The sequence below is a fragment of the Fringilla coelebs genome (assembly GCF_963513975.1).
Source record: "Fringilla coelebs genome assembly, chromosome: Z".
Classification (NCBI taxonomy): Eukaryota; Metazoa; Chordata; class Aves; order Passeriformes; family Fringillidae; genus Fringilla; species Fringilla coelebs.
In genome coordinates this window covers 51343487-51547677 of record NC_140031.1, presented here as the reverse complement: position 1 = coordinate 51547677, position 204191 = coordinate 51343487, and the positions used below count along the sequence as shown (strand labels likewise).

At 38.6% G+C, this 204191-nt stretch overlaps 3 protein-coding genes across 3 annotated transcripts; all 3 read right to left on the bottom strand.

Moving 5' to 3' along the window:
• Nucleotides 1–4570: 4570 nt before the first annotated feature.
• On the bottom strand, nucleotides 4571–114781 carry COMMD10 (COMM domain containing 10). The gene is made up of 7 exons (XM_084224968.1): nucleotides 114732–114781; nucleotides 114505–114595; nucleotides 110978–111088; nucleotides 109078–109233; nucleotides 91259–91369; nucleotides 9889–9948; nucleotides 4571–9247 (listed from the first exon to the last, which is right to left on the bottom strand). Exons 1-7 carry the CDS (start codon nucleotides 114761–114763, stop codon nucleotides 9209–9211), a joined length of 600 nt encoding a protein of 199 aa, XP_084081094.1. The 5' UTR covers nucleotides 114764–114781; the 3' UTR covers nucleotides 4571–9208.
• An 11189-nt stretch (nucleotides 114782–125970) lies between these two features.
• On the bottom strand, nucleotides 125971–128173 carry ARL14EPL (ARF like GTPase 14 effector protein like; the record flags this gene model as incomplete). The annotated part of the gene is made up of 3 exons (XM_084225405.1): nucleotides 125971–126193; nucleotides 126548–126687; nucleotides 128063–128173. 3 exons carry the CDS (start codon nucleotides 128171–128173, stop codon nucleotides 125971–125973), a joined length of 474 nt encoding a protein of 157 aa, XP_084081531.1.
• A 12746-nt stretch (nucleotides 128174–140919) lies between these two features.
• On the bottom strand, nucleotides 140920–174710 carry LVRN (laeverin; the record flags this gene model as incomplete). The annotated part of the gene is made up of 20 exons (XM_084225134.1): nucleotides 140920–141066; nucleotides 141748–141823; nucleotides 142733–142873; nucleotides 144353–144523; nucleotides 148232–148339; nucleotides 149047–149141; nucleotides 150010–150163; nucleotides 151443–151498; nucleotides 153625–153764; nucleotides 155477–155553; nucleotides 156958–157127; nucleotides 158214–158279; nucleotides 158413–158478; nucleotides 158802–158942; nucleotides 161077–161190; nucleotides 162578–162732; nucleotides 164887–165013; nucleotides 167138–167277; nucleotides 168534–168676; nucleotides 174118–174710. The coding sequence occupies 20 exons, from the start codon at nucleotides 174708–174710 to the stop codon at nucleotides 140920–140922; spliced, it is 2880 nt and encodes a 959-aa protein (XP_084081260.1).
• Nucleotides 174711–204191: the final 29481 nt, after the last annotated feature.

Here is a 204191-nt window from a genome sequence, read left to right as displayed (position 1 = left end):
TTCCCCTTTCCTTTCCCCTTTCCTTTCCCCTTTCCTTTCCCCTTTCCTTTCCCCCTTTCCTTTCCCCTTTCCTTTCCTTTCCTTTCCTTTCCTCCCCTTTCCTTTCCCCCTTTCCTTTCCCCTTTCCTTTCCCCTTTCCTTTCCCCCTTTCCTTTCCCCTTCTTCCCCTTTCCTTTCCCCTTTCCTTTCCCCTTTCCTTTCCCCTTTCCTTTCCCCTTTTCCTTTCCCCTTTCCTTTTCTCCTTTCCTTTCTCCTTTCCTTTCCTTTCCTTTCCTTTCCTTTCCTTTCCTTTCCTTTCCTTTCCTTTCCTTCTTTCCTTTCCTTTCCTTTTCTCTTCCTTTCCTTTCCTTTCCTTTCCTTTCCTTTCCTTTCCTTTCCTTTCCTTTCCTTTCCTTTCTTCCTTTCCTTTCCTTTCCTTTTCCTTCCTTTCCTTTCCTTTCCTTTCCTTTCCTTTCCTTTCCTCTTTTCTGTATTAGGGTTTTCTGATCCTCTCTGTTGTTTAGCTGGTTTATTTCACCACTTCCCTGTATCACCAGTAATGACCTTGAGTGTCACTGTGATGAATAGTGCAATTTTATATAGTATAATCTATTTGTGAATGATTTTTTACTGACTTTAAGATTTGTACTGAGTCCTTCAAAAGTGCACATCAGCAGAGCACTGTTGACAGAAAAATGGCAACTCCTGACCCTTCTTTTGAAAAGTCAACAGAGTACATATGTAGCAAATAGGGAAAGAACATAGCAAAACATTAATTTCAACTTAAAGACTGTAGGAAAAGTTGTGAGCAGAACCAGTTAGCTCAGTAAGCTAAGGTAAAATCAGTAAAAGATAGAATCCATCAGCAAAGAGGTCAAAGAAGAAACTGGTGAGTTTGGAGGAAGGTTTTCACAAAATCCAAAGGAGAACCAGAATTCCATCTCATGATTTCGTGGGATGCATAATTTTAATACTGAGGCTTATAACTGTCCTCAGAGATCATGTTCATGAAATCTGATGGATTAAAAACTAGACACGACAGACAGGTATCTGCATTATTCAGATAATGTGCTGTTAGCATGATGCATAACAGTGGGATTTCAGCTAACTTTAACTTGTGGCTGGAGAGAGGATGGACAACCTCTCCATTTATAATAAACTAATGTAAATCTATGAAAATTAACTCTTTTTTTCTTTCCTTCCAAGCAGGCTCTTCCTGAAAGACAAAGTCTCTTATAAGCTGGCACAGTAGTGTTTTCCTGTTCTTCCTCATCCTTATGTCCATATACCAGGGGATTACTGCTGCACTGTATTCCCAGACTGGGTAAAAATCCCAGCTTTTAAATACAGGAGAAATATAAGCAGAAAGGGAGAAATATGGAGAAAAGATTATGCAAAGAAATCTGTAGCAAAGAAATCTTTGACTGGTCCCTGTCTGAAGTCATCAGAATTCTTCTGTAAAGATATAGTTAGTCAAGAGGTAGAGTAGATCTTCATACAAGTGATAAGAAGATCCCTTGTATCTTTTTATGCTAGAGATTTGGTTGCTATATCTGGAGGTTAACAGAACTCTGAAGGGCTGAATTTTCAAGGATTAATACCTTGGATGCAGAAGTGGGCGAATGTGGCAGCTGAATGCTCTGTCTGATTTGAAACTACCGAAATCACTTGACTGAAGATAGTTATGACAACAGGGCTACTCTGGCAAGTAAAAAGTACAGTCATGTCTGCAGCCTGGGTTTGATTTAGGCAGGCCTATGAAATGCAGAATAAGGTACCAAGTTCATGCTTTGTGACCTTGCACACTGGAATAAGGTTGATTAATAGGAGATTTCCTTTCTTCCAACATGCTGAAATCATTATACCACAGGGATACGACCTCTTGCTCAGATAATTTTACACATTCATATCCAGGCCCATCTGGAAGGAACTCTAGGGTAGATTTTATTCATCTAACATAGTAGTTAAAGCTGAACTTTGCTCCAGGCAGCAGAATAAGCTCCACCTTTGGCTTCTCTTTCATACTGAGTATTTCAACTAAACATTAATTTAAAACTTCTCTGTTCTCAGACAGAAGATGGATCTTAAAACTTACTAACTTCAATGCTGAGAGAGACACTCACCCACCCAAAACCTTCCCTATCAACCCCAGCAAACACAGCTCGTTCAAACAGAAAGACACTAAAATTACTTGAGATACTTCGCATTCCCATTTGGGCGCTGTTTGCAGAAGTAGTTAAGACCACTATTGCCCAGCAGTGCTTGATGCATTCAGGACCTGGCATCTTCTGTCCTGACATGCAGAAGAGCACCCAGACTGCCCTTCTTCTGACTACAAACCCAAAGGAATCAATCAGTAGGCTGCCAAACAGATTTTAAGGGGTAGATGTAGGGGTGACATTTCACAGGATATGGAGAGATGCAGCTCAGTTGCAGGAGAACATTAAAAGCACCCCAAGTCACTTACTTGGTCCTGTAATGAGGATTACACACCGTCTGTGCTGTCCCAAGCAAGACCTGAGAAAACTTCTCACTTCAAGCATCCTCAGTGACATACTATGTTCTCTTGCTTAAAGGAGACTGCTTTGCTTGTTTGTATCCTTTTTGGCTCTTTCTATCTATTTTAACTAGGATGGCTTTTTTATTATATCTAGTATCAGATTGCCCAAGAAACTGAGAACACTGCCATTCATCCTGTCAGACAGTGAGTGAACACAGCTCTGAAGGTATCAGTTCATGCCTATAGGCTTCATTTTTTCTACATTATCTGATGCACTTCACTTCTGTGGCCCTAAATCCAATTCCAAGGATATTTTAGCTTGCTGCAATTCATAAGGATGATGTGGGGAAACAATAATAATTTTATTCAAGTAGGCAGTTTGGCTGCAAAGCATAAATCTTATCATTGATTAGTTGAACACAGAGTTAGTTCCAGAAATGGCCAAATAGTGACTAATACCCCTGAAAGGGAATATCCTGAAAGGCTGGTCTTGTTTGACTTCTCATACAGATATTTTCTGGACCTTTCTCAAAGTGAGTTTCAAATCTGGGGTGATGAGAAAACCTCAACAAAAGCTTGTAAGTAGGATACTACCTGGAACTGTATGGAATACTATAGAGAGGAGTAGGGATCCTCTTGGGAGCAGAGATGAAGGAAGACAAGGATCCGTTTCTGCTCTTGAGGCCTGTGGTGCCTCTCTCCAGGCTGTGTATGAGCTAGAAGTAGCAAGAATTTGCTAGGAATTAGAAGAGCAGAAGATGGTGGAGATCTACCATCAAGGTATGGCTCCTGACAGAGGTTTCAGGGACTCATCTGATGTGCAAAGCATGACTCTGACCTCATTCCTTACAGGGAGGAAGACCTGGGCAGAACTGCAGCTTGCATGAAGAAAATATTCTCAACCCTTCCAGAATAAAGAGCTAAGCTAACAACACAAAGTCTGACTTAAGCTTTTTTCCAATGCAATCAGCATCTCTGACCTTTTTCTGATGCACTATTAACCAGGAAAGAGGTAGCAACTGCTCAACTAACTGGCAGTCTGAGGTGAAAAAAAGGAAAAGCCTGAGCTGCCGCACAGGGCTCAACATGGAGGAGTGCAAGGAACAGGAGACATGGTCCTTTCCTCAGTCCCTGGGCTTCACTGACCTCACTGAGATTCATTCTCTGCCGCCACCAAGGGTACTGGCTATGACAAACACTTTGAAATTAGAAACAAACACAAGAATGCAAACATTATTTAAAATGCTACTACATACTTAACCACATAATTTCTGAAATCAAACCAATTCTTTTCTTTCTTTAACAAGAAACATTTCTTAACCCTGGAAGCAGAAAAACAGACAAGTGCATGACAGAAAAAGCAGTGTCCTCATGCTGCCCATAAATTGTCTTTGCAATTTATGCAAAGACCTGCCCTACTTACTAAAACCATGGATGGGAACTAAATGAAATAAAGGCAGCTCACCTGTATGAGGAGCTCTTCATATCAACCCTCATGGGATGATCCTTCCAACACAGTGCCGATGTGAGGAATCCTGTTAGCACTGTCCAGGGAGTGCTTCTTCCTCCTCCCTTCCCCTCAATGACCAGAGGGTGAATTCCAGAAGAGCTCATCGGCCACTCCAATGTGTCCAGTCCCAGAACTAGTACTCCACACCTGCCTGTGCTGGCCTCCGTGGATCTGCACAGCCATCTCAGAGACAAGTACTACATGCATCCACATTTTCTTGAATGCATGTTTTATATTACCATAAAGGGGTAATTAATGTTTAACACCAATGACAAGAAGTTAAAAGTGCTCTAAAAATGCAATCATCTTATTAGAACAGCTGGTCAAGACAGTTATGCTTCCAGCATGTGTAGGACTCCAAATTGTCTTCCTATGACTTCAATAATCAGAAAAAACATTGGATAACCATGAAATATATTTTAACTTCAATAGAAAAAAGACTAATTCCTCTAAGTGAGAGGGGCAAGTGCTTCCTGGATGCATAGCTGAACACAGATGAAGACAATCTGATTTGTAACAAACCAGCAGTTTTTATCTCTTGAAAAACAAAATAATGAGGGGATGAAGGGATGGTCTAAACACTTTATTTCAGTTAAAATCACAGCATATAATTTGGTCTGATCAACAATTAAGGAGGCCAAGGAAAGATCCAACAAAACTGATTAATTTTTATGGAAATTAGAAATCAACTTATGCAATTGCAGATAAAAGCATCTTATTAATTCACCTTAATGAGACACCATCAATAGTGTACAAGTCAGCAGCAATGTGGTTCACTTCACACACCTACTCAAAATCACTGTTACTCATATCTGCTCCATAGAAAATGAACTTCCATACAGTAGCTTAAAATGTTACTCATTTTCATTGGTCAAATAAGCTATAAAAGCTTATAACACAAAATGCTATGATACATATTCCCTGGTCAGCAGACATTACCAAGCTTTGTCATTATTTTACCAAAATGTATTATGGTAAAGAGAGAATTCATAATCTTTGAAGATATGATATGCCATTACAGCCAAGCAATGAAAGGCTACTGATGATGCTGGAATTAAGAATATGAGAATATGAACAAGTGTGAAGGGGCGCTTATGCTATTTTATAACAATAACCTCTCTTCTTCCTTTGACCAAAGTTAAGAATTAGCATGTCAGTAAATTCTTCATGCTTTGAAAGAACAAGACTTCAGAGCCCTTAAAATCAGGCTGTAGAAATTAAACTGCAGGTCATTACTTTAAATTTATGTGTCAGCAAAAGCAGAAATTAAAGGAGAATTTGAAAGCCTCCTCTGGAGAGCCAAAATAGGCTTCGCAGTTAGTCAGAATTTGAGACAGCAAAGCTATATATGTCTTACTATGTATTTTATTTCAACAAAAATAAAATGCAAAAATTTACAGATATTTTGTATTTGCTTAAAAAACAGGAATTACATCTCCAAGTCTGAAGTGGACAAAGATAATCTAATGCATTTGTACTCAACAAGCATTAATGTGCCATTAGTGTTGGTTTTTCTCAGTGATGTACAAGTGGTTGCTCTTCACCAGTAATTTGGTGGTTTTGAGGCAGTTCGAGAACTGGCTTTCCCGTAGGTCCAGAATTCCAAATCATCACATCAAAATATTACTGATGCTTGTTATGCCTGAATCAAAATATTTCCTTCTTTTGCCAACAGTCCATTTGAGGCAGATTTTGACATTATAGTTTTGAAAGAAAATACAGTCACAGAATATACTGTCTTTAATGTCTGAACAAAGATGAATAAAATGTTTTTTAAATGCACTGAAAGATCTGAAAGAAGATTTAGTAATTCTTACTCATTCCAATTTCCAGTTTTAGAGTTCAATAAATCTCTGCAAATATCTTCCTTCAACACTATGTGAAGCCTCGGTAATTTCAAATCTGGATCATGTCCAAGAGATATTACAGGCCAGTATGCCAGGATCCTGAACATGGAAAAAGCATCCCTTTTGTCTTCTGCAATAAAGAATTTCAAAATTCTTCTCAGGGCTATTCAAAATAGTCCTGAGACTCACTGTTCTGTTTTTCACCAGGACCCATAACCAAAGCTTGAACACCTTCAGAATGCACACACCTGTCTAGCCTCTCACACCAGCCTGGTGTGGTCATTCTGTGTAGTCTATATGCCACCTTCCTCCCACAAGTGTTTTCCTTTCTCCCACCCCTAAGGCGCTGGGTTGAGTCCCTGCTTCAGGCAGATCTACCCATGCATGACCCAGCTTCTGCCAGTGCTTGTTTTTCCTCTTGTTCACTGATGCTTGTGTGACACCAGGACTCTACACAAACCAAGCAGAGACAGCTTCTCCCAGGAGAAGAATAATCTTCCCTTCTCCAGGTTCACTCATGCCCAGAGAGAAGCACCCAGGATAAAAGCCTTCTTTTCTGCAAGACTTAACAAAACCCCCAAAGTCTTCTGCTCTTTCTCAGTTAGCACATTTTCTCTCCTTAGTCAGTAGCACTTAAATTTAAGTGGCAGTTTTCTTCTCTAAGATGGTACAGGTTATGTCCTCGCTCCATAACAATGTACAACCCCAAAGCTTCCCATTACATACAGAAAAGACTTTGTAATCTAAATGTTTATTTCTCAGCAGTCCTTGACTAAAGGTACCACTGTACTTCTTACAATAAAGCTTTTGACACTAAGAATTCAGTACAGTTAGTAAAAAATAAAAGGCAGCCACTGTAAAGAAATTGCAAATATTTTCAGTCATCTGCAAACAAGGAAAAACATTAAATGTATTTTACAAAATTATTGCAGTCTTAGGCTTTTTCTTCCCTTTCAACATAATTTTATAATTTTTAAAATATTTACTATTAAAGCTACATCTAAAATGTGTATTTCATTATCCCATATTTTGATCTTGGTCAACTTTGCGCCAAGGTTGGCACTTCTGGGTTAGTTTGAAATACTAGATGTAGTTACACAACTGGCTAGTTTCCATAGCTAATCCTGTTTTACTCTGATTCCCCTACTCTCACTCTAACATAAGGCTATCTCCCCCTCTGCTTAATATTTTCTTTGTATATATACTTTTGTCATCTTTTCCAATGTTTCTGCTCTCTTCCTGGTATTTTCCAACACCCAAATTCAATCCTTAGGAATATCCATTTCTCTACCATCTCCTTCGTTTCTCTTGTGCCCCATTTCTTCCAACTCTGACTTCTTTTTCTAATGTGCCAGCTGATTTGTCCATGGCTCTTGTTCTCCAAACTAGTCAAGCCTTCACCACCTCCTCCTGGATTCATCAATCACTGCCTACATTCACAAAGATAACTTAAACCCTCACACACCGGCCTTAGTATGCCTTGTATCTACCCAGGAAGGTCTGAACTCACTTCAGACCTGACTTCCAGAACATAAGCTCTGAAAACTCAGTGAAAAGGCTCAAGGGCAGTGTTCCTGCACAAAGCATACTGCGCCACAGGACTGGTAGAGAACACATGTCATGCAGAAGGGGATTCCCTCAGTGCACTAACTACAAAGCACTGCTACTGTCAACAAGCAGAGGGAATGGTGGGGATGTGTCCACCTGCAGACATACACCAGTCTATGCAGGGTGAAATGAGCAAGCTGCCAGGCTCTTGTTGAACAGCCAGACTGTGGAGATGACATCTGTATCTCCAGACAATACAGCAGGTGTGCCAGGGGCTTATGGCAAGACGTGATTTTGGCAGCCAGCCTCACAAGCTATAGCAGATAGCTGGGGATACTCTGCCAGGCAATGGTGACTCATTTCTTCTTCCAGGTGACTTTCTTCTTCTTCTACAGTAACAGTGTTACTGTACCAGAGAAGTAGAGTACCATTTGGCACTTCCTTAAAGAGCTAAGGGCTAGGGTAAGTGTGTGTTTTCTCTCCAGTGCCCTTTACTCACACATAGGCTGTTATAATCTGAATCTAATAACTTTCACCTTGGACAACTTGTGCAAACCTCACAGTATTCTAGAGTTGACAGCACAATGCCTAACAACAAAGCAACAAAAAGGCACAAAAAAGCAACAAAGTGGGAAATCTGGCACAGGCGGACCTAAACTATTCAGGAGAAACCAGATATTCAAAACATGCATTTTGGTTATACTTATATCTACAGTCATGAGCAAACAAGCTACAGAAGGAAACAGTCCAGTTGGGTATTAACCATCCCTGATGTAAGCATCAGGAAGAAAAAGTTCTTAAAACTCTGAACAGGAAAATTTCCTCTCGCCTTCTATAAGCCCAGAACCCAGAGTCATACACCATGCAGGAAGAAGTTGCCTGTCAACAAACATCAACAAACAAGAACTAAGATGACTTTCTCCTTTCTCCTGCTGCTCATGAATCATCTGGAACTAATGGGTGAAAGTATGACTAAGTCAGCCTTTAATCACTATACTTCATTTTTTCCTGTTCAATGTAAAAATGCTGGTGGTAAAAAGAGCATGAGGAAGGATCAACATAGCTTTCAGAAATCTGTCAGATCATTTCAGTATTTTTTCGTTTTATACTCTGAGATTTCTCCCCTCAGTTATACACCATACTTCTTAGATTCATTAGTGGGCATGCAGCGCTAAGAAGCCATGTGTATTTTCAGTGCCAAGAGTAAACACTGAAATCAGAGACATTGTTAATTATTTCAAAGAGAAAAACCTCACCAAACCAAAATAAAATAAAGATAGCAAAATGAAGTTTGACTAGTCCCAAAATAAACTTTCAAAATTCTGAATTTATTTTGACAAATCTGCAAGAAGCGTTATCAATTGTGTGAATATTATTAAAAAAGCATAGAGATTTTATTTGCTGTGTATTTTCTTATAACTTTTACATTTATGTCTACAAAAAAGGGTTTTTTTCCTGGTCTCTCACTAACATGCAAATTTCTACCAGAATCAAGTAACATGCGTAATAGAATGAAAAAAAAAATTCTGAAGCAGAGTAGCATTCTTTGGTGGAGGGGGGAGAGCGTGGTCAGGGTGTTTCCCCACTGTAAGTAAAGAAGATATTTTTCACAGCTGCTAAGCAAACAAGAGAAAGTCCATTAGAATCTTCAGACCCTTGACAAAGACTCTTGGCTAATGGTACTGGTCTGAAAAGCAGATAAGCCATATAATTTTACAAGAAGCAACCCACTGAATCCTTCAGGAAATGCAGCTTGGCAATCTATCTTCAATTTAAAATAATGAGGTGGCAGGAGCATGATGGAGAAATAAGTCTTCAAAAACATCACGTAAGGGAATCCAGCTGTGCTTGTATAGTTTCCAGCTATTTAAAGGAAAGAAAAAGAGAGGAAAAAACCTCCACTCATAAAGGGTTGTTTAGAAACATGCAAACAGAAATAACCAATATCTTCAACTATGCATACCAAATATATTTGCACACCAATATAAAAATCTTGTACTCATGAATATTTGTTTTTACATGAAGCTATTAGAATTCATTGCTGCAGTTTAAATATTCAAATTCTAAAGAAATAGTTGTCTAAATACTATCTCTTCAGCATGCACAGATGTTTTCATCTGAATTCCAATGCATAATAACAAGGAAAAAAAATAATAGAGTTCGTTTTGCCTGGTTTACGAGCCTAGCATCTTGACTGAAGATGTAACATGAAGACGCTGTTTCCAGAGAGATCCCCACTGTCAATCATCAGCTACTCCTCCTGATCTAACTGTCAGGTATGCTTACAGTGACCCAAGCCCTGCCTATTCCAAAGATGAATGCACAAGCTCTTCTTGAAAATGGTTTATGTGATCAAAGGAATCCAACAGCCTTAATTTAAGTTGGATCCATTCCTTCCAGTTTTTTTATTAGATTTTCTTAGATTTAATTCATATAGGCAACACTTCCTGCTGAGCAGCATAAGGTGTTTACAAAGAAACTATAATATTACAAAATCTACAGACCTTGTTGTAGAACTCAAATAGCTCCTGATGGCTAAATTCTACAAACACCTTCTTCAGGTTCTGTAAAGAAGAAAGAAAAAACAAATTTAAAAAAATTAAGGAATAAGCATACTCCTCTTTCTCTCTTCTCTTCTCAACATCAACTCCAGTAAATCAGAATATCAGATTAAGCTATATGAAGATAATGGTTAGTTTCCTTCTATTCACTACAATGTTCCTCATATAAGTATATTTCATTTAAGTGACGAATTCAAATCTACCAGTATATCTATTCTCCTCCTGTGAAGACCAGTAATAAAATCTATGTGAAGAATTTAGTTACCTTATTTTTAAGTCAGACTAAAATGAAAGATTACATTCATCTTTCTCAGCAGTCCATCTAAGATCTGGTAAATACCATTTCACAGTGACAAAGTCAGTAGTGTATTTGATTGAACAGGCACAGCTATTAATGTACTGCACAGGCACAGAGCTGAAACTTCCATTCATTAATCTAACAGTTCCAATCTTAGCATGCTGACACTGCTATAGGCATCCATGCAGATTCAGCCCAAGTTAACAATTAACACAACAGCTTCAAAGCAGTGCTTAAGCACTTAAAAAGCCCACAAAATAACACAACTGATGAAAACTGCTGTAGATAAAACAGATGGTGGTAGTAATCCTCTGCATGCATGTGCTGATGTCTGTGAAGATGGGGGTTAAATTAAAATTTCTGTCCTGCTTAACTTGCTCAGAGCCTGCTACCTTCAATCACACCGCAGATCTATCCACACAGTTCTAGCCTTATTCCTTCTACTTCACTTTGTGACTTTACTTATTTAAAAGTAAATTTCTATTTCTGCACATTCTCTTTGTTTTTCTTAGACTTTTCAAGGCTTAGAGGCACTCCTGAGGATAAAAACGGCACTACCATGAACAATAACAAGAGGTTCTGTGAAAGCTGAATCTCTGGATACCTCTACTCACAAAATATTATCAGCTGAAATAATGTACACACACCATGTTTCTTTAACTGGTAGCAACTTCGTGTACCACTTGGATCAACAGAAAAACATTTGTTTATCCACTCAGCTTAAAAGAGCAAGGACACTTTTGCATACAGACAAGGCTGAGAGCCAGATTCTGTGTACTCAAAGCAATGCAAGTCTCAAGTTATGCCAAATAATGTCACTGAATTTGGCACACCAAATTCATAAGACCAGCAGAAGCCCTGGGAACACAGTATAGGTACTGCCTGGTGCCTGCTCCTCAAAAGGAGCTGTAAGAGACACAGGAAAGAGATAAAATAACTGGGGCCAGCCTGTCTGGTGCAATTCCTCCTTCTCACTCTGCAGAAAGAAGGATCCCTTCCAACAATTTCAGGACGGCTACAAAAGCCTAGAAAAGGACCAGTGATTTGCATGAGAGACCAATCTTCCCCCTCTGGGAAGGAACAATGCAATACTGTGAATCGTATGGTGAATACAAAATAAAATTACCAGGACAGCAGTTTTCTCTGCCATGACTCCAGCTGATCCTCCCTCCAAAGAGCATAATGCCATGACAGGGGAAGTAAGAGCATTTTTAAAGGCTTTCTAACAGCTAAGAAACCAAAAAGAAAGCAAACAAGGCTTTTTTTCAGAAGAGAAAGCGGGTAGAGGAAAGAAGAAAGATACTTCAATAGCAAAGGCATCTACCAGTTGGGATGTTTGCTTGCCATTTGCCTTCCTAGAAGGATTTTGGTGACTGAATGGAAGGAATCAGAGCCACAAAGAGGACGTTCAGCAAAAGGAAGATATCTTGTATCTTAAAAGTTTACCAGTCACAATTAATAGCTAGGATAATTTCTTGGATGATTTCTGGAAGGGGAGTCTGCTGCATTTTGATGTGATCGTTTTGCAATGCCTCTAGAGAGAGACAGAGAAAGACCTCTGACTATCAGATCTCATTTCTCCAATCTCTGTGTCTCATTCAAGATGGGCATCTTCTGGTACTTCTTCAGATCAGCAAGCACAATCAATTCTCCTTCTCACTCTCATGGCTTGTCTTTCCTTTTTCACCTACATAACTTACTGTTAGTTAGAAGATAAAGTATGCAAGTGAAAAATAGTGCAAACCTTTTAATTCAGATACTCTTTACACTTAATAAAAAAAGCCCACTCTGCTTTATGAACAGGATGAGATCTCTCTTCCTGTTATTACTTAATAGTCATACTCTGATAACTAGGACAAAATGTATGTTGGATTGTGGCAGGCAAATGTCTGTGGAGATCTAAAAGAAAGCACGCCATGCTAGGCATGTTTTTGATCTGGGGTGGGAATAGGAGTGTCAATGGGAGAGAGGTGTAACAATCTTGTATGAAATATGTTGTTTATCTGCACTTAATCATCTGCTAAAACACATTTGTTTGTATGTGTAAAAACCTGGTACATCTACTACACCACTTCAACAGAGAGTGGTGTACAAAAAACGCCATGCAAAAGTATAGTACCAGTTAAAAATGTTACATTACTATATTAAATTTTTCACTAGTGTGAGTCCGTTAAGGATGGTGACAAATTATCATTATTATGTGGTCAGGAGCTCCTATACAAAATACAAAAATGTTGTATCATAACTAGATCCCTATTAAAAAACCCTACTTCTCAGCTGGCTGATGGTGCCCCATTTTTAGCTGAGATATCCATTATTCACTTGTTTGCCTTATTCTGTGTGAATATAAAAAAGTGCAATTAAAATTGTGCACCACAAGACTAGGTTACCACCCAGTTCTTCAATTACTCAGTAAAATTGTCTTAAAAATTACTGTATAGATAGATTATTGCTAAACCCCCCAGAGTAGGCAAATTCCTAATATACTTAATGGAATTTTACTCAGATAAGCATTCAAAATTACAAACCCCAATAATATTTCAACTGTAACTAAAACACAGGATGAAAAGAATCGCTTTCAGCTTGCTTACTTAATTCAATGTCACTGTGTGCAGACAAAGCCTCAATCTATTTATGAGATGTACAGCTAAAATGACTTCTTTCATCTGCACATACAAGTTTTCAGATGTTGCCTCTGATCTAGTATGTGTTTCCCAGACATAAATAAGAAAACAGCAATTTGCTGGATGTCTAAATTCTTCTACTTTTTATCAAATGTATCATTCCTTTTTCCTCTTTCCTTATAAATATCTTCTCATCCCTCACCTTCACACTACTCTCCCCCTCATTTCTGGCATCTCATTTTCTCTTTCTTTTTATCATCTTCACGTGAAAGAAAACTAAATTGAGCAACCAGAAAACTAAACTGAATTTATTCCCATTGTCACACCTTGTCAGTCCAACAGTTTTGCTAATTACATCCCAAATTTTTCTGCTGTGCCAGTGTTAACTCCTAGCTCCTACTTTTAAGCATTTTAGCCTTGAGTGTGACAGTTTCATAGCATCAGATAAACATAGCTGAACATTCTATTCTTATGAAGACAAAGAAATTTCTGAAGTACCAAGTGTTCATTCTTTGAGATGCTTTGAAAACAAGGAGACAGGTTTTTTTGTCTGATACAATATCCATGAAGGGTGGCAGGGAATGCACTGGAGCCATATGCTCAATGAATGTAGCTAAAGAGTATGTTCAGCACATTAGCTAAATAAAGTTGCTATTCAGTGTGTTCATCTACTGTAAAACATGACAAAGCACTGCACTGCATTTACTACTGGAAAGGTATGTGTGAATTGCAGGTGTCACCAAAAAAAATCTTTATCATTCTCAATTGACTGCAAGGAATATGGTAATAAGCTTTCTGAAACGTGTGGTTTAACATGTTTGGACATGTATCACTAGTGAATGTATTTTAAGTGTAAAAATTAGATTTTAGTGCCATTTTGCCTTCATACATCTAGATGAAATCTGATTTCATTCCACCTCTTCTGTCACCCCAGGGTTGTATCAATTTACAACTCACAGCCTCCTGAGAACCGTGAAATTCTAATAAGCTTAACTGATTAGGGTTGTTTTCTCCCCTTAAGTATCTTCTCACTTACTGTCTGCTATTATTTTAAAAAACATAACATCTTCATCAGTCTCTAAAACCAAATTTCCTCTGGGGGGTGGAAGGGGAGCAGGAAAGACGAAACAGAATTGAGAGGAAAATGAAGATAAAACCTTTGTATTCCCAGTCAATATGTTACCCTAACCAAAACAGCCATTCTGAATGTCTGGCTAATTCTACAAAATAGGCACAGTCTTTTATTATACGCTTAGCTCACAACCACCACCAAACAGGCAAAATTTTAGCTGAACATGATCATCAGAAAAAGATGACGAAGATACAAATATACAGGATATGTAAGAGTCTCCAACTTCCCATTATCTTGGCTAACTATTTTAAACACTAATACCATCTTGCTGCAAACTGTTTCTGTGGAAACCAAGCAAAAACTGTCGTCTCCTTAAAATACTATAGAAAGCAGAGGCAAATTTCGAGTTATAATCAAAGGATTTTGCTTTTAATAATCAAAGGGTTTTGCTTTTAGGGGGTTGGTTTGTTGGTTTTACAGTAGGGATGTTTATGTGTTTGTTTGTAGTTTGTTTGTAGATGTTTATGTGTTTGTTATGTTGTTTGTGGTGGTTTGTTGGGTGTTTTTAATACAGTGCTCTAGATATTCATAATGTCCTACTGAAAAAAGCCTTATTATAATGACAGAGTTTTGCAACCTTACATACTACATGGCGATTCCACGCTTTTAAGTCCCCAACCCCATGTGTAAGCATAAAGTAATGCACTAAAAGTTATAAATTAAAGCTAAACCTCTGGTTTAAAGCTAAGTTAAATAAAAAAACATGGATTCTACTGTTCAACTGCAAAGCTGTAACTACTTCAGTGATGTTGAAAAATAAATGCCAACTATTTTGAAGCAAACAAAGGGATAAGCTGGATTATATAATATATTTATAAGCTAAATGTCTGCTGAGAATGATAATTTTATGTGACTGAGCATGGGTAAAAAATACAGTATCTTCAGCAAAGCTTTTTAATAGTAACTAAGTGAAATAACACACATTCCAGTCTTCATATTCTAATATTACCTTTAATACTATCTTGAGCCACATCTCCATTAGGTTTGAGAGAAGATTATTTTCACATTTGCTGTCCATTCTCCAATTTATTCATATTAGATATCCTTAAAATCTCAGATAAAACAGAATTATATGGATAACTAAGCTAATCAGTTTATGGACAAATTAAGATTCACTCCTAAACAGACCCCAGTTGATTCTTAATAGCCTGCATTTCCCTCTGGACCTATCAATTTTTGTGCTACATTAATTCAGACTTCCTTTAAACTTGCTTGGATCCCGGAGAACTGTCCATTCACCTAGGCACCTACAACTTACAGCCCTTTATCTACTTATATCTCTCAGAATTTATCAAAAAGTTGCTGCTACTTGGTCAGGAAGATCAATTTTAAGAAGAGCATATGCATTAAAACAGACCAGCATTTCTTAGAAGCACACCTGTTTGTTAACTCTCTGCATATAAGGGATGGTAATTAAAACTTCTTCATATTCTTACAGCTGTAGATGGATGTAATTCAGTTCAGGGATTCAGCAAAACACTGGGAGTTAAATACAGACTAATATATTCCTAATTATATTTCTTTCACATCATCAAAAAATGTAAACTTCAAACTTCATTCTTTTTCCAAGCTTATCTCCATTTACAATACCAAATTACTATTTTTGTAGAGAAAAAATAATGTTTTATTACTGAATTACATGCGTTTCAAGTTTCAGTGTGTAACTGTTATAAAATGTAAGATACTAACCCATGCTTCCTGACCAACATATTAACATCTAGTTCATAAACATACTGCGTTCTACCTTTCAAAGTTGCATTTCTTTTTCATATAAACTTAAGAAACTCAAATTCCTTGTGGATTCAGGGAGATCAAGATCTGCATTGTACTAAAGATGCCTTTCCTTCTCTTTGCAAACTATATGTAAGCATCCTAACCAAATCCTGTGTTGATTCCTCAGATCTAACCAATGTGTTACTGGAATTTACAGAGATACATATAGATAAATCTTGAATCCCACTCCAGCAGATTCAGGATCATTTAAACATGTTTGCATGGAAGACGTCAAGAATGAATTTACTGTCCAATCTGGTAATAAGGCAACAGATTCTGCAGGCAGCTGAAGACCTACAGAAGACCTGATGTACTCCCAAACTGCCGTAAGAATCGTCAGTCACTACCATTTTCATTACTCCTGTTCCTCTTTATCCTCACAAAAATACCCATCGCTGGCTGAATGAACTGATGCAAGAGTATAGACAGGAAATGGGATACAACTACTAAAAAGACCACATAGGCTGGGAAGACCAAAGAGCATTAGAGGCAGGCAGGTCCCTTTTCACAATAGGTAAGAAAAATGCTTTTAAAATGGTGAGAATTATCAGAGAAAAAAAAACCCCAAACTATAGTTTTCACCTCAGTACATCGTGTCAGAGTAAATACCATCTTGCTAAAGAAAAGAGAGATTGAAAAGCCTTTTTTTCCAATAGCTGTATCCAAGAAAAGTGTTCCTAGAAATTTACATTCCTATAAGTACCATCATTATATTGGTTGGCCTTTCAATGATGTTTTTGCATGGAAAACTTTTAAAAACCAGAAATCTAGAGATGAGGGTTGACACTTGTGTGCAGATTATGTTAAATATACCTTTTGAAAAACATCACAGTGAACAAACATGCTTTTTGGAGAAGTGTGTGGTAGATGTGTATCAGTTTATGCCTATCACTAAAAAACATGTCTTTTATATTGATGCTTCCCTATATGTTGCAGGTACAGAAAATGGCTCATAGAAGATCTATTGAAAGGCTGACTTGCTTTATGTCAGTTCTGTACTTGTATTTACCTTCACATGCCCTTTCCTTCTTTGAAGATAACTATACACACTGCACATGCTCCTGATTGATTCCTCACTAGACTCCACATAGATTCAGTCACTATGAGCAACAAACCTCCATCCACATGAATGTAATTGTATTTTCAGGATTTAAGAGCAAAACATGCATAATTTCCAAAAACAGTATATCCAACAAAACATGTTTAAAAATCAGTTAATTCACTGAAAACCTGCCACAATTACTAAGAATGTCACAGATTAATCTGAGGAACACAGGTCCTAAGAATTATTACCTTCCTGTTTCATCTCTCACCTAATTTTGCAAATTGTACTGTACTCCAAATACTGCAAGAAGCTTTCTGAAGAAGCAGTCTTACTAAATATTTAAAAAAGAAACCCACAAAACAAAACAAAAAAAAAAAACCCCAACAAACCACAAAACAAAAACCCTAAACAAACATTAAAAAAACAAACAATAAAACCCCAAACCAAAAAAAAAACCCAAACCCCCCAAAAACCAACAAAAAACCCCCCAAATCCAAAACCCATCCAAACAGTCTTTCTTCCTATTAAATTTCACTGCATCAAGTTTGGAAAAAAGAGTTCACAAGAAATCATATACACCCTAATTGTTGCATACTGCTTATAGTCTGTAACTATCAAAATACAACTTTCTTCTTTAATCAGAGCTATACTGTGATAAGTGATTTTATTCTTCAGAAGAAATTAAATTCTTATCTTTCCCATTTCGGTACACCTCACTTGTCACAGAACTTATGACATTTAAAAAATTAAGTTCAGGAACTCTGAAAGGAAAACCAGGCAGTTGTGATTCTGTGTTTCTTTTATTTCCACTGGGGCTAGGATGTATAAGTCTTCAAAGCCATGAAGACCAGTGAGTTCACATTTCCATTCTAAAGATAGCTCACATCAAAACTGACACAACAGTCTTACATTCACTCAAATGATAAGGAATTCATTTTTCTTCTTATTATTGTATTCACAGATAACCTCTGCTGAAGAAACAGAAAGCCTAGGCATGCTGGCACCAGAAATGCTTTCAAGCTTTTCTGACCTCACATGTTCACCAGATTTGACCACAGCTGATACCATTTTGATTTGATGCCACATTAAAAAGATGTCACATAGCTATAGTTGTGAAATACTTTCATTATTGTGATCAGAAAATGATCAAATTCTAGGAAACTAACAGAACTGAGTATAAATATTAAGTGCCTAGTATTGTCATCCACCAATTTAAGATTATGAGCTTAAATGGCAAACAATGCACCTTGGGTGTCTTGGAACAGCGAAGCTCAGTTTACAGCACCAAAGGCAGACTGAAAACTCTTTGCATCTCGATATATAATGGTTAAAACCCCCTATTAGCAAGAAGAGCAGCTCAACACCATGCACTGAGTGTTCTAAAGATCTTCTCACACAGCTTGCTTGCAGCTGATATAATTAACCGGGAGTTACAATCTAGTCAGTTATACATCCAATGCTGGGTCTGAAGCTGGATTTAGAGGAAGCTCAAACTGTCATCCAAACCACTCAGGAAACCACCCCTTTGTTCTTGTCAAAAAGCCAGATCAAACCTCTTCTGTCCAGAGAAGAAACCTGGGATTGTTATCATCTGTGTCCATATCTAGAACTACAGATCCGACAGAAATATTATATGGCGATGTCATGCAGATGACTAACATTTTAAGAATGATTTATACCTCCATTTAGGAATGGAGGAAGCTGCCATCCTTTTGAATTATTACCTTCTGAGCCTGCCTGGTTCAGTAAGAAACTGCAATGCTGTATTGTTTTACCACAAAGAACCTTCATCAGTGGAATACCTGAAATATCTACTGTTTCTACTGAGGCACAAGAAAAGCGGCTGGATAAAAGATGCCAGCAGTGATGGGAAAGATCTAAGGAAGCTCAGATCCACATGAAATCAATGTAACTGATGTGAAAACACCTTTCAAAAATCTGTTTAAATATTCACAAAATGTTGAGATTAGATAATCTGTAAATTAGGTTTTTTTGTTTGAAATGGGTCACTCAGAGTATCACAAATTTGGATTTTGTTAGGCAGATCAGCAAAGATAAAATGTTTGAGGCTGTTTTTTTCTGTGCTCAAGGGATGCTAGTGGCTGTCAGCAAGTATGTTTTTGATCTCCAGCAGGCAAATCGTACCAGCAGCTAGCAGCTAGGGACTTGCACACACATCTCAGCTGCTGAAAGACAGGGAAGTCATGCAGGAATGAGGGATGTTAACTAGCAGTCTAGTCCCCAGCAGGATCAAAGGCAAAACTCCTAGGGAATAAGGTTGTTTGTAAAATAAAACATGTTTTATCCTTTTTAAAGTTTACTTAATTTTATGAGGAAGTCACCTACTTACTATTTTTACTGTATTTTAAGGGTTGTAATATACCTGCATCTTTTGCTACAAGGCTCATAATCTACAAATAAGTACTGGTACCTCTTCCTTGCCATAAGCAACACAGCAAAGCCTTGAACCAGAGCTACTTGTTTGTATCAAGGACACACTGATGTCAGATGTGTCACTGATGTGAACAAAATTACATTGCATCACTAGCCTGACCAAGAAACACCAACATTTCTCAGACAACAGGCCACAGTGCAAAACTGGAAGAGGTTATTAAAACCAAAGTTTCTCAAATTAGACAAAAAAGCTTTGCCTTTTTGCAAGAATTACAAATAGATTATGTGGTCTTCTCATATGACTCCACAAAATTAATAAGAATGTGGAAACAACCACTATACTACAAAACAACCAAGCAACAACTTTCTCATTTGTCATTGAAGGTTACAAACATTCTAATGACACAAAATTAGCTATTTTGGATTTCAGACAATGGAATTTCAGTGATTTTGCTTTACTGCTTTTGGTGACAAATTATTTAAACCTTGATGCAGTGGAGTGGTGTGAATTCTCACTGCTTACTGAAAACTGGATAAAGTGCTAAGGACTGAAAGTACAAGCTCCGTGCGTTTTCACATACACCAAAGATTAAATCAGATCTCTCACCCCTAATTTCCTTCAAAACCAGACTATGAACATTAGTGTGTAAGCAATATCCTCTCAGGAAAGAAAAAAAAATTTTGGCCAGCATAAGCAACTCAAAAGAGGGTATCAAAGCCCTTTTTATTATCTTTAAGTCTGTGTGCTATTGAACTACAATTCATACAGGTTGCTTTAAAGTAAGTAATATGAAGGAATACAGTACTAGATTCAGATTATTTTACAGATGGCAGGAGCACAATCCAGTACTCAGGCTGGCTGCAATGGTTTCAGTGAGTATCAAAACCAAGATACTTTTTATGCTTCTCTCTCAAAATGAACCCGTTTAGCTCACAATTAATTACATTTTTCTCTTTCAAGACCGCACTGCATGATGTAAAACTAAAATGGTAGAGCAAGCAATAAAAAGTGTATGTGGTGTAATCTTTTCACAAAGATAGACACAAAATTAATATTCAAACTAAACTTAATGGTTTTTTTGTCTTTTTAACATAGGAGTTCTTCAAAGGGAAAATGGAAGAGCAAGATGTTACAGGTCAGTTTGCAAATACTATTTTCTTAGAATCACACATCATTAAGGATGGAAAAGACCCCCCAAGATCATTGAGCCCACCCACCCTTTGACCAAACACCACCATGCCAACTAAACCACAGCACTAAATGCCACACCCAGTCATTTCTTGAACACTTTCTCTACCACCTTCCTGGGCAGTCCATTCCAATGTTTAGCAACCCCTTCCAGGAAGAATTTCTTCCTGATGTCCAACATGAACCCCGCCAAGAGCAGGTCAAGGCCATTTCCTCTTGTCCTCTGCTGCGTGTTCTCTACCTTTCCTTTGAGGTAGCTGTTAGTACCAAGGTAGTGCCCAGTTGCATTCAAAGTACAAAACTGGTCTCTGAGCAGCAGAAAAATGAACTAGAAGAATGAGAAGGTGACAGCTGAACTGGTGAACTGGAAAGACAGCATGATGATCCTAGTCAGAATAAGGGTGACAGCACAGCAGTCTTTATAAAACAGCATATTAAGCGCATCTGTGCTTTCTTACTGGTGTGACAGAATTAACAGTTAAACACACACTAAAGGGAGACGCCACTGGATTCCAGGCACAAGAAATGTTTTGCATCTGTTGAAATAAGTAATTCCAAAACGCTGCGCAGAAGACTGAATTGCCCAAATTGCAAACCAATTTCTTTACTGAGAACAACAGTCTAACATACTTGGGAGCATTATTTTGAAAGGATTAAAACACTACTAAAATACCATTGTGAAAGAGAAATAATGCTATTTGGACTGTTTTTTTTTTTTATTTTGGACATAAACAGATTGACTGGTTTACAACCATAAACTAGGCAGGACTTCATGGTTAGGCAGTGGCTCTGTGGGATAAGAGGCTACCTAAGGAATACACAGATCTAACAGCTGATTTGCCAGTTGGCAATCTACGTCTCAAAATGATAAACACAGTACTTATGGCTTTGTGGCATTGGTGATACCCTCTAAATCCTTCTATATAATATCCTTCTAAAACTGAAGCCTACAGAGATGAAATTCTAGAATGCAGTAACAAAGCCTGATATTACAAGAGAAAGGGCCAACTAAATAAACTGCATGTCTGTATCAGCAAGAACTTTGATAAATACTCATAATGAGGTTTTGTATTTGAACTAAAATGTTTCTCCAATAGTTGTTCATATTTTCTGTGTGTTGAAAATATTGAAATGTGAAAATAAACATATGGGAGGTCAAAAGCTACAAGCCATCTAACAATAGCTATCCTTGGTACAACAGTGAATGAAGATCCAGAATACTGAAGATCCAGAAAGACTTTCCATTCCTCTTTTCTTCTGGGAACTAAAACTTTCCTTTCTGAAATACACCCTTCAATATTAATACATGAATAACAAGAGATTCCTATCTTAAAGTATACTCCATTGTAAGAAGAGAAGAGAGTGTTTATCTCCACTAGCAAAAACACAGCCATCAGCCGCAGTGCAGTGATCCTCCTCTGTTTGGCACTTGTAAGGCTTCATCTGAGACACTGCTTCCAGTCCTGCACAGCCCCAGTACAGGACAGATATTTGGAAACTGGGGGGAGTTGATAACTGAAGGGTTATCATCCAGATATACCAGATGTGAAGAGATACTAGAAGAATACCTGTTCACACCTGGTATATCCAGATATACTGGATTTGTAACAGGGTTAAGAATAGGGAATCTACCTGCAGTCCTATTGTCCTGACGTAATCCTTATTGTTATTGTATTCCATACCTACCTGAGCACAAAAATACTCACCATATCTTTAAGACCCTACAAATGAGAACCCTGGTGGGGAGTGCTACCGCAGCTGCTTTTACAATCATCTCTTGCATAGGGTTTCCTGGTTTTTGCCACGTATTTGCTTCACTGGCTCTTTGGTCCTTGCTTAAGCAGAGATTCCTTTTTGGGTTCTCCTTTCTTTTTTTTTTTTCCTTTTTCCTCATCTCGGAGGTGCTGCAGCAGGGGTTTTGGACTGCCCTGCGGAGGATTCCACAGGTGCCTGTCCACAGCCGAGGCAGTGTCCCGCAGTGGTGCAGTGGCCCCGCTCCGGCCCAGCCGCCGGTGGCTCAGCGGCAGCGCCCGGCCGGGGACAGGGAACACGGAGTGCCCCGGGACAGCGGGGACAGAGAGCACCGAGTGCCCCGGGACAGCGGGGACAGAGAGCACCGAGTGCCCCGGGACAGCGGGGACAGACAGCACCGAGTGCCCCGGGACAGAGGGGACAGAGAGCACCGAGTGCCCCGGGACAGCGGGGACAGACAGCACCGAGTGCCCCGGGACAGAGGGGACAGACAGAACCGAGTGCCCCGGGACAGAGGGGACAGACAAAACCGAGCGTCCCCCGCCCTGCTGGGCCTCTGGGGGAGGTGCCCGCCCTGGGGAGCCGTCAGGTCTCCATGTGCTGCTGCACCTGCCCCGTGAGCTCTGGCAGGGATCTGTTGCCATCTCGTCCCTCGGTCCTACAAGCCCGAGGTCGTCGCTGCTGGGCACGGTCTCAGGAAGGGCATTTCCAGCAGATGGTGAGTATGCAGCAGTTGGCTATCCAGCCGTTATTTACCGTGACCTTTTTTATTCTTGCCTGTTGCCATTTTGTTTGTACCTAAACGGTTATTTTTTCATTTACATCTGTTCGTATCTCATTCATTACTGAAGGGATTAGTTGGAATCAAGGAGGAAGTTGCTCATTTCAGACTGCCCACCTCTTTAAACTGTCTCAAATCTGTACACCTGTATGTAACAATTGTAGCATTAAAATGTATCTCTGTGACAGGAGATTTTAGTTTCTTTAGATCTTTAAGAGCCTAGATTAAATACTAGAGATCTTACCTGCTTAGGTAGTTCACATCATAACAAAAAATCATGTTTGGCAAGAAATAATAACCATCCCTTACATGAAAAATTGACAAGGAATACAATTACAATCCAGTTATTACAATTTCAATCCAGACCATTCAGTTTCTCCAAATAATTCTCACAGGGAGCTGATCCAAACAAAATACCTAAAAGTTGGCAACTACATCTTTTAGATGGCACTATTCTTCACTCTTAAGAGACATAGATCTGGATGCACAAGTAATTTCAATAGATACTGACTGATAAGCAGTGAGAGCAGCCAGAAAGATGATCTAGATAACTTGGTAGGAGGCCTCTGAAGTTCACAAGAGACACGGCTGTTGAATAGTCAAGTCCTGGGATCTGAAGACTTATTGACCTCCTGTTTGTTTATCACCAGCAGTTTGAAAGTGCTGCAACTGGAGTCTGATTAAAGAATTCCAGCACAAACTTCAATAACTTTGAAACTTTAAAGAAAGTGTAAAACATCCATAAAGAGCAAGTATAAGAGTGAATACCCAAAGGGTCCAGAGCTCTTGAATAAAAAATTGCCACTATTAGTCAGCTACACCTCTCTAGACACTACCGTTCAGAGCACCACTGGGCCATAGGGCTCTTGGTGTAGAGGTAAAATGTTATGGTCACATAATACAAGGAGCTAGATAACCTGCAACCACTAAAATGTGCTTAATAGAAAGTCAATACATTAATTTTGCATTAGTGGTTGCATAGCCCATTCTCTCACAGTCTAAGACAGCATAAAAACGCAAGGCTGGCATAAACTCTGTATTAGCCGCATATATTCCAGTTAATGTGACAGAATGGCTATCTTGTACCCGACATTACAATTCTACTGTGAGCAATCCAGCCGTGCAGAGATATAGTATTAATGATTGTGAAATCATGCCTTGACTCCGTGGCGCTAACCTAATTGTGAAATTAGACTTTGTTTATTTCACAGCTGGGTACTGACTGGCTATGAATTGAACTGAAAATGCTATTTACAGGCCAGTATGTAGCAATACTTCCAAGCAAACAAGAGACTGAAGAGGTGAAGACATATCAAAATGGGGCTGTAAATTAACTTGCTGAATGCTCTTACTAAAAAGTTGCCTGGAATATTTCACTAGTCTGAAGCCATACCAGAACAAATCTCACAGGCCATTATTCATATGATAATAACAATGGCTACAAGAAAATGCTACTAGAAAATGCTGTATTTTCTACACCACTCTCTAATGCAGAATGGCATCATCTCCCTAGTGTTGCAGTTTCCAGTATAATACATTTTTCTAACACTGTTTTATGGAAACCTGACAGAGGGTCACAATCAAAACCTACACAAATTACTGAAATCTTAAAGTAATTTACTTCAGTTACTTCATATAATCCCAGCACTCCACTGCTTCTAGTTGCTGACTACAAAAAGCTACAAAATCTTCTCTAGTTGAATGGCTACAGTTGAAAGTACAAAATAATGCAAGCATTTTAAAACTAAATATAACTTTGTCACAAAGAATGTTTCCACCCTGACCATGGTGGTTTAAATAGCTTCACAATCAAGAAAATGTGTGAAATCAGTTGTGACTAGGGAGGACAAAGAAAGTAATTAGTTCATGGAGATCAATCTAGAAATCAACACACACCTTGGAAAAGACAGACTTCAGGACCATGACTCTGCAAGAGTGGCTTCTGTCCAGCCCTGTCATCATTCTGTGTTCTAGGAGTGAGGAGGGAAAGACAGTCCTTCTTTTGCCATCCCTGTAACACCTAATTAGAAGATACCTGGGCTTCAGTTACAGTCTGTCCCTGTATTTCCATGGCAAAAAAGCAATTTCGAGGGACCACAGTTACATACCGATGCAAAGTCCACCTATTTAAAAAATGTACCTACAATCATCGTGTTCCTATTGAATACCAACTTGACTAGCGTGCTTCACTAGTAACAGAGAAATTTTTTTTAAAAATATATATTTTAAAAAGTCAAGTAAAACTTTTAAGTTTTGCAGTGATAAAAACTTTCTGCTCCATGAGTACAATAATTTTTTAACACCTTTAATTAAGCAGTTTTAAGAATCTTTCATTCACTTGATGTTAAAGTCTCAAAGAATGACCAGTATTTTTGCCAGTATAAGCTACTTCTCAGTGAACTGTAGTAAATGCTTTATTATTTAATTTGTTCGGGCTTTTTTAATTTTGTTTTTTTATAGCTGCTTTCCAGTGAACTGCAGTGAACATGTTATTTGAGCCTTTTAATTTTTTTTTGGGGCCACTATCACAAAGCCTGTACATGCTAGATCAGAAATAGTTTCTTCTGCTCTACCCTTATTTAGTATGAAAATCTTGCCCTAAAACCTGTGGGAACATATTAGGTGCATATATGCAACATTCATTACTTAAAATCTTGTATTCTGTTCTTTAAAACATTTTTTTTCACTTCAAGCTTTTTTGAATAACAGGGAGGGAAAATGCAACTGAAATAAAAAAACCTCATTTTACAGGTAATTTCTCACAAAAATGAAATATGCTCAAGGGCATCCACACCTTATGTAAATGCTTAGCATGAAATAATTTTATTATAGTTAAGATAAATATCAGTGGACAAAAGGGGTGAATGAAACAGGGTAAAAGTACTAGCTTTTATTGTCTTCATTGAATTAATACTACAGCAGTGTAGAGTAAAAGAACTGCAACGGTGTACACTAGTGTATAAAAATGTACACAAGTGAGCCCTCCAGCATCCCCAAGAACTTACCAAAGATATACTACATTTGTTCACAGGTTTGTGTGTGATCTGCCGCACAGCATGAGATTAGAGTGGCTATACAGTCTAATGCTTTCTTGATAAGTTTACCTAGCCACAACTCTGATGTTCAGTTCTCGCTTTTGCAGAAAGATGAAATGACTTGCAAACACTTCTGCTGACTTCATTTTCTTCTTGATCCTCAACCCTAACAGCTGAAGTTTTAACAGTGACACTTCTGAAAAAGCTTAGGGGACTCTAAGAGTGCTAACTTGTTTCATACACCATTTCCTACTAGCAGTTTATATTTTTTACTAAGAGTAAAGTGTAAATCTGTATAAATCAGTAAATTCAGTTTCCTCATGTTGTAATGAAGAGATGTAACACCTTGACTCTTGAGTTATTTTTGCTTATTTTCAATCCAGGTTTGGACATCTTTTGCATGAGTCATGATCTGAACTCCTATTCTACCTAGATTCTACTTCCACAATCCAATAGAAAACGTGACATCACACAATGTATTTCTTAAAAAACCCTCATGCCAACAATATGAAAAAGTCTCTATCAAAAAATTGAGACTCAAACCTCATTTGAAAATAACTTATTTTTCAAAAAATCCAATTAATTAACAAGCAGGTTTTGGGCAAAACCATCTGTCCATTTCAAAAGACAATTGATATCTTTGCCCAGAACATTAAGTCTTACACAGCCATAGAAATAACAACATTTAATTTAATACTGTACCATCTTGCTAGAGGGAAAATGTGTAGAATAGCTCTTTTGTAAACTCTGTTAAAAATGTATGAGATATTATTTGTCTTGGAAAATTTAATTTTTTTAATCCATAACCCTTAAATGTCACACATACTGAAAACCCACATGCATTCTAAGCAGAGCAGATCAGAAGCAGGCAGCATATATTAATAACAATGGACCTATTAGCATGGAATCAGAATGCCAGTCTTAACATGAGCAGGTCACATGTCTGTACAGCAAGGAGAATGACAATATAAATTTTCTCAATATGCAAACCTTTTGTACCAAACTACTTTTTTGAAAATTGTGACACATGCATTTTATACAGTGAGGATAAACCAAGTGTCATTATTTTTAAAACACATAGCTATATTTGTTTTTGCCTAAGTAGAATTGGCAGAGGACAGAAAAAATAAATTAGGAAAAATTACCATTAAACAAAACTAAGATAGAAAACGCATTTTTTCCTGTGTTGGAAATTATTTCACAAGAGACTTTGAAGCATGTTACAGGAATATCTAGTAATACCATGGAAGCCAGAGACTCAATCTTGGAGAAGAAAGCTATTTTCATTGTAGAATCACAGACTGGCTTGTATTGGAAGGGGCCTTAAGGATCATCTAGTTCCAACCTTTCCACAGTGCCATTCACTAGATTAGGTTGCTCAGGAATCCATTACCCCTGGCCTTGAACACTTCCAGGGATGTAAAGTGCAGCAGATTTTATTTTGCAATATCAGGAAATTAAAGAATTCTGAAAATCAAAGGCATATTTGATGCTTGACTCCATCCCTAATCCAAGTTGATCTTAAAGCCCTCTACAAACTTTTCGAACTTGAAATCAATTCAATGGTCCAGAAAGAAACACATTCTATCACACTCTGCTAACCAGAACATTTAAATTCCACCAATTTCAATTGGTAAATGCTCTTCAGACTTTCTCTTCTTCCTTCATGCATTTGCAGGGTAAATATTTCAAACACTTTGGTATTGCTGTCCAAGCTTCTTGAAACCACCTCTTGAAACAATGTGTCTGGTCCTCAAAAATCATCAAATGCTAATTTATTTTCCACAAATCTACTTACATTATCAAAATAACCTTTTTGTGTATGTGTTTAATTGACAAAATTAACTTGGAAATACCCTTGGTCATTAAAATTTTTGTTTAATGCTACAGAATCAGACCAAATGGCACTTCAGTTTAATTCTACCTCAGAACACAAAACTTGACAAATTCCCAAGCAAGTCACCCCATGGACCAAAAGGCCAGAAATTATGGAACAAAGATTTCAAATGAAAAAGATAAAGGAAATGCGCAGGCAGAGCTTCCCTTAAAAGACAATCAGCTTTCCAGATTAAAAAATCTGTAATATTTTAAAGGTTTCTTCTGTTTCACTGTGCACACTTTGAAACCAATGGCTTTAAAGGCCGTATCCATGCATTCCCATCAGACACCCTTTCAGAATTCAGCTGGATTTCTTCAGTCTCATGAGAATTTATTTGTCTAGTAACCTTCAACCTCTATTCGTAGACTTGTTCCATCCTTCCTGAAACTTACCTAAAAAGTTTGCAACCACATTTTTAAGCACAGCTTTCCAAAGGATTATTACTTCCGTGACCATACCAACACTTTCGCTTCAATTAAAAACACTTCCTGATGTATCAGCCCAGTTTATGAAGTTAGTATGAGTCAATGACAGTTGTATTGCTAATCTCAGTAAATGCCTTCCCTTCAGCTGTTAATTGTCATGCCATTGTCAAATTGAGGAGAATACATTAAGTCGCTGCTTAAAGGTTATACTGCATTTTATCCACTCAGTTTTAGAAAGATATATTTTATAATGCAATAAGAAGGCATTTGCTTTAACTCCCAAAGCACCTTAACTCTCAGTTCCATTTTTTTCCCACCTTTTTTCAGTTTCTCCTTCCTGAGAATCTAGTTTTCTCTCTATACACAGAACTCACAGTTTGTGAGGTCTTCACATCCTTTCAGGGAAAAAACCCCATGCTTAACTCCAGGAATAGGCCAAATATGACTTTGAAATGTGAATGAACTTCAAAAACCTTGATGTCCTGTTTTCAGTTCTATTTTTAAAAGTAAGAATCCATATGGATTCTGAAAAAATATAGTATTATTATTAAATTATATTTGTAATGAAACAGAATTTTTGCTCACCAACAACCTCCTTACAAACATGCATTTTTTTTCCACAGTATTTTTTTCAACACCTGGATAATTCCTTCAATTTTGCATTCTCATTCCTAAAGCCCCCTTTTTTAATAAAATGGTTGTTGTCCTTCAGAATTAGGAAAACCAGAATATTATATATTTTTTTAAGTAAACAAAAAGTACAGTAATTGATTTAATTGTTGCTTCTACAGATTTTGTATATATTGTTTCCTCTACACTCACACTTTTGTTACTTAAGAACCCAATGAGTCCTTTATTGGATAAAAATATTAACTATTATTGAAAATTAAATTTATGGTAAAAATACTAAGAACCTTATTCAGACTACAAAAAGTATGTAACTGATTCATTTTTTTCCTGCCAAAGGATCTACTGCTTCTCTAGATGGTAAAATATTTTTCTTTCCTTGTGCAAACTCCCTATGCAAGGCTATCACTTCAATTCATCTACTCATTCCCTTTATTTTATTAAAATGTAGTCTGCTGCTCTAATGCAGAAATTCCTAGCTTGCTGATGAACACTAGACTCTGCCTAAACATGTCTAAATACGCTTCAAGATTTCATACAGCTTTAGGTGACAGCACATTAACGGAAAAAAGGATTTCCACATAGACAAATCTGATAATGACTTGCTATAGTTGTCAACTGTTTATCAGCTTATGTTAAAAGACAGCTGATTTCTATGCATATGCAGCTGGTTAAAGCAGCACAGTTCAGGAGAGTTCAGCTGACATACTTTTATCCATAAGGGGCAAACTGAGTAATGTGAGTCAACTTTTCAAATCCACAAGAACTTTTAGGCAGAAAAATGAAGTTACATTCCCGTAATAGCTTAGCTGCTTCAAGCCATTGCAAAGCTGGTATGCAGCCGCATGGTGAGAAGCATGAGCCACCCCAAAACTGAACGTGCAGCAGATTTCCCTTCTTCTACCAAGATTTCAGAGGGTTTCAATAGTAAAGCAACAACTTGTCTGAATTTTGTAAGTAAAAGAATTCATATTTCTTGAGAAGTATTTAATCTCAAATACCCTTTATAACATAGGAAATACTTTTTAGAGCATTAGTACCCATTACATTATTTTGTGTTTTTACAACAATTAGGAACACTTTATTACTGGATTGGGGGTTGTTTTGTTTGTTGTTGGGGTTCCTTTTGTTTGTTTGTTTGGTTCTTTGTTTTAGGACCTAAGCAGCTAAAATTTCATCTAAAGGACATATGGGTAGACCCTTCAAATTTCTGAGTCTTAGTTGGAGTTTACTGTAAGCTAAATAAGAATAAAATTGCAGCATTCACATATGTCAACATTTAAACAATTTATTTACTTTCTAAGGTTGTATCCTCTTCTCCACCATAAGAATGTGATATCTTTCATCAAGGCTTCTGCTTATCATGTAAAACTTCTAATAAGAACAAAGAAACATTTTCATCACCTTTAACAGAACTCTGTGATTTTTGTAGGCAATTGTATTAACATAACTCTAATTAACACTAAGGCTTTTAACAGACACACAGACACATACACTTATGCCCACTGGTTTTTTTACAGAAGTAAACAATAAGCAAGCTTATTATTCTCATAATACAAGGAAAAAAAAAGACAAGAACACTGTAAAACCAGAAATTACTGTAATGACTTGATGAATCTTGAGTCATAAAGTAACACTCAATATTTAATGTTCTGCAGGTAAGAAGAGAAATTAGATATAAAGGGGAAAAAAAGTCTACAGGATAGGTACTCTAGAAATAGGGAAATATTTAAAGATTATGAAAATTATTTTCTCTCTTGGAGTATGCGTCACAGAATTTTTCAGGAACAGTATCTACACCTAAGCAATTGTTAAGATTAGCCTAACAGTTACTTAAATTAATTTCTGATCAAGCCTGTTATGCTTATATAATTCAGCACAACAGCAGTACAATTCTAGCTGAAGATCTTGCTGTGTCTCCTCAGCTCCCTTTGTAAGAATCTCAAACACAGGCTGCAGAGACCATCTCTGTTCTTCATTTAGCCAGTTTCCTAGTTGACAACATGGTTTTTGATCTTTATCTTTACAGCAATGAAGAAAACAAAGAACTTGTTGAATGCACATTAGTGCCTTGGTCCTTCTGTACAGAAGTAGTTTAGAATTTGATAACTCTGTAAATTCACTGGCACTTGTGCAACAAAAAGCAGCCCAACATTTGGACAGCTTATGATTTCACAGTGCATCTGCAGAGGTCATACATAATAGATACTTTTCTGAGGTCCATTCAAATAAAAGGAACTGAACAAAAGCAATCTGTGCTGATGACACTGACGTAATCATAGCTGGAAAATAAAATGCTGCACAGAATATCATGTCAAAATTATATTGCAAGAGCTAGTTTCAATATTTAGAAAGTTCAGCAAATATAGTGCCAATATATGCAGGGAAATATTCTACATCATCAAGCATGAAGCGTACAGGGCATCTAGAAAGAGAAAGGGAATACAGATCTTATGGAGTACTGAAAACTTTGCATTTAAAACCATGTCAGTGGTATAATGCTACACCACTAAATGTAGAGAAGAGTGACCAGTATAAAGGCAGGAAGAAAATTAGAAGTAATTAATTAGTGAAATGCTTGAAGAGAGTTTACCTCAGCTCCCTCAAATTCTTTCACAATGCAGGATTCCTTAAGTTTATTACAGGGCATAAATACAACAGAGAGAAAGAAGACGGTAAAAGAACACTGGAATGAAAACAAATGGACTAAGTTAGGCAAATATTAGCTTCAAATTGAAATGAAGGTTCCTAAACACGGTGATAGATAAGCCTGGAAGAGTCTTGGCATTAAATTAATGGGGAAAAATCTGAATTAATTTTCTAATGAAGATCAGAGAACTTACAAGGTGCTATATGACAGAGGAATCTAATGAAAGCAGTGAAATAATAGCAGATTTTTAGCTCCAGATTCTTAAATTCTCATCTAAAGAGTGATGCACCCTACATGAGAAGGTATCTATACCACTAAATATATTACGACAAAGTAAATTCAGAGGTATTACAGAATATTAGTTTCTCAAAGCATGCTAAATAATAAGCCACATTAAAAATAAACAAAAAATCCACTGGATATTGACAGCTAAGATCAGCTAGTGCCACAGTCCTCCACTGAACCTTAAAATCATGAAACTCAAAACAAATAAGCAGCCACCCACATACCTTACCCTCTGCCCATCGATTGCAATGCTGTCATGACCCAACATGACAAAAAGCTTTCAGTTCTACAAACAACAAATCATCAACAGCAACATGTACCTTAACTTTGTCACACCTACAAAATCTCAGAAGCAGGCCTTCTACCACTGTGAAGTGATAGAATAGCATATCAGATTGTCAGTCCATTGTTTATTTTGTTTCAGTATATGTGACAGCTTGTAAGATAAAAATCCACTATTCCCAGACCCTCAGTTTTGTGTACCATCCTCGAGATACTGGGTACTCTAACCAGCATCTCTCCCACAGCTAATTTTCCACCAAACATCCTAAACCATGTTAGACTCAGTGATGTCAGAAATAGCTTCAGGGAATATTGTATATTGTCACTGTGTAACAGGCACAGCAGGTTACTTCAGAGAATAATCTCTTTCATTAAAATTTTAAGAAGTGAAGTATCATGAGATGATTCATTCCCTGCAATCTGTATTGTTTTGTAAAATAACTGAAAAAGGAGCTAATTGATCCATGTTTTACTTCTTTTCCCCTTTAATTCTCTTGGGTACAGAGGAAAGAAAGTCTTTAAAACTCTCAGAAGCAGTTTGTTTCACTCCTGCATTTGAGATGAGTCCCGAAAGGGCCAATCTGTAGCTAAATGAACGCATGCAGAATATTTAATTTTGCTATCATCATAGTACTGATTTCCACACAACAGAATGAAAACATTCTCAGTCAGCTCTTGTTCAAATTGAAAATCTCCAATCTTCCTATCTGCTTCCATATCATCTCATCTCCTACAGCCAATTGCTTCTGCACCAAAATACCCTGAAGCTTTCTTTATACAAATTTGTCTTTAAATGCAGTCTTCTGATGCTTTTTTCAGATATACAACGGAAACTAATTTTAATTTTCTTCTTGTGCTTCCATTCAGCTAATGGATATAAAAAGAACATTTAAACTACAAAGCTGAATTTAGGAGATTTTGTAGAAGGATTCTGTCACACTTCAATAATTGTATATAACTAAACAATCTGCAGTTGAGTGAAAACAAGTTTAATGTTTTTAATGAAAGTTCTCTCAAAACGTAAGAAAAGTTTCCCATTCCTCAAAAATTGCTTTGAAAACTGAGGATATGTGTGAGGCACATTTTGATTACTAAAAGCAAATTTGTAAAAAAAGTAACATCTATTGGTATCTTTTGCATCTTTAGGGTTTTTTTTATTTAGAAGAAAGAGGAGCTATAAACAAAAGAAGGACAAAGCAAGCAAATTCCTTGTCACGCTTATGTCTGTATAAAAAAATACAGAGAAAATAGTAAATTCACACATCAGAGACCATAAGAAAAATTTAATAAAAGACCATGCAAATTCAAGCTAAGTGGTTCATAGAAGCCATAGTGTAGGATCATGTCTGAATAGCTTATTTCATGATGGTGAAAAAGAAAAGGGAGATAATGCTTTTTTATTCAAAATATTAGAAAAAGAGCAGCGTTTCTCAGCACAAGTCAATAGCTACCACAATATAAAGCCGCTAAACACAATGCCTATCTTTACATGCTACTCTCAAGGATCTCTCTGTTGAGAATAGGAGATAAAAAAGAGGCAATATGTGTAAAATATACATTATAGATTTGATACAGAAGTAAGGATCTGCTCCAGCATGTAAGAACACCACAAAATTTAAAAATTCTGAACATGTCTTGAAATGGTCAGTCTTTACAAGAAGTTGGTGGTGAGGGATTTACAAAATTTTATTCTGTTATTATTTTTACTTTTCTATAACTGACATTTCAACATTGTCCTTCATTCTAGATTAAAATTTACCCTACTGCTAAATGTGGATGTTTGCATAACTACCATAATCCCAGGACAATGCATGATGTAGTACTACAGTCTTAGTACTAAAGTACTGAATTTGCACACAGACACACAAGAATGAAGCACAACAGAAAAGGGGCCTCTGGCAACCTGCTTTTCCTGCCTCCTCTCAGCTATCTTTTCTTCTCTAAATGATAAATCTGTTCTACCACATTAACAGCAGTAACTTTTCAAAACATCCACTTTAAGATCTAGCATTTCCAAATAGAAATATCAATTCTAGGCAGACAAGGGAAGAGAAAGAAAAGAAGATAATCTAATGAGAGCAGCAATCCACCTGGGTTTTTATTTGTTCATTCTTGATGTGCTTAGGGATATATTGTTTAATTAATATTCCACTAAGATAACAATTGTGCTCAAGGTAATATTTGTAAAAATTCAGTCAGGAACATGCACACTGATCATGCTCTGATTGCCAGTAAGTCTCATCAAGCTTTAAAATGTATTTTGAAATGGGACAAACTGTTCTCCCCCTTCTCTGGTATGCTTGTAATTAAAATAAAAATATTTAATTGAGATCAAATGTTTGCTATTAAGCTGTGTAGTTTTTAAAAAATAAACCAGAAGCTTAGAAGTTGAACAAATACTCAAGGATAGGAATACAAGCATGAAAATATTTTGAGGTTTTAACTATTAAATATAGGGAAACTTGGGTGGCACACCACTTTGCAAACTGTTGATTGTGATCTGTCACAGGGTAAATCAGAATTAAAGTGAGAGAAGAATTAGAAATTATTTACAACCTCTTTCTTATGCCAAGTGTCTTTCTCCTCCCCCAGATTAAAAAAAAAAAAAATCTAAATTAACTGCAAAACATTTTATACTGTTTCAAGCTCCTTCATGGAAATCAAACATACAAATCCCTATCTCTTCTGGATATTTTAGTTTTCTGACCTGACTTCATAAACAGTATTATTGTAGACACACACATGCAAGAGATATCACCGACTTCCAACCTCCTAACTTATTTTTTTCAGGCTGAATTTAAGGTTTTAATACAGCCAGTTAAGAATGTTTCAGTATAGTAACTTGGATAGAAAATGCTGACTTTGACATATCCCTGAAAAAAATTCAAATTCTAACAAAAAGACTAGCTAGAAACATGCCTGCTCCTCTGTCTGCTTCTCTGCCTGCTTCCCTGGGCCTGAAGACTGGGGCCACAAGGACACAAGGGTTCCCACCTTTTCTACCAATCTGTCCAGAGGGCTGCTGCAGAGCAAAGAATAGTGATACAGCCAAAGGCTGGGATTTCCAGACCAGTGCCATCCCTGGCTTGTTGACAATGAAGATACTGGGGTTTCTGAGTTCCAGACCTGAAGGCAGCACCTCTGGGACCTGCTGGAAGCTCTGGCCAATAGGCTGTCTGATGGCCAGCTGGATCCTCAAGGCTACCAGTGCTTCTGGGTGGCAGCTGGCCAAACACCTGCTAGTCTGTCATACTGGGTAGCCTACAAAGTCATCAGGGTCATCTTGGCAACTGATAAGTTCCTTTGTAAGAAACCAGGATTCCTATCTGTATATGACTTTCCCACACCTACTGTTATGTGTGGGAAGGCTTTGTAGTTATTACAGACTCAGCCTGCTTGATAAAAGCAATGGCTTTTTGTTGCAAAGGACAAAACACAATAAGTATCTGGTTTTCATTTGTGTTGCTAGTGGAGTTTCAAACTATATAAAAACAATATAAAAGAAAATGCAATAAATTAATCTTTTCTTTCCCTTGCCCCTTCATTGGGACTTAATTTTGTACTCTGTAAGGCTACTGATTTAAACACATTTGTGGTATCATCCAAGAGAACCAGTCTGCCCCTTAAAATTTGGATTTGGACACAGGCTGTTTTCACTTATATTTCAGCTAAAACATTTGAATAGCAAAAGACTACATATACCATGACACCTTGCATACAGAAATCCTGACCTGTTCTGAATGAAATATCTCCCAACCAAATCTGAATGGTAAAGTCAAATAAACAACTGTTCGTTAAATAAAAGATTACTTTATACATTATCATATAAACTGGTCCAAATAAGCATGAAAAAAGCATTGCAGTCAAGCATTGTATCTGTTGCAATATGAGCAACATAAACAGTTTTAAAAGAGTAGTAAAATTATAAGTTTCTGAGCAAAGCCTGTAAATCAGGAAAAATAAGAGTGGTTTCTTAAGCAAAATAAGCTTTGAAATGAAGTAGAAGTACACTGTGCTGAAAATGGATGAGAAGCTGGTGAGGTGTCCAGCAATGATGCATTTAAATAAGCAATTTGGCTAGAATTTGCAGTCATCTGTGAATAATTTATCAAATTGAGCAAAGCAGCTCAAAAGAGTACACTGGCTAAAAACAGCTGAATACTTTTGCAGTGAAAATTCAAAGTCTCCCTCAGTTTCAGTTCCTTTACTTCTAAAACCATAAAATCCGTGAGAACATTCCAGTATACTGCCTAGGTGACAGCTGATCAGAGACTATATTTTCCCTCATAATATTCCCGAATAAAGACTGTAAAAATGGTAAAAAGCTTTTTTCTTTCTCTGAGAAAACACAACAAACACAAAACACAACTACTAAAGCATCACACATGTTCACGCTGAGACAGTACGTTCTCCACACATGCTGCAAAGTAGATTCAGGGCCTGAGATCAGGCACACTTGCTTATCCCACAAGTCATACATTCCATCATCAGCAGCCTATGCACAGCCTGCATCATAATACAGTCTTAATGTATTAACCATCCAGAATTAAAAAAACCCAACCAAAGAGCAGCAGTCCCTTCATTCCTTCTCCTACCCTACGATCTACAGATACTGAGAAGGGATTCCAGGCTTCTTTTGGATGAAATTCCTATACTGTAGTCAGACTGGTTGGGTTTGATTTTTAAATATTTTCAATTCTAGCCTTACTGATGAGAAGAAATGATAGAATTATGAAATGTTTGTGCTGGAAGGGAGTTTCAAGCATCATCTAAGTCCAAGCTCCTGGAAATTAGCACAGACATCTCCAACTAGATCAGGTTACTCAGAGACCCATTCAATTCTGCAGAAGAACAATAAATTCTAGCTAGTTATAAAAGAACTTGCTCTGTAAGGAAAGTGTGAGTAGCTTTTACACCTTACCACTATCCTGTGATCAGGAAAAGCACGTTTATTGCTACTAACTGTAGAGTCCAAAGCCGCTGCTGCATCTCTAATTACAATACACCTTCATTTACACTGCAGGGGTTATTGTCCTTAGCAAGCATACTTACCTGGAACATGATGGTAAAAAGCAACTTATTTCAAGCATTTCAAAACTGGGTCCCTTCTTTTCAATCTACAGCCTAGCCTTCACAAACATGCTTTCACCCAAATACAAAAACCTCCAATTTCTGGCACCCTTTCTCTACTAGGATGCAACCTTTCACTATCTATTAGTAATGCAGCTCACCAAAAAAATCTTATTCTCCCATTCCCAAGATAAACAGTCTTGGCTCAAATTTATAGAGCTCCCATCTTTCCACTAGATTTCTCAAATGCAGCTTCCAGAAAGGGAATTCCACGATCCTTTTACTGTATATCCAGCTCATGTAAAAATTCATTTAAAAAAACCCAAAATTTAACCCTTGAAATAAAGTATTCCAAATGCTTAAACCAAAATCTTGATGCCTTACCCAGCATGGAAATGTCGGAAAAAAACTGTCTGTACTTTTTGAAATCCATGAATACTTTAGTTGTGAACCTCTCAAAATACAGAACATCAAGGAGAACAAATCACATACTCACATGTTCAAAGTATTTAGTTTAACAAAAACAAATTACTCCACACAAGAAAGTTCTAGAATACTTCACATATCAGCAGAACAAAATGGCATTGCTCAGTATGTCATGGATAAAATACATTGCAAGATAAAGACAAAATTAATTTTCTTTATTAAAAAACCCCAATAAAAACCTTCCACTTTACAACTCTGAGGACAGAATACTGAAAAGGCCCTAAAGACTATTAATTAAAAGACTTTGATTTGTTTTGCTGAAGAAAGCATTAGATTGCTGAATCCATGTAAAACTGATAAAAGAATACTGATGTGAGACAGAACTCACATTTGCACTAAGAAATAGTTTCCTGATCCAGAATAAATAAATAAATAATTAATTTTTCTTCCCAGACCAAATTTGAAAAAACTTTTGCTGACTTAACCTGGTTTGACAGTAGTGAACATTGCAATGATTTAAAAGGAAAGTGAAAATACATGTGTATATATGAAAATATGCATTCTGAAACATATATGGTACTATAGATTTTCAGACACTATTTCAAATAACATAAGTTCTACTAATGCAACCTATATTGCAGCATATATGCAGGACAAAAGGAGTGTGATATAGGACCCCTCAACAGCTAATTTTTAAAAGTTGTATTTGAACTACTGCAAATAGAAGTGGAAATTGATACAATCTTAATGCATGATCAACAGATCATGAGTCAATTCTATTAAAATGTGACTACTATTGTGTCAAAATGAACAAACTTCCTTCTTCATTCTGGTTAAGTAAATTAAACTTTTCTTGATACATTCTCACTTGAGGCTCAAGAATCCATTACAAATGTCTAAACCAAGACTGGATAACAGATGTCTTGTGGCTTTTTCATTTTATCATTTTAATTTTAAAAATATCTCAAGAGGTAAAAAAGCAGTGAAGATGAAAGTATTTCTATTAAAAGAAAAAAGAAAGAAACCCTGCACAATTTAATTAGCTGAGAAACCAGAGCTTTGTTAAAAGTTGTAAATATAATAAAGATTATCGCTCAACCACATAAAAAAATCTCCCAGCATGCCTTTGAAGAAGGATATTTAAATTCACCAAAAGATCAATTACTGTTTGCAAGGATAACTATGAAAGTTAATAGAGAGCATTGGCAGGCGCTATTCTCATAATAAGCCGGCAAAGTATCATGGATAAATTAATACAAAGTGTTAAGGCTTTAGAGACTATGACTCTCCCAAAACACAGCTCAATCACATACAGAAAATTAACAGAGGAAGAGCATAGCCAAGACTCTAAGAAAACACAGTCCAGAAGTTAATATGTAAACCCCTGTTACATTTTGGTGTTAGTGAGTACTCAAACCTCAAGTTCAACAAAAGTATTTTTTCTCAGCTGGCTCCTCTTAAGATCTCCCCTTAAGGCAACTCATGTGCTAACTCCTCTTCGTCTGAATTACAGCCTGTGTGGACTAGCTGAGCCATGTACACAGGAATAAAGCAGGAGAACTTCAGCAATCTTAAACCTGGACCTAAAAGATTTATTGTATTTTAAGAAGCCTAGTGCTCCCTTCCACATTTTCATATGAAAAGTTAAGATGGTAAGAAATATGACAGAAAACACTCTTTAACTCTGTATGTTTTGAATTTTCACAAAGCTTAGTTACTGCCGTTCAAATGTGCCACTGGTGCCTCAGATGCTTTTAGACTGTGCCTTAGGCCATGAAAAATAATGTACTTATCACCTCAGCAGTGGGATCTTGGTTAGGAAGTCAGGGAGCTGCCAACAGTCTCTTGGAATGGTTCAGTGACAAGTGTTCATGGATAGGAAAACCTCTGTAATTAGTAGAGGTTGTTCATCTTTTGATTTCTTTGGAGCTCGAAGATGAACTCCTGAAGAAAGCTACTGTCTGAGAAATCCATGCAGAAAGGATAGACAAGGGGCCAGACTAGATGATGGTTCTCAGGGGCCTGAAAATTGCTACAAGATACATGAATAGAAATGTGAATGAACTAGAACAATGTGTTATTGTTTATGCTGTATTCACACATTTACATTCCAGCACATATTTGCAAACACTCCAGCTGCATTCACTGTGTTAACACTCAGTGTGGCAACCAGTGGAGTTGTTAGTGAGAGCAGCCTGGAGGAGCTGCATCTTGTGATTTGAAAAGAGTATATATTTATCCCAAGGAATCAAGAATGCCTCCTTTCAGGGCTGAACTGAATTGATTGTGTGGGAAAAGTTCCCTAGAGATGAACAAAAATGCCTCCGTGTCATGGAATTACTAATAGCCTACTGGCATATATGACAATGAATCCTGAAAGTATAGCAATGGGTAAATGAAAGGAGCATCTCAGAATGAAACCTCAGGCAAGTCGGGTATAATTTGTGAAGACTAACCTCAGTGCTGGGAAAAGCCCCTACTTACCATACCTATTTAAAAATTCAAATTTTGCCAGGGCAAGAGCCTAGGTGTTCTGTGCCCAGAGCTGTTAGAGCACCTGCAGAGGCTGTGTAGAGCATGTAAAGATATAGCAAGGCATGATTCCAGAAATTCAGAATTAAAATCCTGTAGTGGAAGCCGAACACATTAAATCATGCACTTTCTGGTTTCCAGAGTCTTTGTGTAGAGCTATTCTCTACATCCTCAAAAACTACAGAGCACCAATGAATAATCTTAACCCCATGTTAGTGAAGCTTTTATTCATTTATTTCCTTGGTCTTCAAAGCAACAGATTTCCTGGCAGACCCTTAATTCAGAGGCCTAATCCTTCTTTCCATTTATGTGAATTCTTTGAGGAGATACTTCTGAATACAGAATGCTCTGATTACCCTTTTCTTTGCCCTTACATCATCCTCCCATTTCTCTGCTGTTCAGCACAGCCTGGTTCACACTCTTGAGGTATTCTCCCAGACAGAGAGATCTTAGTAAAGGTATGGAGAACTGAAAAGCAGAGGATACAAGAATAGCAAAGGACCAGCAAGCAGAAAGGCTGTGTTTAAAAGATTGTAAAAGAGCAAGGATCAGCAGTACAAGAGGAAGATGGACAAAATGCAGGGCTTACGCCTTATGAAATTTGGACTACATATTCTGCTCTTACAAGTTCCTTATACACTTTGGGGCAAAATGCTTAAAACTTACCCATGCTCAAAATTAGCCTGTGATTTTCCTGTGTTTAAGCTGCTATTGTTGCAGTTCACAAGCAGCTACAGAAATAATCCAATCACCTCATCAAGCTTTGGAGAAGGTCCAAACTAGCATGCACTCCTCAGATTTGGGAAGTCTTTATATTGACCAATATAACATTATCAGTGGTATCTTCCTTCTTTAAACCAAGAATTACACCAATAAAAATAAAGGATATGTTATGTGGGATCTAAGTTTATAACAGGCAATGACTTCAGATGCTGTTCTTTGGATGTAACAGATGTGTCTAGCCACACGTGACTCAGTGTATGAGTTGTATGTGAAAACCAGAGGCTGAGTGCACAGTTGTAAAATGCTGTTACAGCCAAAACACTGAGCATCACATGGGAACCCACCTCTCTCTCCCAGTATAGAGATCACACAACCAGCAAAAGGGAAGCTTTCTGCATTCCAGGAGGAAGGTGCATATTGATGGTGATGACTTCAGCCTCTGGTACTTGTCCCTACCTTTCAGAGAAATCACAAGCATGTATGAGAGGAAAAAATGAATCAAGTCTCTTAAAAGCACAAAAATAAATCCTACCGGATGATTTCCACCAGACTTGTTAATGTCTGTGCAGGAAATCTGGCAGACTGTTGATCACTCATAGGACATGACAAGCTATGTGGAACCATCAAATCCCAGAACTTAAAACCTCCTGAGAGGAACAAAACAGGTGCTCTAGGGATTTTTTTTTGCCTGAAAAAAAGGGAAGTATTTGGCACCCATACATATTAGAAGCAGAAAACACTAACACTGTTCCTGCATTTTGCAACTTATTTTGGAAGTAAAAATACTGCAAGCATTCTCACTAAAAAAAACCAAAACAAAACAAAACCCACATGTAAATGTGAACTGCCAACACTATTTCACAACTAAAATTCTATCCAGGTTGTGTATTTTAGAATATTCAGGGTAAGGGAAACAAGAAGTTCCCTAATTACAGCAAGTTGGTGTTCCAAAATATTAATTATTATAATGACATTCAAATAAATAGATTAAACAATGATAACACAGACACAAGGAAAATTATTATTTCATCAGTAATTTGATATTGTTAGGCTTCACAACTTCTGACCTGCAAATTGTGTGTTCCTACATTTAGAAAAGACACTAAAAGAAAGTACATCCGTTACTTTTCTTCCACAGCAGATAATGCTTGTGCTTGAACAATAACAAGAAACAGCTGGAATGAGTTCAAGTGGTAGCTTGGGTTGCAAACAAAGAAAATGCAGCTTCTTGTTACATTGAGCAATTCCTGTTGCAATTTTAATAAATACTTTAATTAGGGAAAAAAATACCAACATCTCAGTTGCTCTATGAGGCTATTACATTCTTCCTGTTTTGTACACTGTAAAAGTATTTGGAAATCAATATGACTCAAGCAGCACACAAAGTACTGAAAATAGAAACACCAGTGGCTTAGCAGGATACAGCATCCTTGAACTTTCAAATGAGCATACTTAAGAAAGAATGATTCCTGTAAAATATGGCACTTTCATCCAAATGATAACTTCTATTATACAGTTCCCATAAAAGTTTTATAATTACCATTATCGGGCACTAGGGAAAACAGTATTCCACTTGGTCAGTATAAGGGGCACAATTCTAGAACAAGATTATACATAATGGCACCCACCGATTGAACCTCACCTCCTGTGAAGATCTGTCCTTTTGTTAGTCATATGAGACACATTATACAAATGCAAAACCTTCAATCAAAATGCAATTCATTAAGGAAATGTTCATTAGTTTTCTCACTCCCTTATTCTTTCACTCAATTTGGAGGAATTTTTCTGCTCCCAGAAACTTTTCTTTTACTTCACAATAGCAACTCTTTAGGTAAAGTCATCTTTTTAGGGCCATCCCTTCTGTCTTGTCTACATTTTTGTATCACTCAGTCCTACCCAATTCTCAGATTTGGTCACTACATTTCAGCATGTCAGTAATTAACAGTCTAAAATTCACGTTTATTAAAAAGCTTCCATCAAGAAGCTTTCATCATTTATTCATCATTTATAGCACCATAAAGCAACATATGGCTTGGAAGAAGATTAAAATCCCAGAGCCTGAGTTTACTCAGTGGAGGCTTGAGAGCTGCTGGGTGGCTAAGAAAGAGTGAAGAATCTCACAGAAGGGGACACTCAGGCTTGCTGAGACAGGAACAGCACTGTATTTATTAAATACTGCTCCTACTGCTTTATCCCATGAACTTGGATGCTTTCCTTGGCATCCTGACTGCAGCCAAAGGTTGCTGCCATCAGCCATGCACCTCTCCAGCTACTTGGGGGAGCCACAATGGGGACTCCAAAGGAATTCAGAAACAGAAATTTTTTTACACTTAGACAAGGGACATTAAAAATAGCATTTCTTGGCTCTCCATTTTCATTTTATCACATTACTTATAGCACTTCTCATAAAACATTCTTAGAAGGGTGGTCAGTGTCCACAGAAAAGTTAAATGATAACAGACAACAATCATTCATTCCACACAGGTAAGTTTCTCTGGATTCGCACCCTGTTGCATCTTTTCTTTTCAAAACTAAAGAGGTATCCTTTTCAAGAACAAGTAGCAACAGTACTTCATCTACTCAGTCTGCTTCAGCTTCTTTAAGATTACCCCATAAAGTTAAATTATAGTTTTGGCCTCTAGCCTCTGTTCAGACTTAAATAAAACAAAAAATGTCATGAGAATCATGGAACCTACAGCATGTTGAAGTGCACAGTAAAAGCTAATTTAAGTGCTAGAAATTAGGTAAAAAAAGTAATGTTGAGTTTTATGGATATTAAAGAAAGGCTTTCCTTCAGAACATAACAGCTTCATAAAGGTAATTTTTTGTTTCTTAACAATCCAGCTCTTAGTATCAATAATATCATGTCAATATACAAAATGCCAAGAATAAAGAATACAAAGAAATGCTTGGAATAAAAAAAGGAAACCATTTAGAGGACATTGGATATATTTTTAAAACTAAAATAACTGGGCTATATTTGTTGTCCAATTTCCTCTCAGTAAGATGGTAGAGCAGATCTGAAACACTGATTGTACGCTTACACTTAAGCATTCCCTAAACATTATGATATCCATGAGATACATATGTGCTAACATGTCTTTATCTTGTAAGAGGAGTTCTTGTAACACTATTGTTCACAAATGTCACTACCATAAAATTGCCAGCCTCACATACAGCCTGTTTTCCTGAGACCAAGACCACCTTCTTTTGTCTATACTTGAGTAATGAGTTTCAATCACATTTCAGTTAAGTAGCTTGACTTCTTTATTTAGACTGCTTTTCAATATATTTCAAGTGGACTTTACATACTGATCCATTTACTAAAGATGAAAAAAAACCCTGAACAACAACAGCCACCTATTACTGTTCACCTAATCAGTAATTTCAGAGAGAAGAACTGAGTCTCTGTATGCCTCCAACGAGTCAATATAGGCTCACAAACAACTAGAATTTTATCAAGAGAGATGTTACTCCAAGACTATTTTTTTCTGAAAATATAGCAAATCCATAGTTTCAGAAGAACATTTTAAAAGGTGGCAAAATGTGCAAGAACTCAATGGATGCAGTTTCTGCTGCTGCAGTATTATTGTATATTGACTACACATTTCAATACTCCAATGCTTCTAACAGATAATAAACCACTTTAATCAAAGTATATATCTATTTAATATTGTCATTTGTTTAAACTAACCATTCAGGTTACCCTAGAATACTGTGAAGTATATGAATTTAGCATCCACGACTACCTTGCTTTCAGGCATGGAAGTAATCTCACCATCCAACAAGATGTACCAACAAGAGTACAAAAAAAAAAAAAAAAGAACCAACCAATGAATCAAAACAAAACCACAAGCAAAACAAAACTTTACAACCAGAAAGCATATGTCATTTTTCTCAGTACTCAACTGAAGTGATGAATGGATGAACCTTGTTTAAGAAAATACAAACATAACTCCCCCATGCAATTTTGAGGCAGATGCAGTTGGCCCCGGTTGCTCCAACTCAACAGAATATACAAATCTGATAGTTTTCAAATATCTGAGTAGTCCCATGAAAGGATACAGAAGTATCACAGGTGCAACTTGTACCACATGTAAATGGTCTATTGGAATAGAGCTCCTACACATGTAAGAACATGTATTGAATAGTTCAGGAGTTGAAAAGCAAGACCTTGACATTTTTTTAAAACATACCAGGAAAACGACCAAAAAATCTGAGAACTTGTATGGCAATGAAAGGAAACAGATCTTTCATATTGCTGAGTATGTAATTTTCTTGGAGAAGTAAAGAAAACAAAACAAAACTTGGAAAGCTAATGAACTGATAACAATTTAGTGCGGTCCTTAACAGGCTATGCACCTGTGCGCGCACACACTTGTGTGGTCCAGGTAAGATGAGGCATTTATGACTTCGCTTTCTTGCATAGGCTCTATTTGCCAGGTGGTATGCAAACTCATTCGGTAGCTTTTCATCTAGTCAAGGATTTACAGAATGCTCTATATCCTGCTCTCAAGATTAGCAGAAGAAGAAGAAATTATCTTTGATACCACTGCCCTTTTTTCCAAAGTTGAAAGGAAAAAAATAAGTAGTTCAGATTGCTAGGGGATGAGAACACAAACACTGACTGCACAGACGACACAAGGTTTACTGTCTTGTAAAGTACCGGACAAGAGCCGGAACCCAGACATTAAATTGCTGGAACACTCTCCAAACCACAGCACAGGGTACCAGTAAGACCTCATCAGAACTGAGACAGGCAAATCCGGCGATCCATTTGCAAAAAATATGATTCAAGTTGGCAGAAGAACAGGAAAAGGATGCTAAGAATTTCTGGGAATGGAAAGCTTATTTACATTAGCAACAAAAGCAGCGTGGCTTGCATAGGATTGCAATACAATGGCAATTAAGGAATAAAATTGCTCTTTAAATGTCAGAGGAAGCATTACAGAAAAGTCGTAGGATAAAAGATAACTCTTAGATACACACAAAAATAAGGAGGGAAGACTTCAAAAAGAGACTGAATAAAAAAATCTCATTGCTCTCAGAGCACAGATACTGGTCAAAAAACTTAGTTGCAACAGCAAAGGTAAAACACCCAACTACAATAAAGCTGCATATAAGAATCACACAGCTCCAGATGTCTTTCATTCTACACCTATTAATTTTTCTCTTTAGATGACACTTTGTTTTCAATATCAAATCCTAAATTGTTTTCAATATCAAATCCTAAAACGGTACAGCTTGAAAGGGATTATGTAGTTCCAAGACCCTGCCATGGGAAGGAAGCCCCCACTAGCCCAGGCTGCTCAAAGCCCTACCCAACCTGACCCTGAACATATCCCGAGATGGGCCATCCAGCTATGCCAGGGCCTCATCACCCTCACAGTGCAGGAATGGCTTGATAATATCTTACATAAATCTACCCTCATTCCATTTAAAACCATCCCCACTTGTCCCATCACTACATGCCCTTGTCAAAAGCCCTTCTCTGGCCGTCTAATAGGCCCTATTTGGACACTGGCAGGCTACAATAAAGTCTCCCTGGAGCCTGCTCTTTTCATGGTTGAACATCCCCTATGAACATCAGCCTTTTTTCATAGGAGAGGTGCTCCAGCCCTATGGCAATTTTTGTGACCCTCCTCTGTACTCATTCCAACAATTCCCTGTCCTTCCTGTACTGGGGACCCCAGAGCTGGATGCAGCACCACAGGTGGAGTCTCACCAGAGCAGAGCAGAACAGAGCAGAGCAGAGCAGAGGGACAGAATCCCCTCTCTTGCCCTGTTGACGACATTGATTTTGATGCAGCTCAGGACACAGCAGGTTTTCTGGACTGCATCCAGCTTCTCATCCACCAGCAGTCACAAATCCTTCATCTCTGGGCTGCTTTCAACCCATCCTCTGACCACCCTGTATTTGTGCTTAAGTATTTATGTCAAAGTATTTATCTGCCAAAATAGATTCATGTAATCAGCATGAACATTCAAACACGTAGCCATACCAGTTGCAGCAGTAAATGCACTAAAGTACCATGGCCTTAATTTTTAGAGTATATTATTTTACTATGAAAATAATTAGGTGCTATGCTAGTAGCCCCTAAGATGAAAAGATCTTATTTCATTATATGATTTAGTAACTTTTGAATCTGATTACAAAAGCAGAATAACGGTAACAAAAATTACAAGTCTTGAATAACTGGAGGCAGAAGAGAAAAACATGACTTTGGTAATGAATTTTAAAATATGAGCTTTTAATATTTTAAACACAGAAAATGGGAAAAGGTTAGAGAGGTCTACTCAGTAACCCCTAAATCTATGCCAAAGACTCCAGAAGATTCCCTTTCAGACTAGGTGTCAGGACAGATATCCATTAGTAATGAGAAGCGCTATTCCAACATCTGAACTTATTTTAGATTTAATTAATCAGCAGGAGAAATATATACGGTGTTGAGATACAAGACAACACTTCTCCTCTAGGAATGGCACAGTTCATACAAAAAGCTGAACAACTCCTTAAATATCCACTATTGAGTAAAACTTCGAGAACTAAAATATATTGTTCAAAAGAGCAAGGCTGCATAAAATGAAACCACAAGTGTAGCAGCTGTCCTAATAGAAACTCATATGAAATCTCTTTGCTGTCAGTTTCTGTGAAGAAATACAAACTTTCATGACCAAGATGTGGATAACAACTTTGTGGACTCTCTCAGCCATTCCTGTCTCTCCAATTCCTGTGTATATTCCCCTGTTCTGTAACAATGGTATTACTTTTTCTCTCACACTTGTGTCCACAGTAGTTAGTAATGCAAATAATTTCCAGAAACCAAAGGTTTGAGCTGCCACATGAATCATTCCATTATTAGAACTATTATATATGTTCTGAATTATAAAATTCAGCAGTTCTAAAAAGGAGCATATTTCAACTTTCTTCTGAAAGAGGTAAAAAAATCTTTGCAACAGAAATCTATGCAGCTTCGGCCGGGGTTTATTACCAGTAGAGTATTTAACCTACGTGCTGCTACGGGAGGAGACACAAGGGACTGTGACAGCAACCTCTGTAGATGAGAGCAATGGCTCCTTCCAGCAGCAGCCAACTCCTCCTCGTCCAGCAGCAGCATTCAGCTGGCTGGCCTTGCCACAGTAAACAGCAAGGTCATGATAACCCCAATGCCTGCAGCAACAGGCAGCAGCAACGGGTGTGACAGCCCCTCCCGAGGCACTAGGCTGTGCTTTACTGATTCACTACAGCAGTTCTGTGTTTTCAGAAACAGCAATAAAAGCTCTTCTGACAGTAGAATCACAGTTCAAGATGTGACAATGGACTCAAGTTGAAAAAGAGGAATTCAGGACAACGCTGTTCTTCAGTTATTTTGAAGACAAATGCGTAGAATCCAAAGACTCATGGAAAACAGAAAAAACCTCTCCCAAAACAATGGAGCACTGATTACTCCAAAAGTAGAAATTCTAGTCTGTTTCAAAATTAGCCTACACTGTTGAGTAAGATCGGTCCATAAATATTTACCATTAAATATACTTAAGTAAAGAAAGATAGTATTTGTCTTCAGCTTTCTCAGGAAAGTGTTTCACTCCATCCTGATGGGATGTCCAATAGCAATGCATAATAAAAGACAGTCAGGAATTAAATAGACAAAGATCTGATTTTTAAAACAGATACTGCTCTGAGAGACAGACTAGTGAGACTCCATTGCGCAAATTAAACATGCAGAATAGTAGCATGAGGATATGTGTGTTCACCTCTGTTTTCAATGTTTCACACGGCCTTTCAGTCCTGTGTTTTCATTGCCTTTAATGAAAGAACATGAAGATTGAAGAGAATAACACCTCTTGTTAACCTTCAAAAAAACACAATTGCACTATTCACAGTATTCAGGACTTATGAAAATTCAGAACCTAGCAGCTGTTACAAATGATAAATTATAAGTTATAAACCAGTGTACCTAAATATTTTCTGGGAAAGAAATTGTATTCAATCTCAAATTTCAGACCTCATTTGAAACTAAAAGTGGGCCAGAGGCATATGTCAGTTTGTTTGCTTGCTTTATATTTTAATTCATTTACTTACTTAAAATCTGTTTTGCATGTCAACAAAAGCTTGAGGGGTGGAGGAAGAATTTCCAGTAACTGAGTTTATTTTTGCAATAAATACCATCCTTATTCTTAACACAATTTTACTCATATAATAATGCCATTGTTTTTTATCCTCCCCTCAACAATAATCTCTAAAGTGATTATAGCTGGATAACGAGCTTTAAAGGATAGGAAATTCAAAAAATTTGTAAAACGGGAAGAAAAATAAGGCTATTTGGTTTTTCAGTAAAAGGATGGTATTGACAGATTTTTTTTCCAGTAAAAAAAAATTAGCAATTTTATATCCTCACACAATCCTGTGCTCATGGCCACAGACAAGGCAACATGAAAACTATCAGGCAATGTAGCATCTTCTTGTGATTGTAATGAAAACTCCAAATACAGTCACATTTTGGTTTTATCTGGGCTAAGTTAACCCGTACTTAACAGTGTGCCTTACCCACCCACAGAGGATGCTGAAGTGATCTTTTTCAACAGAAGTTTCTGATGAGGACTCGGAATAATATTTACACTGACATATCTCAGACATTTGACTGGTACAAACATGAGCGGCTAAAAATGACATGTGCCTTGTAACCACTGTTTCATTAATATCACTTCTCCATGGAAAAACATCTTGTAAAGTTAATACAGTGCCACACACAGTGAAGTCAATTGCATATTAATTTTACTGTGACTAACAAATTTGTATCACTGTTTTTGCTTTAGACTTACAGTATATTTGAAGTGCAATCCAGACAAGATACTTACACAAGCAATTTCCACCCTCCCTGCTCTTTCCCTCCTTTATGCAGTATCCATATAACATGCAAACATTTAATCACTTTTATTTTTTCTGCCACAGAGCATCATTTAGTCACAGTGGACAAGACCTGCATGGGATGCAGAAAACACTAGATGCTCTGGAAACTGTTGGGTTGTCTCTGCTTATTTTTTAAGTGACAATTTAGAATGGTAGAGTTACATGTAGATATATTCATTCTTCTTCATATGTTTCTTTGGGAAATGGGATCTGAAATAGAACCCAAGGAATAGATTCAAATATCCTAGGAAAAAAAAAAAAAAAAAGCTGTATTCTTATCCATAAGCTCTGGCCCCAAGACTAAAGAGCCATGCTTGCTCCCATAAAAATGAATGAAGAATTCTCTGATCTTCCTAAGCCAGCTTTTGTTCTTTTCAGAGACTTTCCAATGGAAAGATTTGCATTACGGCCTTCTTTCCTGAAACTTTTTCATTTTCTCTTGGGAAAAAAAAAAAGGTCTTAGATTGTTTTCTCTATAGAAGAGTGACCTCTGCAGTTAGTCTCTGCAGAGTCTTTAATGCTGTTCTTTAATCTCTTTTTCAGTGCGACAGATTTTGGGAGGTAGGGGCAAGGGGGATGCAGAACAGTGGAAACAGGAAGAAAAATGTAAAAAAGGTAATCAACCTCTCAGAACTCTGATATCAAGTGTTTCAAACGCAGATAGCTCCCCTTCCTTTTCTTTCACTACAGAACGAAAAATGGTTCCAGATTCGGAGGAAACAGAAAACAAAGCCATTGCCAACAAAAGAACCACGCCACCATTACTGAAAGAAATTTAATGCTGAAATGTTCAGAGGTGACCCCTTTCTGTAGAAAAGGATCCTGAACCTACTTCAGACCACAAACTGAATCAACAGTGGGAGGATGCTGCCCTCTCTAGTGCTTTAAGAGAACTGCTACATACAAGACACAGAGGTTTTTTTGTTTAGGGTTTTTTCTTTGTAGAAGAAAAAGCTTCAGCTGTGTCCGATTTCAGTTACTTCACTTCAAATGTGCACAAACTGAAATGAATTCAGGGAAAAGCACTAGCATGAAGCAACATTCAGAGAACATGATGAACTAAAAAACTGAAAAAATAACCTGTTCATAACAAAAGAATTTATCAAGGGCATATATTTCACAATTTGATACATTCAGAAGACTGTTATAAGAGAGATCTGTGCTCTGTGGCCTTTTTCATGGTAAAACTACGAAACAGACCAAATTGCAGTCAGGGAGATTTAATGTTAATATCCATAGAGCTAGAAAGAAAATTTCCCCCAGTAGAATGCATGGAAGAAACTTAAGAATCTCTGCCATTGGGAAATACAAACAAAAGTTAAGAATTATTTACCAAAAAAGGCTTAAGCATGAATTTCTGTGAATTTGCTTTCGCTCTCCAACAATTACTTCCTAACTGCCACTTTCTCAATTTCACTGAGAGAAGTGTGCAAATGTAGGGTAGTTTCCAGAACAACATGGGCAGTTAACATCAGTATTTTTACATGCAGCTCACAGACTCTATCTTGTTGCTTTGTACTTCAGGCCAGACCACTAAATGTGGCACCCAAAACATGTGCAGCCAGTTACTCCTGTATCTAGAGAAAAAGCAAACTTTCTGCAATAGGGAAGAATTAATGCAAATCCAGCAACATTGAGCAGGGTCCTGTTTTGCATCTCCTCTGTTACACTTTTCCATCTAAGCAGGCAATACAAGAAACCTTTCAAGATTCAGAGACTGGGTGAAGATGAAAGGGATTTTGGAGAACATACAGTTCAAACTCCCTGCTCAAGGCTTTACACTGTCAAAGATGGCTTAATCTGTGCGTTCAACAAGTTTGGTCACTCCCAATCTCACTGAAAATCTGGATCTGCCATAACAGAACAGTAAATAAAAGTTTGCTGAATAAATTAAGGATTCAGTTAATAAATTAGAAATTATTTATTGATATGCCTTATGAATAATTGAGTCATTATGAAAAATTTATTTTCCCCAAATCAGTATATATTTTCATACATATCACAATTCCAGGCTGCATTTGATTAAATGAATGACCAGTAGCTAAAAGAAAGAATAGACTATACTGTTGTAACGACATAGTGAAAGAAAAGAATTGAACAATACGTTTCTTTTAGGTCCAAACAAAACACAGTGAAAAAGCAGCACCACAAACAGTTGTTTTCCCAAACTGTTTTTTAACATCAAGATCATTCCAATACGGTAATAACCATCTGAGCTTATGCAGCCCATCCTGCAAGTAGAGGAAGGTGCAATGCATGAATTGATCATAAAATAAACGTGCTAACTAGACATTTGTTCCTGATTGTGTTTCCCACACATCATACACAGGCCACAAACAAAACCACTACAGAATTAAAAATAAAAAAATATTCTAAAGGTTTTTCTAGTTGTAACTGAGTGGAAGTTGAAGAGCTGTCTTGCACTTTCACTATTTCTTCAACAGCAAGTGTTGTGTCTTTCTGGTATACAGCATTTTGTCCTAAGCAAAGTAATCTCTGCTCCTAGAAAGAAAAATCTTGGTTTTGCAATTACTGGCTACAACTGTATAATGAAGGAAGTTTAAAGATAATGTTTTGCAAATCTAACCAGGACCAGAGTACTGTAAGCACAATGGACTGCATAAATCAGAACTTAGAGATAAAAAATATAACTTGGATTTCTATCAAATCACCATACAATTTGCAATCCAGCTGAGCTGCTTCTTCATTTACTGAGCTTCTATTTTTTGCTCTCCTGTAATACTACTCTACCTAGGCATGTCCCTACAAGTTTTGCTCTCTTTCCCATAACATGTCTTTCTATATCCCACTGTCTAGCTGCTGAAATTGTTAAATTTTTAGTCTAAATTACCATCCAATTTACACATTCTGTTGTGATTTATACATCTAAACAATGCCTCTACACAGGGAAGAGCTGTCCAGTCACATCAATGAGACCACAGCAGTCGAGCATCACTAGAAATTCCATTAGATATTTAAGAAAGCCTGGGGGGGTTTTTTTATCCAACAGTATAAACTTGTATTGAGTTTGCTTAGCCAGCTTATATTTTAGGTACCTTTATCAGTGCAACATAATTGCAAAATTATGATGAGTAATGTCATGCAATTTAACTGTAAGGACTGGTCTCAAATCTGAAATAAAGACAGGGCGATGTCAGAAAATGCTAATGCACAGATTATAAAGGAGTCACTAATTCTGTTCTATGTAAAATGCTAGCTGTAATTTATTTGGGGTTTCAATTCTGCAGGGAGAGACTTTCACTTTTTAATAAATTTAGTATTTTTAAAAATAATGTAGCAAATGGTGCAGTCAAAAAAGTATTTCAAAATGCACGTGACAAGAACAACGATTAAATTATCTTAAAATGGGCAGAGAGTTTAAGAGGAAGATTTGACTTCAGTGATAAACTTTTTGCAATTTATTGTCGCATAAAAGTCATAAAAATGAATGATGCAATAGTTCTGAAATATAAAATGAAAGGCAACTATATTTATAGGTGCATATCTGGTAAGAAGTGTCTATTAAGTGCTTTAATAATAGGCAGTATTTTATCACTATCGGCTTCAAATCCCCTTTAGGCTTGTATTTAAAATGCTTAGTCCACAACTACCACATTAAAATCCCAGATCCCATAAATCCCAATGCAAACTAAAATCTCATCTACTAAGTCAAATTTACAAAACTTGTGACCCTGTTTAGTGCTCAGCACTCTTTTTGTGTAGGCAAAAAAAATCCAATTATATTTTAAAAGTCCTGCCTTTTCAAAAATAATATAAAATAAAACTTGATCCCAGTTTTAAACTGTCTTGTGTCTTTTTCAAAAACATGTCTGGAGTAATATAAATAGAATGTAAATATTTCTGAAACTTTTTGTGAACAAATTCAGAAGTGCCTTAAATTTAGTCACTAGCTACAAGCGACTAAATCTCAGCAGAATATGCTATATTGTACCCAACAAGTAGCAGCTGCTCTCTCTAAACTGCATATTTTGTCTAGTCACAGTAAGCCTTGGAGAAGTATCCAAAAAGTTCTGCAAGAAAGCTTTTGCCTTGCAGTATACACAGATCAGTGTCAGTTAAGGGTCAGGAAGTTTGCTGAGTTTGCACTGAGAACAGAGAAAATTCATTTAATTTTTCATATTTCCCTGCCTTTGTCTCTAGGTTTTGGGGGTTCAAAAAACTGATTTGTTGTCTAGAAATGATGTTCATTGTTAGACAGCAGATTTTATTTTACTGGTAAATTTTGAAAAAGGTATAAATAAAAAACAATTAAAAAGGATAGTTTCCAAAAAGACAGCTGTACTTGAAAGTCAGCTGTATATGTTTAAGATAGAGAGAGAGACAAATTCATTTGATTTTCAGATAACCACTTAACTGCCATCTATGTAAAGGTAATTCCTGTAGTAGAGGTATTAAGATATTAAATAACACAAAAATGGTCAGAGTAACACAGAGTAAACTTGGGAGAAGTGGACCAGCATGTAAGACATTTTTGTTTTAACTAAGATTTAAGACCTTATACACAACTTAAAATAAACTTCCAAGGTATGAGAAATCCATTAACAATTACTACAGATCTACTGGCCTTTGAAAGAAGTAAGTCAAGTCTCTTTAAGACTATGTACATACATTTAAGCTACCTAATGTCTTCATATACACTACGCTACTTCGTCCAACCTCAGTTTGCATAAGAACATAGGATTTGGGGGTTTTTCAAGGAGAGTTTTGGCAACACTGCCGAAACAATCCTTGGACTAAATTTTCCATTGAGTTGTCTGCCTCAGACTGTGCTTTTAAATTCACTTAATTAATTTTTGGCGATCACTCATTTAGCTTTTGCAAGAATTCTCAAGGAATATCTCAATTTCTCATGACTGTTATTCTTCTTCCTGATACCTTTGCCTACATCATTATACAGCTTCAACAAAAGAGAGAAATGCTATGAAAAAGCAGCGCATTGTCCTGTAGTCAAAGAATGTTACACAGATGTACCCTCTAATGTCTGTGCCTGAATCTGCAGCCTTAAACACCACAATGCTGTACAAGTAATTAACTCAGGATCATTTATGAAACATGCATCAATTCTACAGACTGCTCCCCCATCAATCCACAATTAGATATTCAATGAAATGACAGCTCAATCTTCCTTCTCACAAACAGCAACACTTCAAACAAGTGCACTGACTCTCAAGGCTGAGCATCTGTGGTGAAAAAACTGCAGTCAGTGTTATTTGCAGCAGCTTTTCATATATGTGCATCTTGCATGTGGCATTTTACTTTGTCATTTGTATTGGTGACATTTATAGAAGATCAAATTAGCATGGTGAAAAAGAACCTTGAGTTTCATATGTGATTTTGGCCAAGCACAATGTCTGGTTCCTACTGGTTTGCAAATAATGATGAATCTGGATTATACCAGACTAAGCTTTACTTCTTATGTATATGCATTGTGGATGAAGGTATGGCAGCAAAGAAATCCAATACTGCAAAACTAAAAGTCAAATTTCTGAACTGAAAACTGGTAGCAGTGAGCCTAAACACCACAGATCAGGTTACTGAACATTTGCTATCATGCTATAAAAATATACAAAACACTGCGACAAATGTCACAGATGAAATCATAAAATACAGGACAAATTCATGTCTGGTAAAAATGGTAAGTCTCTTTCACCATTAGACCATTCACACCTTCTGCTGATAGTCAGTCTATTAGCCTTCAACCTTGACTCCATTTTGGCAACACAACTATTTACCTAGAAAAGTACTACATAATAGAAGGCTGCCAGTGCTCTCTAAGAGATCATTTACCAATATTTTTGTACTGAGAAGTGAAAAAAAAAGAAAAGAGAAATAAATTATAACTATAAAAAAATCCCCACTGTTTCTCTTATTCCAGTGTCAAATACAGGCAATGAACAAAGTTATTTAGCTTATTTATGGATAACGTAGAGACAACTTAAAATTTAGAAGCAGTTTTTAAAGCCTTGAAAGCTTAAAGCAAATCCTTCATATTGATTTTTAAAAGGAATACTTTAAAAAGCTAGGAAGCAAGAAGAAATACTGGAGCAGTAGTTCCGCAAATCCTGGGTTAGGTGACACAAGTTTCATGAAGAAACCACATCAGCGTGGTCAGATTCAAGTAACTAACACAGAAACTTTCAATTTACTTCAGTAAAATAAACTGTTAGAACGTAGGTAATTTCCTGCAATCAAACTAGGAGCTCTTTTCAGCTATACTGAGAAAAAAACCTTCAATTTAAGTAAGTAGTTGCATTCGATTCCACAACACAAAGATGAAATTACATCACTGCTAGCAGCTCCAACCTAATGGCAGGCAATAATCATGACACATACTTTACATTACAATGTAGGATCAGCAAGTAGCACATAGCTAGATTAATAATTTAGTGAGCAACTTGGAAGCTAGTCTTTTTTTTTTCCATCTACATTTACACTAAGAATGTTTATATAGGAATGTTTAACAGTGCCTACAAGTACCAAGTGTTTAAATATATAAAATACTAATGAATACTTTAACCATATGGTGAGCCCAGAATGCATACGCAAGTACACCTGTAACACTTATCTGAAAATTAATACATTGCTGTCAGACTAATTAAATCTACTGTATAAGTAAGGACTTCTTTTATCTGCATATAAGATTTACAATGAATTACATTTAGATTAAGCCAAAATCAAATAAGCCTCCAATTATAACCTATTTTTACATCTCACCTCTAAATGCTATATTTCTTCAATTTCACTGAAATATATACTGGTAACTAGAATATTTCTGAAAAGAATATCCTAAATATCAACTGCAAGGATGACTGGACACGAAGATCAAGGACAATACTGATCCCGGGACCTGCCAAAAGAGGAATAAAAACTGCTTTTTTAAGTGGATTTTACGAATACAGTTATGATAGTCAATATTTTAAATGCTATATTCTGCTACATTATAGGATTAAACAGAAACATAATCCTATCTTCCCTAGATACATGAAGAGTGACAACACTTCAGAGTTTCTAACCAGCCCTTTCTTTCACAGACAAACACAACTGGCCCATTCTGAGCTACAGCAGTCTCACAACAGTAACTCTAATATGTCTGTTGTAATCTACAATAAGAAGATGTTCGGAAATTAAAATACTTTTCACATTTCTCAGATGTCCACACTAACTTCCTGAATTTTGCAGGCTACCCCCTTTGAGTTAGTTTCTTCCAAAGCACATGGGGTTTTAGAAGCAAATCTTGGAGTTCTGGTATACCTATTTCCTTCCTACTCATCAGACTTTTATCCTCTACACATCCACCTCTTTTATTCCTGACCTCTCTTTTTGCAATTTCCTTTTTCTTCATTATGTGTTATTCTCACAAGTTTCATTTCATGACCTAGGTGTAATGTAGAAGGATTCAAGATGCTTTTGTATTAAAAAAGGGATATACAGTCACTTCTAGTTTTAACTGCTTACAGTGGTAACTGCGAAATGGGATGAACTAAGCTCTTGTTGGTCAAGCATATCTGAATAATAACAGTGATAATTATTCATTATAAAAATAATAATCTTCAAGCACATCACAACAGAAGACTCTCTTATATTAAGAGATCTCTGAAAAAATAGGTTAAATATTACTTTTTTTCAGGTGGAAAAAAGAAGTAAAGGGACAAACATCAAGTTTCACATGTTAAGAAAAATCCCAAGCCCAGAAAAATAAACAAACAATCAGAAGCCCATGTTTATCTTTGCGCATCAACTTCCTATGTCTTCAGAAATCCTTTAAAAAAAAGCCCTAGTTTATACAAGACAGAGGCAACTCACTGCTAATATGGTTTCAAGAAATTCTCTTTTTTATTTTGTGTTTCTGACAGCACAGAGATATTTCTGTACGGCAGGACTACCTTATTACTTAAACATCTATGACAGTCTGAAACCTAGGTATACAGGGCTTATATACATCACTTTCAGATGGTTATTAAGCTGCAGCATCTGTAAAAATTTATCAGAATATACATTTTCAGTCATATTACAGTTCTGCATTTTTTCTCTTAGATGAAGTTTCAGGTTGAGTAAGTTTCCAAATTAATCTATTAACATTCAATTCCAGTGGCTAAACCAAACTTGCCTGAAGAGAAAGTTGGCCATGCTCCCTCCCTGCTACATTTGGGCGTATTTTCACAGAAGCAGGTTTACTAGAGGAAAAAAATTGAGCTTGAATGCTCCAGAAGTTTGTTTGGCATCACTGTAATGCCTCTTCCATTGTGCCTTGGGTCCTATCTCTCATGAGAAAATGTACCAAGTTCTTTTCTTTTATCTTCTCCCTCTTTGGCCTGCATTTCATAATTGCCAACACAGCACTGAAGGATCACAACCTGCCCCTGGGTAGGATAATTTTCAACTCAGAGATGTAGCGATACACAGCTACTTAAAGGCCCTCTGTTGGCAAAAGAAAAAAGCATATTTGGTTGAAGGAAGAGATGAATATCTATAGATTGTATTTCTATATATAGCTTGAAGTGACACATTCACATTTTCTTAGTATTTCTTTCTCATAACTGTCTCGTTTTTAAACATGCTTCCCCCATGTTCCCTGAGCTGCACAAAATCCCCAGACTCACCCTAGTGCATTTGAACTCATCTGATGCTATCAAAGTCAAAACATGTATTTTTAAGCATCTTCAGTTACCAAAAAGACAAAACCCTGAATTTTATTTTTGCAATATAGAGAACTCAAAATACATTAATGAGGTTTATCTGTAAATTTATCTGTTTCTTCTCTTTGTTCATATGATACTACTCATATTACGGAAATAAGAGGGTTCTTCTTGCAAAAAATTATGAACTCATAAAAAACACTAATTACATCAAGTAATTACAATAATGTTGACTAAAGCCAGACAGATAGTAATGAGAAGTGTCATTTCCAGTGTTAAAATAATTTTGAGGAATCATGAGAAAGAACTAAGCACACATTTTGTTTTCTTTGGATAGGTTCTATGCATTATAAGGAAGGAAGAGATATTTTCATGACCCTAAAGAAGTTCTATTCCTTTTCCCTTGAACAGTATTCAGTCCAAACACAGTCTCTCTCAGTGTCACACCTAGCACAAAACCTATCCTATCAACTTCTGTTGTATTACCACTGAAACAGCTTTTTCATAGATGCATGTACAGTAATGTTTTCTTTGCGGCTGCTTAGCATCACACATTGTTGATGGTGTCAGTGTCACTGAACACTAAGATAAAAACAGGAGAAAGACCACTCACAGTCATCGACAGACAGAAACTTTTCATTCCATCACTGCCCATGATAGACAAAAAACAAACTGTACTACATATACCTGACCTCCCCTTGAATTATTTAAATCATCATGGTGAGAAAACACTGCGAGCACATTAACAGAAATACAGTTCACACATAAATGAGTTTAGAAAGCCTACACGACAGGAAGGTGAGCACCCACTGCCCTGGTGCAACTTTTGCAGTGTCCTGAGCACAGCCTTAAGCATGTGCCAGCGTTTCTTACGGCACCAGCTGCTGGAAGGCTGGGTTCCTTATCCATTCCCTACCCTGTCAGCACAACAGTCTTAATCTTCCACACCCTGACAGCACAATTGACAAACAATAAAAAGAACTGAAATTGAAGACTTTCATGTGACTGTGACAAAAGATGCAGCACTTGCTTCTGGAATAACAATGCATCTTAACCACATGCAGAATGGGAGTCTCAACCCTTCAATTTAGCTTTTCCCTCAAGTGTCTCACACCTTCAACTATGAACTAATCAAGCTAAAAAGGCAGAGGGAGAGAGATTGTCATTTCTATTTTTAAATACAAAGGAGACAGTCAGGTACTATCAAGATGAAGGCTAGCAAGATTGACACAGATAGGATCTAACAATCATGTCTAACAGTCTTGTTGGTTAAGGCAGGCATACACTAATACAGGCCTTTTTCAGAAGATTTGCATAGTATGTTTCCGTTCAAGAAAGACAGGCTTGAATAGTGTATTTCATTAAGATGTTCTGTAATATTTTGGCTGGGCTGCCAGTGGAATATTCACAGATTTTATTTTTTTTTTAATATTCTTGGTATTCCTTTTCATCATAAAAAAGAAAACTTATATCTTACAATTTTTTTAAAAATGCTCTGCTTCTTTCTTACAGCATGAAGCAAGCAGGAACTCAATGTATTTCTGAGCCTACATTAATTTTATAATAGAAAAATGAAGTGTCACCAGGGTTCCCAGTTATCTAATACACTTTTGAAAAGTATGCCTAGATAGTCTTATAACTAAAGGTCTCATAAAAAGGCACAGACAAGCTTATAAATAAGCACATTTTACATTCAGAAAACTTCATAAGAAATTCAGAGAGACTGCTAAGAGTCACTAATGGTTCTTCTGACACTGAAGAAGCTCATTTTCTTCATTTAGCATTTTCATCAACTTCATATTGCATTTTAATGAACAGATTCTCACCCAGCAAAAATGGCTGGACTTAGTTATGTTCACACACAGAAGCACAATAGCCCAGGGTAACTTGTTGTGGAGATAACTAATATTTTAGACAACTAAAATCAATGCGTCTTACAAAAACAGGTACTTCACTAAATCTTAAAATACCAAATTGTAGGCACACTAGTAAGTAACATACAAAAAATCCAACTGAATGCAAAACAGCAAGGATTTTACCAGAAAAAGTGAGACTATAATATGGAAGCAAAGCATTGAACTAAAAACGAGATTAAGAGTAGAGCTCCTTACAAACCATTTTGAGAAATGACCTTGTAGCAGAAATAAAGAAAAAGCCCTGGATCATAAAGGTAATACTTGATGATGGTTAAAAAATAATAAAATTGGAACTACTATCAATACAGAGCAAAATCAGAATACCATATTGCAAGAACTGAATAGCCTTCAAGGACCAAAATGATTGTAATGACAAAATACAATAGCACAAAGACAAGGTCAAGCATTCTGGGAACAGGACAAATTTCTACTGTAATTCTACTAGCAAATCATCAAGTCAAAATAATAAAGCAGGAGAATTACTTGGATGTATTAATCAATTGGGATGAATATAACCTGTCAAAGAGCTACAGCTGTCAAAAAGACATATGGAATCTGGCTATATCAAGGGACAAATTTTCAGTGGAGATGGGGATGTTTTACAAGAAACTGGTAAGATCTCATCTGGAGCTCTGTGAATAGTTCTGGTCACCTGTCTAAGAAAATTCATGATTTAAGCTCCAGCATGTGCAGGGGAAAGCTACAAGAATAACCACAGAAGCAAAGAGACAATAGTATAAAGAGGATACCAATGGAGGCTTGTTTAATTAGCCTAGTAAAATGAAAGCTGAAAGGCAATTAGTACTCTCTGTAAACAAACCAGGGATGTAAGAAAAGGGAAGGAGAAAAACTCTTAAGCTATAGGCAACACTGACACACAAGAAGTGAGTATTAACAAGCAGTGCTGGGAACTGGAAGCCTTCATCACCAGGTGAACAATATGCTGAATGGTTTTTTGCTAGCAGTAGTCAAGGCAAGGAACATCACAGGAGCAAGATGCTTTTTTGGTTTGGTTATAAACAGTACTACTGTTGCTGAATGCCAGAAGATCTCAGAAATCCTTTTTCAATAGGCCTGTGCCTCACTCATATTCCAAGCTCACATACCACTTTTCTGACTGCCATTTCTTTCATATCTTTTCATACATAGTAAAGTGTGGAAAACCATTTGCACACACTTGCCCACAAAACCTCCTTACTCTGAGGTATTCCTCAGCCTGAAGACTCTAGCTGAAAGGCCAAAGTACCAACCTTTTCTGACCTAACCACCAGTGCACCTAAAGGTGCAGAGGCAGTTTTGTCAGGCTCTCCTGTAGACAAAAACTTTGGGTATTTTTGTTGTCTGCAAGACATCCCAATGCAGCACCACCAGACAACAACTTTATAGCTCATGCTGTTTAGCATAATTAACCAATTTGCCAATTCCAGCTTCTTCTCCCCATCTTTATATTGTAATCCCATTGAAAGCCAGTAATAAACTAACAGCTGCTCTGTACTGCAATGTAGAACAAACTAAATCAACAAGCCAAGCACTCTAACCACACTATTTAATATAAGCAAGCTCCTGGCATTGTGAGCACCTTCTGTAAGGATTTCAATCTTTCAAGAAGTCTAACTTTGTCTGCAATGTATCATTACATACAAAGACTGTAACATACTGATAATACATTTCATTATTTAAATGCTAAAAAGATAATGCATTTTAAAAATAAGGTCCCAATTTAATGACAAAAAAATAAATGAGGGTGCATAAAAGTTGTAACATGTGAAAAGACTGTACTAGCTGTTTAGTAACTTTTCATAATTAGAAGTATCTGAGATCATGCAACCCAACAATTACAGGGACCTGACAAAAGCTTGAAATGTGCTTTTGCAATCTGTATCGTGCCTAAGTATGTTCAATTTAGCCCATATGCTAAATCTGTAATACTTACTTGAACCTACACATAGCAACCTAGCAGGGCATCTATTTTTTTCAAACAGGGGGGCAGCAGACTGTAAAAACACTACTTGTTCTACCGAAAAGTTGCACATTATACTAATGAAGAGTATACTGTTATGAAAAGAATACTCATGTCCAGAAATCCAAGCAGACCAACAATGATCTTCCTCTAATATTACCTTGATTCATCTAGCACATTAGTTATTTTCATTAGTCTGACTAGTTTATGAACATGCATCCAGCAAGACAGATGTGTAGGCAAATCCCGAATCCCTGGTGTTCACACCCTTCACAATTCTATACCAAATCAGCTGTAAAAAAATCAATATATTCTAGAACTGTGCAGACACAGGTGGAAGGCTACACTGCTTAAACCTGTGCAGATTGCACCATCAAACTAGCTTTTTTTTTTTGCATTTTAAAAGTGGATAGCAACAGAATTGAACATAACTAAACAAAGAAGTGTATGCTTAGTTAAAAGTGGGAACTATACGAACCACTGATACACACACAATCTTCTTTATGTGCTGCCCAGGGCTGGCAGGAAAGCTGATGAGCTCTTTACCTAGTGATGGGGAGGTATTTTCATTCAGTATGAAAATAGGATAAATTATTTAATGTCTAATCCTGTATTAGGCCTAAACATCCCTTAAATTGTGCAACATGTTAGCTAGCTCAATTCCCACCACTGTTATATTATTGTTATATTACTCATTTACTTTCCCTTCCAGTTCGCTAGACCTTGTGCTTGCAGATAGTGTGCTAACAAACTAATCTTAATTACGGCTGTTATTGAAAGCTCACTGCCAGTTTCTGTAGACACTTGAAGACAAATTTAGCTTGGGCAACTATGGGTTTTGTACATTATTTCCTTGCTAGCTTGGTTTACTCCCTTTCAGCTAAATTCAGTCTCTTCATCACTGTATTCCTCCTTCTAATGAAAAAATCCTAACCAGGGTATACATAATTCATTTTTAAAAAAGGATAACTGTCTCCACCTAACAGGTAGTTCAGCCTGACTCACGCATACAATAAAAGGAAAACCATGTTAAAGGAAGGTAGCATGGTGATCAGGGAGGGAAAATCAAATGTAAATACCAAGTCAGCACAACCAAGAAGGTAACTTGGAAGGGAAGGTCTTCCTTGCTGCTTCAAGTGCTACATTCCTGGGGAAAAATAGCAAGCTGCTGCTCTTTCAGGATCAGGTATACACTTAGAAGTCTCTCTGCATGGATGATATTGATTTGGAGGCATTTCTTATGTAATGGCCATCTGTAATGTTATAATTAGACGAGCAGCATACATGCTGGATTCCTTTCCCACTCTGCTAGCATGCAGTCCTCCACCTATAACCAGAATATTAGGTATCTTTGGCAATAATCTTTCTCTGTGAGATTTGTCCTTTCAGGCAAAACAGCATTCTCTGCTTAAACATATTTAGTCTTCTTTGGAAGTATATAATAATCTCAGTAGACACCAGCATTTCCACTGGTTCTCTAAAAATCACTCATTTGACAAGAAACATTTGATTACTGAAGTTACTTGATTCATTAACATTATGAAGGATTCCATGACAACAAACAAAGAAGATATAATAATAATAATTTAAATGAAAACGTTTTCCTTAGAAATTGTCACTTTAAAGTTACCTTTCAAAAGTAACACCATCACTACTTTTCTTTTTCATCGTTATTCTTCCTTTGGCTGCTAATCTGAGGAAGACATTCCTGTTAGTGTAAGAGCTACAAAAAGACAACATGTGATTTTCCTATTGTATGGTTTGTCCATCAGTTTTGAAACAGAGCAAGAAGAGGGATTTTATTTTAATGGTACAGTCTTTGAAAAGAGACAATGATTGAGGAAAATGGCTAAAATAATATAGCAAACTTCTAAATCAAATGTGACATTGAAAATCTAATCATTCTTTGTGTTGTTCATTCCCTAAATTCCTAAAGCATATCCCGCATCTGTGGGTAGAAAACATGAAAATACCAATACAAGAGAATACAACTAAAAAATTTAGTATTTACGCAAGATGAAGAACCACAAGGTTAAAAATACAGGCTATATGTGGGCTCTGCCCTATGGTAATCCAACAAGGCACTTACAATCATTTAAATCACAGTATGGATCTGTAGGGTATCAGGAGCTGTGATATTCACCCTCTGGTGGTTTCTTCCATGTGCTCCCATTTCTCAGTGACATAAAAACTGTAATACAACCGCAAGACAGCTTTATCTGATCACAGCATCTGTTAAAACTGTCCAAGTTATTAATATCCACTACCTACTGGTGGCTAAATACAGGACTAAAAATATGTATCTGCACCCCAACATGACCGCCTTGCAACAGACTGCCTTTTTTTGTTCTCTTTTCTAAGTGCAACTTGTTCTGTCCAAAACTCATATTTGAAACACTCCAACAAAATGTTCTGAAACTGGCTACATCTGCACTGCAATTTTCAAGTCTCAGTGCTTTCCTCAAGGTACCCGAATATGTACTACCTTATGTATACCACTTCAATACTCAGCTTAAATAAAATATATTACTTTTAGATGAAGTTGTGGCACAGGCAAAATGACAATTTTTTACAAACAATAGAAACACACAGCAAAGTGCCCTGGTCTACTGCTATTCTACCCAAAGCAATTGTTCAATAACTTAGCACAAACCCATGACCAGAAAAAATTCATAATGTCCTTCTTCTGCAAGACCAACATCACTACCTGTGGTAGAGTTCAACTTGCAATTACTACATAGATCATGGTTCAATACTTAGCCTGAAGTAAAACATTTATTAATTCCACTCTTCCTTTGCAATACTCCTTTTCTTCAAGCTGGAATATAAAAGGACAAAATCTCATCACAGGAAAGCTACTCCAAACAGCACTGGCTTAAAGCATAGAAAACAACTAGGCAGAGTAGGTCCCCAAGAGATCACCCAGAAGCACAGGAAGCACCAGTACACCTCCCTCACTGGGATGACATAGACAGCGTGATGCCTCCTACAGTGACTGACCAGGACTATCCCTCTGAGGTAAAGACTGGTGTGATACTTTTGAGATAGCAGAGAATGGAGATGAACAGTATGTTGCTAACAGCATCCAGACCAGTAACCTTAAATCACAGCCCTTGATGGAGATTACTGCCATGTGATAACAAATGCCAAAACAAAGGTATACTGCACAATGCAAAACAAGTGAATTCAAAGCCCCCTGCCTTCTGGATGCAACTAAGAAAGGCTTCCCTTCTAGGATTCTTCCTTTTGAAAACATAAGCATCATAATGATATTTCCTCCCTACATTTCATATGAAATTTAACTTGAAAGCCATGAAATTTGACTAGGAGCACGAAACTGTTCCTTAGAGAGAAAGAAAAACTAACTAAACAAAAAACCCTCTAAAATCAAAACCATGTGCCAGGGTATTAAATTCCAACAAATACATCATTAATAAGAAGATAGGCTCGAATAAGGTGCATGATAAGAACATTATATAATTAAAATCAGTATTGTATTGAACATTGGATGTCCTTGCTGTATTTCAGAAATCTATTTAATAGTTTATTATACATTCTTAATAACACTGTTAATATCAGCATTGTGGAAGTTACAGCTACAATTCTAAATATACACATGAAAGTAAAAACAAAACCAGAAAAAAAATCCCTTTTACTGCGATTATTAAGCTTATGAAGTATTTATGATATTTTATTCTTGTTGCAAAATTTCATTAAGTATTTTCTTTCCCACTCTTTACAGACACTGTGAAAACTTCAAAGAAATATGAAAGCTTCAATGGACATGAAATATACCTGTGTTCTTTCAACAGAGTTCTGAAACTAATTAAGCTGAAATACTGTAAAAGATGCTACAATAGGAAAAAGCTGATGAACCTATAACTGCATTTCAGCTGAGTTTGCTGTGGGTGAATATTTTTTCCCACATAGCAGCCACAGCTTGCAGGCATTTAGAAATTTGTTAAAATAATTGGAAGAATTAAGTAGGCCACTGTATGTGTTTCTGAAAGGCAGACACCAAGATAAGAAGCTTAGATGTGTGCTGCTAAACCTGCCTGAAAGTAGCATTGCTTCATATACTGCTGCTTTGCTTCTGGAGTCAGTTCAGGCACTGAAGCCTTACACTTTGATAAGAAACCAAATTTTAATTCTGCTTTACATATCTTAAATAGGAGCAATTTAAATGCACCATTCTCTCTCTCTCTCCTATATTTAGTGGTTCTAGATGACAAAAGTTTGCTTTCTACTGCTTTACCACCTGTGGGATAGTGACAGCAATGGCTGAAACAAGAAGAAAAAACATTTGTCTGAAACGGGCATTAATGAAACAGCAGACAGTTCTTCACTGCATAGAGGTGAAAGCATTAATATCAGTTTTCCAGACTAAAGCTGCCCTTTTTATCTGCAAATAATTAGGTGAACTAAAGTAAATGGGTTGTACATGCATCTTTCTGTATGTATTGTTCAGTACTTCACATGTGCAGTTCAAAATTACAGTATGTAAGAAATCCCTTATACCTAAACCAGTTTTACATTTCACAACATTAAACCCAATTAAATGCAAATACAAGAAAATAGAAGAAACCAGACAATGGATGCTTGTTGGGTTTATGATGGCCATATGTGCCACAAATTCCCACTTTGATCTGAACGTTAGCATTGTTTAAGATTTGTTTGCACTTTTTAAAAAATAGTAATACTGAGTGATTTATTACTTATTTTTCAAGGAAGGTGGCTGGGGTCTTTTTTCTCAATACTATAAATTTATTTATTTAAAAAAAAACTACATTATTCCACAGGAACAGATTTTTATCTGTAGATTATTTGCACTTTAAATATCATCACTTCAAATTGTAAATAAAAAATAATGGTTGCATAGCTATCCAGCTATGTTTCAGTATTTTTTCCAACTTCCAAACATTACAATGCTCACTTGATCAAACATTTATTAATAGATGTTATAAAAACATTATTTCCTTCTTGAACTGACTCAGAGATAGCATGCAAATAGAATCTCTGATCTGAAAGTTTCAACCTTTTAAAAAGCTGGAATAAATCCTCATCTCAATTTTATAATTTTTTACCCACCATTCTCTTCATAAAAGAAAAGATTCTGTATTTTTCAGCAAATAATTACTCCTTACAAGTAACCCAGTTATAGCTATGTGGATGTCAACATTAAAAGAAACACTGCAAACAAATATGCAGGTTGTCATCTTTCTCTCTGGCAACCACGGCAAAAGCTCTCCTTTTGAACAAGAAAAGGCACTTAGGCTTCAGTACAAAAAGAGCTCACCTCTTTTCAGACGAAATGAAATCTAAGATTCTCACATGAAACCTGTGAGAATAAAGGCAAACTGAAAAATTCATGTTAAAAACACCAGAGCTTGCAGCACTACAAGCACTTAAAGCAAGTATTGCATGGTGCCCCAAAATCATGTCTTCTCACATTGAGCTGTATAGTGCAAGCACTGAACAAATTTCAAATTAGGGCAAACATTCCAGGAATCTCAGATGTGGTATTTTTCAGAAATGTTTCCAAACCCAAATGTTACAAAAGGAAGTAAAAGACCAGTGATGCAAATGCTACTTTAGTCCTCAACGTCCAATCACCTTTCATAGGGTTAGGGTTTTTTACAAAAAGTTCTTCAATAATGCAATATTCCAGCAAATGTGGGGGGAAAAAAACCCCACTTTTACTGTAAAAACATGCAGTACTTCAAGCTCGGCATAACAAATTCATAAGAAAGACCAAGTCTGAGCATGAAGACCCTTACTGCCTTCATTTTTAGGCTTTGCTTTATAATCATTCTGTGAGTTTATACAAAAGCAAGCTTTAGCACTTAGAGAAAAACTTGGCAACCGCGAGGAACCACTTGTATACTTGTTCCTCTTACCTTACGGCTCTTTCCCTACAGGCTGAGTGAATCAAAGCCAAGACACTTCTAATGTGCTCAATGGATATACTTGAACTTTACAACAAAAGAAACTGACGGGTAGTGTGTTCACAGTGTCCTATGAACTACTAAGTTTGTCTTTAATAATGAACTTGGTCCTTGGTGCTTCCAGATTTGTCAACCACCACAGTAACACTAATAAGGTATCAGCTCATACTTTTTCTTTAAAACCTCTAGCGGTAATTAAAACAACTCCTGATTTACAGTCTAATTAAGAAGATAATGGGATATTAAAAGTTCTATTTAAAAAGCTTAACATTTTCAGTCTGATCTCTCATATTACTTAACAGACTGCACTGCCAACCCTTATTATTGGCTCTTGCATACTTGTTTCTAGAGGTTCCTTTCCTGGTGTAGAGGTAGCTGATTTTCTCTAACCTCCTGAACCAAGAAAATAAAAACAAACCAGAAGCTCAGTGGTAGGTCTGGTTCTGGTTTGGTATCTTTTAGTTTTCTTAAGAAGCATGACTGAGTATTTTGCAGTGGATTAAGACACACAGTAGGCAAATGACACCCATGTATTTTAACAGGAGAAGCTTTGCAGGTTATCTGCAAAACAACATGCTCCCTTTTGCTCTCCATAGCTTTTGTCTTTTTCCACTCTATCCACCACAGATCTGGGACACTGCATGAGTACTCCAAGGTATCACTGGGTCTGTCAGCACAGACGATAGACTTGTACAGACCTGTATGCTTTATGGAGTACCATCCTAATGAGGAGTTGGCATCTGTAATGCCTTGATTATAGTAACAGAAATTAGTTTTTGCACTTCTATATTTTCTTCAAAATCACATTAAAAAATCTCCTGGTTTTGCTTGTTGCAGCAGAGGCATACAATCAGCCTCTTTGCAGTTTCATTAGTTTAGATGCAGAAGGAGAATTTATGTCTACTCAACTAATTACATTAACCAATTACTCAACAAAGTGATCTCTGTGGACTCCTTATAGAAAATTATGCACAGAAAATCCTAAAATATAGCAGGAGAGAATTCCCAGTGGTTTCCTCTACAATCAATTCAATGCAGAATTAGCAAAATTGATTACTTATCAAGTCATGGCCCACCTTGCTGCACAAAGCTCAATTTCTACATTTTCAATTCAAATAATTCAGTATTTTCATTATTTCAGGTTTGTGTTGGAAAAATAAGCTGAAAAGGCCAGAGGATCAGGGTAAAATTTATGAAGCCAGAACAAGTAACAGAAGATCAGACAATGAAATGTCATATTTTCAAAGCTCAAATTATTTTATCAAAATTACTGAATCTGACAGCCTAGACATTACTTTAGAAATCATCACCTAAATATAAAGTGATAAGCAGGTTAAAATAACAAACACAAATAAAGAAATAGTGGAAATTTGGGGCAACAATTCAAAATTGCTTTCTGTAAGTATCAGTTCTCCTATTTTGTCTTTGTCCTGCTTTGTCTGAAGGATAGAAACAATCAGAATTGTAGAGCTCTAATTTTCAAGTGCAAGATTAATTCAGTGTGTTCTATCCCACAGCAGTGTGTTCTGGACTATTTTCAGGTAGTATTATCAAAGTAATCTGCATACTACTGATTTAACTCTGAAAAGCGGCTGATGGGAGGTTCCATCAATATGTAAATTAAGTAGTAACACAAGTCTTCAACCAGTGAAAAATTACAAGGACAAAGCTCCAGAACCTACTCTCCTTAGAGGACACAAGACCAAATAAAAAGAAAAGCCATTATATATTTATCCTCTGCTGTAACAATCAATCTATCCTCAATGCAATGTAAAAACACTAAACAATAGCAGTCTAGCTCCCAGCCCTCCCCACAAGTCCTCCCCACAATTTGTCACACTGTAAGCCCATTGAAGTGGCACTTTTTCTTCTGCAAATGCATCTTCACAACGACTGCCCAATTCCCAGTGAAATCTGAACTCACAAGCAAAGTAAGTCCCCAGCAAGACAACCTCAGTTAACACCACCACCATAGTCTAGCCATTAACTGTGAGCAGTGCCCACCTACAACAGAAAAAACACTTTTGAAAAACATATATGTACTAACAATTTATGACATCTTGCAGAGATCAAATTTCATTCTAACTGACTTGCAGACTTCTCCCAAGGCCACAGATATGTTTCAAATGGATACAGTGGTCTGCACACCGAGCACTTTTTTACTGTCCACTCTTCACCTTCTCTTCTTGAACATTTTGTCTGCTCTGCTGCTTCAAGGAAAAAAACCCCGAAGGCAGGCTAACACAAGCACTGAGTCTATTTACCTATTAACAAACAAAACATCATGTGCCAAAACCGCTATTACAGGTTAATGGAGGGCCAATTTTTTGTTGTTAGAGAGAAGACAGGGAGAAAGAAGGAAATATGTTTTCTTTTTTTTTAATTACAGCTCTTGAAAACCAAAATACACATAAGAATACACATATCAAAAACTCTATAACCACAAGTAAACAATTCATATTGCAAGCTATTTTGGTACCTGAAGAGGATTATCAGACTACTACTGCCCTACCCTTAGAGCATCACAGATGTAGGTTGGTCAGACAGCTACTAAAGAACTTTTGATACAGTCATGTTCTTTGCAAAATAGTACACAGATTATTTGAAGTGTCACTACAGTTCAAATGTTGCCACTAGGGAAAGAAGAAACACTTAGCTCCATTTTGTTCCTTCATTGCAGTTTTGCTGAAAAATAAAAGTTAAAATTTTATTTCTAATATAATATACTATGATAAGCATAGCTTAACCTTTTCTCACCATTTTCAACTCATGCTTCACTCATCTGAAAAAGCTCCATTTTCTTAACCTAGGTCTCTGCACTTTTTCTCCCCTTAGACCTATTTGGAGTTGTGAAGATGTCCATCTCCCATTTAAGCCTTTTATTTTATGGTACTGCTTTATTTCAAAGATTCAAATGTTTCAGTCAAAGGGAGGCATTATGGTAGAAAATAATCGCTGTGATCTGTTCCTCTGTGTTGCTTAATGAAGCAAAAAGGAAAGTTGTATAGCAGTTTGGCAGCCTTGCTGGCTGCGAAATGCCATTAAGTAGGAGACAGCAAGTTTTATCCACGCACCTCTGACTACTAAATCCACAAAACAAACAGAAGGTTTACCATGGGAGGTAAAGAGAAACCAGGCAATATCCTCAAGTTGCTCTTCCAGTTAAACAGCGCGTGGTTACTAAAATTGCTGTGGGAACATGGGAATTCATCAGAAACACAATTTTAGATGTAAAATGTTTCTTAACCTTTTACATTACCACTACTACTACAAAAATAAGAAAACAAAACCAAGGTGTAGAGTCTTACACTCATACACCAGAAAAAGCTAAAATATAAGTCTGAAACAATGCAATGATAAAATCTTTTATGCAACCTTGGTTTGCATAAACTATGCTAAGCTGTAGTATTTGATTTAGGAAAGAAAGTCTCCACATGTGCCCTACAGTGATACACTTCACTTGGTTTTAACGCACTCTCTAATTGCTACTGAAAAAAAGAGGCCACAGCAAAAAGATAAACAAGAGACAACTATTTTTTTTGAGCCAGTGTTGCATGCAATTATTCTGTTCAATGGACTACTCCAATGATTTTGATGACAGCAGTAACATTTTATTTATGTATCGCCATAGTGCAGAACAATTCTGCTCCAATTTCCATCTATGTTTTATGATTCATTGATTATCAAATTGTATTATTTAAAAAAAAAAAATCCTTTAGGCAAAAATACCCACTAGACCAGAATTTATATTAGTGCCTGCCACATTATTCACAGTTCCACTAAATCTCAGTGTCCGGTTTACAACTATTGAAATTTGGAAAACAAGGGCTTATTCCTTTTAAATACCAATTAAAAAATATCTTTCAGGACAAAGTTATACAGGATTCCTCAACAGACAGCTACAAAACCACCTCCACAAATATATTGAGATTGTATACCATGCTCATAGTAACTGTTGCACTGAGTTCTCTGATTCCTGCAAAGAGGCTGAAATGTGGTCCAGAAATAAATATAAATGTCAATTAATAAAACCAACATTCCAAAAGCAGAATTCAGATTACTTAGGGTATTTGGACTATAAAAACCTGGGCTCTCAAAATACAAACTAGGTATTCCAACCTAAATATAGAAGCGAGAAGGAAAAAGGTATTTGTATTTCACGTAGCATGTTTCTTTCTGCTTGCTGCCATTTACCCTATTAGGACTGTCCTTTAAAGGGACATGGGCAAACAGAAGAGGTCATTTGAAATTTTTATGGCTTTTTCAAGGTCATGGGTATCATGGACATAATGTAATAAACTAGATCAGTTGGACTGATAAAGCATAAGGAATTAATTAATCTCTTGCTCATAAAAAATTTAATCAAGAAAAAGTAAATAACATGCTTTTTACTTACAACAAGCAAGCTATCCATCAAATTATGATGTCAAAAAAAATACTAGAATAATACATAACATATCCTGGTAAGAGTGTCTGTAATAAATTATTCAAATAATAATGAATATGTCTACAAGTCAAAGACCTGAAAGACAGGACTATTAGGTTAAATCTAGTCTAAAAATTATGCCTAGTTTTCACTTTTGTCAGAAGTTACCACAACTCACATGCCACAAGAAGCTGTAAATAAGCTCTTGACCTGAGGTAGGCATAAATGGCCACTGTAAATGCAAATCTTAGAGAAAGCAAGGCAACACACCCCAGTGATTTTAAGATTTCTTCACTTTTATAAAACCTTACCTACAACATATAGCCCCAGTGAGATGCAAATCTGAAGTTTCATTTACACTGTTTTAACTGTGCCATAAGCATCATGACTGTCAAAATTCACTCCTCTACTCCCCCACCATTTGCTCTGCATGTCATATTTGCACTGCTAAAAGTAAAACAAAGGAGTAAGCAGCAATAATACAGTCCAGACCTACAAAATGGTTACAGCACAGGATTAAAGACAATAAAAGCATGTGCAAATTTCTTATTTATGTGGCTAAACCTCAGACATACTTACTAGTTCTGAGAATCTGACTGTGTAAGAATAGTTCAGAGTCCATCAACTGTTACAAAACACATCACAAATATCCTTGTTCCCCTCTGTTCACAAGAAGTAGAATTAAGACACTCTGCCTCCAAGGAGAAAGAGCTTGGGTTCTATTCCTGAACTTACCACCACAGTGCAGCATGACCTTTTGCTAATATTTTACCTCTGTGCATTAGTCTGTTTCAGATTACAGAACTCAGGTAGGTTGTTCTGGTTTGGGATTTTTTTTTTAAATTTTAGCCATTTACAAATAGGAATAATATAGAAACTTTACTTTAGAATCTATGACTTTATACAGAAATACATTCTCAGAGAAAAGTGCTTTCATTACTAATTCACAAGAGCATTAAAAAAAAAATAAAACCTCAACTCCTTCATTGCAAAGGTTGTTTCATATGATAAAGAAAGAAAGGATTAATTTTGCATTTCCAAAACTTTTCAGAAGTCTAATTTTAGCATTTAATCAATAAAATAAACAACAATAAATATCCCTTACAAAAGGGATGTAGGGCACATATTTCAGTGTGTGATTCTTTTTTACTTTAAATTAAAAAACCAATTTTTATTAGAATAAATAAGCAAGGAAGGCCACTATGTATTATAACAAAACATACCTTTACCACCAGCAAGCATTACATGTTAGGATGAGCACCTTCCACCAGCTGATTACCACAGTTAAAGAAAAAAAACCAAAAAAACCAAGCAAAATCCTGCTTCCAAGCTTAGCCTAATAATAATAATTTTTGTTTTATAATACGCTTTTTTTATATTTTTTTTATTAACTATAGTAACATTTTACTACTATCTTTCTGTTTCTTACACTTTCTGAAAACTAAATGTGAATTCAGTCCAACAACTGGCTTGTACTTTTTTTGTTTTACGAACAGCAGCTTTAAAAAGCTACCCTACATATACCACTCAGCAATGCCAGGGAAATGCAGCCATGCACTATTCCACATTCCCCAGCAAGCTGACCAGCTTCTCTGCCCTCACTCACCACCCTCAAGCTGGTGGTGTTTGCAGTGGACTGAAAGAAGTGATGTGTTTTGGCCGCACCTCTAAGGGAAACCCCACCAGCACACTGCTGACCCCCGAGTTGCTTGTGGAGGCACTGCGGACGCCCAGGTGCAGCGCAAGGTGCCAGGGGATGCTCTGGGACTGCCAATGGCTTCAGCAGCCAGACGTGTTTGCCGAGCAGCCCTGAGCCGGCGGCACAGCACAGGCGTGTGCCCGCCCCGTGGCACAGGCCAGCTTGGCGCAGGTGTTAACTGGGCGTGCAGCTTCTCACACTGAAGTACAGTCAAGATGCAATTTTAGCAGCCAGTGGATTAAAATAAGGAACGCTGCTGCTTGTTACTTGTGAAAAAGAGAGGCAAAGCTATGCAGAATCCAAAACTTCTGCAGCATTTCCACAATTTTTCTAGAGAGCATTAGCATCATATTAAAGCAGAGAGAATTCAAGGTGTAACAGTAAACAGGTTAGAACACTGATATGGGGAATTATGAAAGTGCTGGACTAAAATCAATAACTGCCTTTAGCAGTAGTCTGAAGAACATTTTCCAATTGTGGCAAAAATCTGCTATTTTTAAGTACAACAAAAATGGATCATGGCTGCAAGGAATTTACAAACGCTTCTCTTATTTACACACAAAGTAACAAGTTAAAACAAATCTACCATTAATTTCAGACCTTCCAAGGGAAATTAATCATATAAGTTACCAATTAGAAAAATGTATTTTCTCCAGAACACTGTAGAGTTTAGAATATACAGCAAAATTAAGGTTAACATTTCATATGTTGAAGATTTTCAGGGATAAAAAATAAATAAATTTTAATATTTAACCTTCATGCCTCACTCACTGCAAAATGCAGAATCAGATTACAGGCTCATAGAAGAAATAGAAAAAAATTTCCATGAAATGCTACTCTGCTTATTGGTACTAAACAAACTTAAATCCCTAGTATTACTCTAGTAAAAATAAACTAAATCCATAATCATAGAGTAACAAGAGAACAGAATCCAGGCCTCAAGCTGTTTGTTTTTTAAGCTACAAGCCATGCCCAGAGTAACAGGAACCATAAATACATACCCAAATGCTATTTTCACATAACATTAAATACGGGATACCACAGAATTTGCACTCTAGGCACAGAACAAGAATTGACTTTGGTTCTTTATCCTAAAAATAGCTTTTACCTCATTTTGGTACTCATTCTTGTCAAACTGCTCCTTATTGTGCACATTTCACATAATTACTATTGCTAACTATCATACTACTGATTAATGTTTCACATAGGTCCCAAGTCTGCCAGGTTATGAGCTACTTGTTATTCTCCATTATCTAATAGAGACTGAGTGATTTTTAATGAGAATCAATTTCATTGAAGAACTCATCTGCAATGCTATAGGTTGTTTTTCTTTCTTTACATCTCCTATTAAGCAGCATTTCTAATGAAAATTCAGTTGGACACCTTAACATGAAACTCAAAATGGAAAATGTGACCAACTGACTAGTACAGCATGTTTTTTAGAGAGTCAAAACAAATTAGGCACCTTCCATAAAAGGTTCATCTTTGGAACCCAGGCACTCTATCTCTCTATTCTTGTTTAAGCAAAACAGAGAAGATTAAATACAAAATTAGCATTAATCTCTTCAGCCTCTTTTTCAGGGTTCTTTAGAAGGTCCTATTTACATTTTCACAAATGAAATCTCTGCATAACTGCAGAAAAATTTACCTTGAAAATAGGCCTCAGGAAGCCATCTGGCCCAACCATCCCAGATTCCCTGCTTAAAACAGGGATACCTCTGCAAGTCCAAGTACTTTGCTTTACAGGGAATTTTCAACATATACCCCACAAATGTCTACTTCTCACATCTTAGTTGAGGACATCTGAGTTGAGTGTGAAAATTTCAAATTTCAAACTTTTCAAAGTTTGAAACCATTTCTTCCAAACCATATTTAGCCATTTCCAGTGATGTTCTCAGTTTTTTTCCCTCCTTGAAAAAGTTACTTAAAATACTAAAGGAATACATTGAAATCCTTTTGAAAATAATCACCATAATCATAGATAAGAATCTCTTCATTTCAGTTGCAGTTGCCCTGATCACTGCAACCCTTTTTTGGCTTTTCTTGGGCACTTATATAATTTCTTTTTATTTTTTTTTATCACTGGATATATTACAAGCAATATCCCTCTCATCAATTATTTCCTTAGCTCCCTTAGATACACACCAATTATTAGCTGCAAAAACAAAGTAGTAGGCTAATTCCTTCAGCTCAAAGAGCAGTGTGATTCTCAGCCATTTATTTCCTGCCTTGATCAATTTCATACATTTCATGTCACTCTTAATCCTTTAACCAAAGTATTTTGGCTTCATTTTGTCTTGTCTATTACTAATTTGCCCAATATTTACTCCAAATGTGGTCCACATTGACATTTTCTAAATTCCCATTCTTCTTCTTCTCCTGATTTCTCTTTCATAATGCTTGCTGTTTACAACCACATAAGCCTTTCTTTCTAATCATTGCTATTTCACACCTGTATCTTTTAGTTCTATGTACTTCACTTACATATCAAATTCTTCGTATTGTATTATTTGGCTTATGTTTGGACACAATGGAAAATCATTTTAAAACAGCTATTATTTTAAAGCAGCATAGAATATGTTCATCTCTAAAATTTTACACAGACAGCTCTTTTAAAGTGAATTATTTGGAGAAAAATTGTGTCATTTTAAGGCTGAGCATATAAATAAGACTACTAATAGCAGAAAAACAATCTAATCAAGTAGCACTTCAGACAAACATGATTACAAAAAAAAAAGGTGCTAAGCAACTTTCTGCTTTTTTAATTTGTGGGAATTTTAAAAATATTTAGTTTTCTCTCCTTCTAACTGATTTCATTAAAAAGAAATGCCAATGCACCAACTTTAAAAAATTCCATGCAAGTAATTTATCTTTCCTGCCTCCAAAAGAATAAGTTTTAATCATCCTAATTTTTGCATTAGTAGCAATACTAAAGGGACAAACAAACATATTTAGGAGCCTCATTTTTATCTACATCTCTAAAGCAGAATTATAGTCTTTAAATGTCTACTAAAATATGGAAGATGACTGATATTTTGTGAAAAAGAAGTGTTTAACAGTTAAAAACAGAGCACAGCTTAAAGCTGTATTTTCTTTGCTATGTCACACCCCTCTCCATGCTAACTCAAAACCACCTGCAAATCAGTCTATTCCTTTCAGTGCCAGTACAGTTTTTCTGTAGATCCCACCAGAAACATAAGGTCTCATAATTTCTAAAAACCTTCAGGCCATCACTTTTGTTTCATTTTCTAATTCATTTCAGGGCTCCATTTTGCAGCACGGCTTTACAAACACACAGGCACAACTATGAGAATGTGAACTTCATCCACCCTCTACAGAAAAAAAACCACACACTTGGGAGTTTGATGCATTTAGAGGGCAAATCAACATCTCAACTGCCAGAAGGAGAAGGGGGTTTGGCTTTGTTTTTATTTCCAAGGTTTCTATCTACAATCGTAGTTTGTTCTACTGCTTTTGTGCTAGCCTTGAAGGATACTTGACAATTGCTGACAAAGGTATCTACTTTCAACACAAAAAAATACCACTGAAGTTAAGCATCATTAAGGATTAAAAACATCTCCAACATTCTAACAAGAACAGTCAAGGAAACTGAACTCCCCACAAGAGGCTATTGTCCTTGGTGCCCGTTCCAGAGGCTATCTTCTCCTTGGTCTAGAATTTCCTTCCTCATTTTGAACTAGTTCCCAGGTGCCATGTAGGCCACAGACAGAGGAAGAAAATTGAGAGCAACAGAGATTTTACTGTCACTAGCACACATGCAGTCCCTGACTACTTTCATATATATATATATATAGATATAGATATATATATATATATATAGATATAGATATAGATATAGATAAAAATTTTTGTTAAGAAATTATTTTATTACAATCAAAAAATTACAGGGACAATCCGTTTGGTCACCTCAGCCATCTTTCTGCTAGTATGGGTGTGCCCTATTTATATATAGTATATTTTATACTCCCTGGAAATGTTGGGATTTTTTATTTTCTGTAGAGTATTCACCCACATTTCCACCTGTGGGAATATCAGCCATCATCTTCTACATTACTTTATATACCAATAAAATTTGCTTCAGAAAGTGGAGCAAAGGCAGCTGATTCCCTGTACTAAGATTCAAGGCAGGAAGGAAGTAGCACCAAGCCCTCTTCTGCTCCAAGGTGCATTATCTCCAGCACCTGGACTACAAACTCCCCACAGTGCCCAAAAGTGTGGTGTTTAATGACATCAAAGCCTGACCTTAACTCTGAATGCTCATAATGACTTAGTGTTTGGGTAAAAATCCAGGAGTTTTATGAGAAATCATTGGCAGAAATGGAATGGTAGTTTTTATACAGTTTAGGTCAATTAAACTTTAAAGTCATTTTGTAGCACAAGCTACAAGACACTTTTCTAGCCACAAAGGCTTTCTTCTCAACACTTTTACATTCAGTAAGGACACTAGTACTCTTTATCAAAAAAAAAAACAAACACAAACCCAAACTCCCCCCACAAAAAAAGATCTGAAAAACAAACAAACCACCAAAAAAACCACTCACACAAGAAACCTCAAATCCATAAATGAAGAGAGTATTCTACTTGATGCTTAGGAATCAGATGCAAATAAGGAAAGAGTGATTCCATGTAAACAGGTACTTTTCTTAAAAAAACTTTGCCTCCACAAAGCCAAAGAATAATTGAATTTTTCAAGCTCTGAGGTGATATGAAGATATTAACACATGTACAAATACAATGGCAGAATACTTTTGCACTTTTTCCAGACCTGTTGCTAGAACAGCACACTACTGGATGTTGTTTCCAGTGGTAATAATGTGCAGTCTTCCTGACACTCAAACTTGACCTACTCCCGCAACCTTTTTTGACAGAATAAAACACATATCGATTTCACATAAGTCTGCAAATGAGACGCGCTTATCTGCATATAAAGACACATACTAAAATAACTTTGGTTTTGATATGCAAAGCTATTTTTGCAGTTTTATAGGCTGATCCATGTTTGGTCTACAATTTTATTTCCATCTCTACTACAAAAAAAAAGAAAAAAAGGAAAATGAAAAAGGCTAATGATGAAAGAACATTACTGAACTGCTTCATAAAACAGTGGGAAGAACAGAGTTCCCTTTTTAATTTATTTTTCCAGCATCTAAAACCTCATCACTGTACAAAGCGAGTAGTCTGTCAAGCTGGATTAGAATATTTTGAAACCACATTATTTTACTGCAAAGAAGGAAAGAAGGAATTTAGAACAAGTATCCACAATCTGATGCCTCACTGTAGTGCATAAGTTACAGCACTGCACATCACATGCTCTGCATTAACAAATATATTTCATCTGTCTATCCATAATGAACTGACATATTAGATGCCTTTTTTGGGTAATTTGGGGAGACTTTTGGAGTTTTTTCTTCTTCTGCCTTACTATTTCCACACTTCCTCAAAAGATCTGCTGTTGGTCTGTGGCTCACCCTTGGAATGCAGTCCCTCAAAGAAAAATGTTCTTCTCTTCCAAAAGTAGCAAACACAACTTACTTATACATCATCCTAGACAAGCATCAAAGGCCTCAATGTCAAAGTCAAGGATAGTTTCAAGTGCTTTGTGACTTCCTGAAGGGCCACAAAAGTATACAATTTCAGTTTGAAATGGTAATGTGAGTTTTAAAGCAATTTCACTAAAAAAGTAAAATCAAATTATGATTGAGTTGAATTTTCAAGAGCTTTTCAGAATGACTGTTCAGTGCTTGAAAAAAAAGCACTGCATCATGTTGCATAACCCTTCTTAGAGTTTTCCTCCATCATTTTCCTCCATGATAATCATCTTCGGTTTTACTCCAAAAAACTTCTTCAGGCTGAACTCAATTTCAGGTAGCTCTCAATGAACACTACTTTCTTACATTTCTGTGCTCTTCACTGCCCTTACTGCCTCCACCTCCCCATATCTGTTTAATGCACTTCTGCTCTGTGTTATACCATTTTCAAACATCACTGTGCCAGCTCACCTGAATCTGCCTGGATACAGTACCCTTGGCAAATTAATGCACTCCAACAGAGCAGCTCCTTGCTGCTACAGCAAAGTAGCTCTCCTGAAAAGGTTTACCTTTTCCTCCTGTATGGTGTCTCAAATAGATCCACACTTGGAAAGAAATCAAAGAAATCAATTTCAATACTAAAACCTGGCTTCTCTTCATTTCATCGATATTATTACCAACCCATTTTGGTCCTCACAAGAAAGACTTTCATTTTCACTACACTGGATAAAAATTCAGAAAGAGGAAACTAAAACACTCACTCAAGAACCTGGAATCAAAAATACAGACAGGAATATACTGACACCCAGGAACTTTGAAACTGTGCAAAAACTGCCTAAATACCTTGTGTTTATATAACACTGTGCTGTACATCCTTTTGGAGCAAAAGATACCCTAAAGATAAGAAGGGCTCTAAGGCCTCAACAACAAAGGAAGCCAATCTAATAAAGCATTATAATGATAATGTTTTATTAGACATGTGACAGATTGTGTACCTTATCAACCATTGTTCAACAATAAAAGAAACAGAATCAACCATCAAAAAGTTACTAGTTATATATGGCAGCCCTTGAGAGCTTGTATAGAATTTAATGGACATTAGCATCAAACTGAGGAATTCTGTCCCACTTGAATGGCAACTCTGATGTTCAAGGAATTTCAAAAATGTTTTGGAATCTGTTGCATTTGTTTGATAGGAGAACAATGCATCTGTTCCTATGAAGATGAGATGACAAAAAAAAAGAATGAATGGGAATGTGAAGAGGCAAAGTGACCTAGAAATAACAACAAGGAAGAAACCAGCTCAGGAATTGTTTCTCTGTAGTCAAAAGGACCTTCCTGAATCTACAGAAGGCTTTCTTCCTGCCTCTAACTGCTTTTTCAAATAAACCTTCTCCTCCTGACTATTGTTAAGATCCTTTAATAAAAGGCACTTACTTTCTAGTAGTAAGTTCAGGTATTTTCAGGCAGTGTTTGCCTGAAAATGCACTTGTTCCTGAACAAAATATGTATTTGCTTTCACATGTCTAGATTTTGAAATTCCTTTATTTAGGATTCAGAATAGAGGAGTAAAGATGACATGAATTTGAACTCCTCTGTGCAGTTACTGAATCCTATACTCAGTTTCAGCCTGCAAAACTTCCAGAAGTACTAGGTATGAGGCACATCTAAATGGCCTGTTGGTAGCCCCTAAGGTACTGTGTCCATCCTCCAGAAAGCTTAAGCCTGTGGCTCTCCTAAAGACATCAGAAAAACTTTCTTCACTGACATGATCAAGCATCAGAATGGGCTGCCTACAGAAAGGGTGGAATCACCATCCCCAAAATGTTCAAATAGCATGTGGATGTGGCATTGGGGATACAGGTTAGAAATGCTAAGTCACTGGCTGGATTTGATGATCTTGAAGGTCTTTTCCTGGTTTAAGGATTCTATGAATCTTTAATACATTACTCCATGTCATGAAGCAGACAAGTCAACCCTTTAGTGCTGAAGTACCTAATCAAAGAACTGTACACCAACAGGAGAGAAGTAGTAGTAGTAGTAGTAGTAGCAGTAGTAGTAGTAGAGCTCCATAATAATCTAGATATTGGCAAGTTATTTTGCTGTCAAATTCCCAGTCTCATAACATGACTTATTTTCAAGCACAGGTATCTCCCAATTTCTTGTTTCTGTTGACAGTGCAAAAGAGGACAGAGAAATAATCTAGTATTTTTAACCTTGTTAAAAGTCTGCTGCCTGCCTCTATGCACCAGAGGTAATACAAAAAGCTGCAAATCAGGCATTACTAAAAAAGACAGACAAGCATTTTCAGTAACTTTGGTTCTCTCTTGCCTTTTGTATTATCTATTCATTACTCTAAGGCTTCCATATGTATTCTTAGCAACAAGATCTGTCTCAATATGGAAAAAAATGTTTTTCCTCTCTACCCTGAAATCTCTTTCTCTTACTGTCTTGCCACTGACCTGCACTTCTAGAAATATGTTTTAATTCATTAGTAGTTATTTTGTACAATCATAGAGAACAAGATTTTCTCAGAGGCTGTAGGCCATGCTGTGGGTTGTGGTTTTCCTATGAAAGAGGTCATATTTCATGTATTTCAACCAGTGAAAAAGGTCACTTGTCATAGCAGCTTTTAAAGTTTGTTAAACATTCATAAAAAGCCAAGTGGCACAAACTGAGATGCCACACAGTTTCAGATACCAGACTCCTGGTATTGGTAAACAACAGGAAACAAGACGTGAAAATTGTCTCCTCTGCATATGACTGAGGTGATGACCTACCTTCTTCCACCTGAAGAGGGACTGGAAAAGGTGTCACAGCATTGTTAGACACCTGTTCTATGTCAAATGTTTGGCATTGATACTGTTTGACAGCATGTACTGCATATTTACTGCCTTGAGCAGGACAGATGTTAGCAACACAGCAGATGCTAACTTTCTACTCTTTCAAGAACAGACATACTATTTCTCCAGACACACAGATTTGGCAATTACATTAGTTACAAACTGACAAAAAAATTAGCAAAAGTAACAGGAATGCAAGTCCAGCAATTTTACAAAGTGGGCAATAAAACTGCTTTTAAATTCAAAACCATGCTATTAACCCCCAAAGATGCTAGGTTTGAAACTCATTACCACAAGATTACTTCTCCTTGACAGTACCATTTTGTAGTAAAATTCACAAAACAATGAATTTAAAGAACTGACAAAGAAAAGGTAAAGCACAGGGGAGAATTACAATGGTGAACATAAATGTAAACTCAGTGCAAATGAAGAAGTGTGGGCCCTTTCTACACTGCTCTGAGCAGACCCAGTGAGATGCCTGTCACATAAAACACCTAATTATTTTGCAATAGTCTAAGCAAGACAGAACTGCTGGCAAGGTATGAATCAACAGAGTAACTGGAAATGGTCCTCCTCACCATAATGTTTTTAAAGGTACTTGACACAAAAGCAAGGTGTGATCTGCACGGTATTGAATTGGTATGCCAGCTGCTCCTTGTCACCCATTCAACTGTTTTCACTGCCTCTTCTGATGAGTATTGACATTATCAGGAAGAAAAGACAAGCACATATCTTTCCAGAAGACACGTTACAGATTGTGTACAGAGGAGGAAACATGACTAGGTACAGGATGCAGAGCCCCAAAGTGGTCCCAAAGTAAGCTGTGGGGCGTGACCCTGCCAAGATGCAAATGCTCTGCCACAGATCAGTTTTTCTCCTTTGGGTTGCACAGTATTTTTACTTCACTTATTTTACATAGTAATAGAATCGGTAATATCTTAACCCAAATTAAGCAGTTTTATATGCAATGTGAACTACCCTTTAAGTGAAGGTATTTTTCCTAGTACCCAGTCTAAACCTCCCCTGGTGCAAACAGACTTTTTGTCTTGTCCTATCTTGCCTGGAAGAAGAGACTGAACTCCACCTGGCTATGACCTTTCAGGCAGTTGTAGAGAGCTGTCAAGTCTCCCCTTGACTTCCTTTTCTCCAGGCTGAACATCCCCAGATCCCTCAGCCCCTTCTCATCAGACTCCAGACACTTCATAGCTTTGTTGCCCTTCTTTTTGTTATATCTTGTCCACTTCTGCCTCTGCCTTCAATTCTCAAAGGCAACAGTCAAAATCAGTGTGACAGAGGAAAAGGCAGAAGAACAATATTGTTAACCTTAGATTTCTTGTTAGAGCAAGTCTAACTTTCACATTCATCTCTTCCTAACCTCACCCATTTCTTAGACTACCTTATCTTTCTACCATAGAGCTGGTAAGAAACAGACATGGGAGAGATTATGGTTTTTTACATATTTGTGAAGGTACCACAGAGCTTATTGTCTCAGTAAAAGCAGAGGGGAAAATAATGTCTAGAAGTTCTGCAAAAGCATAGCAAAGGTACTGAACAACTAGGGTAATCTTCCATTGCTACGTACAAATAAAAGCAACAGTTCATCTGTTAAGGCACTGCATAGCTTCTGAGAATAACCACGCAAGAAAATACATAAATGCCTGAGAATTTGCCATGAATCCCAGGGATTTGTCTTCCTCATCTGAAAAGACTGAAGTACCAAGACTACAAAACCAGTTTGGAGCAAACAGGAAACAAATTTTCTAAGAAAAAAGATGTTATGAACAACTGCATTAAATAAGAAAAGCTCACCGATCTTTCTGGTTTTTAAACTCCCTCAAGGCCCTAAAGTTTAACTCTGCCTGGCAATGAAATGGGTCACCAAGTTTAAACTTCAGTATTTGAACTACTTTTCTGCTGTTTAATGGGACTGACAACAGTACAGCTACATATTACAGACAATTAAATTTACTCCTGCACAAAACAAAAGATTCATTTCTAACTGTAGGCTGAGGTTGCCCAGGGCTGCAACCAACTATAAACAGTCAATGGGCACCATCTTCTTCTTTAGTTCCAAGACACAAAGAGACGGAGAAAGTCCTAAGAATGTTCTGCCATGAGCAGAGCATGTGTAGAGGCTGTAACCAGTTCCAGGGTTTGTAAATGTATGTGGTATAGTCTGTATTCATAAATTTTGCATGCGGACAGATAAAAGAAATATAAATATACTGAAAAGAGATCCTTACTATAAGCTGGATAATTAAATTATGTAAAATCACAAATGAAGTCAGATAATTAAGTACATGCTGCAGTAGAATTGCCATAGGTGAGTGCATACTCCTGCAGCTGCACCATCTGACAAATGGTTACAAAGAAAAATGTCAAACTACTCCAAACTTACAGAACACAGGTTACGCAGACATCCATTTCTATGCTGGTAAGAAAACAAAAAAGCCCTCTCAGCATTTAAAAAATTCCGGACACAGCTTCATTTTTTCCTCTATTTAAATGGATTTAATCAGAGGTAATAGCTATGATAGATCACAACCAAACAGTCTAATGCAGGATTTGCTCTACATCGTAAGTGTGGAATTTCCATCACTCATGGTGGAGCAATTAAATTTCTGTCATCTGTCCATAGCAATTTGACTGCTGGAATCAAGTTATAAATTTCAGGCTCATTTTTCTGAGTTTTTCCACACACTCAAGATTATACAGTCACTCTTACTACCACTCCTACAAATATGAGGACCTTTCTCATCATCTGAAACCTCCTCTTAGGGAACTTTATTCTTTCATAACAGCAGCACTATTTATTAGGGTTTAATACTCAGAACAAAACTCATTTTATGATGTACACCTTGCCAAAAGCAGCAATATTGCCTGTTCAGAAGCACAGAAAAACCTTGAACCAGAACTGTGCTGTCTGAGGCTATCCAGGTCTCCAATTAACTCCTCCAAATAGGAATGAAGAAACCCTTTTCTCTCAATCTAATCCTTAAATATTTTTGCATTCATCAACAGCCTGTCCTGCTTTCTTTTTGCAATTGTTAGAGACTTACAAATATGCTTGATGAGAAAACTAAGGTCAGTACCAGGGTGTACATACAAGGCCGTGTGTGCTCTGAGAAGGAAAAGGGTGATGTTCTCATCAGAAAAGAAAGTGGTTGAGAGGGAACTGATGAATGTTGGAAGCAATTTACAATTGTTTCATCTTTGGAGCTCATCATAGTTCTTTCAGCATTATTACTTTCAAGTATCCTCTTTTTTGAAGGCCCTACAGATAAAAATTACTCCTCTTTTTTGAGAAAAAAAAAAAAAGCCACATAAATGCATCATCCCCAAAGGCAAGAACTGACATGACAAATGAAAGGAGAACGTGCTCAATTCTGCCACCTCCTACGCCTCAGAAGTGGGATCTTATTACTAGCATCCACCAACTCTCCCTCTTGTGCCACTCCACAAACACAAATTCTTTTCAGAGAAAAAACAAAGGGCTAAACTGAGGTAGAAGGGGAAGTACCACCATATTTCCTTACACATTGATCAATGTGCAGGTCCTGCCTGCATGCCATACAGGCTGCAGAGAATCTATAGTATGAATTAAGTAACTGATGTAGCTCTGATAGAAGATTTCTCATTTACTTTGCTTTGGATTTTTTTGTAAGAGATGGGAAAAGTAATCACAATGGCAAACTCAGAAAGCAGAATGGTGTACTTATTGAAGTAAACAGAGCAAAAAGGTATAATTTTGTTCCCTGTCCAGAAATATATAGAAAGTCTGTAAAAACCAGAAGAAAAGAAAGTCCAACACATATGCTGCTATTTTAACAAGTAAAAGATAATAATTCCAGATTTCTAGATTTCTACTTACTCTGTAGAATGATGAATATGTAGTATCACCTCAGTTTCAAATGTAATCAGACTGAAGTTTGATTTTCATAGAATCATAGAATATCCTGAGCTGGAAGTGACCCACAAGGATTATCAAAGTCCAACTCCAATTTCTGGCCCTTCAGAACCCCAGGAGTCAGACCATGTGCCTGAGAACATTGTCCAAAAGCTTCTTCAGCTCTGTCAGGCTTGGTGCTGTGATCATTCCCAGGGCAGCCTGTTCCAGGGCCCAGCCACCCCCTGGGTAAACAACCTTTTACTAATATCCAGCCAAAATCTTCCTCAACGCAGCTTCACGATGTTCACTCAGGTTCTGTCACTGCCACCACAGAGAAGAGACCAGTGTCTGTCCCTCCTCTCCCCTCACAAGGAAGCTCTGGACTGCTAGGAGATGTCTCCTCAGTCTCTCCTTCTCCGGGACCAAACAGAGCAATCGACCTCAGCTGCAGTTCCATGCCACTTCACCTCTAGAGTCTTCACCATTTTTGCTGCACTCCCATGGACATTCTCTGATAACTTAGTATCTATTTCATGTGGTGGCACTCAGAACAGCCTCCAGCACTCAAGATGAGGCCGCCCCAGGACAGAGCAGACCGGGACAACGCCCTCCCTTGCCCAGCTGGCCATGCTGTCCCTGATGCAGGACATGCCTGGCCCTCCTGGCTACCAGGACACCGCTGGCTCAGATTCAACTTCCATCAATCCTCACATCACTTTTCGCAGAGCTGCTATCTAGCATCTCATTCCCCAGTCTGTCCGTACATCCAGGGTTGCCCCAGCCCAGGTGCAGAATCTGGCATTGGTCCTGATTAAAATACATTTGGTTAGTGATTGCCCATCTCTCTTAATTTGTTGCAGTCTCTCATGTGTTACATTACCCTGCTAAAGCATCTTGATGTTAGAGGAAATTATTTAAAAGGAAATAAAAGTAAATCAGGGTAATATTATCTATCTTTCGCCAAAAGTATTACACTAGCAGGTTCAACAAACCAGCACAATTATCAGTTACTTTTTGTCTTGCACTAGCAGGCAAAATCCTGTAAAAATTCTTCATATGCATCTATAAAGAAGGAACAAAAGAAGCAAAATATTGATTTTTCACAAGGAATATCTACATAGTATAAATACTGAAAAATAGAGCTTCCCCAATAAATTCTTTATGGTTAAGAATAAATTTACAGATTAAATAAGGAGAAGGAAAAAAAGAAAAGAGCAAAGCCTTCCATAGGACAAATCGCAATTAGATAACTGAATCTAATAAAATCTGTGGAGTGGATTTACAGAAGAAAATTGGATAACTATCGAGAGACAACACTGGGCAAGAATAATTTATTTATCCTAACGATTTTCAAGCATAAATGGTAACTACAGATCATGTGTGAAAATACACAGTAACAAATACCTTATATAGTAATGAGCCTTACTGTATCTTCTTAATGATGAGTAATAGCAACAACACTTTAAGAACACACTCCTACTTCCCATATTCCTCTGTGAAGATATTCAGCACCAATTGTGTGACATTTCTGAAGCCCTTCAATCTTTCTACACACTTCAATTTTATTTATTTATTTATTTATGTGGCTTCTCCTATGGTTATAGAAATTTATCACAGTTGTTTAAAAAAGTCTGGACTAGATAGCCTAAGGAATTACTGATATTAACAGTGGGAAGGAATGTGAGAGTGTGTGTCTGTGTGGATTAGATTACTGGAGGAAGCAGAAACCAAATAGATTACTGGAGAAAAGAAATACTAAAAAAACCACAGCACTTTTTGGCATCAGTCTTTGTTCGCAAATCAAAAATCTAAATTAACAACACAGATTGTCAGGATTGTTAATTTGTGCTCCTTCTACTGGTCAATTGAATCTAAAGCCATAAAGTAATGATAGCCCGTGCAGAATCTCCAGACCGTCATGTTGCAATAAACAGTCCAAAAATCTGAAACCAAATTTACAATTAAAAAAACCCTTATAAACAGCTTATAAGTTACACATTAGTTCTCAAATGCAACCTAAACTCATCAAAATGTCATAAGAGAAGCAAAGGGATCTTGCAAATCAAAAATATGTTTCATATTATATCAGTTTATTTCCTATGTCTGGTTCATCGACATTTCACTTCTCTCAGATTCTGAGATGAATTAAACACTTGAAAAAATTAATCATTGTAATAAAAAACTGTTGATTGGATTTTTAATTGGAAGTTCCTTTTTTCTCTTTCTCATACAAAACATCAGCAGCAACCAAAGCAGCCTAGATCACAGGACAACTTGGGCTGGAAGGCTGTGTCTGGCAGCCCACCTGATCCACCCCCCTGCTCACAATGGGCCTAACAAAAGCCTAATTCCATGTCTGAATATAAGCAAACAGCAAATCTGTAACAAAACCCAGTAAAAACAGTTTAACAAAAATCATGAGCTCTGATAACAACTCTTGCTAGTCACAAGCAATTTACTTTCTGGGAAATGCAAATGTCACTAGCATCTTGAACCACCTGAAAGAAATAAAGAACACCTTTCTTTTGCATTACAATGGATTTATTCCTCTGGGACTCTGCATTTCATCTGAAGCTGAAAAAATGTACTCTATAAATATTTATACAGCATATAGCAGACTTCTTTTTATTTCTCAACACACAAGTAACATCCATATAGCCACAGGTTTTATGATTACCTCTCATGAAGAGATAATTTAAATACTAATTTTAAATGTCATCTTGTGAATAAGAACAGTTAAAATGTTCTTTAAGTAGTGTGATTTGTAGTAAACACAAATGTATTGGTATAATTAATTTTAGTTAGCAAAAATGAAAATAATAGCCCATTTCATTTGCCTTGCTCAGTAAGGTTTTTTTATTAATAGGCTTTATTTTTTTCTATACACAAGAGAAACTTCTATTGTCATATACAGATTAGAAATGTAAACACTTAAACACTTCCCACAATGACTGACTTCAGAATTGATTCTGAGTATTATCTCAAAAAAAAAAAAGCAAAGAACCAGGGTGACAAAGAGCACTACTGCCCCCTAATGAGCCAGACCATAAAAGCTCCTCTGTACCAGCATTTTGTGTCTTTCCTGAAAAAAAATCAAGTCATTATATCCATGAATTATGAAAAAAAAAAGTGAAAAAATAATCCAATCATTAAGATTATACATTTTAAATTTACACCACATTTCTGCACAAAAGGCACATACAGAATTTCATAAAGGAAAAGAAGAGGTATCCAGTAGGTACAATTTTCAGATACAATACTGAATGCACCAAGAGATCACAAAGATGCAAGATACAGGAGAAAAATTACTCACACTAAGGAAATATTAGTCAATCTTATGTACTAGGAAGTAATCATGTAGTGATCTTCACACCAACCCAGATTTTTAAATTTTAGTGCCTGTACTGTGAGAGCATCAGTTTTCTTGTCGCATTGTTTCACCTAAATACCCACCACAGTTTATTCTAGGCTTGTAATTATCTCAAAGTAATTCTGATCTTGGTATCTAAACATATCTACAAAAAGAAGTAAGAGAGGAAACAGTAGAAAAGGTACACTACATGAATTCTGTTTGTACAAGAAACAGAACTTTCTGTCATACATGAAATTGACATTTTTCCATCTATATTTTTAATAGTTTTGCCATAAGAACTGAATCTGTATTCAATGCTCACCAATGTAGCTTGGGCATAAAATTTTGTCCAGTTCCTGTATCTGCAGCAATAAACTGCTGAAAAAAACACAGCTGCTGCAACTCGTAGTGAGAAGCACAAATTTAAGTTGCGTATTCTCTTTTATTTCACCATAAGTCAGAAATTCCACTCACATTAGTAAAATTACTGAATTAAATGCAATGCTAAAGCATCACTGAGTTCTGATTTCTCCCCTCAAACTCCTTATACTGAATTTTTCATAGGTAAACATTCTGACATAGGTAAGCATTCTGTCAGACACCACAGAAATAAATTCCAATTTCCATTAGCAAGATAAGGTTAAATGCAAATCATGTGTCCAATTTGAAACATGCTGGCTAACCAGACACAGATTTTTATGAATAAAAAATTATGTTCTTTAGTGAGTTTGGATTCTGATATGCCACTAACATTCTTGAACTTAAGACTCTACCTTAAAACCTCCAAATACTGGGTTTCTGTGGCCTCACATAGTGTCATCATTCAAATATGTACATCATCAGCACAGAAAAGTTGCAAGTGATGAGCAATGTCTTGCATAACTACACACATGGTAGAAGGCTGCAACCTACTATGTATTCAAAGCATAAGAACTACAATTATATGCTATGCGATAAAAGTAAACTATTTACAAAAACTTTAGAGACCTAAAATAACCATATTCCCTATTTTTCCTGTTACAGTCCAAAGAGCTGGTAGCACAGCTCTCAGTTTGCTGAATATTTATGCTATTGTATCAGTATTTTGCAATTCTAAGTGTTAACTATAACCTATATGAAATATAAAAACAAAAATAATGACAAGAATAACAGCAATTAAGAGTTCCAATGGAAGCCTTTAACAGAACTTTAACATAAGGCCATCATGACAACTCATTCCAGCTCTGCTGACTTATATTTCTTACCTTTGAATCTTCATTGCTAACTCCCAGCTCTAGCACAGCTTGAGGAGACTTCAGCTTTGCTTGCATGGACTCCGCCATTTGAAGATTAAGCTGCCATCCAACTGTTTCAAGCTACAAAACACAAGTTTAGATGACAATCAGATGATACAGAAGCACTGATGTAAACTCTCAGACCTGCCAGTGGTTTGTGTCAGTGAACACAGTGTCACACTCTACAAATGTTACCTATTTGTATACAATGTGTTTCCCTCAAATTATCCTGGACTCCAGGACAGATGTCTTTTTCTCTTGTCAAAATTACCATTCAAACTGCCTAGGACCACTCAAATAGAGTAACTTCCTGTGTCTCAGATCTGATGGACCCAATCCATAGAACACAACTGCAGATCCAGAATATAGCAGCTTCCTCTTCTTGTGGAAGTTTATCAGCAAAGTTGCAGATTCAATTTCATTTCATATTTATTTTACTTTCAGGAAAAAAAAAAATAGTAAACCACCTAAAATGGTGATTTCTTAATACACAGATTGACTCGTGTGTTGTAACATATGCAGATCTTAATGACAAAAATAATTTTGCTTTTTGAATCATTAATGCTGAAAGGACAAAACCCAGGTAAGCATGTGAGCAATAGAATTTTTAAGAGAAAATTATTTTTAAAATACAGCTCAAATTCTTTTTTCATCCGAAGTTATATTCAAGCATTATTAAGGTACAGCTTATGCACAAATGAAGTACACAACAACAGAACCACAAGGCTTCCACAAAATGATCTTCCTGGCCTTAGTGAATAATAAGAAGTGGAAATACAAAGCCTTACCATCTGCCAAGATAATTTACACACAAATTCTTTTTAATCTCGGGCCTCCCCTCTTCTAGTAAATATTGTCACTGACTTGGAAAAGTGAAAGAGTGCCACATCTTCGTTAATCTCTTACCAACTAATAGCTAAATTCAGCTAAAATCGTTAACAGAATAAAGCCGTGCCAAAGGCCTTGTACTGTGAACAGCAATACATGCCCTGCATCCTACAGTGACAGTAATCTCTAGATGAAAGATAGGAAAGGGTGGCAAAAGCTTCTTCCATGGACACAGCTCAAGGACAGAACTTCCAAAACTTCTTGCAGCTATACACTTACAAACTAATATATGTTATACTGCCCTTATCTGTATACAGGATGAATAGCAGAACTATGTAACAAGCACTGGCCACCACAGAACTAAGCATGCCAGAAGGAAAACTATGTATCATGATATATCTGAACCACCAAGGCCAGTACAAGACCATTAGGGAGTTTAGTAAAGACAACAGTTAAGGGAAAGACACTATCTCAGACTGACTTTGTGTGCAGCTATAGGAACAGGACAGCAGGAAGAACTTCAGCAGGTCAGCCTGCAGTATGTCACAGCTGCTCTGCAATCAATGCACAATTCAAACTTCAATTTGCATTAAAAATAAGGAAGTTTATATTTAATAAAATCCATGAAAGCATGCAGACCACATAAAGGGACCCAGTGAAAATGTTCCAAATCTGGTTCACCTCATTTTGAGCATAGCTTTATAACTGTAGGCCCACAGCTTATGAATTAGAAGATGCTTTAAAGTTACATACCTTATAAAAGCAGACGAATTTTTAATCATAATTCTGCTTTGATTTTCTCTAACTTGATTACATCTTGGTTAGTGAAAATAAGTGCATAGCCCATCCCACCAAAAAGCACAGAACAATCTAGAGTGGATTCTGTGTACATGCTCAAGTCAATCACACCAATGGACAACTCTCCTAAGTCCCTATTTTCCAGGAAATTATACCAGAATGGTACAAGTAGAAAACATTCTTCTCTGCACAAAATTCAATGAAATTAGGCAACTAACTCTGACTCTTTCAGGAGCATAAAGATAATACCTTAAAAATAAAAAAAACCAAACAAAATAACTTTGGGGATTTTATCAAGGAAAAAAGTATCATTCAGTTAAGAAAATTGATAATGGTCAGTTAAGAAATATCATAACTGATAACTGAAAAGGACTCAGATCCTAAGTTATGGTTACAGGGGTGGAAGGAGGCCAAAGCAGGCAACTGGTAATATAATACCACCTATTGATAGAACACCTAACCACTAAGGACAAAACCAGAGACATCGAGCTCTGGAATGTGACAGCTCTTCATACTACAGTCACTATGGTTCAAGCCCTCTGCTCCTCATGTTAGAAGGACTTTCTATCAGCTACTTAAACAGTTTATTACTGTAGTACAGAAACCAAGCCTTAGGCAAGATAGCAGCTTACCCAGGATCATAACACAATGCCACTAGAGACAAAAACAATATACAAGGACGCCTGACTTTTCAGACTTTTCTGAAGATGTTAAATACTGTGTATTCTGTGTAGACTGAAGAACAAACCAGCAAAAATTAAAAACCAAGTTTATGTTTTCTATTTCACTTTTAATACACATCTATCCAGGAATGCTGTAGAGAGCTCAGAACAAAAACAATTACATGTGGCAGCACACTGGCCTGAGTTTATAGCGGAGGAGCAGCTGTAACTCTTGTTTTATACTGCTTTACCTTAAAAATTACTTTGTTTTTCTTTACAAGTCAAGTCTGTTTTCTGTTTTAAACATAGTTGTATGAGAATAAGTTTTAATTAATAAACAGCATGCTGCCTGAGGTATCAAAATGGTCCATTTTCTTGAAAGAAAAATGCAACGTGTCTGGTAATGGTTGTGTTCATTTACTTAGAAGACATTCAACATCTTGCAATGTTAATTAACCTTTTGAGAGTAGTGACACATTTCTGCATGGCATTTGTGTCAAGGCAAACTATTTGTTTGTCACAAGATGGTACATACTTTAGGGCAATTTTTTTCAAATAAGAAAGGACTATAAAATTATTTTTACTTCTGGTATAAAACTTGTTACAGAAAATAGAGTGATGAAAGAACAGTGCCAGAATCTGTGATATACTAACTGAAAAGCACTTACTGGGGCAGAGGAGAAGTATTTCTCCATGCCCAGCATGAAAACAAAGCCATGATTTTAGCTAGTGTAGACCTTCAGCTTCTTCTCACAATTTCTTATCAGCTGGTTAGAAATATGCAAGCTACCTTGTCACTGCAACACAAAACACTGTTGAAAATATACTGTTTACTGATGTAAATTCCCACTGATCTCTCTGGCACTTATTTAACTTCAAGGTTATGTTTAGAAAAAAAAACACAACAAAAAGTAGACAGGTGCAAGCTGGAAAAAAGGAACAGAAATAGACATAAGTATTAAACCAAACCAATAGTAAGAATATATGAAAATGCTTCAGATCTGTTTTATGAACCCTCTGGCAAAAAATCAGGGCAATAAAGATATGAGGAAGCTTTCAACAACCCCTGTAAATCCTCAGTTGTTCTGTCCATTTTGTTTCACTCAGTCTTCTGAAGAGATTACCATGGCACTCGGTACTCACAGACATGGAAGAACTTAAGCACCTCCCCCTTCCAGCGCCCACTCTGTACCAGCTGTAGAAGAGGTAAGGTGTCATTGCATGCTGAACCAGCTCTGTACTCCCTCACCCACAGTGCTTCTCAGTGGCCACACACAGCTGTTCCAGGGCAGATCCACATTAGAAAGCAGCTACTTCCTCAACTATAAGAAGATCTGACCCTTCAACTGAAGACGAGCAGCACCTTTATAGATGCATAAAAACATCACCTGGTCTGTCCATGATGGCCACAGTACTTTTCTTCCAATGTAAAACACTGGATTTTCCAACTCAAGCCCTATCCAGCAGACAAGCTAAATAGTACAGCGTAGCATTTTACACAGTAAGACAAGACCAACACCAATCTAACATAACTACAGAAAAACATTTGTGTGAAAGTCACTCTCTTGAAAAAGCCCAGAGCATTAAATGTCAAGGCAGCCTTTACAGATGATATAAACCTCGAGCACAATCTCCAGCTAAATCAAGGTTAACACAGTCAAAATTAACACCCACAGAATCCACCATTTCTCTCACAACCCATTGTGTTTTGACATACTCTATTGTCTCTTCCCAGTATATCTTCACCACTTTTTGCTGCCCATAAATATTATTACAAATTAAACCTAAACTGAGAAAAAATTCAAGAAGTCTGTCAAATAGGACAAGTTTCTATATTAGTTGTCAAAAAATACTTCTCTCAACTACACAGATATATTTATTTTACATTCTTCAATGAGAAATCAAATAAATGTTCTTTGGCAAAGAAATTCAGACTAATCATTTCAACTATACAAGAACCAGGCTGTCAGACTCAAAATGAAGGACTACAGCTTTGCAAAGGAAAGCAGAACAAATGTCAATAATGGGCCTGTTGCAGGGCTTCAACCTGAAAGAGCAAGAACAGAACCCAAGAGAACAAGAAACTGACACAAAAAAATGGTTGGCAAGGGCCTAATTTGAAGGAACAAAATAAGGGGAAGTCATGTGAAATAGGGACAATGAAGTAGAACAGAATTTCAGAAAACACGTATTCACCAAAAATTTCTTACCTAATACCTCCAACTTCAGTCAAACTTCTGGAGCAGGGTCCAGTATTTTTAAGAACAACAGAAAAAAAGGGGCTTGAATACTCAGTCAGTACCAGAGGAGTTGGTCTTGGCTGATAAACTGAGATCACACCTCCTGTCTGTCTACACTCATAAAGACTGGAAGTTTGTTTTAATTTTAAAGCAGAAAACTGCAATTTTCATGTAAATTACCTGTGGAAACCCAGGGCACCAGGAATATTTCTCTGTCTCCTCTGGGGTGCCCTGACCCCCAAGGGAGCACTGACTTTGACCCTCATTCACGGAGAAAGTTTCCTAGACTTCAAGATAGACTAGAATCCACAAAAGTGGAAAATAGATTATAGAGAGCAGTGTAGGTGTATCACTTGGTGAGAAATTTAACTTTGGGGATTTTTTAGTATATTGTGAATGGAAGCAAGATGGAGGGCAGAGGGTGCTGTCCTGGGTTTCTTCTTCATGCTTCTTCCTTCTTCTTCATGGATTTGGGTGCCATTTTGTAATGCAGAAAAGTCCACATTGCAGGCCCTTTGGGATCAGTTATTGGGTTAAAAGGGAAAATAATCTAGCTGTCATTTCTTAGTTGGGTAGTTTAGTCTTAAAAGACCTTGTAACAAGAGATAGCCATTTTGTGCCTTGCTAATGAAAAGCTGCCAAACTCATGTTTGTGAGACTGTTTTGCTGATAAGAAATAACCACTAAAGTCCAAACATGAACTACCGTCTCAAATGCCTTCAATCCAGACCCAGACAAACTGATAATTACCTGATTCTAGAAAGGCTGTAACATATCATTACAGAAACTACAGAAAACCAAGATTATATGGCTCTCAGAACTCACTGATGTGTGCCACAGTGTCAGCAGGATGCACTAATACCATGCAAACCACTGTTTCTCATCCATGATTTGGCACTTGTTTGTACCTTAGAAAGCGCTTTAAGCACAGACTCACGGACAGTAAAAGCAACAATCAGTTGCTCAATGCTATACTAGAGAAATACTGCTTGGACACATAAAATCAACAGCACTGAGGTTTTTATAACCACCAGGCATTTAGACAGTTATGAAACAGCCAATTACTTTACAGATCAAATTTAACCTGCTATGAAGATCTAATTTTTTTGTTCAGGTTCTTGCCCTCCCTTTTCTTGGCAAGATTTGCTGCTTTCAGAACACCTAGCTTTTACTAAATATAATAAAACATTTTATTCAGAAAACATACTTGATTCAAAATATGTGGACAATTATTCACTGTTACAGGTTAAATGTTACTTAACAATCCACTACAGATAACCTGGATACAGGAAAACAGTATAAAGGTCCTGTCATATCCAGTATTAGCCTTTCTGGCAAGAAAATGATCAGGAGCATTTCTACCAGCAGAGCAATAAATGCTGATTAGCAGTTAGCAAAGAGCAAGAAGAATGCTCAAAAACAGTGTTTCATTTCAAAATCTAAAAAGGGAGAAAAACACAATTCTGGGCTGAACTCCTCAACAAGCCTGGTGGGGAGAGAATGCAGAAGCAATTTTAAACTGGCAGCAAGTGTCCCGTAATTTTATGCTTATGAAGGAGAAAAGTTTATGAAAGCCCCGGATGGGAAAGGAACATATAGCATAGGCAAATTAACATATGCAATTTGTAGAAGTCTACTACTAGTACTACATCAAATGTTTCAGTATAGCTTAAAGGTAATTGGTAAATAAAAGTGGTAACATTACCATATAATAGTAATCTTTGAAAAGGAGCTGTATAATGCAGTTTTTCAACAGTATTATTTCAATTCAGTATCTCTTCCACTGTCAATGGGCTGTAGTTCAGTTTGTCTGATTGAACTTTTTTAAAGCAACAAAATTCCCCAACATGTGCCTTTTCAGGTAGCAAAAGATTTTCATTATAACAAAGTTGCTAAGGAACTGCTAAAGCCTTCTAACATGACTGAGGAGAATTTTAAAGCAAACTGAGCTTGTAGCCCACAGTCAGAACTACAAGCCAGTAACACGAGCACAAAAGAAATCCTACCACTCCTTCTGCAAATTCAAATCTTGGCAGAACTATGTGCTTCTAATCATAGAATGGTTTGTGTTGGAAGGAATCTTAAAAATCATCTAGTTCCAACTCCCCTCTCCTCCACACACATGGACACCTTCCACTAGTAGACCAGGTTACACAGAGCCACATCCAGCCTGGCCTCAAACACTTCCAGGGATGCAGCTTCCACAGCTCCTCTGGGCCACATATTGCTGTGCCTCACCACCCTCACAATAAAGAATTTCTTCCTAACATCTAAATTAAACTGCCCTTTTCCTCAGTTTTTAGCCATTTCCCTTCATTCTGTCACTACATGCCCATGTAAAAAGTTCTCCAGCTCTCTTGTAGGCTCTCCTTGTGGGGTCAACCCCTCCTGGTACTGGTGGTTCTGAAAGACTCGATTAACATGAACACCCCTGTTCTTAGTTGCCAGCAGCTTTCTTTGGCACAGAATGCTTCTGTAAACTTGCATAGCTAAGAAATAATATCCAGGCCTCCTGACTTTACGTCCATACTCAAAGACTGACTTCAGGGTAGTTTAAGTGCATCTATAGTTACTTCCATTCTCAGGCAGTCTGATTAATTTGAGGACATGCCGAAGTAGTGAAATTGACTTCATTTTTTCTGAGATTTTTAAAAACTGCATAAAGGAAACAGAATGCCAATAACTTCTTACTGACTCATTTTTTTACAGGAACCACAGAACGCAGTCTTCCATTAGGCTCAAGTCTAACGAACTACTGCAGACAAAATAGGTCAGTTACAGCAATACAGAAATTAGTGTCATGCTCCACTGGCATATAGATTCACCCATTTATTTTCAAATAATTTAATCCTTATTTTGAGAGACCATTTAGTTCAAAATGATATGGTATTTGTAATAACTTCGGTGTGACTGAACATCAGATTAAGCTTTTCATAGCCTGAGAAAGAAATTGACACACTTGAAGGTCTTTTTATTAAAAACACCATAATAATGCACAAGTGTACAGCACTATTTTTCAAAGTTACAGTCTCCTCATCTATTTCTATTAAATGTGGTGCATCTTCAGTTTACATACAGCAGCTACTCTGGAGGTAAGTTCAGCTTCACTACATCAAGGCTCCCTACTTAACAGGCTACCTTAATTCATAGTTAAAAGTAAATATTGACATCTTAAGACTGCGAAGTTTAAACACCTACTATATTAGTGTTAAGAAATGAGTAACTAACACTGTCAAAGACGGCATAAAAGGGGGATGAAAACCCAACCTTCAGCCTATTCTTGAGGAAGTAGATTTCTCACAGCTGAAGAAAAAAGGAACTATCCTTGAATAGCCCCAGTGTGAGCAGAAATAAACCTTAAAAATGAAGCCTGACAAACTGAAAAAGTGCACTACATAATTTTGCTGCTTGCAGTAATGGGGAAAATAAACAACTTAATGTCTCTGCCCAATGTACCTTAGCAAGGGACTATAATGTTCCAAATACAACAATTACAAAAGGAGAGAAATTACATCTTATTTTAACAAATGAAATCAGAATTTTGTCATTTTGTCTCAGATATCAACTTCTTCACCACTTCAGTTATTCCCCCCCTAAGTTCAGAGGAATAGTCCAACTTAAAAAATGAAACATTTCCTAGAATAATTGAAAGAGGTGTTTATGAAATTTAAGCCATTGATACTATCCTAACTGGAACACTTAGGAACAGTGAAGAGACAATGGGATATGAAAGACATCTTCAGAAAATCTTTTTCTCATATTATTACAGTAGTACATACCCCACTGACAATGAAACATTTTAAAATGTTTTCCACTCAACAAAATATTTCAAGGAAATAAATACTCCACAATGTAAGAAATTTTCTAATGCAGTTCTTTCACTTTTATTTTTTGGTTGTTCTAAGCAAATAACCTAGAAGAGAATGAGTATGGCCATCCTTTCACTCAGTATAATTCTTGAAAGAGTAACTGCCATACTTAGTTCCTGCGCTGAAGGCAAAATATTCCTCAATTCATTGTAAAAAATGAAAACCAAAATACTCATGTTTAAAGTTTGAGGATCGCTTCTCCTCATCTTTCAATAATCAACTAGACAAAATACACTAAGTAACAGTTAAATAAATGAAAAATTTTCACTTAAAGAAAGTATTTCAACATGTAGGTATAGTTTTAATATATTAACTATCATTTTTGTGTGATGGGAAAGGACTAAATGCATATTATATTATTAAAAAAAAACATTGGTCTACAATGCATTACTCTAACTTCCTACCTATGTAATCACACCAGCATAAAACCAGAGGAAGCCATTAATTCTTTTCTCTAAAATTTGCAGCTGAAGGTGCCAATTCCACTTTTCATCAGAAAACACAGCACTCCAGAATCAAAAATCAAAATAGGACATGAAAATATCAATTTTGCCTGCTGTGGTGATGGAAATCATTTAGGAATGATTTAAGGGTGACAAAACATGCCTGACTATTAACTCCTTCAAAAACTCTCTCCATTTCAAGAAAAGAGTATTACTACAGAGGAGACAGCAGCAGGATGTAGCCAAAAGTGTACTCAATATAGCAAATGAATATTAAAACAGAAAAAAAGGGGAAAATTTTAAAGAGAAGGCAATGACTGACAGGCAAAATTTGCCAATCACCACAGGTAGGGTCTTCATCACAGAAATAATCTGTAATCAGGAAGAGAGTGTTTCCTTTAAGATAAGCCCCAGATCAAACACCAATTTTCTCCTGATGGGAAACTGGAGCATTGTGAGCATGGGAGATGACTGCACAAACACACTGATTTCTATTCTCCATTGTTGTTACTGACATCAGTTGAACTCAGGTGGCATGAATATCTTTGAAGAAGTTCTGGATGCTGCAGCTTCTTTTCAGCAGGTCTCACTGTAACAATTGCTCCACAGGTGAGCAATCCTACAGTGTAACAGCTGGATTTTCATATGGTTGCATGAAATTTCTGACTGCAGTCCTTTACCATATTTTTAATAGCCATAGAAAAGGATTTCTATTTTTAATAGAAAACAGAAAATAAAGTATACAGTAGTTTAAAAACTGTCCCTCTACTGGACAAACATATTCATCTTTAATTAAATTCAGCATCCCCATTTCATAAATAGGTTACTGAGGCATTTTGTAGTTTCAGTGATAAGTATTCTTTCCTGGCAGGTTTAAAATTTGTAACATTCATATTTTAACTGTATAAATGAATTACAAAATGAGTGACAAGCATCTTCAGCTGACAATATTACACAAATCTTCAAAATAAACACAAGACCAGGCCCCATAAAAATGGTATGCAGCTGCCAACAAAACCATAGGTACAACTACTCAGCCACATAACAGATGCAGTACAATAGGTTGAAGACTTTTATGAACTACAAGTCTGTAGTTACAGTCAGCCATAACACATATGCACAGCCAAGTTAAGCAGAAGTGGCATAGTCAACTACAGTGACTCACACTAAATTTCTAAGACTGGACTTTGAAACTTCAATGATATTTTGGCAATGTTTCTCAGTCATGAAGGCAAAAGAAAGTAAGAATCACTGGATGGATCCTAACTACCTAGACACAATACTAGAATGCAATGTTAAACCAGATTCTGCCCTAATCTTGTTGATATTGTGAGACCATCAGCAAACAGTCAGACAAAAAAAAAAAGAAAGCAGGAACGATATTTTTCACCAGTAGACAAGAATAACTAGAAATAAAAGTACCTGTCATATAAAGGCAAGGAAAGAATTGGATTGGACTAGGCAGATAGACAGTGAATTTACAGAATCATGTAAAATATTGATCAAATGGAGCACAGTTCCCGGGGGGAAGAAAAGTATCTTGGCCTCAAAAGAAGGCACTGTTATGATCAAGAGACTGAAAACAATTTAGGTCAAAGACTCTGTCAAGTGATTAAACCAAGCAAGATAGAGGCACTGAATGTGAAGAATCTTCTCTAATGTGAACAAGCACATCATGTTTGCTGGGCAGCTCTTGGACCCCTCAGCTTAACTTTCCCAAAGAACATAAGTAACTTCAGAAGGCAGCAAAAAAAAAATTTAAAATGAAGAGCAGTAAGCTTTTTAGCTCTGTAAACTGTTAGTTTCAGTTTGTAATTAATGTTAGAAAAAGCAAAAGGAGCAAAACAAAGAGCCAGTACCTCACTTACCTCTCAGAGAACATATTAAGAGCATATTAAAAAGAAGACTAGGATTTAACTCTAAAAGGAAAATATGCACAAATTACACACCTAAATCCACCTGATTAGTGAATATTTAAGTTTAACTAGATTCCTTATCCGACCTAGCTGGAGGTTTCTTTCTTCCAATTTCCCATTTCTGTCTTCAAGGATAAAAAAGATTTTTCTCTTCAGCAAACTTCACTTAGCATGTACACCAAAAAAAGTGGTATTTTCAGACTTCTTTGTTCAATATTCAAATCAAACTCCCTCACCTCTTTAACCTTGTAAATCAAAAAAAAGACACGCTCCAAAAAAGAACTAGTATGCTTCAAAAGGAAGGATACAAAAGAAATCATATGACATGACATTGGTGGAGTAAAACTAGTGCTAAGCTGGAACAACTTCAATAGCCTTTCCCTTAATTGAAGTTACTGCAAGTTTTCATTTTTCACTGATTTTTACTGATAAACAGCTAAACTTGAAAGCAAACAGAAAGAGACTCTATGACAAACATTAGAAACAGCATTCCAATTTCAAAAACCGTAGCATTTAGTGCAAAAGTCAAATGTGCTGTTGTGTTGTCTATGGCAAATTTGTGAACACAGTTGAAGTAAAAATGTACACCAGTCTGTAACCATTTCTATTAAGTCCTGGCCAACTAGTGCTTTTATCTAGAAGAAAATATAACAAGATCCAATGGAGGAAAGATTAAGTTGGAAAATTTTTAATTAGAGATAAGGCAAACATTTTTAGTAACCATTAAAGCACCTTCAGAAGTTACCTGTCATTTCAAGTCTTGAAATCACTACCAGACTCCTGTTCCAAAAGCTCTTTTACGTATTGAGGAAAAATTATGGTTTGTATTACATAGGAAGTTCTACAAGACAAGGACAGTACTCATATTTATAACCTCTTAAAATGCTATTTTGCATGTAGGAACAGAACAAAACTTACAGATCTTCCTAAACATTCTCAAAATGTACCTTCTTCCAACCTGCATAATTTATACTTTCTTGGCATAAGACAGAAGAGGGCAAGGATAGGAATCAACTCATTAAAAATCCTTAAGAAGTAGTACCTAAAAACTGTAAAAAATTAAAATTCCTACTAACAAAGCTGAGTGAGTGAAAGAATAAGACTCACTTGCGCTGTAGCAGGTGATTAAAATAAATCTCATTAAGTATAAAACTGTGGTTTTACTTTGTTTTTCATCATTTCCAGTCTCTTTGTGAGTGCATTGGCATCACATAATGCAAGCTGGTTCACAATTCACTGGGACAACACCCATAGGTACAACACTAGTTTTGTGACCTCAGCTTGTCATGTAAGAATGATTAGTTAATCAGATACTAAAAAGAAAATGTAAAATTATTTCTTATAATTTGAGCTGAATTCGTCCTTATTTTGCATTCTTCTGATATCAGAAAAAAAATTTCTGCCACGACATACACACACAGAGCACACCAGTTCTCTTCTCTTTTTTTGGCATAACCACAGGATGCATGTGTTTCAGAGTATTTCTGTAGATATGCCAGCATTTAGCAGAGGGAATTTAGCACATTAACATTACATATACACCCATTAGCAAGAAGGCTAGTTTCTGAGAAAATTACTTTCAGAGTTTTTCCCATATGGCTTCAAATAGGCACTCAAGATATAGAACTGACAGCTCTGTCAAGAATTTTAGGTACATAATTTCACTAGTTGCATTCCCACGCATCATTATATTAAGCAATGCTGTCTGAAAGCTATAAAAAACTCTTCTTGCTTGGCAACATAGGACTTTTATCTTTTTCATTATATGTACTTTAACGAATAAAGTATATATAACGAAAAAAAAACTGAATAATTTTCCAAAACTAGAAAGCTACGAAGCACTCAGCTTGATCTGCCTTTAAAACAAAGATTTGTGCAGAGAACACATCACAGAGAACATAATATTAGGGGGAGGAAAAGTGGAGAAAAGCAACAAAACTGATCTAAAACTGCCATGAGAATTCATAATGAACCCTATCAAAAATCCAGCTCTTCTTTACAGGGAGGAAAAAATACATTTTAATCTGATCAGCATGCCCTCATTTCTAAACTTGTACATTACCAAGAAAAGATTTAAAAACTGGATCAGACTGATATCAAACTATTATCACCAGCCTATCATTTTAAAGGCCAGATTAAGAATACATCCAACAAAAAACATTATAAAAATACCATCTTTTTAATTGACTAGGATTGCATTATCATCAGCAGAGATAATATAATAAAGGCACTGCCATATGAGTAAGGACCAAAGAACCAATTAACACAACAGAAGAATACATATAATTAATAATTTTGTGCAGCTGAAGACTGCCAATAATTCAGCAAAGAAAAATGAAAAGATGAAGTGAGAAACAGTATTAAACAGTACAGCTTTAACTCCACAGTTTTTATTAATTTTTCAAGTCAATAACATCCCTATCTACTAAGCCGTCTGCTCAAAAAATTCCAAAAACCTCTGCTCAAAAACTAATTGTTTTTTTCTCAAACAATTAGAAATAGTGTTTAATATGCCACAGAAAACTTCACCTAATCAGTATTCTAGGAAATACTTGTTCTGTTCCTCTAATAAACACAATTTGACTTCTCATCCATAATAAAGGTATAAACCAGCACATTACCACCTACACCTCTTGCTCAGAACTGACAGACCCAGAACTCAGAGTAATACTTTTTCACAACTTGTAGTTTGCAGGCAAGAAAAGAATCTGATTTAAGAGAAATAGCACATCAATAAAGAAATACCACACCAATAAATTATGAAATTATTTCTCATAATAACTAGTGCTTTTGAGTCCAAACCCGAACACTTCTGCAAGCCAAAAAATGCACTGGCCTACTCTCAGAAATGACAGAAGTCAAATTTTTTGCTTTATTATGAAACTTGGACTCAGTTACACACTAGTTTTTGACCATAAGCTAATCAATCACACAGGTTCCAATGGTCTCTTAATACGTAAATCATACCCCTAATAGAAAAAAATTAAACTGTCTGCCATTTTATTGTTTTGAAACATAAATGGAATAGAGCCCAGTCTCTCTTGTGCACTTGACAGAAAATACTGTACTGTCAGCATTTCAATACTTTTGAAACAGACAACCTTTAAGTACCGTGTGTCAGGAAAGACTTGGAATTATTTTGCCACACAGATTTTACTAAAACACAATATAAAATCCCAAACAGATCTTAGTTATTTCCATAAACTCTGTCTTGTGAATGTGTGCAGGGGCACTGTGTAGGTGTTGGAACAGAACTATCGAGACCTCAGTAATGTTAATCATGACCCTGATTCTGCACTTGGATCCACATAAGCAAACCCTCAACACACCCACTAAAGCTTCTAACAGAGAAAATTCATTATGACTAATGTGCAGGAAGAACATGGTAAGCAAAAGTACAAAAGAATCACAGGTGAACTAAATTCTGAATTCATGTGTAGTGCTGCACACCACCTCAACAGGTCAGCAACAGTCCATACCAAATATGCAATGATAACTAAAAAGCTGGTATGTGTTTTTAACAGAACATGAAAGAGAAAAGAAAAACCAACCAACAACTAGCATTCCTAAACTCATAGAAAGGTTTGGCTTGGAAGAGACATCTGAAAATCATCTAGTCCAACTTCTCCGCCATGGGCTAGGAACATGATCACTAAATCATGTAAATCAATGCCATATCCAATCTTCTGAATACTTCCAATGACAGAGCATCCACGACCTCTCTGGGCAACCTGCTCCAGTGTCTCATCACCCTCATCAAGATTTTCTCTCTTAAATCCAGTCTCAATCCATAATATTTCCATTTAAAACCATTGCCCCTTGTTCTGCCACTACATGCCCCAGTAAAACATCTCTCTTTATTTTTCTTGTAAGTCCCCTTTAAGTACTGAATAGCTACAATAATGTTTCTCTGGAGCCTTCTCTTCTGCAGGCTGGACAACTCCTACTGTCTAAGTCTACCTTCACAGCAAAGGTCTTCCTGCCCTTGAATCACTTTAATGGCTCTCCTGTGGAACCACTTCAACAGATCTGAGTGAGTCTCATGCTGGGGGCCCCTCAGCCAGCTCTTCATGCAATATCCCAGCTGAGGTCTGAGAAGAGCTGAGAGGAGTGGTTGGTACACCAAAGGGTTGTGTTGCAATACAGAGGGACTTGGACAGGCTGGAGAAATGGTCTGACAGGAACCTCATGAAGTTCAACAAGAGGAAGAGAAATGTCCTGCACTGGAGGGGAGAAGCACCAGTACTGGAGCTGTCCAGCTGGAAAAAAGCCTTGTGAAAAAGAACCTGAGGTTCCTGGTGGGCACTAAGTCAACTGTGGGCCATCCTGGGCTGCTCTAGGAGAAGTACTGCCCACAGGCTGAGGAAGATGATCCTTCCCCTGTATTCAACAATGGTGAGGCCTCACCTGGAGTAGCATAATCAGTGCTGGGCTCTGCAGCATAAGAGTCATATGGGTACTGTAAAGAGTACAGCAAAGGCCACCAAGATGATGAAAGGATAGGAAGGGAAGGGAAGGGATAGGGAAGGGCACCTCACATATGAAGAAGCCACAAGAGAGCTTTTTAATTCCTTATGTGAAGGAAAGGTGTGTAAAGTGGGAATTCATACATGGCCACATATAGAAATACTGATATAGAGGGCATATTTATAGAATCAATTATTTAATACATTACACCTGTATTTACATGTTGAAGAGGATATTAATAATTGACTACACATCTCCTTCTACAAAGAAGTAAGTTAATATAATCTCTAAATCAATATAAATACCTAAATTGTATAATTGTAATCTAAAATTGTAAATTTTAGATTGTATATTATTGTAAATGAAAAAGCAATCACCCTTCTCTAAGTACTTGTCAGGATTATAACTTTTTTCTAACGTCAGTTGAAGAGGTGATGATGAACATTACAGAAAATGGGCTAGTACAGCAATGTACAAGTAGGAGAATATTTTGCCCACTATTTTTCAAGGTACAGAAAGGTAATATAAAAAATACATGCAGATATACAATTACACACAATATTGAAGGAAACAATGCAGTCACCTACTGCACTTTTAAGATATTACAAAGAGATTCTGAAGATTATAAGGACATGCCAAGTTGTTCTTCCATTACAATGCAATTTTTGAAATATTTTACTTCTTGCTAGCAGAATTAGTACTTTATTCAGCAATTAGTTTTGTGAGCCTAATCTTAAGGAAAATTCTCATAAACTTCAAGTCAACAGGAGTAAAACTTCAGATACTTTCAAAACAAACTGAGAAAGCAAATTCAAGTTCCAACTCAAATTACACTTAAGCTGAAATTCAACCTGTTATCTGGGCAAAAAGGCAAGTGAGAAAATGATGGTTTAAGCGTATGTTATGGCACACACCTGTATTTAAACCTGCTTTTGCACTAAAAAACAAGTTAATGTCACTACAATATTTTTGCAGTTGCTTAGCTGCAAGTCCAATCAAAGAGACAGTTTAAAACTTCCTTATATGGGATGCAATATAGCGGGGAAAACACCATTGCCTTAGCAGATGGTGTTGAAGTCAGAAAGAACCTCCAAAACTGTAACACACACCAGAAACAATGTATGTTGCAGGGCTGACAAAACTTGAGGCAAGTAACAGAGCAAGGTCATTCCCAAACCAGGTCGCAGAAGGACCTTGGGTATGTATGGTACAAGCTGGAAATGAAAGAGGATGAAAGGTGTTTTTATTCGTTTCTCAAAGGCGTAGGAGCCAGCAGTAAGACATGTATTAATGCATAGTCTGCCTGAAGAAAATTTTTAAAGACATCTGATTTGTAGGCTATATTCAGGATTGCCTTCCATTCTGCACATATATTCTGTATGTTGAAAAGTTTACCTTATAACCTTTCATTATTTCACTTCAATTTCAAGGAGGTAAGTATTCAAATTACTTACCTCCTTCAATGGACAGTCATACTTGCCTCTACACTTACCATCCTAGTGAGCATTTAAACTTTGAGCTTGGCATTGGTAACACTATTTCAAAAAAACCCAGAGACGCAAAATATCTTCTTTTTTTTTTTTTTTGGTACACTTATACTCTCAGTCATTTACTCTGTTAGATTCATGAGTTATTATAATTTTGCATATCAGAATCCTGTAAGTTATGCGTCTAAAATTACCCAGTTTTACAAAGGATGAAGTTAAATAATTTGAAAAAAATCAACTGTAATGCAATTCAGAGTATCTTCAGTCTGTTCCATAGATATACTTCATCTTCTCGAAATTCTTTAAGTGTATCATGTATACTTAATATATACAATTTATTTTCTATGTTTATCCTACTCACGAAATCATTAATTAACAAACTGAATATTATCCCAACATGATATAAAGCAATGATAAAAGTAAAGTAAGAATAACTGAGTCATGTTTCACAATTCTTTCTAAAAATTTGATCCTGGCTGACACTGATATGTTCTATATACAATTCCTTATGCATTTGAAGGGTTATTATGAATCAACAAAATTATGTTATTATATCTTGTCATATATATCGATGTCTATGTCTAAAGATACAATGAGACTTTCAAAGCTTGTAGCAAGTTTTAAGTAGCAATAGGCACATAGGAAGCAAGATTATATGCCATCATAGAAAAACACCACAAAATTGTAATAAGCATTTTACAAAATTCACTATGCTACCAGCTTACAAAATTAAAGATGGCAGGACTCAGATACAAGCACAGAGAATGACCAACCTGATGAGCTCAATCACCACTAATGCTCATGAACACACCGTCCCCTGGGCATGCTTTAAAGCCTGTTCACAAACAGTATGCAGGTTGCTAATAGTGTATATCTAGCTGGGTTCCAGCAGTTACAGCAGCTCAGCTAAATGTAACATCTCTTTAAGACAACAGAATTCAACTATCTCAATCAAATTGATCTAGTAGCTGTAAGTGACCTGACTTGTCACAAACATTGCACCTTAGTTTAAAACTCTTTGCTTTAAACTGAACTAATATAACTTTATTCTCTCTCAGAAGAAAAACCACACACATTACCTTCTGAGGGGCCAAAACCCTCTGCCTGAACTTTTCAATCGTCTCTTGACCGGCAGCTGCCCATGCACTAGCAAATGCTTCGGCTTTGTCTTGATCCAGGTGAATGCTTTGTAGCTGCTGTTGCAGTGAAGCAGGCTTCAAATTGTGGTAGACTGCCTGTTAAAGGAAAAATAACTGCTGTTGCCAAGAGCTGCTCTACAGGTCCTAGCAGATATGTTCTAGCACAAATGGCCACTGTGTTCACACAAGATTTTTACTAGCAACTCTGCTGGGGGAACTATCTGCATCCTCTTCATCTTAACCCTCTTACTTGGTAGATGGAAAACAGTAACTATCTCAAAATGCAGTGTAGCAAATTACCCTTCTTAAGATGGACATGCTACAAAAAAAAAAGTAGACACAAGTCAGATCTGAGTATATATACGGGTTTCCACTGTACATAATAGCAAAGCAGCTATCAATGAAAAACAGATGGGCTTTGAAGCCAATTGTGACTATCAAGAGAGAACTCTTCCAAATTCACACTATTCAAGCAAAACTAAATTACAAGGTAATATTCTGAAAAACCAAGAACAGTTTGCCTAAACTGAATGGGTCAGATATTACCCCCCTACTAGTGTCAATTTTTTTGTGGAAAACGCTCTATATGGTTCTTCACTTTCAAAACAGAATTGTGTCACCACCAGGTCAGGTTAAAAAAAGAAGCAACATACACAGCAAAGACTGTATAGCAGTTTTTTTATCTATAATGCCTCCACATAAGTGCTCTTAAAACAGTTATTATCTGACAGAACAAGCAGCTGCTCCAAGAAGCACAGTTATCAGCAGGAAAACAAAGAATTCTCATACAACATGTAGTCCATCTTGGACTCTTTTTTTGGCAGATATTAATATTCTTCCCTCTTTTTCTTTTTTTAATGCAAAAGAATCATGAAGAGAATTAACTGATTTTTCTGCTCATCTTCAATAATTATAATATAAATTAAGCAGTCTGACGAAATCAGGACAAGGCAGTAAACAGGTAATTCTGCTGTTTTGCTGAGATGAAAATTCAAAATTCCAGTCTGGAGGTGACCTCAGGTTTTATTTTGACTTTTTGGTGAATGGTAGCCATGAGGAGGACTGTTTGTTTTATTTCTAATGCAATGGAATGTGTTAATTAAGTGAACTGCTCATAAATGACATGTGTAAGAAAGGACCAGATTTAAATCCACCAAAAGACCATCATTATGCATGCCCTCTGTACAAGACTCTACTTTCTATATCTACATTAAATGGATGGATAACAGCATAGGCTTAACAATTTAAAACAGTTCCCATATATACTAGGTAATACAACAGATTCCCAGCTTTAATAGAGGTAGACCACAGAATCAGAAAACCTCTGTTTACAAGGTGACTGCACCATGCTACACCATGCAGTCATCCACTCCTCCAAATTCTTGAGCTACATTAGTTGTGCCTGTTCACCTCAGTACAGACTGCTTCTGTGCATGAAAATTTTCCGTAACGGACTCCTAACATAAGTCAAGCTGTGCTCAGTAATGTTATCTAGGATTTTCCTGCAAGAACTTAAAAAATGCATGGCTGGCTTGATAATGATGAATAAGAGAGAATACTATATCACATAATTATCAAGAGTTCCCTTGGAGTATTGCAGACCTCACTTATATTATTAATATTTACATTAGCTGAAAAACCACCGCACAAAGGCACCTAGTCCTATCCAAATCAGAAAGCCATGAAACAAAAAGCAGTTAAATCATAATCCTAAAACATACAAAATATACTACAGATATATTTTCACTAATTCCTTTTTAACTTCACTATCCTATTTTTTAAATCTATTGCTGGATTTAAAAAATACATTTATTAGTGCCTAATATTGAAAACAAAATACCTGTTCCAAAATGAATGATATAGTTTCAAGAACCAGATGAAGATCCTGTTTTTCCAGTGAAAAAGCTACTTGAAGTTTTTCTTCCTCCTCTTCACTGAAGGTACTTTCAGCCTGAAGCACAAAAATGGTTAGTCCTGACATTTCATTTAAAGACCAAAAACATATTAATCAAAATAAAAACTTTCTCCTCATCTTTATAAACACAGTGGCTATCCAGTTGTTTCTAAACAGAAATTATAAAGCAGATGCAATTCCTCTCACTGAAAATCAAAATTAAAAGGCAACACAGTACCACAGGATTATATGACATACATCAGAAGAAAAAGCTTTCTCTTTGTACCTCATAGACACTACATAAATATTATTCTTTCAATTATCAGATCATCTCCAACAAACTTTTATAAATAAAAATAAGGCAAATACAAACTGCATTACTTAAATCACACCCCAGAAAATAGAAGGCAAAACTATAATTAAGTTAGTTATGCATGCATCTTTCATTCTGGATACCCTTCTAAAAATCACCCATGCTGGTGCAAAGGAAATAAAGGCCTAATGCATATTTATTTTGAAAGTCAAATTTGAATCTATAGCCTACTGTGTTACTGAAGACAACTGAGAATCTGCTGTACTGTTAAAATACAGCAGTTGTATTTACTATACTACAGCAAATTAAACAGTAATTTAAAATTCAGATATTGCCTTCTTTTAAAACCCAATTACTAACAAACACTACATATAGACCACTAAGTAATCCAAAACTGCAAAGCTAGACAAGCAAAACAATTTAGCTGTCCAAATAAAAAAAATAGTCAATTGCACAAAACTTTCAATGATCACAACGTTTATAACAAGAGTATCAAAATGGAAACATTATTTGAATCATTAGTTGTTAAAAGGAAACGCAGAGTTCCCAGTGTCTGCTTTGTTAAGGCAATGAAGTTCATTTTAAGCTTCCAGCAATTTAACTAGTACTTGGGTACTTTAGAAAGGAAAACTATTCATGACATTGAGCGGGCTGAATTACAATAACCACTTCAGCTCATGTAAATGCCAATTAAAACTGTGAAGAGCAGCTAAAATGCGAAGGAGTAGTGAAAAAAACAAACTAAACAAACAAAAAGTTGGTGATGCATTCCTGCTACCTAACAGTAAATATCCGTGCAAAACAGAAAACTTTCTGCAATAACAGTGGCATCCAAGCTAGTGATGTTAATAGAAAAAAAACCAAACAAATCAGCAGCTGAATCAAATGAATCCTTACAGTCTCAGTTTTATAATCTTTAACATATGTGCATTTTTTCCATGCTGCTCCTGTAATATTTTACCATTTAGCCTATATGCATATGTGTATAGAAAACAAATACTGTGTTTCTTTTGATACTTTTTCTAAACACAAAACAATGGAATAAACAAAATCTGACACCATAAGACAATGAAACTAACAAAATAATTTCTGGTGTAAGATTCATTTTTCAGTTTCCCCAGCAATATTTAGTAAAAAGTTAAGAGTTAGCCTGCATTTGACATTTGTGCATTGTGAAATGCAACTGACTACTGATTTACTTTATCTTTTTTTATTCATTTTATTTCTTTTGATTCTGCAATCAATAATCGTCTTCTGCAAAGATGACAGAAATATTCACTAAAAGCTCTGGATTTAATTTTTATCCTCAATTCCACAGGTTTTTTTAGTTGATGGACATCCACAAATGCAGAAAAATACACAAAACACCTATTCAGTGTTTCCTTTGTGTTGTAAAACACAGAACACCTGTGTACCTGTCCGTACGCACCTGCCTGCACCTGTTTCACCTGTCCATACTTGGCTGTACCTGTCTCACCTCTCTGTACCTGTTTGTACTTGTCTGTACCTGTCTCATCTGTCCATTCTTGTCTGTACCTGTCTATACCTGTTTTACTTGTCCATACCTGTATGTATTTGTCTGTACCTGTCTCACCTGTCCATTCTTGTTCGTACCTGTCTTACCTGTCCACACCTGTCTTGTCTGTACCTGTCTCATTTGTCTGTACCTGTCTCACCTGTCTGTACCTGTCTACACCTGCTTTACTTGTCCAATCCATACCTGTCTCATCTGTCCATACCTGTCGCACTTGTCCATTTTTGTCTGTACCTGTCTCTTCTATCTGCACCTGTCTGTATCTGATTTAGTTGTCTGTACCTGTCTGTGCCTGTCTGACCTATCTGCATGTGTCTCACTTGTTCATAGTTGTCGCACCTGTCCATTCTTGTCTGTACCTGTCTCACCTGTCCACTCTTGTCTGTACCTGTCTCATCTGTCTGTTCCTGTAACACTTGTCCATTCTTGTCTGTACCTGTCTCACCTGTCCATACCTGTCTGCACCTGATTTTCCAATGGCATTTTGGTTTTTTTATATAGCTACATTTAAGAAAGCATGTTCTTTGGTGGTTAATCTTTGCGTGCTTTCAAGCCTAATCAAGGAGAAAGGTGAATTAACCCGTGAAAGACAGAGCAGCTAACTAGCTCTGAGTGATGTGCAGGACTTAGAAAGACAAAATACTTGTTGGAAGAATTGCCTTGTTAAGGTTTAAGGCCTGACATGCACCAGCGATTTCAGACCAAGGGGAAGGGTAAAAAAACCTGGGAAGAAGGATGTACCACCAACAGTGAACACAAAGAATGCAGAATTTATGGGCCTCAAGGACACTTGGCAGAACTTCCAAGTTAAGGGAGAAACTGATAAAGTCAATTCAGCAGCTGTCCTGAAATTAGCTCTGACTGGGTAAAAGGTTAATTCCTGCAGAGCAATCTGCAACCACCACTCACAGACCACAAACCCAAGAAGCCCGTCGACTCAAGGGAAAAAAAGAATGACTAGGCAGACTAATTAGCATGGGAAGCGAGAGAATCATTAACCAGTAGAAGACAGAATAATAACTAACAAGAACTATGTAATTTGTTGCCAATGAACACTAAAGCCTTTGTTTGCTAAGATGTATATATTGTAAAAAGTTTTGATGCTTTGGGTGCTTGCCTGGGGGAATGCCACTGAAAATCGGGCCTGCACAATCCTAAATAAGTAATCAATGTCCCGCTCGAGTGTGTAATCACTGGCTTTTGCAAACCGGGTATCCAATCCAATTTTTGATAACATTCACGAGGGCAGAAGAGAAGTTTGTGCAAAAGGCCAAGCAACTCGAGGGTCCTCTGACAGCACTCTCGGAGGCACCAGCACAGAGAGGAGGTGGGCTACAACAAGCATCACTCGTTCACATGCCATTCACTTTCCCACGCCATTCGTTACCGGCTTTTACTTCACCTCCCCGATACAGTTCTGAAGAGCTAGTGATGAAAGAAATCAAGATTTAAAATCCTTGAGAAGGAGCGGGGCGGGGCGGGGCGGAGGTTGTGTTCAGGCTCCGGCCCAAGCTCCGGCCGGGCCCGGCCCCGCGTCCTCCCAGCACCGCCGAGCTCCCGCTCCCGCCCAGCCCAGCCCAGCCCAGAGTCACACGACCCCCAGCCGACTCCCCGCGCCCCGCCAACCTTCAGGTGCAGCTTCTGGAGAAGGCGGGAGAGGAGCCGCGGAAACCGGCCCGGGTCCACGGCGTTGAGCAGAGATACGGCCCTGCGGATGCTGGGAGGAAGGAGGGAAGAGTGTCAGAGGAGTCCTAGCCCCGCTGCGCCCCGGCACCGCGGCGGTACCCGCTCTGCTCTGCTCCGCCCCGCCCCGGCCCGGCCCAGCGGGAGCGGCGCCGCCGGAGCGCCGGTACCTGTCGCTCTCCGGCACGATGGGCGCCGCCATGGCTGCGGCGCGGGCCCGCCCCCGACGGCGGCCTGGCAGGGCCAAGCGCTGCCGCGCCGCTCTCGGTGAGGGCAGCGCGAACCCAGAGAAACACGGTGGAGAAAGACATCTGGGATCGTCCTGTTCCAGCCCATCATCGGGCACCACCATGTCAGCTAGACTACAGCACTGGAATGTCACGTCCAGTTTTTCCTTAAACATCCCCAGGGACGGTGACTCTACCACCTCCCCGGGTAATCCATTCTAATGTTTAAGCACACTTTCTGGGAAGAAATTCCTCCCTAGATCCAGCCTTCACCTCACCGGGCGCAGCTTGAGGCTGTGTCCTCTCGCCCCACCGCCGGTAGCCTGGGAGAAGGTGCCGAGCCCTGAGGGCGCTGCCGGCGGCGCTCCGCCGGGCTGCGGCTGAACCCCCGGCGGGGCCGGGTCCGAGCCGCCCTGGTGCCCACCAGCAGGCAGCGGGGACGAGTGCTCATCCCTGAGTCTCACCCCTGGGCCCTCACTGTGTGGGACTGTTCAGTCCCTCAGGCTCCACAAGGACATCTGTTCCCATGTGGGTGTGTGCCGTCAGCACTGAAATACCTGCCATCACCATCCTTGCTTGTAGGCCATGAACCTGTCAAAGCAAGCTGCCACCCGTACAGCAACAGTGAATTGTTCTGGAGGCCATGGCATCTACGGCTCCCGCCTTCCCCAAACCACCTGTGCCCAGGTAACACTCCCAAAGTCCCACCCCATCCCACGCCATTGAACTCCCCCGCATAAGACCCAGAGCACACCGTGCCTTGTGTCAGGCCAAGTACAAGGTTCTCAAGCTACATGAACAGAACCGTTAACTTTCAAGCATTGAATTGAGTGTTTCTACTCCACTTGAATGGATGGAATATCTGTGAAACCTCTATTTTCCATCAGGTTTGTCTGAAGTTGAAAAACAGAATCAAACACAATGGGATGAGCAAAGAGAGGAACAGGCAGCATAAGCCTTGTTTTCCTAGGAAGCCAACTAAAGATATGAAAAGTCTTTTGAAGACTTCTTCTGAATGGGGCTGCATAATGTGTGTCATGAAGGTAATAAATGGTAATAAATGATGGTAACCTCAAGAGACATGTGGGAAAAGTTTGGAAATTTTTGAGAGTACTGTGAAGAAATATTTTATAAACATATATGCTGAAATCTTGCCTCTATTAACTAAAGGGAATTTAGTCAGTAGGGTCAGCTTCAATATGGTCACCATTGCAGCCAGAACATCTGAAGAGATAATGTCTGATTAAATAGACTTGGCCTTAAGAAGAAACTTTAGCAGAAAAAAAGAAAAAAACCAACATGAGAGAAATGGCCATATTCCAAGGGAGTTTGAAAGCTGAGAATTCTTGCCTGAGACTTAAACGCATTTGTGCTATACTCTGTCCTGGGTAACCCAAAATGCTATTGGGTTCCATATCTATGCCCAAAACAGCCCAGTGCCACAGACAGAAACAGAACTGCATGGCAGGTGGTGGTGGTGCCCTTTAAAATGCTGGACGACCCAAGCCAAGTGCTCTTTTCCCTCGTGGCATTTGCTCAAGGCAGATGATATTTCAGGTGGGTTTTTCTGGGCTCACAACAGTAGCAACCCAAAAAACTGCATTTTACAATCAGAACCCGTTTCAGAGTGAATTTTGCAATACCTGTCGACTGCAAAGCTTGAGCCCGTCAGGGTCGGGTCACCACCACGCCTCAGTGCTGAGACACTGTTTCTTCCCTGCTGCTCCCTCCCAACACCAATGGCTCAGGAATATTAGCACCAATGCCAGCAGAGTCCCGTGGAGGACAGGGGACAGAGAGACAGCAGCACCAACACCCAACGAACCAGAGCCTGACTCTGTGGGGCCAGAGTCACACCCAGCAATGCCCCTGATTTCTGTCTGCTGCCAGACTTGCTTTGTAAGCTCCTACCTTCCCAGGACCGGTTTGCCCCCAGCTTGCCTTTATCATTCAAGCTACGTGGCCAGCTGTGGGGGCCACCATCCTGGAGGGGCGGTCACTCCACCACTTTAAGTTTCTCTTTTTTCCTGGAGGGCCCGTGAGATTTAGCAATTTTGTATCTAAGGATAATTCACTGTTATTTTTTGCCTGTTGCTGTTTCGCATGTTAATAAACAGTTATTTTTTTCACTTACATCTATTCATTTTAATTTCTCCTTATGGTGGATAGGAACTGGCTAAAGCTATAAGGGGAGGTAATTCATTTCAGTCTGTCTACTTTTTAAATTGTCTTAAACTGAGACAAACTTTTACCAGAAGCTGCGCCCACGGTCACTGTTATGAATGGCCATTACATTTTCCAAGCTGTTGTTCTGGGATGAAATACAATTATATTCAACTATTTAATCTGGTTTTCTGCACTCTTATAAAACACCAAAAAAAGCAATATTTTTGCAAGAAATTTACTTGGCTAGAAAAATGAGTGCATTGCTCCACACTGAAAAAAACCCAACATATCTTTTTGTTCTAGGAAATGTCCCCCAAGAGCAGAATTTTATAAAGTTTGTTCAGGCAAAATGAGCAAGGGCAGCTGGAAGTCTTAGCAATTTCTTACTTATTTCACAAAGTTCCAGTTGATACAGGTATTGGATGTGCTGCTCAGGTTTGCTGCCAATTCTCTAGCTTTACAACTTGGACCTATTTTAAAGTGCTTTCTTTTACACTTTCCTGCATCAAATGAATATTTAAAATTAATAATGAGAAGAATGAACATTAAGAATCACCTGGGCAACTTGCTCCAGCTGGACTTGCTTCACACAGGAGGTTTGACTTGGGGGCCCTGGAGGCTTCTTCTACCCTGTATGATTCTGTGTTCAGACCCTCACTGAAGAAACACAGGAAAGAGAGATTAGAAACAATAAATAATGAAGCTAACTTGACAAGATGCTGTCAAGTGAACCATTGTACAACTTTTTATCCTAATACCTTTTCTGTTATTAAATAAGAATTCTAAAATGTGATTTCTCAAACATCCATTAATCTGTTACTGGTTTGCACTTGCCCCCATGTCATGAATGAGTGTTTTAAGATTGTTTAAAGAATCACTGGCAAAAGTATCAATAAAAGCACGTTTAATATGATAGATTCTACAGGCCCTCTCTACTACTTACCAGATGGTCAAGGCACACTGAGGATAGAGAGGGAAAGGATAAACGGGAATACAGCCCAAAGGCCCAACAGCACTTATTTTAATAGCATTTAAAACAGTTCTTCAATTCAACAGCATTTAATTTAACTTATAACTTAAGTTAAACAATTTAAGCAGTTAAGAATCTAGGAGAGCAGCGTTTCTCCCACATTTGGTATAGCACATGCACACTTCTATGCACACAGACAAAAAGAGTGGGTGCTCTCTAGCAGGTCAGCCCCCAGCCTGTGCTGGTACTCGGGGTTATTCCTCCCCAGGTGCAGCACTCTACACTTGCCCTCCTTGAACCTTGTTAGGTTTCTCTTTGCCCAGCTCTCCAGCCTATCAAGGTTGTACTGAAGGTCAGCACAGCCTTCAGGTGGATCAGCCACTCCCCCCAGTTTTGTATCAGCACCAAACTTGCTGTGGGTGCATTTGGTCCCTCCATCCAGGTCATGGACAAACAGTCTGAGTAAGACTCCACCCAGTATCAATACCTGGGGAGTGCCAATGACTACAGGCCTCCACCTGGATTCTGTTCTGCTGGTCATGATCCTCTGAGCTCTGCCATTCCAGCTGGTTCATGATCCATCTCACTGTCCAGTCATTTAACCCACATTTCCTGAGCTTAACTACAAGGATGCTATGAGACACAATGTCAAAAGCCTTGCTGAAGCTGAGCTAGACAACATCCACTGCTCTCCCCTCATCTCCCTATCCTGCTGTGCCAACTCAAAAGAGCTGTAGCAATTGTAATGCATCTGGTGCAAATATATATTTAAGGATATTTGAATATTTGTTCAGAAAGCATTGGCCTGTATTTCTTTAGTCCATCTCTTTTGGTTTTTGCCCTAAAGTGAGTCAAATCTGAATTCTACCATAGTATGGATGGATATAGACAAAGTTCAATTGTGTTCTTACAGGAGGTCTTTAAAAGGATAAAGAAAATTGTCAGCAAAAAAATTCAAAAATGTATCTTTTTTATTTTCTCTCTCTTTTTTTTTAATGCTTTAATGATGCAGTGGGATTGAATGGCACTTTGCCATATGCAGAAGTTCATTTTAAGCCAGGAGGAACAGTTGAGTGGTCTTGTAACAGAAATATGTAGACTTTCTGGAACCACAGATCTGACTTTTCCCAGGACTGAGTGTTTCTCACTGTTTTAAAGTACTGAAGGTAAAGTGAATACTTAGTAGTTTACTTAAGTTATCTAATGTTAAGTCCCCATTTGAATAGGAATCCCATAACAATTTTTATATAAAATCGTAGGAGATTAGTTTGGGAAAGAAGATCTCAATTTTCTGCCCATTGTTTTACAATGTGCAGAAACAGTGTTACAATCTATTTTACTCCTAGTCTATGTTTCAGAAGGGCTATGTTATACAGGTTTTCACTGTGGAACTTTGCATGAAGGATTTGCAAATACCAAGCAAGGGAAAAATCAGCATTGTGTGCTCCTTCTAGCAGCAGAGAAATAGAGGCAGACAAGAGAGGGGTGGTCCTGCTACAGCTGGCTAACTAGCCCAGCCTTGTGCCCCAGTACAGCTTTGGTCTGCCATATTAAAAACTCCTGTCTCTTAACTCACCCAATAAAGCTTCAAATGTTTATGGTCTTTCACATACTTTCACATCTTAAAAGGCATAATATTCAGTGGTTCTTGCCTTTACCTCTTCTGAGCCACATGCTAATAGTTCTATTAATACTTCCTCTTAATTGGCCTTTGTTGTAGAAGCAGTAAGTATCCAATACAATATGAAAGGACAGTTATTGTGGTTTTTTTCCTCAGAGCTGTAACAGCTTCATATGTAGAGAGCTAGACACATTGTTAAATAGGGTGTCTTTAGTGTATAGATTCCTAGCTTGTTGTCTAACTCACTGCAATGAAGGCAAACAACAAGATGCTATGCATAGGTCTTATTTTATTTTCTGAGTTTTCAAGTTTATAAAAGGCAGGAGATGCACAGTGTAGTCTTTGGAATTAAAACAACTCCAATAAGATAATGCCCAAGTACAAAGGAGCTTAGAAGGGAAAGAAGCATCCTTAAGCAAAAATCATATGGGAACACACTGTTCATTTCCCTGAGACTGGCTTCTTTGTAGTAATAACATCTAATAAAGCAGAGGGTGACTATCTCCTCCCAGACAGATAATGATTGTAAGCAAGGGAAATACAATGGAAGACACAATAATTTCAAATTAAACAAACTGAATCAATTTTTAGGCATAGAACTGAGAGACTGAGAGATGGTATCTTAGTTTAGGGTATAGTTCATTATGTATCTATCAATACTCTCCCCTTTCCTTAAACCACAATGGGATCACTGCTAGCCATGAGTAAAGCAGCCACATGGACAAGGAAAAGACAGGAAAAGTAAATTCACAGAGTCATAAGCTGTTTCAAGTGCATAATCTAGGGAGAAGGGGATGAACTGGGAAGAGAGAGGAGGACACACAGACCTTAAGGAAGAGTTCATTGATCTCTTTTCCCTTAAACAGTTTTCTAGAGTAAACTTATTCCATACGGAAAATCATATTCTGTTTAGACTGTTTTGACAGTCAGACAGACAGACAGACAGACAGACAGACAGACAGACATCTCTTTAGATTCATAAGCTGTAAGATGATCTGATGTCATCTGGAGCATAACCAATCTCTCAAGAGACTACAAAATGTTCTCTGGCATTTCTCTTAAGGGATTTAAAACTGTAATGTCATTCAGTGTGGTGTTGTGTAATTGCCTAAGAAAACTGCCAGATATGGGCACTGTGTTGCTATTAGTACCTACCACTAACTTTCACAATCCATATAAAAATATGTATAACATGTTTTCTTTTTCCCCATGTACATCTGTCGTAATAGAATTACACTTGTGCACTCTGAACTGCTCATTTGGAATTTGGGGAAAAGTTAGGAGAATTATTGCAATAGTAGAGTTATTTTCAATCCACAGCAGAACTGCCTCTGCTCTGTTATTTCTCTGTCTTGGTTCTCAACTTTCTTTTATTTTCTTTTTGTGCTTCATTTCCAAGGTTGCAATAAGTGTGTGATGGACTCAGACTTTGTTTAGCTGTCACTGTGACTGAGTCACAGTCCATTTTAAAAACCACAGAGTAACACAAATGAATTCAACAATGGGATTTGCACCAATCTGGTATTAACCACATTACTCTGAAAATGTAACATGTAGCCTTACCACAGGAATCCATGTGATAAACGATCACCGGCAGTTTATATACAGACACGAATGGGACAAGGCTACTGTGACAAGCATCTTGAGCTATTTATTTTTCAGCATTAATCTCATTACATGATTATGACAATGGAGAGATGCTAACAGCTCACTGTTCAGGCAGTAGGCCAAAGAAACTTAATGTTACAACATATCATAAAGCTGTCTTAGCTAATTACATAGAGCAAAAGTATACTGAGAGTAGTTCTATCCAATCACCTTAACCGCATGTAGCTTTGGTTAAAACAATGGTGGTCTATTCTTGAAGACAATGGCCCATTTATAAGAGACAAAGCACAGAGCACTATTCATACTTAACCTTCTAAATATTTACTTAAAATAAACTTTTTGCAACTTAGAAAGCCAAACTACACAGCTCTATTGTTCTATCTCCCATGATTTTTTCTGCTGTTTTAGCACTTCACAATTCTGCTGTATCTGAGGCCTGTCTTTTTACCATCTTCCTAAAACTCTCTGATTTTATGGATTCCCACAATAAACTATTCAGGTTTTTGCCTTAAAACAGAAAGAAATAGATGATAACTCAAACCTGTCCATTTCAGATCTTGAAGTTTTGTCAAAGGCTGCCATCTTCCTGTCAATTTAAATCAACTTTATCTTCTTGAAGAGCAGCTTGTTCCATTGAATCTGGAATGAATCTGTGGCACATCTGGAACAAGAAATAATTCCTGAGTCCTGACTTATGGGCAGGATTTCCACCTACCTAAAGAAATTATGTGGGCTATTCGGACTCCTGGCAGAAGTCAAAGGATACCTGGGGACCAGTGAAGTATATGAGAGAACATCACCAGATCCAATTACCAAACAGAGTGTTTTAACCACCATAGGAGACATTCCTATGCTGGTCTTTTTGGTTTTGGTTTTTTTTTTTTTTTTGGTAGTGACTGTTTTTATAGAATCATAGAATTGTTTATGTTGGAAAAGACCTTTAAAATTATTGAGTCCAAGCACTAAACTGCATCTTCAAGTGCCACATCCACAGATGGTGATTCCACCACTTCCCTGGTAGAGTGCTTTCACAGATGGTGATTCCACCACTTCCCTGGTCAGCCTTTTCCATTGCCTGACTACCCTTTTGGTGAAGTTTTTCTTAAAATCCAATCTAAAAGTCCCCTGGTGCAAATGGAGACAATTTCCTTTCATCCTCTTACTTCTTACCCAAGAGAAGAGACCAACCATCACCTGTCTACAATCTCCTTTCAGATAGTTGTAGAGAGACATAAGGTCTCCCCTGAGGCTCCTTTTCACCAAGCTAAACATCCCCATCTTCTTTAGCTTTTCCTAATAGACCTTGTGCTCCCGATCCTTCGACAACTCCATTGCCCTTCTCTGGACTCACTCCAGAATGTGGACATGCTCCAGAGTCAAGGTCTGTCTTCTAGTGAGGAACCCAAAACTGGACTCGGCAGTCAAGCTGTGGCCTCACCTTTGCCTGGTACAGGGGGACAATCTTTGCCCTGGTACTCATGGCCACACCACCAGCCAATAACTTTTTTGGCTACCTGTACACACACTGGCTCATGTTTAGCTGCTGATGACCAGCACCCCTGGTCCTTTTCCTCTATGCAGCTCTCCAGCCACTCTTCTCCAACTCCTGTATGAGGTTGTTGTGACCCAAGGACCCAGCTACTCACCTTGTTGAATCTCACCCACTGGCCTTGGCCTATCAATCCATCCTGTGCACCTCTGTAGAGCCTTCCTACCCTCCGGCAAATCAGCACTCCCATCCAACTTAGTGTCATCTCTGAGCTGACTGAGGGGAATACCACTTCTGACCAGCCTCCAGCTGGATGTAGCTCCATTCGCCATTCTCTCTGGCCATCCAGCCAGTTTTTGACCCAGGGCAGAGTGACCCTGTCCAAGCCATGAGCAGTCAGTTTCTCCAGGAAAATGCTGTGGGGAACCGTGTCAAAGGCTTTACTGAAGTCCAGGTAGACATCCATAGTCTTTTCCTTATCCATTAGGCAGGGTCATCCTGTCAGAAAAGAAGATCAAACTAGTCGAGCAGGACCTACCTTTTCTAAACCCAAACTGGCTGTGCCTGATCTCCTGGTTGCCCCATACACACCAAGTGAAGGCATGTGCTTCATGACCCTCTCTGGCACTGAGGCCAGACTGACAGGCCTATGGTTCCTGGAATGTTCCTTCCAACCTTTCCTGTAGATTGGCATCATATTTGCCAATTTTCTGTCATTTCTGACCTCATTAGTTATCCTGGAGTGCTGGTACATGATGGAAAGTGGCTGGGTGAACTTTGCTGACAGCTCCCTCAGTAACTTCCAGTGGATCCCATCCAGTCCCATGGTCTTGGGTGTGTCTCAGTGATATGACAGGTCAGTGGTCATGGCCCCTTTAATATGCAGGCTTCATTCTGATCCCCATCCCTGTCTGCCAGTTCATGAGGCTGGGGACCCAAAGTACAACCTGTCTTGCTTTTAAAGACAGAGGCATTAAGTACCTCTGCCTTTTCCTCATCTTTTATCATGATGCATCTCCCCATATCTCTGAGGTAAGGAGATCCTTCTCAGCCTTCTTTTTTTCGTGATCACCTAATCACAGAATATGCTGAGTCAGAAGGGACTTTTAGTCCTGCACAGGACATCCCAAGAGCTATACCATGGGCCTGAGAACATTGTCCAAACACTTCTCTATGTATTTATGAAAATATTTGGTGTATTCATAAAAACATTTATGTTGTCTTTTGCAGCAGTAGCCAGATTAATTTCTGGACTTTGTCCCTTCTATTTATTTCCCTGCACAATCTCACAATATCCTAGTAGTTCTCCTAAGTTGCCTTCCCCTTACTCCAAAGGTGATGTAGTCTCTTTTTAATCCAGAATTCCAGCCAAAGCTCTCTGTTCAGCTAGGATGGCCTTCTTCCACATCAGCTTGTCTTCTGGCACATGAGAACAGCCAGAACCCTGAAGATTTTTTTCTTGAAAAACCTGGACTCCTTTGCCATTCAGGATTGCCTCCTAGAGGATTTTGACTACCAGACCCCTAGGCAGACCTTCCTAAATCCAAGGTGGCGGTTACGTTGACCCCCTTCATTTTTTTCTCTGAGAATTGAAAACTCTATCATTTCATTATTAGTGTACCCAAGATTGCCTCAGATCATCATATCACCCTCTAGCTCTTCTCTGCTCACAAACAACAGGTCCAATAGGTGCCTCCCCTTGGCTGACATGCTGTGTCAGAAAATGGTCTTACATATACTCCAGGAACGTCCTGGATTGTTTTCCCTCTGCTATATTGCATTGACAGCAGGCATCTGGAAAGCTGAAGTTCCCCTTGAGAGGAATGGCAAGCAATTGTGAGACTGCTTATACAATTTTTGATCTGCCCCTCCCTTCTGTTTGGTGGTCTAAAATGGATTCCTACCAAGATATCTGCCTTGTTGTCATTCTCTCAGATTCTTGTCCAGAAACACTCGACCCTATTGTCATAATCATTGAACTTGAGACAACCAAAACTCTTCCTAACCTGCATGGCTCCCCACCTCTCCCTGCCTTCCTAACCTCCCCACCTCTCCTTCCTTGCCCATCACTTCTGAAAAGTTTACAGCCATCTATCAGAGCAGTCCAGTTGTGCAAGTTGTCCCACCATGTTTCATTGATGGTGACTGTGTCACAGCATTCCCACTGCACAATGACTTCCAGCTCCTCCAGCTTGTTACCCATGCTGCCTGCATGATACCAGCTTAAGGTGTCATTAGCTGAAAGGAACAAAAAAATTTCCAAGGTAGCAAGTCAGAAGGAAATGTGTGTCAGAAGATATGCTTGGGATCTGTTCCCAAGTTTCTTGTATTGGAAGGTACCTTTGTCTTGGAGCAGATGGTCTTTGTCACAGAGAATGGCCTGTGGCAAGGGAGAAAAGTGTTGCTATGTTCAAAGTTGTGAGAGCCTCCTCAAAAAGAAACAAGCACTAGGCCCAAGGAATGATTCCTCCACTAGCAGCATGCTCCTGGAAATCATCTACAACCATCTGCAGCCTTCTTGCCTTCAAGATCTAGAGGCACACTCACTCCTCAAAAAGGGTGTGGATGCCTATCATGAATGAGAATACCTACCTCACAAGAAGACTGGGTGTAAGTTATCGTATTTAACATCTGTCATGTCTTACCTGAAGAGGAAACTTCTGGAACTAAAGAGACTTTTCTGTCCAGAAGGAAAAACATCCACTCTGTTTAGCCATATAATTAATGACCAGTGGACATTTAAGTTGCCACATGCTGTAAAAACATAGTGTGGACTGTACATGTTGGTTTCAGTTTTTCAACCTGGACAGCAAGAAAGAATTGATGAGAGAGAGTTGTTTCAACTCTCCTTTGCTTAATATACAGAAAAATATGGAAAGTAGTGACCTAGTTCCAAAGAACAGTGTTATCTCAAATGCCCCCTCCTCACCTATACGAGGAATGAATGCATCAGGATGAGAAGGCCCTTGGACAACCCTAAACAAAAGAAAGCTGTGTCACACATCTGAGTAATTGAACAAGCAGAGAAATCAGCACAAACCCCTCATTACAAGTAATGCAGTTCAGCTTCCCAGTGTAAGAAAATTATCTTCCCATAACAGTTCAGATTTTAGAAAGTCAAGGTTTAGAAAGAATTGACTAGGTGCCTCAGCAAACTCACAAGGATGAAGAAGAATGAAATACACACTTTGACTTGACGGGGAATGGTGAAATTTGCTAGGTAGGCAGCAATAAAAAAGCACAAGCACCTCTGCCAGGTGGTGATTTACTTTAATAAAACATGAATTAAAATGAACAATGTTCAGGCACAAAACCTAACAGAACATAATCAGTCAGGGACAAAAAATGGTAGCTCGCTGATCACATCCCCAGCTTCAGTCTCAATTGTATCGTAAACCCATTTTCTATTGCAGCGACATTCTGGCCCACATTTGTTTGAGTTGCATTTGGGGCAAGGATAGAAGCAACCCAGGCAGTCCATTTCCAGGCAATCACATAAATCTATGTCATTACAAAGCAGCCTGCCATGTTTGTCATACTTCTTTGTAAATCTGTGAAAGAGAACAAAAATTATTTTCAGACAAGGCTTCAATGCATTCAGACACTAAACCAAACACATGTGAAAAACATCTGTATAACAAGTATTTAGTCTTTAACAAACTCACAGCAAAATGAAATAGCAGCATAATATCCTAATTGCAACAGTCATTGGTACTAAAAAATGAATGCATGCCATATTATATCAAAATTCCCTTAAAGTCACACAGAAAAATCTTGTTTTCCCAAAATGGATTTCAAGAAACCACTCTGCAAAATACAATGCTTTTATTAATTTCATTTAGGTTAATTGAACAGCCTACCGGCCATTTTTTAAAGTAAATCAGGTAATAAATTAGAGGTCTTACTTGGACTCATAAAAAAAATTTTGTTTCATCTGTGACATGCATGCTTTCTTTTTCTGCTGTCTAGTTTCAGGATTGAAGTCAGCTACCTGAGGTCCTGGATTTTGAAAGGCTAAGCATTTTAATTGTTTCTCGAGTTTTTGCTATAAGTGAACAACAGAAAGTTTGTAATTAGTACAATTGGAAAACATATTTATTAGCTGCCAAGTGTCCTCACTGGCTTCTGAATGACATTAAAATTAATATTCTTGGTAACTTATGAGATCATATTGTTTGTTTGTCTAACTATTAATCAAGTATTCCTTTTACCGACTGTGCATCCTGACTGGCGATGGAACAACCATGACTCTGAACACATGACTCTGGTACAGCAGCATGGAGTTTGCAAGTTGCCATGTGAGAGGCAGAATTATGTGTTTTGTTCTTCATCTTCATCTAAAATGTAAAAACCAGTACTCTGATTATAAGCATCTCAAAAGGATTCTCTCTTATCTTCACTGCTCACTCAGGTGCCTAGAAACTTTCTATGTCCAAACAATCTGAGGGCAAGAAAAATGTCTGAAGGAGCAACTAGTAAGTAAGGAAACATTTGCACAAGCAATAAGTGTGAGGAAAAAAAACCCCAACACACAGACAAAAACAAAGAAGCTCAACTGAGCAAGGTTTTCTGAGAAATAGGAGGATGTTTTTTCTGACAATTTTATTGAATTCACGTTTACAATTAGTTAAAACTGATGAAGAATACTTTTGGAAGCTAAAATATTATCTCAGTGTTTTACCATTCCACATAGTCCGCATGTATTGACAGACACTTCTAAAGTCACTGCAAACAGAAGCATCACATTAAACAATTTCCCTTTGGACAATGACTGTAAACTTTGACCGTACACTTGTCATTCATTATGTAAAGGCACAAAAATACATACAGATTTATATTTTTCTCCTGTTATGTAAATGGAGCTGCCTTGCCATCTCTTAGCTTCCCCAGAGGGTGTCATTACTGTCAGAGTTCACAGTGATTTTCCACAAACAATTGAGCACTTTCAAGGTTTCTCAGGGGAAAGCAGTGGCCATTCAGCCCAATCTGCTGATACAGTGATTCAGGAATGTCCATGCACTTGAGTGCACTTTTTTCCAAGGGGGTGATGCTGTGCATCTTCAGCTGCATTCTCCTGAAAACATACAGGGCAATCTCATGTACCTTATTCAGACACGTCTGCTTTGGACTCTGGGTAGATTTTCAGCATCATCACCATTCATGATCATAGATAATGCAATTTTAAGTTGTAAAAGAATAATAAGGTATGGTGATATTCCTTCCTCTAAGACTACTGTTTCCCTACTTACTTAGAATTGCTCTTAGCCCTCTAAATCACTGCACTAGAAACTTGATCCATTTCACCGTTCTTGTTACTGATATTTCCCTCCTGACTCCAGCTCTTGATTTTTGTAATGACTGAAGAAATTGAAGGCAAGTTTAAGTATCTTGATAAAAATATAGTACTGGAGAAGTCATACCAAATTTTTGTGTCTTATTGAGCAGTCCTCAGCAGGAGACACATTTTTTTCTGCGGCTGTTTCCTGGGAAGAATAGCTTTTCTTGCAGTTTTCTTCCATGAGATCACTCATTTGACCACCCTTGTGAAATAAGCACATATTTGTTATACAACAGTATAAACAGACTTTTAGTTTAACCCTTTAAGGTAAGCAGGTGATACCCACACAAGGCTTTTACATATTCTTAATCAGCAACAAATGCAGAACAAAATGTACCTCAGTAACAACCTCGATTTTAAAACTGTATTAAACGGTATCACGAGCAAAAGCCGTATCACCAAAGCCGCTCCACAACTGGCCGCGCAGAGGCCGGAAAACCGCAGGTGTTTAAACGGCGCCGGGCTCGAGAGCGCCGCCGCCACGCGGGCAGTGCCCGCGCCAGCCCGCAGGGGGCGCTGCTGCCCCGCGCCTGGCGCCACATTCCCTGCGGATCCGAGGCGTTCTTCCCGGAGATTCCTGCCCGGCTTTTGAATCTCACTCCTTTGGGAAAGACTTTTTTAAATAAAACACAATGTGGACGTTTTAGGTTTAATAGGAAAAAGGGTGTCACTCACTCTGCTAACAAAGTACCCACGGAGATCAGTGGGTTCTGTGAGTCTGTCCTACAAAAGCCATCCATCACCTCTCTGCCATCAACATAGGTTCAGCAGGAATATTAGCTACCTCTTACCAACCTTGTGCAGATGTTTAGTTAAAATATTTTATGCAATATATACAGTACCACTGCTTCAGACTTTAACCCCAAACACAACCAGAAATAATTCAAGATTTCTGGAGTTTCTCCAACCCTTCCCCACATGCTACCCAGTCTCTCTCATCACCTCTGAAAGGTAGCAGAGTGGCCTCTATCAGTTTACCCTGTACTTCAGCACTGTTGCCCCAACCCTGCCCCAGAGAAGATCTTCATTTCACCGCTGCCAAAGCACCAGCACCTCTCTAAGATAAGCAGGAGTACAAGCCCTAGGTTTCCTCTCTTGCAGACACTTCCTGCAGGGCGGCAGTCAAAGTGAGAATAGGGACCACAAGGGAGTGACTTTGTGTTACCCGGGGGGGTGTCTTTTAGAGAGGTGAAACAGCCTTTTGCCTGTTTCAGAGGGGGGCTCCTGTTCTCTTCAGTAACCTCAAGAATGACAGATGTGGCACAGTTCACCGTGGGAGGCTTGACTGCAACTTTTTCAGTTCTGGGACTAACAGTGATGAGGCTATTTTAAGGTTAGAAAAGGAATTCTACTACCAGGCAATTATTATGTACTGGATGGGGGAGCCTGCTTTCTTACTGGAAATTTTTTAGGGGTTCACAACTGAATAAAGAATGAAGGGCAGCACTCAAAAGAAGGCAAATATTGCTCAAGTTGGAGTCCTGGTAAGGATTTGCTTCCTACATTTCCTCTTGAGTCCAGCCATATATCTAGCATAGTTAAAGCTCTTTATGAGTATACATGATTATCATCTATGCCTGTTTTTTCACAGTACACCAGGTTCAGGAGCAGAAAAGCCATCAGCAACTACCAGTGTAAGCATGAAGAGTTTCTGTGTCCTGTGGTGGTGTAAAAATTTGACTGCTTTGACAACTAAGTCCTAACAGTTATCTAGAACCAAACACACAAAATCAGAGACTTCATTTTAAATACTACCAGAAAAGAACAAACATCTTGTTTCACAGATGTGTTTCAAATGCCCTTGCATCTCAGCAAAAATATCCTATGCAGAGAATGCAGCAGACTTCTGCTTCCACATACATATACTTTAAATAGATAATGTTGAATTTAAATCTCCAGGAGAGATAACAAAAAATGAATAACAAAGTGAGCAGGACTGATTATCTTCCACAGTGTGTTCTGAGGACAGATGGAAATGAGGGAGACACAGACACACACTAAGAAGTCTGCAGAACCTAATTATACAAAGGAAAGCATTCTTGGTCCTGAAACTGATTTTTCTCTTTTACTGTTTTTAGTTTGACTGTAGAGATAATCTGGGGGCAATGCATTGAACACTGTTCTCTTCCATTAAAATTTCCTCTCTGAGGATAACCACCAATTGCACTCTTCCTCCACCGAAACCTGTGTTCTCCCATGCTTTTTGAATACAGCAAGTACTTTTCTGCAGGTGATCACCCAAATCTGAACAATCTCATTGTGGATACAGTGTATGGCTAAGAACTGGCAATTTCAGACCAGAGCCTTGAAACAGTTGACCAGGCTAAAAGCAGAGTAAGGGAGGAAGAGTACCAGAGGCTGTGTTATATTTAGAGTATTATCCACGACACAGATGTTTCTGCTCAGAGAACAATTTCAGAAGTTGTTGGGATTTGGGGGAATTACATTTGTTTATGATTCTCATAAAAGAAATATTTTCCTATATCTGTCTTTTTCAAGAATTTAATGTGTTTATGATCCCTGCAGATTACACAGCTACATGTTTCAGCTGGTGAGAAATGCAGTGACCAACATTCCAGATAATTCAGGCTGTTTGATCTCAGCAGCCTAACTCTGCAGGAATTGCCAAAGTGAATTCACATTGTTTTCAAGTACGATTTGTTTGTGCCATTAGAGATGTTCTGGCTGAGATAATGTGAGCATGTTCATCACCTTCGCCAGGGCAAGATGGGATGCTGCCCTTATGCCTTTAATCCCCCTGTGCACACATGAATTAGACAGACCTATTGCAATAGTCCCACATTCCTAACAGCCTAGCTCTGCAGAAATGTCTGTGAGCTCAGGAACCAGCAGTCAATTTGGTGGCACATTCAAGTACACATCATGGAATTTCTATAGGACATCTGATACTAGCCAAATTAAGAATGAGAATAAATTAATCTTTCTCAGATCAACTATGGACTGAACTGTAAAGCTGTGGAAAGACCACTTGGCATCTATTCTGTGCCTTCTCTCACAGCCATAAATGTGCACGTGTGTTCAGAGGACAGCCTTAAAGCCAGGTAGGAAACACAGACCAGATGATGAAATAGATCTCATCTCTTGTAACTCAGCAGGTTTACCAGAACCCAGACAAACGTGGTGACAGCACAATGGCCTATTCTTTAACAGAGGAGAAAATACATCTCTCTCCAAGTAAAATAACACAAATCCTCATGAGTTCTCCCTCCCAAACCCAGACACTTTCTGCTGCATCGAGAAGTGAGGGCTCCTGTAGCTGAAGTTAAACAGTTAATTATAAAATCATGTGCAACTTCTGATTGTCATGCAATAGGCAGAAGAGATCTGCCAGGTACTTACCTACCTTCTGAAAACCTGTGGCTCTGAAGGGTGTATGTTCAGTTCAGAGCAGACAGCAAGAGAGCAAGGAGGGTCTCCATAATCTTAAACTGTACTTACCAAAGAAAGGAGGGGAATGGCACAGCCTGGATTTACTGCTAAACAATTCCTCTGATAGTGGAAGTATGACATCAGCTCCAGAGAGACCGAAACAGAAGACAAATAATCAAAATAGTGCTCCCCAGAGAAGCAGGCTGAAGACAGTGCCAGGTAACTGTCTTAAAGGACCTCGCACTTTCTGTCTCATTAATTATGGCTTTTACATAGTACTGAGCACAAAGAGTGGGAATAAAGAAATTGGATAAACTGGGATGAGAGTTCTAATTTCTCATTCACATCTGTGAACAACAGAGCAAATGTATTTCTTAAAGTTTTTTGGTTTTTTTCTTAAAGGTAAGTAAATAAAAATAAACTACTGCAATTTTTATTTCAAAAATATTTAAAAGTGGTACATTTTAGGATGTGGATGTAGTAAAGAAATATTTTACCATTTTAGATAAAGTGTTCTTGATTCTATTCCCTGTTTCCAGAAGTCAAAAATAAATATGGTCCCCAATTCCTGAAGTGATGTGCAACCTCATGTTTCAGCTTGCTGCCTTTCAGTACTGCAGACAACTGTCAGTACTGTCAGTACTGCAGGCAACTCAGCCTTCTCCTGATACCTTCAGATGCCAACTTGCAGCATGCCGTAATCACTAATGGCTTTCATTATTCTTCCTCACAACACAGATAAATCCTAAGCATCTGAAACTTTCAAGTCTTACAAATCCTCCTTTTGTGGCTTAGACAAATAGCCCTACATGTCTTTTTGCCTTAATCAGCTGCATCCACCCATTCTCTGAGGTAGTTTATAATCTAGATGGAGGCAAGCAGATTTTTTATTTACCATATTTTTCTTTCCCTCCAAAAATTTTTAAACCCAAAAGTTGATACATAATTCAAGTAGCAGACCTTAGCTAGGTGATGCAAATGCTGCTACACAGGTATTCATTTTGCTTCACAGAGTCGTTTTGGGGGGTTTTGTTGTGAAAAATAAACCAGAAATCACTCCAGGTGGAAAAAAAATCACAGCATCCTGGGTACTTATATAACAATAAACCAAAACCAAAAAACCTACCACCTGTTTTATTCTCATAATTTTTTCCAAGGTTCTTCTTTCTCCATATTCTACTTGACAAAGAAAACAGAAGTTAACTCTATCAGTACAAAAATTGTAATTAAACCATCTTGTGCTTAATATCTCTTTCCACTTTCCTCTTTGCTAATTATACTTGTGTACCTGTACTTTTTCTGAATTGCTTATGCATGAGTTGTATTTGTTTATTATGGCATACATGGTAACATGTAGCTTGTAATCTGCTCAGATGTCAGGCTATAAGGATGCAAACACAGGAGGATTAAAATCTTAGGTGACATTTAGAGAGATAGATTTCAGAGGTGAAACTCCTACGGGTTTCTCTAGGGACAAGTCTTCTCTACCATGAGCATGAGACTGTAAATACACCTGGGTAGATACAACAAAAATGTCCCTACCTGAGCAGAGGGAGGTGCAGGGGAGCAGATGTCTTGAATTTCTCTTGAGCTTTCAGGTCAGGCTGATTGCTCCTCAAACCCTCAACACACTCCGCCTGCAATGTTCTCAGTAGGACCTACAGCGAGACAAATGGGGCAGCTGAGAAAGGAAAAAACACACATTTTTCAGTGCAATCAATTAATCTGTGATGCTCTTGTCCAAACAGTTCTTTGGATCTCTATTATTTAATTGTTAACATTTTGACAGAGTGCTGTTCCTCCCATTTATAATTAATTTTCCCCTCCTCCTCCTCCTCCTCCCTTAACCCTCATTTTTTCCAAACAACCAGATTTATCAGGTCTTTCTGCCTCTTCCTGCATGTTCAAATCGGCAACAGTCACTGGGAAGGACGGGGTGGGGTGGAAGGGGCGGAACAGACAGGGGAAAAGTACATGAATGTCCATATGATAAATGAATATGATTCAAGCTAACAATTGCAACTATATCCATATTTTAGAAAATACTTGTTAAAGAGTAATAGAGGAAAAGGATATGTAATTAGTGTCACAAAACAGATGTTCTCAGATGTTCATGAGAGAATAGGATACAGGACATAGTTTGAGATAAGTAAAATCCCAAAACAGAATAGGCCTCGGGATAATTAGAGAATCGGCCTTGAAATGGGCAAAATTGAAATTACTCCAGGTATCTATGAAATAATAAGGCTTATTTTTGGAATATAACGCTGGCTTCTATAACACAAGACTAGGGGCACATGTGCAACCTGTGGGGTTGTTCAAAGGACAGCGCCGATGATGAGAAGCCTTCATCAGAAGCGACCACAGAAAAGCCAAAAGACCCCTTTGCAACAACTGGAGCATGGGCGGTGCAGTGTAGCGATGTAGATTTCACAAATCAAAAATAGGAGCAGATTTACGGGAAAATATTGATAAAGATGTACTAGCATACACTATATAAATTGTGTTTGGATTCCTGTGCTTTTTGTAGGGGAGGCAGGGTAAGAAACCCTGCCCCCCGCCCTACCCTGACTGGTTTTGCTTATGCTTTATCCAAACCACTGCCAAATTTCTTTTTGTGCCTGATTTTGTGCTTGATTATATTTGATTGTATTTATTTTATATAAAATTGCTGCTAAAATTCTAATTTTGTTGTTTATTAAATTAGACACAAAGAACTTCATTCACAACATCTGGGAGATGATTCTAGTAGAGATGCCCAGAAGACAACGTGCAAGGACTGTGCGAGGCACAAGGGGAGAGCAAACCAGCTCCCCTTGTCCAGAGAAGGCCGCAAATCCTCCTTGCCGATCGGCCCGGCTCTGCAGCTGCGGACCGACCCCTCAAGGCTTCCACCCAGGCAAACCCACCCAGCCGTGCGACCGCGCCTAGAGCAGAGGTGTGATCGTATCGCCTCGGTGGCCCGTGTCCACAGAGCTTCCTCGGCATCGCGGGCACACACCCACCTCCCGGAGCCCCAGGGCTCGGGGCAGCCGCCGGGAGCCGCCGCCTGCCCCCGCTCCCTCCTAGCCGCGCCCGCCCCGCGTTCCTCCCGCGGCGCCCCGACCGCTCGCACCTTGCGAGAGCCGCCCCGGCGCCCCTCCCTGCCGGCCGCAGCCCCGCAGCCGAGCGGCCGGCGCCCCGGGGAAAGCCTGCCGAGGGAAGGGCCCTACGAGCAGAGGAGCCAGGGGAAACCGCAACGGGAGAAACAGCGGTGCCAGCGCCGAGGTGAGCGAGGCCGGCGGGGAGGCACCGGGAGAGCACCCCGGCCGGGCAGGGGGATGATGTTCACTGCGGAAACTGCGGTCTGTAAGAGGGATCCCGGGCTGGAACGGAGAAATAGTGAGGAGGAAGGACTGACAGAAAGGAGCGGTTCGGGACTGAGCTGTAATCTGCTTCTCTCCTTCCCGCTGGGCTGCTCAAGGAGCGGAGGTGAAAGAGTCGGGAATGCAGATGAGCCTGGGACTAAGGAAGAGTGGGGGGATGGTTCATTTTCGTTTTATTTCTCACTATCAGAAGCTATTTTAATGGACAACAATATTAGACATCTATTTTAATAGCAACAAACCAAATTATTTTCCCCAAGTCAAGTCCATTTTCCCCTGTTCTGGTTGCAGCTAGAAGACGGTTAACTTTTGCAATAATTGCAGGGCGGGGCATGTCCAGGATATTGATGTTATGGGTGTTATCTGTACCACCACATCATTATCAGGGACAGTGGAACCGTTGCAATGGGAACAAAGACTTACGGACCTCCTTGCTAGCTCCAAAGATCGTTTATTGTAAGGAACCAAGCCTTTTTATTAAAACTTAACCAAAACTTAACCGAAATAAGCCCACATTGGCTGGCTGCCACTGTGGTGTCATCGTTCACACGGCGCTTTACCCCGTGAGCTCTCTTGACGCGGTGTCGGAGTTTGCCCATATTCAGCTCCTGGCTGCGCACCAGGAGTGGGCTGTTCCCAGAAAGCAGTGCAGTCCAGGATACAGCTGTAGGGTTTAAGCGTCGATGGTTCAGCATTGGAGGCAGGGGCAAGAATGACTCTGGAGAGGTCTTTTGTAAAAGTTACAAAGAGGCGTATTCTATGGAGGGCCCAAGGCCACAAGATGCAGAACCCAGCTGTGCAGGGATTCTTACACTGGGAAGGTCTCAGGGGCAGGTACAAATTTTTATCCAGTAGGGAAAGTGACAGAGAGGAGCATTAGGCGGGGTTCACAACAGTAAAGCCAGTGGGTTATCCCAGGGGAGGGGAACAGTTCAAACAGGCCAATGGGGCTTTGAATATTAGGGGATTTCCAGAGCAGGGAGCCGGTACAATGTGGGATTGACGCCTCAGAAGGCGAAGGGGTAGAGAACTTTCTACAAGAGGAAAGTTTTAGGGTAAGCTTGATAGGTAGGTGGGAGGGTGCACCTCAGACTAAACCAACAATGAGGGGCGGGGAAAGGAACCAAGCATTGGGGATAAAAACGCACCACAACCCTCTCTGATCATGTGGTGTCCACGTGTCCCCCAAACTGATCACTGCCTCACATAAGAGGTGACTATCAACACATTCATCCTGATTCCGAGATAAGTCTGACCTAGAACTGAGGCTAGACAGAGTTAAAGAATAAAGAAGGCATTTACTATAAGGCCTTAATGGATACCCTTTGGGCAGTACAAGAGCCTGGCCAGGGTTACAGCCAAGATGAACCCAAAATAGTCACAAAATAGACGACTGGTCACGAGGTCTCACAGTTTTATAAGTTTTGGTCAGTCTGCATAATGGAGCTAATTGTCCAGTTATAGCCCCAGGTTATGAAGTTCCATCCTCCTTGTTTTTCTCTTCTCAGTTCACTGTTGTTTATACTTTTTGGGCTTGGAGCTTACACCAGTTGTCCTTGCTCTCAAGGAAAAGGATCGTTCTGTCTACCTTCTGTATGAAGAGAATCCTTGCCAACACTTAACATGAAGCTCAGAGCTACACAGTAAAGCAGCAGAGAATCTGAAAAATATGAAAGCTAAAACTTAAGGCATCATTTCCCCCTTAAGAGGCCTCGACAGGGCCTTATTTTTACCCACAGCTGAACCCTTCCCAGAGTGCATTCTGGGAACAAAAGTGAACAGAAGTGAACAGGATTTGACAAAGGTGAAAAAGCCTTATTCCATAAGGTTTTTCTTATTTCCCACAGGGAAGGGGGTCTTTTCTGAAGAAGTCCCTTCCAGGGCCAGCGGAAGGACGGGTCAGGTATTGTTTCTATGTGAATCTTTTCTTCTTTCTTGTACTGTCAGTCATTAGCATTGTTCCCGTTACTGTTGTTTTCATATGTCATTGCCATTTGCAGTCAATTGTTCATGTATCAACCTGCAATACTTGCCTCTTGTGCCTCCTCTCCTCTTCATCAAGCTGCAGCGGGAGGAGGAAGAAGGGAGTGAGCAGGCAGCACGTGGTTTGGAGTCTCAGTGGGAGCACTAAATTGGGGAGTGCCATTCCTTAACTACAACATGACCCTGATGACAGGCGGTAAGTGATCTCCCTGTGTTTCTCTCAACATATGTGCTTTTTCACCATGTTCTTCCTGCATGACAATGGTACCCCACAGCCAGCCAAGGTCAACCTCCCCCTCTGCCTATTCAGGTCCTTGTCCCATCCCATGACAAAGAATGACAGATAGTGACCCCCCAAAGACCAGAGCCCACAGCCCCTCTGACACAGGGAAGATTTCCACAACTTGAAGAACCATAGCAGCGACAGTGGTTTTATTGAAGTAAGATATTGTGAAAGTGAAACTTTTCAAATGGTTGTTTACCAATAGGTTCATTCTGTTATTTACTGCGCAGAAGATACAGTAATGATTCAAAGTTACCAATGCACAGTCTTGGTGGGCTATGATACAAGGTTATGCGTGATGTTGCTCACTTACCAATTGCCTTGGACTGAAAGACCGGTGTCTGCTAGGGAAGGCAGGAGCCTCCCTTGGAATGGGAAATGTAAACCCAGTCCCTCCAAATTATTGTAATTTTGAAATTAAGGGGCTCTCAGGCGAAGATAGGAAGATAGGGATAACAGTTCTTTACTAGTATGTATAACAAGGCAAACAGAAGAGAGCAGGCAGAGAGCTCAGAGAAGGCTTATGTAGGCTGTCCTATTTATGGGATAAAGCAGTTGGCTCACAGTCAAATTACAAGTGATGGAAAAGGTGAAGGTGAGACTCCTTGAGTCCACAAGCCCCTTTGTTCCTTGACAAATTAGTCTGCTGTTCCTGTGTTAATCACATACTTCCAGTTCCAGTTTCCAAGTTTATAGCATTAATGCTCACCATGCCATCCCTTTCCTGCATGGGCTGCCAGAGAACAAGTTGGAACTAGAGAAGTTTTAACCTGGTCATGGTCTAGACATTTGCTTCCTTTTTTGTCTGAACCAAAGTACCATTAGTTTGGCCAAGAGGCTGGGTCTGTACATCACACCTGGCTCTGGAGGAGCCCCTGCACCTCTGAGCCAGGGGATGCAGAGATGACATCTCCTTTTATCCTTTGTGAGTCACTGCACACCAGGAATGTGGCAAGGCAAATGAACTCAGTTCATTTTTTGGCATTTTAGCCCACATCCCCTTTCACTGTCGTATACTCACTCTTCTGGGACTTCCAGCAACCGTGGAAGAAGCCACAGGCTGCTCCACCCTTCTCATCAATGTGCCATCAGTGCAGTGCAGTGGGGTTTGTGCCTTGGCCACCCAGGCCCCACAGCCAGCTGCCTTTCCTCACTTGCCTGGGAGATCTCTTGAGGTGCCAGAAGGGAAAGGGGGCATAGCCACCAGTGGGGAAGCAAGACAACCATGCCAGGAGGTGCAGAGGAGAAATTGGCTGGTGCTTTTGAGCCTTGGCTTAAGCAGCTCTGAAGTCTCCCTCTCTACTGAGCTTGGAGTGCATTCTTGCCAGCTCATGAGTCTGCTGCCCTGCCACACGTACATATAGTATAGGCAGAATAAGTATAACTTATGACTTCCTCACTCTCAAGGCAGAGAGCAGGACTTAAACACAAAACTGGTCTTTTCACATCATATCTGCTTTTTATCCCCACTCAGGGCCTAATGAATGCATCCTATCTATCAATGACACACAGCTATTTTTACTGGAAATTGCCTCATACTTGCACACCTCCACAATTACATGCCCCATAACACCTACACAGTCTGCAAAAGTACTATTAAAACTCATTTTCTGATGTCCTCATATTAATTTCCAATGACCTTTCTTTCACACCAATTCTCTTTGCAATAAAGCAGCTTTTCCAACTTTCCCTGTATTCGTCCCATGCACCTCCTCCCTTGCTGTATTTCCCAGTTGCCACTCCAAACCTCTGCACTCAGCATGTGCTCAACAGCAGCAAGAGCTGCCACTGATACATGCCACCAAGTGCAAATGTGTGGATTCTGGAAGTGATTCAGGTCTGCTCCTACTCAGGCAGCTTGCCTAGCAATCACCTCACCATTCTGCCTATGCCATGAAAACTGCGCTGCAATGCTGAAATATAGATTGTCACTGGGAGGCAGACTTTAGTCAGCAGCCATTATTTGAAAATAATTCTTATTTTAAATTCTTCTAGTAATTTTTACGCATTGGTCGTTCCAATTAAAAGTTTTGTTCAGTGGGATGAAGAAAAAAGAGGCAAAAGCACGAAAGACTGGTCAGAAAGGCAGTGTGGTTGCTCACGGTTGGAGAGAAATGGTTTGAACCTGCTGGGCATAGAGTGAAGTTATGATGATGTTTCTTCAGTTTTGTTTAACCCACATGACGAGACACACAGTGCCAGTGATTAACTAGTGGAAATCGCAGAAAATGCGGAAGAAAAACAGCTTCAGTACTGGCACAGGTTTCCCAAGAAGCTGTGGACTTTGCATCCCTGCAGGGGTTCAAGGCCAGGCTGGACAGTGCTTTGAACAACCCAGTATGGTGAAAGTGCCCCATGCCATGACAAGGGCATTAGAGCTGCATCATCTTTAAGGTCCCTTACAAACAATCCTAAAGACTCTCTGATAAAACCCCTGTAATTTACCACAGCCTTGACAACTTCCCCTGCTCTCTCAGTCAGGTTGAAGAAGACTTGCAAGAATACATGCAATTTTCTTTGGTATAATCCTTAACTAGATCAATTGTTAAGAGGTCAATTGTTTCCAGCACAAACTTGTGTCATCCATGTGGGTAATTTCCATACAGCAAAAGCCTTCTCAAGCACTCTCAAAGTAGTTTGAATTTTTCTTTGCAGCCATGGAGAGCAGAAGAAATTCAGCGCAGTCATCATGGCAGCATTTTTCCTAAATGTATTTAGAGAGCACCAGTGAAAAATCCTTTGTATTGGCATGTCTGGAGTTTATTCATGTCTTTTCATAGATCGGTGTTCCAATTTATTTTGTCTCCTGCATTCCCCTGTAACAGTGTTTCCTGATCCATAACATGTTAACTGATCACTGGTACTGTAATTTTGTCACAATACAAGTAAATTATTTGCATGGATCCCATGAGGATCCCATGCTTTTTTTTAAGCACAAGTTAATATGGTTTGCTAATACTAATGGGCTGAATTCTGCCTGTCACCTCCAAAATGCTGTGTAATCAAGGTGACTAACCTTGTATCTACAGCAAAGGAGTTGGAGTCTATGACTCTGATGGGTCCCTTCTAACTCAGTGTGTTCAGTGATTCTGTGATCAGCAAGCACCTCAGTGCAGCTAGAACAGTGATGTTCCAGAAGAGTTAGTTTAGACAAGACTTTGCACACTAGTGCCATGGACAAAATGACCCTCAAATGTCACACACATTATCTCCAAAATAAATTTTATCCAATGATAATCCAGTTCACACAATCCAAGACCATTCTGAGGGCTGAAGCATGCTAAATGGAGATGACCAGCAGGGTCTCTTCAGAAGCAGCTCCTAATCAAACACATATGTAGACACATTAAGAAAATCTGCTGAGAAAAAACAAAGTTTGAATGACAAGACATTAATTTCTTAATTAAAATTACAATTTGAGGATTCTGGAGTCCTTTCCTCCATACAGGTGTGAAGTAATAATGAAGGTTATGTTTCACAGAACTGTTCTAAATTATTGTCCTCTTTGCAATTTAAAAACATAGAAGTGAAGACAGGTTATCGATCACTGTACAAATGAAACAAAACCAAATATAAACTTTTTCAGCTTCCTTATGTTTCTTTTCCTTAAATATACAGCACCACCTGTCATTTGGATATTCAGAAGAAAATCCCCAAAGGATTCAAGACTGCATCCATATGTTAGATCATTATTAGGAATGCATCCCTAAGACCTCATTCAGGAGGAAATTATTTTAGATATAAGATTCAAATCTGTTTATAAATCCTTGATTTCTTGGTGAATCATTTTATCCAGACTTTACAGTGGAAAGACAACCCCAGGACTCACCAAAATGTGCTTTACATTTAATTACAGCATATAATGAATACCAATATGATAGTGAATCACATATAATATACTGGAAGTTGTTTTCCAGGTCAATCATCTGTGTTTTTCTCTAACCAGTTGGCAATTTTGATTAGTAGCTTTCTCCTTTCAATATTTTCAAGTTTTGCAGATTCCAGTAGCATAGTAATAGCCTCTCTCTCATCCTCTTCCAAAGTAGCATTATAAAAAACCTGCAGCTGAAGAAATAAACACATGAGCTTAGTTCACACATAACTTCACTCACAGCCAGCAGCTGTGTGCGTGCCTGACAGATGCTTTAGGCAGAACTGCACAGAAAAGGGGCAGATGACAGAGACTGAAGAGGGGGTGGGGCAAGGTTACTGATTTACACTAACGTGGGAAAGCTCCTTACACATCAAGAATGTACCCTTTTGCTGTTCCTCTAAAAATCCTTTCAAATGCAGCCAACTTCACTGGTACTGGTGGTACCACACTGTCTAGGACTAGCTGGGTAGAAGAATCCTCTTGTGCTGCCTGTTCTACAATCACAGAACAAGAAATCTTTCTCATCAGTCTAATAGGCAAAAGACAAGAGAGGAGTGAAGCATAGTAAATAAATATTTGGGGGAAGCAGTGATTGAACAACATGAGGAATTAAACAGATGTCAGTATGACAACCTAACAGGCCAGCTGGCCAAATGTTGATACATTTTCAGTAGATATCATGGCAGAGGTTGTCTCTACAGACAGATTTCATAGAGGAAAATGAGACAGTTTTGATAGAATTTGTGGGGACTCTGCTTGAAACATGAAGGTTTGGAAGACATCAACATTATGGTCAATGATTCCTTTTAAGAACAAAAACTTGTATTTACAAACTGGCCATGAAGTTGAGACTAAATGCTTCTCTGGTTTACCTCTTGGATCTGTACATCTGTTTTGACAAATCTTCCCATGGCTTTTAGTACATCATGCAATAATTCATGCCCATATCTGTAAAATTGAGATGAAGGTCCTTCAAATAGCACATTAGCAAATACACTGAATTTAATCTCATTTGAAAATACTCATACTATTTAGTGATTATTTACTATACTGCAAATAACAACTAAGTGTGCAAACTGAAGTTTGCAACTATGGACTCTTTTCCCTCTTTTAAAGAACTATCATTAATACTCAATTTAGACATTTGAGCTGCATGAAATACAATAATTACCCTTTATTCTCATTTCCTAGAAATATCTGGTATTTGTGCCTTGCTAATGGGATTTTTTTGCATGAAACAGATAATCTCTCTGAGGTCATACAGCCAAACTGAGCTAAAAAGACTAACCAGTAATGTGTCTAACAAGCTGGTGTTCCTGTTGCTATCTTGAGGGTAGCATACAAAAAAATATTTGCACTATTCTTATAGTTTGAAAATAAGGGGGCAATTTTGCAGCAAACTTCTCATAAATTTAGAGCACAGAAAAGCTCTGTAAGGGAACAAGTTGATATGAAACAAATCTGCTACAACTTGCCTTTTCTAGTGTTAGCGATAATTTACATATGAGGATTTTACTTCAGCGTTTCACACCCACAATTTACAGCATGTACACCCTCTTGCAAAATCCTAGTGGATAAACCCACTTCTAGAGTCGGGATTCCCAGGAGTACTTAAAAGTACAGAAACAGTCATGAACAGACTAATTTCTTAAGTCTTCTATGTTTGATGAGTTATTCTTTAGCATTAAACCCTGATCAGAGTTGAATCCTCTGAAAACTCTGCTCTGTACACTTAATTGAATCAATCATTACAAATAGCCATCCCTGAAAGGAAAAATCTGCACTTGAATTTTACAGCTCAAACATAAAGTTAGAGGAAGAAGTCAAAAAGCCACAGAAATTAAAATTGTTGCTTACCCTTGACTTAAAAGGGGCCAATTTTCCGTAACAAATTCCCAGGCTATGCGGTGCCCAATATCCTTAGTCACTACATGTGAGATGATGACTGAAGTACAATTGGAAGAAAATAATGTGTCACTGAGCCCATATTGCAAGTATCTGTTAGAAAAGCAGGAAAGAAAAGAACCTGTCACTTGCTGTTTTACAATGGAAGTATACAATATTGCAATCTGGAAATAAAATCCAGTTCACAAAAATTCCTAGCTCAACAAATATCAGGATGTGGAAGGTTGGTGTCACTCTGAGCTGTGTATTGGGTTTTGTCCTTAACATTTGTTCTTGCACACGGACTCTTCACTTCTTGTTAAAGTGAGGGTGTAGCATATTAAATGGACATAGATGTGTTTCTTATCTTGGCACCAGAAAGACAACTGCTCCTACCAGACAAGCTTGTGGAAAGGCACACTGCTCTTCACCTTCAGGCAATTCACTTCACTGCGACTCGGATGGAGCCTACAGAGTATGCCAGTGAGACACTTACACAAAAACAACCTGTTTATAGGCTCCCCTACAGCGAGACTCAGTTATAAAATTTTTATGAGGACTAAGGCAGGATTTCAGCAGTGTCTTCTAATGATGTCAGTAGCAGCAAATGCCTGAACATCTTGAAAAGTAATTATTCTCTGTGTCTCAGTGTTTTACCTTGCATGCTCCTACTTCCAAATGAACCCTTTTAGAGTTATTTTCTCACAGGGTGTTGCAGGCAGCTGCTTTAGGGGCAGAGTTGGGTTTCTCCCCTTTGCAGGCCCTATGTTTAACATAATGGACATGATTGTGAGGGCGAGGGAAAGCACATCTTAACATTCTTCACCCCAAAGCACTCCCCAGGTGGCATTACAAAAAACAGATTTGTTTGTCAACTGCTAAAGTACATGGAGGAAGAAGCTCATCACAACTCCTTGATTTATCAGGGAATGGTGCTAGCCTGTTCCAAGAAAAAGGCCATGGGATTGTAGGTCAAGCGGGAAAATAGTATAGCCAATTGGGCTTCTCTTTGCAACATTTCTTGTCTTATTCTCAGTCATATTTTTCTGTCTTCCCAAATGACCACCACACTACAGCAGGTGGCTGGAAGGACTAAAGTGTTACTTCCACACCTTTAGACCCATGGAGTTTATGTGAACGTTTGGATGATAATTCTTTAGACCATCTCTGCAAAAATTGCACCCCTTAACAAATGCTTTGGGTACTACAAACATGACTGATTGGAGAATTCAACATTATTTCACTGACAAAGATACAAATGCCAATAAAAGAAAATAAACACAGTGTTCCAAACTATGTCCTGGAAAATTTTGGACAAGACTCTTTGATATAGGTCTTAACTTTTTGGTTGGCCCACACGGAGTCAGGACTTAAGACCTGATGACTCACATGCTGTATTTGCAGAAGGATTGTTTATTGCTGTTTGTCCCATTTTTCATACTTGCTCCCTAACAAAACTCTAAAACTTTACCAGTGGTTGACAAAACACATGCTTCTGTGGCAAGCAAACCTCTACCAGCTTTGCACAGTAAAGTATTTTTGTTCTTGTTATTGACATCTACATACACAAAGATATACTTTGATCAAAGTCACCTGTAAAGTAACCATGACTCTTTGGCACAGCTCATGGCATAGAGCAGGATGTCTTCATCTTCCTTAAAGGAGTTGGTGTGGTTGTACATTTCCCATGCAAAATTCCATTCTTTATCACTTCCCACTGCAACACCATAGCAGCAGACTGTTCTTCTAATTAGAAAGGGGATTCTGCAAGGCAAAATACAATTTTAAAGAACTGTACTGTTGTAGAGACAAACCCTGTTGTTAATGCATAACCAAAATCAAATGTTTATTTACAGTTAAAAGATACACAATAAAGCAAATATAAAATAGCAGTGTAAATAAGGATAGGAAATCTGTTTGTTTTATTCATTATTTGAGCATTTAAAAAGCATGCAGTTTGAAGAAAACAAAAAACCCCAATATTTTTAGAGCAATTGGACCAGAGTATTTTGTGTTCATACAGTGTCAATGCTTCTGTTCCCCATCACAGCCTAGGAGATAGATCACACCAATAAAGAGTGTACTAATGCATATATGCATCATCCCAGACAAGCCTTTTCTAAGTTCCTTCAGTGAGTGCACACAGTAGGAAAAACCCTTTGCAGCACAGAAGGAAACAGAAGGGACATTTTTCCATGCAACAGGCAGCCTCCTATTACTCCCACCCCAGGGAAGAGTCCTCAACAGGGCAATGATTTTCATAACAGAAACTAAATGCAGATATTACCAGTATAATGCTCCATTTGCAAAGGAGAGGAAATTTTTCCTGCTGCAATGTGTCCCTGACATTAAGACATTGTAAACACTTTCCAGTGAAAGCAGTATTCTACTATGCAGGCTGTCTGAAAACAATTTCAACTAATGGTATTTTGGACTAATTCCCTACAGAAGAAGGGGTTCCATTGCTATAAGCAAAACGTTTGACTTCCCTATGTCATACTGTTAGTCTGCTTATTATTACATTAAGCCAAGATTGTAAATCACAGTGTAAAAAATACCCTCCCTGTGATCAGGGGATACACTTAGAAAAACAGATAAGTTTCTGGTCTGAAAAGCCATTCTTCAGACCCAAAACTGGGAACAGCAAATTCAAATTTAAATACAATTTGAGAAAAATTCCTGAGTTTCAGCAGATTATCCTAGAGAAACGAGGATGATGCCAACAGAGTTAGTGAGTCAGAAGGATGGATATATTACATCAATCTTTAGAGTATGAGGTAGAGAAAAGGAAGCTATAAATTTTGGAAATGAAGGACTAGTAGGAAAGAGCGAGAGAGTTGGGTGTTTTACATGACAGGCATCACTTGTTAGTGAAAAGACAAGATGCAGGGATTTTGGTAGTTCTGTTGCAGATGTGGGGGGGATTTCACTGTCATACTAACAGAGAGCATGGGCATGTTCTATATTTACTTTAAAAAAAGTTTGGATTCATTTTCCTAGATATTTGCTGGGACATAAGGGATTTACCACCAAAAATGGCATGTAGAGTAGTTATGTCAGTTTAAAGTATTGCCCTGTGAGGAATCCTTCTCTAACAGATCTGAGTTACAGGGTCTAGTAATTTATTTAATAATCTCTTCATAATGTTGCAGTAAGAGGTCATAGTAAGGTAACAACAGGGTAAAGCTATTTTGGCCAAAATAGCCAAAATATTTATTTTGCTACTGAACCGCTGCAGTGTTGCAAGAAAATGTTCATTAATAAGTGTTAAGTTATTAATGAACTATTAATGAAGTGTGTGAGTAGACAAGTTCTGTGTATGATTTGGCTGCAGCTCTGATGTACAACATTTAAGGCAGGCTGGACAGGCAGCCTACTATGGGGCAATGGTTTGCTGGCTGGTGACATCTGTGGTGGCCCTGAAGTGGTTTATGTTGTGGAGTTCCCAGAGGGTGTCCAGTATGGTCCAAAAAGGGACTTTGGAGCTTGAGGTTATGTTAAGTGAGGGGGTGTGACTTATTCATCTTGATGTTTTTCCTGGCTGTGTGATTTGACATTACTGGCCCGCCAGGATCCCTCATTTCTGGATCTTAGGCAAGGTGCAAAAAGCTGCTGGAAAGTAGGGCAGGTTATTTTACATTGTTTTTTTGGAATCAATCCAGAAATAACATGGTGATTTCTTAACTTTTGAGAGTAGCAGCAGTATATATGAACCTTTAGTAAGGAAGTAAAATGGACTGAAATACTGTCCTGCCCCCAAGGCTAGCTTCCTTCTTTCAAAAGACAAGCCAGTAACAGCATCTAAGAGAATACATTAATTTAGCAAGCTTCACTACGCTCCTATAATGAAAAAAGAATAAAACTGAGAAACTGGCTGGGTTTTACAGCTCTAGTTACTTCCACGAAACAGATAAAAATGCACTGTATTAAGTCCAGTTATGTTCTGCCCAGAAAAATTTGGAAATGTTCAGCTGAAAGTTGATCACCCAGTCTGAAACAGAAATGGGTTACTTTGTTCCACGTATGTGAGAATCCTTGTGGGTTCCACCTGTGGCAAAACAGCTGTTATGAATTTGCTCTCAGCATGGAGAACATGAGAGCATCTAAAGGGATTTGTCTGTGAAATATGGGTCAAAAGTGTATTGTGCCTGTTTCCTCTCCTACCCAGCACATGTAAAGTCTCTTCATTAACTGCACGGGAACAGTGATCCATCACTTGAAACCTAAGAAGTGTCCTATCTTCTGGGGGGTTTTCTCCTTAAAACAAGATCCTTTTCTGACTTAACCAAATTTCTTTTTTTCCACACGCGAGCCCAGTCAAATCCATTTGAACTTTTCTCAGTGCCAAGAAGGGCAGCAAAATTAATATTCTTAATCAAATTAAAAACCCAATCAGCTAATATATTTCACAGACTTTTCAGCTATTCAGGTCAAACAAGGCATGTAGTATTCCATCACCTCAAATGTTGTTAGTAGGGAAAGATGACTGTTTTGAAAACAGACTGACAATTCAGCACAGCACTGTTGCTTTCAGTGTGGAATTGCAATAATACTCTCTCAAGAATGGAACAAAATTTATGTAGGCTATTTAAACTTTTCAGTCTAACTGCAAAACTCAGTTTGGCTTTTATGAGGATGATCACTATGAAACTATTTTAGAAAATTCACATACAATAGTACAAGTTCAGTTTACTTAGCCAACTACATGTATCAACATATATCAAATAAAACCAAAATATTTATCACAACTACAACAAATAAAAATAAACTTTAAATACTCACTCACCAGTGCCAACACTACTTGACTATTGCATAGAAAGACATCAAAAGAAAGAGGGAGGAAAAGAGAATAAGAATTTCAATACATTGTAATTTTTTTTTAATGATGCAATGGTTGAATACAGAAAGTCTCTTCCTGAGAGTCCATTCTCACAGACCAGAACCCTGACCACTAGGCTCCAGGACCAGCATAAGGACTGACAGCTGTTCCCAACACCTCTTTATGTTAACACAGAACATGCAAGGCACTTTGATGGGCTCACCATGGGCAGATGGCTGTATCATGCAAACATCACTTCACTCAGTATAGTTAAGAGAGGCTTAAAAGCTGAATTGGTGTACATGACAACCCCAAGGCTCTACTACAGCAAAGGGACTGGGCCACATGGGGTATTAGCACTCACAGGAGGTTCACGTGTTACATGGCTAACCAGCTTTTGGTCTTCATGGCAAAATCTGCATCCTCAGCCTGTTAAGTCTATGTAAAAAGCAGCAATTATGAAATCATCATAATGCTGGTATTTGGAGAAGAGGAGGAGGTTGGCAGACATAGTTGCCTTAAATTCTGCCATTCTGTCAAGAAACGAGAGCAGTGTACAGAGGCATCTCACATCCTGCTCCCCCCGTAACAGCCTTTTCACTTTCCACCTCCCTTAGACATGCATACCTCCCAGAGCAGATCACCATTCTTACTTGTACTCAGGGTTGTCCCTCCACTTAGCATACAGTTCAGATGACAGGTCCAAACAGTCTTGGAGGCCCAGCCAGCATGCTGTTGCCAAGAGTTTTTCCAAATACGCACTTGAAGGGAAGTTAAAACAATAATAAAAGATATGCATACCACATTTGGCGTACTTGAGCTGTGCCTGACCACCACAGTTTCAGAACATAATGCCATTAACCCAAAAGAACCTCTGCTAGGAACAACTGAGTTTTAATAAAATAATTAAACAACCAATAATGGTTCCCAGACATTATTATTAGTGGATGTATAACAAGGCAACCCATGTACTGTGTTTTTTGTAAGTTTTTTTGTGTGGTTTATATCCCTCTTGGAAGTTTTGAGATATTGCTTGGATCTAGTCCAAATCACTCTGATGCTTAAGCCTGTGGCTGCAGTGGCCTTGCAAAATTAAGTATTTTGGAGTGTTAGTAATTGGCCCAAAAATCAGATCTTAAGTTCATTCCTGTCAGTTTTTCTTCAACTTAGCAGCAGCCTGTTGAGCCTGTTCTCTGACAAACGAGAAGTACTACTAAAATTAAATGATCCTTAAAATCAATGATTCTTAAACTATCATCCTTTATGTTCCTATCCTGATACTGCTGTTTCACTGGAGGTGTCATCATAGAGGCGTCACACTTACAGAACAGTAAAATAACAATTCAGTTACGTTCACATAAGTTAGAGAATTATTTCTGTACCTTGTATTTAAATTTACATGACCAAACTGCAACGTATCAGATCTAATCACACCAGAAAAAACTCTTAAGAAAAGCAGGACACTTACTGAGCAAAATAGTCATCTTCCAAAGCATCAGCATTTTGACGAATAAAACCTGCATAATAATGGTATATTGGCAACATTCTCTTTAAAAGGTATTTCTTTTAAGAGAAGGGAAAGAAAAATTACTTTCATTTAGATACAAGTTTTTATTTTCCTTATTTACTCAGATTTATCCTAAAAATGTATGACTATTATGTCTTGAAAGCACAGAGCATTAAATTAACTATAAACTGGGTCTAAAATGCAATATACCGGTACTTCAGACTGGCACATTACCATTTTGCATCACTAGGAACTTTGAACTTATTATGAAAGACAACAAATTCTCAGAGAAACGGGAAAAACCCCTTCTCAATAGGAAATACTTAATTCTTCTCACTTATTTTAACATACCTTTATTTTTTAGAACTTAAGAAAACGAATACTGTGGGACTGTACTTCAAACATAAGTGGAATAATCAAACAGAAGTCAAGGAAATAAATATGACAGTAGTATCTCAGGTAAGTCAAATATGGGAGAGAATAATTTCATTTAACTTTTCCTTCTTTCCCTCCATGAAGGTGAATGGAAAGCAGTACAAAGCACAGAGCACAAATATACTATATGCCTTTTATACAGAGCAGTGTTGGTCTTTTCACTTACTACTGACTGACAGTTCTGTTCTCCAAATTCACCATTTCAAAAAACCAAGGATGAAGCCTAATGTAAAGAATGTGAATGTATTTCTGCTTTTCAGTAAGAATCAGTTCAAGATTCAAAGAGACTTATCATTCACTAATATGTATAATGAAGTACCTCCTCCTGTTTAAAAAAACCTCAAAATTTGATAAAGTTTCCAACAGGAATCACAAGCTCTCTCACTCATCATAGCCACCACTACATTCTTGAGAATTTAAAAATCATTCATTTTAGACTAATGTATTTGCATAGTCCAATATCTTTGATAACTAGCAAAATGGTCTTACCTTTAAAAGTGGATATACTTCATGGTTTTTCAGTGTACTTTCCAAATCCTCAGGTATAAGGTTTAACAATACCACATTCCATATGAAGAGTTCATCCTCTCTGGCAAGGTATTTTGTTAGTTCAAGTGCTGTTTCAATTGGAACATATCCAAAGCTATGTAAAAAAACCAAAATAAAACAAAAAACCCCACACATTTTAGCATACTTATTTACATTAACCACCTACCACACATATGTTTATTTATGGAGTAGACAATAAAACATCAGGATACTGTGTGAAAAGTAACCTAGAAAATGCAGTGGAAAAAATAAAAGAAATATAAATGAATGGTGATTTTAGGAGCTGAACTCTCAAAACATCTCTTAAGGAGCACCGTGCTGCTATCAAAGCAATAGGCCAATCATGGCAAGGAAGCATGGCAGCATGCACACTGTATCTGTTTGTGTCTGCAGGATATGGTGCAAACACATTGACAGCAAGTGTCTATCCCACTGGAACAAAATTAAGAAGAAAAGCACTGTTTTAGTTATCATACAACTTTATTTTTATTGTGAAACAACTTATTTCCATTACATGTTCTTTTGTGGAATATTGTAAAAGTCAAACCATTTAATTCACATGCACACTGTTTGTGAAATTAACTTCTTCAGCATGGCATATCTGTCCCTCAGTGTGTAATAAGCATGGAATTCATTTTTTCACAAAAAAATTCCAATTCTAGCCCTACCCCCCTCAGAAAAAAACCTATTTTTGGTGTATTCATATAGCAGAGCAATTCTGTACTTCACGGTTATATTCCTTGTTAGTTACTAGTTTTGAGCTGTCTTATGGAAAAGGACATTCTTATGGGAGGAGAAATAGGAATTTTTACTTTGTCCTGTCAGAGGTACTTCCAGAGGCCCTGAAGCAGGGCAGTGTGCTTTGGCCACCTCATCCCTGAGGTCCCTCATCCTGGGGACACCCTCATCATAGGTGTCTGATGGTTTTTATACCTCTGGCACATGTGAGGCACAGACACACTTAATGCTCCTCAGCTCCCTACAACACTGCTGACCTCCTTAGCACCACAGACCTGAACAACCAAGTCATGACTCAGAAAGAGAAATTAAAGAGGTTTTGAGTGATGCAATACAGCACTGCTGAGATATCCCAGAATAAATGAAGGAAGATTCAGAATCTTCATTTGGAGTGTTTTTTCTGTTAAATGCATGTTAATCCCTAAAGAATTCATGGCTGTGCAACTATTTAAAATCATTTCCTTGGAGCTGGAGCAAAAGAAATTTTGAAGTAAATCACTCAGCGCTGACAAAAGAAGGGATTAGATAACTCCCCACCATTTTATCAAAGCAGTTATGAAGGAAGCAGAAGTAGAAATCTTGAGTGCAATCATATTTTTTAATCAATTTTTGTGACATATTGGAAACATACTTACTCTGTCAATGCAAAAACATCATCTATCAGCTGGAACCTGCTGACAGCGGGAATAGCCTGCAGAAAGCATTCATGTTGTGTTAGTCGATTTCAACGTGTCATTAAGAGTTTACAAAAAGCTTTATGATGTTTCAGAAGGATTCCTAACAGGTTTGCTAAATCAAAGCAGCCTACAAAACATTGAGAAATGGATCCTGAATTTTAAACTGAAATTATTTATGTGCTTTAAGAGATATGTGCTATACACAGAGCTACACAGCATAGTTATATATTACGTTGTATGTAAACGTATAACTACAGACCATTAACCAGAGAATTTAAGAACCCCTCTTATTTGCGTGCTGTAATTGAAGTTAAAACATGGAAATGCCACATTTCTTAAAAACATCCTAGTTACACAATCTTGGTACATACTTGGTGCAGAGGAGCGTGTCTATGACTACCATGAAATAAATGACCAAGGCACAGCCATGGGTGTATGTCTGCTTACATCCATTTATCTCACGCTCTTGTGGCAGGACTGCTGTCCTCCTTGCCTCCTCCTTGCCCCTGCAGTTTGGTCACTGCTTGAGCAAACATTCCCTCTGACAGCTGGGAGCATAAAGCAGGGCAGAAATGCAGAAAGCAGACACGCAAGTAGGTGGCTTGGGCCAACACCCGCCAGGCAGGAATGTGTAGCTGGGTGGAAGCCTCATGTTCTTGTCCCACCTCTCAGTACCAAGAAATATTAAATACAGCATGACTACTAGGAACAGACAGTTTTGCACAACTGCTACCAAGAGCACTTCCCACCAGGAAGCCTCACCACAAAGAACAGACAGTTTGACCGCAGTACCACCCAAGGCACTTTGCACAATTGTGGTTAATAAGGCTTAGAATGCACCCTGATTTTGTACATGACTGGGGATTTTGAGAATTTGACACAAAATTGTAGGCACAGAGTGATGTGTCTGTCCTCCTCACCCTTCCCAGAAGGGATGCCTTATGGTAAGACTTGTGTCCTTGGCCATGCTGAATGTTTTCACTGAGGAAATCAGGCTGGTGACTGCAGTCCTGTTGCCAGTGCTATCCACAGCTGTTCTGCAGTTAATGCACATGCCACCATCAATCTGAAATAACTACTCTGCTGTCTTTAATAACCCATGCTGCTTGTGAACCTGTCTTTGAATGTGACCATACCTATACTTAATAGACTATTCCTGCACCTCCTGTCTGGCTCAGAGTTACATTTTTGCAACCCTGTATGATGCCAAAAAATGGCCCAAGTCAGCACACTCCCAATGTCTTGATGATGCAGATCTGCCCTGAAATAAAGAAGCCTAAAACAAATGAAGCCACTGTGCTGTAGGAAGCTTTAATGTGCTCTTATCAGCCTTGTGTCCAGACTCTCTAGAGAAAGATTGCACTAATTACTATTAGGTCAAAAAGGTTAAATTTTCTCACTTTTGTTACCAAAACGAATGAGCTGACACTACTAGTGCAGCCTCTGGCTCACTGTAGGATGAGGCAACACTGAAACCATGCAACCCCATAAAAAGTCACATTTGTTCTGTACCACTTTCACCTTCAGTTCAGGCTATGGCAAGTCAAAGGTAGGATGAAATCTATTCTAAGTCACTATCTACAGAGGACAGAAAGAGCTCAAATAGAACTTCTAGGGAAATTATCCACAAAAATCCAAAACCAAAAAAGACAAACAAAGAAATCCACAAAACCCCAAGCAACCAACCAACCCACAAAAAAAAAAAACTCAAATTGGTTTTTTTTAAATCCACAGAGAGAAACACTATGGTTTGACAAAACATGGAAATAAACTTTCTGACAATTTTCCTTCTCCATGATTACTTTGTACCAGCTACGGCTCAAATGCCACATTCATACTGAAAGCTCCTTGAGAGAAATTTAAAGAGAGCAGAAGAGCCACAAGCTAGTAACACAAATTTGAAGACAAAATGTTTTGTAAAGTTGTTTTTCATGCTTATCTGAAGCTGTTCAGGCCTGTTATCTTCCACTACAAAAAGCCAGCAACTAGTGCAATGGTGAGTGTGTAATTATTCCAGGGGTTTTTTGAAGAAAAAAATAAAATCACATTTTACCTGGAATGTGATTTCAGGAAAAAACTGCATGAAAAAATATACAGAAAGAGTCTGCTCATAAGCTTGAGAAAACAAACATGATCTTACCTTTGGCTCATTTTCAAGCAAACGTGCTAATCTCTTCAAGTTTAATTGGTCATAGTTCACTCTGTAGTATCCACTTAAATTTACATTTAGCAAGATCCAGTCATAGTCTGACTCTGATACTTGCATTTCAGGAAACATTTCTGTAAAGCGACATTAGAATGTATCATTTTGTTTTCCATGCACTGCTTCTTTTGAATTTACAAACAATGGACGTGGTGCTCCTCTGAGATATGAGACACAAGTTTGAGGCCGGACTCAAAAAGAATCCCCCAAAAGCTCAGTGCACTTGAGATCTCTGCTCTGCCCAGCAGGATGATCTCAACAAGCCAATGATCCCTCAGGTACTGAGCACCTTGTGATTCCAAGGAGTAGGCTAAAGACCCACTTTGCTCCAGCCCTTTAGCTCAAAGCAGCTGTGAGAGTTTAGGAAGTTTACTCCACAGTAAACCCTCAGGATGAGGAGCAATATCCTCCCACACCTGTTGCAGGGCACAGATCCACAGCACACCTGCTGCTCCCAGCTCCAAACACAGCGCTCAGCACCTCACACAAGAACAAACCACCTACCAGTATTCAGGTAAATACAGACCAAGGGAAAAAAAAACAAAAAACCCCTGTTAAGTTTAACCAAGAGACAAGCAATCGAAAATGCTTATTTTAAAGAGGATAGTTCCATGGTCCTTTTGGGTTATGCCACTAACAGTTCCTCCTGCAGTCCATCTCACCACTTATATGTTCTTGCCTGACTGACTGCTCCTGAGAGCCTACTGTGCCCTGAAGGAGCCAGTGCAGCCTTGAAGGCTCTAAGCTGTCTCGTCAGAAGAGTATTCTGCTTTCACATCCCAATTTGAGAAGCACACTGTTAAGATAGTAAGCCAATCCTGGTGAGTAGTCTACACCCATCAGAGCTTTACTCTGAACAGAGGACTCAGACTCCGGTGTTAGATAGAGCAAGTACTGCAAGATTCATCCTGTGTTCAGAGGAATATACATGCATTTTTTCTAATTTGCCTGTCTGTATACAGTCAAATTAATGATCAAATTAATGAGAAGCTTTAGTTTTAAAACCTGATGCATGCTTGACTTCCCAAAGCAAAATTATTACCGCATTCTAATGATTATATTTCTTCTTTCTCAAAAAAAAAAAAAAAGAAGAAGAAGAAAGAAAAAAGCTATTGGAAAGCATTGAGTTCAGAAATAACTGAATTTTTTATTTGGAGACTCCCAGAAAATCACTTTCTGTTATAAGGCTTTAAAACTTTAAAAATCCTATTATTTTGATAATTTTTAATTTAATTTGAATAAACAAATTAAATGCTGTTGAAAATATTAATTTTCTGTTATTATAGATATTAATGCGCAATAATATTTGGGTCACTTCCCACAGCCAGTGTTAATTTTTCCAGTCTTCTATCTACTACTCAAGCTGAAAATTTTGTGCTATTTCACAGCTGATATCCTGTCTATACTCAAAAGCTGTCATTAACATCAGTGATATCTGTTGAGTGAAGAATATTACAGAAGCATGAGGGCCTAAAAATTTGGATTTGTGTAAAAAATTATAAAATCATAATTTCTGTGGAAATCTCTACTCGTAAAATGAGTCATACTATATTTTAAAAAAACTCAAGCTTACACTGAAGTTCAGTACAACAGAGAAAAGAACATTATATTGCCCTAATTGAAAATCTACTGCTATTTTGTAACACAAAATCATTGTTATGGATAAACAGAGACATTTCTGTATTAAAGTTTTATCTCCCTATTCAATTCAAATATATCTTTTTTTTTTAGACTTTCGAGTGTTCTCATCAGTTTGGTATTAGAATGTGCAAACAAATATGTTACTTACTGCTGCTTTTATCTAGCCAGGTTAAGGGTTGTGATGATCCATTTCTCATCCAAGAAATAGGAATAATCCAGGTGTTACTTAACAAATAAAAGGATATGATTAAAATTCTTATATTTAAAAATCCCTCTTAGCTGATGCTAAACTACAGTGCAGATTAGTTCCATCCTACAAAAATACCCATCTACCTTCTGTGCTCTCTGATGCATGCAACCTCATCAGATAATAGCACTTCTGTTGGATCAGCATTTATCTTCTCCAAAAGGGAGCTTTAGCATGGCTTTAAAAAGGCACTCATATCAAGAAGATTGTTCCATGCTGGGTATTTCAATACCACTGTCTTTCTGTGCTATCTTTCCTTCTCCAGGCACTTTTTCCTTCTCCTCACTTTTTACACTTCACCCTATTTCTGGAGACATTAAAGCTACTTTTCAGAAGTACATCTACCAAAAAAAGGTCCCAGGAAAGCAATACAACTGTATTTCCAACAACTGTAATTTCTTTTCTGAGGGAATATAAAACTCCTTTCTGGTAAAAGAGATGAAAGCTTCAAACGCCTGAAAAATTCTGTAATATGGGTCCTGGGCTTTCTTACATTCACGTGGTAATTTGTGCTTGCTAACTGTACAGGACTTCACGCTTGTGACTTGGAATTCCTTATCTGAGCTAACCAAGAATATTGAGTGGATTAATCCTTTACACTTCCTGAAGATTGGGAGCAAAGGAAACCCTGAGGCTCTTGTCAAAATTCCTTTTGTCTGTTTGTATTACCAGCAATACTTTCCAAGAAAAAACTGCTTTGGATTTTGCTCTCCTTTACACTTTTTCCTCGCATGGCAATTCATCTCATGGGCTCCATCCATCCACCCCAAAACTCATATCAATTGCTTCTTCATAAATTCTCAAACCCTAGCCAGGAGTTTCTAAAATGGGTGACAAAAGGCAGCTACTTCTATCATCATTTTCAGACATCTAAATAAGTTTTAAAAAGCCCTGGGCACTTAGCAATGCTCACTGACAAGAACTTAAAACTGTTGTTCAGGTGTCAGCACTTTCTGAGAAAGGGGTCATTTATTCAAGTATTTAAATGCAAACCCTTCTGTCCTTGTCAGGCAGAAAAGACTGGGAATGTGTGCACTGGAAAGAAGCTAAGCATGGCTCATCCAGTTCCCCAGTCTGTTGACCTGAGAGGTGAGGAAAGAAGAAAATGCCAGGCAGAAATCCTCCCTGCAACATGCCCATCACCTACGTCTGATTTGGAAAAGTCACTATTCCAGAGGAAAGCAACTTTTTGGAAAAACAAGCAGAATTTGCAGAACTGTTGCAAACGCCAGCAAAATCTCAAACAGATTTTACTTGACTGCTCGTCACAAGAAAATACTGCAAGTTAAAAAATCAGTTGGTCAAAACATGTTGTTGTAACTGAAGCATTTCCTGTAAAAAACAGGGTATAAACATACAATAAAAACACAAGCTAAACATACTTGTAAAAATCAGTACTCTTTCTATTGTTTTTATTAAAAAACTGTTCCTGTCTGATTGTCCCAGTAGTTAGATTTAATGTTAAAACCGGAAACCCATTTTGGCATGTCCAGGAATCCATTATTTGCTTTACAGGTGCTGGCAACTGAACTTCATCCTGTGCATCTACGACCTGAAAGAGAAAGAGAAATTAGAAATACTTATGATGAACAGCTTCTTACTGATATTGCTTCAGTGAATCTCTGGGAGTGCTCCTAACGTAGTAGAGAAAATAATGCTTAGCAACTTGCTGGTCTTTGGCTCGTGCAAAAAATCAGTGTAACAAATTACAAGGAACCTTTTTGACATCCTAATAAAGGTATAATACAGGCATAAGCCTTTTTCAGGAATTATGAAATACTGAGATGACATTTTTCATTCTACAACCTGCTGCTAAGCTTTCCCTTTTTAGTGTTAATATACTTACACATCTCTATGGCTATGACAGACTTGGTTAGTTAATTTCATTCAAATAGAACTGACGGAACACAAATATTTTTAACTGACATAATAAGCAAACTGAATTAATGAAGACAAATTGGGAAAGGCATTAAGCTGGAGTCCAAACTAGTGTGAATTGGCAGAGTCTTCACTGGGTTAAAACATATCTGAATTGAGTATCTGAAATTCAACTACTCTCATTCTTAAGACAGAGTCTGAAACACAAGAGAAGCCTTCTTTAAAGGACTAGGAAGGTGGATTTTTAAAAAAAAACACTAATATTAGCATATGTTTTCTTAGTCAGATCTCTGAAGGGTGAAATGCTTAGTCAGATTCACTGAAGGGTGAAATGCTGAGCTACTGCCCTGAGTATAGACTCTGCTGGATCTGTGACGCACCAACATCTTTGATCATCCAGCCCAAGGCATCACACACTCTGATCTAGCAAAACCTAAGTTTCAGAGCAATAGGCTATGCAATTTCGTGTAGGCTTATGTAATTACCATGGAACACAAAACTTTGCCTGGTCCTGATTTCCTATCTCATCTCTCCACTCCTTGTACTCAGTCCCACTGATCTCAGGGGCAGCAAAGCAGCCAAATAAACACTTGAGAAGACATTAGCTGAAAGAACTGGCAAAGCAAATTTTATGCAGGAGAAAGACTGCACTACAGATAGCCACATTCCAATGCAGTCTTCTTTCTACAAACAGTTTATGCCTTAAATTTGGACTGGGCCGAGCAGCAGGAAAAGAATACTAGAGACACAAAATGAGTACCATCTGGATGTGGGTCCACAGATCATCTTGATTAGCATTTGAGAAGGAAAATTCTTTCAGATAGGACTGGGAGGAAACAAAGAGAAGCATCAGAATCCATGGAGGTTCAATGAAAACCATTAGCAAGGCAAGCAATTTGCATAACTGGAATTTTCAAACTTATACATCAAGACGAAGGGTGTTGTTTTTTCAAACTTACAGTAAGTGCTCTGATGAACAACTTTTCAGTCAGGAAACCAGAAAGCATCCAGGTTATAGAAGCCCCCTAGAGTACCAAAAAAAAAAAAAAAAAAAAAAAAAAGTATGAGAAAGAATGAATTATTATTGCAATTACTGTTGCAATATTTTTTCAGCTATTCCAGAGATGCTAGTTGGTCTGTATCCACACTTCATATTTCACAGAGATCAAAAATGTTTTCACCTCTTCCTTCATAGCCAAGTAGACTTGCAACACACAACAAATTTGTGTGTGCAGCAGAAGCACGTTTTGAATGACAAAGTAGTTTTGTTCAACAGTTCCTCCCAAACTTACCTTGTACCATTAGCTTAGAGTCTGCAAAAACCAGGAAAACATTTCTGTTTTTTTACCTTGCTGTATGTGATGTTGTCAAAAAGAGACATTAAAGAAAATGATCCTTTGATCTTGTCTTCACTCTCTGACAGTGATCGAGCTATTTCACTGTCTTCCCTTAAGACAGGTTGTACAACATGAGCATAAAAGATTTTATCCTGCAACAAGGAGAAAAATCTTGTCATGTGTGATGAACAGAAGATATTAATTCTCTGGAGAGAATGAGGAGTATGGAATTAGCACTATTACAGATAATTTGTCTATAAGCAAGCTCCCAAACTCCCTAGCTTTCTGCAGAAGAATAAGGGACCATATACCTGATCCTGACATTTCCTACATGCAGCATCAGTGACCAGTGAAAATACTGCATCTTCAAAGTACAGTGGGCTTGGGCCTGACAGTCAGTTACAGTGTAATCCTCAGGCAAAAATAAGTCAACTATATCAAACAGCAAATGAACAAATACTGAAAACTGAAAGCCTGTATTTCATTTACTTCTGTTATGAATATGGCAGCATTTTCCTCCTAAATTCCCCGTTTCTTCTGCTGGAACCCTGAGCAATAACCCAAAACCCAAGCTAGGTACCAGCTACCAGGGTTTAGCTATGTGGCATTGCTGCTGTCACCCCCTGAGAAATAGGGAAGGAAAGTGGCTCCTCAGAAAATGTCTTCTGAGTGATTGCCACCTACCATGGTCAACAGCTCAGGGAAGGGACTGAAGCACCTCTGCTGTAAGAACAGGCTAAGAGAGCAGGAACTGCTCAGCCTGGGAAGAGAGGGCTCAGAGGGATCTCACCAGGGTAAACACCTGAAGGGAAGCTGAGCAGAGGGCAGAGCCAGGCTTTGCAGGGGTGCCCACTGACAGGACCAAAGGCAATGGGCACACGCTGAAACACAGGAGCTTCTCTCTGAGCACCGGGAACAACTTCTCCATTGTGAAGGTGACTGGGCATTTCCACAGGTCATCCCGAGAGGTTATGGAACCTCCATCCTTGGATTCATCCAGAGGCTGTCTGGGCACAGTCTTGGGCAGCTGGATCTTTGTGGCCCTGCTTGTGCAGGGAGGCTGGACAAGATGACCTCCAAATATGCCTTCTAACCTCAGCCATTCTGTGACTCTTTGAACATTTATGACCGACAAAACTGCAAGAAAGATCTATATTCTTACACCTGTGTGAATTCCAGACAGACACCAGTCTGCATTCCCAAGGCACATTACCTAACTGCAATGTATCAAACAGAATTATTGCCCAGTATTAAAATTTACTTTATGGACGCAAATGTCAACTGATGATTTTCAGAAAAGTAAGTTTCTAAATTAAATGTTTAAATTAAAAAGAAGTCAAGTATTTATTTCCAATTTAAAATTTGGAGACCTTAACACTTTTCAGTGGTCTTAAGGCACTGTATTGCAGAGAATAAAGTGAGCTGTTGTTGAAGTTCAAAGAAGATGGGCATATCCCACAACCTAGAAATCCTCCTGGCAGAAATTGCTTGGCATGTCTTTATTAGTTTCAAATCAAACATGTAATTAAGAGCTTTGATGAATGCAAAAAGGAAATTGACAAATAGTGTTTCAATTTAGCCCAATAAAAAGCTACCTGGAGCAACTTCTCAGACTTAAGGCCCTTCCTTCCTTCAGAAGCTGACACACCATGCACAGACATTAAAGATTGCATGGGCAAGTGCACCTCATCTCACGGCTGCAATTAGCATCCTCTGTCCGTCTGTCTCTCAGCTTAACAATGGATAGAGTTTTCTAATATGCTATGGTATTTATGCTTATTCCCATTTGGGCAGAACGGGAAGCAGTTCTACCCTGCTGTTGGATTAGCTGAGTGCATTGTATTTGTCTTATCTACAACCAGATAGATATCCAGGGACCCAGTGGGGTAAGCAGACTCAAAATCACCCAGCCTAATCTCTGCCTAATAAAGATGCCTGAGGACTGGGATAATTAGAAAAGAATGTGGCAGCTGAGGAGGAAAACCATCAGCTACAACAGGACCCAGGAGAGAAATCTGAGTTTTCTACATGACAGATCTAGGGCCACACACCCACTCCTTGCCACTGCAGAATCCCAGCTGTCCTCCTGTTCTCTGCACCAGCTCTAGAGGGCTGGATATGACCACAGTGCCCCACAGATGGAGACCTACTGGAAAAGAATCAAGACCCACTTGTCTTTCCCCCAGGAGTGAAGTCTATAATAGGACTATTTAATTAACTCCCATCTCCTGCACCTTCCTTTCCTTTGTACAAGATGGAACTTGGCTAGTGAGCGTTGGCACTTACCAGTGAAAGCTTGGGTTCGACAAAGGTAGCTCCCAGGTACTCAAAGTAAGATGCCAGGCCCTCGTTAAGCCACAGATCATTCCACCAGTTCATTGTAACCAGATTTCCAAACCACTTAAATTGAAAGAAAAAATATCTCAAAATCTCCTTGGAGTTTTCACATTTTTTGCAGGTTAAACAGCTTTTGCAGGTTAAACACACACAAATAGGCTGAAGTAACTTTATTTAATGTCTACATGTAAATTGAATAAAATGCTGAATGTTCCTTCAGGTAGTGAAAATTCAGTAGAAAAAGACGTATTTTAGAAAAAATCAGAGGTTCGGGGCAATAATTTTTAAATTGCTTCCTCTGCAATTTCATACCATGAGGGTCAATCTCAGTGCAGTATGTTATTCTTACTGAAAATTTAGTTTTAAAGACTTCTCAACATAAGTTAAATTTCTAAAATATCATACCAGGCTATGAGTAAAAGTAGGGCACTTATCAAGCAATTACAAAATCATCTTTCCATGCTCTTAACAAAGATAAATTGTCAAAGGAATGACACACAAAACTGGAGAAATAACCATTTCCAAAATCAGCAAATCCCTCTTGTGCAAGTACAAATTTTCCACACCAGCTGCTGTGTTCTCATAAATGGCATTTAATATTTAACAAAGAACTGATCGCTTCTGGATTTATATTTCATTTGCTAATTCTTAAAAACCAGAACTACAAATTTATTGTAAAATAGATTTTAATTAACCACTGACATTTATTTAATTGGCCTGCAGTAAAAACATTCTGCTCATCTGAAGGTCTGCAAAGTTACAGACCTTATCAGAAAGTCATAAAAGTGCACTAGCCAAGTTAAGCAAAAATTTTTTGCTAATTTTACTAAGTGAAAATAGTTGTTGCTCTAGCAAATAACAGGAAATTAAACACTGTCAAGAAGGAAGAGCAACTGTATTATCACTCCAAATACAGTAAGAAAGAATTCGGAAATCTCTATGAAAGCTGGGCAAAGATCCAGCGCAAAGTATTTTCACATTAATTTTGCTCTATTGTACTGTGGGCTGTGTCTTACAGAAGAAAAATACTCTTTGCAGTATGTACATGCCCTGCCCCGACAGAAGGATACTGATGAACTCAGTATGTGTCCTAACAAAGTACTAAGTTTATGGTGTGGACAGTAGTGCCACCTCTACATCCCCAGAGTATCTTCTCTCACAGCATTCAAGTACTGTGAAAGAAAAAACCAATTATCCCATTAAATCCCATTAGCAGTTTCCTATCAATGAGTCAGTATGCAGTCTGTCAGATGAGAGGACCTACTTTTAACATTGCTTTATCAGCAGAGCATATGATCAAATAGGCTTTCGGTTCTCTGGTGATCACACACACACCCTCTACTGTTCAGTGATTATTTTGCTTCTATTAATCAGTAACTGCATCATCAGCAACCATGAGGAAGCAATGCAATAATAGGCAAATACATGCACAGAATTTTTTACCACATGCCTGGTGTCCTACTTCATGTGACACAATTAAGGCAATCATTGCCTTCCTGCTTGTGAATTCATCACTTGGGAGGTTCATCAGTGATGCTTCTTGGAAAATCATTAGCCCCCAGTTTTCCATACCACCTGCTCCAAAATCAGGCAGTGCGACCAGATCTAAATTGATTCAAACAGACACACACACACACACACAAAAAAAGTTATCTCAAACATTTTCATAAATAAAATGCTCACAATTTTAATGCTCACACTGGCTCAGCATTGAAGGATGCTACATGGTAGTGCTTCTTTGTGGCATTACAGCAAAACTTACAAATGACCACTGAAATTTCTTCTTGTCATGCTTTTCACCTATGATGCCATTCTTTCAGGAAGCCACATAATTAATTCCCACAAAGCCCAGATCTGTACTGTATTTTCTACCTACAAACGTTCTGAATGAAAATGGAGGTTAGAAGAGAATATATGTTCACTGCTTACTGTCAGAAATCTTTCTCTGTGAGTTTCTCCTGTGTTTGGGTAGGGTAATAATTACTGGGGGTTTTTTTTCAGCCTTGCAACTGATAAAAAAGAAGTCTTGCTTTTTCAGCTGTGTGAGAAGAGGTATCTTTTCCACTTTTGTTTGAAAGGTGCCTTAGAAACATCATCTCTTTATTTACACAGTAAGACTGTCATTTCTGTACTGCCCCTTCTGTCTTATGCTCAGGCATTAGTTTTCCAGTTCAAATGTGAGAGCTGGACAAAGCATCAGGTTCTCAAGGAAAGATCTACTGTTTAAAATCAAAATTTGGAAAAGGTGTACAGCTGACCAAAGAAAGCTGCAGCCCAAAAGCAAGGCAATTAATGCAAGCATGGTGCTGAATGCCTGTACAGGTAGGCTGCATCTCAACTGGGATTATTGTCTCCATTTTACAGCAAAGGTATTTCACTTTTGGTGAGGCAGCCCTTATCCAGCCTTGGGACAGGAGACCTCACTTACAACAGCATTAAAACCAGGTGTAACCTGGGTTAAAGACCCCTGGGTTTAAATGTGCTTTTTCTTAATTTCAAATTAATTTCAAATTTCAAATTTCAAAATTTGAGTTTGCAATAGAAATCTCTTGCTTTTACATGGAGGCACTCTTGATTGGGCTAATTTCACCATTTTTAAGTGAAACTTCAGAGAAAGACACTGTGAAATCCAGTGGATTTTTTATGGCATTACAGTTGGGATTGTAATGGTATTACAACCCTCTCTGTAACTGAAATCCTGCCTAGCAGGAAGTCTACAACACTGTTCCTCTATTTCTGTTGTGTAATAGTTTTAGGCTAATGAATTAATGTATCGACATTGCTGCTAAACACAAGAACACAAGCATGAAACAGAATAATCTACAGCCCTTGACTAGCTTGTAAGATTACTAAGACCAGAAAATTTGAAGAGTGTAGACTGCATATATTGCATTTTCCAAAAGAAGTGTACTAATTGGACAAGTTATTAGACATATACTGGGAGATAATAAATTCACACATATTAAAATTTATTTCTTTCAAGTGCCAAAACACAGATTTGACAAATCAACAAACTATCCAGTCAAGAAAAGAGGGAAATTTCTTTCCCCCAGTCCTGCAATCCTCTTAGATCATTGGTAGGTCCAGAATTAATTTTAGATAAGAACTGTTTACTGTCTTCTCAATATTCTACCCATTTTCCCATAATATTAATGCTGAAACCCTTGGGAATCCAAGTACAAGTAGCAAACAAACTGTACAGTGAAACTACATTTTTTTGACTGAAGTTTGACTGAACCAACTTACCCAACATCCATTTGAAGTAGTATCAATGTTTTCCTGCAGGGCAATCCTCCCTGTTTTTCTGGGGAGGAATGTGCAGGAACATAGGCTCAAGACAAGACAGGAAGATACTGAAGAAAGCAAGGAATGCTTTGTGGGGACACAGGTTGCAAACAGGGAGCATGGATTTACTCTGAGGACACAGGAACTACAACATCCTTGCACATTGTGACCCCAAAGACAGCCCATGTGTCTCAACCACACCTTTTTATCCACTCTGTTGTCCAACCTGCCCATTTTATTAGGAAAATAGGCTTTAAAAGAATGGGTGGAATGCAAAGGTAAGAGTGTTGAGTTAAAGGTTAGTAAAAGCTATGGGACAGAAAGGAGGATCCAGTGCTTTAAAGTTTAGGGGGTTTATTCCAAGAATGTGGTAAGCTGTAAAGGGAGAACCCTGGGAAAAAACCCCATAGCTTCTGTGAACATTACACCATCAGCAGCTGTTCCTCATCCATTCTAGGAAAGAAGCCATCTCACCTGTCTTTGGCAGAGGGTAGCTGACATTAAGTATATCTTCCAGAAATGAAAATATTGGGCCTGTGATATTTAAAGAGTAGTCAACATATCCATTTTTAACTGCCTCCTTCCGGGCCCAAATACGTATCTGCAATAAAACAAGAATGTTTTTAAACAACCTTCACATTTCATTTTCTTTGCTTCTCTTCTGTGAGTCATTGTTGGAAAAATGCTGTCTGTCCACCCCAGACAATTAAATGAAGGTTTTAACTAAAAAAATCCAACTGAAGTTTTACTGGACCTAACAAAATGCAGCACAGACACTGATCCTGCTAAAATCTAGGAGAGTTCCAATACTTCAAAAGGACAAAGACTTGAATACAACTATACATTCCAGGAACAAAGAAATCATAGCTTTTATTTTCTTAAGTGGAAAACACTGTAAAGGTATTAAGAATTACACATCTTAAACCAATGTATTCCAGTGAGCTTGTCTGGGTGGCAAGCTTGCATTTAGCCCACCTGAAGAGAGAGAAATAGATGTCCAGAGAGCATTTGTAGTCCTAACATGCACATCTCTCCTCCTGAACTTTCTCTGAGACCACTGGCCTCCTCTTTGCTGGAGAGAGCAGGTGACATCTGAGCAGATGACATCTGTACCTCTGAGTAATGAAGACCACAGCAGCAAGAAATCTTTCCTCTCCTGTGCCCATCAACTTTGTTCCCATACTGAAAAGAGCAGCTGCTTGCCCAAAAGTGATGGAGTAGCCTGAGAAAAGGTTTATATCTCCATCATATATCTCTGAACAAGAGATGCCTTGCCAGCTGCCCAGCAGCTCAAAACCTTCAAATTTCTAGCATCTAAACGCAAAACATGATCTCACAAGGAGCTGCACAGTCAAACCCGAAGAGCATACTTGGAAAGCATCAGGATTTAATTCACAATGAAAAAAAAAATTAAGCATATTCAGTCAACAGAGAGTCCCTTTTCAGCCAAGGCTTCAGAAGAGATCCAAAGACCTGATCGCTTAATTTTGCAAAACCTAAACACAACTAGCATCTTAAAATCCTAATCCTAGTATGAGCTTTGAGTGTTTCAGGTTACCAGAAACATTAAAACAGGAACAATAAACATGCTCACACAAATACTGTGGAGGCATAAACTGAGCAACTCTGTCCAAAACCTAGGGGTGAAATACCCTCTCCACTCAATCTCAGAGAACACAGGTGGTGCCTTTTCCCTCTGAAAAACAGCTGCTTTGAATACTCAGCTCTGCTGACAACTCAGTCCAAGAACTCAGTCCAAGAACTAGGCCCAAGAAAAAGCCACCACATCCATAGCTGTAAGTATCCAACAAGTTCATCACAGGAGATGGCAGATCTGACATACCAAATCCAATCTTCCCTTTAAAAAACTCCCAACACTGTGCTTCTTCCACAATCTCTACACTCTCCACTTACATTGTCCCACCTTTTCCCAGTAGGATGAGAGTGAACTAACCATGAAGCGCTGTCATTTACTAAGGAGATAAAGTAAATCTATCTTTAATAGCTTTATGCTTGAACTTCCTATTTATTTTGGAGAAACTTGATACATCTTTTCCTTGTTGACTTTGAATGAAAAAAAGGAAGTGAAGCAACTGCTGCCCATGCAGTTACATTTTTTTTTACAGCTTCTCTCAACAAGCCTTGGCCACTTCAGTCTAAGAACAAAACTGAATACTCACAGATGAAAAAACTTCAAACCTAAAGCAGTCACTATTGGAGGCTAAAAACTGTGCATACTGTGGAATAGAAGGTTAATGTGCTAGTATACAAAATGTTTGGAGTAGGAGTAACAAATTCCTACTGATGTCACCATGTGGCTCCTCAAAGGACCTTGAGGAACAAGCACTGAACATCAGTGGTTTGTCACACCAGTGGAAATGGGTATGTTTTCCCACTAAGACACCTAAGAAAGCAAGAAGATCATGAATTATAACCAGTACTTTCTGCAGAGAAGCTGCTCCTAGATTTTAACATACATGGGCCATACCTACTTGTGCAGTTGTATGAAATGGCCAGGACAAGACAATAACCTAATTGTCCCAAAGGAAAACTTTCTGCAGAAATATCTATGGGACACATGTTAGCAGTTTTGCAACATAAGCAGACAGTTTGGGAATAGTATTTAGCACAGTTGATGTCTGTGAGGTCTTCAAACCACATGATGCTCCAGAGGGCCAACTCCTGTTGTAAATTCGTATAATGTGTCAGGCAGCCTCATATCTACCTCATTGCCCCGCTCAGTTCTGCTGACATAATCGAAATCACAAATCACAAAAGCGGTCAAGTAAGTTGACATTTTCAGTGAAGTGTTAAATGTGGTAACTGTCCACAGGCTTCCATTTTCATCCTTCATTTCAGATACATCTAGAAAAAAAGCCAAAAAATTATTAAAACCAAAGTTCTTCCATAATAAACAAGGAATTTTGTGGGTTTTGCATGTTTATTTTTTTACTTCTTTCTTCAATATGGTGTATTCCTGCACTAACAGGTATGTTTCTGGGAGAAGGAAAGCAGCCAGACTTGTTGCTACTGACATGTACCAGAGCCGGGACCTTCCAGGCAAGCAGCAAAATTTCACTCTTGGGCTTCCTGACTGAAGTGCTGGAAGGATATCAAATTCCATCACTTTTAAGTTGTGGGCAAGCTGAGGATAATTTATCCCATGCTACCTATCTAAAACATACAACCTGTTATGACCAAAATATTGGTCAGGTCTGCCTAAGAATTATTAAATACTTAATCAGATACCTTCCCTCTAAGCAAGGAGGACACAGGCAAGATTCTTTCGGGTAGCAAATGTTCCAGTGATTCTCACAGCAATCCCATCTATTATAATTCCTAAGTCACTTAGTTTCCATGCAAATGTCATAAAACTTACTTTTATAGCTGTTGTGGTTTTACAAACCCATGACAATGGCTGAAAATTATTTAGTTGAAAAATAAAGATTCATGGCATTGAACTGCAAAAAAAAAGGAGTTTTTAAGAAGGAGGGAAGAGACCCAATGGATTTCTCTAGGAATACTAATTTAGAAAATTTGTTTGGAATCTTATACTCCACAAAGGTCCCACTTGAGATCCCACTCCATAGACATCCCACTTGGGCAAGGGACAGAATGAACATCTCCAGAGACTTATAATCCTCTTGTTCCTATTCTGCACAAACACAGAAGGCTAGAATGTCTCTGCCTGGAAAAAAAATATTTTTGGTTGTTGTAAATATCTTAACATCTACTGAGAATTAAAGGACCCCCTTGATGTCACAAATAGACATTTGCATTCCTGAGGCTGCCATTTTTTCTTTAAAATGGTGTCACAGAGTATGACAGACGCACTAACGAAGCAGCAAGTACCAGAAATCAAACTCTGTGCAGCCTTGAGCAGGCAGAGGAGAGAACACCACAACTGATAAAATTGTTCAACAGAATGGTTACCATCAGAGACATTAATTATGAATAACAGTGCCCAGACTCGTAAGCCCATAGGCATAGATTTTCTGTGCCTTTTGAGGACCCTAGCAAATGGACACAGAACACTTTTTTGGAGGCATAAACTTCTCAGATACTTTCTAAAAGTAATGTAGGGGGAGAAAAAAGCATACATCAAGTTGTTGTTTACCTACCAATAGCAGGCATGTTGGAAAGAGCCACATAGCTTGGGTCATGGATAATTCTGATATTAAATGTGGCCTTCATGGCAGGTTCATCAAAACATGGGTAAACTCTCCTGGCATAAGTTGGTTCCATTTGGGAGGCAATGAGCATACTGTATTAAAAATGCAAATAAGATTAATCCAGCATAGTACAGCTAATAAAAATTCTATATAACACATAGAGACAACAAATCAGAAAAAGCAGCAAGTGAAGCATGTAGATATGCAGATTTGGAAAAGATTCAGCTATTATTTAAGTCATGACTAAATCCCCATACCCAACAGCCAGTCCAGTTTAGATGTTTGTAGAGAAAAGCAGTCTTTTTTAATTGCATTTGGGTTTATTTCCTTGCAGGCCTTTTCCAGATTAAATATTTGGGCATTTCTAGTTTGTTTGCTAAAACAGAGTTGATTAAAGCTTTGCCTACAGCAGACCGTATCTCTTTACAGCTGCTCTTCTCCCTAATGCATGCCCTCTTATTAATTAATCACACATAATTATAAAACATTGTGATAACTGTTAACTAACTGCATATGTATGCATTTGCACAACTCTGACAAGTGGCACTGAGAAGTACCCTTGGGAATGCAGCACCAGTGCTGTCCCAGTGCGCTGGCAAGCCCAGAATAATATTCAGAAGGATCCTTTATGCCGAGATCTACACCTCACTTCAGGCAGACCTCTGTGGCACACTGGGAGGGTTGCAATCCTCCTCTGTGAGCTTTGCTCCACACAGATGCTCAGCAAGTGGGTCCAATCAAGGTTAATCCTACTGTGTGAGCTGTCAGTGAGAATTCAGCAGCAAACCAAAACTGGAGACTGGACTGGACTGGTAAATGGCAGGAGCTGCATTAATAGCAGAAAAACTAACTACAAATCAAACACTTTACACCATAATATCTGCAGCTATCAGTCTGCTGAGCTCTGTGTCCACAGCACCTACCTGCAGGGCAGTGATCTCCTCTCAAGGAGGTATACCTCTCAAGGTTACCCTTGAAGTTGTAAGACCCTTTATCTGGCACTACACATGGCTGAGCTGTTGACATTTTTTTCCTGCATGCAACATTCAAGATTTTTTGTAGGAAGCTTACTCAATAATCTTTGTATGCCATCATAACTGTAAGTGTAGAGGATTGACTTCTAATCCATCTGTACTTACTAAATACTAAAATATCTCTTTTTACTTAGTACTTGCTCATTGTTAAATATTAAAACCTAAATTTACTGTTGGAGTTGTTTCTGACTCTTGTCCTGCAACACATATTTGCTGGAAGCAAAAGATAAACCAATATCTTGTGGCAGAACTCTCAACAAGCTGTACCTCTGAGCTGTTCACAGGAGGGCATCCGCAACAAGAATTAGGAAAAATACACATGAAATGGTGCCCAAAGCTCCAGACCTGTCAGCCAAGCAGTACCAGCAGCTGGGCACACAAGAGTAGCATAATCTCCTGTTTCTGTGACCTCACTACTACAGGGCAAATATTTTTATGTTGTAGTTGAGGTGTTCCCCAACAGTTTATTCACACCGAGGTGAGAAATGCTTATTCTTAGCACCGAGACATCCCAAACAAGACAGGAGCCATCAGGGCAGTACCCATACCTACAGTAGGTGATGAGTCAGACTTGTACTACATTCTAGTAATTGGTGCAGAAGCAACTAATAAAAATTAGCACAAATATGATGTTCAGTTACATTTTGGAATGCCTGCTCAGCCCTATCCAGTCAAGTGTTTTATGCACAGGACATGTGCAGAGTGTCTTCCAAGCAAAATTCCAAAAGGATTTAGAAATATCCATGTGAACAGCAACATGCATAAAGCCTGCACTTGTAGTGCAGCCTATGGGATCCTCTAACCCTGAAGTAGCACACATGAGCTCATTCATGACAGTGCAAGATCTCTGTGCAGAATGAGGAACAACAAAACCCCTGCACTGTGCGTTTGAGCCAGCAGCGCTAGAGAAGAAGAACAAAACTCATTTTGGTACATTTCTGCCTACCCAGGTCCTGGTATGGACTACCAGAGCTACATGCAGAATACTGATTCCCCATTTCAAGAGGAAACCCTTCAGACACTTAATGCTAGAGAAGTGTGAGCTTCCTCCCTTTTCACTTCCTTTGTTCCTGCAAGCACTGCAGACATGGGTTATCCTTTATCCATAACAAGAGCTCCCATTTTTCAGTTTTCTTTAGTGTGTAAGACATGATCAGATGGTTAGTAGGAATTGTCAGCAACAGTAAAAACACATATAGTCATCACTGGTCAAACTGATAACAAAAAATGTCTGTGTTGGATATTCAGTGAAGTTGGAGCTTTGGTTTATTCTTTTTTAACGGAGGTAAGGTTAAGACTTCTGAAAATAGCTATCACTCCAAACATCTTTCTGACCCAGCACAACAGCAGAGGGGTTAGCTGAACAAGAAATATGACCAATAAAAAAGAAAGTTCACATGGAACAAACATTTCAGGGACTTCACTTCTCAAAGCTTGCCTTGCTCAGACTCTTCTGAAATAAGAGATCTACAGCTGCTCCTCAAGCAGCAATCACAAAACCCACTAAGGCTTCTAGCACATGCCAAAAATACAGAACTGCATGACTGTAGACAGAGGTCACACTTTCTCTTACAGCTGCTGGTTTCAGTGAGGTGCTGAGGTCAGAAAGCCTCTGCAGGAAACTGACCCAGGGTCTGCTGAAGACCTGTACGAGTCACTTCAGAAAAATTACAGGTCTGCTGGAGGGGGAAGTTTCCTTGCAGAACAGCAACTGGCTTTGTACTGACAGCTGAAGTTCACTGGAAGTTTTTATATTACTCCTCATCTATGTAATTCATTAGAATCCAACTTTATCCATCACTGACAGACCTTACACATCACTCAAAACTTATCTCCTCCAAGAAAAACCCCTTCAGTGTTTTTGGAACCCATCAGGTTAAAGAAATGGCTTGTAAAGTGATGACCTAAATCTTAATGAAGGAAAAATAAGAAGATACTATTGAATACCCTTGATTCAGAGAAAACCTTTTTTAAGCACAGAAAAAAGCAAAATCATACAATAATATCAGTTATATGTGCAGGAACAAACAAAAAACCAACACATTACATCTGCACTCAGTGGATTTTCTTTGGTTTATTCCATTGTCTAAATACCACTGTCATCTTTTTAACCAGACTGTAATCTCACATTTCATTAATGCTTTGTGATGAGCTAAGAATGAAAAGGAGAATTTGTCATAAACCCTCTAAACAACTAGAAATTTACTTATACACATTATTTGAATGATTTTAAAACTCCTTTTCCTATTTCCTACTGTTCCAGCAAGGCTGATAACAACTTCCTCTTTTTTTTTTTTCTTCAGATATTCTGCATTTTATACAGCCTGAATAAAAAAAAATCAGCATCTAATTCAGTGTTTCTTAGGTTGCCTGATAAGAGAAAGACCCTTGCAACAAACCCTTGTAAAAGTATTAAAATGGTATGATTAAAAAGTAGTTCTTTTTTGGAAGCTTCCAGGTGCCTCCACAGTTATGGCCTGTGGGCTCACCAGTATTGGATTTCTACAATTTTTATAAGTTTAAAAATTTTCATATCATATGGACATAACAAACATTGTCAAGTTAGAAGAGCAGTTGGTAAGGTAATTTTTCCCTGGGTACTGTCCCATTGGAGCTGGTCCCTACTTCTTGCTATGTCTTCTCAGATTCTAACTGGAAAAAAAAAAGTTCTTCTTGTAGATCCTCTACTTGAAAATAAGACTAAACAGCATTTCAGGAATGTGTTAGAAGGTTAGCTTATTCCTCTAAAATGTAAGAGAAAGAGTAAGAAAAATACCAGCATCTGTATAACCACATATAAATGGTCTAAAAAGCTACAAACATATGAAAAATACTTAAAACCAAAAAATCTTTAGGCTTCACTTAGATAGGACTTGATTGAATTAATACCACATCAGAGAGCACACTGGCACAGAATTAAGTAATTAAGTACTTGCTCCTTTCTAATTTGGATTTTTATAAAATTATGTAAATAAAAAAATTCTAGATTTTTCTTACCATAAATTGCACAAATAATCCTGTGAATAACAATCCGTGAATGAAGAAACAGCAATTAAAGAAAAACAAAATGTGCTTCCTAAAATACTTATTGTCATGCTGCCCTTTTCAGTAAGGCTTACCAAATTATCGCCTTTTTCTTCAAAAAGAAAAAAATAAAAATTAAAAAAAAAAAGCCTGCATAAGTTGCATTTTCCAGATGTGGCAGACAATGGTATCAAGATTTACACAAGAGCTGGCAGCTGAAAAGTGAAAAGCCAGCTTGCTGAGAACAGCCACACAGTCCTCCCCCATGTCAGTAAAAACTATTAACTTCATTTTGTGATTTCATGTTACTGCTACTACAGAGCAGCCTCTACAGAGGCTTGAATGTATGGATCTAGTGACTGCATTTTACCTGCTCTAACAAGAAGCCTATGAACTGCTGAAATAGAATTTATTTTAGTGGACTCATAGACAAGAACCAAGAATACTCGAATTTTAACTCCGGGTTTCCTTTTGACTCGGTGTTTGCTCAGCAAATCACATCTTTGATTATTAAAAAAGAGATAACTTTAAAGCCAGCAATTCATCTGCTTCTTCTTCAAGCTCCTATTTTGAGAAACTTGTCTTCCAGTGGAAGAACTTAAATTCTAATCCTAAATTTCACTTCTTTTTAGCAGGTTTGACATCAAGAAATGAAAAACGAAAAGAAAAAGAAAACGAAAAATATTATTTTGTGGGTGAAAATGTTTTAGATGATTGACTACCTAATGAGCTCACACTGTCCCAGCACTGATTTGGCAGTTCAAAAGAGAAAGAAAGCATCCTGATAGCACCCACAATGCAAATCACGGATTGTCTGATGGCAGCTGAACAAGTTAATGTGCAATAGCACCTACAAGGAAGGCGCAGCTGTTTAAAGCAGCCACCCATCCTACTTCACTATGCTTTTGAAATTGCCTGTGGTCCGCGTCTCTAAACTCATGACCAAATACACAGCCAGAATCCGGGGTTCTTGATAAAGGCATGCTCCCCACAGACACGGGCTGAGGAGGTGGGGAGTTGTCAGCGCTACGCGGACATGTGTGGGGCCGGGATGAAGATTCTGAGACGGGCTCCATCTCCCAGGCACTGGGCACAGGAACTGTCTCACCCCCTCGCTGCAGTCAAAGGCGCTGAGAGACCAGAAGTTGTCCGGCCGGTGCTGCAGGTAAGTCACCTGCCGACGGAAAGCCAGGGCAGCCCGGCCGATGCTCCCCGGAGCGCGGAGCGGCCGGCCGGGGCGCAGCCCGGAGTTTGCGGCACGCTCCCTCTGGAGCCAGCGATGCGCTCGCTCCCTGGGCGGTGCTCTCACCATGCGGAGCAGTCGGTCCCCTCTCCCGCCGGCAGCGAGCGGCTCCGCCCGGCCGGTACCAGCTCCCGCAGCCTCCCGGCACTGCCGACCGAGGCCCGAGGTCGTGGCACCCCCGCTGCCGTCGGCGCAGGGGCTCTGGGTCCCCGCAGCGGCCGCCGCCGCCTACCTGCTCTGCCCCCGGTCGGTGTAGCGAGTGAGGAAGAGCCCGTCGAGGTCCTCCTGCAGCCGGCCCTGGAAGCTCAGCTGCAGCACGTAGCGGCGCCCGGCGCGGAGCCGGCCGCGGAGCTCCAGCACCGCCACCTCGCCCGCCTCGTCCTGCCGCAGCCCCGCCACCTCCACGGCGGCGCCCGGCTCGGACAGGGGCCCGCGCACGGCGGCGGCCCCGCGGCTCCGCAGCCCGGCGCTGTGCAGCACCGCCGTGTCGGTGTCCTGCAGGCAGCGCACCGTGATGTTCACCTGCCCGGTGAAGGCGAAGGGCCCCGCCTGGCCCGGCCGCACTCGCGGCCACAGCTCCAGGTCGTAGTGGAGCGGCAGGAGGTGGCGGGGCAGGCGGCGAACGGAGCTGGCAGCAGGAGCGGGCGGCGGAGGGGCGGCGGGGCCGGGGGCGCGGGACGAGGGCGGCGGCGGCGCCGCCTCCTGCCGGCAGCGCCCGTAGAGAGCGGCGAGCGCCAGGAGCGCGACCAGCAGCGCCAGCAGCAGCGCGGCTCCCACGGCCGCCGCCCTCCGCCCCACGTACAGCCCCCCGCCGCGGGTCCCCATCCCCGCCGCTCTGCGCCCCGACGGCCGCGGCCGCCGCTACTTACGGGGCGGGGGAGTGAGCGCGCCCGAGGGCGGGACGAGCCGGGCAGGGGAGTCAGGTTCCCCCGCATCCCGTGGAAGCCTCTCTGCCAAGGGCTGCTCCGGGGCGGCGGGCGGCCCGGAGACACCGGCCCCGTGCGGGCAGAGGGGGCGCGGCAGCCCTAAGCGGGGTAAGCTGCCGGCTGCCCGCATCTCGTCTGCCTCAGCAGCCCGCGGGGGAAACGACACGGCGGACAGCCAAGCAGCCGCTCCTTCTGTCCGTGCGGGTGGCCGTAGCGGCGGCGGGGATGGGCGGGAGATGCTGCATGCCGAGGACCCCCGGGGAATGAGGGATACGGCGTTGCCCGCACGGACAGAGAGGCCCCCCGGTGGTCCTGGCTGTGTCTCAGCGCAGGGCGGAGGCTCGGGGCTGCAGAAAGCTCTGCTCCGGAGACGACCGTCGGGCCGGTGATGGAGGATCCCCATGTACCGGCCAGAAAAAAAAATAAAAAAACAAAACAAAACAAAAAACCAAAACAAAACCGCACAAATATTCCTACATCTTTTACCACAGTGGAAGGAGATAAGATGAGAAAATGGTGGGGTAGCAAGTGTTGTGCTTAGAGCATTATCTGTTCTCGAGGGAAATCTATGTTAGATGATCGAGTCTGAAAAATCTTTGGTACATAAAGGCACAACCAAAGTGAGTTTTTAATAACTAGTTTATAGAGTCCCATTTCTTGCAGTTCAGTTGAGGCTATAAACATCACTGTGCTGTCCATACATAGTTAACCCCATTACAATCAATAGGATTAATCCCATGTTCCCATTTAAACACATACTTAAAGAGCTTGCCAGTTGGGACCAGATTGCCAGCAAGATTGAAAAATGAAACCTTGTAAAATTTCCTAGTGTTTTTTCTAAGTTGCAGCTCCTTTTCTAAATCACAATGAGCCATGCATTAACAGGAGCAGAAACCAGGAACAGAGGTTCTTGGGTGCCATTGCCTTAGACACTTTGTAAATAGGATTACAAGCAATGGTCCCCTCCTTTTCCCCCCCCTCCCCTTTTTTTCCTTTTAATTTACTCTCAACCAAGACACACCCACTGCATTGTCTTGGACCCAAGATCATTTCCTGGGGCTTGTAGTCTGCGCAAGAGCCACATTCCACAAACATCTCTGTTTGCAAAACCGAGGCATTGAATTAGGTATTACAGCCTGTTTGGTCACCAGAGTTAAAGCAAATTTCACCCCAATAACCTCACTCTAAAGGTTGAATCTCCTGCTAATTTAGTTGTTAATTAAGACAAATAAGTTTTCCTGTTATTCTTATACAGAATACAGGTATTGCTTTCCTCATGCTGGGTACAGCAGGGCTGGCTGCTCCAGGTCTAGGAAACAGCTCTGAGCTACTGCATTGTGAAAATTTCATGTTCCAGAAGAAGACTGTAATCTGTTTTCCTGTCACTTGAGGGATAGGGGAATACCCTCTGACAAGGTTGCATCCCACTCTTCTTGCCTCATCTGCTGCCTGTCCCAATGCCTTTGCTGCTGTTGCCCATTAGATTCTCAACACATTGTCTTCTGGTGCTGACTCACCCATCTTCCTTTCCTTTTTTCACACAGCTTGACTTGTATGTTTCTCTTTCCATGTGTCTTTTCTCATTTGGTTTTCATTTACCCCAGTCCTCACCACCCACAACCTGGGACTTTTTCTGTTTCCCTGGTTTCCACTTAACCCATCATCCTTACACATGCCTCATAATTACTTTACTCTTCATCTTGCACATCAGCAGCCTCTCCCTTTTCTCCTAGGATATTTTGCAACATCCATCATATTGCTCTCCTATTAAGACCTAACAATAACCTCCAGCCAACTCCTTGGAGGTTGCTGGACCTGCAGCCCTGAACGTACTGCCCTCCAACAAGTATGACCTGCCACATGTCCCTTAAATATTTCACAGAATAGTGAAATATTTCAAGTGTTTAGGAATGTATCTTTTCCTTCTTGTTGACATTGTAAGCTTGGGAAAGAGTTTATTGTGCCAGTCCAAAGAGCTGGTCCATCCCATAGAAGAAGCACTGACACACTAAGGAGACTGGGTAAGAAGAATGTGCTCCCAGAAATATCAGAATGGACAAGACAGCACTGCAGAGAAGGACATGATGGGAAGAAGAGCACAGATATTTTAGAAAATTAAGGAGGATTTCCACGTCCTGTTTTCAAATTTTTTTTTTATTTATCCTCAACATTGTTCAGTAGAGCCATTCTCATCCACTCAACTCCTCAAAACAATGTACAGGCAAAGTTAAAACTGAGGCATTTCATTCCACATCTGTGAAGAGAGGCAGAACTTCTCAGTTCTGAGAAGTTCTCAACCCATGGGAAGGTTGCCCTTATTAACAGTGTGGGATATGTTTCAAAGTTTACAGTTCATGTCTGTAAAACACACTTTATTTTCTCATGTTTTCACTGGAGAATTCAAACCTTTTCCTTTCCTCCATTAACACATAATAAACCCACAATAGTCATGACTTAGAATAAATGTTTTAAAAAGTGTTGCTTAACTACCTTTTCCTCTCAAATAATTTATAATCTCACTAAGTGACTGATGAGTGAAGGCCACAACTGGACATTCCCCTCCTGGTGGAAACATATATACCAGGGAACGTTAGAAGTGGGAAAATCTTTGCATGCAGTACAAAACATGCGAGGAGCTTCTGGTGCAAATATTACAGTTTATTCCTTCTGCTGAACTTTGCAAAGTTAAGACATCTGAATGACATGCTCCTGGAGCTGAAGATGCAGGCAGTCCCAGACACTCTGACCATGGCAAGCAAGGCAGAGTTTTTTATTCAGGCCATAGCACAGATCAAATCCTGACCTTCAACAGAAACAGGAGGCTTATACTTAAGTCAGAAGAAGCTTTTAATACATATCTGAAGGTTGAAACAAAGCACCTGTTATAATAGAAGTCAGTTCTGTTGCTTTGAAGAGCACCAAAGCATCTGACAAACTTTACTATCTTGTTTCAGATGATGGGTCTGTGCTGTGCTCACCAGCTGTTCAAAGTATGATTGGTGTCCCCTAAATTTTGAACAGCAGAGAAAGGTCACATCTGACAGCATGGGATCTACTGTTTATTAAGTGCAGTAAGGTAAACAACACTTCCTGTGGCAGCTGGCCAGTAATTTGACAAGTGGCAAAATGTTAGCAACCCTTCCCTAAAGTTTTTCAAGATATTAAGATTAGTAATATTGCTTTCATTGAAAATATTGTAATGTCATCATAAATCATATCTATTGAATGCCAAGAAATAGAACAATCACATGTTTAAGCAATGTGGAATAAGTTTTATGCTGAAAGATGATCCCCTCAATCACATTCTTAGCGGTTTGTTCATTCTAATTTGAGGATGAGTGATGGTTTATGTGGTAATTCTAGCACTCAGCCAAGGGTGATCAGCACTCCTGAAACTTTTTTTTTAATAGATCTGATCATGTTTCTTCTTCATGTTTTGGGGAAATGCCTGATTTCTTCTGTATTTACAAGATCAGAACTTTTAGACGAGAGGAATCCATGTGCAAGTGAAATCCCCCTCCCTCCTGCTTTTAAAAACTTGGTCTGTTCATTTCACAAAGTGTAATTTTCTCTGCATCATTTATTGTCCTTCTTTAACAGTAATGTATCAGAGCCAAAAATGTTGTAATGCCTGAGAGCATCTGTGGCAGGAACTATTTCATGGAAGATGCTGAAGCTGCAGGAACTATTTCATGGAAGATGCAGGAGCAAACCATTGCTCTGAAGGTCCAAATAAGTGGATACTTCAGGATGTTTCACAGCCATCGGAAGTAGAAAGTGTGAGGTAAAGGTGACCATGCACAGTTAGCTTAGCTGAAAATAAGTTTTATACAGATGAATAAAGCATGAGCAGTTGAGGACCTTATCTTCTGTCTCTGGACACATTTGAGCAGTTCTTAGCTTTCCTGTGGACTCAGGATAAATACTTTATGTCATTCTTTATGGAGTGTGTATCTTCAATATCAAACTCAACACATATGAGTTTGTTACCAAGGAACTAGAATTAGACTTGAAAGAATGATGTTTCTTTCCCTAATAAGAACAAAAACCCCAAGAAACCTAAGCAAGTCAACAAAACCACAGAGCAAACAAACAAGCAACCCAAACAAACAGCAGAAACCAAACCCACCACCAGACTCTGTTCCATGGTTTCTGCCCTCAAGAGATTTTGTACACTCCTGGTACAGAACTGTGAGTGGATATAAAGTTTAAAAGTTGTCACAGTATCAACTGAACATAGATCTGTATTTGTGTTGACAAGACTGTCTTAATTGGCCAGTATAATGCAATACAGAAAGGCAAAGTAGAGAAGATTTCAAATTTAAAAGGGTCACATTTGAGCAAGCATTGCAATGTCATCAAAAATAATTAAATTGAAAATTCAGGTTAGTGGTTTTGAGTGAGGTGTCATTGGGGAGTGGCCACTGTATGAGAAAATCAAGTGCTTTCATCTCAAGTTATGCATCAATTTAAAAAGTTGTATGCAGGGAAGCTTGCCTATTTCAAGCATTTCAAATGCTTCAAATACTACCATTATTGGTAATGATGCATTATATCTATATAATAGATATAATATATATCTATATCTATTAGATCTATAACAAGAGGGTTTTTTTAACCCATGCTCTAATTAAAATATGTTTCTTGGGGTTTCAGACTGACAGACCACTGATAATCCTCTGTCTTGCAGACAATGAAACCATGCAAAAACTTGTAAATTCTGTTCTTGTTTGATGTACCAGCTGTGAGCTGTTTACCAGGACCTTGCTGACTGCCTCCAGACGTGTGTACTACTGGGATCATTTGGATCTGAAGAGCAAATGCTGGGTAGGAGCAGCAGCTCCCACCACTAGAGAAAGAACAGCCACTGGAGCAAAACAAAGCTATTTCTTTGGGTACTTCTGCTTGCGGAGGACAACAGAGTAGTCCATAAATGGTGTGGGTAAAATAGAATAATGATGAATCCATGAGCAGAGTCACGGTGCTGAAGACTCCTTTCAAAGAGCTGAGGGTGTCCAAAGAAGCCAGCAAGACCTGCAGCCTCATTGGAAAGTAGGATACATGGGAAAAGCACCTCCTCCTCAGGGAGGGTCAGGAAAGCATTTCTAGGAAATGTGAAGAGATCCACAGAACAGCATGGAAAGCTACACAGAAATATGCACAGCTGACATGAAAACCACTAACCAGAATATCAGCAGAAGATGACAATTAGGGAGGCTGCATTTTTGTAAGTTTGGTTTGTTTTTTTTAATAGCTGGTGATACTATCAGTTGGCTTTGATGTTTTGGCAGGCAGTCTATAGGATTGATTAACTAAGTCTGGCAACTGAGGCTGTATGGCAAAGAAACATCACATTTTCATCAGTCTGCTTAACAAGAAAAAAACCCATTGGAACAATTCACTCTGGAATGAAGTTTTCAAAGAAAATTGTTTCAGATTTAATAAAAAAAGGATAAGTGTATCCATGAAACTTTCTTCCAGACACAATTTAACCTCTTGTGAAGTTTAATTTTTTCTGATTATAGCTGCAGTTAAAAACAACTTGTAGAGGTATCAGCTTTTTTCGAAATATGCCAACATTTTCATGCTTGCATCGTGTCAGACTGCAAGGAAGTGGTTAGTAGATTGATATTGCTTAATATGATGAATGGTATCATTTTTTAAATTGTTGGCTCTTTTTCTTATATGTTTTACAAGCTTTTAGATGCCCATTATTTTTCTGGGAGCTTCACTGAAATTAACCAGGAATGTAGTACTTGTCCCTGGGTGCTTGTCATACTGAGATTTATCAGCTCTCTAGGAGGAATATCAAGTAAAGCTTTGAAAAATTGATGTATTGGGATATTGTAAACTTTTTCTCATCCATGGAATTGGACCAATGGATTTGGATCAAGGACCCATGTGTCTCCTCTTATTTCATCTACTTTTGTTGCAAGGGGGGCTCTTGGATGGTATGCAAGCCTAAGATTGGAACAGCCAAGTACAGGAAATGCTTCACAAAGCTAACTTCAGCCCTAGAGCTGCAGAGGGAGCTGAAAGGGAAATAAGCAGAACCTTAGCGCATCCAGCTTGCTTTCCTGTTAGGACAGGAGGATAACAGGAGACAAAGCCATGGCTGTTCCTACTGGAAAAAACCTCTTCATCTGCACTAAGCTGGTGCCAGCCAGTCCAGCTGTCCAAAACAGTGGGCCATGCTCAGTCTTTGTCAGGAATTTTGAAGCCTCTCTCCTGGGGCACATTGTGCATTCCATCCACTGATGGGCATTTGGGCCAGGACACAGAAGAGAGAGGTCCAGGGCATCACAGCTAATCCAAAGTTAACTCCCTGGAAATGCACATGCTTTGGACACTGGGTCCTCTGTACTGACTTCTTTGCTTCTTGAAGGTCATCATACCAGTAAATGTCAATTTAATCTTTCTTAGCCCATTTTCCTAAGAAAATGCTCAATTTTTCTGTACTGGGAGTTAGCTTTCAACAGAGTTCTACTGTTGCACATCTACAGCAAGCTCCACTGGCTCATCATCATCAAAAAACCCAGAAAAAGTATATACAGTTCACATTCCAAAGTATTGTTTAAAATCTGTCCTCTAAGATTATAAACTGTTTGCCACATTTTGAGATGCGTCAGGTTTTCAAAAATTACTGAGAAATTAGTACAGTTATGCCCCCACACTTTTTTTCCCCATTAAAATCTTCACTAAACCAGTCAGACCTGAAGATTACCAGTGGGAATTCCCATGCTGACAGAGACTTAAATACCCAAGGCTCCAACAGATGTAAAGGTCATGCATCATCTCTATCCCAGATTCCAGGTACCATATTTTGAAAGACAGACTTCTTGAAGAAGTTCATAAAACACTCTCTTCTTTATTGGTCCAACAAACCTGCACTTTTCTGCAGAATGTGGCTACGTGTCAACTTGTGATCAAATTGGCCAGAGCTCTGTATATCCCTACATTCCCCAGACAGCCTGTTTTCCAGGGCCTCTTTCTGGCAGGCCTTTGGCGGAAATGTACTAAGGTTTGAGCCTGATTTATAAGTGGAATAAAGGAGGTCTCCAGTTTAACCCCTTAGTATGTTCTTCTGGCATCTCAGAGCACAGTACCTGCTCAGAATTCTTGTCCTGGTGCAGCTTGCAGTCCTGTTGCAGTTCTTCATTTCTGCTTGCTGTGTTTGCTCTGATAAATCCTAAATCTGATCCCATCTGATCTCCAAATGCTCTGATCCAATGAGACAATTAAGAAACAAAAAAATCTCTCCTAAAGCCGGTGTGATTGGCAGGCAGAGAGTTCCAATATTTTTGGCAAGTCTCTACACTTGCTGACATGTAATGTGTCTCCAGAAAACATGTATCATGGAAAAGGCTCAAAATAAATAAATTATGAAATATAATTAATAAATCTTTTGCATAGATGGACCCAAGGAAGTAATGTACTCTGAGTTCTTGTACAAATCAGCTTTCTTCAAAGACTGTGACGTAAAATAAGATACAGAAATAGGACATTACTACTCACAATAGGATAGGGATACATTTTTCACTTAAAATTAATGTGTATAAAATAATAATGCTGCTAGCTACTAGACCCTGTCTTTGGTGCAGAAAAGACCACAACAGAATAAAGGATGTGGGTGAGCCTTTGGATATCTCCTTATATTAAGCAAGCAAACAAACAAACAAACAAACAAACAAAACAAACAACCCAAAACAAATCCCCAAAACCAAACAAAGAAGAAACCCAGAAGCACAGTCAGGATGCACTCTGAGGAAGATGGCAATAGTGACATGAAGATCAGTGAGAAGAAGACTCCGAGCTGATGGCAAGGTGAGGAGAAACGGGAGGAAGGCACAGGGCCTAGAAGGCAGCCAGTGGCTACACCACTAGTTAATTTAGGGGATAATTTCTGAATCATTGAAGCCAAACTACAGGAATGCTCATTTTCTCATAAAGTCATGAGGAACTTGTGCCATTATGATCAATCTAAACCATGAAATTATCAAATCTCTATAAGGGACAGAGGGTTGTGGCACAAAAAGGAGCATCCCACTCTTCATGTCTGGTACAGGGGTGATAGAAACACAGTGTCGGTGCCAAAAAATCCCAACACATAACTGAGAAATGACTGAAAACTAAGACAAGTTCAACCTGAGAAAGTTTGGGTGCATGCAACATATGTTATTTGTTTGCTCTGGAAACAGAAAGAATGACATTGATAAAGTACAGAAATGGGCTGCTAGCCACATTCTTCATTCCTCAGAAACTAACAAATCTAGTTGTGAGGTAAGGGACGAGGGGAATCTAGCAGGCAGATAAACCAAAACAAATACCATGGAAAAGGCAAAGACATCCTGGCAAAGTATTCAAAGCTTCAGGCCATGAGAAGCTCAATGCTGACATTGTAAAAGGGCATGGTTTTGTAGTGCTGGCCACTCAAAAGAAGAGGGGCCCCAGGATTCTTCCCTTCTCATTGCCTGGCCACCCTTTGGGATGATCTGCTGTGGTGACGGGACTTCACATGCCAGATTTGTTGAAGTCTTAGCTGGTGACTTCCAGCAAATTTATAATACACTCAGTAACTAGGAGAGAAAAACTCTTGATGTCTTTTTGGTGAACTTCAGTCCTTAAGACTCTTACCTCACAGTAGTCCCAAATGGGTTTCATTCACATATCAAAGGAACTCTTTGGCTCACTGCAATTCCTTTACTGTGCTGGTATCATGCTGGCTCAGAGCCATCTTAAATATCACTGAATCTCACTCGGGGCCATAGTGCACCACCCTTGTCCTCACATCAGTCCACCTATTCTGGAGGGACCACTGCACACATCAGAGATCATCAGACACGCACACATTTTCAGTTCCTGTCCCTTGCATTATGAATGGGTCTTAATTTTGTTCCCTGGGGTCACTTCTGACCAGAATGAAGGCTGTATGATCCCAGCTGCAATTTTAACCAGAATTTAAAACTGAACACCACAAGATCCATGTCCCATCCCCTGAAGTTGACACTTCAGGAGAGATAAACCTCAAAACCCAAGCAGATGTCCAACATAACTATACCAGGATTATCATGGGCTCATTTACAAACGGGAAGTTCTAAATAACTTTTGTTCTGGGAACTCACGGGAAGCTATTGGAAGATGGTCAAGCAATTTTATTACCAAACCCACACCCATTTCATGCACATTTCAAGTGATGTCCAGGATGAACAGTCTACTCTTTGTAGTGTTTCCTTTTCTAAATTAACAAACCCTCCTGGTTTTGATTACTATTCTCAAGCACCTCCTCAATATGTTGACTCATTTGATATTCCCTTGGTCCCTTGTTGCATGACTTCTTCCCTCACCATGTGCACAAAATAATGTATGTGCCAATAAAATGTGAACTCTGAAGTGTTCCTTTCTGTAACAGAACAAAGTGTTCTCTTTCCCCTTCAGTTGACTACTGTTCCATACTCTGCTTAAGCTGATAGCACCTTAGAGGTTATAAACAGATACTTCACAGGAAAGGTTTTTCCTGCTGTGGTTGATAGACAAAGATGAAGCTCAGCGTAGAGAGTACACATCAGCAACAACTACTCATCTCAAGGTAGCTTATAACTACCCCGAGCCTTGGTAGGGTATTCTTCCATAAATCAAGACATTCCAAAATGCAGAAGAAAGAGCAACAAGGAAAAGTGAAAGTACTAAAACACAAAATGATTTTGGCATTGTGAAAGGCAAGAAAATAATTCCAGGGCTGTCAAAAAATGACACTAGCACTGGCCTTCTACTGCAGCAAGTTTTTGGAAACCACTGTGCAGAGTAACATTTCACACATTTTACTGATTCCCCTTTTGCCTCTTCTTCACCTTGGTCAGACCAGCGATAATGTATTTCAAAGTAAAGATGACACATAACATGTAATTGGGATACTCCTATATTGCATAGATTACATTAAAGCATATTCAGCAAAGATTTCCCACAAGTATTGTGCAGGTGAGGGCTGAGATACCTCACCTGTATGGAACAAAGAGACATTTGTGAGCAGTGTCTTAAAGCTGGATACAAACCGGAGTACGTTAGATCCCAAACCTTTACAACAATCTGTCCAATTAAATTTCAAAATACATGGAAATCTCAAGTGTGGAACCCAATCATCTTGCCTGCATTCAGACTTAGGAAGCACAATCCCTAGCCAGTGCTGTCAGAAAATACAGAGTGGGTGCCGACTTGTCCAGAAATTATATAGACAGCAATGCAATTAATTTGGTGTTCTATGGGTGTAGAGTATTTAACCATTACTTCTCTGGGCCAGGAAGATGTTGTCAAGCATAAAAAGCAATGTAGAGCACAGTGGACAATACACGTGCCAAAGAAAGACCACTACCCCTTCTATTACCTCTTCAGTAGCTGCTTTTCTTGATACATGTCTTCTTTTCCCTTGGTAATTAACTTTCCCTTAAATAATTTTGTTTGAATGGTAAATACACACCAAGTTACAGTTATTGTAATGGCTTACTCCATTCTCAATTTCTTTACTTCCCTCTGATCACATTCTGTTTATTACAAGGTTAATCCCATTGCTAGGGAATCTTCTACAACAAGAAGTAGTTTTTCAAAAGAATGTTAGAGGGAATATTCCAAAAAAACTTTTTGAACCTGATGCAGCTATTCAGGACTCCATCTCAAAACCAGAACTACTGCATACAATCACTTTTTGTGGGTTTTATGTCTCAAACTGAAAATGTTTTCAAAGTTTAGTTAACACAGTTGTGTTTATAAAAAGTGCAAGTGAGCCAAAGCCCTGGCAGTATGCCACTATTGTTACACGACTTAATCATTATTTTCCTTCTCTCACATAATAGACACTTCAGTTGCATAGACTTATTTTATTGTATCATAAAATGGCAGTAAGGGATTGCTTCAAATATCTTAATGACTCCTTGCTGTGGGTATGTAGCAGAAATAATGGAGTTTGGAGGGTATCCCAGGAATTATCTCAGTACTCTTCCCAAATTCATTGTGTCAACCCTAAAACAAAGTGATGTGATCATAGCAGGCAAGAGCTAAAGACCTTACCATGGGGAATGGTAACTTCATTTTAACATCACAACTGTTCTCATAAAACTGCAAACAAGCTAACTTTTGCCTAACAGCTGTGTTTATGGATGTCTCTGTTGCCATGCTGTAACCCTGAGTACCATCAGAGAGGGTCCATTCAGGAAGGTTCCCCACTACCTCAGCAGCTCACGGCTCAATGAGACCATGAACCACTGCACAGGGAAGATAGGGCCAAGCTAAAAGTTCTCCTAGGAGAGACATCTTCCATTCCTGCAGCCATCAGTTTTCCTTGTCTGAACTCTCGTTAGAGTGTTGCCCATGTATCCAGTACTGCAGAGAAACCCACAATTTTTACCATCCACGTATCTATCCAGCAGTTGTGAAATAATGACACTCACCAGCAGTTTGAAGAAAATGGGTGACAGGCACCAAAATGTGCCTATTGCCTCATCTACCATCTAACCTGCCAGGCATGAATGCCTTATGCAGAAATCTGGGCACTGGTCATGGCCAGTGTAGTGGTTTGCCACACCAACCAACACACACACTCACCATTGCCATCACTGTTGTGCCAAAAAAAGAAGCTTTCCTGAAATTAGCAGAAGAGGATGGAGGTCATGTGGTGGGAACTGAGTGACAGATTTGGAACTGGAATGAAATGTGGGATGAAGGCATGTAAAAGTATGAATGTTACAGGTAAAAGGAAGGTGTCCATGTATCTCTAACTGAGGAATGTCATATATATTGCCAATTAAAAGAGCATCAATTACTGATAGCCCCTTTTTAAAAGTTTGGCATCATGCTGTGCTAAGTATATGCACGTTATTACTTTTCTGCTGTCTGACACTGAAATAGATCTCAGGATACCCTCACAAAATGCCACAACTTACGCACACGCTTTTTTTTTCAAATGAGAAACACTGAACATGAACATACAAAGCTGGTTAGGACAGTTAGAGATTCTCTTATTCTATATTGTAAATTCTGCCAGCAAAGTGATTTCATTTGCAATTACAAAAAAAAAGATGCATACAAGCTGCACAACATTTCTGGAATTTTTAAATTAAATTTTTAAATTCCAGGAATGGTCGAAATAATCAGAGAACTGGAATAACACAGTTCCAACAGGAGGAGTGGGAAAAAAGAGAGAGGAAATTCTGAATTATCAATCCCTTATTTGCATTATGTGTTTTAATGTTTGTAGAAAGACTGGTACCTCAAAACCAAAAGAGAAGTTATTAGAGGTTGAATGTTACAACCTTTACACTGAATGCTTCACGTAAACATACTTATCTCTAGTTAATATAGAAAGTTTTTGTGGCTGTTTCCAAAAGTATCTCCTATGTAAAATTGATTAACACAACAAAATGACTGCAGTATCAGAAAATGGGTAGAGCTAAGAAAGCATCTTACCATATGGAAAGAACCAGGCCCTCTAATAGCCCGAGGAATCAGATCTTGACGATACCATTTACTGGAGCCATCTGGTGAAATTAATAAAAGCAAATGCACAGCTTGCTGAGGTCCAGAAAAACAGGTCAGCACCAAATAACCAGCAAGAGAGACTGTAAGTAGTTAAATAATACGAGGGGTTTGCATCCAGCATGCTATCATGATTTAGCACGCATCAGCGTGGTATCATGATTTTTTATTCTCCTTTGAATTTTTTTTTATTCTATTGTTTCTTTACTTACTCTTCAAAAGCCTGTCACAGCTGAGGTGGCGTGCTCAAGGTTGCATCCTTAGCTTTACCCACTGCAGACAGAAAAGTTCATAGCTGTTAGCTAGCACACATATCCAGGCAAATCTTGCTACATGGCAGAGGTGTGTATCTTGAGCAAAAAATAGGAAATATTAATTTTGATGAGAAATATAAAGTGCTACTTTTGAGTTAATGCGAACAAAACACTTCAAACATATCAGACTGTATCATTTCCAAGCTGCTTTAATTTTGAAACGCTTTTTAAATTGTTCATGCCTTAATTTTATAGTCACATTATCATTTTTAATATCAGTTATGAAGCAGTGAACAATTAAATAAAATAATGACTACAACTTCCTACCCTCTGTAACTAATTTACTGAAAAAAGTTTTAATATATTTATTATGAAACTATCTACAGTACTTCTAATAAAAAACATTATTCATATCATATCATATCATATCAATCATACCGTTATGGCTTAAAATACATATACTACTTTAAAAAGGCCCCAAAACTCTACAAAGCTCTAAATTCAAAGTGAAGCATTTAGAATTCAGCTTCTACCCTTCAACTAAAGTGAAAATAAAAATATGTAGAAATGCTGGAACTTTTCACCAGTTGGATTTTTTGCTGCAGGCAGCTTTGTGTTTTCTGGGCACATGATATATACACATATACAAAATGTCTCTGTGACAGTTCTGGTACGTTAGCAAATCTTCAGCTCTGTGGAAGGTGCAATTTCATCTTAGATGTCTCTAGTGACAGCACAGGTTTTAAAACTTCCTGTCCTCCTTCAGTCCTTTATTTGTTCCTGCCTTCATGCAGCTGTTCACCCCCGCCGTGCTGAGCCAGTGTTACGTCCGTGAGAGCAAAGGAAAAGAATATAAACCTCCCCCGTCCCCTTGAAGAAGAAATTCAGAGAGTGGAAAAAGAGAAGCAATGATGAAGTGATAATTTCCCCCTTTCCATTCATATTTATTGAATTATTTGCTTCTCTAAATTCCATGTAAAGATTGTCAATGCCTGTGTAGTCTCATTTTCTGCATGACAATCTAGCATTGTACTCTTCCCAGTTAAAATCTAGATCTTCAACGTCTGGCAAGCCAGACCAGACTCTGGGTTAGCATAACAAAACTGTTTCTTATCATGAATACTGGGATAAAGCCAAATTACTGCAAGTGATATGACTTGGCCTTCTAAACTTTGTGTTTAGACTGCTGAATTAATGAACTAATGACTTGCATGGAGGCTACACCCTCTTCTTGACAGCACTGGCTGAAGAAAGCACTCATCTTGTTTAGTATGAAAACAAAGAAAGTACTTTTGGAGAAGAAAATTGGAAGGGTACTAAATCATCTTTTTCTGAACAACATCTATATTACCATGTCTTCTGAGCCCAGAAAAATCAAGAAAAAAATACTATCCTTCACCTCTGAGGTTTTTGACTAGGAAAGTGCAGACGGAATCTCATATAAATTGTTGATTCTTAACTCTTACAGAGCCTCCAATGAGTACTTCATGTCAAAGAGGTTTACAAAGTCCTAAGATTTCTAAGGTACTAAACTTAGAAGAGTACTCCTCAGACTCCTTATCAAACAAAGAAATTTGGTATAATGGTATAATGGATGGGTGCTTATTTTTCAATTGAAGTCACTGTAAGATAGAAAAACTTTATCCAATGTAGATATAAGAGAGAATGGAAAATGTAAACCATCTGCATGTGAAAAAAATGTAAAGGATTTATGGAATGGTTGGGAAGGCTTCTGCACAATGTACCGGCCATAACAAGTTTTGGTTTTGATTGAGAGACAGGATATACTGAAAAGAGCCACAGACTCCTTGTAGCACATGGTAAGAAAAACAGAGTAGTTGGCAGAGGCACAATGCTGACTTTACCACGTGTTTGGAGACACTTGCTCCCAGACCTATTCATTTTAGCATTTTATCACTTCAGCATTTTCATGTTAGACTGTTTAACAGAGAAACCTTTACCCTAGCCTTTGTTTTGCTGCCTTTAAATAAACTGGCTGCATACCCAAACTTCTCAGAAAGATTATACAGTACATACTGCCCAGAAGCATGCCAAAAGGCCTGTCCTTTGGCTCTCTACATATTAAATTGTTGTTGCTTACAATGGACAGCACCATTGTAAGACAAAGATTTAGAAAACACCTGAAGATTTAGAAAACACCTGTAAACTGGACCAGTAAAATGCCTAATGAAGCTCATCAGGTTCATTCAGCTGTAATACCAGGAAAGACATGAGGTCTCTTTGGATTCAGTGATCCTGTGGTTAATTTATCTGGGTTTGACAAGTGAGGGTAAGACCATGATCTTGACATTGCAGACAGGGAATCATGGGAACAGAGAGCCTTGGGGAGAAAGCACAGACCAAGATTTACATTCTGTTATTGTTATTCAGTAGCCAATAAAGCCAAACCCATCAAAACACAGCTAAGCCACCCAGCTGTAGGGCTGTGTTTCACTGGCCAGCAATGCTTTTCTATGCTCAGAGGTCAGGGAAAAGCAGAGATACCATCCGAGGAGGTATTGGCAGGCTCCAGGTCCTATAAAAAACTGAGAAGCAACATAAGGTTGTTGTCTTGAATTACACTTTCACACTTCCTACACTGCATCTGTCTCCACAACTCATCTCAGGAGCCCCTTTTCACTTCCGCTTTGTCTTGAGGCTTATCTTTCTTAGCCTTGCACTTTTTAATGGATTGCTGAGTCCTCCCAAGACAGGAGAAGAGAGGCAGGAGATGCTCTGGCAGTCAGCACAGAATGACAAGACCTAACGGGAGGCTTTGTAAAGGAGTGATGTCATGTTTGATAAAGTCTGTGCAGCTCTGAAGAGCTTTTTGCGACACAGGCAGAGCCCTGCTCCAGGCGGGTAAGGCAAGGTAATAATGAGTAGGAACAATAACTGAAGGCTACTAAAAATTCTGAGGAATATTGAGGAGAAGCAACAGCTAGAGGCTACTAAAACTACAAACTACTACAGGCTACTGAAAAGGCACAATGGGCATACATAATGCACAATGGATTCATTTGTTAAAGACAAATGGACTTTTTGTATTCTGTACAAGAAGAAAGAGAATAAAACACCAGAGTTGAGGAATAGAAAAAGAAAATCATAATTTTTCACCTGCACAAAGTAGTAAACTTTGCTGTGGGAATTCAGATAGTGAATCAAGCATCTCATTTGAAACAGATAGATGCAAAATTCGCTTTACAATAAATAGATAGGTATTTAATTCTCCAGAATTTTTAATCTCTTTGAAAGCAAAACACTGTCTATTAAGTAACTATGTCATCCAAAAGAAGCAAGCAACTGAATCAGAAACATATTTATTTGTAACAGTTTTTACCAGCCATTAGTAAAAGTTATTTTGTGAGCTGCAAGAAAAGCACATATAATTTGGGATCTTTTTTATGTTTCCATTACATGGCACTTACTTGTATGGAACAGCTTATACTTTCAGATCCAAGCCACTTTCAGCCACTTTCCAAAGCCTTGGTTCTTGAGAATTTCATATAATTGCCCCAGCCACATAAAGAAAGCTATCCCAATGTGATCAACATGAAAAGACCTCTGGAGAGTAATCGAGTTACAGCACTTACAGTGATGTGGATTATAAACTGGATGTGGATATATCAAGTTTTAAATCCTAGTAAGAAATATAGGAAAAGACTTAAAATATACCACTGCCTTATGTGACGTTCCACAGTGAAAGAAAAATTACATATGATGGAAGGAAATAAATTCATAGAAGAATCTTGATTAGTACTCATGTAAGGGTTAAAGCACTTTTTTCTCTACATGGGCTCATGTTAATAACATCTGCAACATGTTTATGACATCATAACTCCTATAAACACAATGTATTAGAGTTTTTTAAAAATTACTTCATATACCCATGTTTATTTGTTAGAACACAGTTGGCATGGCTAGGTGAAGAAAAAAAACAAATAAAACTTTCCAAACCCTAAGCACATTTATCCAATTCTAAATAATATGTCTTTTGGGAAGTCAGACTTGGTTGCTCTATTAAGCAGAGCAAAAACTTTAAGAAGAGAATCTGTAGAGCTCGATTTTTGTTCTTTATACATCACATAGTTAAGACTAAGGAAATAAGAGCAGACACTGCATCCATGTACGAATTTATAGATGAACCCTCTAGCTCTACAACATGAGAGGGCAGCCAGTTGGTTTTACACTAAACTTCATACCCACTGAATTACCCAAATGCAGTAGATTACTAACTGTTGATTTATATATCTGAGTTTCCACCCTACAAGTGTATCTAAGGAAGAAAGCTTTTTCAGTTTCTCCTTCTCACCTTTGAATCTTTTGATCCATTTCAGCCTGTGTGACAAAACCAGACATCTCAAAGACATTTAATTACCCAGGAGCTCTGTATCTACAGAGAGAACAAATGAAATCCGGTATTCTTGCCGAGGGAACTGCTATACACCATTTCCTTTGGCATGGCGTGGCAGGCCATCCATCCCACAGGCCTTGGCTGTCCCCAAGGCACATGGCACAGCCTGGCTCATTAGCTTGTCCTTTACTGCAGCCAGCGTTTGTCCCCTCCCCTCAGAAACACAGGGGGCGGGAAAAGAGACAAGAATACAGAGGCAAGTGGGAACACTGAGAGCACAGCAAGATCTCAAGTTACTGTGGTGCACGTCTCCTGGGATATTGGAAGGGAAACTGGCTTGGTGTTGGGTGACAGAGAGCATGGTTTTAGAGGAAATCAGGATTCACTAGTTCTGCTGCTCATGGAATAGCTTGCCTTTCCTTCTGGTTTACTTACCAAGTCTCAGCAAGCACATGGAACATTGCTATTCTAACAGCAATTTCTGATCTTTTAGGAGTTGCATTCTAATACAGGTTCTCTTTTACTTGAGATTAAATAGTCATGGGATATTGTTGATTGAAAGTAATGCTTGGCTAAAGCTCTCTGGATAAGAACGGCTGATATTCCAGTTCCAGGAAACAATACATGTGCCCTGCTGTGTGGAAAGTAGGAGGAAAATACATTTTAAAAATCCAAATAAGGAAGGCTTCAGCTAAAAAAAAGTCCCATTAAAAAATACTCAGTTAAATAAAGCTACCCTGTGTTCAAAGCAAGATCTAGCTTCAGTTTCCATTGTTCTTGTCACAGTTCTGTGCACAGTGGTGCAAGGACGTCAAGGAAGCTGGTTTGATCAGTACTGCTTGGTCTCAGAAATGTAAATTGCAGGTTTAATGGTTTCTTTCCCAGTGTGCAGCTATACACACTGATTGTTTCCACTAATTCTGAGTGGAGTCCCAAATGAAAAGCTCAACTCTGTTAAAACTAGGATGACTTTTTTTGAAAAACTCATTCTCTATGGTGAGAACTCCAGGTTTCCTGATCCTGTTTCCTGGTGCTTGAGACTAAGAAAGAAAAAACTCCAGATGGTATAAGCCTGGCTTGTAACCTCTCACTACAAACCTTCATAACTTAAATAGGAGGGATATGAAGAATTATATAAAGATATAATGTTTCATAGAAACACATAATGGTAGCTGTAAACACAGGCGTATTTCTCCCATGTAACATTAACTGCCACCTGTAACAAAGAATTTTCTCTATCTTCTGAAAGTATCAGATTTTTGCTATTGCATAATACAGAAAACAGAAATGTCAACCTTCTATTAGTTTGAGATGTCACATACTGAGAAAAAAAAATCATCTTTTATTGTGGTTTCGATACCAGGTAGATGAATGCATTGGATATAGCATGTTTTTAAACAGAAAAAAACTATGCAAAAAAAAGGTCAAATTTCTTGTGGTTGAACCCATGAAGTAAATACAGAACATATTTTGTTTGTTTGGATTTTGAGGGAACAAACTGTTTTTATGTAGTCATATTGCACCAAAGAAAGTACTGTAATATATTGCATTTCAAAATCACGTATTTATATAATAGGGAATGTACTCACATCCAACATAATCAGTCTCAATCACAAAACCTGGAAACAATTCTGAAAAGTGAAAACTTGTAAAAACACACCTTTGTTTTCTAAATGCTGATATGCAAAGGAGGGAAAAAACCCTATAGGCCTAAAGTACACCTTCACATCATTAGGATCTAATTGTGAAAAGCTGTTTATCATACATAACTTTCTTACACAAGTCTGATTCAAAGTGAGGACCTTTGAAACATCCTGTCTTGCTAAACTCCACTAACCTCCTCACAATCTAGCTCTTAATGACGCTGCATTTTACTTTAATTCTCACACTTGTGTTTCACTAGGGAAATGTCTGATAAAAATAAATAACGTAATTAATCTTCAGTGAACAGGACTTCGCAGGTATCTTTCAAGTTTAACTAGTAAAGAAGATGGTGTTTTAAGACAGCTACAGGTTAGATGGAGTTAGGAGGATTGCCTGGAAACTGTTCCAACTTTGAAAATTATTCCTGTGCTATTTATGGAGAAATCCAAGATCTTTCAAGATTTCCTGCAAAGAAACTGGGAGTGAGAAGTTCAGAGTAGATAATAACATTTTGTTAATTTGGAACTACTGTTTGACTTCAGGGCTTTAGCTGTCCATGCACCAGGACTGCTTTGGTTTTAAGCAAAAATTGCACACAGTGAAAACTGTCCTGAAAAATTCCTGTCAGCTGAGATTCACTCCTTAGCAGCCATGGTCATAACCAAGCACCTTCTACAAAACTCTAATTTTGAAAAATTCATAATTTCCTGAATTGATGCTTCTCTCCCCAGACAAACAAGTCACTCTGTATTGATTTACATGTGATTGCATTTGGGAATTGCTATGTGGTAGAGAATTGGGACATTTCTAAATAAACAATGATGTTGAGCACAAAAATGCTAGCCTCTGTTTGTGATCCACTGAAACATGAGATGGATCTCAGTATTCCTAGAGGAGGAGTAAGTTTAGCTGATTAGTTTTAGGGATACAAATAAACACGATGTGTTTCTAATTACACCAGTGAGTCACAACAGAGTGCTAGTTAATCGGGTAGTTTTGTGTCTGAAGTTCTAAAACCATTTCAAAAAACAGTGTGCTTGTCCTTCTTGCTTTCCCCAAGCACAGCTGATTTCTTAGCAGCACTAGTAAATCATCACAGCTGACACAGTTTAGGTCACAATCCTCAATCCCTTTATGTCAGGACGTTTATACTGTCCCTATAAAGCTTTACATAAGGAATAACACAGCCTTGTTGCTCCTTGTGATCCTTGATCGTGGTAGAGTTCAACAAGTGTTATACTGCATTAATAGATCTGAAAACATCCCAGTCACACCTGCCCAAACCACCTCAAACTCAAAAGCATTTAAAAATCTACTTTCAAAGTTATTCTCATACTCAAAGAGGCAGAACATATTCAAACACAACCAAAACTGTAAAACACAAAATCCAGAGATTTAAGTATATTGGTCTTCACAACCTCTTGTGGATTTTTCCCTTTTCTTAAAATTTTTTTTATTCTGTTACTTCTTAACTAGGGACATGTGATTTTTCAGACTGGAAGTGCACCTTAGACATCTACAACTCCAATTTCTTGGCTGCTTTACTTTTGTACAATTCTGTTCAACAGAAAACAGAGTAAGGAGAAGAGTGGCTACCTAAAATAGAAATTTTCTGTCGGTATATATAATTTTTTTTTTGTGGGAGAAGGTTTGTTGTTTTATATGACAGAGAAACCATGACATATTAAGTTTAATTATGACAGTTGTGCTTATTCCTTGGTCACTGTGTACACTGCAGAGTCATCTTGACAAAACTGCCATGTAAGTAAGGCTATGATTTATTATTGTGGAGTTCCAAAAAGTAGTAGAATAATAAATCACTGCCCTTTTATCTGTGTATCTCTCTGTGTATCTCTCTACCTCCCTCCCTACCTCCCTCCCTCCCTACCTCCCTCCCTACCTACCTCCCTACCTACCTCCCTACCTCCCTCCCTCCCTACCTACCTACCTACCTACCTACCTACCTACCTACCTACCTACCTACCTACCTACCTACCTACCTACCTACCTACCTACCTACCTACCTACCTACCTACTTAAGCTCCCCCTTAAGGCCTGTCCTGCACACTTAGAAATAACTCCTACACAACTTTGATCCCATTTTCCTCCATTAAGCATCAACAATAACTCCTAGAGCCCAACCTTGATTTACCTTCCTCTCTCTTCCAGTCCCTCCACCCAAACAACTCCATAACCAGAAAGTGAAGGCACTTTTTAGTATAAACTTAGAGTTTTAGTATAAACTCTAAGTTTATACTAAAACAATGCGCTAATAAAAACAACACAGCTTTTATGTGTTCACTCCAAGGCTAAGCAGCTGTACAGCTCTCATTTGGACCTGTATACTTTGGCAAATATGGTAATATAACTCATGCAAAATCTTTATCCTGAATAAAACTGACTATATATATGTATGTATGTATTTTATATTACTGTGTACATAAAATAGAATCAATGTGAGTTTGGTATTAAGATTTCATTTATGATGGAACAGTCTGTCCACCTGGAGAAGACATTTCAGAGTCATCCAAAGAGAGAACTTCAGCAATATTTCAGGGGCTTGATGGGATCCATATTGTTCATTCAGTCAAATGGCTCTGCAGCAAAGCCACAGCCCCTTCTGACTGTCTCATCTGGCAATCCTCCAACAAACTTCACCTTTTGCAGAGTCTTCCAGTAGCATCTTGATTCCTACGCTCCCATCCTACATTTGTGAGTCATCTTTCTGGGATTTTTTTCTTCAGAAATTTCTACATATGGCCTCTGTGTGCCTGTCCTCCTTCCCATGACTTTTCCCATCACCTCTCTCTCTAATTACTTTTCCCAAACTGTGCTTAATTTCTTTTCTTTTCTTGCCAAGAAACTCCCTTTTTTCAGCTTCCACTCACATCCCCAAGTTTTCTATTTCTTTCATTTGAATCCATTAAACTAATGGATTTTGTCAAAACCACTCTTGCCTGACGTCAAGCAAGGAAGTTCAGTGGCCTCTCACAGAGAAACACCAGAGTTTCTGTGTGGCTCTCTCCAGCTAAAGTGAGGGGTCTGCAGCTCCCCATGTGTGTTGTAACCAAGTGAATTAGAAGGTCTTCCCACACATAAAGCTGTGAACCCAAGCTGTCCATCAGACCATCTATAAACCAATGCTCCACTCAAACTGCCTCCCCAAACCCCTCATCTGCTAAATCAATAGGAAGAGTAACAATGATGATGTTTACAATCCTATCTCTACAAAAACTTCATATGAGCCCTTTTTTATACAGAAACTCAGAAGCTAGGGAGGAGAAAAGAGAACAATTTTGCTAAGGCAAAGAAAACATATGGTGTGATAATTAACTTGGGGACAGAAAAAAATTGTAATATGTTTGCACTAGCCTTGTGCTGAAACCTTGTGTGCTAAACGGGTCCTTGGCCATTAAATGTCACTGGAACTCCCAAACATTTGGCACAGTCTTTACATCTAACAAAAAGACTAAGTAAGTGAAAAGCCACTAGCATGTCTTCTGGCAATGGACTATCTCTATTTACTTTGCTTTTTTCCCTAACTTGAAACACCCTGCATTCAGCCTCCCCGCTGCTGTCTAGACACAGTTCTGCTTTTGCCATCCACCCTGGGGTGAGTCTGTAGCCTGAAGCCACAGTAGCACATTCTCAGCTCTCTCATCTACACTGTCCATCGAAGGGCTCATGGGAGGCTGCAGTTTCCCCACCCCTTCTAGAAGAATACAGGCTCGCTGCTAATGCACCAGATATCTCCTCCAGCTAATGAAGATGTTACCAGATGACAAATTGTCTACACCTGGTGAACTAACACAATGCTTGTTCCCCAAACCACTGGCCTATAAAACTGCACAATGCCTATTGTGTAAGAAGGAGAACTGGAAGTTCACCAACCCCAGTGCCCTGTCAACTCAGCCAGGTTACCTGAACAGTGGGGTCTACAACCCCCAGGGACCACCAGAGAAAGCCCCAGAAGAATGAATGCATAAAGGGGAGGGGAAATGTTTATTCTGGGACAATCGATCAACATGTGTGTAAAATACAGTTTAAAAACAGAAACAATTCTGTACTCAGCATGCACAGATCTTGGAGCAGCTACGTCCCTGTGCATCCACCCAAATAAAGAATGCCTGCTTCTTACTACTACACTTCTGTTAAGGAGTTTTTATTTCACCAAATTTTTGGTAGCAAAGACAAAATGTAGAAGATCATCTTAGGAGGAAGTGAGTGAAGTGCCTTAATTTTGAAAACTCACTTAAGACCCTTGTCATCTCCATTAACATCTCCATTAATTCTAGCCCTCCCAACATATTCAAACTTTTATTTGGGAATATTTGGCTAAAAAATTATGTGGAAGGAGTGATGAGTGAGTGGGAAGAATAAGGAGAGACATTTGAAATTCCAGAAGTGTGTCCTCCTATGAACAGGTATGACTGTCACAGCGCACACTGAGCAGTGAGTAGATGATAGACACCATAACAGTCAAACTCAGAGAAGAATTTCTAAATACAACTCTGAAGTATGAAACAAAGTATTATTCTCACTCTTGAGTTTGATCAAGAGGCTCTGCCTTCCTTATACTCTTACAAACTGAAATATTTAAAAACTTGAAAAACATGGATGCCAAGCAAACTTAATGACTCTGGAATGTTATTCACTCTTCTTGTGGGCAGGAGAGAAATTTTGTAAAAGGAAACACCATTTGGGAATCCCAATCTTGGCACTGAAATTGACATACACTCTGAAGGAATCCAGCCCTCCTCGCCTTTTAGCCTGTCATTTATTTAATAGGTAGCTCAGGTAGAAGGGGGCTAGGGGAAAAGGGAGACTGGAGAACTCATCTGTTAACACTACATAGCTCGAATATTCACCACAACAGCAGTCCTATCACTGTTTTGCATCAGAAAGTGCACAAACAGGGTGTAGGTACTTTCTTACATTCACAAATGCTGCTAATACTATGTAGAACTTACTAAGAAACAGAAAGTTTTCCCTTTTCTCTCATTTAAATCCATTCATTTTCTATTCACCTTTGTTAGTCCTTCCTCATCGTTCATGCTGCCTTTAGATAAATGGTCGTCAGAAAAGCAAAATTAGATCAACCAGCAACTGTCAGATAATACACACATATTTTAGCAGTTTCAAGCTTGCTGCTTTTGTCAGCCCAAAAAGACCTGGGTATGCAATGGATATTTTCTCTCCTCCCTCCCTCTCTCTCTGTCTCACTTAACCCAATAAATGATTTCTCAATTATGTCTCACTTTTGTTCCAAGAGTATAAAATTACCTGTTTAGCTCCTTCTTCTTTTGCAACCTTAATTACACTAATTTTTCTTATAGCTTTTGGGCAGCATCCTTTCCTATTACCTTTTCTGCAAACTATCAATTTCTTTTTGCCCAGGCCCTCTCTTTGGTATTTGCCTCCTGGGAAACCTAAGTGAGATTTAGCATGAAGCCTGTCACCATACATATTTATGAAAGACTTAATTTAAAATAATGACTTCATGCATGATACATCTTATTGAGCTACTACCCTCTCACATCATCTTCCCTCATCCTACTATTTCTCTTACTATTCCCTTGGAATTGGTTGGGACAGATTTAATTTTCTTCATAGCAGCATGTATGGTGCTATGTTTTGGATTTGTAACCAACCAGCACAGACAGCATCCCCACTTCAGGCATTGCAGGGTCAAGCAAGGCCTTTTCTGACACCACCACACTCCAAGCAGGCTGGGAGTGCACGGGAAGCGGGCGGCAACACAGCTGGAACAGCTGTTAACACAACTTGTGTTGCGCTAACTCACAACACTTGGATAAGTATTTTTGATAAGTATATTGGATAAGTACATTAGTAAGTATTTCATTAAACCACTTAAATGGGCTGTAACAGATTCCTAAGAACTGAAATTTCCAAGGCCAAGGAGGCCCATTTAATAGGGTAATACTTGCAAGCTTTTGCAATCTGTTGCACTGATGCCATGAGCAAAGGATGAGCACTATTTCTTACCTCCCTTCTGATTTCCTCGGTGACTCTAAATTGTAAAATATTCTCTCTGCTCCCACCTGCCCATTTTTTTCCTGCAGATAATCTCTGTGATGGCACCTCTTGCTGAAGACCTGGATTAGGCCTTCTGTGTAGCCTCACAGCCCCCAGGACTACTGTAACACCTCATGAGAACATCAGTTATACACTGCAGACTCAAGTTACCCTCTGCCAAGAGGCTTTCATACTAACTTTCATCCTCCCTCCTTTGCCTGCACTATGGTTCCAGCAGGCAGTTCCACAGAGCTTGTCTCTAACCAACCTGAACCTCCCTTTGATTTTAAAGTAGCAAGGGAAACCTCAGCCAGGATGCAGAGGTCTGTATTAACATAGTTCTATATAGAAAGCATATTCACAGAATTACTGAATGGTTGGGATTGAACATTAAACGTCACATAGTTCCAACCCCCATGCCATGGACAGGGACAAATTTCACTAAACCAGGTTGCTCAGAGCTCTTTTCATCTTGGCATTACACACTTATAGGGGTGGGGCATCCACAACTTCTGTGGGCAACCTGTTTTACTGCCTCACCTCCCAGCCAGTAAAGACGCTTTCCTAACATGTAATCTCAACTCAGTCTCTCAGTTTGAATTTATGTTTTACATGTTGGCAGCACAATCACATCTTGAATAAGTGCTCAACACCTTGAGGAGGGACAGCAGCAAGGATGTACTCTGCTGGACTTGGCTGTAGTACCTGTTCTGAAAACACACAAAAGACAGACAGACAGAGACCTCCCTGTGGAAACAGACTTTGGATGAGAGGCAGGCACACAATGACACATGATACATCACAGTGTTTCAGGAAAGGAAAGGAATTGTGAGTTCCATCCTATGACCCAAACACTTCTTACACGAAGGAAAACAGCACTTCACTCGGGAATGGGATGGCTGTTTGAATTGTGAAAGATTTTTGCTCTTCTGTCACATACCAGCAGAGCTAATCGTTGCAATGACTATTGCAAATGCACAGTGCATTTCAACTTTGCTTCTCTCTTTTCAGACTGCTTGGCCAAACTTGTTCAGATGGGCCTTTAGAGCTAATCGTTGCAATGACTATTGCAAATGCACAGTGCATTTCAATTTTGCTTCTCTCTTTTCAGACTGCTTGGCCAAACTTGTTCAGATGGGCCTTTAGAGGGGAAGATGTGGGTGCCACGCACTGTGGCTACACCAGTGAAGTTTCCCAGGTGCACGGAGTGCTGATCACAGAGGTATCCTACCATGCACCCAGGTCATGCAGTCATCCAGCACACATCCCAACCTGTGACATTCGACTCGTGTTCCACAGCAACTCTGCTGCCCAATCCTAACAACCTTATGAGAAGAAGGTCTATGGATTTATTTGTGAAAGCTACAAAAAACAAGGAGACTACAGAGAGGCGTCTACCTAAGCAGCTCACAGCTGTCATTACAGGCCTGTGTTTACACGTAGCTCTGGTAACAAGCTCATAGTCCTGTTCACAAAGAATCTCGAGAGGGATTTGCTCCTCACCTCCAGCAGCCTTTCCGGCTGGTTGTACAGCAGAGCCAGCACAGAAAGGGACACCCAAAGTCTGTGTCTGCTGCTGAGTCTCAGAAGAGCCCAAGTGGGCAGGAAAGCAGTGGAATATGTCACACAAGTGTGCCTGTCGGTCTGCCTCATGGGATGGATGCTGGATCAACTCCAATGTCCCTAGGATTCCAGTCATGGGTGTATTTGCTCTGCAAAGAAAGGGTGTCTTGACCTGTGGCTGCTCTCAGGTCACACTGCACTCCTACTGTGCCACAAGACAAAAACCAGCACACAAGAGATCTGGCTGCCAAGCTAACATTGCAGAGTGACTACCTTTGTGTACTTGCCCTTAGAATGAAAGCACTGCATATTTTGGGGTAATCACTGAACACCAAAAATTTCAAGGACAGATCATATCCCTCAATGCAAAAAAGATTTATGATTTGTTATGGTAATTGTTAGCAGCAAATAACAAAACACTACTTTTTGTGAAATTATTTGTTCACCTTTAGTCAGGTTTTGGCAGTACTTGGTTGCTTTCCTTGTTCTTCCTAAAAATTATGAATACTCCATGCAGAAGTTGAGAAATATATTTTCTGCAAGACCTAGGCTCTGTTTTTCTTTAACAGATATAAGCAGACAATTCCTTCCATATGCCCTTGCATATGCTGTAATTCTGTATCAAGGAGTTTTATGAGGTAACCTTTAAAACTTTACCAAGTTCTCATTTGACTATCATAGGCCTAAGTAAAACTCAAGACTAATTTTAGCATTTATTGGAACGTGCTGCTAGAAAGAAAAGGTCAAATGTGCTCCCAGGAAGGCAGCACCAATTTGAATTTTTGGCTTGAACCTGTTTCTCCTTGCAACAAATGACACTTTCCTCCACCTACCCGTGTCAGACAGAATGAATCTCAGCAGCAACAGCTGTTAAAGAGGAGGAATTCTGTATACACATGTAATGTAAAATTTTCCCTTTTCCCCATAATATATTCAAAACAGTGGTGTGCAGGGAGAAGCACACAATGACACAGCATGTGTACTGCCTGTGCTGCCGACACCACAGACAGCATTCCCTGCCAACATGAGATACTTACCTTTTAACAGAAGAAGAGCCAGATTTTGCAGCAGTATTTACTGCCCCTGCCCCAGTAGAAAACTAGCTGCTCTGTTCATGTGGTGGCAGATGATAATGCCCACTCACCCTATTGAAATATTATCATTTCTGCCCTTTCTATTTGTTTAGAAGAATCCATTTTGCAGTTCTAAGAGAGGCCTGGAGTTAGGAAAAGAGGCTTTCAGGGATTCATTTACATGTGCTGGTACTCTTAATAACACCACTTAAAATCAGGTCCCATGGATTTGGAGAATGGCAAATTAGTTGCCTGTCTCCCACAACTGACAGATGACTGAAGATGACCTTTTCTCCTCTTTAACAATGTGCAAAAGATTGATGTTATATAAATATTCACATATAAACACATAAATATCCACACACAAACACCTATATCTGCTAAGGGTGGGTTTTTCTGTCACAAAAGCATTAAAAACATTTAAATTCATAACCAAGAGCTTAAACATTTAGATCCCACATTTTGTTTCCATTTTAAGTCCTAACCAGTGGTTGAGAGGAAACTGATGAAATAGGAGAAAGAATTCAAAAGCTACATCATTCTCACAAAGGTGAAGAACAAAAGCAGATCAATATTGTGGCAAGCCTATGAATAATTGAATATGACACAAGGCAAGCCTCAGAAGATAAAGGGAAAGAATACTATTTCCATACTTACTATTAAGCAAGTACCCCCTCTTCCCAGCAGTGTCTAATGACATGGCAAGAGGACAGCACCTCCCTAGGCAAAGTAAAGATATTTCTCTGGCAAAGGGGTGGGAAGCAGACAGGTTCAGCTACCCAGAGGAAGCCAACATGGTCACAACATCGGTGTTTATTTGAGGGGAAAGTGCTACCATTGAGGGTCTTCTATGGATGAGAATTTCTCTTTGAAAGGGGTGCAATTTTACTGTAAAAAATCTGATAAAGTTTTTCTTCCCATCTAAAGATCTTCTGAATAAGGAAGCACCAACTCTGAGCTACAGCTCACATTAAATATTTGCTGGCTAGTCACAGAGACGCTTCATGAAAAGCCTGGTGTCAACAGAAGAGCTGTCCAGAGAAAAAGTCTTTTGGCAGAAGACACGTCAGATTAGAAAAAAAGCAGCACATACAACAGTTATAAAACCCACAAAACTAAACCAAAATAATTTAGAATAGCCATATAATTGTTAAAAGCAAACAACCTAGTGAACCTAGTCCACTAAAATGAAAGGCTAGCTATTGTCAGGTAAGAAATTAATCTGAAATATGCTTCATGTCAACATGCATCTCAGACATACTTTCCTTTGGGTGTTTAATCCAAATAAAGACAGAAAATATTTCTCTGCAAGGAATGAAAAACTTTTTAACTACATAAGCTTACAAATTTGAAAAACAACTAGAAGGAAGAAAGAGAGACAAAAACAGAGGACTCAAAAATTTCTAAAATTTTGAGTTGTTTTAACAAACAGCCCAAAGAACATTCTTTAGGTCAGAGTACCAAATATTTCAAAATGTCCTATTCCTCCTTTGGCAGGAGAACTAACCATATCATAACAGGGGTACAATGAGCAAAGCTTTCAACATCTTTCTTTCAATGTCACATGTGCCATGCATTAAGAAGAGAACCAAAAGCAGGCAAAAGCAGGTGAAATGGTGAGTTTCAGTTTTGTACTAGCTAAGATGTCCATCTTGGGAATACTGAGAAATACCTCACATGGGGGATAAAAAATGGCCACATATTTTAATCTCTCAATTTCTTTGGTCAAAATGATAAAGAGGCAGTTAATCACTTAAGCCTCGTCTGACATTTTTGGAAGCCTTTAACTCAGAAATTCACTTGGAAGACGAAATATTCTTTTCGAGGGGTCAGGAGAGAGTAACTCGGTTTTTGAAAACATTTTTTAAACAGTGTATGTTAGCCGGTGTTTACTAAATGTAATACCAAGAATATACATGAAGTAGTTGTTCTCT

Bases quoted from the DNA above. Each gene is read 5' to 3' on its own strand.
- COMMD10 (XM_084224968.1), bottom strand. From the start codon at position 114,763: ATGGCGGCGCCCATCGTGCCGGAGAGCGACAG. The intron at 111,089-114,504 runs GTTGGCGGGGCG...TTTGTGCTTCAG, and splicing joins TCCAGAAGCTGCACCTGAAG to GCTGAAAGTACCTTCAGTGA. The intron at 91,370-109,077 runs GTAATGTGTGTG...TGTGTTTTGTAG, and splicing joins GGGTTTTGGCCCCTCAGAAG to CTTGAAACAGTTGGATGGCA.